The 277,125-nt window shown below is 37.1% G+C and overlaps 7 protein-coding genes across 9 annotated transcripts in view; 5 read left to right on the forward strand and 2 right to left on the reverse strand.

Moving 5' to 3' along the window:
* The window catches only part of LOC127977144 (contactin-5), a 288,917-nt gene extending 276,008 nt beyond the window's left edge, over positions 1-12,909 (forward strand). For both annotated transcript variants that reach the window (XM_052581846.1, XM_052581848.1), the window contains exons 19-24: positions 544-778; positions 2,699-2,808; positions 4,854-5,040; positions 5,389-5,501; positions 5,592-5,760; positions 11,975-12,909. In XM_052581846.1, the coding sequence (XP_052437806.1) occupies positions 544-778; positions 2,699-2,808; positions 4,854-5,040; positions 5,389-5,501; positions 5,592-5,760; positions 11,975-12,078 (918 nt within the window). In that variant the 3' untranslated portion in view covers positions 12,079-12,909. The remainder of the gene's footprint in view (positions 1-543; positions 779-2,698; positions 2,809-4,853; positions 5,041-5,388; positions 5,502-5,591; positions 5,761-11,974) is intronic.
* Positions 12,910-58,788: 45,879 nt separating this feature from the next.
* LOC127977145 (rho GTPase-activating protein 42) lies at positions 58,789-162,563 on the forward strand. 2 transcript variants are annotated; one of them, XM_052581849.1, is made up of 25 exons: positions 58,789-58,942; positions 94,966-95,061; positions 106,681-106,742; positions 123,696-123,767; positions 136,359-136,460; positions 137,267-137,377; positions 139,262-139,366; positions 141,515-141,644; positions 142,419-142,519; positions 142,606-142,715; positions 144,557-144,613; positions 147,562-147,640; positions 147,824-147,863; positions 148,206-148,268; positions 148,349-148,423; positions 148,561-148,645; positions 148,842-148,900; positions 150,482-150,587; positions 150,989-151,148; positions 151,598-151,748; positions 152,189-152,572; positions 154,756-154,915; positions 157,397-157,456; positions 157,592-157,671; positions 160,953-162,563. In XM_052581849.1, the coding sequence occupies exons 1-25, from the start codon at positions 58,789-58,791 to the stop codon at positions 161,039-161,041; spliced, it is 2,691 nt and encodes an 896-aa protein (XP_052437809.1). In that variant the 3' UTR covers positions 161,042-162,563. The 2 variants fall into 2 exon arrangements, with proteins under 2 accessions (XP_052437809.1, XP_052437810.1); XM_052581850.1 differs by lacking the exon at positions 144,557-144,613.
* Positions 162,564-162,948: 385 nt separating this feature from the next.
* Positions 162,949-170,186, reverse strand: LOC127977013 (progesterone receptor). The gene is made up of 9 exons (XM_052581650.1): positions 169,928-170,186; positions 168,762-169,675; positions 167,298-167,407; positions 166,340-166,456; positions 165,645-165,950; positions 165,201-165,345; positions 164,721-164,851; positions 164,080-164,237; positions 162,949-163,670 (listed from the first exon to the last, which is right to left on the reverse strand). The coding sequence occupies exons 2-9, from the start codon at positions 169,547-169,549 to the stop codon at positions 163,518-163,520; spliced, it is 1,908 nt and encodes a 635-aa protein (XP_052437610.1). The 5' UTR covers positions 169,550-169,675; positions 169,928-170,186; the 3' UTR covers positions 162,949-163,517.
* A 5,260-nt stretch (positions 170,187-175,446) lies between these two features.
* Positions 175,447-208,313, reverse strand: LOC127976924 (short transient receptor potential channel 6-like). Its single transcript, XM_052581503.1, has 12 exons — positions 208,022-208,313; positions 187,153-187,915; positions 185,261-185,446; positions 184,250-184,414; positions 183,838-184,054; positions 183,008-183,235; positions 180,296-180,560; positions 177,728-177,923; positions 176,556-176,759; positions 176,234-176,290; positions 175,929-176,004; positions 175,447-175,649 (listed from the first exon to the last, which is right to left on the reverse strand). Exons 1-12 carry the CDS (start codon positions 208,174-208,176, stop codon positions 175,513-175,515), a joined length of 2,649 nt encoding a protein of 882 aa, XP_052437463.1. The 5' UTR covers positions 208,177-208,313; the 3' UTR covers positions 175,447-175,512.
* Positions 208,314-209,755: 1,442 nt separating this feature from the next.
* Positions 209,756-212,830, forward strand: LOC127976957 (RING-box protein 2). The gene is made up of 3 exons (XM_052581548.1): positions 209,756-209,975; positions 211,767-211,814; positions 212,367-212,830. Exons 1-3 carry the CDS (start codon positions 209,801-209,803, stop codon positions 212,483-212,485), a joined length of 342 nt encoding a protein of 113 aa, XP_052437508.1. The 5' UTR covers positions 209,756-209,800; the 3' UTR covers positions 212,486-212,830.
* A 2,546-nt stretch (positions 212,831-215,376) lies between these two features.
* Positions 215,377-223,055, forward strand: grk7b (G protein-coupled receptor kinase 7b). Its single transcript, XM_052582722.1, is given in 5 exon segments — positions 215,377-216,108; positions 217,058-217,193; positions 217,196-217,488; positions 220,528-220,799; positions 221,983-223,055. Coding segments are annotated over 5 exon segments (1,632 nt in total). The 5' UTR covers positions 215,377-215,508; the 3' UTR covers positions 222,314-223,055.
* A 35,879-nt stretch (positions 223,056-258,934) lies between these two features.
* On the forward strand, positions 258,935-261,666 carry LOC127977015 (frizzled-9-like). Its single transcript, XM_052581654.1, has one exon. It carries the CDS (start codon positions 259,457-259,459, stop codon positions 261,203-261,205), a length of 1,749 nt encoding a protein of 582 aa, XP_052437614.1. The 5' UTR covers positions 258,935-259,456; the 3' UTR covers positions 261,206-261,666.
* The last annotated feature ends 15,459 nt before the right edge of the window (positions 261,667-277,125 follow it).

Below are 277,125 nucleotides of genomic sequence, written 5' to 3' on the forward strand. Positions count from 1 at the left end.
ATGTTCAGATTTCTGCAAAGCACTGCAATGTTGACTCTATAACATAATATGCTTTAACATTCATTGGGTACATGATTGTATTTTAAACTTGAATTTAGTTGCATTTTATTTATTTTTAACTAGCACCAGCAGAGATAGCTAAAATGATGCAAAATGTTCTTCAGATGTCAGCATTTAAGCTGACCTGAATATAGCACAAAAAAAAAAAATCGCATTACACAGGAACCACGAGTTGTGCCGGAGTCAAATAATTGGCCAGACTACATCTTCAGGGCTGATAATTCTCAAGCAAAAGTCTTCATAAATTACCTGCTGCACGGCCGTTTACCCTTCCCTCATTTCTCCGAGCTCAGCTGGCTGCGTGTTATTAGGATCCTTTTCCAATTTCCGATCCTGTTGAAGAGAAATGTGTTTTACCTCAAGCAAGCTCGGATATTTTGAGCGATATTTTAAGAATTAGTGTAAACAGTGTGACTTTTAAACATTATCTGCCTGGAAATGAAACCAGAGGTCATGATAATTAGTTTCGTTTTTCGTCCTCAGCCCGTCTCTGAAGAATTCCAAAATGGAGAAGGTTTTGGCTACATTGTGGCATTCCGAGCCAACGGCACACGTGGGTGGAAAGAGAAGATGGTGACCTCGGCAGACTCCACCACCTATAAATACAGAGACGAGACCTTCCCCCCTCTCACACCGTTTGAGGTGCGGGTGGGGGTGTACAACAACAAAGGAGACGGGCCCTTCAGCGAGGTGGTTACTGTGTTCTCAGCAGAGGGAGGTGAGGGTCAGATGTGTTCTTGCTCTGATTGATGGGATTTATTGCTAGTTTATATAACGTCAATAACACGCGGCTCAATGTTATAGTCAGAGTTTTTCAAACTTTGAAGTACATCACACATCAGCTAAACCAGCGCTGTGGATGGATGTTCTTTTGATATACAGGTACTACAGTACAAAAGTCAAAATCCAACTGTCAAAAGACATTACACAGAATGAGAACATTATACACCTCTGCAAAAAGAAATAAAGTTTAATACAATTATATGTGATTTTTTTTGAGAATAGTTATTATGGAAATAAAAAGAGTAAAAGAATATACTTAAGTGTGAACTAAATATAATGTTTCTAGTTATCTGAACACGTATTATATTAAAAATTTATATTAAATGCAATTAGTTGGACTTTAGAGGGATTTTTTTGGCCTGCATATGAAGGAATTGAGTGCTCTTTTATATGTAATTTCACAGTTAAAATTTAGAAAATGTGTTATAGTGTAAACTGATATACAGTTTAATTAGTTGAACATTATAATGCTTTTTTGGCCCATGTAAGTATGAATTAAAGACATTTTTATATGTGATTTCACTGTTATTTATAGTTAACCGAAAATGTAGAAAATATGTTTGGGTTTATTTTTATACTAAATGCAATTAGTTACATTAAAGTTGGCTACTAATATTGGCTGTTACTGGCCAATACTCAGCATTTATAATAAACTAAAACTTTAATATAGAATAATAAAGTATTTCATAATGTTATTTAATTATTTATTATTATGGTTGCACTTTATTTTACAGTACGTGTACTAAAATGTACTTATAGTGTACTTACAGTGTATATATCTAAGAAAGTTCTGATAACACAAGATAACTACATGGGGTAGGGTTAGGTTTAGGGGTAGGTTCAGGGTTAGTACCTAGTTATTACATAGTTATTGTAATTACTATAATAAGTACATAGTATGTACATAAGGGACAGGACTGTAAAATAAAGGGCTACCATTATTATTATTTAAAACTAAATGATAAATACTGGAATAGTATCTCTTGTGAAACTTGAATATCATGTATTTCAATATATACTCGTAATAATATCAAATAACATTCTTACAGTTCAAATTATTATCCAGTATTTTACATGTGCTGTGGTAAGTACACAAAGCAAAGTAATCATGTTAAAACATGACAAAAAAATTAATAAAACAATAACTTAAAATGTACTTTGTAATAATGTCAAATTAAAAGTTTATTTTAAAATGCACTTATTAAATGTACTTAGGTTTGTTTATAAAGAGCCATGAAAGTGTACTTTCGTTAACTACACTTAAGTGGCTTTACTTTAATTAATATTATGTTGTTGTTGTTATTATTTTATTTTATTTTTTTAAGATTTGAATTACACTACAAGTGCCCATTTAATACACATGAGCACAATTCATTAACACAAGTCTATGCATTACAATATTGATTTCATGATTAACAAAGTCACTTTTCATGAAAGTGACTGTTTCATAAAATGACATTAGATGGTGACAAGGGGCTTTCAAGCTCAGAGCTCAATTATAATAAAAGTTGTCTGTATGATGTGTGCATTTATTTTTTATTTTTTTTGATCAACCATTGAAATGATGAAGAGGACCAAACGGTTTCAGTGTGTGATCACACTGTGTCAGGCTGATTTTATGGTTACCGTGCGAGCTGCGTTTGCTGTGACTGCTGCTAATATGATGGATGTTCTGTGTCCCTGTCACCTCTCAGTCTCAAAGTGTTTCTCTCAGCGGGATTCTCCCTCACAATCACAGAGCTTCACAACTTTGTACCAAACTCGTATCCCAAGCAGGCTTTTAGAGCGTATGACTGGTGAAGTGCTTTATGTGTTATTTGCTGTGAAATCTGATGTGTACTGTTTTTAAATGCAGAGCCCAGGGAACCTCCTTCAGAAGTGCAGGCGTTTGCCATCTCCTCTTCCGAAATTAAAGTGATGTGGAAGCCGCCCAATCCTGGCCCTGGAAGACCCCAAGGATATGAGGTAAGAGACGGGGAAATTAATAGATAAATGGTTTTGTGCCAAGGCCTAGTGAGCCTCCAACCTAGCCAGAATCATGTGTAAGAAACAGCAAGAGAAATATGAATTGTGCAAATACTTTTAATTCATGCAATATTGAAAAATACACAATACACTAGCACTCAAAAGTATAGGGTTGGTAAGTTTTTTGTTGTTATTGTTGTTGCTTATTTATTTATTTATGAAGTCTCTTATACTCTGGTGCATTTGTTTGATCAAAAATAAAGGAAATCACTGATATTGTTAAATGTTATTAACACTTAAAATTAATCTTTTCTATTTCAGTATATTTCAAAATCTATTTAATACACTGTATATTAAATAATTTTATGTACTTTCAGCAGCTATTACTCCAGTCTTCAGTGTCGCATGATCCTTCAGAAATCATTCTATGCTGATTTAGCGCTTGAGAAACATTTCTTATTATTATCAATTTTGACAATGTTAACAGTTTTGTGGAAACATGATAACATTTATTTTTTTATTTTATTTTTTTGCAGGATTATTTGATATATTTAAAGCTTAAAATATCAGAATTTATTTTAAAGAAATGTTTTTAACAAAAAAAAGGAAGAAAGTATTTTATTTTACTTTTGATCAATTAAACACATCCTTAATGGGGGAAAAAAAAGTTAATTTATTTTAAATAATGACCAAACTTGTGTGGTACCATGGTTGTTATATTTAATTAAAACTAAGTTATATTTAATTAAAACTTAAACTATAATTAATTAATTAAGCGTATTGCTAAGGCAACATTTCTAATTTCAATTGAGTTTAACAATGTACTAAAATAACAAACTACAACTGAGTTTAACAATGTACTAAAATAACAAACTACAACTGAAATAAAAATGTATAAAAAACTATATGCACATTAAAGAAACATATATACATATATATATATATATATATATATATATATATATATATATATATATATATATACATACATACATACATACATACATATATACATATATATATATATATATATATATATATATATATTTCACAGCAAAATTATTAAAGCTTTAATCAAAATCAGCATGGAACATTTGAAAATAAAAACTGATTCAGAATATTAATAAAAACTTTAATAGTATCTCAGTGATACTAAAATAACACAGTGAAGTACAGTGTAATAAAAAAATTACCAGCAAACACTAACATTCTCTATTCTCTCTCTTCTATTAACTTGTTTTATTTTATTTATTATAAAAAAATAAAAAACTTAATACATGAACTACATAAACATCCAAGACAAAAACAGCATATTATTATTTTTTATTTTATTTATTTATTTATTTTTTGCTGGTTTTGAATGCTCCTGATGTCCTTTAGTCGCTTTAGTTAAAAGCATCTGCTAAATTACTAACTCTAAATGTAAAAACAAACCATGTTTCTCAATACAACAAATGTGTGTGCTATGTTATGTTAAGGCCATTCAAATATAATTCAGCATTTTTGCTAAATTTCGTTTAGCAAAATGCTCACAGTATACTGCAAAGTTCAAGTCTCCTGAGGAGCAGCGTTTGCATCACTATCGATGTCTACTCAGAAGGTCTCAAACCATCACTTATGAAGTTCTGTGATGGTTAGAGCTGTCTGAGAAGGCATTTGCTTTTTACTGCTAGGCAGCTCTTTAGGTTTTGAAAAAGAGGCACATATTTGATCGTGAACCCTTTATTTTCTTCATCATTTCCATGACTATTATGCTTTCTGAATGAAGAAAATTATTCTCTGCAGTGAAACTACACAGTTGTGTCCACCAGTGAGAAAGATTATCGAATTTCATCACAGGGAGATATTATTACATGCTTGCCTATTAAGCTCTCCATGCAAAATGTATGATGGTTGTTTAAACCAAATGATACAATATCACATGACATCGGCAACTCTCACTTTGTCATTTACTGAGGCAACTCAGTCTCATTTTCTTTATCACAACACAAACGCTTGAATTAATGAAAGGAAGAAAGTTAGACAGATTGTCTTGTTGGGAACAGGTGAGCTCCTGGAAGGACATGGAGCAAGAGGAGATGGGGAAGAAGAAGAGGACAGTGGGGAATGAGACCACCATGCAGCTGACAGGGCTGGATGGAAACACGCAGTATCTGATCTCTGTGAAGGGATTCAACAGCGTCGGTCAAGGACCAGCCAGCTCACCCATCAAAATTAGTACTAAGAAAAATGGTGAGTTCCCTTAAAACAACTTCTTAGGCTGCATTAAAAACTATAAAATTCACAGTGACAAATAAGACTGTCCAAGACATGAATGAGTTAATTCTGGCTATCTATTAAAGCTTTCATGGTTGCAGATTCCCCCAGAACATATAACTGCATATTATACATCAAATACAGTTTCTGTAATGTTTGTTGCTTCGTTGACCGGTTCACACGCTGTGACATGAATAGAAATAGGTTTTGAGAAGAGGTTAATTTGTCTTGTCAATTAATGTGATCATTGCTCATTACAGACCATTTTAAAATAGTTTTTTTTTTTTTTCATCTTTCTGTTTGGTTATCTGTCTCTCTTTTCAGCCCCAAGTCTACCCCCAGGCAACCTGATGTGGATTCAGGAGGGGAACAATGTTTCTCTATCCTGGGATCCGGTGAAAGCAAGGGACAATGAGTCAGAAGTCATTGGGTACAAGGTAAGTATCGCACAGATTCCGTGGGTGTAAAGTAAAACAAAATGTCACTGCATGTGTTCATTTTTTATTTTATTTTATTTTTCATTGCAGGTATTATTGCGTCAAGAGGGACGGGGCCACAGCCAAGTCATGAAGACTCCAAACTCAGCCGTGGTCCTGACGCTACCTGAGGGGGGCACATACATCATCGAGGTGCGCGCAGTCAGTGAAGGAGGTGAAGGAGCCGCCAGCACTCAGGTCAGAGTGCTCACCTCCTCAGGTAAGCGTTCACTGTGTTGTTTTTCAGATTTGAAGATGTGTACATTTGGCAGTAGGCTTGACGGTTTAATTCCTCTTTAATTACCTTCCCTCTGCACACCTACACAGCCAATTACATTTTCCTCCACTCTCAAAATGAATTACAAATATTAAGTTTAACATCATTATACTACCCGGACTAGTGGGATACTTTAGAGCATATACTATTAAATTAATTTTCGGTTACTTATTGCCAATACCTGTATTTTCTTTCTGCTATGTCAGGCATAATTATAGTGCTAGCAGAATAGCTCTGTATGGCCTTTTACTTTCTGCATTGCATTCAGCTCAAACCTCTTCAAAGTTGCTCAGACTCCTTTCAAACATTGTTTTGTGGAGAATTTCAGCCTTAAGCCACTTTCAAAATGGCAAAGATTACTGAGTCTGTTGTTGCTAGTAGCTGATACTAAATCCTCATACACTGAAGTATTTATTTGAAAACTACATTGATGTCGGCGTGTGCACATTTTCAGTCACATTCTATTTATTTTTAGTTTGTAAACACCAATAACCCTGAAAGATTAAATATTAATGTTTGCTTTGGTTTGAATTAAGGTTTGAATATTTAAAATATGCCACCAGTGGTATTTTAAAAAAACTGAGATACTATTTAGTATAGTTATACTTGGTTTAGTATAGTTTTTATTAAATTCTTAATCTTATTTTTTTTTTATTATTTATTTATTTATTTTTTATAAAGGTTTAGTCATTTTGTGTTTTGAATCATAGATTCAGTTCCCGCTGCGTAGCTATGATACAATGGGAACGCCCTCTGGTTGTGCCGATTCTCTGAAGCCCGTATATAATCATGGCATTTTATTCAATGCTCTTACATCACCATCCTTACACTGGCAAATGCACCATCTGTTCCACATTTCTCTGCCTTCACAAAAACGCCATTTTAGCTCTTCTGTTGCAGCTTTTCTGGCCGGATGTTTTTTCATTGAGCTTTCTTCATTTGCATCAATAGTGGAACACTGTTCTCCTTGCGGTGTAAGAGAAACAGGTCAGTTTAGCTCAAAAGGGAATCATTTAAGATTTTAAAGGGAATTTGAACAGAATCACTGTTTCACGGCTGATCACTGAGACGCCCTGCGATTCAGTGAACTAGCCGTTTAACATCAAATCTGCGCTGGATACTAATATCCAAAGTATAGTGAAAACACTACCAATTAGCACAGTAAAAAGATCGGCAGTTTAAGACATTAACTTTCAATATGAATAAGGCTTCATTAGATAAATCTAAGACAAACTAATCTAACATATAAACACACGCACTCACACATTCATACAAGTTGCAGGAAGATAGAAAGTTAGGGAAGAATGAGTTAAAGAGAATGAAAATTTTAAGTCCCAAGTTTACAGCAATACGTGAAATTTCATAGACATGAACAGTCATTAATCACTTAATTAACCCTCGCATTGAGTTCCTCAATGAGGTTAAAATTATATTAGATACACCAGTACAAATGTCTGGAGGTACTACTTGCATCTCCTTTGTAAAGTTGTCGTTGAAAGGGGGTTTCCCGATGTCGCTGATTGGCTGGAAGTTCAGTAGTCGTTGAAGTGACATCTTGGGAAACCCGTGGTTGGGCGTTGGCTAAAGACCCGTTGTTGTGTGGGCTGGTTGAAGTTGAACAAGCACTCGAGGTCAGACTCGGATACACAGCGTTACAAAACTTAACTCAGAACACGAAACTCTCAAACGGAAAAGAAAAGAAGTAAAGTTTGACGAGACTAAGTGATGTTTCTTCTTACGTGGCTGCAGGCGTGCAGGCCGAAGCATGACTCAAAGCATGGCTAGAAGCAAAAGCTAGGAAGCAAACGCTAGGAAGCAAAGCTACAAGCTAAAATCTAAAAGCAAACATGACTAACAGCAAAAGCTAAGAAGTAAAGCTAAAAGCTAAAAGCAGGCATGACTAATAGCAAGAGCTAAAAAGCTAAATTTTATAGTGTCCTAGGTATTTAAACTGGCCAGTTGGCCACCCCTCAAATGTTGTCTTAACCAATCAGATATTGTCTTGGCTCAGGGGTGTCATAAATCATATGTTATCTTATCAAGCACGTGGTCCGAATTTTCCCACTCTTGCAGGGTCTAATTTTGGACATGATTCCTATAACAAGAATATGATACATTTGACAAATAACTGATGGTCAGGACTGTTTCAAGCAAGCAGATTCAAGCACAAACATACCAAATATGATTATGAATCCTTAAGCTATCCCATAGTTATTAAAAGACATACACAATAAGTGATTATAAACATGATAGTCAAATGAGTGGGATACAAATAAATGAATATGGAGTGTAGCGATGGACTGATATTTATTCATAAGTCTTTCTGAGTTCATTAAAACACAGTTTCTGTACCATTCTCTAAAATAAGGATATTCCTTGGAGACCAGAGGTTAAGAGGTCCCCTTAGGAATTTCAGTCTGGTTCTACTAGGTGGGGGGAGGGGTGGGAGGTGGTGGGTTCAATCCAAGGATCTTGTGTCTCATGGGTTTACATGTGATGTCTGGCGTTACATCTCAAATACTTGCCCCAAATTTGACAATCTCTTCTCCAAATTGAAATTAGCAATATTTGTTCTAATGGTGTTAATGTTTCTGACTTGTGGCACTAGGACTGATTTATGACCTCCTGTTGCATTCCTGAGGAATTTGGCTCATGTTTCAACCACAGTCCTGATCGACTCTTTAAGTCGTCCGGTTCGTGTCAGATACACTACAGCGGTTAATTGCATGGAATTCTGTCACTGCCAGCCGTCAACTGCTGTGTTGTTGCATCATTGCAAGTAATGACCCACACGATAAGTTTTTTAAGTGTTTGGCGTTTTTCTCACATGATTATTTATGCTGTAGCCCATAGGTGTGCAAATCGATTTCTTTTGGGCTAGAGAATGTTTTGTACACTCCGGCCTCACAGCCCATTTCAGTGTGCTATAATCTTTCGGTCGCACTCTCTTTCGATATGGGGGGCGGGAGACGCACCAGGCTGTATTCCCTTACCACCTATTTCTTTGTCACCTGCTGTTCAGGTGATAGGAGACACATTCAAATCTCTCCCAGAGCCAGCAGACCATGTACCAGTCACAGAGCAGGCCTTCACATTGTGGGCTTCAGAAGCTCTCCTTCGCAGTAGATGATGATGTTATCCCCTCTGGACTATCTTGGCACCCCACCCAAGTATGTCCTGTAGACTGCAACACCCTACTTCTTCTATCACAATTCTTCACAAATGGAAGTGTCTATAATGGGGTATCACCTTGGGTTCTCCGTACATTTCAGTTTGGTTACATATTTCACTTTTGGTTCCACACCCAATCGTTTTTCCCCGCTTTGACTATAGTAAGCAGCGTCTCAGAGGTTTCTGTGCTACAGCAGAAACTATCTTCCCTCCTCCACAAGGGTGTGATAAAGGAGGATCCTCCAGCGGTCAAGATGTTGGCGATGAAGGCTATTATGTCACATAATTTGTGCAGGAGAGTGGTTTGTCACTGTTGACCTTTTTATATATATTCAGGTCGCTCTGTGACACAGAAAGTTCCTTAGGTTTGCCTTTGGGGGAAAGGCTTACCAGTACAAGGTTCTCCCCTTAGGCCTGGCACTGGCACCAAGGATATTCACAAAGGCATGGATGCTGCTCTGGCCCTGTTGAGGCTCAAGGGGATCCACATACTCAATTAAATCGACGACTGGTTCATTTTAGCCCACCCCAGGGAATAAGTGAGTTACCACTGGGATGTAATAATAAGAATGCCATAAAGTAATGTTCTGACACCCTAACAACATACTGATTTCTTAAGGGGGTTCACTTGGATTCCATTCAGATGCAGGCCCATCTAGTTCCTTGCCAGATTCCCAGCCTCAACATATGCTTGGCCTGCTTCAAGCTATGCCATCATGTTTCTGTGAGCACTTCTTGACCTCAGAATGAAAGCCTAAATGAATGTTCTGTCCCTATCAGAGCTGTCTTTCTGGCACTGATGCACTTTCTCCCCTCACTCAGTTTGTGTCACATGATTGTCAGGATGGATACTATGGTGGTAGTATCTCATTTAAAACACCAAGGGTGTTCATGGTCGTGAACCCTGGACTGGCATGCACATCTTCTTTTTCTTCAAGCCCAAGCCAGTCTCCTCTCCTTGAGAGCGCTTCATGACCCGAGATGATGATTCTCTGTTGAGTCAGAAGCTCAGATTGGGGCAATAGATGCTAAACCACCAAACAGTAGCCCAAATTTAGGACTTGTTCAGCAAGGCAGAGTCATCTCAGTGCATGCTATGGTTATCCCTAGCACCTCTGGGCATAGATGCATTCACTCACCTGTGGCTCGTATCCCAGTTCTGGCCATCCCAGACATGGTTCTTGGAGCTGACTTCTCTTCTGGATCGCCCTCCGTTGGAGATTCAAATCAGATAATATCTGAGATCTAGAAGCTGTGGGTATTGCCCATCAAATGCCACCAGCTTTGACTTCTAGTCTTCTTACAGATGTTCAGGAGACCATTGCTAGTGCCAGAGCCCTTTCCACAAAGAAGCTGTATTACTCCAAGTGTAAAGTTTTTGAAGTTTAGTTCATGTGGTGGACCCAGTCAGCATGTGTAGCAGCATGGATGGTCCTCTCCGCACACTTTTATCAAGTTCTATCATTTGGACATTCTTGACATGGATCCTGGTTCCTGGTACTCTGGTTCCAGCTGTGGTTACTATCTGATTCATCATCAAGCCAGATGGCATGTTTTAGCTTGGCATGTTTGGTTTATTATTCCCATTGCATTATAGCTGTGCAGCATCGATTGAACCTATGAAAGTTAACATCTCTGGTTACTTGCGTAACCCATGTTCTCTGAGTAGGGTATGAGATGCTGCATCTGCTGCCAAGCTCCTCGTGTTGTCGACAAGAGGCCTCTTTCGGGTGAGGAATATGAGGAGCAAATGGCACCTTTGGCAGTATAAGGATGGCAGTGTAAGAACACAGAGGTGGCGCCCGCACCATCAGCCAATGAATTTGTTCGATCTCTATATTTTTATTTTTATCATAGTAAATCAAGTGAAACTTAATGAAAAGATAAATGTTTGGCAACTACATGATATAATTTTTTAAAATAATTTAAAGTTGCATTTCAGTTTGCATTTATAAATAAATAAATAAAATGAAAATAGTTAAATGCCAAGATGTATCATGACACTCTAGATGGTGCAGGCTGATGGGTTTTTACCTAAACTGATGATATTCATAGTGTTAAATGACTTGGTAAAAGCTGATTGGTCCATGTTGCTTATGCCACCAATGAGGTTACTGCTTTACATTTATTTGGCTTGTTAACATTTACTTGATAATTATTATTGATCACTTAGCTTATGTTTATATATATATATATATATATATATATATATATATATATATATGCTATTTGTGCAGCAGTTGTATGTCTTAAATACACAGAGCACCGTATTGGTGTAGATTAACTTGTATGTACTGTCAGTAGCTGTAGGGAACTTACTTCTGCCAGTACATACAAGTTAATCTACAACTACAGCAATAACCAACAGTAGAAGCAATTCAGCAGCAGCAGCATAGCAGATCTATTCCAACGAGACCAAATACATTTACATTGTCATATCCATTACCATGGTAAAATATCCAGAGAGTTGCAATGATAGAACTACAATAATCCCATTTGCCACATTGGAATTTTTAAGGGGACATTCAGGGGTCTGTGTGTTCATGAAGCATGGAAATCATATAAATTAAAAATCTATAAATAAAAAATAATGAAATACGATTAAATAATCAAAAGGATTTTTTACTTAATAAATAGCTTCTTTTATCTGGATGTTTATCTAGGTTACAGGGGTTTCTCTGATCTAGCTAAAAGTGTTTGCATATTTTCATATGATGAAGACCAACCTAAGCAGACAACTTGGTCAGGCTGGGTGACTAACTTAAGCTAGAACCCGTAAACTACCCTTTTTAAATTGCATTTGGTTGTTTTGTTAAGAAACAACTAATTTCACAAAAATAAGTTTATTAGGTCTCATCTATACAAAAAAACTGTTCTCATGGGCAACCTGAACAGATGTTATAATACATACAGTACATATCTCAAGATTCAAGATTAATTTTTTGTCCCTGTGTAAATTTATCTTTGTCAAATTTCTCTCTTTCAGGAGTGCGTGCAAAGAGTGGACAGCTCTCTGTCAAGAATCTGCCTCCAGGCTTGGCATGGACTGCTCTTCTCCTGTCATTAATGGTGCCTTCTTTTCCCTTGTGAGGCTACTGGGTACTGTTCCTTTAAACCATCCCTCCTCCTTCCTTCTGAAGACCACTCCCAGTCACCCCTGTATGAAGGGGATGGGCTCTCCCTCCACACAGACTGCCTGCTTTGGTCTGTACCATCAGCAGGACCTAAGGGCCAACCAAAGGGAAGCGCTTCTTTTCCAAGCATCAAGAAATGGCTCCAAAATCCAGACTCCATTGTTTTGTTTATTTTCTGGCCATATTTGTTTCCAGATTTCTGTTTGGGATATCATTGTAGTATTGTGCTGTACAAAGTGTGGAGACAGTTGTTTAAAATCTCCACGAAGCTGTAAGAGACATTTTTTAGGGACTGCCTTCCGGAACTGCTCTCCAAGGCTCTGCTGAGGCCGCCCACTGCTCTGTGCCGCTGTGGCTTCCCTTGTTACATTACTGCATCCATTTGACCCTTTGGCTGCCTGACAAGCAAACGCAGAGTAAGCTCAGTAGAAATAAGTGCATTGTTTTCTTATTCACAAGTGAAGAGTGTGGAGACAACAAAGTAAAAAAACAAAAATCCTTTTTATAGTGCTGAAAATCTTACTATTTCCAGACTTGCTTTTTGTACATTGTGTTACCTTTAGAGAAACAAAAAAAATGTGGAACTGTGGTGTGTTTCGGTCGGCTGCGTCTCAGTTTTTGAACTTGTTTTCATTTTTGTTATGTTCGGTGGGTATTGAGAACTAGCAAGGTTGCTGGGCAACAGGGGGACTGATGGACGAACCAGAGGTAAAGAGTTTGGACTCCACTTGTCGTGCCCAAACATTTCTGTAGACAAAGACCAAGGCTGATCAGTAACAGTTGAAATAAATGTGATGTATATTTTTAAAAGGCCTCCAGTGTGTGTGTTCTAGGTGACGAGGTGTGGTGGAAGGTCTCGTAAATTGATTATGAAAGAGTCACTGTCTAAGCAAAGTTTGTTGGACATAGAATTGAGTTTTAAGAAAATTATTGTCTCAAGAATGATTTTCTTCCCAGAATTCGATGGTACGTAACTAGATAATTGACTCAAAGTCCATCTTTACACCTGCTGTTAAAAGGTTAGTTCACCCGAAAATGAAAATGTTGGTTTAAAGAAAATGCACTTTATGTGACTTATTTTGGACTGTTGAAACAGACACCTGCCAGGTGCCATTAGAAAGCTTTGAAGAGCAAGCAGTCCGACAATTTCTGATACAACTCCAACTCTATTCGTCTGAAAGAAGAAAGTCATTGAGGGTGAGAATTTTCATTTCTGGGTGAACTAACCCTTTAACATGCATTTGCAGTGAGTGGATCACACGTGACCAGATTAAGGGAATAGTCCACCCATAAATGAAAATTATCTTAAAATTTACTCACCCTCAAGCAATCCAAAATGTAGATTTGGATAAATGTTTGTGAATGGTTGCCATCAGAAAGAGAGTCAACCAGCTAATCCAAACATTACAATAATCCACAAATAATCCATGCATTCCTGTAAAGTCTTGTGTAGTCAAAAGCTGCATGTTTGCAAGAAACAACTTCATCTTTAAGGTGTTTTAATGTTTAGCCATTAATTCTGGACAAATTACCAATCCCCAGTTGTCCTCTTGCATCAAAATCATCCATCATATTTATTTAGAACTGTTTAAGTCTGTTTTTGCTTATAAACAGTGCTTGATCTGTGCATAGTTCTCCCCTGATTCGGACAAAGTGCCTTTTTACACAATATTATGGCTTATAGACAACGGTTTGAAGTTAAAAACATCTTTATTATTATTGTTGGTCTGGAGTCATTATTGTGATATTTTTACCTGAACGCTCATTCTGACGGCACCCATTCACTACAGATAATTAATTGGTGAGCTATGAAAGCTATGAAATGGATTCTGACCACAGTAATATATATATATACAACGCGAGACTATTATCGGACGATAAAAAAAATATCGCCGTTAATCTATTCTCAAAGTTGGGTTGGGAGCTGGGTCTATACTAAGCAAGCTATGATGACTTTCACCTTGATATTTTATATAACCGACTGGTTGAGGCCAGCCTAACGGAACCGAGCTCTCTTCTGCGAAGTTCTCCTCAAAGTCCCTCCTGCACCGGAACGATGTTTTGATCAAAACACTTGAACATCGAATTTGCTTATTTTTGCTCTAGTGCCATCAAATACATACGAAATATGTCAAAAATATCCACCTTGGAAATTATGCTCGAAAAAACAGTCAGTTATTTCGTAAGTGAAAGTAAACAGTTGAGAAAAAAAATGGGATGTGTATTATATTGGATGCGTTCATCGTCTCTTAAAGTGACCACGCCTAATTTAGCTACTGGCTGCTGTAATGTTAATCCAAGAAAATGAAAATGAAAATCACTCACTGCTCTTGACTACTTTGTAGTTTTAACAGTCAAACCAAAAATTATTCAGACACCAGATATATATATATATATATATATATATATATATATATATATATATATATATATATATATAGCAAAACTGTAATAATGTGAGAAATGTTGAAGGTGTCTGAATAAATGTAGGTTTTATTGTATATTTAATTTTTACATCGAAGACTATCCAGTGCTTTTTTACATTTAATTATTTAGTTTCTGTACCTTGACACCTACAAACTTGAAAAAACCTTAAACATTGTGTAAATAGCACAAATAAATAAAAATAAACGAACATACAAATTAGACAATTTCAAACAGGGCCCACTGGTACAAGCCTTCACCAGGTCCCCGCTTGTGCAATGTGGAATAAGTTTACAGCTTTTTCAAGCAGTTTGTGATGCATTTTGGAAACAGGAGATGTACATTTCTAATGCACCATCTAGCTTGATAAACCCCTTCTCAAAGACTTACTGTTTGCCAATTTTATTTTGGTAACACACATATTCTGAATGCCGTCGAATGAGCCATTTTAATCTAGATTAATCTAGATTAATTTCAAGATCACAGTGAGATTAATCTAGATTAAAAAAATTTATCTATGCCCAACCTCTAATATATATATATATATATATATATATATATAGTATAGTACAGAACAAAAGTTTGGACACACCTTCTCATTCAAAGAGTTTTCTTTATTTTCATGACTATGAAAATTGTAGATTCACACTGAAGGCATCACAACTATGAATTAACACAGGTGGAATTATATATGGAATTACATACATAACAAAAAAGTGTGAAACCATAGAAAATATGTCATATTCTAGGTTCTTCAAAGTAGCCACCTTTTGCTTTGATTACTGCTTTGCACACTCTTGGCATTCTCTTGATGAGCTTCAAGAGGTAGTCACCTGAAATGGTCTTCCAACAGTCTTGAAGGAGTTCCCCGAGAGATGCTTAGCACTTGTTGGCCCTTTTGCCTTCTGTCTGCGGTCCAGCTCAGCCCTAAACCATCTCGATTGGGTTCAGGTCCGGTGACTGTGGAGGCCAGGTCATCTGGCGCAGCACCCCATCACTCTCCTTCTTGGTCAAATAGCCCTTGATGCCTTCAGTGTGACTCTACAATTTTCATAGTCATGCAAATAAAGAAAACTCTTTGAATGAGAAGGTGTGTCCAAACTTTTGGTCTGTACTGTATATATATATATATATATATACATATATACATATATATATATATACATACATATATATATATATATATATATATATATATATATATATATATATATATATATATATATATATATATATATATATATATATATACATTTTGCTACAGATAATCACTATCTATTCCTTTGATGGATTTTCCAATCTGTTTTTATCAATCAGTAAAATATTGTAACGCTTGTTTTTTTTTTTGTTTTTTGTTTTATGTGCAACTGACATACAGTCTCTAGAACTTCTGTGTCAGGATCTCTTTTAGTCATCAATGTGTTGTGGGATCTCTGCACTTTATTTTTATTCTGCTTTTTAAATGCTAAAAAGAGACAAGACGCCAGGTTCTTTCGATCTGGTCATCCGAGTTAATGATCGATATCCCATGAATTATTCCCCTGGATTGCTCTTAGAAACTCACTCTCAAATCCTCCCTTACTGTCTATTTTCATAAAGAGCTTTCTCTTTTACACACTTCATTTCTCAACCCTATTAGCATCTTTTATTTTAAGAGTGTTTGGTCAGACTTTATTGTAAGGTCTATTAACAAACCATTAACTACTATTTTTGAATCAATAAACTCCTAATTTGTAGCTTATTCATAGTTATAAAGTAGTTGTTAGATTTAGGTATTGGGTAGGATTAAGGATGTAGAAAATGGTCATGCAGAATATGTGCTTTATAAGCACTAATAAACAGTCAAAATGTTATTAATATGCATACTAATAAGCAACTAGTTAATAGTGAGAATTGGTCCCTATACTAAAGTGTTACCAAATGTTTCTACTGCAGGGAAACACGCTAGACTAGATGCCAAAATGACAGGAGCAGCTTCAATTATCCATAAATGTTTTATTAAATTCTGTGAAAGAGAGAACATTTTAGCACAACCAGTGACATGACACATTGTTCTTCATTTTGCAAAGTAGGAATTAATTTATATTGAAGATGTTGCTTGTGGAAATGAAGTTCACTTTAGCATGCTTTTAAAAAAAGTATTTCAGAAAGAGTATACTTCAAAATAATATATTTAAGTGCAAACTGAATGTAATGTGTCATTTACAATTAAGTGAAAATCTATGATAGTTTAAATTTATATTGAATGTTATGAGTAAAAAAAGTTGTAGGATTATTATATATATTATTATTTTTTCAAATTAAGTTGGGTATATATGATGACCTGGCCTCCACAGTCACTGGACCTGAACCCAATGGAGATGGTTTAGGGGTGAGCTGGACCGCAGCCAGAAGGCAAAAGGGCCAACAAGTGCTAAGCATCTCTCGGGAAACTCCTTCAAGACTGTTGGAAGACCATTTCAGGTGACTACCTCTTGAAGCTCATCAAGAGAATGCCAAGAGTGTGCAAAGCAGTAATCAAAGCAAAAGGTGACAATATGACATATTTTCAGTTGCTTCACACTTTTTTGTTATGTATATAATTCCAAATATAATTCCACATGTGTTAATTCATAGTTTTGATGCCTTCAGTGTGAATCTACAATTTTCATAGTCATGAAAATAAAGAAAACTCTTTGAATGAGAAGATGTGTCCAAACTTTTGGCCTGTGCTGAATAATATATATATATATATATATATATTGTTCTAAAATGTGGTTAGTTTTCTGTCAAATGTACTGACAAGCATTTATGGATTTATGCTAAGCTAGAATAGATTTCTATTTAAACGTGTATTTAATGTATTTAAATATATTCTGTTTTAGTCCATTTAAAATATATTAACTTTAAATGTGCTACCAAATAACGCTATACTGTATGTAGTCAACACATTAAAATACTTCTTTAAAGTGCAACAAATGATTATTAAAGCTATGTTTGAAATGTACTTTAAAGTACAAATTAATTCAACAGTATTACAAAGTGCACTCAACTGTCCTTAAGTCTTTTAAGAAACAGTAATGAAAGTCTTTTAAGCACATTTAAATGGCTTTTATTTCTTTTATATTATATTATCAGCAAGTTTGTACATACATTGTTATATTAACGTATATTTGAGGTAAACTGCAAATAGCATAGGGTCACTTCAATAGTTCTCAAAGTTAAATTTTTACACAAATATGTCAGCATTGTGAAGAAGTGAAGTGACAGAGAAGAAGTGACATGTGCCAAGTTTTTTGACATTCAGCAAAGTATGGTGACCCATACTCAGAATTCGTGCTCTGCTTTTAACCCATCCAAAGTGCACACACACAGAGCAGTGAACACACACACACACTGTGAGCACACACCTGGAGCAGTGGGCAGCCATGACTAAAAATGTCCTCATAAACCACCTCCTCATTGTAATACCTGTGTCATACCTATGTCATTATACAAATTTGTGTCCTCGTTAACCACATAAACAAGCTCTCTCTCACTCACACACACACACACACACACACACACACTCACATATATTAAGTGATCTTGTGAATATGGAATTTGGATAAAAACCAAAGCATTTGAATACAGCATTTACTGTACAATAATACCATCACAGTACTTTTTTGTATGGGATATCTTTGTCTTATGTCTTATGTTTGAGCAAGTTACACTGCTAATACAGTGAGGACGTCATTCAACATCTCGCTACCTCTCTAAAGCTCAGAGGCCTGCCCACCTGCTGGCCTGTCTGATGACTGGATAATTAGATTGCTTTGCATCAGTGCCTCCCTTCTCCTGTAGAACGCATCAGTATAATCCAAACCCCATGCTGACCGGGGATTGGAGTATAGCGGATGCCTCTTTCCAAACCGTTCATGGAAGGAGGTCACAAACAGAAAAGTTTAATCTAACAAACTCACAGGAGTCATCTGTAAAACAAAAGAAAACTTGATTGCCATACTCTGATTAAATTTGCATATTCATATTCAAAATTAATTAATAGCACAAACACCTCACCGTCTTCTGCCAGCAATTAGTTTATTGCTCAAATTCTCCAGTTTGGTTTACAGAGACCTCATCAGAAGATATGTATATCTGTAGAGATTATTTTGGATCTTGGTTGCAAATGTTATTGTTATATATTTTGTGCATATTTATGCTAAAATAGGTAAGTTAACAACCATACTTGTTATGTGTGGTATGTTATATTTACATATATACAGTAGGTGGACAACCAAAATGCCTATGGAGACAGCTCAAGCACTGTTCCACCATGTCTTCCATGTCTATGGCCTTCCAGAGGATATCTTCAGTGATCGAGGCACCCAATCCACTTCCCAACATCAGTGGTTTGAGATCTTACCCTGGGCTAAATTTGCACAAAACTCGTTAACTCACACATCCACAAGCTTAACCCCCTTCCAGTCCTACTAAATACCGTATTTCTCCCTCATTTCATGTTTCCCTCCTCAAACCAGTCCACCTGGATGCTGACCCTTGAGCCGAGGTCCGAAAGCCACCACCACCTTTGGACATTGATGGAACTCCCACTTATAAGATGAACATGTTGCTGGACTCATGTAGTAGAGGGAGTCAGCTCCAGTATCTGGTGGAATGGGAGGCTATGGACCTGAGGAGAGGTCATGGGTAGCTGACCATGACATTCTGGATCTGTCTTTTATTGACACATTTCATAGATCCAGACCCAACCACCCAGTACCGCGACGCCTTGTCGAGCTCCAGGAGGAGCTCCTAGAGGGGGGCTTCTGTAATGCCAAGCCAACAGAGGGAGGCCACACCCGAGTACTGTGTTCCACTGCCTCTGGTTCCTTTACACTCATTTCCTGTTTGGTAGCTTTATAACCAGAGATTGCGCTCATCCTCTTTGTGAATATTGCCAGTTTACCTGCCTTACCAAACTGCCTGTACTGTGTATGATCCTGCCTGTTTACCCATTACCTGAATACTTCCCCTTGTTTAGTTTGCATGACCAGATTAATGCATATGTTTGGACCTTTTGCCTGCCTGTTTACCCTAGACTTTTGGATTTCCTTATTAAGTGTTGATATATTGGACTGTTATTCTGGTTACAACTCTCTGCCAGCCTTCACAATACTTTTTATTGAATTTGCCCTTAATAAACTCCCGCACATGGATTCATACTCTGCTTAAGCGTCCTTATTACACATATGCATAGATAATCCAAACCCAAGTAAACTGCCTATCCAGCGTATCATGCGATGCACACACCAATGCCATAGTCTTCTTTTTGGTGTCAAAATTACACAAAAAATTACAATAATAATAACAATAATATTTTGTTTAAATGAGGACATTACACAAACCAGAGTTAAGGAAACTTGACAAAGACATTTAGGTGATTATGCCCTAATTTACACTGATATTCACTGAAAATAATTTTCCTTCTGGCAAAGCTAAGAAATTTAATTTCTTAATGAAAGAGGTCTTCCAAGGTATTCCAATTTCTTAATGAAAGAGGACTTGGGTAATAACAGATTCATACCAGGAATTGGGTAAGTGACACCAAATTGCATTGATTGCTAAGTCACGTGATGCATTAAGTATATACAGTAGATGGGGAAATTTCCAGTGATTATGTTGTTGTAATGTAAACCAGTGTGATCTTTATAACAGTAAAGCAGGCTAATTAAATAAAACTCTGATGTGTACCACCACCTGAAGGGGCATGCTTCAAATATTGGTCTAAAAGATCTTTTAATCAGACAACAGAATCCATGTAGTGGATTGTGTTCAACAGGTTTTTCAGCAAAATTTTTATCATGCAGACAATTTGAGAGGCCTTTGAAGTTTGTGTATCGAATATAATACACAGCAGGCTTTATAGGGTTAACATTTTTTTCTGTTTGTTTCACAACTTCTTAAGACTTTGAATATATATGGCAAGAGCTGTTTATTATCAGTTTTGCTGGGATTGTTTGAGCTTTTTTGAGTTTGGGAGTATAAATCATCAACTGTATGGAAAAGAGTAGCCTGGACATTCTGCAAAAGATCTCCATTTGTGTCCAGTAACACAAAGGTGAGTGCACAATCACAGAATTTTAATTTTTGGGTAAAAAACTGGTTTTAACCTAGCACGAGAAATGTCCACCCCAACATGCAAATTAGCATGGAAACGCCTGAAACCCCCTGACTGTTAAAAGCTCTCAGAGTGCATTAGTTCCATTCAGATAACATCTGCTTCAGATGACAGGCTATAATGAGTGGCTGAAGAGCATCCCTCCATAGCTTAGCTCTCACTTTCCTCTCACTCCCAGAGTATCTATGCTTCACATTCCTGCTGGGAGAGTGTGTTCTAATTGCTGACATCACATCTCTGGGCTCTCGGAAGCAAGCGGCCCTCTTTGCGGGGTAGATAATCCATTACCATAAATCAGATGCACTGACATAGACAGGTGTTGCATGAATAATTAAAGGTTGCCACATTAGCGTCCATGTAGAAGCACCCGGTGTTGTTCGGCAAGAGATAAAAACACTGCAAAATTCATGGTTCAAAACAGGCCCAGGCCCGGATAAATCACGTTTATGCATAGAAATATCCAAATTAGCAGCTAATGCATGCATAATTGACATTGTTCTGTCTTGCGATGACCCGTTGGATTGTCTCCGCAGTGGCACTTTTTGGGTTCTTTACTATTTATAGGTGCTGTTTTGCTCCCAAATTTCACCTTTGGGATCAATAAAATCTATTATGCCAGCAGTCTGTGTGAGGACATGTCCCGCAGTCTTCATTCGACTTTTTATCTAATTAAAAGAATATGGAACATCACAAGGGCAAGTAAATTATGACAGAATTATTCCTTTAAGTTGAGCTTAGAAAAATGCATTTCGACTGACAATCCCAGGGGATGGAGATGTTTTTAAGCTTCCAGAAGACAAGCCACACTGATGCGGCAAACGCAGGGAGTCCCAGCTGCGACCTTGTTGAACCCTGTGCAGTGTGCCAGGAATCCAATGAGGTGTTTTGCAAGGGGGACATGAGAGAGAGACCACCCAAAGGAATTATTATCAAGCACCAAGTGCTCCGCATTGCTGAGGGTACGTGAACAATCAGGAAACAAATCAATAGTTTTATAATGAAGCAGGTTAAAGTAATCTGAGAGCATAATAAATCAGCAGCTCAACCAATTTTAGATAGACAACGGTTTAAGCTTTCAATTTCTTCTGTTTATGTTCTTGTGCAAATAATGCGTTCACTGCTCTGACTTCACTAAATTTGTTCATTTGAAATACCCTGCAATGGCAGCCACACATTTCTGTATTTCTGTATTTCTGTATTTCTGTGGGAAGTCGTGGCCTAATGGTTAGAGAGTCGGACACGCAATCAAAAGGTTGTGAGTTCGAGTCTCGGGCCGGCAAGAATTGTAGGTGGGGGAGTACATGTACAGTTCTCTTTCCACCCTCAATACCATGACTTAGGTGCCCTTGAGCAAGGCATCAAACCCCCAACTGCTCCCCGGGTGCTGCAGCATAAATGGCTCCAACTGCTCTGTGTGTGTATATATATATGTGTGTGTGTCTGTGTGTGTTATATATATATATATATATATATATATATATATATATATATGTTAATTGGTCGACACTCCAATTGTTCAACATTTGGTCTTAAATGTAATAAATAAAGTTTATCTTACAAAAAAAAAAAAAAATCCACATGGGGTAACATCCAATCTGTCTTTGTCATGAAAGATTTATATTTGAATAGACTCTAATGAGAATTATCAGTGGGGAAGTCTACACTGCATAAGTAAATACATTGGAACAATTTAGCATGTGTGGCTAATGTCTGCTGGGTTTTAGGGAGCGATTTCCATCGCCAAATAACATGAGCCCATCTGCCTGGTGCTAAAGTTCTGTTCCACCATTCTTTGTGTGAATAGCAACTTTCTAGAAGCATCTCCATTAGTCCTTACTGGGTTCCTTGATAAAGTCTTTTTAATGCAGTTTAGAGTTCAGGAGGCTCAACGGGCCTGTTTCTGCATCCTTGGCAAATGGGACAACATTAACATTTTAATGTGTTTGTGTTTGTGTTTAATTGAGTGATTTTATCACAAGTCCTGTCAAAAATAAGTGCTTCAGTGCTTTTGCAAAAAAACAAAAAAATTCTTGAGGGAACGCAATGCTTTTTGCGACAGAATGTGATTGTTTTGCAACTGAACACAAAGTTTCTCTGGGGAATGCAATGCTTTTGTGAGAGAATGTGTTTTACGAGAGAATGCAATGTTTCTTGGAACACAATACTTCTGCGAGAGAATGCAAATGTTTGCGAGCAAATGCAAAAGCATTGAAATATAATTTCTCCTCCCATCTCATATTTTTCTATTTCAATGTCCCCCTAGGGGCTCCGTAGAAAATGTCTTTGCATAAACAGAAGAATAACATTCAACCAAATGAATGCAACAATGATATTCAGACTGTAGTTTAGCAATACAAACAAATTAACATTTTAAACTCTACTGTAAGTAAGTTTATTGCTCACATCCATTGTACATAATACTGGATATTTATAAATTAGGAACAAGCCCTTCGGTGTCAAACCCCTCTTCCTGTTTCAGTAGGAAATACATCTATACTTGGGCCTTGAATTTATCTATCAGGAACTATGTATTTGACTATGAATGGACATTATATCATCAAAAAAATTTAAGTAATTTTAAAGACCATTTTAAAACATGTATTATATTGATATCCTAAAGCACTAGTTTAGGAGCCCATTCTCACTATTAACTAGCTGATCATTAGCATGCATATTAATAGCATGTTGTTTATTAGTACTTATAAAGCACATTTTGCTGACCTATTCTACATTACCATAATATAGATCCCTTAACCCGACGCAATGTATGACTGAACTTAATAATACTGTGAGATGCATTTTTTTTTCACAGCTACTTGCTTCACTCTTAACATTTCTGAAAGTTTCCACACTGATTTGAGGAAGAAGAAAAAAAAGAAAAAAAAATGTCTGACTTCTCCGGCAGTTGTGAATGGTAGGATTCATCCCCTCTGATTTCATAATGTGCATAAGACCTTGCAATACATCCCTTTTGCCTTTTACATCATCATTGCTTCTTCTGAAGTGAAACCAGGCACAGTCAATTCTTTGTGTACTTGTTGTGTTGTCAGATTTGAGTGATCCTCTGGGGTGTTGATGGAGACAGTTTAAGCTCCTTATCAGTATCAGGACAATATGAAAGCCAGTCAACAATGTGTGGCAGCTGCAAACAGGCTTTGGTACCCTGCACGCAGTCTCTCTCCTGTTACGCTCCAGAACAAATTGGATGGATTACAGGCAATATTCTGCATGGATCTAACCTGACTTTGATTGGAGATCGTCCAGCAGGCTGCTGCTAATGAGGCTGCAGAATTGAAGGTTTTCATGGTGTTAAAATCTTTGGTGTATACGATGAAAGTACAGAGATCTATCGACCTGACTGAAAAATAGTAGCATTCGGGATTTTGCAATGGGCCTTTCTGTAACCCCCGATAAACCTCTCTCTTGATGTGAGCCAGTAAAGATTTATTTACTGCCTAGGAAGCAGTCAATGTTACACCTCATACACATTATTTGCCTATTAATTGAGTTTTTCAAAAACAAAATAACTTGTTAATTGTCTACATGTATTTAAGGAAACATCTAGTGGTGTCAAAAGTACTGGCATTCATTACTCAAGTAGAAGTATAGATACTAGGGTTTAAAAAGACTTTTATAGAAGTTGAAGTATCAACTCAAGGTTTTTACTCAAGTAAAAGTGTAAAAGTACTTAAAAGTAGTTAAAAAACTAATTAAAGTATAAAAGTAAAAGTAATGTAAGGGAAAAATGCCATTAAGAACAAAAGCTTGGGCAGTGCCACAGGGGCCTATTGTGCACTACCCCACCTCCTCAAAAAAACATTTTTCTAAAGGCCATAATGACTATAATGTTATATTAAAATGTTAATGTTGAAAAATTTGGGATGGACTAGGCTACCTGTTTCAGCCGCATATATGCCCATTGAAAATGAACGCACTTTACTACAATGGAAATACATTAAAGGACTATAGATATGATGACTAGTTGCCTAAAAGTATTGTAATGGTGCAAAAAGTCAAACTTCAGAGGCATGTCATCAATAAGCTTTAATGGAATGTAAATGTACATCCAAGCTTAGCTGCAGGAATCTGCGAGGGCAATGGACAAGAATATAAGTGCAGGCTTAGTAACAATTACACTTGTATGGTTGTCTATATACAATAAACATTATAGTGCTGTCAAAATGAATGATTAATTCAAGTGATTAATCAAAAACTAAAAATTTAAATCATAATCTTCATAATCCTGATACCTTCTTGATTGATAGCTTCTTGTATTTGGTACATACATCTGCTATGTCCAGTGTTCGAGTTACAAAGTTGGTAAAGCATAGTTGGTGAAGTCGTGGCCTAATGGTTAGAGTGTCGGACTCCCAATCAATGGGTTATGAGTTCGAGTCTCGAGCCGGACGGAATTGTGGGTGGTGGTAGTGCATGAACAGCTCTATCTCCACCTTCAATACCATGACTTAGGTGCCCTTGAGCAAGGCATTGAACCCCCAACTGCTCCCACTGCTGTCCACTGCTCCGGGTGTGTGCTCACAGTGTGTGTGTGTGTGTGTGTGTGTGTTCACTGCTCTGTGTGTGTGCATTTCGGATGGGTTAAATGCAGAGCACAAATTCTGAGTATGGGTTACCATACTTGGCTGAATGTCACTTTCACTTTATCACAACATTGTCAATCGCATTGTCAATCGCAAACGATAATTTATTAAAACGTCTAGCTACTGAACTACCTACAGTAACTTAATTTGTGGAAGACGAAGAGAAAGCACCCATTTGGTAAATGAGCCAGTGAGAAATAATAACTTTTAAATAGGGTCCAGTGCATTTTCGATAATTTTAAAACGGTACCGGTGCCTAAACGGTGCCTGAACCGATACTTAAAAAAAAAAAAGAACCACAAAAAACTATGGATAACTTTAAAGAACATTACAAATATTTAAAATAAATCCATAGCTTTCCCACGCTACTTGGATGCTCTAATTTCCCAAGTTTTGCTTCCCCTACTCTAAGGCTAATAAATGTATTTCACAATCTGGGTCATTATTTAATACAAAACCACACATAATATTTCTACTGTATCTCTGTCAATCACTCTGATATTTAGTTAAGATGAGTGCTGTCTGTCACTGTCTTTAATCAGTTCTGTGAATTACTGTATGCTCATTCTTTATAAAGTAGCAACAATGTCGTTTTTAAAATACAGTACTGTGCAAAAGTCTTATGGAAAAGAAAAAAATAGTATTTTCACCCCAAAAAAGGGTTTTAAGCCAGTTATTTATATCTTTTGCTGTAGTGTGTCCGTAGGAAATATCAGTTTGCCATTAATTTTAATAATAATCTAGTGCAATTTTGAATGCACAAGCAGTTTGACAAAATTAATGTTTGGAAATGTAAACTGATATTTTCTACTGACACACTACAGCAAAATATATAAATAGCCGAACACCATTCTTTTAAGTGAAAATACTAACGTGCCTAAGACTTTTGCACAGTAGCTCGTGTATGTATAGTATGTAAGTATATTTAAATAAGTGTAATTAAAGTATGTGTTCGTTCATACAGTATGTGTTAAGGGCTAGATTTTAGTTGGAGGAAACAGCTGTTTAGTGATTAGCGGTGACAAGCGAAAACTTTACAGTAGATGAGAAAGCGACTGCTTCTTTGTGACCTTTTGTAAACCGTATTTATGACAAAGAACTGCACAGATACTGATATTCTAACAATCTATCGATAAACACACACATTGTGTCCTCTGAGCTCACGCTGCTCCGCGGCGGTCTGCGGGTTGAAGAGCGCGCTGAAAGACGGAGAGGAGACCGGTCTGACGCCGGTTTCATATAAAATTTAAGGGGACTGCCTCTAAGACGATCGGATACCGGTTCCATACCCAACCCTACTTCCTGGAGTGTATGTGGAGGTGCGATGGATCGCGTACAAACCAATTGAGAATGAGAAGTTGTCGTCATAGCACAAAGCCCCTCCCTCGATATCACGGTCTCCGCCATGTTGGCAGGATACCGGCGGCGAAACAGGATTGTTTACAAGTGTTTTTAACTCGGTAGTAGAGTAGGTTCTCGCAATTCTGCACTGTTTTACCATGCCTGGAAGTTACTGCTGCGTTAAAAACTGCTCCAGTACCTCTCACGATACATATGGAAAACATAGGAACAATGGAATACAGTTTTTTTTAGGTTACACCAAGTGCAAAACAGCGGTATTTGGAGAAGCTCTCAAGCATACAAAATATCAACCCATACGAGCTCCCTGCAGCAGCACAGAGACCTGGACCATTTACCTCCATGCACACATATGGACATTGGGAATTATATTGTTTTTGGTGTAAGTTACTACACAATGCAGGCGTTTAGGTTTTTGTTTTGGGGGCTGCAAAGTGGACAAACCAGTTCTGGGTTAGCTAGGGTAGTTAAACATGTGATTGCAAGATGTAAATGTCCTGGTTAGATTAAAGCCATTAACAGCGTGAATGCGAGGTGACTTACATCGTAAACAATATAATTCCCAATGTCCATATGTGAACACTGAGGTAAATTGTTCAGGTCTCTGTGCCGCTGTAGGGAGCTCGTATGGGTCAATATTTCGGATGCCTGAGAGCTTCTTCAAACACCGCTGTTTTGCGCTTGGTGTGAGCTTGTTCCTGTAAGGTCCCCTTTCTTTCGCCTTATGTTTTTGCATTGCTTTACTTTCTTCCTTTTCTTTCTCATATTCGTAGATCTGTCTCGATATGTTCCGCCGACAAAATAAATGCGCAAAAATGAAAGATCTCTGAAATGTTTAGTCGCGCCTCTGTGAAATTCTGAAGGCATTGCCCCTGGCAACCGATAGCGTATCCTGCCATCAAGGCCGACCGGCTCAGACCCCTCCCAAATCAACCCAAATCGGCACGTGACTCCTCACTCTCAATAGGATGTCGGAATGGTATATGTGTATACTTCTCATCCAACCACAATCAAATTCACTCCATCCGGATGGCGCGATTTATCTGGATAAGTTTTTTTTTTATTGTTATTTGAATGATGACAAGCCAGAATGAAAACAAGCCGAAATGAAATAGCAGTAACGAAGCTATTTTTAAAACGTAAGGAGTAGAAAGTACAGATACTTGTGTGAAAATGTAAGGAGAAGAAGTAAAAAGTCGGCTGAAAAATAATTACTCAAGTAAAGTATAGATACCCCAAATTTCTACTTAAGTACAGTAACAAAGTATTTGTACTTCGTTACTTGACACCTCTGGAAACATCGTAAGTGAAAGGGAATCTCAAAATTTACTAATTTGGAACAACAATGTTGCATGTACACAACAAACTTATAACTATGTGACTTTGAGTCTGTTGTTAGCATGTTGCTAAGCTAAAAGTGGGATATTGGTAAGCATATACAGTATATAGCACAGACATCAGGTTTTGGTGTTTTTTTATTTTTTATTTAATACATTTCTGTACAGTGCATTTTTACTTTTTATTTTCTTTTCTTGTTATTTTTTTTTTTTTAAAGTAAGGCAGCATAATGTTTCTATAAATCTACTGGAACATGTTGCATACATAGGTAGCTTACTGTTTTGAAAAACCCAACTAACAGCAAAGAGTGAGTTATCTGCTCTTTAATAATGTTCTCAAAACATTAGCACAATATTATTTATGCATATATGAAACAATCTATGTTGTATGTTTCTTTAAAGTTTTTAAATGTTACTGCTTTTTTTAATGTTCAAAGAACATACATTTACAACTATCAATCAATCAATCAATCAATTAATAAATAAATCAACCAATAAACAAACAATAAAATAAATATTGTCTTCATTACTTCAGTTCAGTATTAGAACATTATTGTTACCTAGGATTTCTATGGAAGGATATTCGGGACAGTTATTGAAGGGAATTGCAAATTGAATTTTCAAATGCATTTTCCATTATGTGTATGCATCAATTTTATTTTAAACGGATTTGCTAATCTTGAATTACCATTTACATTTTTGCTCTTGTGATTGCAGTTTGCACATCCATTTGCAACTGAATTTTCCATGACTTACAAGTAATGAACTATCATATTTAAATAGCAATATTAATTACCACGTCTGCTTTTTAACTCTCTCTGGGTCGCACATGTAATCTGCAAAAAAAATAACTGCATTTTAGTTTCAATGTCTACACGGATTCCTGTCAAACAATGTCTGGTGTGGGACTATACTATGAGGTGTGTTTGTATTGGGTGGTGACGTGACTCACAGACAGTTGTGCAGAATGATTTGAAAAATAGAGGTAATCTGTCAAGACATACCATTAACTGAATGTTTTATTATATTATATTATATTATATTATATTATATTATATTTCGTTCTGGGCAACATTTAAAAATTTTCATTGTGATTAATCAAATGATTGTCTGTGATTAATTGCAATTAATCACATTGTTATGCACAAAACTAATAATGCATACAAAAGTAGTGTATTGTGCACTTTTTTAATTTAAAAGTATTAAATGAATAAAAGTGCATTTTGGTTTGAAAACACTTTAAACAAATAAGGTGTTTTTTACAGCAATATTGTAATGATCCGGTCACTGCACATCCTTTTATTCACCACGGAGACTTTTATACAACACAGTACACCCTGGACTTCATTTCCCATAAACCCCGGAACTCATTATTGAACCACACCTATCAGTGTTACTATAAAGGTTGCACTCATCCACACTCACATTGCAAAGTCTTGTTTAGTTCCATCTGGCATTTCCGAGCGTTTTCCTAGTGTTTCTTCCTTCGGTGTTTGACTTTGGATTGTTTATACCGACTGTGATTCTCTGCTACCTGCCCCAACCTCTGCTTGTTGCTGATTTTGGATATCCCTTGACATACCTGACGCTGTTTTCTCATCTCTGCCTGTCTGACCATTCTCTATAACAAATTACTGCATATGGATCCAAACGTTTCTGACTCCATGTTACAAGTATACTTTTTACATAGTAGCAGTTAAAATATTCATTGTAAAACTTATAACATTAACGTAATTAAATTAAATATAAAACAATCTATTTGTCACTGCCAGGAAATTAATGTTTTTATAGAAAAATATTGTATAGTTTGTTATAGAAAAAATAGTCCAGAGCCTCGATCATAACATTATAACAGGCATCTTGTGAGTAGAGACCTGCACGATCATGTGACCCATTGCAGCAGAGTGCAGTGCAGTGCAGGACAACACTGGATGTGCGGGTAGAGACTCTTTGTGCCGGATGTGGGAGAATAATTAGGGTGTGCTCACACTAGGCAAACTTCACCCCCAAAGCCTGGTTCATTTGACTAGTGTGATAGCTCGTTTAGTAGTCCCTGGCACATTTAGAAGAAGTGGGCCAGAGCAGAGTTCAGTTATATTAGTGAGTTTGAGCGCTAACCTTGCCGGAGCGCAGATCTTCTGTTACGTTCTGCATGATTGCGTTAATATTTCTGAGTGGCAAATGCGATAGATGTGTACAGCAATATATTGTGAGAGGGCTTTGTGTTACCGCATCCCATATGACTCAAAATAGTAACCCACAAAGTTAACAAAACAATGTACTCCACTGTGCTGATCAAGTGCTTCCCTGCTGTCTTCGTGTGCTGTGGAAAACTTCCTTTTTCCTATTTACGTGATTACAAGTTCGTTGCATTCTTTTCTATTAAAAATAACAGTGGTTTGTGAATGCTGATGCTTAGCCTAAATAATTTGATCGGGAGCATCCCCTCCTGTGACCTATAATTTGTCTGTATTGTGTATTGAGAGCCCGTGAGCTTTTTTATTATTAAAAAATACTATTAATGTGTGATAAATCGACATTGACATTATCAGCGTTAATCAATTAGCGCAGCCCTAATTATATTATTCCTTTCTTTTAATATGTAACGGAGTGCGTGTTGCACCTGCTTCAAGATCTTTTACTGTTTGCACTCCAATTAATGCATGTAAGCAAATACTTGTTTACAGCCATCACCCAGCAGACACTGCAATTGATACACATGATTTGTAAAGTTATCTCACCTTGCCAGTGGCATGTTCTGTGACAGCTACACTTAGATCTGACTGGAGATGTGAAGTGTCACCTGGGGCAGGCATAATTGGACTAGCAGCATTTTCTGTATATTCATGTGCATCAATCGAAGTGTAAACAGACCGATAGATCTTGAAGAACGTGAAAGTGTTTGGTCAATAGTGAATATTGACCTATTGTGCGCACCATTGTGGCTCCCGCTGTTAGCAAGGGATAATCTCTACATTTGGGGGGAAAAAAAGACAGAATTATTTATTTTGTAAGATACCAAAAGTTGCACTGTCTGTTTGTATGCACAGGCACAAACTGATTGGCAGCTGCCTTTAGTGGTGCCTTTCCCTATTTCCTCCAATGTTAAAAGCAATCAGCACGATCGTCTGTGAGTGACGTCACCTCCCAATACAAACACACCCCATAATAAAGGCCCGCCCCTGACACTGATTGACAGCTTTCCATGCAAGGCATTGGAAATTGAAATGCAAAATGAATTGCAAATCCATTTGCATCTTGGCAGGTTACATGCACAACAGAATTGTCCGGAATATCCTTGCATTTATGTTTTATCATAGATTGAAGACTAAATTTATACAGCAAACTAAAATGAATCAAATCTGTTCCTTTATATCAAATCTGTGTTTGTGAACAACAGCATGCTAGCAAATACAGTTTCCACCTTTGTGGCTCTTTGCCCAGCTCTGGGTCACGTCATAGGGTTTAGCACTAGTTTCACACTAGAGTGAGCCTGAAAAGCACCTGGAAATGATTTTGTGCTATCAATCCTAGTCCTGTCTGTCTCCACAGTGCCTTCAAGGTGAAGCTCGTCTCCATCAGGATGTGATGAATGACTTTATCTGCTCAACTGACCATTTGAAAAAAAATCTATTAAGACCATCACACAGACGCCTTAGAGTGATGCCATTGTTCACCCAGTCATTGCGTTCAACTGTTTGTGAGAGTTGGCCATTGTGTTAATGTGTGATATATGTCTGTGTGGTATTATGTGTACTGTGTGTATTGTTTAACTGTCATAGAAGAGCTTTTAATTGATTTATTGAATAAGTGTGGGAGATATAGGCTATACTTAATCTCTGTAGCTTTATTTGGCTTTTATGCTTTAGTTCAAGTATGAATGCCCATGTTAAAGTATTAATTTCTTTTTAAAAAGACTTCTATTAAGAATAAATGCTGTTCTTTTTAACTTTTTTCATAAATAAAGCATATTATATACACAATCATGAAGACTGGAAAGGAAGACTGATGATTTACTGAGAGTCCATTGCCAAAGAAGCTGGCTGTTCAAAAAGTGCTGTATCCAAGCATGTTAACAGAAAGTTGAGTGGAAGGAAAAAGTGCGGAAGAAAAGATGCACAACCAACCATAAGAACCGCAGCCTTATGAGGATTGTCAAGCAAAATCGATTCAATAATTTGAGTGATCTTCACAAGGAATGGATTGAGGCTGGGGTCAAGGCATCAAGAGCCACCACACACAGAAGTGTCAATGAATTTGCTGAACTATAGACAACGTCATCTTACCTGAATCAGTTTGTGGCACTGCTGAGGTGGTATGAAAGCCCAGGCCTTCAGCTCATCTGCATTTTTTTGGTCTCTTGTTTATCTTTTTCCTCTTGACAATAGCCCATAGATACTCTATGGGGTTCAGGTCTGGTGAGTTTGCTGGGTGGCATCTTCAAAAAGCTGGTCACAAAAGGAAGCATGAAGTGCTCCAAAATTTCTTGGTAAACATGTGCAGTAACTTCGGTTTTCAAAAAACACAATGGACCAACACAAGCAGGTTACATTGCACCCCAAATCATCACAGACTGTGGAAACATAACACTGGACTTGAAGCAACTTGGGCTATAAGCTTCTCCACCCTTGGAGACTCTAGGACCTTGGTTTCCAAATGAAATACAAAACTTGCTCTCATCTGAAAAGAGGGCTTTGGACCACTGTACAACAGTCCAGTTCTTCTCCTTAGCACAGGTAAGACGCCTCTGACGTTGTCTGTGGTTCAACAAATTCCTTGGCATGTCTGTGTGTGGTGGCTTTTTGTTCCTTGACACCAGTCTTAGTCCATTTCTAGTGAATTTCACTCAAATTCTTGAATCGATTTTGCTTGACAATCCTAATAAAGCTGTGGTTCTCTTGGTTGGTTGTGCATCTTTTTAGTCCACACTTTTTCCTTCCACTCAACTTTCTGTTAACATGCTTGGATACAGCACTCTGTAAACAGCCAGCTTCTTTGGCAAATAATGTTTGTGGCTTACCTTCCTTGTGAAGGGTGTCAGTGATTGTCTTCTGGACAACTGTCAGATCAGCAGTCTACCCCATGATTGTGTAGCCTAGTAAACCAAATTGAAAGACCATTTTTAAGGCTCAGGAACCATTGCAGGTGTTTTGAGTTGATTTGCTGATTGGCATGTCACCATATTCTAATTGTTGAGGCTGAATTGGTGGGTTTGTTAAATGTGAGCCAAAATCATCACAATTAAAAGAACCAAAGACTTAAACTACTTCAGTCTGTGTGCATTGAATTTAATATGAGTTTCGCAATTTGAGTTGAATTACTGAAATAAATGAACTTATCCACAACATTCTAATTTATTGAGATGCACCTCTCTCTCTCTCTCTCTCTCTCTCTCTCTCTCTCTCTCTCTCTATATATATATATATATATATATATTAAGCAACAACTTTTTTGCAACATCATTAAAAAATAAGTTTATTAAAATTATTTCTGAAGGATCATGTGATACTAAACACTGGAGTAATAATGCCAAAAATTCAGTTTTGCATCACATGATTAAATTATAATAAAGTGTATTGAACTGTAATAATATTTTACAAAATTGCTACTTTTACTGTTGTTATTTTTTATTAATTGATTGTTTGAATAAATACAGTCTTGATAAGTAAAAAAAAATCCGGTAATACTACAGTATAGGGACCAATTCTCACTACTAATGTCACGTACGGGAACACAGGAGACGGAAGATCCAAGTGCAGTGTGGTTTATTAAGGGTAATAAAAATCAGAGTCAAAAACAAGCCGGGGTTGTAACCAACATCCATCCAAACAGAAACAAACAAACAAACAAACAGGAACAAGAAAAGGAACTCAAGGACTAGGAAACATGAGGAAACTAGGTGACGGAAAGTAAGGACTCCATGACAAAAACAGAAACAGAAAGGTTTAAATAGGCAGGATAATGACTATGGAAGTGAAGACAGCTAAGTGCAATTAACAGGTGTGCAATTACCGTGATGAAGGGACAAGGCTTTCTGGGAATTGTAGTGCCTGAGGTGAGGTGCCTATGGGGATGTGAGACCACTAGTGGACACCCAGGGAAGTAGAGACCAGAGAGCGTGACAATTAAATAGTTGCTCATTAGTATACCTATTATTAACATATAGGCTACCTTACTACCATACTTACTACCTTAATAAGCAGCAAACTAGGAGTTTTGGAGTTTGAGCAATGGATTGTTAAAGAGGTCATATGATGTGATTTAAATTATTCCTTTCTCTTTGGAGTGTTACAAGCTCTTGGTGCATAAAGAATATCTGTGAAGTTCCAAAGTCCCAAATCCCAAAAGTCCCAAATCCAAAGAGATATTCTTTATAAAATTTTAGACTATAGAGCTGCCGAGATGTTCACGCAAAGAAAGAATGTGTACCTTTTATTCTAATTGTACTATTGTTGTTGCCGCTACTGCAGTGTCGCATAGATGCTGCGTGTTTGTTTGTGAAAGTGAAACTACTTTGTTTGGCCTACCAAAAGAGGACGATATCTGCTTCATTATGCCTGGAGCTGATCCGTGCTGGTCTCTGAGGAAATACATTAATTTGGCCCTGTAGATTTACGGATAGGCTTTTATCGTGGATGAAGCGGAGTGCAGCCTGGGGTCATCACATGTGGTCGCAACAAGCTTAACAGACGGTCCTTCATAGAATCCACCGGCCACACAGATCTCAAGCCCACCCGACAGCAGCCGGACAGGGCATCACAATATGTTAAGGGTCGTAAAATTCCATCAAACGCTTGAGGTATTCGGCCAATCACAATGCACTGGATAGCTGGCCTATCACGGGACTCCGCGCTTTTCAGACCGATGTGCTTTGTAAAAAACTATGCATTTCAGAAAGGCGGGGCATAGAGGAAAAACAATAATGTACAGTATGTGGAAAAGGATGTGTTTTTTTTAACCTTAAACCGCATAAACCCATTTTGTTACAACAAATACACAAACAATTTTCTTTTTAGCAGCATCACATGACCCGTTTATTAGTAAAATTGGACCTTAAAGTGTGACCTTTTTTTTTTTTTTACTTAATTTAATTCGTATTAATTAATAAGTTGTCTTTTAAAAGTTTGTTTTTCAAAAATAAACCCAGAATAAAAACATTAATACTTACTTCAGTCTCCCCCAACATATTACACTTTTTAGAATGGGTCAAGAGTTTGTAAGAGTGAATACTTTAATGGAGTTCCTATTCGATTACACTGCAAACATTTATGAAATCTAATCCTCAAATTTCATCCATTTAATTTGTTAAAAGAAAACAAATAATATAATGAAAATGCCTCCTAGGCAACCAGTGGAACTGATTAGATGAAACTCATAGAATCTGTAGAAGATGTCGATATGGAGGCGTGGAGGGGTTAGTGAGGTTTAAATGAGTTTTGCTTAAGGCAATGGCAATTAGCAGCCTCCCATAGTTAGACAATGATCAACTAAACCTCACATTCTTCCCCTGCTAAACTGGAACAGAAAATGCTTCTTTTTTTATTTTATTTCTTCGGACTGAATAATATATCAAATGAAGCCACTTTAAATTAAATACCTCATATCTCCATTCAGTACATTGACCAAGAACAGAAGATTTGTTTTTGTTTTTTGTTTGTTTTTTTAAATCATCTCTGTCCCTAATGGCTCTCAGTAGAGGTTCAGAGAACTGAGAATTAGTCCTCTGGTGGAAGTGCATGTGAGTGTATGTGACCAGTTACTTTAGTAGTCAGTTAAATGAGAAAGTGCAGAGGTTTATCTCCTGATGTGAATGTGCATCAGCTCCCGAAGGAAAACTAAAGGAAATCCATGGCCTACTCCTGCTGGCTGGAAGCGGATTGATTAATGAAAACTTCTTAAACTGCAGAGAAGTTCAAACATTTTCTGAAGAATTATGTAAAAATAAAAAGTACAGTGATGGTATCAATTTCACAGCAAATGTATGATGGGCACAGATTCCAACATATAATGTCCAGTCGGAGGAGATCAAACATGTAAAATCTGGATTACTTGAATCCTGAAATTACCTTTTAATAGGATAGATCACCCAAACATGAAAAAGCTCTCATTATTTATTCAGCTCTTCAGACCTGTGTGAGTTTCTTTTGTGGAAAACAAAATATATTTTGGATATATTTTGTGTTTAACAAAAGAAAGTTAGTCATAGATGTTTGAAACACCATGAAGATGAATAAATGATAATAGAATTATTTTTTATTTTTTTAGGTGAACCATCGCTTTAAAAATGCTTTGTGTTTACTGACACTTTGCCTGAACTGTCTGCTTCTGCTTAGAACGTGCTCATTAAGAATCGAGTGTGACAGAGCCATTTGCACTCTGTATATATTTCTGGAAATGTGTGTAGTTTTCAGCATTACATTTTGTTTTCACACTAAGGTGTGAATGCATTTGATTTGAATAAACGCTGAAGTGAGACTAAAGTTTACTGAATTTCTTTTCTTTGATTTGTTTGAGACGTTCAACATCTCTAGCAGGAAAATCAAAAGCCATCTCAAAGGTAAACAGTCACTCAAGCATTCTGAAACATATTTAGGTTTATGGGTAAATTTTGTTGAGATACAAAAATACAAATACATATGTCCTACACTGGCCTTTAAATTTGCCCCAGATGTTTTTTGCGTGTAAGGCAAAGACATTGGTATATACATGATAACAGTTCCCTTTCAGTCGGTCAGTCTCAACGTCATGTCAGATGACAGACGAATTGGGAACTCGTTTAGAGAGGCCAATCTACTTACAATGTAAACTAAATGAGCCAATGCACATTGGCATGCAATTATTGCATCCAGCTGCCGCTAAATCACAGCGATCAAATTGTTCTGCACCTGTCTACTCTACTGAGAGAAGACCGAACAAGTTCAGCTCGCTCTTTGAGAACTCTTTGTATTGGTGGTATGGTGCTTCATTGTTGGTGGTTTTACAGTGTCGAGTGGGTTGCAAACATCAGGCTGCTCTACCCCCTGTTTGTGTTGCGGGCGGCCATCTCCCCTGTGTGCTTCAGCACACTAAAAGAGCTTTTCCCGAAATGAGCATTCATGGTTGCATCTTTTTAAAGACGACATTGCTTTGTCAATGTTGACTTTATGTCTTTGTAAAGACAATGTGGGTCTTGCTATGACACATATCACCTGGGCTTTTATGGATAAGGTTATAACCTTTCACTGGGTTATGGTCACAATCACTGCCTCACATGCCTTTGCAGTTACCATGCTGAGGTGGTGTCTGTGGATGAGTCATCTTCTCATTGCGGCAAGAGGATCATCTCAGAGTTGGGGACCAAGGTCTCAACTGTGTTGCTGTCCACCAGGACTGTAACAATGCCTGAAGCCGATCCAGAAATAACATACTGTACATGCTTTCATGAGCCACTGTCAGGGTAGGGCTTGAGTGGAGACCTGCAAGTGTTGCCCTTAAAGGAGGCAGACCCAGGTCAAGCTTTGCTCTGTCCTGTCTGAGCCTTAAGATCAGGGGTGCCTAAACTCAGTCCTGGAGGGCAGATGTTCTGTAGAGTTTAGCTCCAACCTGCCTGGAGGTTTCTAGAATGCTTAGTAAGAGCTTGATTAGCTTGTTCAGGTGGGTCTAATTGGGGATGGATCTAAACTCTGCAGGACACTGGACTTCCAGTGCTGAGTTTGGGCACCCCTACTTAAGATGCAACGTAGACTGGACCTCAGACCAAGTCTTTCTCTCTACAGCTTCTGTACAAGTGCTGAGCAATCAGGTCACTGGCTTGGCTCCTCAGTGAAAACCTTAATATGCACTGCACCTGCTGCCTACTTATACGAACGCTGTGATCAGCGGCAGCTGGATACAATAATCGCATGCCAATGTGCTTTAGCTCATTTAGTTTACACTCGAAGTCTCGAAGCAAGATCCCAACTCGTCGGTCATCCGATGTGACGTCTCCATTCCCTCCAAACTGAGGATTTTTCTGAATTACCTTAATGGGATCAATACAAGTATCTGTATATTTTTAACATCTTACCTTTCATCATCTTTCTTAGCTTATAATAAAAATTCATAAGTGCGGAAAATATGCTCATTAATAAACTGGAGCTTGTCTGTAACTATATGTAGTTGTGGTCACTATCATCATATAATTGTTATGGTCATGATCTGTTTCCGTTTAGTTTTCTGTGATTCCATTTCTCCTGCTTTGTTTCTTTCTTTGGGTTTTGATTAATTTGCTCATTAGTCCACCTGTATCCCTTCATCGGCTGCCTTATTTAAAGTCTTCTTCCTGTATGTTATTTTGTCCATTCTCGTTTATGATTATTTGTTGATCTAATGTGGATTTAGTTACCTGTCTCCTGGATTTTCTAATAAAAAAAAACCTTTTTGTTGATCTCCTTCGTCCTTGTACGTATGTACCTCACCAGCCCGTAACAGAAGAACAGACCAACACATATTTGTCCCCCATTTTCACTCAGTCATCACAAGAAATTTGCAAGCACTGTTTGTGAATTATTACTTGTGGATTATTGTCATGTTTACAATCTTGCCAATGTTGTTGATTTGGGAGGTTTTCTTTGTGTGAAATTATTTTCAGAATGTATACCGACAGTAAACTAATTTGATGTGATGCTACTTTTTGTGAGATAGACAATGGCATGACAGTCACATTCATGTTGAACAGCACCACTGGCTAGAGGTTTCCATGGATACAAATCAAGACTTTGCCATCATCTTTACACATGAGACAAGACAGCGTGAGAAAAGAGATGCGAATATGTAAATGTGCAGAGCTGCGAAAAAAAGACCACAGGAGAATAAAATGTTGAAGATTCCAATACAAAGCAAATGCCAAGACATTAAAAACATATCATAAATCATGAATTAATAGCAGGTAATATCTGGACCCAGTTCAACAAATATCCCAGCATGTGCACTCCTGAGGAGACAGACTGTATAATTTTACCATTCCAAAGAAAGAAGCCTACAAATTTTGTAACTGTTTTTGTTGATTTTCAATCTGATTTTTTTTTCATCCTCCATCTGGAAGTATTTATATAATATATAATATAATATACCTGTACATATATATATATATATATATATATGTTTCCTTGGATTCTCAAAATAATGCCTGATTTACCTAAGAATATTGACAAAATTAATTTCTGATTCCATTCTGAGGCTTAAAAAGCTTGCCCAATTGGCCTCTATTCTTCATCAAAGAGGCATGGTAAACTGTTACTAATGTCTGTCTTTTCATGCAGAAACCACATCATCTGGTTCAGAAAAAGGTCTTCCCAGCCCAAGAGATAAATTGTCATTCTGAGAGTATCTTGAAAGGCTAACTTGGAGGCTAGCCGATTGCTGCCTCTAATCTGGGTTTAGTATTGGCAAACAAAAGACGGTCTTTAGATATTCATGCAGAAACATGGCCTACAAGTCTCCAGTCACAGCCTTTCTCTGTATCATCTGCTCTGGCTTTCTGCTCCAGGCCCTGTGGTTTACGGTTCAAAGCATGGACTTAGGGTTCTCAATGTTGGCACTTCATTGACCGACTTGTTTACATGACTAAAGTAGTAATCGTTCGATACAGCAGTACTCTCGTTTTGTCCATTGGCAAATTACCCTCAAAGCTCCCGCCTGTGGAATACCAGACAGCTCACACTTGTACGAAACAATTTCCATAAACTACAAAGAACAATGTGATGCTGTCTTTTCTACCATTTATTACTATTTCTACCTCCTAACTTTTTTGTTATGTCTGGGTCTCGCTCTCTCAAACCCTTGGAAGAGTAAAATGATCTGCTCAGGTTTTTCTTAGTACTGCAACAGTCTAGTAATTGAGATCCAAAAAAACAAAATTAATAAATAAACCCTTTGAGAGATCTTTTGACTGTGAAACTCAACCAGCCAATTTTACTTGAATGATTCAGAAGACAAACACCAGCTACAATAAATGGGGGTTTGGTTTGTTGTCGTAATTATTGTATTAATTTTGAATTTCTAATTGAATTTTTTTGCATTTATAGAAACCAATTGGGGCCAGTGAGAGGGATAATTGTTAAAGGATTATCAAAATGTTGTTTGCATTTGACAAAAACAATCACAAGGCAATTAACAAAGAAAGTTATTATCAGCTCTTCCATTTTCACAGAAGCCCAAATGGAATTGAGTTAATTAAGCAAAAACTGAGTAATATTAGAAAATTGCTTCCAGTAACTTTCTAAAAATAAATAAATTGGTTTAAGCCACAGAAGAGATAACTGGGAAATTTGGGTCTTGAACCAATATGCATTTTACATATAAACACAGTTATTTTTTGGTTGATATTATTTCATCCTACATGTGTATGGATACAGAATGTTGTTTGTTTGTTTGTTTTTTTCACTACATAAATAATAACTTATTTGTATTAAATATTGCATGTTGTTTACAATTACATGGAAATATATTATAGTTTGAATTTACATTAAATGCAATTAGTTAAACTTAAGAGTGCTTTTTGGTCTCATCTAAGTAGAACATCAGCAAAACTTTAAATGTAACTTCTGCAACACTTTATTTTAAGAAACAGTTCTCATTATTAACAGGTAATGTATTAGCATACATATTACTAGCATATTATCTGTTTATTAGTACTTATTAGGCACATATTAATGCCTTATTCTGCATCACAATATTTTAGATCCCTTAACCCGACCAATAACTAAACTTAATAACTACCTTAATAATCAGCTAATTGAGGAATGCTAAAATATAGATGCTAACTAGCTAAATCTTGAGCTGGACTATGTCAAATACAACAACACTGGCTAAAATGAATTTGGGATAGGGCCATTTGTTATTTGGAGGTAGTATGCAGTGGTAAATGATGTGTTGAACCAGGAAACAGCCTCTACTTTTTTTTACATTTCATTTGGTGCCATTAGTAGCTTTGACTTTACACACTTCAGCTGTAAGTTATAAATAGATAATAGCTAATATCTAAGATGCTCTTCACTTTCTATTTCTTTAAGCTCTTTTGAAATTTTCAACTCCAAAAAGTTTGAGAGTTTGAAAACAGAAGGCTTAGCTTATCTCGTATCAATGCCTGCCCTGCTAGCATCTACCCTCTTTGAAGGTTCAAACTAACCTAATGACATCACAGCAAATAGCACTGCATAACACCATCCACAGCCTCCATCTCCATCCTTAACCAACTAAGTTCACAAGCCCTGTGTGTTCAGCACTAAGCCCCTGCTGAAGCTCACTGCCATGTCTTATATATCACAGCGCAAACTCAATTAATGAGCAGCAGCGCGTCAGCACTCCTTAGCAGCGCTCCTGAATGCGCAAGCTTAGCTGGTCTTCTCTCTTAGGTTTGCTCACAGTATGCGGCTCGTGGCGGTGGAATCTGTCTTGCTCTCTGAACTACAGCTCAGTGAGGGGCTCAAAGTGCTGACTGTACTGGAGGTCTGCTGAGTGAGAGGAGTGTGTCTGGGGTGGATGAAAGGGAAGTTTTCCCATCCCACTGTGCTTGGTGCGGGCCTTATGGTGCATCTTCAGCGCCACACGGATTGACGTTTTAAGTATAGTTCTCACTCAGTCGCTGAACTATGGTTTTAACTCTTAAAGCAATAGCTCCCTTAAAAATAAAAATTGCTGACAGTTTTCTCACCCTCAGGCAGTCCTAGATATAGAAGAGTTTGTTTCTTCATTAAACACAGATTTGGAGAAATTTAGCATTAAATTATGTTTTATTAACAAGGTTCGGGAGGAGCACGATCACATAATCAGCCAATTTGGCACTAGTGTAACCCGTTTAGCTAATCATACTAACTAGCGCAATACTTACAGTATATACACACAGCCTACTTACCTCTATTCTACGACAGTTTTCTGGTATTCCTCCTCCACCCAAACTCCTCACTCTTAATCTATTCTCATCCCATACTAGAAATAGGGGCGTTCTCTGGTTTCAGGCTATATTCTGGGCTCTGAGCCCTCACCGAGGACAGCACGCCAAAATATGCTTACTACTTGCTCAATTCGATTATATGTAAGGGTGAACTCGTAAAATCACTTGCTTACCAATGGATCCTCTGCAGTGAATGGGTGCCATCAAAATGTCGATACATCAGGTAAAAACATCTCAATAATCCATGACTCCATGACTTTTTTTTTTTTTTTTTGGTAAAAAAACCAGTCCATAATTTATAATAACACCCGTTTTAATTTCAAAATACCTTAATAATGGACTTTTCTCTTAAAAACACAGTTTTACCATCACAAGATGTTAATTGGTGGACTGGAGTCATATTACTTGTGAAATATTCTCAGGATTTTACCAGCAATTTGAACATTCTGATGGCACCCATTCATTGTTGGTGAGCAAGTGATGAAATTATACATTATACATAGAACTCTTAATGGTCCTAAAGTTGGCTTAATTTTCTTTATGCAAATAAAACTTCTAATTTTCTTTCTTTTGACTTTGAGAGGAAATTTGACCTGGACATGGTGTTTTCATTTTGATTATTATTATTATTATTATGGTTGCACTTTATTTTACAGTATGTGTACTAACATGTATTTATAGTGTACTTACAGTGTATTTATCTAAGTAACACAAGGTAACACATGGGGTAGGGTTAGGTTTAGGGTTAGGTTCAGGGTTAGTACCTAGTCATTACATAGTTATTGAAATTACTATAATATGTACATAGTATGTACATGAGGAACAGGACTGTAAAATAAAGTGCTACCATTATTATTTCTCTGTATGAAAGCATGGACTGAAGGAAAACTGAAATGCACAAAGATTATACAGAGAAAAGGAAAAACTAAAGAAAGTGAATGTACAGTTCGACCAGCTGACTGATTTTTATTTTGCATTTCCAAATATATATATATGGAGGAAGTATCTGCAAAAGGCAAGGCAAACATTCATCCTCAGTACAAAAGAACACATCACTTCTATAAGAACAGAACTTTGAAATTCGTAATGCTTGTGAGTTGAATTGTTCGGCATACAGTGGCAAGCCGAGTCTCTAGGGAAGGCTTTGTTATTCTAAAAGCACATTTCTGTGAGTAACGAAAACTTTTGAGGTTTCTGTGTGGTAAAGTAACTCTCCCTTCTGTAATAGCAACGATAAAGGTTTCTAAACACATCTGAAGCGATTGTGAGCGTACAGCTGTCAGCAGAGATAATGGCCAAAGGGATATATTTTGGAAATAGGCAGCTGTATCCAGTAATGCTTTCATGAGCGCAACATTCAGCGACATCAGCCAAGAGGTTTTACAAGCCTTGGCAAAGATCAACTGCATTATTGTCAGTGATAAGTAGTGGCCATTAGCATAATTGAGACTATCACAACTGGGCAACACACACAGTGTAAAACATATTCTAAGTACACAACCCAGAGTGATAAACCAGTCTGCTTAGAATTACAGCATCTGTGAATTGATCATATTGAAAATATAACGTAAAAAAATAGCAACTTGCTTATGGGGGCTTATTACCCTCATTGGTCTTTTATCACAATTAATTAACATTTGTCAGTAAGCACAAGTGGCAGCTGTTTACTGCTGTAGTTAAGGAATGATTCAGGAGAAAGTGCCATCCTCGCTGTTTTTATTCATATTTTTGCTAGTTTGGTTTTACTATAAAACCTAACACATACTGAAACAGATCAGCATTTGGGCAGCACACGTCTACTGCGAATGAGTTGTGAAATTGCAAAACAGGCAATTTTGCAGTAGTGGTTCACTTCAGCAAGATTTCTTACAAATGAATATGCTTTCAAACTAGCATATTTGGCACTACTAATGTTTGAATGATTTGATTACTGTTTCCTGGTGCATGACCTTTCTTATCATGCTTACCATTGTGGCAGGTCAGAGGCATGAAAGTGTGGAGGTTTTACCGTGTTTGCCATTGTGACGCTTCAAACTGTAGAACGTAGATGGAAAGATTCATGCCACGAGAGAAACAAAATAATATATTCAGAAATACAGTGTAAGGCTCGTGCTGGAATTTAACATCAGTTCATTTTTTTTTTTAATATTCCTATTCCTATAAAACTTTGAGATTTGGCATACATTTTAATGCTGTCATAAGTTTACCATTCAAAAAATCAAAGCATGCGATGTAGTAGAAAGTGTCATGTAAAGAAAGAAAGGTAAGAACATTTTTAGAAATACAGTGGTTCTTGCTGCACTTTAACACAAGCTTATATGGGGTTAAAATGAGACATCACCACAGTTCTTCTGGATTTAGTCTGTCTCAGTTTGATCTGTTTCTTTATGGTATTACAGACAGAATGGATGATGGTGAGTTCAGATCTCTGTGTGGAGCACTGGCTGTCATTGGACTCCCTGTGCAAAACAAAAATCTAACTGGATTATTACAATTAATGGCAAAAATAATGTTTGGAAATGTAAACTGATATTTTCTACAGACAAAAGATACAAATAACTGACTTGAAAACATTTTAGCTGGTGAAAATACTAGTGTTCTAATAATTTTGAAGTTCAGAATTTGAAATAAAGCAAACTAAATATGGATATCCTGCAGAAACTAATTCCAGCGAGGTAGTAATATATAATGTGAGATTGTACGCCCCATCCCATAGTAGTACACAAATACAATAGATCCTTAACAGATTAAAATTAATTTTAATTTTAAATAAATTTACATGACATCAGCACACAACTGTCCTCTCTTCTCCTTTTCATTTGCAATAGTTTTTACATGGTAATGTAACATACAGGTAAACAGAAATAATATTTAATAATTTTAATTATTAAAGAAAAACATTTATTTCATAATGATATCCCCCCCCCCCCCCCCATTTTAAATTCTTATTATCCAATGAAAGGATACATTTTTGTGAATTTTAAAAATAAAAGATCAAAAGGATTAACAATGCAGATGAATTTTCACAGCCTTCTTTGATCATATTTACCATTGGGACCAATATTTTTGGCTCCGACCGTAATTTTTCAATAAAAAAAAAATCTTGATGTAATGTTATAACTAACACCCTTCATGTTGTTAATAACAATGAATGGAAATATTTTCTTTCTTTTCTTATTTTTATATCAGTATGATACGGGATTATCCCATTTTAATGGGTCAGACATTTAGGTTATCTTGAAGTAATCTGAAAGAAAAAAAGTAGTCTGATTATACTATCTGAAATGTGTAATGTTATGGATATCTGTATATTACTAACTGCAAATTTGGTATCAGAATTGGACTATAGTCAAGTAATCTAAGAAATCTACCCAGCTCTGCTTTCAGGTATTTTCTAAGAATGACAATAATATATCTCTGAAGAACATGGAAAGCAATTGTGTAAGAGCTTACAGTGATTGATGTAAAGAACATTATGTGGAGGAGTCAGCAATTTAAGTTCTAACACCACAATCAATCTGTTTTGCTCCTCCACTTAAAGCTGTATGCCAGAAAACAGCATATTAAGTCTGGACTTGAGTGTCCAATGACTTCGAACGCTCACCATGTGGTGAACCCCTACTGAGCTCTTTAGGAAGTCTCTGAGGACATATCGTTTTGAAGATAAATGGCCAGTGAAATGGCTAAGGGACTTTTAATGGCAGGATGACAACAGAATCTTTTCATATGGCACTGCGGGAGGTATTTAGCACTCCTTTCCTGTTTGGATTAGTGGTTAAACCAACTTAGAAAGCTTTGCAAAAACATCAGTGCAATTACTACAGAGTTCGTCTTTCAATCCAAAACACAACTTTGGAGGCACAAAGAACTTATGAATCATTCAGTGATTCAGGCACAAGTGCAACACATTTAATAACATGGGCTAGGGTTGCAACAATAGAGTTCTGCAGGGATGACATATTTTATAGGCCTAAACCCAGAAATGACTTCATCCCAAAGTCAGTGTGTTTCTAATGGCTTTTGGTTAAATGCCTTTTTCTTCTTTTTCTTTTTTTAATAAATGTTGAAAGAGTTGCTAAAAAAAATTAACTCTTTGGAGTTTGGAGAGGGGCAAGTGTGATTTCTTTACTTTAGTTTGGGGAGCAGTTTTCATTATGAAAGGCAGAGTTCACCCAAAAATGATAACTATGTCATTAATTACTCACTCTTGTGTTGTTACTAACACGTAAGACCTTAGTAGGGTTGGCCGATGTCAAAAACATTTGCATAGGAAGATGTCTACAGTGAAACATCATGATGAACGATGACATGGTCAGGGGTGGACAAGGGGGCATTAGCAGTTGTGCCCGAAGCATGAATCCTCATAAGGGAAAACAACTAATGATTCCTAATACCATGTATACAAACAGATACGAGCGCTGCGGCGCGACAAAATACTATAGAGCCACTGATCTATAATAGAGATTCATTATATATAGATAAATCAATAGAACATGTTGCTGTACCTTTACTTAGTCTAATAAACCATGAGGTTTTTGCTTCCAAACGTATCCTTCCAACTGAATGTTTGTTTAATGGGTTGTTTCGAAATTCTGTACATGGAAAACTTGAGGTTAAGCTGAATGAATGAAAAAAATGTCACATCTACATATTTTAAAAGAGTAATGTGTTCCTATGGCTCAGTGGTAGAGCGTTGCAAAACCAAACAAATGAACAGAAATCCAAAGTTTTGGCATGAAACTCTAGCTGGCGCAATCGGATAGGTCAAATGCAATCTGACTTAATGACATCATCACATGGCTAAGCTCTTTTTGTATCAGCAGCCAATGAGCTCACTGCTCAACATTCAAATACTAGGCTAGTGCTTGCTGTAGCCGAAACCCTCCACCTTCCCCATCTCCACATAGGGCTGCTACAGGGTGATTCATGTTAAATAAAATTATTTCATATATGTTATGGGCAGCAGCAGTATTTCTTACATACTCACAGCAGCATGTTGTGGATGTTTTGGAAATAGCAAGTCTCGGTACTTGTTCTGTCGCTGCAGCAGCAAAGTAGCCTGTCATGTACATTACAATGAGAATCCCCCCAAGAGTTATCATGAGAGATGTTGCGTTAAAGCTACAATATCTAACTTTTTTGATAATAATAATAATGATAATAATAGGAAATTCTAAAAAAAAATATATTTTCTAAACCATGTTTTTACATTACTCAAATGCATCTTCATAAACCCATAAAAATTATTTATATTTTGGAGCTGCCAGGATGTATTTTGTAGAAAATTGCATACATACTGTATGTCATTTGTTTCATGGCATCCATACACAAAGAAAAGTAGGTCCGGCGACACATGAGAAAAAAATGAGAAAATGAGAATGAGAAATATCATCCACTGATCATTCAAAATGGCAATTCCTTTTGTAAATCAAGTGCTAAAACTATGCAGACAGCATGTGCAAATAAACAACATTATCAGCAATGAAAAGTCTGTGACATTTTTCCAGGGATTGTTTGCATGATGTCGCTGCTGAGGGTTTCATCTCACCTCGGCGCACATGAGATTAAATGCACTTTTCTGACAGGGTGCTAGACAGGACAGTAAACTAATGACTTATAAATCTGACCATGAGGAAAAGTCATGATTAAAAAAGTTTGCTGAAGCCTCAGTGCTTCAGGATTCCAAGAAAGTGGCCTACGGGGAGTGAGGAGAAGGTGCTAAAGGCACCTTGTGTAATTCTGCCGCTGATGAAAACTCGTAATGCCATTTCTATCTTATCAAGGTCCCCTCCTCAGCTCTGGCAATAGAGCCATCATCTGAATACTAATGCATCTGTAAGAGCACGCTAGATTTCCATTAAAGAGACAAAAAATTCATTGCACACCTGAGCTGAGGCAAACTCCTCATCAGTTACAGCTCTGAATAGCCAAACTCTCTTAATTTTTTTCCTTACTTGTAAGCTGATAGAATTGAGTGTGTGTGCATGTGAATAGAATGAGCAATGGTGACATAATTTTAGAACACTGAGCAGTAACAGAGTTCTGTGTGAAATATAGAATCATATATGATTGTTTATAAAGAAGATACTGACAACACTAGACCCTTCACAAACCAAAACAAAAAAAATGAATAAGGTAATGAACCCTGTTAGAGTATATAATCCAATGAGAAGGATACTATAGATGTACATTACCAATAGACTGCATCATCTTTAATTCTTAGGTCACATTCAATTTTCATAACCAATGCCTTTCAGAATTATGCAGTTCTGATTTACTATACCGTTCACACCAATAATAATAACTGTAACGATAACAATACATTTATTAGAGTCCACACCAACAGACAACAACATTCTGATTATTATAAGCAAGTGCTGCAGTTATTGTCACCTGCTGCTTTTAAATCCTCAGGCTCTTTAAAACTGAATGTATTCTGATTTGCTGTTGAAGGAGCGGTCTACCAGCTTTTTTCAAAGGCTTGATTATGTTTATCGGGTGCACTGTAAAGTGTGCATTTTTTTTTAATTATTATTATTTTGGTTGCAGTTTATTTTACAGTACATGTACTAACATGTACTTATAGTGTACTTACAGTGTATTGTCTCTGCAATAGGAGAAAGTTATTTAACATTTCACATCAGCTTTATACAGTATTCACGTTATATGACGATATTCAGTCATGTGATCATGGGTTTGATCCCAGAAAACACAGATGCTCATAAAATGTATATGCACTGTAATTCACAATTTTGCATGATTTCTTTGAGGGTAGGTTTTGGGGCGGGGTTAGTTGCGGTCATTCGGATGAATTACCCACCTAGTAACATATGTACAAATTGCCGTCAGTTCAGGTTGGACCATGTCAAAAGTCCACACAATGCATTTAAATAAACATTTTGATTGGTAGTGACAGTCATACGTCATTTGATGATGACGGACACGACACAACACTGTCATTATTTTAACGCCTGCTAAGGGGCACTTAACTTTAAAACGTAAATAAAGGTCATAATAAGGTGCTTGCACAAATGACCTATAGGGTTGTTTTTGTTGGAGGACAGTCTGGCAGTTTTACAAACTACTGTTTGAAGTCTCTAAAATAATAAGTCCTTCATTAAATATGAAGGCTCGACCAGTCAACATCAGTGTGCATTCTATGGTTTTGAACATATTACAGGCATCACTTCATCCACCAAACACGAGTTATGCAAACACTCTGGTAGGTTTGTGTGTTTCAAGCATGGAATATGAAATCATAACTGCATGATATCTTCAGCAAACTTTCCCATCTCTCTCACAAATAATCAATCACTTTGAAACTGGATGGAAATTGAGGTGGAAGGAAGGGAAGAAGAGAGATTCAGGACTGCTGACGCTCTCTTTGAAATTTAGGACAAGGCAGCTATTTAGTGGCTTAAATACAACACTTTTGTGGTGTAACTGACGCTAAGGGATGTCATAGTGAAGCTGTAACACCCAGAGTCTTCAGCACAGTGGAGGGTGCAGATCTCGATGTCCAGATGAGGAGAAAAGAAATAGAAGGAAGATTTGAGATGCAGCATCTGCTGTTTCAGTGGGTGGTAGGGGTACTTACGATACTTTTCAGTCTTACGTCAATGTCCATATTTATTTTATTTGCTCTGAAATGCACGTAAAAAACAGTAAAAATACATATTTTTTTGTTGTTGCTGTTGTTTTATCTTTTCAGCAAACGATCAGCCTCCTGTATCACATTTGATGTTATAAACATCTGTATAAAAAAAAAAAAAATGCCAAAAACTCTTATTTACTATAAATTAAAGGAAGATTTTTTTATTTATTTTTTTACATAAAGAAATAGCTTGATGATTGCAGTCAACACTACACTTTGAGCAAAAACTGACTGGCATGTTTGGAATGTTATGTAGGTTAAGTCTGAATCAATACAAATTAAAATATTAAAATAATTACAATGTTTTTTAAACTACCACATCATGTATTTAAAGAAGTTTGTTTAAAGTTTCTTCATTTAATATTGCCAACAAAATAATTATATTATATAAATTAAAGAAATGTAAAAAGGGTGAGCAGATCCAAAATTGGCTTCAAATGCAGGACAAAATATATCCTTCCAAGATCTTATGGTAGATTGCAACACTGCATGCAAATGACAAAAACCTAACCAAGAAAAATATTCACTACCATGATGTGGCCTAATGTGTCATATTTCAGGAGCTTTCAAATTTATTGCACATTTCTTGTATCTGAAGGGTGAAAGGACAGTTTCAATAGAGATTTGTTTGCATTTGAATAGCCGAGTGTGTCTCAGAGACCTCCATTATTTAAAGTGTGATTATGTTGAGATTCAGTATTGGTCAGAAGGATATTAAAAATCTGGAATATCTGTTTGCTCGCTGATAATTGGAAATATCTAGATGGCCTTTTGACTTAAGAGGAATGTAGCAAACCATGTTGCAAAGGTCTGTCACTCCATCTGTGCAATTCAGCTGAAAAGAGGTCACATCGCCCCCTAGAGGTTCATAAGATAGCACTGATAATCAAGCATGGGCATTGTGATGGCATAAATGTTCTCTCTGCTCCGTCTCAGTTTGCTTGCACACCCTTTATATGGAAAATGATCAAATATTCTAATATTAAATCACATTTTCTTGTTTTCATCCCCTCCATTGTGTGCCACGTTTTCCCCTGTGCTCAACGCTGCAATGTGATCCTGGATTTACAGTTTTTTTGTTGTTGTTGTTGTTGTAATGATTTCTAATGTGCTCAAATGCCTGCCCGCAGAGGAGACATTAGCTGAGTGACTGGGTGCGGTGAAGCCATTTATCGGGCTGAGGAAGGGCGAGCGGTGCAGGATAAAGCCCCACGAGCACCCGCCAGTTAAAAGTGGAGCAAAAATGCATGTGCAGACATGCTACATGGATTTACCAATCCTGTGAAAGGTGAACTTGGCTATTTATCATCCCAGCCTCAGATTTGCTCTAGGGGCCCTAACCAGACAAGCCCCTCCATGTGAATCTACAGGGTATTAAATCTTATACATCGAACCTCTCCTTTAGCAACATCTAAAGGCGTCTAATTGCAGTCTTTATAGCCCGGATTGCATTGTGCAGAGAACAGTGCATTTGCTTTAAAAGCCAACTGGGAAAAGAGAGCAGAGAAAAAGGTAGTCTTAGAGTAATTTCCGCTCTTCTTAATGTCCTTTCAGGTAATAGATCAGACTGTGAAAGTTTACTGCTGAAAGGAAGACACGCTGCATATAATGTATTTCTGGATGTTAGGGCGTTTCTCTGGGTGCTCTTTCAAAGTAGAAGTAATAAAGCCATTAACTCGGTACCAAAACCTAGTGAGCTGGCTACGTTTTAAGACATCATAACGGCACTTCCGGCACTTCCGAGTGTGTTCCAAAATGCAAGCGATAGCATTATGTTTCCTTCTAAGAAATGTATAGGCCGAACTGGTTTAAAAAAATAAATAAAATAAATAATAATAATAATAATAATAATAATAATAATAATACACTTAAAAAAATATATAAAATAAGATAAATTACAGTGACAAATGTAAGCTGCGTTTGCCATAACTTTACAATAAATAATAATAATAATAATAATAATAATAATAATAATAATAATAATAATAATAAGGTAGCAACAATTTAGTTTTTTTTTTCAGATTTATATTTTCCGAAAAAAATAAAATATATATTGTTTTTTTATTTTTATTATTTTATTAAAGTTAAATAGTTCAAATATTACCTGTGGCTCCTGACAATATAAAAATGTCTTATGAAACAAAACTATTCATCTGAAGACACAGAGCATTATTTACACTATTAAACCTTAACTACAGCATGAGTCAGATGAATTCAAGTGTGAAAACTGAACCATGACGAGGCAGTCGACATTCACATATGAATTCAGACGACTCGCATCATAGTTAACATTAGTTCTTGATTAGTATATGCTTTAACCCATCATTAGTTCACATTAAAGTAACATTTCATTTAGGTATTAGTACAGTACATAATTATTTATTATAAAGTTCTACTTTGCGAGTATACAAAATATGATATCACTGTACAATTATGAAAGTGTATATATATATATATATGCTTACAGCACCTTCAAACATAAAGCAAAAACAATCCTGATGGACATTCTTATTCATAATTGAGTAGGAATAAAGTTTAAAAAATCCTATATAAGTATATGTGTGTGTGTTTGTGTATATATATATATATATATATATATATATATATATATATATTATTTTATTTATTTTTTTTTTTTAATAAAAGGACTATCTTTCCCTAAACAAAATGACTAGAATGCAACTAAGATCATAATTACGACCTCTTAGCTCGTCCCAGAGGTACTTGAATGCACTGACAGTAGACAGCAAGGCAGTTTGGTTCGTTTTCAAATACACTAAAGTCACCCTTAACCTTCTTCTCTTTTATAAATCTTCTCTTCGTCTCTTTTCCAATTATATTCCCTCTCACTTCCCTGACTATCTTCCCCTCGCTCTGTCTGCCCACCCTAACCCATTCTTCTCTCTTTATCTCTGTGCTTTCCACTTTGTCTCATGAAAAAGTCATCAGGCCTAACCTTTCTGCTTACACGTGGGCAAGGGTGTCACCAACAATAGACTCAGCTTCTGTGAGTTAAAAGACCTTGCTTTGAGTCAAGACACAAATAAATGCGGGAGGGGGACTTGACGGCAGTAAATGCCACACTCTAATTGATAAGAAATGAATCTCAATTAGGGTCATTAATCATGAGGAGAGGGAGCCGGCGACAGGCTGCAGTGCCCCGCAGGCCGCCGTCTGCAGGCGGGCCGAGTGGCGGAAATTGTGAAATTACCTCAAACGTCAAACTGCGGAAGAAAATACAATGCTGTCATCCCAGTCAGTGGCAGACGATGAGACAATACATCTTAGCTGTAGGATCACGCAACGTTAGAATAAATCTGCAAACAGGCATTGTCATGTTCCATCCGTGAGTTATTTGTTTGTTAATCAGCAGCGCCTTTGACGTACAATGCTCGGTTCGCACAGCGCTCCATGAACAATGTGTTACAGTTGAAGTGACATTGGTTTCCATATAGATTTCACTGCGGTTTCGACCTTTTAGTGTCTGCTCTGTCCAGTGTTCAGCCTGCCCATTTCTTATCTGGAATGGTTTATAAAAACATCCATTTATAATTGATGAGCACTGCGCAGTAATTCTCCCATCACAGACAGCTAACAACATATTATAACTCTATTGTTTGTTGGCTGTGCGTGGCATTGCCAGTTGCTCCTCCATGAGCTGCATTCTCTGAAATCATCCCTTTATCTCGACTCCGTCATATACTAGCTCTTCGTTATCCACATACAGACCATGTGAGAGTCTGCACCTGCACAGCTCTGCTGAAAGCTGCAGATTTACACAGAATAGTCCTTCATCACGAGCTTCAGTTGGAGGGCGAAAAACCTTCTGCTTTAGATTTTATCAATAGCAGTGAACATTGGTGGATGTTTTATGTATAATTCATCTCAAAGAATCCATCTAAAACAGACCTAGCTTGTCATTTTCCAAACGGCTGATGATAAGATTTTTGGTTTATTTATTTTCAGTTGGATGAAGACATGTATTTCCATTATCAGGAGGATAAATGTGTGTAAGCAGCAGTTCACAGTGTCTGTTTTTGTGAGTTTTTATGCCAGAAATGCAACATTGCAATACAAACAATACTACATGTACCATCATAAACAACATAAGAACAAGAAACTGGACTACAAAACAAACAACAAAAAAATGGCATACTGAGTAATGATTGTTCAGGGTAAATCATAATAATATTTACACTGATTTCATGTCCTTATTATTTGGTTTTAAAACCATATTATATATATATATATATATATATATATATATATATATATATATATATATATGTATATGTGTGTGTGTGTTTATATATATATATATATATATATATATATATATATATATACAGTATACACACACACACACACACACACACACACATAAGATTTTGGGTTCGAGTCTCGGGCTGGCAATACCACGACTGAGGTTCCCTTGAGCAAGGCACTGAGCCCCCTAATGGGCGCCGCAGCATAAATGGCTGTGTGTTCATGGTGTGTGTGTATTTTCACTGCTGTGTGTGTGCACTTTGGATGGGTTAAATGCAGAGCAAGAATTCTGAGTATGGGTCACCATACTTGGCTGTAAGTCACGTCACTTTAAGTGTTCAGATGTGTATGACAGGGTAAATTATGGATTATAGACAATTAAATATATATAAAAAAATAGTTAACAAAATGACCAGATGAAACCCGGTCTAAATATTCTCTCACAGTTTTATACTAATGACTTTATGAATTTCTTCATTGATAAAACAAATAACATCAGATATACAATAACAAATGTAGATTCTACAGCGTCTAATACTTCAGTTTCATCCATCGCACCCAAAGATAAACTGCAGTGCTTTACAAATATAGGACAGGAAGAGCTAAATAAACTTATCACTGCATCTAAACAAACAAAAAAAACAACATGTTTATTAGATCCTGTACCCACTAAATTATTGAAAGAGTTGTTACCTGTAGCTGAAGAACTGCTTCTCAATATTATTAACTCATCATTATCTTTAGGTCACATCCCAAAACCATTCAAGCTGGCGATTATTAAGCCTCTTATTAAGAAACCATAACTAGATCCTAGTGAACTGGCAAATTACAGACCCATTTCAAATCTTCCATTTATGTTAGACAGTAATTTATCTTTAATGCATTTCTAGAGTCTTGTCCTGCATCTTCAATAAACAAGCTACAGGTAGTCCAAAATTCAGCAGCTAGAATCCTTACCAGGTCAAGAAAATATGATCATATTACCCCAATTTTACAGTCTCTTTGGCCAAGCATTCAAATAATGCATCTCATAATCCTACTAAATATTATAGAATCATTCATTTTCTGTAATATATTGTTCATTTCAGCTTGAAATCACAATGAATTGCATCTATGCCTACGCTCTTCAAAAATCTAGGAAGAGGCACATCGACTGTTTCTAGAGAGCCTACATTGGTTTCAAATGTTACAGAATGTAATTGTTCCAACTTCTGAAGTAGTTTCAAGTGACGCTCACTTCTAATCTTTCCCCAGTTTGATTCCTTATACTTGCAGTGAGCGCGCCAATTAAATCTGCTAAAGTGTCTTGACTGATTCATAATTTCACCGTTCATTACGATGATGAGTCAAACAGGACCCCTGGGACACCCCATCCATGCATCCACGCAAGAGCATCCAGGATCCTCGCAGGAGATATCCATGCAGCCGGTGAAGCCAAGGCCTCCAAACAGACCTCAGCCAAGATGCTAAATTATTCATTGACGTCAGCTGAAATATAATCAACAGCACATGACAAACCTGTGCAGGGAAGCTAATCCATTTCTGGGAGCTTGCTGATATCTATTGTGCGTTACTGCATTGGTGCACCATTTAGCCTGCGTGCGTCTAAGTGCGTGGGCTTGGAAGTGCATGCATGCATACTTTTATATTCTCCAACTGTACATTGCATGCATGTAGGACTGATGAGTGTGAATTGACCAAGTACAACATGTTTCTGAATCAACATCCTTGTTGATCCTGGAACACCATTTCAATCAACCAGTCGGAATTGAGAGATAGCTTTTCAGGAAATGTCAGTTTTAGGCTTACACTAAGGATTTAGGTGCTTCTACAACCTTGTTAATCAGTTACATTTTCCCTCTGATTTTAGGAATAAATTATAGGTAAAGTTAGGTTTAGGGGTAGGGATTGAGTTTAGTCTGTATTTTTGGACGGTAATGTTGATCCAGGTACATGTCTTACTTGGCAAAATCATGGCGACCCTGTAGGACTACAGTAAGTGTGATGTCAGTGCTATTGCAGTGTGGTTTTAATGCTTGACTGAGAGTGTATTTATGTTTAAAACAAACTATACAGTACATGTTTCCATGCTGGGTCTCATACTAATGAAACCACATTGCTTTGAAAGACACCACAGGTGACCCTACACCACTGAAATTAACCTAACCTCATGCAGCAGCTGCTGTTGCATGATTCCCTTTAAATTATTTTTTTAAAGAAGTAATTTTTTTCCCCACTGAATTCTCCTCTAGGCAACACAATTACATTAAGCCTCACATTCACAGAGCAATTGCTCCGCCATTACCCCTTCACAGGAGCATTTCTGAGTCTCAGGCTGTGAGGAGGTCTCCGGTTCATCAACAAGACTGGGCAATAGCTTCAATTCTCCCTGTCACTTGAAGTGACTGTTGCTAAATCAAAGCAGTTGAATGCTAAATTACAAAAATGACATGTGTGGGAACTAACAGCCTGCACACCATGTGTGAAATGCAACAGCAGAACTGCAGAAGTAAAAAATCCCATTAATTTTCTCCTTAGAAAGAAATATTATATAATAAATGTACAAATCTTTCAAGACAGACTTACCATGAGGCTAAGGTGCTAAAATGTATATGCCTAATAGAGGTCTAAGTATATATGGCTTTTAAACAGTTTAACATGTTAACTTTATTAATTAGTTATGAAGAAATTGTGTGATTAAAATATTTTAATGCCGTTAACGCACTGGCCCCTGCTGCCAGATCTGTACTTCATCATACATTTCATACAGTTCACTGTTGACGAATATGATGCAGGGCAAAAAAATAATTAACCGCTGCACCATGTAATTTATTAGATTAAAGATTTTAATCAAATGACAGCCTTAATACATAAAATGTCTAAATTGCACTGTTATACATAAAAAAAATAAAAAAAAGCTTGGGTACTAATATGTAAGTTTTAGAGGTCCATATGTACTTTTAGGGTACCAATATGCACCATAGACATAACTTTTGTCCTACTTCCCAGTTTATTATCAAATATTAAAGCAACAAAAACTCAGGAATGTAGGAGCTTATTCAAAATACTGTTTATAAAAGTTTTAATATTGTGATTCATGGCTTAGCACTCTTTATTGAAAATGTTTTTAAAATGAAGAAAATAAATGTGGGAAGATACAGCAAAAGGGACACTGAAAAAGCGTGTGGTCACTGATGCATTCTGGTCTCCGTAGCTCGTGTCATCCTAAATCACCAAATCTAACTGAGAATAAATGGCCTTTGGTTGCTTTGTCGCTACAAATGCGAATCAGTGTGAATGCCTCTTTATAGGCTGTCTGTTATGTTGCACAATAGTTTTACACTAGTAGCATCTCATTCTACTGCTGCTGTCTTTCAGTTTTGGTGTAATGGAAAATGGAGAATTGCATATGTAAATTAGTTGGCCAAAGTGTTTTAAATTCTTCCTCATGCTTCGCATCGACTGAATGCTCATTTGGAATTTGACATCATTATCGTCCCAGCGTGCCCTGTATTTGTGGCCGATTCTACCAGCTCCAATTAGGCTGAAGTCTAATTACTTACATTTAGTAAGGTATTAATTCAGAATTCACCCTCTCCCCACTCTCATTAGTTCCGGCATAATCTATCAGACTGTATAATTACAGCTGCCTGTTTGGAGTATAGAAAGGGTGGGTAAGAAAAGAACTAAACGTGCCCCTATGACATGACGATATTCATCGTCTGACGTAGAAACATGATTTCTGTTGCTTTATAGTTCACTTCGGTTGTTTTATTTCCTTGGTTGGCATTTATGTGGTTTTGGTAGCTTTACATCGGGGTTATAGGTGGTGTGAGTGAACGGTATAGCCTTTTAAGGAGTTGTTTGAGCGTTCGGTTTATTGTAGCCACACACGTCTAGCCATGTTTCATCAGACCTTGAGAACCGCCGCAGGTCATCAGATATCCAGAAGCTTTCCTGATGTCACACACAGATAGATGCACACTGCTGTATGACCCTTCAGGCCGTACAAGATATTGTCAAAGCGAGCTTTCTGATATGTTGCTCTGTATCGCTTTCTCTCTCTCTGAGGATAAAGTGAGTCACTGTTCACTTTGTTGAGGAAATCCGCACTGTTTGTGTTTTTACATGACCTGGGTTTTACCTGTAAGGCATCTATGAACACCATGATCCATGGCTGTAGATCTGAGGAGGACATGTCCGCACGTCTACACCAACAGTCAACAGTGCAAGATGCCCCTGAGCACCACTTATTGACCCTCTTGTCCCAAAATCTAGTCTCCATACATTTTATGAATAAGGCTATAATCGTATTAATTTTGTCAGTTCATCCGAACATGAAAAAAAAAAAAAAACATTTCCTTCTATTTTTGTGTAGACATTAATGTTTTTAGATTTGTGGAAATATCTTTTTTTTTTTTTTTTTATGGAACTGGTAGGCTATTTATTTTTTAAATTATTCTTATTATTGTTCATGTGGTTATTGCTCTAGATGTATATTTTAGCTTAAATTCTGAAACCTATACAGAGTAAAACTGAGTGAAATAATGACTCCAAATGTTGACTAGATAGATAGTCTTTGCAAAAACTGTAAACGAAAAGCTGCTTCGAAGGTGTATTAATCCTTGGCCTCCTTCTTCTTCGGGTAAAAACAATACACTCCGAGGAGCCCAATGTGATCGTGAGCAACTTACCTTATTAACGAACGTTGACTAGTGAAGCCATACAGCAGGTTTACGGGTGTTATCTAATATAGCCAGCAGGAGTCTCATGATCCCAGACTGGCTGCTGCAGAAGTTTGGCTTGATGAAAGTTCAGCGCGCGGAAGTGAAGAGAAACTTTCGCACGAGTCTTTGCAAGAGAGCGACACTTTCCGCGTTTGAGCGTGATTAAGGATGATTAAGATGAGCCAGTGTTTCTGAGGAAATACCGAGTTGCGTTGTTTTGTGGTACTTTATTTTAAGTCTGATTATGGGGTTGCCGACTCTAGAGTTTAGTGACTCTTTTGTGGACAGTCCGGACTTTAGAGAGAGACTCAAATGTCACGAGATCGAGCTGGACCGAACAAACACGTTCATCAAAGAGCTGATTACTGATGGACACCAGCTGATCTGCGCGCTCAAGAGTGAGTACCAACACATCAACACACATCAATAACACCCGCATCCCTAATACCACTGTTCATGTGGGCTGGAACTCAATACCTAGTGTGCTGTCTACTTAGAAAACGTGTGGTCAGTATAGGCGGGAGTGCGCGTGGGATGCTCAACAATGGAGTCTAGGTATGCGTCTCACTAGGATTTTAGACACAGCCGACGTGATGAATAAGAAATATCCGAGTTTGTTTATTCTCCTCTGTGATCATTAATAGCAATAATAAAACATGTAGTACTTGTATTAGAAATACTATAAATCATATTTCCATAAACAGATGTCCAATTTTTTTTAATAAAGACACAAACTCACTGATAAAATTACTAACAATCCACATGTAGCTGTTTTTAATCACATAATTTTAGCCTGACCTCATTGATCTTTCTGTGCTGTATCAAAAAATAATAATAAATTTATATATATATATATATACACGAACAAAGATATTTTAATTATTTTAAAACATAATATTTGGCTTAACCCTGTTATTGAATATCCTCCCTTCCATTTCATTATAAATTTCCTTTCTGATAAGTTAATATATATCCAGTTATGTAATAAGATAACTATAACAATACCATTTTTTTTTTTTCTGGTCCGGGTAGAGAGACAAAAAAGAAGATACATTGTGAAATGTCAACATTACTATTTCAGTATGTTTGTGAGATAGTATCTTCTCATTGTTTATCTGAAGTTCTAAATGGCGAATAGTTTACTGATCAGGGTTACAGATACATTGAGACTGTTGTGTTTCTCAGTGTAGTCTGTCACTAGAGGCCTTTGGTTTATTAACTGATCAGTGCTTTTCTTGAAAAAAGGATCATGGTGAAATGCAGGTAAATTTTTTAGACCTGTCTAGTAGCCTATACAGGATGCCAGTGGTGCTCAGATGGTATATTTCCAACCTGATTTCATGGAAAAGCATAGTGATTTCATACAATGTGAATCGATTTTGAAAGAAATTAAGCAGGTCCACTAACCTCACCCCTAAATCATAACTAGGATGAAAGTAGATCAAACGCATTCAAACAAATCAGCCACCCAATTTGCCAAAACGTATAATAGGAACAGCCGTGAGATTGTGCTGGTATTTACAGTACATTCTTGAAATATGCAGCTGTGCTTGCATCCATGCATGCTTTTTCAGCTAGTATTTGTCTACATAATGCATGAATGTAGATTGTGGGTAAATACAGTATGAACCCCCCTCAAGGTTGCCCCCTGGATTATCTGATTCCCATGCCAAGGCCGTGGAAATGCTGTGGCTTCTTTTGTGTGTGTGTGTGTGTGTGTGTGTGTGTGTGTAATTGAGGCTTTCAATATTATGTGGCACTGCTGACCTTCAGACATAGAAACAAAAGATAACTTGTTTTTAGTGAATGCCACATTAGCTCTAAAATACTGTAACAGCAGACAATGGGAGAACTGTTTAAAGTTTGTTAAATAAATAATTAACCCAACAATGAGAATTCTTTTATCATTTAATGACCCATGTCTTTCAAAACTTGACTGACTTTGTTTCTTTTTTCAGTTCTGAAGGCTGTGCTTTCTAATTTCTAAAACTGTAAAAGGGACACAAAAATGCCATAGAAGTAATATAAGTGGTCAGTGTGACTTAGATTATATTCCAATTCTTCTGAAGCCATACAATAACTGTAGATGAGTTTGTTTCTTCATATGAACAGATTTGGAGAAAAAAATCTGTTCAGAAAGCATTCCGTTACTTGCTCACCAATGAATCCTCAGCTGTGAATGCACTTGCTTTTGGCCAAAATATTAGTCCATAAACCATAATAACGCATCCTCCAGTGAAAAAGCCATCACCTGTTGTCTTCTCACATCAAAATCCATTGACATAGTGTACTGTACATACTGTTTTTGCTTGTGAATGGCACTTGATCTGTGCTCATTTCTCTTATCCATGTTTCACTGGAGAAAGTAATCATTCATAATTCAACTGCATGGAAAAGAGCAAAAAAGAAGTATTAAAAATCTACCCTTTTGTGTTCCATGAGAAAAGTCATAAGGGTTTGGAAAAGCATGAAGGTGAGTGAATGACATGATTTTCACTATCAGGTGAACTAGTGCATTTAAGTTACTTGTCTATTAAAGCTACTTTCATTGATACTCATAACATTATTGTGTCTTTTAGCTTACTTTGTGTGGCACACAGACAAGCCTACCTTGCAGTTTAATACACAAAAAAATATCATTTTCAAAAATTGTACAAAGACTAATTGTCCTAAAAGGTATTTAACCTTGCTATCTGCCCAGCAGGAAACTTTTAAAACTAGCATTTTCCATTATTATTCAGAGGCGCTTTTATACTTCTCTCCATTCATATGAACCCAAATGAATAACACTGTGTCTTTCACACTGATGTGTCACCGGGCGGCAGTGGGATTTTGTTCACTTCATTCAATGCTTCAGTGGGGTGCATGTTTTTGGAAAGGTCATATAATCCTGTGGTTAACGGCGGCACATAGTGACTTGGTTAGAATATGGGGTGGTAAATTTCTCTAGCTTTTCCTTAATGTAATGCAATAGTACATACATAGAATACATGCAAAATACATAGATTAATTTATTTTAATCTAGATTAATATCATTGTGATCTTGAAATTAATCTATATTAATCTAGATTAAAATGGCTCATTCAAATTCTGCCGAAGGCATTCAGAATATGTGTTACCCAAATAAAATTGACAAACAGTAAGTCTTTGAGAAGGGGTTTATCAAGCTAGATGGTGCATTAGAAAAGGGGCTCATCTCCTGTTTCCAAAATGCATCACAAAGTGCTTGAAAAAGCTGTAAACTAATTCCACATTGCACAAGCTGCAAACAACCTTACACCTGTTTCACACATACTCTGTCTGCAGTGCGAATGCACCCATGTTAAACGGATTCCAGTTGTGTTCCAGGAGCACTGCGTCTGCAGCAGTGCAGCGATCGTTTACGCACCAAGTAGGGAACTGCAAACGTATCCTGTGTGAAAGCACATCGAGTCCGTGCTGCACCACATACATAACGAACATGGACTGCAGACGCACTGCAGACGGAGTATCTGTGAAACAGCCGTGAGCAGTACCGTAGCTGGGGTCAGCAGGGACCCGGCTGAAGGTTGTACCAGTGGGCCCTGTTTGAAATTGTTTAATTTGTATGTTCGTTTATTTATATTTATTTGTGCTATTTACACAATGTTTAAGTTTTTTTCAAGTTTGTAGGTGTCAAGGTACAGAAACCAAATAATTAAATGTAAAATGGCACTGGATAGTCTTCAATGTAAGAATGAAATATACACTGAGACCTACATTTATTCAGACACATTCAACATTTCTCACATTATTACTGTTTTGCTATATATATATATATATATATATATCAAAAATTATATCTGGTGTCTGAATAGTTTTTGGTTTGACTGTTAAAACTACAAAGTAATTCAGTCAAGAGCAGTGAGTGATTTTCATTTTCATTTTCTTGGATTAACATTACAGCAGCCAGTCGCTAAATTAGGCGTGGTCACTTTAAGAGACGATGAACGCATCCAATATTATACACATCCCATTTTTTTCCTCAACTGTTTACTTTCACTTAAGAAATAACTGACAGTTTTTTCGAGCATAATTTCCAAGGTGGATATTTTGACAAATACATATTTTGTATGTATTTGTCGGCACAAGAGCAAAAATAAGGAAGTTCGATGTTCAAGTGTTTTGAGACGCCTTTCTCTGCGTGAGCCCTGAACACCTGAACACCGCGAGTACTGAATTGGGCTCTTTCACATCTTTTTGTTTGTTCAAACTGCGATTTGTATTTTTTCATTCAGGTGCATGAGGGACTTCGAGGAGAACTTCGCAGAAGAGAGCTCGGTTCAGTGTCGCTGTCCGTGATACGTGGCTCTCTCTCTCTCTCTGCACCGAACACAGCGCGCGAGTAACCAGCTGCTCAGTTCAGCTTTTCCGCATCTTGTGTTTTGATGCTTTAATGTTTAAATCGACAAGCGCTAAGGCGTAAAAACATGTGAAAAAGATAAGCTTTCGTGAAGATGTGCAGCAGTGGACCGTCAACTGCCCTGAGCATCTTTTTAGGCTGGCCTTGATATAAAATATCAAGGTGAAAGTCATCATAGCTTGCTTAGTATAGACCCAGCTCCCAACACAACTTTGAGAATAGATTAACGGCAATATTTTTTTTTTCGCACGATAAGAGTCTGCGTTAACGCCGATAACGGCCCACCACTAAATACAATACATTCTTTATGCTTCTTCACCATATTTTCCCCTTCTTTGACTGAGACACAAATAATGATTTGATTTTTACTTTTTTTAAGCAAGAAAATTACAATGTAATTGAAAATATATAGTTGTTACCTTTTTTACATTTACAAGTACTTAATCGGTTTAAATGTACAATATGGGTGTATGAATATAGTTATTTATTATATATTATAAATCTAACTCTATCCCCAAACTTAAGTACAACCATTTTCATATTTGAATTAATAAAATTAATTCTGAATATTTGTATCACAATGCACAATTAAAACAAAGAAAAATGTTTTTTGGGGTCATTTTTTAATAGCACCATAAGACTTGGATAAATGATCTCAGAAATTTGATTCATTTTGAAGTTTTAAAGTAGGCTTGTTTAAGATAATATAATGTGGCACCAGAAGTCACAGAACAGTATGAAATGTTATAATTTCAAATAAAGTAAATGTACCAACTGAGTATTTTTTTTAAGAAATGCAATCAAAAGTTTTGTGTCTATGCAAATGTAGGTAAATGTATGTATAGTACAATCACATTTTACATAAAATACATACAAATACTCTGTGGCATAAGTTTCATACGAGACCCTGTTCCTGGGTAGTTTTTGTTTTTGCTTTTGCATTGTTTCAATAATTGCCAGAAACATACATGCTGACAGTATGTCATACTGAGTCGCAATTGTGATTGTTATTTTTTTAGAGATTAGTTTGTAGACTGTTAACTTTGGTGTCCTTACATCCATATACCCAAATTTACACCCACATCTGCGGTTTAATGCATGCTGTTCATTTAATTGTAAGTGTTTAATCAGTGCACATGTGAATCCAAACAAGAATTGTTCATATTAGGAGCTAGCCATCATACATTGCAGCTGATATATTACAAACCAGTCTAGCTCTGCTTCAGAGTTTCTCACCCACCAATGGAAGTTTGAAACGATCTACGGCTCTTCTGCAAACATGATTAGTCCCATCTAATTCTGCAGCAGAGAATCTGTCAAGGTAATTAAGGGGAGCTCAAGCTGAAGAGACTACTTACCGCCGTAATGGGTCAGAGGTGCTGCCTGATCAAAAGGCCCTTTGCCTTAAGAAGGTGATTAGTGATCTTCAGCACTGAGTAAGAAGGATGACAGGGTCAGATTTCAGTCCACATTACAATAATGATGTCTGTGTAACTGCTATACAATTGCTCCTCATCTCTGAGTGAAATATTTAGGAAGAAGTATTGTACATTGGAGCCTAAATTTGTACAGGCTGGCGATTTTTTTCAATGTGTTTTCGGACTGCGTGCATCGGTCTTGAGATCTGTTAACTAGCACAGGCGAAAATTCTAGTTTATAGTTCCTGACGTTTATTAAAACAGACTGGTTGACTTTGAGGAATAATGTACAAATAACATAGCTCAAAATGTACATTGGTATGAAGGTTCAAGGTACTTTATTTAAATGAAAAACATATATTTCGGTATTGCTCGCGTGCAGTTATTATCCCTCAGTGTGCCAAGGTTGCTGACCCCTGTGGTAAAGGAATGTGAATGTCTAGGTTAGTTGAGATCCATTTGTAGTCTGTGAGATTGCCGAGTACCATAGAAAATAACGTTTACTTGTTCTCAGAAAAATTGTTTTCGGTAATGCATGTACAATGGAGATTACAGGTCACGGCACTCTGAAGGCTTTGTACAACTCGAAAAATGTATAAATCCAGCGCAATACTCAAGCTTGCAGCATTATAAGATATTTTTAGCAGTGATTTGGTCAGTCAGCCTTCTAAATATTTACATGCTAAAATATCAGCAAATTTAAACGACTCATTTGCAGTAATTACAGCTGTTAATAATAACAAAGGTCACACCTATAATTATGCTAATTTGACCGAATGCTTTTAATGCATTTTGTATATTAACCTAGCAATTGATAAGATTATTCACTATATTTTAAGACATAGGTCTTCTTAATGTTTTTCAGTTTTGTACAAGGTAATTAACCTTAAAAGATTAAACACCTTAAAGATAATCACCATGTTTATAATGAAACCGTCATGTTTAAAAATATTATATTGATCATATCATATAATAAAATAGCACATTTATTTTTACTAGTGTAAAGCTATGGCAAACTATTATAGGATGTCCTTTGATGCTTTCAGAATCTTTACTTTAATATACATTATACACTATGGGAGAAGTGAAAAGCAATTTTTTTTTAATGTATGCCTTTAGACCTACCCTCAATTCTAAGCTGGTTTTAAAAGCAGAAATATAAATGTATAAATATAAAAGTGCTTGTATTAAAGGTCAGAACTAAGCACTCATGAGTAAGGGCTGATTCACAAAGAAAGTGTTTTTCCATCCCAGTGCACTATTTTTTAATTCTTTTTCTATGTAAACAAGCTCTAGACCGATGTATTTGATCATCTTGCATGTTTTCCTGTTGTGCATCTTTTCTGAAACTGTGGTTCCAATCGTAATCCTGGAGAACCCCCAACACTGCACGTTTTTGATGTCTCTCATGTCTGACACACACATTTGAGGTCTTGGAGTCTTTAATAATGAGCTAATGAGTGTGTTTGAGCTGATGAGTCTGGCAGTTCTCCAGGACCAGGATTGGGAACTACTGATCCAAAGCACAACACTAAAAATAAAGTAAAAATAAATTAACTTGTTAAAAAATGGGCTTTGAGACCTTGCATTTTTTCTATTACACTTCCCACATCTTTGCTTTGAAAAACTAGCAACGCTATCTTACAACCAATTCGTATTTATTTTATGAGGTCACTAATTTGTACGAATTTGTACAACCTAGCTTGTACGATTTAGGTATGGGCCGGGGTTAGGTGTAGGTCATTCGTACAAATTCATACGAGTTGTGCAACTCGTAAATTATGTAAGATTTAGCACAAATCGAATGAATTTGCAATTTGCTAGTTTTTGAAAATAGACCATTATTGTCTATATGTAAACTATGACAATGCAAATTTGTGAAAATGGTGATGTCATGCGCAAATGTACAGCATGTTCAGTCTATATAAATGCAAAATGTCCATAGACATGTACTATTGCCAACTACTGGCCTGGCATGCGAAAAAAAAAAACTTTTCAGTTTCAATTTAAATTTTTTTGTATAATCGTTGTCATGTAAACTAAATATGATAAGAATGTAATTTTGAACTGTTAATTATTTTTGTAAATATTTACTGTAGTTTAAGAAAATTAGTAGCAACATTGCAGACATAAAAAAAACACATAAGTCCACATTGTGGGATTGATAAGTGACATTCGTGTTCACCCCGCTCTTGCAAAGAACAAGCCGCCAGTGCACTAAATTTGAAAAAGCATTTCTCTTCCTCTATCCCTGCATTAGTAAGGTCTCTGTTTGGATTTCACTAGTCTTCTGGGAGTAGTGTGGGTTTATGTGAGTAAGTGCAATGCTCCAGGGGCTTTGCCACAGGAAATGCGCTGTAAACAATGTTGGGTAGACTTGTCCTTTCCTCCCACACTGATAACTTTGCTCACCGACAGTACTGCAAGTGTGTGCCTGTGTCTGTGTTAGTTCTGTCAGTAGGACTCAGGATGGTGAGAGGCTAATTAATCTGAACAAAGATTGGTTTGTGGGGAGTTATTTACACAGTGTAAGGTTCTAATACTTCAAGGCTCTAAGAACCAAGATACACAGTTTCCACTGTGTTAGAAAATGTTTCACCAGCCATTCCATCTATAACAATGTCAGCGTGAATAAGGCTTTGACCTTTATAGATTCACTCCCAAGAGCTGTTGCCTATTATGACCTGGATCAGAGAAACACTCTTTATTGACTATTACATCATTTAACATCTCTAGTGTAGCTAAATGAACATACCTGGACAGTGTGTCAACAGATTCAGTTGTTTTTGTTATGCTCGCTACAGATACTGTGATACAGTATAACTTATTTGCTGCAGTTTTGTTGTTGTTACCTAAGGCACAAAAAGGGTTAACATGACACAGTTTTTAACTGAAGAACCTTATATACATTTTAGACATTCATTTACAAGACAACGGCATTGAGGGGGCCTGAAAATGCAACCTTAGTGAAAATGCAAATAAAACCATTATCGCCATAAAAAAACGAACTGCCCATATGTATTACATATTCAATCTATAGTAATACGAATGTGCGTAGACGTTTAGTGTTTCTTTGCTAAGTGACATCGCCATCTAGTGGCCTGACATGCATAATACAGCATTTTTAGTCTTTTTCGCAGATCTGTGAAAACAACATTGTTGTCTGTGCACAAAGCTTAAAGGGTTTTCACAGTAACAAAGATAAGAAATGTTGCTTGAGCAGAAAATCAACATATTAGAATAATTTTTAAATCATCATGTGACACTGAGTAATCAGGCTGAAAATTCAGGTGGCATATAAAAAAAATATACATAAAGTGACAGGTCATTACTTTTTTCATGTTAAAGTGCTATAATCAGGTCCCCTGTGCATCTACCAATCCAGAAAACATGAAAAAGAATAACCGTCATTTGGGGGGGGGGGGGGGGGGGGGTACTTGTTGTCAAATAAAAATTTAGATTCCATATGGAAGCCTGTTATTGCCACTGAATAAAAAAGGGGTTATTGCTTTTTATCTCACAATTCTGACTTTCTTTCAAAGAATTAATATGAAACTTGCAATTGCGAATTATAAAGTCACAATTGCGAGATAAAATACTTTTTATAATATTTTAAATGTGTATCTGAGAAATAAAGTCAGAACTGTGAGATATAAACTCACAATTCTGACTTTTTTTCTCAGAATTGCATGATATTAACTCACAATAGCTAGTTATAATATCAAAATTGTGAAATATAAACTCAGAATTGCAGGGGAAAAAAGTCAGAGTTGCGAGATATAAAGACACAATTGCAAGATAAAAATATTTTATATCGCAATTGACTTTTTTTCTCAGAACTTGCCATTGTGAGTTTATATCATGCAAGTCTGAGAAAAAAAGCTTCCATAATTCTGCCTATCAATTACTATGAGTTTTTTTTTCTTTATCTGTGAGGACCGGACCTAGCGATCTGCCAGGACCTTGCTCACTAATCTAAGCGCTCCAAAGTTTGACTACATTTGTGATTAGATGAAAAAAAAGCTAAGTATAATATCTGTGATAGCTAAACATGTTGCAAGAGAGGTGTCACCACCAACATTACAAAGCACTTTAATTTAATAGATTGTTAAAATTCACGAACATGATTCAAGCACCAGTGCTATTCTGTTCCTTAATCACTAAAATTATTTTCCTAAAATTATTTTTCTGTTTCATTTAACCTTTGACGTGTGCGATTAATGTTGTGATCACTTGTTGGTTCATCCGTGCAGAGTACGATCACACCAGTGTGATTAGAACATTTAAATTTGCGTTCGCTCTGCCATTGTCCTAAATAGAGCAGCTGTCATCTGTCATGAATGAAACTTCACAGTCTTTTCAACCACATAGTATATTTTTTTTCTGTTACAAACATTCAAATCACAGAAGTACTGGGATAAAAGTGTATAGTTCGGAGAGAAACTCGTGTATGGTAACAATTAAAATATCGATAAATCGATACAATTAAAATGATACCCAACCCTAAATATTACAGCCCCTTAATCTGCAAGTTTCCATCCACGACGCCGCCATTCTGTTTTCGCAAGTGACAATGATGTACCAGTTTGAGCAAAGCATGTTAACTGGTCTGTCTTTGGCGGCGCTGATGAGCACAGATCACTATTTAGAGACCTAGCCTCCGAGGAGACAAGAGAGCAGTGGATTTATTGATAGATTTATTGTATACTGCATTACGCTGCCATTCAGATTTAATATAAACATGATTTCTTTCTTAGCTATGTACCTTCACAGACATAACCAACTGTTTTTGTAACTCATCTGTGATTTTTATGTGAACTTGTGCAGAATAAGACAAGTTTAGTTTTCACATACCACTTTCTGTGTGCGTGCTTCGGATGTGTGCACCCGAATAAGTTTAAAATAATATGGTTCAAAGAGCAATAGACATGATAATCAAAACCAAACATGTTTTTAGCAGAGTATCTGAGGAACAAGCGGTATTCCACAGCCCTTTTCAGAAAAAGGGGCGGGGAGCAGCAGCTCATTTGCATTTAAAGAGACATTTTGAGCTGAAACTTCACAGACACATTCTGGGGACACCTGAGACTTATATTACATATTGTAAAAAGGGACATAATAGGGTCTCCTTTAAAATATATTTTAAATTGTAAAAATATTACAGTATTTTTTATTAAATCAATGCAACCTTGTTGAGCATAAATGCCAGTATATAAACAATTAGTAAAAAAAAAATACAAAAAAACAATAAAAGACAATTAGAGAAACTAGACAAAAAAATAAAAATATAATTAAATATAATAATAGGTCATAGAAACCAACCAAACATATTCAAAATAATAACAACAGCTATATCATATGAAGGGTACTAAAATATCCAACTTTTGTAAATGGCCATGTCTCTGACCCTCTGGCTGGTGCATGTAGATGTGCATGACCTGGATGCTGTCATTGTTGGCTTATGGGCACTCGGTTGACTTATTGTGTATTAGACTGCCTTCCAGCAGACAGAAAAACATATCTATTTACACAGCAATCAGTGTTTAGCTACAGTATTTATATGTTGCTTGCAGAAATATGTTTGCAAAAAAACAGATCTTTGGCCTGCTGGTTTGACAACCTTGATCAAAGCCTTGTTTCATTCTTTGAGGTTTTATATCAGGGGGGAACAAAATCTGAAATTAAGCCCATTTATATTTTTTGATCCATGTCTTTCTGTGCATTATTCATCAGGGCAACAGTTGTCTTTGTAATATTTTATCAAAATGTAATTACGTGCTCTGCCTTTGAAACGTTCCTTTTTAAATAACTAGGAATCACTTTTACTTTTCAGTCACATTTTTCAACCACTTAGCTCCGTTCTGGTACATAACGACCACAGTTTATCATGTTGAATATCCTGGGTCCTTTTGAAATATAGCACACTGTTGAAAGAAAAGTTTCAGTGCACTAAGTAAAGATATGGTGAGTTACAGAACTGAAAACCTCTTTCTCATTCCAAACAAACCATTAACCGAAACTCGGCTGAACTTCCTGAACTAGGTACAGTTATCAGTATATCATGATTATTTTTTTCAAGATGCAGCAATGTTTCTTCAGGTCTTTCTATATATTTTAATATATATGAATGCATTCACAAATTTTCTAACAAGTAAATGAATGAAGCAGCAGCTTGTAGATGATAATAAGTGTTACACTTTATTTTAAGGTGTCCTTTTTACATTGTAATTATACGTGTACTGTAAGTACAGAGTAATATTTACTACATGTACTTGTACTTACTATATGGTAAGTATTAGGGTTTGGCTTATTATTTGCATATAATTATGCATACTTTTTTTGTAGTTAAAATAAGAAGTATGTAAGGTGTAACAACAAGGGCACCTTAAATTAATGTTGCACCAGAATAAGTGTAAAGTCTAAAACTGCTGTTTCTCAGGTCTTTACTACAAAATAAAAATATGGTTTACCTTTAAGAAGATATTCCATAAATGTATCGCTATTGTACATTAGAATCTACTTATTGTACTGTTTTATTTCATTTTTTTTTTTTTTTACTTAGTTAAACTCTGTTGTGAAGTACTTGAAAAATGATTGCTTGATTACTTATTAGTTTGATTATATATTAATTTAATTACCATCATTTTTGGCAGACTATTTGTTTTAAATCACAAAACTCAGTCCAGAAAAATGTTAATTAGAATATTATAGGGCCGTTTTATTTTTAAATAATAATAATAATAAACTAAAAATGAAGAATTTATTATTTCAGCTGTTTAGATATTCTTTTGATTATTACATTTTAATTAAAACATTAAAATGGAATACAAGTAAATTAAAAACATATAAAGGGGCATAAAGTGGAATTTGGGGAATTTGATCCTATATTTAGGATTGATTGTTTTATGAATTTGTCACAATTGCAGACTTTTCAGAGATGCTGTATTTGAATAATTGGGAAGTGTACTGGACAAGATGGCAAAGTTAACACTTTCTCATTTCGCATAAATAGGGAATTTAAATAAAAGCTTTTAAGACATAGCCATAACAAAACTACCTGTTTAATTCTAAGCCTTAGTGAAAGAGAAGATGGTTTTGAAAAGCCAAATTCTGTTGCTGGTTGCAAGAAATCCTAGTATTATCATTGGACCTTGACTAGCAGTATGCCTGTCTTTCATCTCACTCTCTTACATTGTCTTATATCTAACGAAACTCATGCCAAGATCTGAAGATATACAGTACTGTATAATTGATCATTTCTCCAGATGAATTCTCAGATGTAACTGAACTCCATTCAGCTAATGCATATAACAGTGAGCTTTAAATAATCCCTACAGATGTTAATAATTGATTTCGCTTTGCTGAGCAGAAAGGAACAGTTTGCACTAAACGATATGCTCTTTGCTGCTAATTAAAAGTGACACTGTTTGATGGAATCTGAATGAGATTCATTTGTTTGTTCTACTGGATGGCTGTTTGGTTTTGTTTATGTAATGTATTTCATGCGTTGTTTTGCTTTTTGTGTATCAAAGCTGACACCTGGTTTTGTCATTCTGTCTTTTCTCTTGTAGACGTGGCATGATTACCATTTGAGATGCACGTCACTTTGCTTTTGCTGTAAGAGGCTTGTTTGCAAGACTTGTAAGAGTGAATCTATCCAGAATGAATGTATTTCTGAAGCCGTTGTGCCAGCGTGAACAAAGTGGTTTGTGGTTCTCGTGTTTGACAGCTAGTATTTCCATCTGAATGAGGCTGATAATGGAGGTCTTGTCTTGTCGCTGCGACCTGTCTGATTGGCAGAAATCTTTTTGGCTGCTCGCGTTTGTGTTACCTTAAGCTCTCTTTAATGATGCAACTTTCTCGCAAGTTGGTAAATGTGTCAGAATTTTAGATGCACTTCTGACTTGGCATGTTGAAGAAATTTGTCAGTGTGTTGTTGACACCTCACTTCAGATTGCCAGAAATGCCCTAATGAAGCCTCCGCTGGAAACACTGACAGACTTTAGGTACTCGCTCACCCACGGACACAGAGAAATGTAACCTAAAGGTTCGCATCAGACATATTGCAAGTCAGACAACTAGAACAGAACAGAGAATAAGAAACTGAATATGTATTAGCTTATTGTTCAGTAATACGTTAAACTGTCTTTTTTTGTTTTCAGAATATGTAGGCCTCTACTAAAGCAAAAATGAAAAACAGACTTACTTGCAGAGTGTGCCAAAAAAAAATAAAAATACATGGCTATGTTTGAATAACTATTAATTGAGAGAGTCAAATAAAGTGCATGGGAGTCTAGACTAAATGATTTCAAAAGAATGTGATGTTAAAATATTGCCAGTACTGTGTCTATACGAGCTGCACAATGCAACTAAAGAAAGAAAAAAAAGAAAAAAACTTAACTGTCTATATTGGATCCATTTTAATAACAGTTGGGTCTGGTGTTTTACAATGTAAGCAAACTACTCTATACCGTAACCATTTTTATTTATTTTTTGGTACCAAAGGAACTGTAATTATATTTTCAACACTTCTCTCACTTAATCATCTTGCATGTTTCAGGAGCACCTATGATAACTTAAAATACGGCTCGCTAAAATGAATGTAGGCAGTTCACTAAAAATTGACATTTAACAAAGTTGCAAAACATTTCTAATTTGTGCCCCATGTACAGTAAATGCAGCAGTGCTAATTTTGTTGAATCACTGACAATCATTTTGATAATGGATTTATCTATTACAGTTTGTTTTGATCAATCTGATTTAAAAAGCATTTATTAATTTATTTATTTTTGTTTTATTATAAAAGCAAAAAAAAAAAACCCTGCATACCAGTTGTGTCCTCCGAAATGTTTGCATACTGAAAAAACAAAACAATTATGGTTGCATTTTATTTTACAGTACTTGTACTAACATGTACTTATAGTGTACTTACAGTGTATTTTTCTAAGAAAGTTCTGGTAACACAAGGTAACTACATGGGGTAGGGTTAGGTTCAGGGTTAGTACCTAGTTATTACATAGTTATTGTAATTACTATAATAAGTACATAGTATGTACATGAGGAACAGGACTGTAAAATAAAGTGCTACCACGATCATCTGTGTAGGCTATGCTATACATTATGTGCCGAAATGGGTTCAAATAGACATTGTATTCTAAAACCTGGCAATAATAAGGTACTGGAACTTATATCTCATTACAAGTCCAAAAATGCATATACAACAGAGCAAAGTTAAATATGCATAGTGTGTATGTGCACGCCAATGTTCGTTCAGAGACAATTGTGAACTTTAAAGGAGTAGGTCTCTCTGTTTTATCCTGTATTTCTGATGCGTTCTGTCCATGGACATGACTGGTGAGAGTTTTCTATGCGCATCACTAATTGTTAATCAAATTTGTTGCTGATTAAGTTTCATTAAAGGAATAGTTCACACAAAATTTTTGTTTTCAGGAAATGTACTCACCCTCAGGCCATCCATGAGTTTATTTCTATGTCAGATTTGAAGAAATGGTCCCTCTGCAGTGAATGGGCGCCGTCAGAATGAGAGTTCAGATGAGACGTTTTTTATTGGAGGAAGCATTATTATGAATTATAGACTATTTTGACCAGTTTAAAGTTAAAACGCCTTAATGAAGGGTTCGTTTCATACAAGCAACTAATGTTGTAATGGAGCTGGGTTATGGGTTATTGTGATGTTTTTATCAGAACTCTCCTTCTGATGTCAATTATTCACTGCAGAGGATCCATTGGTGATGGTTTCTCCTTATATTTTCCTGATGAAGAAACATCTCATCTACATCTTGGATTGCCTGAGGGTTGGTACATTTTCTGGAAATTTTATTTTTAAGGGTGAACTGTTCTTTCAAAAATCCACGTGATTTGATATAAGTCACCTTGAAAAGCCTTAAAAGTTAAACTTTTAACACGTAGGTTGTAAAATATATAGGCTACGCGTGTCAAAAGTGGTGCGAAGTTGGTTTCAACCCAATACTTTTAAAATGCCGTGGGCCCTATGAGAGATAGATCTGATGAGCTATTATTAAGCAATAGCCTTCCAACAGGTCTTAAAGAAGTCACCTGGGCATGTAAATTGAAAGATCAAATATTTATTTCCCCTCTCCTCGTGTGAGTTCCAAGCACATGCAGTGTGGTTTAGGTTGAGATACAGCAGGCCTGACTGGAGGATCGGTGCTCAGAGAGCTGCTGACTGGAGGAGTGCCAGGCCTGATTTCTTCCGGCTGACACATGGGCACCCCCGCTGAGAGGCTGATAAGCGATTGTCATCGTTACCTGGAGCAAGACTCATCCACGTTCGATCCCCTCCGAGTGGAATCAAAGGACAGGGAACTCCTAAGGTTCGATGAGAGAACAATCCCTTGCTTCTTGTTAAGTTGGAGGTAGACGAGGGTCTCTTTGATGGGCCGCTCTCATGGCAAATCAGTATGGTCTTCCTGTCAAGAGCATCTGATTGGGTATCAGAGGAATACAAGTTCTCTCCGAGACGTTCTGTAATACATTACCTGTCAGCCTTCAAAAGAACATTATAATTTGGCAGTTCTGTTTCATGACTTTTGTATGAACCCCGAACAAAGGAAACGTTAATGGTCCCTTCACGTGTGTGACAGTCTGGTATAGATAAATAAATGATGTTCTGTAAATGTTCCTGCTGGTGTCCGCGTTTATGAAAATACACAGTAGACTATTTCTAAGAGCTGTGAAATTCGTCGGATGGAGAGATACTACAGTTGTAGGTCTGTTTTTTTTTTAGACAAGGCTATGCTTTTGAAAATGGTATGTGTACTTTGCAAATGGTTTGAAATTAGTGATCGACCGATATTGGTTTTTTATAACCGATACCGATTATTTGTATGTTTATGTACCCGATAACCGATATGCAGAACCGATATTTATTTACTGTTATACTTCTGTTTCTGACAATTATTACAACACAAATGAGCTGAAAAAAACATTTTATTTATAACAATCACTCCCCCCTTGCATACAAAAAAAAAAAAAAAACATTATATTTATACACAAATAAATAGAGGGGTCTGAGTCCAAAAAATTTAAGCGCACTGTTACTAAGTGTCTTTGTTTTAAAATAAAAGCTTTGATGAGGTAAAAAAATAAAAACAGGTAAAAAAATAAAGCACTAAAATGATTCTAACATATTGGTGGGGGCGGGAGGGCTATTTAGGAGTGCATAGCTATTTACTCCCAGTTAAGCAGAACTAGGTTTTAGTGTAGAAAACAGAGTCTTTCAGCATTCTGCCCTGTAAGCCTGCTTCCTTCAAAAATGTCATGCAGTGGCCGTGCTTGAGGCTTCCTGATCATCAACCCAGTCAGGTGCTGAGCAATATGAACGAACTTTTTTTCCCGAGACTATATAAAGTTAAACAGCACTTGTCAGTTGGCATTTTATGATCTAGATTCAATCTAACGTTAGATCATGAAATGCCAACTGACAAAGTGCTGTTTGACTATAATTTAATCAACCGCGATCGCGCATGGAGATAATAAATAATTAATTTCCACAAAGCGGTATATGTAGCCTATATTTGTATTAGCGAAATAATTGTTATGTAGTAAATGATAATATAATCTAGGGTGTTTAAACAAGATAATCTTGTCAAAAGTTTCATTCAGTGGCATTGCTTGAGGCTTCCTGATCATCAACCCAGTCAGGTGCTGAGCAATATGAACGAACTTTTTTCCCGAGACTATATAAAGTTAAACAGCACTTGTCAGTTGGCATTTTATGATCTAAATTTAATCTAACGTTAAATCGTGAAATGCCAACTGACAAAGTGCTGTTTGACTATAACTTAATCAACCGCGATCGCGCATGGAGATAATAAATAATTAATTTCCACAAAGCGGTAGGCTATATTTATATGTGTATTAGCGAAATAATTGTTATGTAGTAAATGATAATATAATCTAGGGTGTTTAAACAAGATAATCTTGTCAAAAGTTTCATTCAGTCGCCGCGCTTAAGCCTCCAGATCATCCGTCAGTTGCTAAGCAATATGAACAAACTTTCTCTTCTAGACTAATGGTGAGCAAATACAACAGATAGAGAATTAAATTCAACGCTTTTATTTTCAACATGCACTCATTCTTGTCTGTTTTATTTAATTCATGTAAAGATACGTCTTTATTGGGGCAGGACATGATGAATTACACTACGTGACTCAATGAGTTCGTCTCAATTGTTTAGAAACAAGCTGCATAAATTAACTATATCAGGAATTTATGTCTCAGATCTCATTTGTGCATGTCTGTTATGTTAAATAAAGTTGATTAATTAAAGCAAACCAAGTAGAACATATATTTACCTGTGCACTGAGTTGTTGTTGAATGATCTCCTCAGACACCCGGGCTGCAATGGCGGAAATGTCAAAACGGCCACAAGATGGCGCCGTAAATCGGCGAATCCGATATTACAAAACCGATACCCGATTATGGAAAAATGCTTAAATATCGGGAAAAATATCGGTAAACAGATACATCGGTCGATCACTATTTGAAATGTAAAGTATTTTTTTAAATGCATCCACAAGCATTTAGGAATGCATCACAAATACTGTATTATGCAGAAAAAAAGGCAAAAAAAATGATTTTTTTTATTTTTTATTACATTAATAATAATTAATTTATTAATAATACATTTTTAATTCATTAAAAAAAAACGCACTTTTCTACCTTTCAGATACTAATATGTACTAATTTGTTCCTTTTATAATGTATAATTTATGCATTTAGCAGATGCTAAAAGTGACTTACAGGGCGTTCAGGCTTATACATTTCTAAAAGTGAAAGTTTTTTATCAGTATTTTATTTTATATGTGTGTCCCTTTTGGAATTGAACCCAAAACCTTTTGTGATTAATTTTATTGGGCAAAAATGTTCACATTTATTGAACAAAAAGACTGCTAAATGTTATTTTTGCCTGCTTTTATGGGGTACTAGCATTTAGTGTAGAACATCATAAAATATTATTCATGCACTGAAAGTGATTCCCATTGATAAGTGATTTTTGGCATTGCAGTGTTTCCACATTCAGGCAGGTGGGAGCTGTACTTGCATGTACTGTACTTGTTCCCAAGATGGCCATGCAGTGAATGGACTTGCTATAAAAGGGACTTTTTCCAAAAACATAGTTTTTTATGTGTATGCAAACTGATGGTGACTTTGACTCCAGGGGCTAATCAAAGTTCTGCCATGAAACAGAGTGCCATTCACATAGATTTCCATGAAATTTCAAAAACAACTATTTGGGACAAATATATGAGAGTCCACCCTAGGCTGAAAGATTTCCCATTTTGCCATGTGTGTGTATATATATATATATATATATATATAAATATAAATTTGTTTGTCACTTGAATAAAGTCTGTGCTTCATTTAGATAATTAGATTTTCACTGCCGCCTTATCGATGTGCGATACATGTAAAATGTTTTAGGCATGGCTTATCTCATCCGGTATCACTCTCATTTCCTTGGTGTCTGATAAATGCTGCAATTCCACAACTTATGCGCATCATTCTACCGATGCTAGCAGCGCCCTTTAGGCCTTTATTACAATGTGCCATATTGCTTTCATTGAGAAACATTTACCATTGATATACTGATGTGAAGGGGATGGAAATTTTATTATCATGTTATTATATGCTGGGATGTAATTTTATCGCCATTACATGATATTTGGGGCATGACATTAACCACTTTGGAGTGAGAATATGTTTTTTTTTTTTTTTGGAATGGATTTCCACATTGGAGAGGGTTCAATACACTTAATTTAGTACCCTGACTTATGTGAGAAAACTGATTACTTTATGATTTGAATGCATGTCAGCTAATCTTTAAGTGAGAAATTAGTTTTTATCTTTTTTCTTCTTTTTTTTTACAATATCTGCTTGATTCACTGAAAGAAAAGCAAGCAATTTGGATGCTAAAACAAAAGATGAAGTAAATTAGAACTATAGGAAAAACAAAGAGCATGGGAAAAATTAAGAGTTTGGAAACTACCAGCGGCATCAGCAACCAACGACGACCTGATCAGCTGTGAAAGCTGTGAAAATGAATCCTAAAATACATGTCTGTAAAATCACCAACAACCTCCAGAAAGCTGGGGTGATGCTCTGTCAATCTACAGTCCGCAGGAGAATCTGACACAGAATTACGGAAGCTACACAGCAAGAAAGGCAAGATTCTTCACAAATGTGAACCAGTAGAGCTTTGGAACTGAGTCGATGGACCAATGAGACAAAGATTAACCTTTTTCTAAGTGATTCAAAAGCAAAAGTGTAGAGAAAAAAAGGAACTTCTAATTATCCTAAGCATATAACCTCATCTGTGAAGCTTGGTGGATGTGGTGTCATGGCATGGGCATCTATGGCTGTCTCTAGAACAGGACCTCTTCTTTTAATGATGAGTTAATGTATGATGACAGTAGCAGTGTAAGAGTCAGAGATGTTCGGATCCATTTGCAGTAGTTTATCTAGAGTGGTCAAACAGGCAGTAATCCAACAACAGTGATTAGCCCTAAGCACGAGATTATGGGAAATGGAGTGGGGAATGTAAATGGACACCGAATGCAAGAGTCCTGAGTGGAGTGCCCTCTACTGAAGTTCATGGGTACTCCAGCTAATGATCGTGACAAGTTGAATGATTTTGGAAGGGTACAAAATCTTCTTGGCTACCAATATTCAAGAAAATGCCACCAAGCTCAATAGAAAGCACTTCATATTGGATCAGGGTAATGACCCAGAACACCCTGTCAGTTCAGTCAAAGACTTTATCAGGGCAAAGAAATGTAAAGTCTTAGATTGCCCAAATCAATCTCCAGATTTAAATCGGATTGAACATTAATTTCACCATTAATTTTCACCTTTAAGAGAAAACTAAAGAAAGAAACTCCCCAAAACAAGCAACAGTTGGAATTGGCTGCATTAAAGGCTGAGGGAAAGCATTTCAAAGCATAAGACCGAGAGTCTGGTGATGTCTATGGGTTGCAGACTCACTGCTCTGATTGCATGCAAGCGATCTGCAACTAAATATTAGCTTTTAATCTTTTACATCTGCCTTAAATTCAACTGTTCCAATACTTATGCTCACATCATATAATGGGATGAACTCTAAAGGTGCTGTCCTTTTTATGTGGTAAAACATGTATCGTATATGTGTCGAAAGACCTAATAATAAAATGTGACATTCTGTAGTTTCCTTGCATATTCATCTTTTAATCAAATTTGCAGATAAATCAATGTTGTCTCTCTCTCTCTCTCTGTCTGTCTCTCTCTCTAAGGATTGTGGGTAGCATCGAGAGTGTTTGAAGCAGAGCACGTTGTTTTTTGGCATTCCCTGTTGTTGTTTTTTTTATTCCATTTCTCTTAAATTATAAACAGTTTTTGAATTAAGATTGTCAGTGTAACTTCGGAGCGCTGACTGCGGTCAGCCCGGGTTCATGCGCAGGTACGGAACCCGTTTGGCGCTCGATCATGGCTGTAAGTGCACGCTGGATGACTCCATGTCAATTGAGGACGTACTGATAGCGATCAGCGAACAGGTCGTTGATTTTAATATTAAATCTGCCTTTAGGATGAACAGAGCACTCGTGATATTTCTCAAAGAAGTTTCAATGGTCGATGAACTGTTAGAGAAAGGACTTGTTGTAAACAATACTTTTTTACTGGTACTGCCTTTGTCAAATCCTTCTAAGAAAGTTGTACTTTCAACATTCATAAATGAAGGAACTCTGAAAGAGATTATTGAACGCTACGGAAAATTAACTGCTCCTATTAAGATGATTCCGTTGGGTCTTAAAAATCCAAACTTTAAGCATGTCATGTCTTTCTGACGTTTTACGTACATGATACCCAATTCACAAAATGAGCCGCTTAATCTTGTGCTAAAAATAGCAGTAGATGGTAAAGATTATACTCTCTTTGTTACTTCAGATAACGTGTTTTTTGTGCAGTGAATATGGACATCAAAAACAGGCATGCCCCAAACAACAGAGCGCTAACAATTTGGCAGGTTCACAAACATCTCCCAAAAATAAATGTTCAGGAGAATAATGTGGCCTTTGATGAAAATAACGCGGCCGTTCAGGAAAAAAATGCAGATTATTCAGGAAAATAATGCGGCCATTCAGGAGAAAAATGCGAGCATTAAAGAAAGTAACGAGGCTGTTCATGAACTGATAGATGAAGCTGTTGAGAGAAATGTAGAGATAAACAATGTAAACACGGTAGATGATACAGTAGATGGTGCTACAAATGCTAATGCTGAATAAAAAATGAAAATATAGAAGCACAGAAAGTACATTCTCAGTCTAAAAACAGAGATGGAAATCTATTGATGTAGAAACAAACGACAAAAATGATGATAAATCAGACGAAGTAAATGAAAATTGTAGTCAGTTGTTTCCAGCCATCTCTAGTGTGGCCAGGTCTGATAGTGATTCAAATGAATGTCAGATTGTAGGGAGTGTTCTAGAAATGGGAGACATTGATTCTCAAATAGGCACATCAGAATTGAGTGGCTGTGAAACTAAATTATATTCTGCGTTAAGTGAGATTAGTGCTTTCCTTAATGAAACTAAAGGTGTACGGAATCCACAGTTTGATTTGTTTTTTCCAGATTTAAAAAGATTTTTAGCATCTTGTATAGATGTGATGATAAATGCAACAGTTGAGGAGCTTAGTAGACAAAAAAGTTATCGTCTTAAAAAAATAATTAACAAAGTAAAGAAAATGATTAATCAAGATATGAAAAAAGTAGCTGCTAAGAGATTGGGAAAAGATAGTGTTGTGAGATAACACCTGCTGCATTAAGATATAATGACATCCTTAAATATCGGATCATTAAATGTAAATGGATGTCTGGTAAAGAAAAGAGAAGTGCACTTTTAAAATTGTTGGCTTTTAAAAAGTCAAGTATGATATTATTGCAAGAAACACACACAGATGTTTTTTAACCAGGCAGAATGGCTAAGTGAATGGAAAGGACAGGCTTTTCTTAGCCATGGTTCCAATGTAAGTGCTGGAATAGCTGTTCTCATATCGGAAAGTGTTCAGGGTAACGCTTCCAATATGATAGAAATTATTCCTGGAAGAATGCATGGATATTACTTCGCAAGGTCTGTCTTTCTCCTTTATTAATGTGTATGCTCCTAATGTTGGGTATTCACGAGGTTTATTTTTTAAGAAATTACAGGACGCAATGATTAATATTCCTTGTGATAACTTGATTATTGTGGCTGGAGATTTGAATTGTACTCTTAATAATATAGTTGATAGGAATCATGACGAATCCTAATTCCACTGAAGCTCTTAAGAAAGTAATAACTTTTTATTCCCTCGTAGATGTGTGGAGAGAATCTTTCCCCAAAAGTAGGCAGTACACATGGATGAAAGTGAATTCCAATACAATATCGGGCGCTAGACTAGATCGAATATACATTCATAAATGTCGAAGAGGAAACTTTTTTTGATAGCACAATTGTTCCTACTCCAATTTCTGACCATTTCTATGTCTCTGTTTACAACATCGATTAAAACCTTCAAATCGTATTGGCATTTTAATAACGCTGTGTTGAGAGATCGTACGTTTGTACATCTATATGATTTCTTTTGGAGAGCTTGGAGAGAGAGAGAAAGACAGAGTTTAAATCCCTAAGTCAGTGGTGGGACATTGGAAAAATATTCAGTCTTTTTGCCAACAGTATGTTAAAAATAATACAAAAGTTGTATTGTATAATACGAAAATTGAAGAGTTGAAACGAGAAATTATGAGATTGAATAGCTCCATAAGTGAAAGTGGTGGAAAAAAGGTTCGAGACAAGAAATCAATCAGTCATCTCAAATTATCTAATGGAAGAGAGACAACAGAACAGGAAATTACTTCACAAGTTTTGTCCTTTTATGAAGAACTGTATAGTGCTGAACCTTGTGATTCCAAAGCAACAGATTTCTTTCTTACTGGAACTCCAAAATTGAAGGAAGATGAGAAGACGCTATTAGAAAAGCCGCTTTCACTTGAAGAGTTGAGCGAGGCTTCTAAACAGCAGTCTGTGGGAAGATCTCCAGGATTGGATGGACTGACTTCCAAGTTTTACAAGGCTTTGTGGTCATTGATTGGACCAGATCTGCACTCCGTGTTTCTTGAGTGTGAAAAATCAAGACTTCTTCCTCTCAGTTGCAGAAGAGCAATAATTACGTTATTGCCAAAGAAAGGAGATTTAGGACTTTTAAAGAACTGGCGCCCTATCTCCCTTTTAGGGATAGATAATAAGATACTTTCAAAGGCTTTAACAAACCGCTTGAAAAATGTTATGTCTTATTGCATTCCAAGATGTTCTATTTTTGATAACCTTTTTCTTGTGCGAGATTTGTTGCATTTTACTGAGATTTATGGACTTGATGTGGGCCTTATCATTTGACCAGGCAAAGGAGTTCGACAGAGTTGATCACGGATACCTTTTTAATGCCTTATCAGCTTTTGGTTTTGGAGAACAGTTCATCTCATGGATCAAGATACTTTACACAGATGTTTTTGGTATGTTGAAGATAAACGGAACACTAACAAGAACTTTTCCTGTGCGTAAAGCCATAAGACAAGGATGCAGCGTCTCAGGACTCTTATATTCAATATCCATCGAACCTTTATTGAGAGTTCTCAGAGAAAAGCTACAAGGTATTTTAGTCCTCAATCCCAATATATCAGAAACTACTGTAGTAAGGCTTACAGCCTATGCTAATGACATTACAGACATTATAAGATCTCAAGAAGACATTTTTCAGTTGAGGAAGTGTCTAGACTGGTTTCAAAAAGCATCTTCAGTGAAGGTAAATTGGAACAAAATGGAAGCATTACTTAGTGGTCAGTGGCAGGAAGAAGTCCCACCTCATCTTCCACAACAGTGCCACTGGAACACAGAGGGATTGAAGATCCTTGGAATCTTTTTCGGGCACTCAGCAGTATATGAGAAGGAATTGGGATGGACTGGTTGAAAAGATTTTAGGACGATTGAAGAGATGGAATTAGATGAAATCAGCCACAGTTATCATGTCAAGGATAGAGTTTTAGTGATAAACAATTTAGTTGCTTCAATGTTGTGGCATCGACTGACTGTTTTAGACCCTCCAGCTGGACTTTTACAGCTACTCCAGAAAAAAAAATTTCTGAGGGGGGGGCATCACTGGGTTCATCCAGGGATTCTGAATTTACCTGTTTTTGAGGGTGGTCAGGGTCTCATTGATCTAACCGCTAAATGGACAGCTTTGAGATTACAATCAGCTCAAAAACTGCTGTATAACACTGATCCACAACCATGGATTATGTATGGGTTAGCAGTATTACAAGCAGTTAGCAAAATGGGACTTGATAGACATTTATTCCTTATTTCTAACGATGACCATCTTGACCACCATTCATTGCCATTATAAATCAGGACATTTTTGATATAACTCCAATTGTAATCGTTGGAAAGAAGAACTCTAAATTAACACCTAGGATTGCTTGAGGGTGAGTAAATCATGGGGTCATTTTCATTTTTGGGGTGTACTATCCCTTTAAATCCTGTCCACACTACTATACTACTTAAATGTAAAGTTGTACTGCTTTAAATGAAATAAAAGAATGAATTTAGAAATTGTGGGAAACAATTATTACACATAGACACAATTTGCCTAAAATGAAGGATTGAAATAATAAATCATGGGGAACAAATTAATATATCATAGGAATTAATTCTTAATTTGTGGCATTTTTTTCTTATCTTTTATTTGTCTTATCTGGGGCTCCATGTGAACTGACTGCTGACTGAAAACATTCATTTCAGACCCTGATTGGGGAAGTAAAATGGTATTTGATTGTCATTTTATTTTGACTTCAAAGCTTGTTTCTGATGTTTAAAATTAGGATCATCCAGTGGAACTGAACTCACTGCATACTTTAAGTAAGTTTTACAGCGGATGCTAGAGCTGTAGTCAAGTCCGGCTTTGTCGAGTCCAAGTCAAGTCCAAGTCCAGGACTAGTCGAGACCGAGTCAAGACCGAGTCCAAAGAGGTTCGAGTCCAAGTCAAGTCCAAGTCCAAAATTTTCGAGTCCAAGTCCAAGACCGAGTCCAAATGAAAGAAAAAAGGGTCCACTTCAAGACCATATACTAAACTACTGATAATGTTTGTGATGCGAGAGAAAGCATATCTCCTATTCTAAGAAAATCATTTTACATTATTATTTGTAATGATCAAAAAGCATGTGCAAAGTAACAACTCTGTAGAACAGGGGTCTCCAAACTACATCCTGGATGGCCAATGTCCTGAAAAGTTTAGCTCCAACTGGCCTTAACACACCTGGAAGATTAGTGTGTCTAGTAAGAGCTTGATTAGGTTCAAGTGTGTATAATTAGGGTTAAAGCTAACAGGGGCATTAAACAAGATCCTGGGCCCTATGCATAGGCAGTCCTGATGGGCCCCCATTCCCCCCCATGAAAATATCCAGGTAAAAAATATATATTTCAGATTCATACTTTTCAAGGGCCCTCTCTTCCTTTGGGGCCTTGCTAATGAGTACTGGTTTTACTCCCAGTCCGACCCTGGGAGCTAAACTTGGATAAACAAACAAAGTTTGGAACTGTAAGGTCAAATAATTTTTATGTACTTTATTTTTTGTTGACATTATATCTGTGGTCAAAAATGTATATGACTATGCCTAATTGGCACAGTGCACAGACACACGCAAAGCTCGGGATATGACAAATGCGCGCAGCAAGGCTAGAATGGATACGTTTGGCTCTACTGGCCATGCGCACATAAATACAGCAAATTTTTGTCCTACTGTGCTAGATCTTGCATAGACTAGTCGAGCTCTGTCGGAAACAATCGACTACTCCAGCATGCATTAACCATAATGCATACAAAGTGTTTGCAAGTACGACGTGAATTTTAGATTTACAATATTGCGTGGAGCTGTTACTATATGACCTTATCTATGTTGCATGTAAAAATAAAATATGTAATGTAATAATTAGGGTTGTGCCTGAAGCCGAATACCTTATTCGGAATGGCACGGATAATGGCTTAAAAAACGAATAACGCTCAAGGAATAATTCTGCCTGAATACTCGGCTAAAGCTGACAGAGTCTGGTGTTTGCTAGATAACAGGTGAGCCAGGGCATCAGCGCCAGAAGTGAATGAATGTAAACTTTATGAGTGAAAAGAGAGCAAATCAAACACCGCATTGTTGTCGCCTCTCTGTTTATCTCTCAGAAATCAGAGCGTTGCAAGAGTAATTTTACCTATAATAATACATCATAGCTACACGTTATATTATTTTTATATATTTAAAAGGCAAATATTGAAAGCTTAGGCTACCATGATACGAATGAATGGAATAAGCACAGCGCGCTCACCAATCAAACAGACGCGTTGCGCGTCTCAGTCTCTCAAAAACCAAATCAGTTCTCTCTCAAGAGTAGGCTAATAATCAGCTTAGATACGGATACATTGTCTACTTGTCCTACATGTTTGCATATTTACCTTTTGCTGGTTTGCGCGGAACAAACACATCTGTTTAGTGAAGTTCATTAACATTAAGACTCGCTCAAAGTGTTCTGCGTAATGAAAATGTGCGCATTGAATGGATTCAGTCGTGTTCAAATGATCACTAAACGTTTGTCATGACATCTCTCTGCTTGCATGATAAATATTATTTTAGAAATTAATAATTATTTCAGTTTAACATGACATACTTGTTCAGTGATAACTACAAAAAAATATATAAAAAGTCATAACAGTCTTATCAAGTAACTGTACGATGTTGTATCCTAATGCAGATAGGAAAAATTTTGTGATTGTTACAGATACAAATACTGGCTGTTACATGAAAATGTAAATATGTAATGTCATATATAAAGTTTTTAAAATTTACATATGTAATTGTTGCATAAGGCTATACATTAATACGCGTTTATTGAAAAAAAAAAAAAAAGGCTATCTAGGTGTAGACGTAAATAAAACACAATCTAACATGTAGAAAATTAAATTAGAAACATCTAAACTTTTCAGGTCGCAGTAAGTGCACCACTGGTCATGCACATCCTTTCCCGGAACAATACTGAAAGCTAAGGCAAGATGGAGAAACAGATGATCATAGTTGTACAAGGACAGCCATTTTTTAAATGAATCTATTAGCAGAGCTACTGCAAGTGATTTTAAGTGCTGGAATTCCATTTATTCTTTGCAGAAACTTCTGCGTCATCATGGAGAGCGGGTCATGGTTGCCCAGCAACAGCAGACGCCACTGGAGCGCAAGCGCAGGCTACAGAGTGCTTTGGAAATAAGGAGAGCGGCGCGCCTAGCGTTTTCCACACGGTTTCAGTCGCGACATCATGCAAATGTGATTTTGTATTGAAGGAGAAATTTTATATTTTATTTTTTTGCTGGACTCGGTCGAGACCAACTAGAAGACTTGGCGAGTCCAATGGCCAAGTCCGAGACAAGTCCGAGTGCAAATTCAACGAGTCCGAGACAAGTCCGAGACGACAGAAAAATGTCTCGAGTCCGGACTCGAGTCCAAGACCGGACTCGAGTACTACAGCCCTAGCGGATGCTCTCTCTCATTCTCTATTTGTTGTTTTTTTACCAACTTGAGTGTGAGATCATATTATCACTATAAAAGGTGTGTTTTGCTTCATTATTGACTGTATTCCAACCGATGGAACGTTTTGGAATGTGAAGACAGAGCTGAAATGCCTTTTCTCTGCACACACCCACACACACATAAAAACATATACACATGCACGCAGCCACCCACTATCTGCAACACACTATTAAACACAAGCACCGTCACTCTCTTATGGCTCGTTGTTGTAGCAGGCTGGAGGAAATGTCCTTTCCCTAACAGCCAGTGAGCTATGGAGGCACTCTTCCATGGCAGGCTGTGTGGAGGTGTGACATCAGATGAAACCTGTGATAAAAGCAGGCTGGAAGCCCGTCATGTGTGCACGCTGCCTCTGCTGCCAGGTTCCACAGCATGCCCTGTAATTACACTCGCTGCAAAATTACATGACATATGCATTGTGCTTGTTAATGTCATAACAGGAATGTTTCTAAGTGGCGACATGCATGTTCTGTGCACATCATGTTTAAAGGTATAGTTCACACAAAATATGGAAATTCTGTCATTATTTACTTTCCCTCATGTTATTCCAAGTGCTTGTACTGTTATTTTATGTAGAATACAAAGAGATTTTCACACAACTCTTTTCCATACAGTGACAGTTCACAGTGACAAATCTGTCAAGATCCGAAAAAGTACAGAAAAGCACCATTAAAGTAGTAAGACATCCATTTCTTCTGAGGCCATACAGTATGATGATCTCCCATCACAAACATGATATGTTTTTGTATATTTCTGAATAATTTACTTACATTTTGTGCTGTCCCCAAAACAAATTGATATTATGAATATATCATCTTCACCTGGAATATTATCATGAACTAGTATTAAAAGCATAAAAATAAATCAAACAATTAAATTAATTGATCTATACATTACACTGTAACATTAAATGGAAACTAAAATTTTAAGTTACTTCAGTTTTATCTCGATTGTGTTATTTTTTTTTTTTTTTTTTTTTTTATACATTAAGTAAGTAAGTGAAGTGAAGAAGTGACGTGACATACAGCCAAGTATGGTGATTGACCCATACTCAGAATTTGTGCTCTGCATTTAACCCATCCAAAGTGCACACACACAGAGCAGTGAACACACACTGAACACACACCCGGAGCAGTGGGCAGCCATTTATGCTGCGGCGCCCAGGGAGCAGTTGGGGGTTCAATGCCTTGCTCAAGGGTAGGGGTGGGAAAAAAAATTGATATTGCAATATATTGTTGTGCTCTCTGTCGCAATAAATAATCGATACACTAACGCCCAATATCGATATTTTATTACAACACAAAATGATTAATTTACCCGTTGTCAGTGTCACTGTCACTACCCAATATCTACCATTCTGTTTGCGGGGGGGCGCTGTTCGAGTAAATAGGGGTAAAGTGGCGCAAACAGCGGCCGGTGAAGAACACAAGTTAATTAACAACAACAGAGAATTGCAGAAAAAAAAGAGAATGCTGATCAGTTAGTGTTCCTCAAGAAGAATATGCCTTGATGTGTCCACTGTTTACAGTAACTTACTACTTATGTTTCAGTATTATGGTTTACACATGTTAATGTTCATGTTTTTTTGTAATGTTCATGCACTTTTATCTGTCTAGATGTACAGTGTTTACATTTAAGACCAGGAGGCAATGAGTTATTATGCAAATGCATATTTCTTTGCACAATGTTGGAAATGTTGGCATTAATAAATGCATAAAATTTCCTTATTTCCTTATTCCTTCTTTTTCTTTTCAATCACATATATCGTGATATATCGTTGATGAAATTTCTTCCAATATATTCAATATAGCGAATCGTGATATTATCATATCGTGGACCACATATCGCCACAGAATTGAATCGTGAGGTACCTGTATCATCCCACCCCTACTCAAGGGCATCTAAGTCATGGTGTTGCCAGCCCGAGATTCAAACCCACAACCCTAGGGTTAGGAGTCAAACTCTCTAACCACTAGGCCACGACTTCCCCACGACTGGTAAAACACAAAGCTAATCATGTTCACACACACACAAACTTGTGCATCTTATATATACCCTGATTTCTCCAAACATATATTTTTTTTAAATATCAATGTAAATATATATTTATTTTGTTTTATAAAATGTTAAATAGTTGACAAAGTAACTGGATATGTTGTTATTTCACAAATAACATGTTATTAATGGCATAGCATTTCTTGAAACATTATCTAATTAATGCCCATCAATTTTTTTTTTTTTTACATGTTTCTTCCAACACTTTTTTTCTTCTTCTTCATTTTTGGAAAGACTAGTCTATGAATATTGTATAAAAATAAGCAAGTGAATATTTTTCCAAAATTCTCTGTTACAAAAAAAAGTACCATATGAGTTTCAAATGACATGAGGGCGAGTAAATAATGACTGATTTTTTTTTTAGTTTTGAGTGAACTATTTCTTTAAAGTTAAATGAGAGTGAATGTAAGGGAGAGAAAATGAAGTAACCGGCAAAAGAAAATAAATCTTGCAAGTTCTGAGAGGCGGCAGGGTGGATGTATGTGACCTTTTAAGAAATGTCCTCTGAACATGCTCCTCTACTATCTAGTTTTGCCCTTTGAGCTTGTATTGTCTTGTAGGGGGATGTTTACTTCAGTTCTATCCCTGAAACTTGGGAGGTAATGATACCTAGTTTCTCTTAGTATGTGTGTTATAGGGAATGGTTCAAGCTAGTTCTATGTTCACTTGCAGCTTTTGCTATTCAGTTTGGTTGTGTAATGCTTTGTGACAGCTCACACTGCTCTGTCATCCTTTTTGAATCCAGTAATTCATCTTATTCTTACTGATTTATTATTAAAACCCTGTGTAAAACCTTGTACCCATTCTTACATGTCTCATCATGCAGTGGTGAGAACAGCTAGTGTTACTCTTGGCAGTGAGTTCATTACACCAGATGTCTAAATCAAGAACTGTGTTCCAAAACCTATTGAGACACCTACCTAGGGGACATGTTTAGGCATCACAGTGTGCTTCTGAAACAAAGGCTGTTAAAAATGGTCAAGCAAAATTATGCGCCACAGAACATTACTAGTTTGGGTCAAACTCTAAGGCAGCGTTGCATGTAGGTATCTTTTAAATACGGATCCGATATACAATTTCCCCCAAAAAAGGCTTAAATATCTAAGAGAAATATCAGTAAAGTAATTACCGTTCAATCTATACACATGAAAAACTATTAACAAAGTTGTTTCCATTTCAGTTTCTTTACATATTCCAATAAGACTAGTGGTGCACGATAAATATCGGCCGATAATTAATGCGCATCTCGTCAGTAAAAACGGCTCTCTAAGCAGCTGTAAATTCCATCAGGTGCGTGATTTCACATAGATCAAATGATAATGAACATGGATTTGCGGAACGTGTCAGTTAACAACGGCTCTGTGTGGTAACAGCTGCTCTATGTGAAATCATGCACCTGATGAAATTTGCAGCTGATTAGAGAACTGGCTTTACTGACTATATGCGCATTAATTATTGGCCGATATTTATTGTGCACTCCTAATTAAGAATAGAATGCTGAATTAGAAAGCTGCTGCTTACTGTATGTAAACAGTAGGCAGTGAGGCAGCTCAATCAGGTTTGAAACAGAGCCAAGAACAAATCCCAGTTCAGCGATTCCCTGAAGGTATGTAGTGATGGACGGCATGTTCTACTCTTAATAAGCGAGGGGAAGAAAAGACCGCAGCTCAAAGTGACAGCTCTGTGGAGATGGACAGCAGATCTACAAGGCATTATCTATAGAGATAAGGAGACAGTTTGGAGAGCTGAGTTAATACAGGAGGGAAAAGGAAGCAAAAAGCCTCCTAGGGAGACCTCAGTTGCAGAGGTGCGGTTTTCCATGTGTTTCCTATTGGAGAGCAGCAGGTGTCCTCTCCGGCCAGAAAAGCCAGGCCTATTAGACATTAATGCTCTCAGTGAAGGTTTTAGGAAAGTACTGTGGTTGTGGATCAGCACTGTGGTGGTGATTCTGTCTGTCGGTATGAGAGGTGAAGGGCGCTGCATTATTGATGGGGCACGTTCAGCTTGACTGAGCAGACTCGCATCTCAAACAGATTATTGACCAGCACCCTGGAGTCTCAGAGCTGGTGCTTGGCATGATATGATATACATGCTCACTCAACACATCGGTGGATAACCTTGTTATGTGCTCTCAGTGCTTGGGCGAAGCATAAGGCCACAGATAAAAACCTGATACTGTATTAAATTCCTGTGTTTATCTCAGAAGCTATGACTAGACTTGAGCAATTTCTTGTGTAGTACATGGTTTCCAGGGTGCTGCTCTGCAGTTACCAAGGTGTTATGAGGTGTTTAGTTTGTTGCTGTCATGCTTGGGCAAAACTGGTCCCCATTGACTTCCATAGTATGTTTTTATTTATTTACGTATTCTTTCCATACCATGGGAATCAAAGGAGATCAGTAACTGTTTGATGATCTATGTACCTCAAAGTACCATTTTTTTGTGTTCAGCAGAAGATAGCAACTCATACAGGTTTGGAACCAATTGAGGGTTAGTAAATGATTGGTTTTGGGGTGAATTATCCTCTCGCTTTCAAATCATGAATTTTATTTTGAATTGGTCATACCCCATAAGATAATGAATTGGAATGAAAAGGCTAATCTCACTGTAATCAGCACAAACTGGGCTATAATAATATGTGAGCAGCATGTATGTACATGATTGTGATTTTGAGAAAAACAAAACAGTTATGCGTGGTTAGTGAAAAACTAAAAATGTTAAATCACTTGAATAAGGCCATAAAACACATACAGTACATTGGTTCCCGGGACTTTGAGAACTGGATCTTGTAGCCCACAATTATTCTTTCTAAATGATGTGAAAATCATCTTGTTTACTCATTCACAGAATACAATATATTGATTTAAATTTTCTAAGTCACTTTTTGTTTGTAAAACTCAAATGCGAGTAGGCGTCAACTATCATGAATATCATTGTGATTTACACAATGATATTCACAACATAATTTAATATTCACTTGCAAGTGCAGTTAAACAGTTAATTAGGAAGAATCACAGCTGACTTTCAAAGCTGAATTTTTTGCATCATTGCTCCAGTCACACAATCCTTCAGAAATCCTTTTAGCAATCTGATTTTCAAAAAAAAAAAAAAACATTTATTATTATTATTATAATTATTATTATTATTATTAATGTTGAAAAGAGCTGAGAATGTTTTTCAGGTTTTTTGGGGGGGATAAATTAAAAGAACACAATTCTTTGTTACATTTGTTACAGTTACATTTATTTGTTACATTTATATTATTTATATCAAGCTTTTGAATGGTATAGTAGTATATATTGTTATTGAAACTTCGTAATGTTTCATTTGATTATACATTTAGTCAGGAATTATAGTTTGGAAAAATTCTAAGTATATATAAATAAATAAAAAAGGAACTTACTCATGTTTATGATCTCTGCTGAATAAAGCGCTTCATTTTCACATTTACCTAAGGTAATCCACAGTGCATCTTTTTGGGGTGAATTATCGCGAAGCAAACAGTAAAAAAAAAAAAAAAAAAACTTGAACCGTCTCGCTGCTTTGTTTTCTGTTGTGTGGGCGTATTCAAGCCGCGCGCTTCAGTGAAAAATTAGAATCTGAATTGAGAGTTTGGTGCGGGGGCGTGGTCACATTCGAGATAATGAAGGGAGACGTGAAAAACGGACATCGCATTGTGTTCATATGGATTACTTTACCACAGAATATTTCTTTTCGGCAGCACTTGTTTATTTTAAAGTAGACATGTCAAGCTTTCTATAGATATATCTCTCATGTCTTTTTGTTGAGTATTCACTGAGTTACAGTTATTTTTAATGACACATTTCTAAATGAAGATCAGCGCAGATCAAGGCTACAGACAGCACACCTTGATTATTTTTATTTTATAAATGCACAAAGTTTTGTTGTTATTATGTCTGTATACAAAAAAAAAATTAGACCCTTTACAGATTCGATTGATGTATTGCTCTTATCTGTACGATCAAAACTGAAAGTGTAATTTAGGTTATTTTCGGGTATATCAGGAGAAAATGCCTCATAACTCATACTGTATATGCGTTATTCGACTCCAAAGGGTTAATTCAAAATATTAATTGTTTATTCATTTAGCTTTCTTATACTGTTATCAAATTTCAACCTCAAATTCATTTCAATTGTAGGATTGATGTAGCATTTAAATGTCATTCTCGATCACTTCGAGAATAATAATATAAAGATAACTATAACAATAAATTAGCATCCACACCAATGTATGATGATTTTGCTCATTATAAGTGCCAAGTATGTCGAAGCTTTAAATGTGCAATTGTTCATCAGCTGGTTCATCATCAGCATTCTTCTTGTTATGGATTTTTTTATTCTCATAGAATTAGATGGGATGTCAATACTCATTTACAACCATTTCTGATTACACTAGTCAATCATAAGTTTAATGTGCATGATAGATCTTAAACGAAGAAGATGCAGTTAATTCTAAATACCAAAAAAGACAGGAAAATGGTTATGAAATTATTTTAGTGTATATTTAACACTACTTTTTTTTTCTGGGACTGTTTTGTGTGCAATGAAAACTGACTATAGTTGTGACCTCAGTGGATGATGCGCTGTTGTTTTTAATGGAGTGTGGGAAAAATCACATCACATCCTGTTGCCCTTTGCTGCAGTGTTTTCTTTAGTTGGGAATCATGGATAATTTAACCACATAGAATCTGTAGCCATTAGAATTGAACCCTGTAAGTGGAATGTTCCAGTGTTTACTATAAGTGAGATCGCAGTGTTCTATGTATCCTCTCTGAATGCTGCATTCTGTATGTATGTTTGACATGTGAGGTTCAAAGAGACAGAAAATACATAAATGTTATTTGTGCTTGCTCTTGACCTTGTTAGGTCAAAAAGTGGGCAGAAAATATACACATATTTTTTGATGCAATTGGGTGATGCACAATAAGCAGAAATGAAAGAAAATTAAAGTGCACATTGCGAGGAAATATATCCTCAACTATAACCTTGGCTTGTATTCTCTTTTAAATCCTCTCTGCTATTTATCAGTGTTCAGTCTTAATGCTATTGATAGATTTGACCAAAGTGAGTCATTAGACTTAACATTTAAATTAGCAGCAAAGCATCCATTGGATTGTGAATTGTATGGAATCAACTTTTGATCTTTCAGGAATTACCGTTCAGTTTGTATATTAATGCTGGTCTATAAGCATTACAATTCATCCTCATGTGCTTTCTTGATAGATGGTCACTGAACAATTTACCAAAACAACAGTCATAAGTGCAACGTTAGTATTCCTCCCTGCCACATTGTGAATGCCTACGTATTGCTCTTTTGACAAATCTTATGCTCTTAAGCTTGAGAGAGCCATTTTCCAATCCTGCGTTTTTCCAAATAGAAGATTAAGAAGCAGGTAATGAGAAAACCTTTTCAGAGTTTTCTTTGTCAGAGAGCTTTTGTTGGTATTTGGAGGAGCAGTTGGGTCTATCACCTCTTTTAAGGCAAGATGAAATGGCTTTTCTCTGCTGTCTCATTACTGTTTTTGATTGAGTTGCTTAGCATTTCCTGCTCAAGTCCTTTCCACCCACTCTTGATGACTGAAATGTACATTTAGCACTCCGAATGAGAACTCAATTATTCTCAGCACGGAGTGAAGATTATGTATTTGCCTTTTTTTACAGATAACGTTGTGTTGAAAAGAGGATACACCTTTGACTCAAGTGGCTTTGATTTCAACTCTTAGTCCGCTTTCATGTGTTTCTGAAGTCTTTGATTGAATGTCATAGCTTAAGATATTTTACGTGCCATAATAGTTTTGTTAAACTGTTCTACAGGAGATACATGTGAATGTGTACACTTTCATGGTTCAAATCTCTCTCTTTCTCTCTTTCTTTAGACCTCTCTGCAGCCGTGCAGAAATTCTCCCAGTCATTACAGGAGTTCCAGTTTGATTGTATTGGTGATGCAGAAACGGATGATGAAGTCAGCATTGGTAAGTGTGGCATCAACTGCTCATTTGTGGAATTTGTGGATTCAGTCTTGTAGGTGTATATGAAAAATCACAAATATCTCAATTCTGTCTCCTAGACTGCAATTAAAATAAATGGAGAGCAAATTCTCCTGTTTAAATATTCTCCAGACAAAAAGACCTCATGGAGCTTCTGAAGAAATCTCATAAATCCATCGAACTAGGGCTGTACGATTAATACAATTTTTGTTTGGATGAAATTTTGGCTTCCAGCAATTGGGAAAACATGATAATCAAGATAAATCGATTACTGTGCCACACTATTTTCCTTTCCATTACAGTGGTGTGTTTTCGCCCCTCCTTAAAGTCCCAAACTTAACATCCAAAACAGTCGATTCATGTAAAAAGGCTGCTGTGAAAAGCAGAGTTCGGAAACATGGATTTGGACTGACTTGTGTGGACTTTTAGTCAGTCTTGACATTTTGGACTGGAAATTTTTCAGAGTTCAGACAAATGCATATCATGTGTAACAGAGAAAAGATAGAAAAAAGTAACAGCATAAAATGTATATAAAAAGACATAAATAAACATCTCCCACTCAAACTCATTTAGTTAAAGACTGTCCAACTTGGCAAGTATTCACATAAACACTGATGTTTATGTGAACTTCAGTGTTGGGGAGTAATTACTTATATGTAACAGAGTTATGTAATTTAATTATGAAATCAATTTAACTGTAATCTTTTTATATTTACTGAGAAAAAAAAAGTAAAATTAAATTACAGATACTTATGAAAATGTAAATGATTACAAAAACGTCTTACAGTAATCAGTGTTGAGTACTACTGTAAGGTTAGCCCTTCCTGGTTTAAATGATTGAAAATGAATAATATAAGAAATTTAGAAAAGTAATTAATTACATCAAGTAATTGAAAAAGTTACACTACTTTACATTTCAAATAAGGTAATTTGTAATCTGTAACCTGTTACATTTCCAAAGTAACCTTTCTAATGCTTGTGAACATTAAATGAACAGATGCTCAGACCCTTCTCATCAAATACAAATACTCCTTTAAGACTGAATTATAACGTCTGTGCTATCCACACCGCGTCAACTGTTGTCTCATTTGTGTCCTTTTATTTCTCGTAAGGAGTTTTAGCAGAACATCTGAGAAAGTTGATTCCTAACCAAGAAGTCCATTAACTCGCCTGAGCTATGAAAGAGCAACATCTGAGCGATAAAATGGTTCTTCAAACCCATTAAAGACGATCTGCTTAACCATTCTAAGATCATCTTAATGGAAAGTTCTCCTAATGTTCTGAGGATTGGATTCCTTCCTTGATCCCGAATGTCCCGCAGACTGTCTCAGATGGCTGGGATTGTCATTTTAATCAAGACCTATCCCTGGAAATTCCATATTACTTCCTTGGAAGACTCGCCCAGAGTTGAGCAGCATAGACGGATTTCTAGCCTCTTTTTTCTTCCACTCTGACTCTTTCCCTTTCGGCCATTGTTTAAAATCTTTAGCATATGAGCAATCACAGAAGGACTTACAATTCATCACTTTGATTAGTAAAGGCAGTCCCGTATGAAAGCAAGCATCCTGCCCCGGTCCAGATTTAGCTCAACAGCTCAAGGCAGGTCTCAGTGAGATTGCCTACCCCGCATGCATAATGTATTGCATTGATTTGCTTGCATTCCTGACAAGAAGGTCTCAGCTCAGCCCTTTAAGAGATCAGAGTAACTAATTGTGATTGGTGTCAGAGATTAAGGAAAATGCAGACGGCTCACCCTCGGTGGGCACGGAGCAGATGTGCTGAGAGTTCATACGCCCTGATGGGTTGATCACTCATTCTGTTCCTTCTCTTTTTGCAGCCATTCATCTCTTTCTATCCTTCTCTCGTTCCTGCGTTCTCTCCTTATGTGTCATTACTTTGTTTATTATCTTCCTGTCCTGCTCTGTGCATTGTGTGCTGGCTTGACACTCAGACCATCTGCATCGAACAGTTGGCTTCCAGTCTTTTCGTACTCTCAGTCGCAAAAACAACCTGTCATTTAACCTGCTACCTTTCCTCTTCTTTTCCCAAGCAATCTGATGGGGAAAATCTAATTAAATGTGTTGAGGTGTGGTAAAGCAGGCTCATAATGTAGTTCAATTTGGCTTTTTCCTATCCTCATCTGGTTGCCAAATAGGAATGGGGTGATTTTTTTCCCCTATTTGTATGATTAAAAGAAACGTTGGGCGAGCCAGCCATAGCGGGGATTTCTTTACGGCTGTTTTTTTAATGGACCACTTTAATGGACAGAAACATTGATAGGTAGGAAATAATAAGGCTACGGCTATTGATTTGCACGTGTAATGTGGTGGATGGTTTGGTTTGTATTCCATGGACAAGTGAATGTTGATGAAACCTGTGGCTGCATGTTAATGCCATCTCTTTGACCCCAGCATTTTGTTCTGTCTGTTCAGTGATACTCCCATACTGTGAACAAAAATGGCAGACACTACAATACTTTTGGTGTAGAAACAACATAGATAGATAGATAGATAGATAGATAGATAGATAGATAGATAGATAGATAGATAGATAGATAGATAGATAGATAGATAGATAGATAGATAGATAGATAGATAGATGGTGACACATACTCAGAATTCGTGCTCTGCATTTAACCCATCCAAAGTGTACACACAAAGAGCAGTGATAACACACCCCCGGAGCAGTCGGCAGCCATTTATGCTGCGGCACTCGGGGAGCAGTTGGGGGTTCGATGTCTTGCTCAACGGCACCTAAGTCGTGGTATTGCCAGCCCAAGATTCAAACCCACAACCCTAGGGTTAGGAGTCAAACTCTCTAACCACTAGGCCACGACTTCGCCATTCATTAGACATTCAACATTACAAAGCTATCAATTTAAACATCTATTAGACTACTTGAAATAACTTAATTTAATTTAAGTGAACTTATCTTCACATAAATACAATCTTCACATAAATAATAAATGTCATATTTACCTGTGCCCCTCTGCAAGTAGGAAATATACAGAAATTGCATACATTTATCAAACACTAAATTCTAAATGAAATTTAAATAAATATATAAAGCTAAGTGAATGACAACCTTTTTTTTTTTTTTTATCTTTGATTGACAGACACCACAGCAGCTCGTTATTAGGTTTTTTCTTTCTTTCTTTTTTGTCTGCTGTCCCTTTAAGAGCTTCCGATGCTGAACATGACACGGATCTGACAGGCATCTCTACCCATTCTGACCCACTTTAATTCTTAAATGTCCCCTGCAGTGCCAGACTTATTCTATGTGGTGACGTAATTTCAACTGAAACAGGAAGAGAGGGCAGGTCATATCAAAACAGCCCTGCCCCCTTTTTAAAATAGCCAATAGCCTTTTGGTTATAAATGCTCAGGCCAGAGCCATTAAGCTCAGTAAAGCTGCATTTGACTGCTTCAGTCTAATAGATTACCCCCTAGATTCAATATGAATTGCTTAGTAAAAAAAAAAACAGTGGTCATAATCATGCTGAAGCTGTGTAGTTTTAAATAAATGCCGACTCGTGCATATGATCCGCTCTTTGCATTAAGACGCTAATTTTGACAGCACAAATATATATTAGAGCTTCACGATTCTGGATAAATTAAAAATCATTATTTTATTATTATTATTATTTATTTATTTATTTGTCTCAATATAGACATCATGATTTTCACACAAATTGTGTGACAAAATATTAATTGTTGTAGTGTAATGTTTAATTAATTTGGACAAATTATTAAACATTTTAATATGTATTATATGCATTTAAAATATATTTAATAAATCAAATTTTTTATATAAAACTTTTTTTCAAAAAATAAATTGTATAAAAGGCAAGAAGTTGATCATACTGATTTCAAAGTTATGGATTCAATAGTTTGAGTATACATTGAATTAAAAACTATCATAAAATATTTAGCATTTTCGGTAGTGAAAACTAATTGTTTTGTAGTGACCAGATAACATTACAGAATTTTAACTTGCATACTAAAACATACTAAAATACATAACTGTATTACAATTTTGCTTATTTATGACGTGACTTTTTCAGTAGTGTCAATTTTATGGAATAACACCAAAAAAAAAATAATAATTACGAAAACAGATGTCACTACCGAAACACCACCAAAGAGTGACTGTTTCAGTAGGTGACGGTTGTAGATACCTTTGAACCTAGGTCAAAGATGCTAATCAGCACATGGTTAGGTGGCACAATTCTGAACAGTTGTACACATGAAATAACTCCCCAAAAAGTGTTCATTGCAGAAAAAAAAGTGTTTGCTAGTGACGTTCCTTAAAGTTACACACTGATTTATCAGAATTTTGCACACATTTACCTCAAAATGATGGGATCTATATACTCACCATGTACTAAATCCAGTACAAAACTGTTAGGGTTCAGACAGCCACCTCCAACTTAAAGTATAAATGATGAGTATGATTTTATATATATATTAAGCTTAGCAATATTTTAAATGTTATTTTGGGTTTCAATAGATAATACAATGATCTTAATAAACATCTAAGATTTGAATAAATGAATGCTTTTTTAATGTGTTGTTTGCTTGTGGAACGGCAGTTTGCACAAATTCTGTAGAATAGCCCATATATGTATGTGTATACACACACACACACACACATTGTATTCGAATTGTATATTAGTTGCATTACTTCAACACAGAAAGGAGTATAAACAAAGCATAACCAACAATAATAACAAAATAGGTCTTACATAGGATAAATATTGGGTGGAAAAGGTTCAAATATGTGTTATGGGGATAACTTTACATAAGAGTTCATTGTGCAGACTGAAAGAAATACAAAAAGTCCTGCCACATAATTTGAAATGTACAATATGAGTTGTGCTCAAAAGAACATATACCCTCCATTCAAATAATAGGAAGCATATCATTCAAAGCTATTCTTTGCCTCAGCCATTAAAACGCCATATCAGTTGACCAGTAGAAAAAAGTTCTCATCTATCAGTCTTCATGGAAAGTTTTCAAAGTGTCTGGTATTTCTGTTGTGCTCTCATAGTGTCCCAGCCCTAAAAGGGTAAGATTACTCTCACTGAAGAAAAATGTAATTGTCTTGTGGAATCAATCTGGTCATCGATGAAAGTGAGCTTTCGGAGTGACTTGACCGGACCCCTCGTGTGCTGTGGGACCAGAATCTTGATGTAGCTGAGCTGCAATCTACTTTGAAGCTCCAAGCAGTCTGCGTCGCATCAGCAGTCTGTCTGGGACTACAGACAGGGTCACCTGACCTCCTATCGATTTCATTCCATGACTTCCTGCTGTGACATTCACAATCCACACCAGTTATCCTGAAATCAATCTCACAGAAAGATTGATGTAGCTATAGAAATATTAATTGTCCTAAAAGTACAAGACTGTTTCACTTCAACCGTGATGGGCAGATGGCTGGTGCCGCTCATGCTTTCTGTCCTTTTCTCTCTTTGTTGATCTTCATGGCTCTGACTTTCCCATTATCTCAACAGATGTTTTGTCATGACGTCAGTTTGTAGAACGACATTGTAGGAAATTGTATAAAAGTGATCTAAGACTACGTCTACCAGTGCTGTCAAATGATTACCATATTTTCCGGACTATAAGTCACATTTTTTTTTCATAGTTTAGCTGGTCTTGCGACTTATAGTCAGGTGCGACTTATTTATCAAAATTAATTTGACATGAATTGAGAGAAATGAACCAAGAGAAAACATTACCATCTACAGCCGCGAGAGGGCACACTATGCTGCTCAGTGCTCCTGTAGTCTCCCACTGAAAACATAGAACGCCCTCGCGGCTGTAGACGGTAATGTTTTCTCTTGGTTCTAAACAAATGCGACTTATAGTCCAGTGCAAATTATATATGTTTTTTTCCTCGTCATGATGTATTTTTGGACTGATGCGACTTATACTTGGGTGTGACTTATAGTCCGAAAAATACGTTAATCGTGATTAATCACATCCAAAATAAACGTTTTTGTTTACGTGATATATGTGTGTGTGCTGTGGATATTTATTATGTGTATATAAAGACACAAACATGCATGTATATATTTAAGAAAAATATGTTGTTTATATATTAAATATATTTATGTATGATTTAATTTATATTAATATAAATATATACATGTCACATACATCCATGTAAATACTTTCAAAATATATGCTGTATGTGTGGATCTTTATATATGCATAATAAATTTACACAGCACACACACATATATCATGTAAACAAAAACTTTTATTTTGGATGCGATTAATCACGATTAATCATTTGACAGCACTAACGTCTACATTAATCTGGATACATTTGAAAACAGAACACAGAAACAGACATAAGACGTTTTCATGCAGTTTTTCTGACAGGAAAATTTATTTGTGAAAATAACTCACCATTCACTGATGCATCCAGGTCACACACACTCACGATTGTATATCTGATCTATAACGCAAATGCCCTCATGTTTTGCTGCAAATAGCGATCGTGAGTAATTTGCTTTCACCTTTGCGGGACTGTGATATGAAGAGTGTACGTACAAAGTAACATATCTATAGCAATATTGTGAAAGTGCATAGCGCATAACGTGCACAATCCCAGTATAAATACAAATATATCTATTGGTATAATATGTGTCACATGACTAAAATTGCTTCATAATTTTCAAAAGCCTCCGTTTTAACAGTCCACACTACAACGCAAAAACAGTGTTTTCAAATTTATCCACTTTGGGGAACATTTTCAAAAATCTCAGTTTCCTTGATTAAAAACGCTGTTTCAGTTTGGATGGAAGGCCAAAACGGAGAGAAAAAGATGCTTTTTTAAAACGAAAACGTTTTAGTGTGGACATGGCCTAAAAATGTCATGTCGTGTAACCATCCATTACTATACATTGCTTTTATTCATTATTTTTATTATTACATTATTCACTATTTTTAAGAATGTTTTTAAATATATATGTTTAATATAAAAAGTTATTTTTTAAATATATATTAAATATACATTTATTCCATAGAATTAATAGAATTTTATATATTGAATATAAAAATTTTATTTGGTGTAACGCTTAAGCGAAAAATTATACCACATTTTACACAGATTATTGAATAATTAATATTTTTTAGATTTAATTTTTTAATGTAAAACATCTATATATAGTAATATATAAATTTTACATGCTCCTTGAATTATTGACCTTGCATGTTGGTTTCACCATGTTTTATATCAAAATAATTATTAATATAAAAATAATAAATCTGCACATTGTAGAAATTATGTGTTCAAGTCCTTCATGTATTATTTTTACTTTTAACTTTTTAATAAATGAATGTACAAAAAACATGGTTATGATGTAAGTATAGCGTAGCTATTAAAAAATAAATAAATAAAAAAGATAGACCCATCTTGTCTAAGCTTCCTGTTTCAATAGAAAATATTGCAAGTAAAAATACTTATCAAGTGAGGTTTTAAAGCAATTTCTTGTTGAAGCACAGTCGTGTGCGACTGGTCTTGATTTATGGATAGTACATTAGTGGTTTTTAAATGAGAGGGCGATTCCTTGTCTGCCTCTCTCATCAGTCCTTCTCAAATGTGTATGTATGTCAGATCTCTTCTGTCCTGAGCCAAAAGCCCATTTCACAGAATGACTCATCACTTCTGTCATTCTCTCTATTAACCTGTGAATGATACATCTGCTCTAACCCCTTTTAGCCGCTACATCCTGCCTTAAGTACCTCATATAGTTCAACAGAGACATTTATCCACAGCTTCTGCTCTTATCTTCCACATTAAATCTCTCTCACTCTCTCCTTCTCATTTTCTGTTCTCATCTTCTTATCTTTTTTTTCAATTTTCATAAAAATAAAAATGTAAATGTAGGATCACACTGGGGCTAATTTTGTCACCAGAAGTATTGGTAATTACTAGAGGCGACCGATGTATCGGTTTTGCCGATAAATCGGCACCGATAGTTGATTACTGGAAGAACCGGTTATCTGCAAAAATCCATGCAGATAATTTTCCAGGATGCATCCATTGCTGGAGTGACTGAGAAGGGTCTGTTTTCATTATTTTCATTATTTTCATTTACAGTCTGAAAGAAGCTTCTAGTGGTTGAAATCACTGACAGCACATTCTGATTGTTTAGATGCTGCACGCTGAACAGAGCAAGAAACACTGAACTTCAAACTCATATATGCCTCATTGTTCATTCTTGAAGTAAACTTGTGTCCGTTTGGTGAATAAATAAACTGTTTTAGACTGCTCCTTGAGTTGAACATGGCACATCCGGAGTTTGTGTGATACCGGTGAGTTCTCATAGACTCAGTGCTTTTCTTTTATTTTGATTATATAATCACTTGAGCGTTCAAGAATAGAAGCAGTTAAAGTTTGAGTATACATTGTGATGGTATAAATGTAGGGACCTGTGTTTTTCACAATGCGGAATACATGGAATCGCGTAATCCATTCATAAAAACAGATTTCACAGTTTAACGCATCTGACGCTTGCGGTGATTTCAACGTCTGTTTTCTCACTAAATGAGGATGAAAACACATGAAGAACATCTCCAGAACTGTTCTGAGAGTCATCTGAGCATCTGACTGTTTGATTTGAGCAAACAGTTATATCATATGCACAAAATTGTAAAGATAACCTGTCAAAATAAAAGTCTGGGGTTTTGAATTCTATTTTTCAGTAGAATGTACATAGCCTACTTCTACTACTAAAATTATTTCTTTATTTTTTAAGGAATAATCACACAACATTTCTTCCATATTTTAATTTTAATAGTAAATCCCATTTGTTTGCCAAAAAAAAATTTCATGCCTTGATTTGATAACGATAAAAATGTAAATAAACATAATTTTTGAGGGGGGAAAATCAGGCTTCTTTGAGAAAAGAAATAAATTAATTAAGTTGTTTTATGTGTTAAAATAATTAGACATGCTTAAACAGAATTTGGTAACAAAAAAAAATATGGTGAGAAAAAATAAAAGATTTCATAGGGCCCTAATAAAGCATTAAACTGATGTGAAAATGTATAATTTCATGATTTTAATTTATAAGACTTGCTTTATGATTAATAAACTTTTATTTAACTAGTAAAAATGAGTGGAGAAAATTTTTAATGGAAAAAACAGAATCCAGAAAATTAAATTACGGAATATGGAAATAAAATGGTATTTAGGAAATGGTTTTTACTGATTTCATAGGGCACTACTAGAGTGTGGTAATTTCAACATTAACTATTACTATTACTGTTATTATTATTATTATTATTATTACTTTTATTATTACTACTACTATTAGTGTGTTTCAGTAGTTTTTTTATTTATTATTTTTATTTTTATGAGCACTATTTTAGTTTTTGTTCAGTATCCATTTTAAAAGCTATCGGTTAATTAATCGATATTTACCAGTGTGGTCCAACCTAGCCATCGGTATCATTAATAAATCAGTCATAATGGTTAATGTTGCCATGTCTAAGGAACTTTTTAATTGGCCATTAAGGTCCCTAAAGACAGTTTCATTAAAAAGGTTTCACGATCATTCCCTGTTTTTAAAGTTGGTGTGTTTGGTTCATTTCTGTGAATCAGATCACATTGTCTATTTCATTGACTAGATTTGTTTACATTGTTGTGCTAAATCATGTGTGGCTTTTTCTATGTATTAAAATCATATAATATGTAGGTAAATATTACTGTCATCTATTTTAACATTTTTCATTTATACAATTTTTTTGTATATTACATTTAATAAATCCTCTTTAATTAATAATCAAGAGAAGTTATCATGATGGCTTGAAAAAATAATATTGTCCAGCCCTAACAGTGAGTGTGTTGTGTGCATGTCTGGCATCCGTGGTGTTTTCGGAGTCTTCTGGGAGTCTTGCGTTCAGCTGTCCATAGCTGCTAAAAGCCAAGAAGCGTAAATGGACACAAAGAGAGAGGACAAGCTGCAGGTATCTGGAGCGATGGTTTGATAATTGTGTTTATAGAGTTGGCAAGCTGAACTTGACCAAGTGTCCAAGCTCAAACGTAAAAAGATAAAGTCCATCCAGGTAGAGACAGCAGCTGTCCCTCATCCGCAGACACCATTCTGAGCAATCACAAGCTGCCATTTTGTTACAGCAAGAGAAAGAGGTTAGTGCCGTCCTTGCTGTCACTAGATGGTGGTGGGTTTTATATTGAAGCACTAAACGCTATGATCTTGGTATTCAAACTCAAGAACACTTCATTCACTAATATGTTGAGAAGGGGTCAAGGTATTGGCTGGTCAGCATGGTACACCTACATGACGACAACAAAAAACACCATAAAAGGAGTTCATAAGTTGAGCACTATGTTACAGAGTTTTATTTTTGTGTAAATTACAGCTTTAACATTCAGAGTTGAGGGAATGATAGATGGATAACTTCATTAAAGTCTATTTCCAAACATCCATTGGTTGAACTTTTTCACTTTTCTTGAATGAATTGTGAATTTTGTGTATGTGCAAGTTAGAATCAAGGTTACCTGTTCACTTTCACACCTGATTACTGCTGTGTCTTTCCTCTTCCTTTTTTTTTTTTAATTCCAAGTAGCTCGTATTACACTAATTGCTGGCCCAATTGTAGGTCCCTCTGGTGTAACCTTTGAGTTAAGTACTTAGCTCAAGGACTTAGCAGGGATTGTGGGAATTAAAGTAATTTCCAGGTCACAGGTTGCCCTAGTTGGGATTGAACCTTCTTCAGTGCAGCGGTTGACCCTTGGGTCAGGTTTCGTTTGTGAGCCCCTACTGGTAGAAGCCTTAACTACACCATCTGACAGCAAAATACATCTTTCTCCACTGACAGCCAATTATTGATTGCCATATTCTGACACATTTAATGGTAAATATTTCATTGTTTACCAGTTCCCTTTTTTGAGGCTCTTGAACTTAGGACTGCATTATATACCCTATATTAACATAAAATAATATCACAATGTGGGTTAGTGTGATTGTCAAATCCAATTTATTTCAATATGTTTTAGCAGTTTCACATGTAGTTCATAATACAGTGCTTCAGGGTATCTATGTTGTTGTTTATTCATCCCCACAGCCCCTAACTTATTCTATGTTATGCATTGTCATTATATCATTATCCTGCTGCTCCAGACTGATTATTCACATGGTATTTTCAGCGGATTATCTTGAATGACAAGTAGTGTAAAAGTATGTAGCCTGAAATATACTGAATTTTCATTTTACATTAAACACCTGAAGCCTATCAGCAGCACCTAAAAGCCTGCTAAAGTGCTCTGTTTGTTGTGGATAAATGACTGTACATGGATATTTCTTACCTTTTAGGTGACCAAAAAGTGGAGGAAAGTCTTTTTTACTTGTTCCATAATGATTTAAATTCAAAGAATAAAGTCCATTGCTCATGCTGCATTCTTATTAAATGCTGAATCATTTATATAAGTAGCTGTGGCAACAAATCAATGCTAACAGTATTTACTTAACTGCAGTTCTATTGACCCTCGTGAATCAAGTTATTATTATAAGTCTGAACTTTAACCAGCAAATGCAAATGGATTAATAACTCTATTTTTCTTCTCCAGCTCAATCCTTCAAAGAGTTTTCCCAGTTGCTGAGCACCATGGAAGAGGAGAGAAGGCGGCTGGTAAGTTTTTTGTTCACCACGCCATCAATGCTTTCTTGGCTGGGTTCTGTACCACAATTGTACAATTGTAACTTAAGTATTCAAAAAGATTTTGAGGCCACTGCATATCAACATACCATACCATGATCATCTGATTATTAGGTACTGCAATATGGTACCACAGTGCTTTTTAGGGGACTATCCCTAACAAAAAAGCACTGTTGTGGTGCCCTGCTTATATTGAGGTTTGAAGAAAGTATTGTGGTTGTTGTTTTCGTTTTCAAATTAGCAGCCCATAAAATCCTCAAGATTAGCTGAGCTGATAATGAGAAAGCAAGTAAACAAACAAAGCCTGTTTTTTCCCCTCTGATTGGTAAAACAGCAAGACGGAGCAAGAATGAATCTCTCAGATAAATAATGTTTAATCACCCTGTTGGGGTTTATTTTGTGGTAATGACCAGTTAACTGTGCGTTATCTTTCTTTGACAGCTACTTTACCAAATAAAAAAATGCTATTTTAAGTAAAAACAGATCAGTACAGGAAATCAAACAGTCAGTTATACAGTTGGTCATTATACAAGAGGGATTAAACAGAATGAAGTGGCCCTAGAGCTGTGTAATTTTAATCAGCGTACTAAAGTAGACAAGAACACTTTGAAGATTACTGTCACGTTTTTTTATGAAAAACACTATTTCAGTCTTTCTACTTCAGAATTTCACCTTCAGTTCATTGTGCTACTTCCTATTTATTTGTAATTATTTGATTAATTTACTGTACTAGCAATTTCTGAGTGCAAATTGTTCTTGCAACAGTTTTTCAGTGTAGATCATGGCAAGGATCATGGTAAAACCAGCCACAAACCATAACCACGTGGCACGCTAGACTTGGTCGAACATTGTGTATGGCTTCTGTGGGAGTGTGTGTGTCTCAGAGCAGAAGAGACGGTACGGTAAACATGTTTGACGTGTGTGGTCACTCGTCGCGATTTTCAGTGACATCCGGCGGATATCATGTACAGTTCCAGTAATATGATGTACATTACTGGGAATATGAACTCTTACGCAGTAGATTGACACCGAAGGTTCAGTAGTTTGCATGAAGTCATCGGTGTGGGCAGCCCTAGGGCCTTCTTCTCTTTGCGTCATTATTGTCCTTCCTGTTAAATCAAATGTTAAAACAGCAAACACTTCCAGCAATATGCAGCCTCATTTAGACAAATGTCCTTAAAACCTGCCCACAAAGACGTGAGAATAATCCAAAATGCTTAATAGCTCACTTAAATGGTGCTTTAATGATGTGTGTGATTATCACACAGTTACCAGCTGCTCATTTAAACCTTTAAACTACCTAACTAAATGGCAAGAATAATACATCAGGGATGCATGCAGTCTGTAGCAACATTTGGTTTCAGACAAATACAAAATCAGGCCATACGTTTTTTTAATTAGTCGAACCTTTCATTATATATTTTCTTACCTGTGTCGTATCGCTAGCGATTCTGGAGCCATTGTACAGATTTGCTATGAAGAGTCTCAGTCGGGGCCCCCCCCAAAGAACATTTTTGTGCACTGAAGCCCCTGCTTCCTACCAAGACAGCAACATTACGTTCTGAAGACACTCTGTTTTGTCTAAAGTCCACAAATGTGGTCAGATTAGCAAATTTTTCTGGGCAAAAAGGTTCATCAATTCATGTCACCAAGTCGATGCAAAATCTGCATGGGTGAACCTCTTCCTAGTGGATTTCGTTTGAAATGAGAAACAAATGTTGTTCCATCTCTCATTCTTCCTTTTCCAACCAAGACAACATAAGGTAGATAAGCGCACTCACAACTCAAACATGTTCCAAAAAATAGACAGCAAGATCATGATACCTCTTAAAGGGGTCATATGATGCTGTTAAAAATATATATATATATATTTTTTTTTTGGGTGTATTTGGTGTAATGAAATGGATTTATGCATTTAAGGTTAAGAAAATACATTCTTTTTCACATACTGTACATTATTGTTTCTCTTCTATGCCCCGCCTTCTGAATACCGAAACCCGGTATTAAACTGGCCCCGGGACTAAATTATGAAAGACTGTAGTATCAGTAAGATCTGATGCTATCGGTTCTGCTTTTTGTACTGCAGGGGGAAAAAAATAATGTACTATGTATTTTTGCTTAATAATGTTATTGTGCTCATTTTATCTCACCAATCATTTCTAATGTGCGATCATATTAAGACATATTTGTCTGTGAGATCTGCGAGATCTCTCATGAGCGCTGCGGAGGCTGTCTGTCAGTCACACACACAAAACAAGAACATGCGCGGTGCACACACACGCATAAGGGGCCGTTCACATATCTCGTCTTTTGCACCCTCAAGTTCGTTATTTCAAATGTAGGCGCGCGGTATGCGCACTCATAATGGAAGGGACGTGGTTGCGACGCGCACACAGTACAACAAGCTCGTTTTTTCCAAGCGCGTCCGCACTGCATTGAGTTAAAAACATCTCAACTTTTCAGAATGCCGCAAGCGCACCGCGGGTCATGTAGCTTCCTCACCTTTTCCATAACAGCATTGAAAGCTCAGCCAAGATGAAGGAACCGCTGATAATAGCTGTATGTGTATTTTAAATTAATTTAGTAGCAGAGCTACTGCAAGCAGTTTTTAGTGCTGCAAATCCATTTATCCATTGTTGAAATTTCCGCATCTTCATGGAGAGAGCAGGTCATGGTTGCTTAGCAACGGCAGACTCCTCAGGAGCTCAAGTGCCCGAAGGCTTTGGGAAAAAAAATCTGAAAGCGGTGTGCCTAGCGTTTTCCACGTGTTTTTAGACATGATATGTGAACGGCCCCTTACAGTATGAAAACTCCCGCTTAACAACGCTGGTTGTCATAAGTGTAATACAATTTTTGCATCTAAGGGGCAGAAATACAAGCAATCTGTCAAAGCATCTTTCAAAAGTGCATTATGTGCAGACAGAGAAATGCAAAGTTTTCAACTGCCTAACACATCACAAAGTACCGATAAGAATATTGTTAAAGTACCGGACTATTAAGCAGTATCGGTAAGAGTAGTAATACCGTTAAAACCTTAACGATACCCATCCAAAACCTTAACGATACCGACCTTGAGTGAGCTTGAATGAACAGAGGCAGGCAGGCTTGAGAACAGCGTGACCGGCGGATTCTATGCAGGACTGGCCAGCAGGCTTGGGGCAACCACATGTGATGACCCCGGGCTGGACTCCACTTTGTCCACGGTGAAAGCCGATCCGGCGATCAACAGTGCAAAGTTGATGTATTTTCTCAGCGACTAGCACGGATCAGCTCCAAGCATCATATATAAAGAATTTTACAAAAAACATGAGAATTTGAGACTTTATTCTTTGCAACTTTACAGATCTTCTTTATTCATCAAGACAAGAGCTATTAACACTTCAAAGAGAAAGGAAAATTTGAAATTGCATCATAAGACCCCTTTGAAAAAACTCATTACATTTATAAGATTTTAGTGGAATTTTGCAGCTAAAATGGTTCATTACTTACTGTCAATAGTATATCGATGTAGGAAGCACAGCTCAGACAGAAATCACTTTCAAACCAAGCAGCTTTCTGAGTGCAGCCTATCCACATAACCTGCTAGAAATCTTGAAACATTGCAAAATCTGCATGAGGAAATCTTTTGTCCTCACGTGAAATTCCCAATCACATGAATTCCAATTGAAATGACAGAGTAAAACTGAGTTTGGAACAAAAAAAAGTTGATTTTGTCTACTGGGAATTGATTGAATCATTGAATTGTGATTTGCAATGATTGAATCATTGAATTGGAATGATCTTATGTGAAAAGTTTCTGGAGTTTTTAAAAATTTCAATCATATTGCCCAGCCCGGTGCCCACATCACTAGAGAAGAGATGTTGTTGTGAGGGGGAAGGAAAGGCAATCCCAGAATACATCAGGATGAAAAATGTCCTTGGAGATTATAATTGTACTTTCTTTCAGTGCCAATGTAAACTCTGATAATAGCGCAATCCAATTTAAAATGGACTATTTAGAGCTAACTAGAATATTGTGTTGTTAGCTTGGCAACATGCTAACATCAAGCTTTGATATCAGTTCTAATCTGATGTTAGATAACAGTTAGGATGTGGCCTTGGTAGACAGCATGGAAGCTCACTATGGCTTGTGTGTGTTTGTAAGTGATCCCAACTGGGAGCATTAATATTTGGTTCCTGTGAAATGTTTGAAATCAGAAGATAAAGGAAGTTTGATAAAATGACTAATGGTTTGTTTTCGTGACCTATGTTGTTGTTTTTCCAGAAGTGCTTCTCTGTCTCGAATGACGCCCCAAGGTTCATTCGTATACTGCAACCCCTGCTCTCTGATCTCCATATATGTGGGAAAAAGCAAAGTCTGTTTCATTTCAGACAGTGAGTAATAGGGTGAACAGGGTGTCCGCGGGGTTTTAAAAAGTATTAAAAAGTGATAAATCAAAATGGTCAAATTTAAGGCCATTAAAAGTGTTAAATGTGGTCTCAGAGGTATTATTTTGTTCCAAATTAGGTATTATTTTTTCCAGACTATCAGGTGTCTTATTCTGATTGAAATTCTATCTGCGTTCGTGTTAGTTCGTTTATATGGGCTTTAGCATATCTGGGCACATAATCAAAGATCTTCCGTCTCCGTCTCACTGTATGTTTGATGCTGACGTCATATTCAGTGGTCGTTCGGCATCATCTCAGAACACTGCGCGCTCAACAGAAGTGGCTGGCTTACGTTTTATTTTAGACTTGCTTCAAGGCATATCTTCAACGATTGGACAACCATCGTCGTCTTCATGGACAAATGCAAGTTTTCTAATAGCTGGGTTAACGACCGGTAGTACCGAGGTCCCGTTCAAACCCGGTTCTTGACGCATACAGCGCTATGATTTCCGCGAAGCAGAAAACGAGTACAGAATCTCAAAATCCAGTCATGTAAATGAAACTTACATTTTAATATGGACAATCATGGAATTTGTGAAAGCATAAATTAATGAAATCAAATCTCCATATGGACCAGTATCTGTAAATGTTAAGCCGCAAAAGTTGTTTGAAATATGAATCCGTGTTCTGCGCGTCTCTGTGTGAATTAATGAATGGCAGAGACGTGCAGGTTTATTTACTACATAGACTGAAGCGCATGTCGCTTGCATTAATTTCAGCATCTGTTGTCTTCTCCTGTCAAAATAATCGAGTTAATTTAGAATTATTCATATTCATTTTCGAAAAAGCAGAAGACATACCGGTTTCTCCGGTAGTGGGCGGAGCTAATGGGCAAATAGAAATTTCAAAATGACAAATATGCATTCATTAGGCCTAAAAGAAAATTTTTACATAAGGGCATTGTGCTAGAAATATTACTATTATTTAGTAAAACGTATGTGATACTGCTACCACTGTTGCAAAAAAATAAAAAACTTTATTTAAAAAAAAAAAAAAAAATCTATATATTTCTCCCATGTTTTAATTTTAATAGCAAATCCCCTTTATTTACCAAACATAAAATGTGTTTAAATTTGATAAATTAAAAGACAAATTAAATTTGGGTGAAACTTGTTTACTGTTTTTCATAATTATATAACTTGTAGAAAAACTTTAAACACAATTCTAAATAAGTATAAAGAATGGCATTGGTTTTATTTTTAGTGCTAAAAAGTTATTTTTTTTTTATTAGCAAATTTTTGTGTTTTGCTTTGGAACCAAAATTGGTACCGAGAACCGTGGATTTTCACTGGTATCGGTACCGAATACTGAAATATTGGTACCGTGACAACACTAACAGGCAGGCTTATTGTTCGGTCTATCCATTTTCTCCATTGCGCATTTTATGGTATTTGTTTTATTTTTATTTACTAAGTGAAATAAATGTGCAATATGCTGTCAACATCAGTCTCTAAATCTATTATTTTTTGTATGTTATATATGTCAAAATCTGTGTAAATAATAGAAAGGTCGCTGATTAACACTTGCAATTCAGTGTCGTGATGGTTTTAAAAAATATTCTGAAGGTAGTGAAAAAGGTATTAAAAAGTAGTAAATTTAACTTAAGGATTGCTGTATATACCCTGGTGAATATCATAAAAAGGACCTTTAAAATATACACTTTATTACTTTAATCCTAAATGCATAACTTATGGATTTATGGCTGGAATAAACTCATTAGTGTGGTCCCATACATTCAGACACATTAGTTTTATTGAGAACAAAACACTTTTAAGGATAGCAGCCTCAGTGGATTCGATTTCATTTTCCTCTCCTTCATCTTAAACGTCTAATCTCCTTTTAGCAGTTTTTGCGCATAGTTTGCTCCAAAGACACTCTTTGCAAAGAAGAAACTCAGAAGATTTAGTCTGGGAGTTAGGCCGAAGGACAGAAAATATCTCAAATGAGATATCTTTATTATCTCTATCCCAGACAGCAGTGAGGTTAAATGGAGATCAAATGGTGAGGTTTAAAGGTACAGTCACACAAAAGCATATGAAATGATTTTGGACCCTGCAAAAACAAATATGCGCTGCAGGATATGTTTTGAAGTTTGTATACTTAATATTGAATATATATTTTAGATTTCTTGTTTAAACATCTATTATAATCTTATTTTGCACTAAAAAATAGCGAGTTGCTGCCTAGGTTGAGCATTGCAAATCTTTTTGAGGTTACATTTCAGTTAGGCTGTTAATGTTGAAGGCAGCTGTAACGTAGGCGGTAGACAGCCAGGCTAGGGTTGAAACGGAGCCATTATCTTTGTTTACATTGTGCGGCTCACTGCTCCTGTCCATTCTTTGTTTTCACCGATTGACTTTGCTCACCGCTTAATAAGACATCCCGTAATCCAGGGCCAGTCGTGGTTAATGAGAAACCACATGGAATGTAACTAGAAGACAATGAAACTTTCCACTTTATTCAGTTTATTCACATTATTTTTCGCGTTGTCTGCAGCTTGGTGTTTCATCACCTTGGCCTGCAAGACAGCCTTTTTAATAGGACGCAATGGCTGCTGTGCGCTTTTTAGAGGATATTTTTGTGATTAAAGCTCAACCTGGAAGGAAAGGAGATTTCAAGCGCTCTCATTTCTCCATCTAGCAACACCTTTTGTCATAAATTTTTGAACAGAGGAGTATGAGCAATGGAGGAAGGAGATTTTCCAAATATTTTCCATGGTAGAGTTGCTAGTGTGCTCTTGATCTCCTGAGCCCAATCAGTCATGGAACAGAGAGCGCTCCGCTCTCAGACTGAATCCTAGTAAGCCGTATATACATGAAAACGGCAGTTCTCATCAGTCGAGTGTTATTGATGTCAGGCCCTTGTGATGCTGTCAGTAATGCTGACCTACTGACATATGCCAATTAGAAATGAATTGTGATCTGTCCATGTCTTCATTAGTATTTCCATCTTGTGGAGAACAAAATGCTTAATGCCATTTCAGATTTTAAGCTGTCAGTCTTCAATTCAACAAATCATATCTTTATCAAAGGTCTGCAACTCTGACATGCACAAATACATAAAGACAGCTCTCTAAGCACACAATCATCACTGCCCGAAGTATAATCATTATTTTACATTGAACTAGGGGCCAGAAAATCCATAAGGCCCCAAAAAACTTCAAGTGAAACCAATGAAGTGTTATGTAATTTCAAACTAAATCTGGCCAAATCATAGTTTGTTACAGTGGTTCAGAACAGCTCACCAGCTTTACCTTCTTCTCTTTTTCACCTGTGCACCATACATACAATAAGAAAGTGCATCTCCGTAATTGAGGCCAACGTGAAAGCTAGTGTTAGAGGCCTTTTTTAAAGAAAACAAGCAGTTAGGAAATTAATCGAGAGTTCAAGTGTTATAGGGTCAACAAATATATAAAATAGAATCAGAATAGAGTGCTAGAGTTAGAGTGTCAAATGGAATGAAGGTGTAGTGGAACTAATGACCATAATTAGCTAACAATGCTTTTGGGACACGCACCCCAGAACAGCACAGCAGCTGCAGTATCTAGCAAAATTTTATCAACCATCCAGGTGCGAGATACATAAACAGCTTAGACTAGTCTTAAAAATGTAGTCATCTTTTTTTATTGTTTAATACTGGTTGTAACTTTTTTAATTCAGTTAGAAAAAGGTAAGACTCTGAAAAGTAAGACTGATTACCTCCTGACTAACAGCTAGTAGGACAAACTAGTTCCTAAGACACAGTCTTAACATAATGGCTATGTTTATGCAACTGGCCCCTGAAACCCTTAGAAACCACCTGCCAGTGCCATATCAACCACCTACAAACATTTTAATAACCACCTAGACCAAACTAGCAATGTCTTAACAACCACCCAAGAGTGTGTTTCCCAAAAGCACCTATGGCCGCAAGTTCCTTCATCACCAAGAGAGTTCAATAGAACTTGCAACCATATCTAATGAAGTTTTTAGGGAACTTCCTTGAAACCACCTTACAACATCTTGGCAGCCACCCAGAACATTCTATAGCACGATAATCTACGATGAGCTCTGGAGTTCCACCTTCTTTAACCCCTTTGCGTGCAAACATCGCTGACGGCCCCAGTTTATTATTGTTTCACTTTCACAGCACATTAAACATCACTGTCTTACTTCATCTGGACAAACTGTGCATCAATGGAAAGTTTAAAGACTCAAGCTTCGATATTTGACCAATATTTTGATAAAACATTGTTGCAGTGACAGATATTTAGTGATTTATGTCAGGAGTGCAAAATAATAAATCCGTATTATGCCACATTTTGAATAGAAATTCACAACTCCCTCATATTCAGTCACGTCAAGAGCGGTTTATTTGTGTTCACATAGACTCACTGAACAGCGTCAATAAGGATTTACAGACCAAATATGCATATCTGCTGAGATATATGGATATATTTACTGATGTTTACTTCATATTTCTTCAGACAGAATCGTCATTTCTATTCATTTTCCACGGATTTACGCGATCAGATGATAAACAGCCTCTCCCAGCGATCTCTGTGTGCGTGCAGTAGTCACAGCTCGTGCGGTGTGTGACTCAGACTCTGATTGGGTCTTTCAAACGTCAATCTTACAGTTTCATATCTGGACACCGCCCCATCGTGTCACATGCTTCCTGCACACTTCCTGGTAGTTATCTGGCCAAAACAACACTGAAACACCTCTGTACACACAAAATATCCGAATAATAAACCCGCGATTACGATAGTAAAGCTTGGTATGAGAATTTCTTGAGATCTGGGGCGTTTTTATAAAAAAAAAAATCGAAAATGTACATCGGAAATGCTAACTTGTGCAGCGATGAAAAAGGCTACAAATAACATATTTTTACAACAGTAAACGACCAAATTCCACCCCTGATCGCTAAAGGAAGTTATTATAAACACTCGATCGGGGTTTAAAGTGAGTTTTGAGTAAAAGTGTACTAATAATTTCATAAATTGTCAGATGTAGCTTGATGCTAACGTTAGCACCAATGCTACTAATAGCAGGTGCTTTTCTTCTTCATAATGCATTTTTGTCTCAATAATTCACGTAAGGTCGTAAGAAAATGTTTTGTTGTATTTTTATAGTAAGACTTTTGATAAATAAGGGCTAAATGCAAAGAGAGACTGAAGTGAGATCGCTGCTTTGTTGCTTTGTAAAGCCTGAAAAACCACAATCAAGGCTAATAAAGGTGGAATAAAAACAAAAGAATAATGATAAAAGAATAATGCGGATAATGTGTCATACTTGGCGGAGGTGTGAAAGAACCGTTTGGTGAGAACAATACAATCATGATTCGGGCAGTTTTCAACAGTGAAACATACACAAAGAGCACAGGAAAGTTTACATGTGAGATCTTACAGAGATGACAAGGGCCATAAATCAATCTGATTAGCCTTCTCTAAAAACACACATGACATGGCCTTAGAAAATATTTCATAAAATTCACAGTTTTACAGATTCGATTATGAAATTTTTTATGAAGTCTTGGAAGACTTGTGGCCTTAGCTACACTGTGTTTTCAAACTCATTTCCTACATCAACATTTTTTTAAATACATTTAAAACATATGTTTTTAATATTTTTATTTTTGTTTTTATGTTTGAGCTTATATATCTCTATTATCATAACAGTCTGAGTGATTCTGATTCCTGAACAGTAAACTTTAAAGTGTCAGCTTTGTGAACAAAGGTTGATTATGTATCTAGTCAGAAAGAATCATGAGCAGAAACCTTTTTATTTTGGGTATGTAATTTCGGTCTCCATGCCAAAAAAGGGGGGTTACTAGTAAGGGGTTAACGTGTACGTCTTTTGAGGTTAATTTCGTCATTCAGTCCATCGAGGTCAGACACGAGTAAAAAACATAAGTACACTGGAGTGCTGAAACTAACAAAAAGGAACTTTGCAATGACTATATCATTGGTCTTTAGTAACCATCCAGAACACCCTCGCAACTGTCCAGCTAGAAAACCCTATCGTACAAAAAAGAATGCATACACTCATATCCCACCAAAACATCATAGCAACCCCATATCAACACGCTTAATTGCATAGTAACACCCTGGCAACCACTAGCACTGTTGTATCACTGTAACACCACTCCCAAATTATTTTACAACTTGATATGAATAAAATCCCGAATGAACGGATGGTTGAGGGAATTCACAAATAAACTCAAAGCAAACCCAACATTCCAGATCACATTTCCTTGGCGGAGTTGCAAGCGTGTGCTTTCACGGACGAAAAATTGAAACAAAATCCTCAGCCCCCCAACCCCCCACGTCCCCTAGTCACATCTGGAGTCAATCAACAAGCCAAAATAGAAAAGACACCGAACGATAAGAAGCTGCTTTCGCTCAATGCCTCACAGATACATGTGCATCAAATTAGTGTCACTTTCTGTTTTAGTGGTTTATTAACAGAAATATATATATTTGGTGCCAGTACGAATTCAAGGGCGTTTTTTGGAACGGTGAAGTTGGGTTATTGGTGCTAGACCAGCATGAAGGTTTTATTGCCGTCATGATGGTTTGCTTGGCTCAAAGCCACAGAAAAAAATCGGTATCCATGTGTGTGTGTGTGTGTGTGTGTGTGTGTGTGTGTGCGTGCGTCAGCCACCCAAGTGTGTTATTGTGGAGCACAGACTTATCAAATTCCACCGTTTTAAAGAGAAGTCTGGTTTAATTCCCCCCGGTGTGAGACAGCAAGCCTTCTCAGCAGAAAGAGAGATGGAAAGCCTGTGCGTGTGAAAGAGAGAGAAAGCGTTTTGTGCTCTGCATGGTTGGAGATTGTTCAAGGCCGCTGAGTTCTGATGGCATTCAGAGGCCAGGGGCCTGATGTTGTGGTGCTATTTTAAAGGTGATCATATCCTTTAGGGAAATCCTCTTGATGCCGTTCCAGAACAAATCTGTCCTCGGAGCCGATAATGTTGTGAAAGCAGTGAAATTCGGTTCCCTTTTTTTTGTCAGTCTAGCCAGGTGTGGTTATCTTCAGCCTGCACCCTGTTTAGTAATTTCCTCACTTGCTTGACACTGTTCCTCTTAGCTTGTTTTGTGTTGTAGACAGCTCAAAGCACGCTTTTACATCCCGTCTTACATTAAGGCTATTAGGAAGACAAGCCCTCAGTTGTGTTCATTCATGTAATCTTGAGTTTATGCTTACATTCTGCCCTAAACCACTCACAGCTTATTACACTCTCATATTAAGCTTCAATTTGATGCGATTTGCATTCAAAGGCACTCTTTTCGTGAGCTTAGGTTTGACGTGCAGCTATATGGAAGTTCATCTGAGTTCCAGTGAGTGCAGCCAAGTGCTAAAGCTGTGCTGGAGTAAATCTGATGAAAAGGTGCCATATTTCAATTCATGATCTAAAGAAAATAAAGGGTATTTTTAGTAACATCTATCTATCTGTCTTTTTGTCTGTCTATATATCTATCTATCTATAGATAGATAGATAGATAGATAGATAGATAGATAGATAGATAAACATATTATTCACTACAGGAAATGCAGAGAGAGATATTTACTGAGTATATCTTAAGGATTTAGCTCTTGCTTATTTGTGATTGAAAAATTGTCTGTCCTAATTTATAAGTAAATCATAGTTATTGAACTTATATTTTTAGAGCAGTAATGCAAATTTGGAATGGAAATATGCTTAATTGCTATGGGGGGGTTAGATCAACCACCAAAATTCCAGTTAAGTACTTATTCGAATTTCATGTAAACCATGACCTGGTTTAGGCTAGATTCGGTGAGTTATCCAGTCTCCTAGTGCTCTTGTTTGTCCTCACTGTGATTGTGTTATGAAGACAGAGAGGGTAGACAGAGAGAAATGCAGTGATTGTTTCCAAGGTTTACAGAGTTTGTTGATGGGACTCAAGTGGGCATTTATGCTGAGACACATGGACTGTACTCTACTGTGACTCCAGGACCCGAGACGGTATCACTGCCCCAACACTAGAACCAGACAGCAGTGAGGTTTATTTGAGTTTACTGTAACTAAGACAAATGTGTCTGAAGAAGAAAAGACACCACATGCCTCTCACAGCTAAATCAAATAAACAGCGAGAACACAGCTTTATGGGTGAAGTCTTTACACTTTTTTGCATATTAGAATGATTTCTAAAGGATTATGTGACACTGAAGACTGGGGTAATGATGCTGAAAATTCAGGATTTCTATTTTGAAACATATCGGACTAGAAAACAGCGTTTTAAATAGTTTTTACTGTATTTTTAAATTATTGCACAAGAATCTTCTTAGAACATGAAAAAAATCATAATTATTCCAAACTTTTTTAGTTAACCAGTTTAACCTAACACAGTCTGCCATATTTCCTAGAATAAGTAAAAGCAACATCAGGAATTGAGTGCAATGTTGAAAAGTGCTTTATCCCCCTTTGACCAGAGTGAAGCGAACAGACACAGTTTTGGGCAAAACAGGACATTCTTCGCCTTACGCCGCTACCAATGAGAAGTTTGAGTGCATCTTGCATTACCTTAAATGAGCGTGAAACCTTCATGTGAAAGATGTGAGGGTTTGTTCAAGGAAGCTGGAAGGCTGTATCAACATGGGTCGGTGAGATTTGTGTCTCGCTGAGAGCGCGCATAGCATAAGTACATCTAAACTGATGTCTTAATTCAGAAAATGTTGTCTTGAAATATCAATACAAGTTCATAATAGAAATTAGAAGTACCTTGCTGGTGAAATGCCTTATGGGTAACACTGTAGAGCTGAAATGGATCTATTCTTCTTTTTTAGGTTTATCGGTGGCATGCGTGCCGTGAAATCTGTTGAACGAACGGCATCATAATGAATTCAGCAGACATTCGGTTTTCAGCTCAAAGCACATTTTTGCAGTCTACCTCACTGACGCCAATTAGAGTCGCCTATAGATCACTGCCGACTGTTCTCAGATGCCCGCGATGCTTTTGTTCCTCGCAGGCATTTGCTTTGATCTCTTATGAAAAGTTTTTATGAGTAACTTGAAAGAGTTGATGAGTCTGTTATCATATGATTAAGTAAAAGTTGTGTTTGCTAACAACAACATATATTTCTCATCATTTTCTTTTTCTTTTCTTTTTTTAATAGACTGATTTCTGTTGTGTTTCATAAAAATGTATAATTGTAGAGGTCTCTGAACTCTCATATCTAGTGGTATATGTAGTTTTCTTTGTGTGTGTGTGTGTGTGTGTGTGTGTGTGTGTGTGTTAATTATTGAATATTTCATTTTTGGTTATTTTCAGAATAGTTTTTATGTGTATTTCAGTTGATATGCAAGAAAAAAGTGGGAACTGAGTTAGTTCACACATTTGCATGTATATCTAAAAGTATATATATTTTTTTCGGTAGCACTTTATTTTACAGTCCTGTTCCTGTACATACTATGTACTTATTATAGTAATTACAATAACTATGTAATAACTAGGTACTAACCCTGAACCTACCCCTAAACCTAACCCTACCCCATGTAGCTACCTTGTGTTACCAGAACTTTCTTAGATAAATACACTGTAAGTACATTATAAGTACATGTTATTACACGTACTGTAAAATAAAGTGCAACCATCTTTTCTTTTTTTTTTTTTGAACATACATTTATTTTAACCATACCACTCACAATAATATGACATAAAGCCATATAGTATCTATATTTATTCATAGCCACACTGGTTATCTTTTAGATTATTTGTGTGTGTGTGTGTGTGTGTGTGTGGGTGTGTGTGTGTGTGTGTGTGTGTGTGTGTGTGTGTGTGTGCTTTTCACATCATCCTACATTCTAATCTTTTAGCATTGTATTTAGGCCTCGGGCATGACGTCTCATGGGGCGTTAAACAGTTCCAAGGAGCGAAATGTAAAATCAGTTCAGTTCAGCTTTTTGCATGTATGTTTTCCACAAACTTGCCGCACGATAAAGCAATTGGTTTTCGGATTTAAGCCTTTTTTGATGTCCCTGGCGTGTCTCCGGTGACATGTGATCCCTACAGGTGAGACTTCAAAGGATGGCCATTCCAGATAAGGATGATTACGGCAGCTCATCCCGAAAATTTATTCGGAAGGTCAAGTGTCCTGAGAACTGCCTCCACAACTACAGAGGAAAAAACTGCAATGAAAACCTTCACTGTTGATATCAAGTCATTCAGATTCAGATTAGTCACAGTGTCTGAGCACTGCAGCGCAGGATGTTTTGCTCTACAGCCAGGGAAGTTAAAATGGTATGAAATCAGCCGTGAGGACTTTCCACTCCAAACGGCTAATGAAGTGCAGCCAAGGTGTCAATTCAACTCATGCTTTAAAATCATATAGATCGGATCCCTTTCAGCTCTAAGGGAAGATACACATGTACATGGACCTGTTTGTGCCTAACGGATTGTTCAGAGTTTCGAATACACATGCTTTATTCATTGGTCATAAAATAATAATCAAGGAAAGAGCTGGAAATTGGAGTATTTATTGAGTTACTTTCCAGTTAGCCGCATTTAGCATTTATCGCCTGCACTAGCCGTAGGGATGATGCTCGCATCGCGGTTCCTCTCTCGTGTCGGAATATTAATCTAACCAGTAATTCCTTTGATAAAGTTACGCTTTCAAAATTCTCCATTCAAGGCTCAGGGGGGCCGTTTTTGAATACCAATGAAGCAGTGCTTCCGAAATTGAAACAAAACAAAGGTCTGAAATGAGAAACTGATAGAAAGCCGTGCAGGGTTTGCGGCTAATCACAGAGCGCTCGGATGTAGATGAGGTTCGTGTGCCTTTGTCAGGCAAAGGTGAGGGTGACCGTGTGTTTCAGGGGCTTTTAGAGACAATGAAAACAATTCTTTTTGATTTATGGGCTGAGAGAGACGCTCTCCAGAGAGGGTGGAGGAGAAAGGTCTCTCTAAAATTAGACCAGGTATTATGTGCTGTGTTATAGCTTTATCACACACCCTCACGGCGCGGAATAACTCTGTTAATCAAAGCGAGGCGCCATGTCACACCGCCACCTCAGGTCTGCTCCACATACGCAGATGTGCATCCTGACCTGGAATGTTGGCATGTTTTGGGCAAGGAGGTTTCAAATACTTGAAGAGAGATATATCTGTTAGCATTCCGGTTCATCTCAATGGCAGTCGCAGCGTTCTGCAGAAATGTACTTGAAGGAGAATTGTGTGAGTGGTATTTAATTAGCATTAAAAAGACATATATCATATCCCTGGTTTGAAACCTTGGGGTTCACATTGACAGCAGACTGGACAAACCACACTGAAACACTTCATCTATTTATAAAAGGGCCAGAGCAATGAAATCTCAGGTTTTTTCTGAGGTGTGTGTAGCTGCACGTGTTCTTTCAGTCGGTTGATGTGACTGCCTTGTTCTACACTGTAGTGAGCTGGGGCTCTGGGAGTAATGCTGGAGATGTACAAGCTCATCAAGAAAGCAGACTTTTTCACTGGAGAGGAACAGAAGCATCTGGAGGTTGTAGAGGAGAGGAGAATGATGTCCTGGCTTCTGGACAGCATCATGGACCGCACTCTCCACCCCCTCCATGACAGCCCTGTAGGAATGAACAGCATGCTCAGAAGTAGGCTGATTCAGCTGTGCAACAAAGAGCACTACAGGAAACCAATCATAGACATAATTCATCAACCGTGTGCAGAGGCACCGTTGACCTTTAAAGAATTAGGATCCTCCTCTCAGTTGTTCTTGGGCACCACATGAAACATCTTAAAATGCATGCATGCAGTTTAAGGTTCTGTACACTTAAAGCTGCATATGGCTTTCAGAAATGTTCTGCTTATGACACATGCACAATTGATGCCTTTTGTGAGACCTGTGTAAACTGTGTCAGGGAATGTTTATTTTAGTTTAGGTTACCTTAAGCATTATCTGTATTTATTATACAGCTGCCTAGCAAACACCTAGAACACCCTAGGATCTCCTGCTCTCTTTGTCAGTGTGCTGCGAGGAGCTTTCAGAGCGCATGATATAGAGATCTAGAGGCATTTTTCAGATTTTAAATGCATGCCTACTGTATCTGTGGATGTAAAACTTCGCTTGATGAGGGCCATATTTCTCTCGGCTCTGACAACGTCGGTGTGTTTCATGGCCTGTTTAAAACAAAAAGCCATTTGCGCCGATTCACAGTGTTCATATTATTGCTAATTTTCCTCATTTTAATAGCTGTGGAGTGTACAGCACTGCGGCGGTGCGCTCTGGAGTTCTCATTAAATGAATACTGATGAATGAAGTCTTACCACACTAATCATTACTGCTCTCCCGAAGTGTTGGTGTGAATGTTCTCACAAGCAGAAATGTAAACTCGCACCACAAATTTGCTCATAATAGTGAGCTTGTTAAAACTCTCAGCTTTTGGCGTTAATGTTTCATGTGCCTTCTAACTTTAAGTCAAGCTGTGAACTTCACAGAAGTTAATATAGTTTAATGGCGACTGTTTTCTCATGAAATACCTTCTGTGCTTTACTGTTTGCAGATACAGAATGCTGATGATGTTCTGATCACACCCTTGGAGAGATTCCGGAAAGAGCAGATCGGAGCAGCCAAGGTAAGTCATCCCATATCACTTTAGACAATAACCAAAAATACACTGGTATTTGGTCTAGGTACCAACGAGGCTAAAATATGCCACTGACTTATTTATGCTTGTGTGTGTGTGTGTGTGTGTGTTTGCGTTTAGACAGGACAAATCTTGTTTGTAATATGTTCTGCTAAAATCTGCTACTGGGTTATTTATGATTTAAATTATTCTTTATAAGGTGTCTGCTGTAGCATGTTTTGAAGGATATAAATAATACCTGAAGACAGTAATGTTTTATGAATGTATAATACCTAAAAAGTACCTTAAAGCGCATGTTTGCCCTGCCATTTATTATTTTAAGTATCAGAATACCAAGTAAATATGGCAACAATTTGTTATGTAGGTGTACATAAAAAACTATTTTACTACTGTGTATATATGACTTAAAGCTGCAGTAGGTAACTTTTGTAAATATATATATTTTTTTTAAATTTGTGAATTCTCCCAGTGGTCCTATTGCCATTTGCAGTTACAGACTGCTCCCGGTAAGAAACAACCAATCAGAGCTGTGGTCCGTCACTTTGTTTGTGTTCAAAATGTAGAAAAATTTATATAATAAGCGAGTACACCATGAATCCATTTTCCAAACCGTGTTTTTAGCTTGTCCTGAATCACTAGGGTGCACCTGTAATAAGTGTTTATATTCGGACTATTTTAGATTGCTTCGGGAGTAACCCAGTACCTTTGTGATTCTTCATAGACATAAACAGAGAGAAGTAGTTCCGGCTACGATGTTCTTCCGCAAGACGCAAGCAGTTCTGTTTATTAACCGCTAGAGCGTCAAAAGTTCCCTACCGCAGCTTTGAATGTTTCCTTATAAAGTGTTCACTGTTAGCATGATTTGATGCGTATATTAAATACCTGAAGATAGTAATGTTTATGAATGTTGTTAGCTATTCATACAACCAAAAATTTTGCTAGTACTGTGTTATTATGGGAAGGAACAATTATTAATTTCTTTTTTATATCGAGAGATATGGAATACCATCATTATATCATGGTACGCATCTGGCAAAATAACTGACTGTAGCATTGTTTGTTGAAGAAGCAAATATGTGAACTTAGCATGTTTCCTACATATCTGCAAATATGCTATGGTATTTTTATGGTTTAGTTCAGTCAAAAATATTTTAATACAACACCTTTAAAATATTGATTAAGCAAGATATGTTGTGTTTTAATGCATGAATGAATCGTCATCTTAAAATAGCATTTTTATTGTATGTTTTAATGCAGGTACTGTGCGGTACTGCAAATCACTATGGTGGTACCACAGTAAAATCATATTAAAAAATACTTTGATATGCGCCTAGACACAAAGATACTTTAAAGATACTATGCAGCACGGCAAACATGGTAATTGACTTGCAGTTTTTAGTTAGTGGTATGAAGGAAACTCTCGTAATGGCTAAACATTGATAAAATATTATTATCTTCAGACATTTAATAATAATAAATTCAAACCATGCTAACAGCAAACACCTCATAAGGATTATTATAAATCATAAGCAACGTAGTGGCAGATTTTGGTGGAGCATAGTCCAAACAAAACTCGTCCACACTCTAAACACAAACAGGTCTCCTAACACACACACACACACACACACACACACACACTTGGCTGCATCGCTGTAAGATAAACCCATTATACATTCAAATAAGCAACATCAGAATGTCCAGCAGTTTGAGCCCCTTGGGGTCTGAAAGATCACACACACATATTCAATCACACATATGTACAACTACACTCGGTCCGAAATAAATATATACCTATACACTCGAACACACATGCTGAGTGTCTTCCTTAGGGCCAGTGTTAGGTTCAGCCATCTGTACATAACCCAAGCCCTCTGATTTATATTCCTACCTCAAAGCCACTTTTGATTTATTTTGCATGAAAAGGGTTTGTGCGTGTGGCTCGTGCTTTGTGTGAGGTTCACTTGCAGGACCAGAGGATCAGTATTCTCTCTGCTTTCGAGCGAATGGGTCGACACAATGCAAGCAGAGGCGGATTCTCGTAAATTGAGATCAACCACTGTGGTGTTGTGAAGCTCTCTCTTGCTTTTCAGTAGAAAACATTTCAATAAAACCTTGTATTTAAAGGTTATGCTGTAGTTTACCCCAATAAGAACAATTCTGTCATTTTTTTTTCCTCCCCACATTATTTTATTTTCTTCTATGGAAAACCAAATGAAACATTTAGTAGAATATTGATTCTCTTCCAGAAAATAGGCTTCATTTGTGTAGTAAGTAGAATGTGTATATCCTATATACATTCTAAAATTGTTGTTTGTACATAATTAGGGAAGGAATAAAAAAAATATATATATATTTGCCCATGTTCCATGAATTCACATTGTTCACTGCATATGTTCAGTTTTATATATGCAAATAATACTTTGTGCCAGGATTAATATCACATAAGGTCAAACACTTCCGACTGTGATGCTGCAACTTTGATTCTACAGTAGTGCAAATGAGATTTGAGAGCTAATGAGAAAATCCCATCTCTCACACACACACAAAGCTGTTTTCAGAATATCTACATATATGCATGATTTTATATATGCCTTTTTATTGTACTGTTGTATATCTCACTCTGTTTTTTTTTTTTTTTAAACTAAACAACATTCACCTCAACCTCTCTCTGCAGAAAGTGCACTTATCACAGTCATCACCCAAGTCTCTTCTATCACTTTTTATCTCCTTTTCAGCCACTTGCTTTTAATAGCTTATACCTTCCTCCTCTACTATAAACACACTAGCTGCGGAGTCAGGAGCCTTACTAAAGGATTATGGGAATGTGGAGGATCGGCCGGCTGCCAGACCTTCGTCTTGCTCAAATTTAGTGTTCAGGGGGTGGTTGGGAGGTATAGACGCCCTTATTAGGGAATTACAGCCTTGCTGCAGCTCCAGCTGGTTAACGGGAGTGAGGTCAGTGGCCAATAAAAAGGGGCCGCTCAAGCCCAAAGCCCGAACAATTTATTTCCTGTTGGCCGAACACCTTGGCACGTCACAGGCGCAAGGTTTTTACTATGGGAGAGCAATTACATATGGGTCGTCAGAGCTCAGAAATCACAAGCTGGGCAACTTTAAAGGAACATGAGGACAGGTTTTGTAGAACTGTACTGTTCGCCCTTCTCCATATTCAGTAACAATGAATTTATTTATTTATTTTTTTTACAAATGCACGACTTATTGGTATTTAGTTTTGTTTTTCACATTTGTCTTATTCACTTTTCCCTTCCTCTGCAAATGTCACTGGCACAAATCTACCCCTGAACAGAGTTAATGATCTCAGCTAATGGTTTTAAGACTGCCGTGTGTAATTCCCTGTGAGCCACGTCTCATAAAACTGGCCCCAACAGGTCATCAAATCAGTATATCAGCTCAAAAACCTATAAATAAAGCTACACCCTCAAACTGGACCACAAACTTAACATATGCTGATACAGTTATTGCCAACAGTATTATCTACTTCACTGAACTAAAAACTACAGTAAGCATTTTTTTTTTTACATTTGCCATGAAAATGGGTTTGCATAGTTTATTGATAATAAAAAATGCAACTAATGTGTTATGTGGCATTTTCTAGACATTACATTATTACAAAAATGCTTTTACTTCATTGTATACTTGTTGTGTGTCATTTTCTTTTTGTCTGTGCCTAGTTTTTCACGTGTTTACTTTCTTTATTTAGCAAATATTTAGTTTTGATTACAAAACAAAATTATAAAAATGATAAAAATATTTATTTGTATTGCCCTTTCTGCACATTGTTTCAAAGTAGCTTTACAGAAATTAATGTTGATGTTTATAATATTTTAACATATTCATTAGCTGTAGTCACATTTAGCAGCTTAGAGCTAAGTGCAACTAGACTGTTCTGTCTATATATTTATGATCTTTCAAAGTTGTGTTCACATATTATTTGGAAACCCTGTTACCATATACGTTTGTGTGGTAAATTTAAATTCTCTAATAAACACCTTTACTTTTATGACCTCAAGCACAAAACCTTTAAAGTCAAAAACTGTACATAAAACATAAAACGTTCAACCCTGTTACCTTTGTTTAACCCTCACAACATCACATTTAAATTCTCATCCTAAAAGTACCTTTTTACTTTCATGACCTCACGCACAAATCAAAGCCAAATATGTAACCCTATGACTGTCAACCCTGTTACCGTACTTTAACCATCAAAATGTCACATTTAAATTCTCATTCTAAAAGTACCTTTTACTTTCATGACCTCACTCACAAATCAAAGTCAAATATGTAAACCTATGACTGTCAACCCTGTTACCCTACTTTAACCATCAAAACGTCACATTTAAATTCTCATTCTAAAAAAGCACCTTTTACTTTCACGACCTCACGCACAAAACAAAGTCAGATATGTAAAACCTACTGTATGACTCTCGACCCTGTTACCTTACTTTAACCATCAAAATGTCACATTTAAATTCCCATTCTAAAAGTACCTTTAACTTTCATGACATCACGCACAAAGCAAAGTCAAATATGTAACCCTATGACTGTCACCCCTGTTACCTTACTTTAACATCAAAATGTCACAAATTAAATTCTCATTCTAAAAGCTCCTTTTACTTTCATGACCTCTCGCACAAAACAAAGTCAAATTCATAAAACCTAAAACTGTCAACCCTGTTACCTTACTTCAACCCTCAAAGCATCACATTTAAATTCTCATTCTAAAAGCACCTTTTAGTTTCAAGACCTCAAGCACCAAACTTGTAAAGTCAAATAGATAATACATAAACCTGTCAACCCTGTTAACTTCCTAAATATATACCTCAAGTATTTAAATTGATTAATTTAGCTTGATATGGCAAAATTCCATGTTTGTATTTGATAGAATTTAGTATATCACACAAAATGTACTTTAAAAATCACCCCACAAACTTTAAAAAGCACTCGCTTGCCCATCAGAAGTTAGATCATCAAGGCCTACAGAGAAATATGGAGTAATGATGGATGCGGGTCTGTGGTTTTCTGTCACAGTAACGGCTGGAAATATGAGGCACGTGTGAAGCCACCTCTGGACTTACGGTGGCTGGAGCAGGTGGCAGAAGGCAGGGGGTGAATGAACATCTGCCCCGACCGAGACTTTGCTAATGAAACATGCCGTTATGAGAATGACTAAGTGGTTAGGCAGACAAATTGGCAGACAGAAAACCACAAATGTGTCTTTCCTACATAAAAGTTCCTATATATAGTAAGATATCTTACAACGGAAGGCTTATTTTTATTCATTGCATGTAAAAGCAGTTTGAAAGAAGTGAAGAAAGTGTCGATTATGTGGAAATGTGTGTGTTCAAAATTTTTTTATGCATCAATATGTATGATCATGTTTATGACACGACTTGGTTGGAGGAACTAGCGTAAACTTTTTTGAGTGTGTATCACCTCAGGGCATCAGTGTGGCACTTCATGCATAGCTGTATTTAGATGTTTTTTCAGTTTCATTTGTGAGGTTCCTTTTCAGTTAGGATTCTGTTTTACAAGGTACAAGTTACAAAAAGGCGGCTCACTGAGATTGTGGATGTACAGTGTTCATTTGTGTGTGTATCTCTGAGACATTTCCAGCCGGCAGGTCGAGCTAACCCTGTTCAAAGAAAGAGCTGAGCCTTCGTTTATGTCCTTAACCACTCAGAAATTCACAGACAAGACCTCACTTACACAAAAACTCACACCGTCAGTCTCGACACACTCCCACTTCTCTAGACGAGCGCATATCTGATGACATTCAAGGTAACCGTGAAACTCGGAACATTGTGCAAACATGCCGTTACTGAAAGAAGTACATTGTGAACGGCGAACAACTGGGTAATCATGAGTAAGAATTACACCATTTATACTTCATGTTCACAGACTTCAGAAACTGATATTGTAGACACGCGTCTTTTAGTTTTTAACAGTTTATTTGGTTAAATATTGAATTTAGGAAACCAGTATGTTTTTGGATTCTACCATCTACATTGCTTATCTCCTTATCACAGTATATGATAAGGAGATAATCTCTGCATAATCTCTGAAGGAGACAAGTCTACTTTTTGGAACAGGTCTATGATGCTTTACAATGTTGTCTAGGTAGGCAACTTTGGAACTCGGTTAATGATATCTGGCTGGACAGAAATACAGAGATGCCTGTTGTATCTGAAGTGTTGCTGTAAGGCCTTTCTATGGTTTTAAAATTCATGATAAACTGTCTGCATCCAGGTCATTTGGGCAACGCCGCTGAAGGTCTGTCTAATCTAGGGCACTTCCTGTCTGGTGCAGAGTCCAGTACAGTGTGTTTTTGAATAAGTCTTCTCTACGTGAAGTGGACAGATTTAAAGATTACTGCAAACCTTTATCAGAATAAGAGTTGTGAAAGGAGCTTCTTGCCTCCAGAATAGTTTCAAAATAAGAGGTGGAAGTTGACCTTTCCCCTTTATGTGCTTGGCAGGAAATAATAGCTTTTATGTCTAAAGTTGATCAGATGTTGAGGGAAGAACAGTACTCTTGTCTCTGCGTCGCTTTTTTAAAACAAGGAATGCGCTGTTTGTTAGTATTCAGTTTTGTCAGCATATAAAATCCACAAGATTCCTGATAATCCTGGTATACAAAGTGATGATGTGTGTTTAAAATATTTTAAAATGACTATTTTATACCTTTATTTTTTGAACTTTTCTATACTATGCTGATTTATTATGCTGCATCTGTTATGCAAGTTTGTTTTTGTGTTTTTCTTTGGTTTTTATGTTGTAATAGAAAGGTGAGAACACGCTTTGTGCGCCATCAGAATAGCTCAAGTCAAAGTGCTGCTTCTTAATTACCATCGCCAGACTATGTTTGCAATTAACCGTGTGACAATTTGCCGAAAAAATCGCTTTTTATTTTCTCTTTTCAAGAGCAATGCACTGCACCGGTAGAGCTTCAGTTGTTTTCCGCTGACTGCTCAGGCACATGTAATGTCCCACCTGCTCTTATCAGGTAACAAAGGACTGATTAGACCTTAATGAGTTTAACTGAAGTGTTGTGTGAAGATGCTGAGGATGTCACAGCTAATTATGATCCTCAGTGCTCTAGAGAGCAGCACAGGACTAAGACAACAACACCTACCTCCATCCTCATTCTTCTCTTAATATCTATGAATTCATATCTAGATATTATCTATTTTATTCTTATTTTGTCTCATCTTTTCCTCTCTTCTTCAGTCTTAAAAGTAAAGTTTCTTTATTATCAATATTATTAATAGTTCCACATAGAACTTTTACCAGCCATGGAACCTTGTCTTTCCACAAAAGGGTCTTTTACAGCTGAAAATAGTTCTTTAGATTAACATGTTCTTCACACTAAGAAAAGAACTGTTCACTGAAAGGTTCTTTGGGGAACCAAAACTGGTTCTTTTATGGCATCACTGTGTGAAAACCACCTTTTGGAAGCTTTATTTTTACTTGTTCTCTCACATTGTCTAATCTAATTTCTCTTCTCTTCTCCAACTTCAGCTCTTTTCTCTTCCTCTCTCTTCTTGTGTTGTGTCCTCTACTCTTTTCCTGTCTTTGTCTTGTGTTTGTCTCATCTTTTCTTTCTTTTCTCTTTTCTCATCCTATCTCAGTTTGTCTCCTCTCCTCTGTTCTTGTCTGTTATCTCGTCTTTTTTCATCTTCTCTCTGCTCCTTGTCTCGTGTCGTTTTCACTTTTCATTTCAGCTCAGTTTCTTTTTTCTTATCCGCTTAATTTTTATCAAATCCTCTTCTCTGTTGTTTGTCTTTCTCTTGTCTTTACCTCGTCTTCTTCGCGTCTTGTCTCCTCATTTTGTCCTTTCCTTTTGTCTCTTCTTATCTTATCTAGTCTCTTCTTATCTTATCTCTTCCTCTCGTGTCTAATCTTGTCATCTTCTCTCTTCATCTCATTTTTTCACTGCTCATCTTGTCTTAGTTTGTCTATTCTTTTCTTCTATTGTCTCTCATCTTCTATTGTCTCCTTTCCTACATTCTTAGTTTTCGTCATCTACTTTACTATTGTTCTGTGTTTTACTCTCATCTCATCTCCTCTGTTCTTCTTCTCTTGTCATTTCTTCTATTATCTCAGTTTGCTTCTTCTTTTCCTTTCTCTTCTTTTGTCTTGTTTCATCACTCTTTTTGTCTCCTCTTTTCTCTACATGTCTCAATTTGTCTCTTCCCTTCTGATCTTATAGTCTTTTTCATCTCCTCTCCTCTTTTCTTATTATATCATCTTAATTTGTTTTCTTTTCTATTCTCTTCTCTTCATCTTGTCTCATCAGTCTTTTCATGTCTCCTCTTTTCTTCTCTCCTCTCTACTTCTAATGTCTCAATTTGTCTGTTTTCTTCTCTCATCTGGTCATATCTTGTTTTTTTTTTCTCATCTCCTCTCTTTTATTGTATCTTTATTTGTTCAGCTCATCTCATCCCATCATCTCATTTTCTCTAGTCTCTGCCTTTCTTCTTGTCTCATCTTGTATTCTTGTCTCCTTCACTCATATTGTCCTGTCCTCTCATAATGTCTCAGTCCTTTCCCTCTCTCTCTTCTCTCCTCTTCTGGTGTTTAGTAAGTTGATCCTTTCATATTTATTCACTGAACTCATATCAGAATGTAATAAATAATGGCAGGACATTCCATCACTGTTGTTTAGATTTTGTTCCAAAAATGTCTTCTAAAAGCAGAAGAGAGACAGAATAAAGAGTAAGAGCCTGGGCTGTAAGAGCCAGTGCACCCCTGGGGGTGTTGGGTTGTTTCCCCTTGGAGCTGTCAGCATCTGAGGCAGTGATCGCTCAAAATCGGTGCCATCAGCCTGTCTGGCCAGGTGGCTCCGCAGGCTCCAGGATTCTCTGTGAGGATGTGTGTGTGTGCACTCATGCACATATGTTTGTCTGCCTGGCTTTTTTGTCACTCTGTGGGGGGTCTGAAGTCTGTCTGTCATGCAGAGCCCCATCCGTTGCACAGCGGTCTTTAACCTGGCTGCAGTTCACACTGCCCCCGTGAACACAGGTCACGTGAGGTCATCCCAGTAGAGGACGGCAGTAAATTGTTGAAAGTCTGAAACAAAGCCCTGTTGGTCAGCGGAGACCCTGCTGGAGCAACAGAAGAGGATCACAGTGGGTAGCACATCTCAGTGCCTTATGGGTAGCCCTGCATTGATTCTGTTCCTTTAGAAGCATCACATTTCCAGAGATATTAAATAAGAATTTGCAAAGTTCTGTTCCCCTATGTTGTTTGGAATGCTTTAATACTAACACTTTTGGTGCACACCCATGTTCATTGCCACCAGAGTTTGGTTCGTTTTACAAACTTGGTTGTGGACCTACGAACCATAGTTTGCTACCGATATGAATGAAACTGCAAAGTCCTTCAGAAAAGTTATAGTATGGTTATGCCAAATGTGTGAAATGTGCTGTTTTGTGTTGACAGTCAGTCAGTCATTTTACCTTTTGTTCTATCTATTGCTGTTGTTGCATTATGGAATTATTAGTAGATAACCTTGTCATGTGAACTCAACATGGCTGCCCCATAAAAATGTAAGCTTGCTGTCATGATTTTTCATCTCAGATGACTGCACGTCATTAAATGTTTAAAATACATCATAATTGTAAATTTGTAAGATGATGTATTTCTAGTTTCCTTTGATACACTGCAGAAAATGGTAACCTAAAAATGGTGACAGCTAATTAACCAAGTTTAAATTCAAGTCAAAAATATTATTTAATATAGCTAAATCAACCTAAATGCATTAAATTATATATAAAAAAAAATGTATATGGGTTAAATCAGGTAGAAATATACAGTATATTTAATGTAACAATTGTAGGTTACAACTTTTTGCATTGTACTCTGTTTCTCTGTAACACGTCATTCTGTTCAAATCAGTTTTGCAGACTTCCACTTTTTCATCTAGATTCTGAATGCAGATACTGCATGGACCTACTTATAAACAAGCTCTGAAGTTATTTGTAGACGTTTTAGTATTACAGTTTTTTTATGGCATGAATTCTTATCAAATTTTCCATCATGGTCGGAATAAATAAACAGGAATGAATTCTGTAGAGATTTCGTGTGGGCCTCTGCCTTGTTTCTTTTGGTTGTTTTGAAGCTTTTTAACATCTATTGTGAGTAGTTTTAGTGAATTATCCCATTGATTTAAGACAATAATGGGGCAATACCAATACATTTCAAGCTAGTTAATTCACCCATTTTCCCCTGTCTCTGATTATCCCTCTCTCAGCATCTTTGTGTTGGAGAGAGAGAATCTGCGTTTCATTCTGTCAAGTTTTTGCAGTATTAATATCACAAAAAGAATGTCATCAAGCCAAAAGATCCAGTATATTGTATTCCTCTGTCACCCTCTCATATAAAGCAAACAAACCCGAGGGGAAATTTATTGGTTGTCAAGACACTTTCTAATGTATTTATATAATGTTTTATTATGTAACTCCTATGCCATTTGGAGTCAGATATAGACACTACGGTTTCCTCTGAAACAATTGTCTCTCTTTTTCTGGACATAAAAGAGGAAGCGTCTAAAGACGCGGTCTTGAAATTATCTATTGATTGCTGTCAGGAATTTGGAAATGCGGTAGATGCAGGACTGTTATTATTTCGTCACTGACGCTGTGTGGTGGTGAGATTGTTCAAGCGCACTGTTTAGCTACATCATATTAGTAGCCGTTATATGGAGTCAAGGGTTAAAGAAGGGACTATGGGATTGAAAACACACACAAGCTCAAGTTTTACTAGTCGTTTTACTAGTCAATGCATGACTGTCTATAACTATAACTACAGCAGTTTTCATAATATGTTGTTTTCGCAGTATACTGTGCTAAAGATGCATGTTTCTCTGAATATCTTTTCTTCAGAATATGGGCTTGTAATTGTATTGAGGTGCTTAAAAAATTATTGAGGTCACATATTTGGAGCTCATGCATTAACCCTGGGCCTCCAACGAACCAGCTTGCGTGTTTTGACAGCGGTCCAAAAGAATCCCCTGTCATTTCCCATGCTCCCACTCAGAACAGCACTTGAGCTTCTGCAAAGAAACAGAGCACTTTAAAATTTACATATGACCTTTGAATATAGCGATAACTGTAGAATCCACATGCTGCATCGCTGCGTGAAAGGCCTCAGGCAAGACAACTCAGGTGTGAAAACAGACTGAATGGAGTCAGGGCCTTTTGATGGGTTCAGTGTTGTGGATTCTCTTGTGTGGAAATCTCCTCTCGTGAAGTTCGTTACCTTGTGAGTTGTGACCGGGAATGGAAGAAGCAGATGGATGTCTGAATTTTACATTCAGAATCCTCCTCTTCATCATTCACATCTGTTACACTTCATCTAAAGCTAGCCTATAAAAAGTGCATCAGGTTTAAGTGTAGTTTTGTGCAGTGGTATGAAGTCCAAGACCACAGTCGTGTGGTTTCTTAATGATCTACAATAAAATAGAGATAGCTTTGGTGATAACTAAGTGAATATTTAATTATTACATTTACAAAAATCTGATGAGGGTATCTCAGTAGACAAGATGTCACTTGATCATTGGATTTGGACGTGCATATGCAACTCTCGGAGGCAGCATTTTTCAGCTTTTGGACACAGCCAAGTGGTCAGGGTTTAGCAGGGTGTCATGGTCCAGTTATACCCTGTTGGTCAATGGTGTAACTATACTACTGTACTGCCAAAACAGCATTTCTGCATCGACAGCCTTTTGAAAGTCACTGTATTATGACAAAACAACAACTACCAACTTGACTTTTAATACCCATGACACTGAGCATGCTTTGTGAGTTTGTGTTCCTGTAATTTGATTCACTTGGCTCAAACTTTAGAACATCTTTGGTTGTTTTTTTTTAATTTTATTTTTATCTTTACTGCATTTCCACAGAAGTCTGTCTGTCAGAGGGTACATGATGTACTACTTGTGCCATTAATGAGTCAGCAGACGCATCCGTCAGGGGATGTAATCTTAATAATAACTGACCCGCAGACTTTAGATGATATTTCAGAGCTGCATTCAAATGCCAGTGAATGCGATTGTGTATATTTCCAAGAGTTTTGCGTGATTGGCTCTTCTCTGTCTACTGAGAACGGAAAAAAGATTCATCTCATCTTGTAACGATGTATGATATAGTATAGAATCATCTTTATGCTTGTAATTTCATTTAATTAACAATATATTTATTTATTTGCAGTGTATCAATTATGGGCTAAACGGTTTCTATAGTAGGAACTGCATATCTCGTTGGGAGACAGGAGTGGGTTTGTGTGAGAAAGCATTAGAGCGCCACCTAATGGTCTGACAGGAAGATCACAGGCACACTATGTTGTTGTCATGTTCAGAGTTAACGTGATTCTGTTGTTGCTCTGATAGAACACCTGTGTGACCGACTTAATTCCCTTTTGACGACTTTTGTATTATTTGTTAACCATTGTTCAGTAGTTTTGGGTAATTGACATCTCTGGCAATTCTACAGTTTCTCAGCTGACTTTGATCTTATTTACATATGCTAATATAATGTCTGTGACCGTTTGTTTTCCATAGGAGGGGAAGAAGAAATTTGACAAGGAGGCGGAAAAGTACTACTCCTCACTGGAAAAACATCTCAACCTGTCGACCAGAAAAAAAGAATCCGCTCTCCAAGAGGTGAATCGTTCAATAGATAAGGCTAGATTTGTATTTTCTGAAGGAAATACCAGTGCTTAGATGGCATCCAAACAATTCCAGTGAAGTCAGGTTTAGGTTTTAGTCTTAGTTCTGAGGCAGTGCACTAGACGCAATCAAGTTTAAATGGTTAAATATATGCAAGAAAGACAACCATTCAATATTCGGTTTCATTTTTCTTGATTACCGAAAATATTAGCACATGCGTTGATGTACATATCTTACAATAATATTCTCTTTTTTAATGGCAACATTGGTGGTAATGTAATTATTTAAAAATGTATGCTTCATGTCATTCAAAACCTGCATGACTTGTTTCTTTTGTTAAACATAGAAGGAGAATTTAAATAATGTATATTCTGCTCTTTCTGTGCAATTATAATGTCTGGGAACCAATTAATAATGACACATGAGACATGTGAACTACTTTTATAGTACTTAGTGTTCTGTTTGCAACTTGAAAGCTTGAGTTTTTCCTTTTGCGTTTTATAGAAGAAAGAAAGACATGGGTTTGGAACAACTTGGGGATGAGTAAATAATGACAGCATTTCCATTTTTAGATGACTAATCCTTTTAAAAAACAAGCGTTTACAAGCTCCACTTCCTGCTTTTTTCTTTCGTGCTGTTCAGTTTAGCTTGTTGTTACACAGATTCCCACAAAGCCGAGCCAGAAATTCTCACATGTATCCATTAACCAAAGCCCAAACACGTCCAATTGAGCAAACAAGCCTGGCAGCCATAACTTTCCGTCCATCTCGAGGGTAACAGTGCTCTTTGTTCGTTCGCAGGCTGACGCTCAGATTGATAAGGAAAGGCAGCTCTTTTATGACGCCTCTCTAGCATACGTCTTCAAAATCCAGGAGGTTCAAGAGAAGAAGAAATTTGAATTTGTTGAGCCGGTAAGATCTTTGTGATGCATTAAATTCCCTCTTATATTTAGACACAAATACACACTATTACGCACACAACCACAAAACGTATAGACAAATGTGTATCCTGCAAAATAAATCCGATGCCCATCATGCAGTGTGCTGCAATGAGAATCAAGCCATCTGGTCAGTTAATGGTTTTGTAGCAAACAGGAAGTAGCTGGACAGTTTGTGACCACTGGAGTCTTATCATGCCAAATTACAAACCTCAGCTCTCATTTCCTGTCCCACAATACCCCTGAGTTGCTATTAAAGGTACAGTTCTCCCAAATAATTCACCATCATATGGTTCCAAACCTGTTGAAGACAAGGTATTTTGAAGGATGTTGCTAACCAAAAAGTTTTGGTTGCCATTGAATTCCACGAGAGAGAAAAAAACAGTGAGACCTTTTTGGGTGAACCTAACTCGACTTGGTCAGTAAAAAAATATAAATTGAAATTCAATCCAAACGGAAATGAAAATCTGAAATTATTGCAGAAACTGAAGCCAAATTGATCCTTCCTCTTGAAGAAATAACAATAACTGAAAGTTTGAGAGGAAGACCTCTTACTGTTCTTTTTTTTTTTAGCTCTTTTCTTTAAGCATCTAAATCTCCGCTCAGCAGACAGATCGTGTGAAATACACAACAGCTGGACCTCACATATTACATCAGTGCACAGAATTTGCATGACTGGTTTCTGCATTAAGCATATTTATATGCAAAAGTGTGAGCAGTAAAGTGAGCCAGAGAATGTGAGGTATAGATTTAGAGGAGCATCCAGTGTTTATCACCTGGCGTTGGAAAAAACAATGCTGTTAATCTCCCAGAAGCACCGCAGTCTGGTCTGCTCTCGAGTTTCGGGGTGTGACATCAGCATCTTTGAAGTCTTCTGCTATCTAAGTCACTATCAGAAAGTCAAATCTTTGCACAGGCCTCGAGTATAAAAGAGCTGGGGTAACTGTAATGATTAATAGATGAAACATTAGTCATAGCTCGCCGTACACTGAAGAAAATGACTTTGAAACCATTTTCACTCAGAAATTGCTTTTAAATGTCACAAATAATTTCAAAAAAATATCAAGTAACACATTAATTTAGCTGTGAAATTTTGAAATAGAAGGACTGGTATTTTCTTGTAAAACATGAGCCGGAAACAATTTTTGCATAGAGATTTGAAAATGTATTCTTTACAATGTGGCTACATCAGGTCTGTGCAACAACAGTTTTTTTTCTTCAGTTATTCAATTAATAATTTAGTATATTAATTAAATGTCTTTTTAATAATTTGAGATTGTAGGGTTTTTATTTCTTTCTCAAAAATCAGATGGAATGATTTCTACCCTTCCCTAAGACTGACACCTAGTGGTGTGGATGTAGAAACATGTTCAAATACCTAGGAGACTGTATTCATGTATATTTGTCAGCAAAAATATCCAATAATAGAAAGATTTACAAAGATAAAGCAAGTAGTATTTGGCTTGTCGTGTGATCTCAGCATGGCTTGCCCCCATGAGGCGACCCGCTCCGTGTAAAATTAAACATTAGGGTTTTATTGGGCAGTCTTCATATCAAGTGAGTTTACATTTTCACACAATTCACAAAATAAATATTTATTTATGTATCCCTGTCTTAAATTTCAACGAGGAAAAATGCAGTTTTAGACAAGATTGTAGAGAACATTGCGTTTAACTTTGTGTGCATGACATATCAGGTTTTTGAATGAGCCGTTACGTGAAAACTTCAGAATTTACAAACGGACACAAGACATTGTGAAATGCACTGAGAAAGAGGACGAGATGGATATGTTGTGCAACAAGCATATGATGGGAACTTCTTTACATCTTGCTGTATTTCTATCTTCCTGGGGTCGCAGCTCTTGGCCTTCCTACAGGGTCTGTTCACATTCTACCATGAGGGTTATGAGCTGGCCCACGAATTTGAGCCCTACAAACAACAGCTACAGTTCAACCTGCAGAATGTAAGTACAGATTTCTTGTGAGTCATCCAGCTTCTCTTTCACTTTTTCAATTACTGTAGACTCCTTTTGATTTAAAAAAAAAAGTGTTTTTACTTTTGAAAATATGTATAAAGCCACATGATGTAATGCCTGGCACATATAAAAACGTTTTGCATCCACTTTGCCCTCTGTTTGCATGCCCTGTTTGTCTTTGATCGATATTGGACTTTAATAAACCACTTCCTGCTGCTCGTCAGCATCTCTGTGTCTGGGTTCTGTGACCTTTAACCTCTGACTGTCACTGTAAACTCAAAGCTGATGTGTTGTCACAAAATTTCATCTTGTTCTAAAGCACAAAAGACCTGTACTGCAGCACTCTGTCAGCACTGCGGCATATATGCACTGAAATAATGCTGCCGCGAAAGCGTGAGACATTAGCTTTAGCAGTATTTCACTACCACAGGACAAGCACCTTTTTCTATTGTAGGAGTGGCATTGATAATTCACAGTGAAGGATTTGCCTGAGATGTAAGTACTGTAGAGGACAAAAGAGGGATATGAAGCCCTTTCTTTTCATTTCTTTTCAACAAACTGTGGAAGACAATTTGAATGCACTTGGTATATACATAACTGAATATCAGGACAGATCTTTTATCACCCGGAGGGGTTTATTTTGCGATAACAACCAGCTGTATATATATATATTATCCAGCTTATTATGTAGCTACTTGCCGCATAAGTATATAATTGGAAACGAAATATTGATTTGAGTTGAAATATTTTATTAGCTCATGTGTTAAGCTTCCTCAAAGAAAACAGTTCCAGAGCCAAAACAAACTACTTATTTCATGACTTTTTACCAAATAAATAATTACCTAGACATGAAATATTGATTTTGAGTTGAAAATGGTTTCAAATCCATTACAGTGCACAAAACAATCATTCTGGCAACTAGGAGAGCAGTATAACAGTACTATTATTGCTCACTTAATTTTCAATACAAATGCTGAATGGCACAAAACAATTGCACTGTTTGTATCTGAATAGAACAAGAGATTATGAGTCTGTGTTGTTATGTGAGATAAAAGCAGTGTCAGCTTCAGATACCAGAAGTTGTCTGTTATACAGCATTGCTATTGACGTCAGTCGTTATCAGGAACCATTAGATCCTTTAATGTTGTGACTGACCAATCAGAATCAAGTATTGTCAAGTATCATCTGTGATTTTCTCTTTTTGTCCAATTTTCAAATCAATTTTTGCTTTCTGATTCATCTCATAGCCGTTTGGTTCACGGCTTCTAACTCTGTAATGAGATTTCACTTTCAAACCAACACAAGCAATAGCAATCTGTCCGAGGAAAATGCTTTTCAGTCTTTCTGCGATTTTAAAAGCATTGTCCTCTGTTAGATGGCAGCTGCATTACTCGAATGTGATTGTCAGGTCATTCTTCCAAAATGGTGTAATTTATGGCAAATGAAAAAGATCATTTCTTTTCCCATAACTACCTAAAACTATTGAATTTTGATGAGAATTTGTTTTGAAGAGAGCATGCTTCAAGTTTTACAAATAAACAAAGATGATGTTCATTTGAAGACACTAAGAAACAAGTCCTAAAGTTGATTGTGTGTGCGTGTACACACACAAAATAATTTTTCCGTACCAATGATTATGCTTAAAAATACTTAATTTTGGAAGAAATAAAAAAGAAGTATCATAGAAAAATTTCACTTAAATAGCATTCAGTTTTATCCAAAACAGATGAACATGAATCTGGCATTGTTTTATTATGCTGGTTTTTGTACATAAAAGTGGTAGTATGGAATTGAAATGTGTGATGAGTGGCGCTAACATTTTAATGCTCTATCACTTTCAGAAGTAATGCCTACACTAACTTAACCGATTGAGTTAGCAAGCAAAAAGACCTGAAGCAACCACATGATTTTAACTTGCTACTAATTGCAATGTTGTATCAGTGTATTATGAATCATGCACTATTGTAAAATCACTATCTTTTGCAACAGAGCTCCTCTTTCTTATGCATGTCGGTACGCTGTAAATGTCTATTACTATATACTTGTGTCTGGTTTTAAATGTAATTAAATATAATTGGCTATTCTAAAATGTCAGTTGCTTGTTTGTGTACATGTGTTTTTGTTTGTTGGATGAAGACAAGAAACAACTTTCTGAGCACCAAGCAAGAAGTAGAGAAGCTGATGAACAGAGTTCGATCTGCAGATCAAGACCAGAAGCCCCCAGGCCAGTGGACAATGGAAGGCTACCTCTATGTCCAGGAGAAACGTGAGTGTTACAAGCTTTCAGACACTAAGAATGAACAAACAGAATGACCTTCCATACCAGACACTTTAAAATAGATAAATAAATATATAAAGTCTCGAGTTTTATGCGTCTTCATTTTTATCTTCCTTAAGTGACCTCACTTTGGTCTTATCCTGTGTTTTTCCTGTTCCTTCATGGTGCAGAGGAAATGCCAGAATGAAATTGCTCTCCACATGTAAACAGTTAGATTACATTAGAATTAGATTATAGAATTTCAGATAAGACGGTGAATGACCTGGTCTAGGAAAGGATAACATTGCCCTCTGGTGGATGGATACACAATACACAGTTCAAAAAACAACATGATGCATAATATTATTTTTTAAATAATAGATTTTAAAATCCAAGCATATTAAATAGTCACAGTAAAGAAATAAAAGGTATAAATACATAAAATGATGTTATAAAATTAAATAAAAAAACAATTAAACATTTGAAATAAATATTCCAAATTATCCTATAAATGTGTATATATACTGTATATAAGCTATTTCTAGGTGCTTTAACAAATTAAAATAGGAAAACTGAGTTTGTTGTAATGTATTATTTGTTTGCATATCTATAATATATTGTGTTATTGTAAATGTATTTTCTTGTTTGTAAAGTACAATTTGTATTATTTGGTGGGGGGATAAATATTCATTTATTTATTCAATTTTTTGAGCATGGGAGCTGCAACTGACAATGTTTTGCCAAGCAAGAATATCACTTATACGCATCTGGTGTGTGTTTCAGGGCCTTTGGGTTGTGCATGGACAAGACATTATTGTACATATGAAAAAGGCAGCAACTCCTTCAGCATGTGCAACACAGAGGCAAAACCCACAGCTAAACAGGTAGAAAGATACTCATGTTTGAGTGATCTGTAGGAACAGAGCTGCTGTTTGCATCAGATCCTCTCTATCTGTCTCTCTTTTCACAGAACGGTGTCCTGTCGAATCCCACAGAGAAGTTCAGACTGAAGTCCTGCATCAGGAGGAAGACTGACTCGATTGATAAGCGCTTCTGTTTTGATATTGAGGTGGTTGAAAGGTGGGTATCTGCACTGAAGACAGTACAGGTGTTTTAAATCTTTAACACTCCCTGAGAAATATTTCACCCAAACATTGACATATTGTCCTCTGTTATTCACTCTCATGATGTTATGAACCTGTGAGACTGTCTGTCTGGTATTATGATGTTATACTAAAATTAAAATAATAGGAAAAACCCATAACTGTAATCGCGATTCGAAATTTGATCAATTCTGCAGCCCTAGTGAGACACACAGTTTGTTTTCCGCTATGAAACAGATTTTGAAAGCTGAGACTTTTTTATTGAATAAGTACCAAAAGCACAAAACTTTTTTCTATGGGGTTGCTGGCACACTATACAAAAAACAAAAGCAACTGAAGACAAGCATACTGTCCCTGCGAATATGACCCATGGTATGATTTCTGCTAATAATCTTATCTACTGTATATTTGTATTAAATAGGTTTAAATAAGAGAGCTTTTATGTCGACTGGGAGTGTGAGCTGATGTTAAGATCAAAAGTAGTTCCTGTCCAGTCTGTTAATAAATATAATATTTTTGATTTTAAGATGCAACTTCTGGTGCTCTCAGTCTGGGTCATTTGCAGGCATAATATAGGCTGTACTCTCAAAATATTAAATTCTCGAAACATTTTATCTTTATTCTCAAAATATTTCGACTTTATTCTCAAAACATTTCGACTTTAATCTCAAAACATTTCGACTTTATTCTCGAAAAATTTCAACTTTAATCTCAAAACATTTCGACTTTAATCTCAAAACATTTCGACTTTATTCTCGAAAAATTTCAACTTTAATCTCAAAACATTTCGACTTTATTCTCAAAACATTTCGACTTTATTCTCAAAACATTTCGACTTTAATCTCAAAGCATTTCGACTTTAATCTCAAAACATTTCGACTTTATTCTCGAAAAATTTCAACTTTAATCTCAAAACATTTCGACTTTATTCTCAAAACATTTCGACTTTATTCTCAAAACATTTCGACTTTAATCTCAAAACATTTCGACTTTAATCTCAAAACATTTCAACTTTAATCTCAAAACATTTCGACTTTATTCTCAAAACATTTCGACTTTAATCTCAAAGCATTTCGACTTTAATCTCAAAACATTTCGACTTTAATCTCATACAGTAATCTTAGAATTTTACGTGGCACTAAAACACCGTCATATTGCTTAGATTGCTGTGATTCATTTTATATTTTTATATTTAAATTACGCTTTTTTTTTTATTTTACAATTTATTTTATATTTTCTTAGTATAGAAAAGAACTGCGTAAACATTTTACGCAAATTTGCTTTTTATGTTTTACAAGTCTCACACAGGTTTGTAACTACTTGAGGGAGAGTAAATGAATGCCAAATGTTCATTTTTGGATGAATTCCTACCTCTTTTTAACATGTGCTATAGCTTCTGTTTCTCAAATATGAACTTCTTGTTTTAAGAGTGGCCTGAATTATTGTTTTCTGCATGCTTCTCGTGTCTTTTATTTCCCACTATATTATCTGTCTTCAGTATATTTTGACCGTATAAGCTTCTCCTCTTGTTTTTTTTTTTTTTTTTTTTTACTTTAATCTGCCGTCATGGCACAGTCTTACGATATTAGGTGGCAAATATTTATTTACAGTATATGTATATAAGCATTTGTGCACACGTATTGAAACATTCTACTTACATTCAGTCCATCAGATCTGTGTGTCGCAAAGCAGCGACTGTAACTTTTTGTGTGTTCATGTACTTTGCCACCTAGTGTAAGGTTGCACTGTTGTTTTTCTGACAGTTGTGCTGTATGTGCCCATTTCCCTTGTCCCTTCTCTGTGTTTATTTCAATCTAGAAATACCATCTATCGTGGATCTCTTTTCAGACCACTGCAATATTTCTGTAAAGCCCGGTATGTGACCAGCCATGAAGCATGTTGAAGCGCATGTGTGCTGCTTGTGATCTCATGCATTTAAAACCCCACGCTGATCAAAGCTCATTTCTCACTCCGATGGTTTTAAAGGATTGCATGTTGAAAATCCAACACATTCCCTGCACCTATAATTGGTGGGATAACGGTTTGATTTGATTTCACTGGCTGAGTGATTTTTGATCTGGAAATCACATTATCACTTGACATCAAGGAACAAATATCACAACATCAAATCAGCATTAACTATGGCTACACCAGGCTACAGTTAGACAAGATGGAGAGGAAACATTCAATAATAGAAAAATATAGTGAGCTGCCTGTCCAAAAGGCCTTTTTTGGCATCATCCATTGCAAAGTCCTAAAACATAGTTTTCCTTCTGACATGCCTATTTTTTTATGAAATCTTATGCAAAATTGCATGTTTCCTTCACAGAGAAAGCACTATTATTATTATTATTATTATCTATTTATTTTGTCAGCCAAACCTTGATTTTGACATAAAATATTTACCCCAAGTACCTCCAGAGATATAAAGATATTAAATGATTCATTAATTAAATATATTTATTTACCATATTTTTCGGACTATAAGTCGCACCTGAGTATAAGTCGCATTTACCTAGAACCAAGAACCAAGAGAAAACATTACAGTCTACAGCCACGAGAGGGCGCTCTATGCTGCTCAGTGTAGACTACAGGAGAACTGAGCAGCATAGGGCGCCCTCTAACGGCTGTAGACGGTAATGTTTTCTCTTGGTTCATGTCAAATTAGTTTTGATAAATAAGTCGCACCTGACTATAAGTCGCAGGACCAGCCAAACTATGAAAAAAAGTGTGACTTATACACCGCAGTCGGTGTGTGAATGGGTGAATGTGAGGCAAATTGTAAAGCGCTTTGGATGGCCATGTGGTCTGTTGAAAGCGCTATATAAATGCAGTCCATTTACCATTTACCATTTATAGTCCGGAAAATATGGTAATATTTAGTTACTTGTGTTTGATTTTGATTGTTTTCATTGTAAGATTTTACCCCTTATGATTTAATTTTACATTTTAACATTATAAATGCTATTATACACTCATGTACAAAAATATCCTCTGAGAAAACACACCTACCATTAGCTTTAAACTGCACTGCCGCGTGCTTGGCTTAACAAGCAGGATAATAATCAAAGCATAGCTGAGCGTATAGCTGGTTCATCCATGCACAGATATTAGTGACAGCTGTTGCACAGGCATGGCTGTATCTGCAGCGAGGAGCGTGTTAATGGCTATGAGCTCGCTCTAACTTTCACCTTACAGTTACGATACCGCAAATGCTGTCAAATCATGTGTGAAGATCCATGGGAAATGTTTAAGGGTGGATTAAATTGGTCCTTGTGATTTTAAATGGTGTTAATCTCAGAGTGCAACTACAGAATATAGATAAATTGATGGTTGTGTAAATGAAGTAGTTTTAGAAGTAAAAGGATTGTACTTTCATGTGTATTTTTTTTTCTCCCACAAGTGTGTTAGTGTTACTGAGGTTGGGAAATTGAAAGGCTTTTAAGATATCACTTTTGATTTTAGTTCAAACCCTCAAATGAATGATGTCATTTCAAACTCATATGGCTTTCTTTTTTTCCATGAAACACGAAAGGAGATGTTTTGAAGAATGTTCATGCTAATCTTTTCCATACAACAACAGCATACCATCACCAAGAGCTGTGAAGCTCTAAAAATGAGACACAAGTATGCTCATATGTGATATATTCCAAAACCATAAGACTTAAATATAGGTTTTGCATTTTCTATGTATTATATTCTGTGGAAAAGAGCAGTTGCATTCTTTGTGTTTCAGTTAACTCTTTCCACGCCAGCATTTTTGAAAAAAGTTGCCAGCCACCACTAGTGATTTTGATGATTTTCACTCAAATTTGATGGTCTCTAGTATATTTTGCTGTATGAATATTTGAATATGCAATACACCAAAATAAAGATCAGAGCCTCTACTTTTAAACAAAACAACCTGTTTTATTGTAGCTTAAAACATTCTTTTTTTCTCAACATAAAACACTTTATTTCATAAAAATGCATATTTTTGAGCAAAAAGTTGATAAAATTGTGTTTTTATCAAAAACTACATCTGGATAATATTCAGGACGATTATCAAAGCATAAATCCAGTAAATCACTTCCATCAATACCTCCAAAGCTTGCACATACATGAACCACTTTCTGTATCAGCATTTTAATCTGTAAAATTATGCAGTTTTCATTTATATGCTGTGTATTCCTGATGATCGCATGATTTTTCATATGATTCTGTTTACATAAGAGATCGCTCATTCGTCCATCATGTATGTTTTTGTTTGGGAGATTTTGTACTCGTTTAGAAGATGTGTAATAACACCCCCGAGAGTATAAATGTGAAACTCGAAAAGCCGTAAAAACTCTACTTTGGCGGGGAAGCGTTGTCTTCTAAATGACGAGATAACTCTTCAATGGAGGGGAACGAGTTAATTAAGAAAGTCATGCAGGTTTGGAATGGCATCATCTTTTGGGGGTTGAACAATGACTTGGATAGTTTGCCACAAAAACAAAATCATCATTTACAAGTTTTCATACAATAGAAGAACATTTTTCATTCTATAGAAGTCATTGGTTATCAAAAATGTTTGGTTACCAACTTTCTTCAAAATGTCTTCTTTTATAATTCACAGAGGAAAGAAAGTCATACAAATTTGAAATGACATCAGGATGAGTAAATGATTACACAATTTTCATTTTGGGGTGAATTGTAATGGATGTGGCAACATTTCATTTGGGTCTAAATCCTTAAATGCTTCAGTTTCTCCAAAGGCTCAGGAACTATATTAGATGAGTAGATGCAGATGAGGAAGAGATTTCTAGAGCATGTCAGACTTTAAAGTGCTGTGTTGTCTTCAGGCATGGCATTATCACTCTACAAGCGTTGTCTGAGTCCAACAGGAGACTCTGGCTGGAAGCTATGGATGGCAAAGAGCCGGTGAGTCCTGAAGCTCCTGAACAATCTTGACATAGTTGTCATCATTTGCTTCTGTATAGCTTCAGAAGATCCTCAAGCTCAAGTTTTTTTTGTCAGAACATTTTTTTGTTGAACAAATATCATTGCTCAACAAGTAATTCTTGATTCACTTAATATAATGTATAATGTATTTCTCTCTTTCAGATCTACAACCTTCCTGCTATTCTGAGCAAGAAAGAGGAGAGTAAGTATTAAAGTCTTATAGCCACAGTGTTATTAATTAATTTCCTTTGATTTTATATCACGTCATGCCTATTTGTTTTCGTTTCAGTCAGAGTGAGCTTTGTGTTGTACGTCTGACCTCACATGCTCTCATCAGATTTTCTGTGTTTAACAAACGCTCGTTCAGATAATGGGTTCTGTTTCCCTTATTCACTACACCCTTTTGTGTGTCTCTGCTCTCTCATTTCCTTTTACAAGGTCGATCGCATTACATTTAGCACAACCGGAGTAAGCCGTATCCCCCAGAGTGTGACACAAGCTAAATCTATTGAACATGTTGTTTCTTTTCACCTGTCTTTTGTAGCGTATTTAAATGAAGCTGGCTATAATTTTGTGAGGAAGTGTATACAGCTGGTGGAGGTGAGAGGTGAGTACTGATTTCCTCTTATCTGATGTACAGGATATTTTTCTTGTTTTTATGTACTGTATATGTTCTCCTCTCAACAGGGCTCAACACTATGGGTTTGTACAGAGTCGGTGGAATAAACTCAAAAGTTCAGAAACTCATGACCACAGTCTTCTGTAAGTTACTTCCCTCTATAAAACATTATACATTGCTTTCATTTTGGATTAACAGTTGGTTTATCAGACACCTTTATGTATCACCCCAGCATTTGCGCACAAATAATGTTGCACATGTTCCTGGTTGTGTCTTACAGCACCCAAAGCGGCATCAGATATGGATCTCGACCCAGAAACTTGGGACAACAAGACCATCACCAGCGGTCTCAAGAATTACCTCCGGTTAGTGTGTTCCTCAGGGTTTTCTACAGGCTGATGTTATTACTTCTAATGGAGATTCAAAACGCTAGTGGGAACTCTACATTCAGGAGAATTACACTAGAAATGTACCTTTCTCAGTTTGAGAGAGCTAAAAAAGAACTAAAAGCTTTTCTGAGGGAAGAGCTAACACGATGTAATTCTCGTCTCCATCCACCAGGTGTCTTTCTGAGCCTCTCATGACATACAGGCTCCACACAGACTTCCTCTCGGCTGTCAGTAAGTTACAAAGCTTTTAAATTGTATGTTTAACATTAAAACACTAAAAGCGTATTTATGTACTGTATATATTTATATTCAGTGGTGCCTGCAGGTGCATGGCTGTATGCACTGTGTGTAACATGAGCACTCTGACTGACCTTAGAAACTTTCCCTGCAAATATTTCAGTAGTTATTATTTGTGTCCGGTATTTCTGTCGATAGAACAATCATTTGTGATTTAATCATTCTTTTGAGTCAATTCTCTTTTTGCAAACCGAGGCAATCGCAAAATGGTTGATTGGCATTTGTTTGCTCTCTGAATATAACGTTGATTGAGAGTGTGCCAGCTGGGCAAGGCTGGAAAATGCCACCAAATTGGACAAAAATGTTTATGGGAATTATAACAAATTTCTTACAATTCTGTTGAGGGTATGAATGCAATGGCCAATCAGAGGCATTCTGTTTAGATGTCGTTAAAATGCTGAAGTTTTGTTCAGTGTGCACGCTCACTGATGTACGTACGATCTAAGTAAGATGTGGCCAAGGCTAGTTCAGGGGGTCCATACATCATGAAAGAGAATTAGTGTATAACTCCAACCTGGCATAAAAAAGCATGAATAAATCCTACGATTGATAATTACTTCGCATTACCCCATATTAGCTATACATTCCTACCGTAACAGAGCAAAAGATCTAACATTAACTCATACAGTGAATTTTGTAAATGTTATTCAGGAAACCTAAACCTCCAACTTACTTTTGAGTTCAGCCTGTTGTGGGAACTAATCAGGAATAATTAACGAGCTTGAAATTAAGTACGTAATTTCTTTCTCAATTTTGCTAAACTAAACTATACTGGGAACCCTATTGTTAAGGTTAAATGTAACAATTGATTTGTATACAAGTTCATATTAGACAATTTTATAATATTGTTATATTAACTTTAATAAAATAGTGTAATTATGTGAGTAGAAATATAATTAATGTATTTTTTGCTAAATTCTCCTCCTAGTGTACATTTTTCTCAATAGTTTATGGACACTGAATGGATTTTCTGAGGTTATGCGACAATGATTTCAATCTGCTGTATTTCCACAGCTGAAACGCTCATAAATCGATTAGATGAGATACTAAACATTCAGTAAGTTGTAGTGTATCTTTCAACATGCCCTCGGATGTTCATTCATGTTTATTTCATGCTAATTACAGAAGAATGCACTCAAGCTTTGCTTGAACTGAAACTATTCATATTTTAAACATGACACCTGTATCTGGGAATCATATCTGGAAAAATATTTTGTAAGTTAACTTTAAAAATTAGCTACTGTTCACTATGTGAATAAGCGGCCATTCGCACTGAAACTGTTTGTGTCCACCCCCACATTGTTTTTCAGTTGTTTTGTGAACATTACCATTATTTTAGATTAGTTTTTTTTTTTTTTTAATTTTCAGTGTTAAAAGCATTATTAATGTTCCATTTAGTCATTCATTCATTCATTCATTTAAAAAGAAGTGTCTCTTTGTGTATGCTCCTGCCCGTTTGTGTTGAGTTTGTGCTGATGGTGTGTTATATGATATATTTGGTCTGTTTTCTTTCAGAATCTGATGATCAGAACTACAGAGTGTGTGCAGTTCACGCGCTGGTGCATAAACTACCTGACAAAAACAAAGAGATGCTGGAGATATTAATCAAACATCTACTCAAGTATGACTGAACACAAATATTTATATACATTTTTTACTGTTGAAAGGAAAACTTTACTCAAAAATGGCAACTTTTTCTCTCCCTTAGCTCACTTTCTTCTTAGTCTAAAGTAATATGTTGTAGATTTACTTACTGGTCACCAGCATGTGTTGTGTTTTGGGTGCTGGCATCTTCACAAGACTGGAACTAGCTTAACCATGATCGAGGCGTACTTGATCAGTGTTCTTCACCACCTAAATTGAAATGTCCACTAAATAACAGTAGATTGCATTAAACAATCTATTTATCAATCTACTGGTCCCGTATGTAAGTTTAGCTTGGTATCAGTTTTGTGGGGTAACTTAAGTATTATTTGAAGTGTGATATTGGTTGGAGAATTTGACTGACGTGTGTCTCTGCAGTGTGTCCACTCACAGTGAGAATAACATGATGACCGTGTCCAATCTGGGAGTGATCTTCGGCCCTACGCTTATGCGGTCACAGGAGGAAACCGTTGCTGCCATGATGAACATCAAATTCCAAAACATCGTGGTAGAAATTCTAATTGAAAATTTTGAGAAGGCAAGTGAAAGCAAAGATATGTCTATATTGACATATAATTTTTTTTTTTATATATATATTATTACGGTTTAAAAATAATGGTTTTCTAATATATTTTAAAATGTCATTTATTCCTATGAAGGCAAAGCTGAATTTTCAACATCATTACTCCAGTCTTCAGTGTCACATGATCCTCAAAAAGCCTTCTAATATGCTGATTTAGTGCTCAAGAAAACATTTCTTAGTATTATCAACGTTGAAAATTGTTATTTTTGTGAAAACTGTGATACGCTTTTTTTTTCTTCCAGGATTCTTTGACGAATGGAAAGTTCAAAAGAGCAGCATTTATTTAAAATAGAAAACTTTTGTAACAATGTAAAAGACCCAACTGTCACCTTTTTAACCAGTTTAATGCATCCATGCTGTGTAAATGTATTATTAGAGTTCTTCTTTTATTTTTGTGTTCACAGATATTTCATCAGCCGCTGGATCCTAATGTTCCCCTGCCGCAGCCTCAGTCTCGTTCGGAGTCTCGCAGGACCAGAGCCATCTGTCTCTCATCTGGACCACGCAAACCTAAGAGCCTCTACACACCCTCAATGTGCCTTGCAGACGCGGACAGTGGGTCTCACCACCAGTCATCCTCACATTTTACACCACTGCTGAGAGAACATCCTTTGGGTTTTAGATTTAAGTTAGAAGCCAGTGAATTTAACATAAGTCATGTAATGTGTTTAAATGTACTATGTGGGAGTGATATACACACAATTTGAAACATTCACATTTTACTGTATAAAGGCCAAGTCGACAGTCAGCCATTGATTGGCCAACTTTTACAAAAGTAAAACACCAAAATACATTACGGTACTGATAACTTTTGGGGAAAATGTGCCTTATTGCCACAAAAAAATTATTCACAATACAAAAAACAGGCTTGGAAATTTATTTTATTTTCATTTATGTGACCAGGACATTGTGACATTTTCACAAGCTGTGCCTGTATTAAGAAATGTATTGAATTGAAGAGGTTTTCAGGTGTCATGTTCGTACTGCCCCTGCAGGTGACACGTTCACCAGCAGTTCAGGCAGCACTCCAATCGGCAGCATGGACTCCCTCTCCTCCCACTCCTCAGAACAGAACAGCTCCTCCAAAACCTGCTCCTCTCCAACGCCCAAAGACAAGCCCCCCTTCCCCGGCCTGCGGCGGACCCCTTCCTCCCTGTCCTCCAGCGAGCCCCAGGGCCCCACCTGCACCAGCAGTCCAGACTCCAGCTCCAGAGAGGACGTGGGCCGTGTGGATTGGGACGGCTCCTGTCGGAAGAACAGTTGCCAGTCAGCAGGTGCCAGATCTTCATCAGCACCCAGGAAAGCTCCTCACTCTGAAGTAGGAATCAACTCAGCACAGCTTAACCGCTCGAGTGCCCCGTCTTTACACATCACAGAAGGTAGGGGCCAGTAGCATGCTTTACTGGTTAAAAGTTTTAAAACAGAAGTTTAAGTTATTTTTACTTTTATGTTTAAAAGTAAAAACATTTTGCAGTAAAATGTATTTTATGATCAAATAAATGCAGGCTTGCTGAGCATGAGACACTGGGGTATATTTTTGAGCAATAACCTACAATACGTTGTATTGGTCAAAATGATCAATTTTCAGAGATGTATAAAGTACTAGAGACCCATACTTGAGTAAAAGTACAAGTGCTCTATCAAAAAAGTGACTTGAGTAGAAGTTGAAGTGCTCTTTAAGCACCACACTTAAGTAGAAGTACTAAAGTATTCAACATTTTTTGTACTTATGTATTGCAAGTAGTCTATTTTAAAATTTACTACTCAAGTACTGAAAGTAAAAGTAGAAGTATTGTGTTATGTAGCTATTAAAGAAAGTAGTCAAAAGTTTGAACATATTGTTTTTACTATTTCAAATGATTAACCTAAAAGACAATTACAATTCCTTTGACTGTAACTTCTTGCAAACAAAAAAACGTTTACTAGGGTTAGTTAGCCCAATTTGCAAAATGATGTCATTAATAACTTACCCTCATGTTGTTTCAAACCCCTAAGACATCAGAGGGTCATTTAGAATTTTTTGAAGCATCGAAAATACATTTTGGTCCAAAAATAGCAAAAACTACGAATTTATTTAGCATTGTCTTCTCTTCTGTGTCTGTTGTAAGACAGTTAAGAACAAAGCAGTTTGTGATATCTGGTTCGCGAACGAATCATTCGATGTAACCGGATCTTTTTGAAAAAGTCCACCAAATCGAATTGAATCGTTTTAAACAGTTCGCGTCTCCAATATGCATTAATCCACAGATGAATTAAGCTGTTAACTTGTTTAATGTGGCTGACACTCCCTCTGAGTTAAAACAAACCAATATCCCGGAGTAATTCATTGACTCAAACAGTACACTGACTGAACTGCTGTGAAGAGAGAACTGAAGATGAACACCGAGCCGAGCCAGATAATGACTCGTTCACGATTCTGTCAGACGCGTCTGATTCGTGCACCGATGAGCTGATGATACTGCGCATGTGTGATTTAGCGTGAAGCAAACCGACACACAGAGCGTCTGAACCGAAGTGATTCTTTTGGTGATTGATTCTGAACTGATTCTGTGTTAATGTTATGAGCCCAGGTGCAGTAAACGCCAATGACGCCATTGCATCGAGCGCAAAAGAATCGGTGAACTGTTTTCTTCAACTGGTTTATTGAATCGAACTGTCAGAAAGAACTAACGTTACTGGTCATCCGAGAACTGATGCAACCGGTTCGTGACTCGTGAACGAGTCATTATCTGGCTCGGCTCAGTGTTCATTTCTCTCTTCACAGCAGTTCAGTCAGCACGCGCAGTCTTCTTAATCTCTTGTTTCGCTCAATGATGTGCCAGCTTCATCAAACCTCCCATCTACAGTTCTGGCAGTGGTTTGTAATGGAATGATTCGTAACATTATTATAATTGTAACGAGTAACGATGCAGCACATAAAAAAAATATCGGAGTAAAAGTATTAAACTCAGTGAAAATATGTACCGAAGTAAAAGTGGAAGTAGGAGAAAAAAATAATGCTCCAGTAAAGTACAGATACCGCCTTTTAGTACTTAAGTACAGAAGTGAAGTAGTTCTACTTCGTTACTATACATCTCTGTCAATTTTTCTTTTATGCCAAAAATCATTAGGATATTAAGTAAAGATCATGTTCCATGAAGCTATTTTGTAAATTTCCTACTTTAAATATATCAAAACTTTTTATTAGTAGTAAAATGCAATGCTAAGGCCTTAATTTGGACAACTTTAAAGGCAATTTTATTTAAATTTTTTTGCACCCTCAGATTACAGATTTACAAATAGTTGTATCTCATCAAAAAGTTGTCCTATCCTAACAAATCATACATTGTGCTTCTATCTTGAACTTTAAGATAAAAAAATGGACCCTTATGACTGGTTTTGTGGTCCATGATCACATGTATTAAAAATTTGGACCCGTAGTGTTTTTTTCATTACAGAACTGTATTCAAATTTATAAAAAAAAATTTCTCTTCTGTTATTTTTTTAATGTTGGATTAAAACCTCTACACAAAAAGAAACCAATTTACTTCATTTGTTCTTTTGTGTTTGGGGTTCTCTGAAGATCGTAAGAGCTGTGTGGGGTCTGCACAGAACCTAGCATGTGTGGAACATAAAGATGGCATCAGATCCACTGCCTACCATGATCTTCCTCCTAAAACGATCCTGCGCCGAAAGCTGGACAACAACAGCTCTACCAACGGCTATCAGAGACCAGGATCAGTGTAAGTGAAACTCTCTTATCAGTATCATACCCACTGATGCTGAAGCTGACATTTGATGGAAACCCAGCTCTGTCTGTTCCTCTATATTCATTCTCCGATAAGAAGTCGTCCAGTTTTGGTAGAAGTTAGAAAAAACTTGATATGTTTGGAGACCATGTCTACCCTGTGAGCCAATCAAAATTTCATGGTTCAATGACAGATCCAAGTCAACATTCGAGGATGAAGATGATGGAGAAAAAAAAACTTTTACAACTATTGTTTTGCATTCTTGTATGTACTAGCTATATTATGGAAGCCAGTTTCTGCCACTGAATATATATACTTTTTTTTCCTTGAGAATTGCATGATATAAACTCACAATTGCAAGTGATAAAATCAGAAGAAATTTTGTCTCGGAATTGCATAATATGAACTTGATATTTTGTTTCTCATAATTGCACATTTATATCTTGCGATTCTGACTCCTTATCTCACAGTTCTTTTTTAATAACCCACAAATGCATGTTAAAAGTCAGAATCGCTAAATTTGTAAGATGTAAACTTACAATTCAAATAAAAAATTCAGTATTGCAATTAACTCTTAATAATCTCTCTGTTAACATGAACTCACAATGAGCTGTACATTTTTTTACAGTATTTATTAATCTTAGTTGATGTTATCTAATAATAAAAAAACAACACTTCATTGTTAGTCCGTGTTAAATAATCAGGTCCATTGAATAATATTAAAAGTTATAATAAATGATTTAATCATATTACATTTTGCATTGTTAACCAACGTTAACAAATTGAACACTTTTGAGGAATACATTTTTGAGAAAATGTATTTGGCAGGCAAAAGTAAAAAAAAAAAAATACATACAGTGCAGTATTTTGTAGTGCAGTTACTGCTTGGAGAGAAAGCTGTTGAATGGAGATTGATGGCAGTTGTTCTTTGTTGGCAGGAGTTTTAATTACGCGGCTGAAAGGGTTGATGTGACCCAGCGCTGGTTTTTAAATGCTCTCCAGGGAAGGATATATAATTTTGTCATGACAGAGAAGAAAAGAAACATCACAGCTCACTTAAGAGGACACAAAAAGATTTTATTTGCAATTTTATTTGCTTATATAAAATGTACAGCCACAACTGTTAGCATCATGTTGATTTGAAAAAGCTTGTCCTGTGGATTTGTATGTTACTTTAAAGGGGGGGTGAAATGCTCATTTTCACTCAATATCCTGTTAATCTTGAGTACCTATAGAGTAGTACTGCATCCTTCATAAATCCAAAAAGTCTTTAGTTTTATTATATTCATAAGAGAAAGATAGTCTGTACCGATTTTTCCCGGAAAAACACGACCGACTGGAGGCGTGACGTGTGGGCGGAGCTAAAGAATCAAGAGCGCGAATAGGCTTTTGCGTTGAGAGCATGTGGAAGCTGTGACATTACCGTGAGGGAAAACCCATCATCCAAAACAAACCATGGCTTACAGTCAGATTCAGCCGTTTATTTATGATCCAGAATCAGATCCAGAGGCTGAAACTGAACGAGAGCAGCAGCAGCAACGACTCGCTCCGAGCGGGGCTTGAACCCAGGTCTCCGGCATGGGAGGGGACGCACTAACAAGGAGGCAGAGATATTTGAAGCAGTTTTACTCACCGCCTGCGGTTCCAACACACGATTGTGACCCTTTTTCCTTGGGATTGCATCATCCTTAAGAAATAAACGATACGCAAATCCGTCGTCAAACTGGGCCTTGTTTGTAAAACAAGCATCTTCGAAATGCAGGGAACAAACAAAAACACTTGCACAACTCCGTTGATGCTCTGTAAAAATAAACTCCATCCACTGGTCCCTTAATGCTGTTTTTTTTTTTTGGTAATCTGTGCAGGGTTGTCTTGCCCTGGCAACCAAAAACACACTTCTTTTGTGACTTTTCGCGATGCTCTCGCTCTGAACAGTGAATGAATGTCTGTGCTCAGCCTCTCAGTGCTCTGCTATACGGGAGCACGCGCTCTTCCGGCAGAAGTGCCTTAGGACCCATATAAGGAAATTCCGCTCCATCTAACGTCACACAGAGCCATACTCGAAAAAAACTTTCCGAAACTTGTGACAAACCGGAAGGAGTATTTTTGGAACAAAAATACTCCTTCAAATGTACAACTTAGTTTTTGAAACTTTGCCCATGTTTAACATGGGAATCCAACTCTTTAACAGTGTAAAAAACTCAGTATGCATGAAATAGCATTTCACCCCCCCCCCCCCCTTTAATAGTTATAAAGTGTAAATGAATTACTGCTACATCTGTATACTATGCATATTATATATCCTTAGTGTGAATTTACCAGTAATTTATCAGCTCACAGCAATGTTTTTACTGTAAATGTAAGGGTCAAATTGATGCTACTTGAAAAACGTTTCTTTATTCAGCCTAATTCTTGTGACGTCAGATCTTTGAAATTGACAATCATCCTAACATTTGGCACGGTTGTATGTTCCAGGGCTGCCAGAGCGCTGATTTTTGAGAATGCGTCAGCTGTAAAACCTCCTCCCTTGGGAAGGTACCAATGGACATGGCCCATAAAAACATAAATGTTTCACATATATTTAACATCATAAAAAATAAAATCAACAAATATTTCTTTTAAAACAGTGTGTGAGCACAACCATAAATCATTTCTGATTTTAATCCACAGAGATGCCAAAGCCATATATCCATGTGAAGCAGAACACAGCAATGAGCTGAGCTTCCCACAGGGGGCCCACTTCTCCAATGGTGAGTCTATCTATCTATTTATGTAATTATCTACAGGGTTCATACGGGTGCTTGAAATCCTTGAATTTTAACATTGTCATTAATGACTCACCCTCATGTTGTTCCAAACAGGTAAGACCTCTGTTCATCTTCGGAACACAGTTTAAGATATTTTAGATTTAGTCCGAGAGCTCTCAGTCCCTCCATTGAAAGTGAGTGTACGGTATACTGTCCATGTCCAGAAAGGTAAGAAAAAGATCATCAGAGAATTTGTTGAAGCATCGAAAATACATTTTGGTCCAAAAATAACAAAAAAATATGACTTTATTTAGCATTGTCTTCTCTTCCGGGTCTGTTGTGAGCGCGTTCACAAGACTGCAGTGTAGTGATGCCCGGTTCGTGAACGAATCATTCGATTTAACCGGTTCTTCTTAGGTTGCTCTTCGAACCAGTTCACCAAATCGAACCGAATCGTTTGAAACGACTCTCCAATAAGCATTATGGCCATTACATATTCAACGTGAGCAATGCACTCCCTTTCATAGTCCAAACAGTGGACGCAAGCGTCACGCGCAATGCATTTTCTCAAACGGTACACTGACTGAACTGCTGTGAAGGAAGAAATTAAGATGAACAGATAATGAGCAGAGCCAGTTAATGAACAAATGATTGACTCGTTCTCGAGTCAAGAACTAGGTACATTGGTTTTCAGATCGCCAGTACACTGAACCGAGAACCGTTTCTGTCGGACGCGTCCGATTTGAGAACCAAGAAGCTGATGATACTGTGCATGCGTGATTCAGTGTGAAGCAGACTGACACACTGTGTGTCTGAATCAAACTGGTTCTTTTGGTGATTGATTCTGAACTGATTCTGTGTTAATGTTATGAGCGTAGGTGAACTGAAGCCTTGAATGAAGGGCCGCCAATGACGTCGAGTACAAAAGAACCAGTAAACCGTTTTTTTTTTCAACCGGTTTATTGAATCAAACTGTCCCAAAGAACCGGTTCGTGGACAAGACCTGAACTTCCCATCACTACTGCAGTGACTTGCATCAGCAGCATCTCTGTGGAGTTGTGATCACAGGATTGACAACAGAAACGGAAGTCGTAGTTTTTGTAATTTTTGGACCTGAATGTATTTTTGATTCTTCAACAAATTCTAACTGACCCTCTGATGTCACATGGACTACTTTGATCATGTTTTTATTACCTTTCTGGACATGGAGAGTATACCGTACATACATTTTCAATGGAGGGACAGAAAGCTCTCTGACTAAATAAAAAATATCTTAAACTGTGTTCTGAAGATGAACGGAGGTCTTACAGGTTTGGCATCATTTTCATTTTCGGGTGAACTAACCCTTTAATAGAACAAAAACATCTGATTTAAAATGGAAAAACTGAAGTGTGTGTGTGGGGGGGGGGGGGTCTATGAATGACCTTTGAATGAACTGTGGCGGCAATATATACTAAGAAACATTGAGCAATTCTGACCATTAATCTGATACAAAATCTCCGCATTTCTGTGTTGGGAATGTGTTCTGAGGGAAGTGAAATTTTTTAACTTGCAGTGACTGTTACAAATCTCAAAAAGAGAATGAACTATGACTGGACTGATGCACATTGCTGCATACCAGGGCATTAATATTGATAGAAAATAATGCATTCCTGTGTCTGCTCTGTGTAACAACCATCTGTTGTTGTTCTCCGTACATGTCAGGACTGGGATTTTATAGCTGGATGTATTTTCCACAAGCAACAGACTTGGCTTGGCACCAGGGCATTGAAACAGGTCACAGTAACCTGGTGAAGGCAGTGTCTTTCCCTCTCTAAAGCTCAGCAAACACTTAGCACAACATAAACCTCGTCTTACCCAGCAACCCTCTCACTATGTTGACTTTTGAGAGCTTTGCTAATAAAAACCGATTTAAAACTTCGTTATTTTCTGATCTCATCTGCCTAATGCTTTACAGACTAAACAGATGTTTTGATAGTTCAGTGTACACTGAAATGCGTCATTACAGGGTGAGTAATTTGTGAGGTCCTTTGAAAGCTTTATGGTGTTCATTTATTAAGTCAAGTCACCTTTATTTATATAGCGCTTTTAATTTGGTTAATTTGATTGTGTCAGAGCAGCTTTACAAGTATCAAATAGGAAAATAGTGTGTCAATAATGCAACTGGACAATAGTATCTTTGGAACCAAGTCGATGGAAGTACAGTGTCCTAAAAATTAGGCAAGCCGGTTGCAATAGTGGCAAGAAACCAAAACTCTAACTCAATCCTTGGAAGAAACCAGGCTCAGTCAGGGGGACAGTTTTCCTCTAACCAGACGAACCAGGACTTTGTTTCAATGCTGCAGCAAAGTCAGATTGTGCAGAGGACTCATCTGACTTGTATCAGAGCAAACTGGCCTGACTTGATCCATCATTAATTAAAACTCTGCATGTGCGGTTCACTGATCAGAATCAGAATGCCCCCCTTTCCTAGGTTACTATAGTTAATTTGAAAACATCACTTTAGAACTAGTAAAGGAGGAACATTGAGTTGCTTCAATAAATGCTTATTGCATCACTATTAAAAGTTCACTTTATTATGTGATTACGAGTGTGATAACCTGATACAGCATAAATTTTTCAGTTCAGTCTCCTATTCACAATAAAACAACAGTTTGAATGTCGGCTGAGGAAAGCGATGTCTTTGTGGTACTATCCTTTCATCTGTTAAGGGTGATTTCCGATGACAGCGCTGCTCAGTGCATTTGTTGGATGCATCTTCCTTGTTTACAACCAGTCTCTTTCAAAATAAAAGTCTTCACTGTTGACTCACTCATAAAGTCTCTTGGTTACAGCATAATGTAACTAAAATCATCATCACAAACAAACACAACCCATCCTACAGCCTCGTGCCAACAGACAAATCTCAGCTGTGCTGATATATAGCCATATCACACTGTTACTCATGTGATGTCACTCATTTATAGTCAGAATAGAATCTTGTAATTTCTGATAGTCGTATTAATGCTTCTAAAATTTAGATATCATTGGTAACAGCAAATCAGCAAACAACATTAAATTAAAATCGAATAATTAGGCTAATTTAATTAAGCTAATTTAATTTAGTTAAAGGCATGTAAAATATCAACAAACATACACTGTATCGATCTAATGATGTTCAGTCATCCGTCCCAGAACACTTTAAAAAATGTATCCATTGTTCTGCCCCTAAGTATGAGTAATAATACTATAGAGTTTCCCTATCAAGTCTTCCCCACTAAACTTTCTCATTTTCTTCTGTGTAGTGTATCCTTCAGTGGAACCAGGTTGGCTCCAGGCAACATTTGATGGCAAAACAGGCCTCGTTCCTGAAAATTACGTGGTGTTCTTCTGACAATCGTTCAACCAGGAGGGGCCAAGCATTTCATGGCATCCATGGCCACATCAACTTTAGACCAAGGGCTTTAAATACATATCAGTCATTGATGGCTATGCAAGTGGACTGTGTCATTAATATGACATTGAATCTTAAGAGATAATGAACGGTACACAAACCACAGTGATGCAGCACAATGGTGATTAATGTCCAAAAAGCAGCCATTATTCTAGACAAATGGGTTCCAAAGCTTTTGCTGAGGCAGAAATGTTGAAATTGATATCATGTGCTGCTTGAGTCTACAGTAGATACACAAATTCACATGCACCAGGTAACCAGGTGGTGTGATGGACTGCACAAAATGCTCTTTTTAGGTCTACTATGTGGTGGAATACTGTAATTCTGTTAAGAAAGATAAGCTAAGACAGGCTTTCTTTTATTTTAGCTCAATACTTACTGCCTTCAAATGAGGGAGAATAATGTTAAACCTCAGCAAAAACTATTTGAGCTGTGAATCACTGTCATGTTTAATTCAATTCAACAGTACCCAAACTCTGCTGTGTGTGCTTTATTTCATCATGAATGTACTAACTTTTACTGTCATTAATATTCAAAAGCCTGAAACCACATTTTTTTGGATTCTGAACATTTTAAACCGAGAAACTATAAGAAAATGAATTTCTGCAATATGTCTAGGTGACAAATCAATTAATTGTAGGCTTCCACGGAAATTTTGACATTGATCAGATTTCCAGCTTAACACTGAAACTCAAGATGATTTTAAGAACATCTTTAAATCATGCTGGAGAACATGATCATCAGGTTTAGTTATGCAGCTTTAGGGCTGCTGACATTAAAGGGACAAACAATATATCTATTTACATATTTTCAGTTATAATATTCATATTCATCACATTATGCTGTTAATAAAATGTATTGTGTATGTATGTTATTGACAAATAGAATTCTACATGCACTACTGGAATCAGCCATTCAAGAACAACTATTTGGTGGACAGTGAAACGTTCCAGTTTTGAGTTGAAATATTGGCACCCCTGGAACACTGCTTATTCCAAAACATCAGTGGAACACAACTGTGATCTGTGTTCCCGTTTTTTTTATCATGTAAATGTCTAATATTTTCTGATATACTTTTATTTCTAATCCTGTTTGGAAATTTTGGAAATCTCTGGTTTAGAGAATGGGATAGCAGTGGATCATGTGTCCGTTTTGCATCCAGGTCACTGCAGAAGGTCAAGTAAGATTCACTCTTTACAAATACTAATCAAGTCTAGCTGTAGCAGCTTCATTGTACATGATGTTCAGGTCACATTATTCCTTCTGAAGTTTAAGACGACACCAACTGTCAGTGTCAATAACCCCAATATGGTACGTCTTATTGTCTTCATAATTAAATGTTCCAAATTTGTACTATGAATATGAGAACAGAAGTTTATATATCGATAATTATTTTGTAAATCATATATTTTTCTTCTTAATTCATTTTTGTTCCGTCAATAAATTTGTTTAGAAAATGAAATCCACTTCTTGTCTTCTATTTAAGAAAAGCTAAATCATTGGAAATAACATTAGACATCAGTCACTTCGTTCCGGTGGAGATCTGAGGAGAAACAGCATCAGATGTATTTGGAAAGGAGGCGTTTGCCAAGATCCCAGTGTTCTTTCCCAATTAAAAACATGAGAATGCTCTGTGCCCTCGACTGCTGATGTTTGTCTGATACTCCCTTGACTATCATGACAGATGATCCAAAAAAAAGTTTTTGTTTTTTCAAAATGTATGCTCTTGCCTTTTGCTTTAAAAAATAAGCATCAGACTGGATCAAAGTATACAGTGATCCATTAATTATACAGTGAACGCTGAGCTAATGAGCTCTTTGTCTTTCAAACATTGTTATTGTATGCAATCAGGGGTGGTTGTTGTTTTTTTATTAGACATTTCATAATCATGTACTTTTCATTTGAAATGGTGTGAGCAGATACTGTGTATATATGTAAGTACAATCAAAGGTGCCTGGCACTGTCCACTTGACACTTGAGACAGATAAGCATTTCCTTTTCATCACACTCAAGAGACACATTTCCTGAAAATCTAGTATAAAAAAAAAAAGTTTATAATTTAATCATAAATTATTGTCTAACATTTTTGTAATATTTAAGTATTCATCTAAAAAATAACAAAGGCTTTGAAAAACCCATACATCACATTTTTTCAGCACATTTTAAGACCACTTTTCTGTGTAATGTTTTTGTTAAAGGCCATAGCAGGTTTAATAATACAGCATGATTATATGATGCCTTCAGATTCTCTCTCCACATTGAAAAACTGTGGATTTTCAACTACCACATTTGATCAGAACTCGTGACTACTATAAGGGGATGATTGTACATGGAAAGATGCATGTCTATGTTATTTAGATGTGGTACACATTCATCAGAGATGTAAATCAGCACAGACCCAAGCGTCCTGTCTGGATCACTTGTGAAACATAAGGGGTTTGACCATTCCCGCCAGCACTTTCGGCAGCTGTGATGCAATGACCTCTGACATCATCTCTGGAAACTCCACCTTCATGGCATCCGCCTGGATGTAAGTGGTCAGACAGTACAGATTGACCTTCTTTGTAATCTACACAAAGATAAAGTCAACGTCACACATCAGGCTCCCATATCATGCTTTCAGCATTCTGTTATAAGTGATGACGTGAATAAAGCTGTGTCATTAGTGATGTGACCTATTTCATATGAAAGATTTGATACATGAGATAGCTTTATTCCTTTGATGTCTTTTTCAAATAGACATCAATCAGTTTATTACAATGTGTTCTAAAACAACAGATTAAAGGGTTGTTCACGCCAAGGAAAATAGCTGGAACTATAAAGATTTATAAATTGTTCTGATTCTGAGAATATGGAAGCCCAGACCACAATTATAATGATATTGACACGGAGTAATGCATTGCATAGGGCTATAGTTGCATGTGTAGGCTAAAGTTCCCTTTTGTTTAGTTTTTTTAGTTTTTTCACTCATGCTGTACCTCGTGCATGGTGTCCATGAGTTTGGTCAGATGGTAGAATCTCTGTGAGCTGGCCACCACTCCTTTCTCCTTCAGCTGGATGACTTTCGTCAACTCACAGATGTAGTTCTGTCTCATTTCATCAAACTGTGTTTGACTCTTCAAGCCTTCCAGAGGAACTGTCACAAATTCATCATGTTAAATCATTACACTGCCAAAGGTCATGTTAGAGTTAACCACAGCATTATTGTTACAGATCAATTAAATGTTCCTTCTTTAAATTGCTATAAAACATTGATAGTTTTACCATCAAAATTGCATCAAAAAAGCTTTGATATGACTTTTTAGCTTAGTTACACAGTTACTCATATTGTTGACTGAAACATTCTATCAGTAAGATAATGTTGTAGTCAGCTCAATTAGAAAGCTGCTTTGGCATTACTGTTGTTCTTATTTGAAAAATGTTTGCTTGAAATTGAAACTTAGTTGGACTTTCAAGGCCTCACAGTTTGCCAATTTTGTATCTCTGTTGATCCGTGCAGACTGGCATAGGGCCACTGGTTTAAAATTGTCCAGATTGTTAATATCCCATTCTGGAACACCGTGCTGATCTGTAGCGGGTCAGTCTGTAAGAGTTTTATGGGTCAGAGAGGATTTATTACCAGTGTTGAGGAGCATCAAAGCCTTCATGCATAGAAACTCTTCTTTGGTCACTTGCAAGTTGGCAAATTCCTGTGGAACGAATTGCATAGCCAAGCACAAATCGTAGATCGGAGACCTCCTCATCTGATCTCTAAAATGTAAACAGCTCAATGAGAATACTGAGTATATGCATATCTAAATGTCTGTTATTTACTGCACAGCTGTTAATTGCATATAGATATTATGAGCATAATCTCTTAAGACCTTAAAAAAAGAAAAACAGCATAAAATTACAATTATGTAATTGCCACAGACCAATGGTAGTTCAAAGGTGTTAACCAATCGATGCAAACATTTCCATAAATTTCATTTCGACAAGCTGTTATGGAATCCTAACCAAATTTTGTTTCGGAAAGACGTCATACAGATTTGTTTATCAATTTTTCTTGAAGTATACTAAGGGCCTTTACTCTAATTCCGTTGTCTTTACCGTTACTTACTGGCTCAAGATGAGATCGGGCGCAAAGTACAAGTAATCACTGGTGACATTCTGAAAGGTTCTCCAACCCAGCGAGAACACCATTAAACCCATCCAAGAATACTGGATTAACGTCATCTGGTCATTGATGTGCAAATTGCGAAAACCTGTTAAACACAGAAGTACAACAAGGATCTTTAGTAAAGCCTTTGTTCTCGTTCTTTAAAATTCCAAAAGAAGGATTTCCCAGCACAGAAGAACCATTCTGGGTTCCACAAATAACCAGTGAGCAATTCTTAAAAGAACTGTGAAGAATATTTCATTAATCTGAAGAACGTTTGTTCAATGGAATGTTTCCACTGTTAATGGTTCTTCATGGAACCAGAATTCTAGATTCCTTTAAAGAACTTTTTTTTAAAGGGTGTAATCTGAGATGTTTGTTTGGCTGATTGTAAGGGTTAGTTACCTGGAAGAGACTTGGACCATCTGACAATCCAGAGCAGCTGCCTCTCACAGAGTCTGTTGAGACTGTTGAGGAGGAGATGAGGGAGCTCTGGTTGCGAGTTGTCGTAGCCAGAGTAAACCACCTGTGGCTCAATATTCTCCAGAATGTTGATCATCTGAGGTGACAGCTGCAGCTCACGGATCGCTGGCATGCAGGGCACGGAGGACACAGTCTGACCATCAGCCAGCAGGGGCAACGGACCCTGGAACATCAGCGATGGATTCAACCCCATGACCTTCAAACCCACAAACCGCTTCATTTTACGGCCTGAAACACACAGATGTACTGTAATGAGGGGCCACCTTGATTATCTTGAAAGCCCAACTGTTCATTGGTCATCTATATTAGCTCAGGTCCATTAAATAATTTTTGACAGATTTCTCATTTAAATAACTTATAAGTAGATGTTGGAACTAACTTTAACCAAGATTAATAATTCATGCTTTAGAAGTATTTTTCATCGTTAGTTTATGCTAACTGCTATAGATAACTAATGTTACCAAATGGAACCTTGGCATCACTGGCCTTTGGAAAATATTCAAACATCTTAAAGTATGACCATCTATTAAGTCCAAGAAGCTAGCTTGAAAAATTATTTATTTAATATATCAAAACAAAACCTAATATGTAAAAGAAATGAGTCGCATCAAAGATACCTCCGAGCATCATCCCTGCCTGGTAGCACTTTCTAAGACGACACGAAGGGCAGTTTTTCCTCCTGATTTTATCAACAATACAGTCGTTCCGTCCAGCACACAGGTAGTTATGGTGACCTAGACAAGAGACAAGAAAATACTCAACCCTTTAAGAAAAATGATTACACTTAGGAGATAAAATAAATCTGTCCACACAGATGCGCATAATTGATTCCAGTTCTCCACCGGAAGTCATCTAGGAACATGTTATTTTTAAAGGAGGATGATTTGGAGAGTACGAGGGGAAAAAAGAGAAGAGTAAATTGGTTTGCAGCAAGGCTGACAAGGGCATAGTGACATGGCCATGGTCAGACACAGTGGCTCTTACATATCTGTCCTCAGTGATAAGAATAACAAGTCAGAGAAAGAACACGGTGAACATTGGCCCAAATGATAATAGTCTTCTGGGACACTGTATACACCGTGACTCACATACATTGAAACATGATATAAAGGTTTCTGAGAGCACCACAATTTATCTTTTGTAGCTTACCGTTAACATTTTGTTTGCTTTCAGGCCATCTACTATATGCTAATGTGTTCCATAAAATTTAAAATAATAACATTAAGCATGTGTGCACATTTAAGAAAAAATTATAATAATAATAATTGTAGGTCTAAATGCTATTTTTTGTCCAATGAAATGCTCTCTAAAATGAAATCCCGGTCCCCAATATCATCTTCTAGCATAGTAGCAAATCCTGCTCATGGCTGTGAGGTAACTGAAGCCTATTTCCTAGGCCTTAATTATGTCCCACTCAAACTTCCTGTTTGGGAGGTTTCCTGTTTACGAAAGACATCAATGCAGGAGAGAAAAACTGCAGTCTGCAAAGTTCATGGAGTCTTCAATATACTCCATGACAAAGACAGATGATTATATTTTGACAGTAAACAATCGTTTTAGCACAATCTTGCTCACCTTCAACAGCTCTCTTGAAAAACACCTTGCAGCTTCCACAGGTAAGAACTCCATAGTGACAACCCGAGGCTTCGTCTCCGCATATAACACACAGTCTTTGAGATGGAACCCTTAATGCAAGCAGGAGACAGTATTCTACACATCCTGAACAACAATGTTGTATTTTAAAACTGCAGATGTTACTTTTATATTTGACATTTAAAATGTACACTTTTATCCAATCCAATTTACATTGCATTAAAGGTACACATGTAAATTTGATCAGTTCTTGCTTTTCTTGGGACTTGAACCCATTGCTAGCACCAAGCTCTACTTTACAATGACACACACAAATTTCTAAGTGCTACAAAAGTGTCCACGTGACTTTCTGATTAAGAGTATATATATATATATATATATATATATATATATATATATATATATATATATATATATATATATATATATATATATATATGCATTTATTTGATCAAAAATACTGAAAAAAACAGTAATATTGTGAAATATTATTACAACTTAAAATAATAGTTTTCTATTTGAATATACTTTAAAAAAAAAAAAAAATATTCATGTGATGCAAAGCTGAATTTTCAGCATCATTACTCCAGCCTTCAGTGTGTAACATCCAGTCTATCACATGATCATTTAGAAATCATTCTAATATTCTGATTTATTATGAGTGTTGGAAACAGTTCTGCTGTCTAATATATTTGATGAATAAAAGGTTAAAAAGAACTGCATTTATTCAAAATAAAAATTAAAAATTATAATAATATATATTCTAATAATATATTTTCTTTACTATCACTTTTTATCAATTTAACACATCCTCGCTGAATAAAAGTATTGATTTTATTTAGAAAAAGAAAGAAAAAAAATTACTGACCCCAAATTACTGACCAGTACTGTATATTGTTATTACAAAATATTTATATTTTAAAAACATAGCTTCTTTTTTTTTTTTTTTTTACTTTTTATTCATCAAAGTATCCTAAAAAAGTATCACATGTTCTGAAAAAATATTAAGCAGCAGAACTGTTTCCAACTTTGATAATGAATATTAGAATGATTTCTAAAGGATCATGTGATAATGATCCTAAAAATTCAGCTTTGCATCACAGAAATAAAGGTCCCACTTTATATTAGGTGGCCTTAACTACTATGTACTTACATAAAAAAAAAAAATATATATATATATATATACACTTTTTTCTTTTTTCTTTTTTTTTTACATTGCAAAACCATTATTTTTAAGTGGTTACTATTCAAAAAGAGGAATTCACAATCATTTATTTAACTATTGTGACATACAAAAACACAAATTTGTAAAGGTTACATTTCCAAAATAATAATTATTCAGAATAATTAAATTAAAACTACACCAATCATTTTAATTATACTTCTACTAAGTTCTCAATACAGCTTCATTCTTAATGAGGCACAACATTTCTGACATATGCTTACCCTGGAAATGCCGTGTAGACTGTCTGTGAGCGCGAGATGAACCCTTCTGGTGAAGAGTATCCAGCGTGCTCTTCATTAGTGCTTGGATACCAGAACGGAGAGTTCGCGGGTGAAACCCATTTGGAAATGTCCGTTTTGGACATCGTGGTAGCTGCACTCGTTCCATCGAAATTCAACATACCTCTGCCGAGAGAAGGCGATACTCTTCTCGGAGGTGGCAAACCCAATGTAGATAGATTCATGTCCAGCTGAAAGTTAGAGGAACTGTCCACAGCAACCTGTTGGACAGCTTGAGATGAGAGCAAAGTTGAAGAGTCCTCAATAAAGTCGGACTGCTGTTTCTTTACGACTGGGTCATAGCAGCTATCCAAGGCGCTGATGTTTAAGCCGAGGTCGAAATCAGTGTTGAGTGGCTCCATGATGAGAGACTGCTCAAGCTCATCTTTAATATACGCACTCTCCGAGACATCTGTCTCCTTGGGCCGAGGCGCTTTTTCGCTCCACTGACCGCTTTCAGCTTTCAGAAATTCATCCATTTGGTCAGTATACGTTTTGGTGTCGAGAGGCAAGTCAAGAAAAGAGAGCTGATCCAGACCGTGGCTGCTTGAGACAGGCGCGCTGCTGCGTAAAGACCCCGCGTCTCCAAAATTACGCACGGAGACCCTGCCGTGCCCTAAACTCTCGTCCGTAAATTTTTCGACGATACGACTTATTCCAGTCCTCATCTCTGTGGAATCAGCGAGAGAAGTGTTCGCAGTTTCCATTCTGCTGTTAGTTTTGGTTTCCATAATCACAAATCTGGCTGGAAAGATGCGTCCTCTCTGTTTGGTTGGATGTTGTGATCTGTGGCAAATAACCTTCTCTATTCTTCCTTGTGGTGAGAGGCTGTACAAAAGTCTCCCTGCGACTTATTCCTAAAAAAAACGATGCTACTTTATTAATTAGAATCTTCATTTACAACATTTTATAACAGTATGCACATTTTAACATATGATATTAATAACCTTGACGTAGAAAATAAACTTTATTTCCTATATACACAATGTACCATTGAAAAGTACTGCCTCTTATTTATTATATGACTTATTTATAGACTAGAGTTCAGCACAAAACTCTAGATTGAATCAAACAAATTGTGGAAAGATTGTGAAAAGATTATTTCTCACCTTTTGGCTATAAGTCATTGACATAAAATCATAGAGTCTCATTGAAGAGTGATCGATAAAGACCCAAATATCATCACGGAGAACTGGTGGTCGTGGATGACGTCATGAAATAAAATTCATTATAGCCTAATAATATCCAACATGATAGCCTACATGCGCCACATAATGTGTTCAGCACAACTGGAGAGAGAAAAGACGTCCTTCGAATTTATCTGTGCAGAAGTCACACATGGAGAAGTTAGACATTGGTTTCCAGACTGAATATTACTCATGTCTGTGTCACAAATCTCAACCGACAGTGTCTGTGACGTCTATGCTCAGCAAAGTCCGCAAATCTAACTAGGAATAGGCTGGTTTTAGATTGTGAATGATCTTTGTTTGAGGTCATTTATTAATGGGACGTGAACATCCTGTGCCTCTTTGCTCGGTTCCAGAAGGCCGGTTAAAAGCTCTTGAAGCTCGTTTCCTTGCAGAAAAGCATCATTTAGCCGATTCATTTTCACACCAAATAATTTTCCACTAACCTAAAGCATATATTTTAGTCCAGGTGTCGAATGCTGTGGGGAATCAAGTTTAATTATCTTCATTTTCTTATCATTTCAGTAATAGTATTATTATTTATTTGTTTCATGTTTGACTAATAAAAAAGTGTACTATTAAATGCAGGTTTTCGAATTAGCCTACTTCGTTGAGCAAATCATTAACAAGTCCTAAACACGAAAAAGTACAGTACGTTCAAATCTTCAATCTCATAGCAACTGTACTTAAGTTTTAACTTTTAAATATTAATTTCAAATCAACCTCATCGTACAATTGACTGTAATACTTTTTTTCCCCACGCTCCCCACTAATTATTTCGGGAAGTATCAAAGTTTATAAGTGCTTTATGGCAGCAAAAGACGCACGTGTAGAGTGTTTTTTATACTGATCTATACTATACATATGTTATAGTCTAGAGCTAGCCATTATTAGCCATTAATTACGACAGTGGTATATTTACAACAGTGGCCAATAGTGATGGCTGCTGTAGTAAACACTGCTAATCATGTTCCATAAGTTTTATCTGTTTTTTCATCCATCACAGATGACTGTTGTTTAGCCTTGGCTTCATGATTATCACCCACGTCACAAAAAAGGTGCAATCAGTATAGCTGAGAGACCCAATAATCAAATCTTTCAGAATAGTGCTTGTAAGAGACCAATGGTGACAAAACTTTCCTTTTCTCCAAATCTAATTCAATGCATTTTTCTCTCACACGTCTCACATCAGAGTGCTCAGCTGAGAGGGTCAAAGTGACCAGTTCTTTTCCTCCCTTTCCTGCATTTCCAAAGCATTATTTCCGATCACCTTGGCAACCAAGATTCAATGAGCTGCCATACTAGTGTGATGGCAAACTAGTCCATAAAAAAATAATTAATAATAATAATATTTTATTACTTGAATTTCTGAAATATTTTGTCCAGCTGTTAGCATTTTTGCATAATGTCTACAAAATAGTAGTCCCAGGCAATCTACATTAGATACATAATTTGTGTCACTTTTTCTAACTTAATTCAGATCAGTATTTTGAGACTTATTGGTTATTAATTTGGTCAAAAAAATAACATTTGATTCTGATTAGTCCATAATTGAATAAAAATGTCAAACCCAGTGAATATTTTCATTTCTTTGTATTCGTGTTTTTGTGAAGCAGCAGTGTAACAAGCTAGATAATGTACAATGAGATTAGCAGGACAAATAACTCACAATGATACAAAACTGCTACTCATGCTGGGATATAATTTAACGGATGCAGTCAAGCAAGCTGTTATTGAGGTCAGAGCACTGGTAGTCAAGTCAACCAATGCTGATAAAAGCTTTTAACCTCTGCTGTCTATTTCTGACTCTTTCCAGGGATAGAAGCACCTGGTAAATTATATCTGTATGGGCTGTACTCAGCAGCCCATGGTGGGAAAAAAATGGTGTGAGTCTCTCGAAAGGTCAGGTTGAACTATGGTGTAACATCTCTGCCCTTACCTTGAGACTGGAATTTAAAATAGCCTGTGTGTCGTGATAGACATCTTTTAGAGAAACCTCTAGGATGAAAAACAGAACAATTGTGTGTGTAAACTACCTTTCCCCGGTGATCTGAACCTCTGGGATGAACATGATTTCCTGGAAGACCAGGTACAGTTTTCACAACCTGTAGGAGTTTCTAACAAGGACCACTATTCTGTCATCTTTTAATCCTTTTCTGCTAAGCCAAATGGTGGAATACTTGGCAGCATGTGATGGAGCACTGTCAGGCATAAAGATCATGGTTTTCCTGAATGCAGCTGACTTCTTGTACCACTTTTTATAAAAGAAACTGGCATTAGTTTTAGGGTTTATTTTAGCCTGTCTAAAACCCAATCGTTCCAAACTAGCTCGTCATTAATAATAGCAGCCCACACCATTACACCAACCCCAATCTGCTGTTGACTGACTCAACTGGTGCTCTATGTCTCTGTGTCCATTAGTGAACCAGCCACGGGTACAGCCATCTACTCCATCAAGAAGTACTCTCATTCCATACGTCCATAAAACAATCAATTTACTCTTCAGGTATTTCTTGACCCAGTCCATGCTGCAGCTTGTGATGTTTCTTAACTAGGTGTCATGTTTTAGCTGTTTACCTCAGCAAGAGGACGGCCTGACACCTCGAACTTCTGGTGATTCCAGGTAAGTTGCAGTTGTAGAAAATGATAGCACCGGAGGCTGATAAGTTCTGGTGGTTTCATGCTCATGTTCAAGTCTTTGCAGATCTTTTACTGATAATATGCAACTTCAAATTTTTTGTAACCTCACTGTCTGGTATTGGCAACAAACTGCTTTATTGTTGGATAGTCATGCTACAGTTCTTCTTTGGAACACAAATTATGATATCAATGATAAAATCCGAGAGCTTCCTGACCCTACATTGACAATAATGCAACAGAAATGTTCCAAGTAAGGACATTGTTTAAATAGTCCATGTGACACGTGGTTCAACTGTAATTTTACGAAGCTACAAGAATACGTTTTGTCATGGTACGATGTCCTTAAGTTTCTGGGCCTGGGAACGTTTTAGTTTCATTGCTGTCTATGCAGGGTCAGAAAACTTTCAGATTTCATCAAAAATATCCTAATTTGTGTTCCGAAGATGAACACAACCCCTTAAGGGGTTTGTAGTCTCAGCCTCAGATGTCACGCCCACGGACCGTTGGCTAAACTTCTGATCCACATGGGACACAAAAGTAGAAACACTTCAGGAGCGTCAAAGTCGTCATCGTATTGGTTGAATTCTACAGGAATTCTGGGAGATGTGTGTGTCGCGTCCTTTACCGTTCCACCTGGAAACAAAGATGCCTTGACGCCAAACCCCTTCATGAAAGAAGAAAGCCATAGTGTTTACAACTGTGATGGCGAGTGCTTATCAGGATCAATTACACACTGGAGTTTCAAAAGTATGTGAAATATGGAAAGTTTGGGGCATTGAATCTTTAAAATACATCTGAGAGTTTTATACTATGCTGAACGAAACTAACAGTGATTGGTTGTTTGACATGTCAGTCAAACAGCCTCAATGGGCGGGCCTTGGCCAATGAAAGCTGCCATGGATCTTCAGCCATCATTCTGAAGGTCAGGCTACGTGAGACTATCGGGTTTGTAACGACATGAGGGTGAGTAATTAATGACCGCATTTTAATTTTGGGGTGAAATATTTAAGTCTTTTTTTTTCCACATTAAGTCACACCAGAAAATTATTACTATTAGATAATTATTAAAATGTATGTGGCTTGGGACTGGAAACTTACCTTAGGGAAAATAACAATATTTTTGTAATGGCTGTTTTGTACAAAATAAAACCACACTGATGTATTCAAGCAAAAGTCAAACCAAAGGAAGATTTCGAATAACAGGTATAGCTATGTTCTTGGGTCAAGAGCATTTTTATAAATCCTAATTATTTTTTTATGGAAATTTCCAATGTTCATGTTAGCTAATGTAGTTAACAAATGCACACTTATTGTAAACTGTTTCAATGTCTTTGTGTGTTGCCTGTTAAACTGTTGCTTTTCTAAGCAAAATAATAATACAAAAAAATAAATATAACTCTGGTCTCAACCAAATCAAACAGCACCTCTATGTGGTCCAAAAAAATAGTGGCTCCTAATGCTACTGAAATAATATTAATATTTTAAGACAAAATTACATTTTTAAAAGGAATATAATCTGACCAGATAATCAAACAAAACAAACAAACATGTGTGGCTTGTTTTAGAGGGGCATGGGGGTTGCCACAATGACAAATTCAGGAATTTGCATTATCTAATAATTTTTTTGTCTCTTCAATTAAAGTTCAAACTGCAAGTAAAATATAATTTGCTGTACCTCCACTGAAAGATGTTGCAGGAAATACTAATTGAACCAGGGTTGAATTTGGAGTAATTCAGGGCTGAATGCGTTCAAGCATGACAAAAGAAGAAAATACAAATTAATAAAAAAAATTCTAAAGAAATAAAAATATGTTGACAGTTTACTTGCTTTTCAGTTTGTTTCTTCGTTGAACAGATCTCAGAGTGTAGAGTGTAGTGAAATTACGGTTTAGTGCATATATGTTAACATAAAAGTACAAAAGATGGCAAACTAAATGAAAGCACAATTTACCACCATTAAAGAAACATTTATTTTTATGTTTTCATTTTTAATTTTATTTTTAATAAAAAGACTGACATATTTTAATGGTCAGACTTCACACAATTAATAATTAGGGTTAATAAAACATTTGTGATGCAATCCTAACACGATAAAATATGATAGATTTCTAAAGTTAACAACATCAACAACACCATGCAAAACACAGCAACTACACATGTGCAGTGACATGAGTTCTCTGACTGTGGTCTGTTCTGTCACATAGGTTTGATGAAATCAAATCAAATTCAATCAAACAACATCTTTGCCTCTGTGTTGTGTAGTTCCTGTGTTTTGCCTTTGTAACGTACCATATTTAGATTGTGAGAACCAATGGCTAACAGCAGAACTATTAGCACTGTCAGTACCAAAAACATGACTCTACATAAAAAAGTAATTCTGAAATGTTTTTAACATTTTTACTTAAGTTAATTGAATATGAATGCTCTTAATTTTGAGGAAAGAGTAATAGAGGAATTCTCACATCAGACAAGAGTACAGTAAATGTGGGGGTTGCTTCTTTTTTAGTCAGCTGCATAAAAACCTTTTCAAAATAAAAGTCCCCTGACAAACTGCTAGTTGGTTAGGCTAGATAAAAAGACACAGCTTTACATGACTGTTTTTATGTAACTGACCCCTGGTCATATTTAACCCCAAAAACAATAATAAAAAAAAGGGAAAGAAAGCCTATTTTACTCAGATTAAAAGCTTTTGAATTGTGATAGCACCCCAGTTCTGATATGTTTTGTTTTTTCAAGAATTAATATGTCATTGTTAGGAGTATTACCTTTATTTGATGATATTTTAATGGAGAAAAAAAATGTATTAAATTGACAATCTAATGAGAATCACCAATGAGACTAATAAAGAGATTTACTATTGAGAAAAACTATAGGGTCTGTTGACCAGCCTTTCTCTCTCCCAGTTTCCTGACTAGTTCTGCTAGCTCCTCCGTCTGACGGGATTTCTCCTCCAGCAGCTCATAGCGCAAACTTGAGATATCCTGCTTTATCTCCTTTAGTTCCCCTGTAAAACACAAATCGATGGATAAAGACCTTCTGTCATCAGTGATATGCTTAAATAACTCGATCACTGACACATAACAAAAGGAAAGGAAAGGAAAAGCTCCAGTGGACCATATTTTAAATAAAAAATGAAACATAAAAAACTGTTTTAAAGCAAACCATTTTACAAAAAGAAGTTTACAATTCTGATTTTAAACAATCAAACAAATCAGGCCAGATATCACAAAAATGATCTTAATTTAATTAGCAGCACAAAGTCTGGTTTGGAACAACAGTGTACCTTCATTTACTTCATCTCCCTCTTTGTCAGTCTGTGCTTTGATCACATATCGTTTGATTAGCCTTTTCATGATCCTCTGTGGAGAGAAAAAATAGCACCACATTTATTTGGAAGATTCTGTCAGATCCTAAAAGACATGATATACATTATTATAAAACCGCTTTCCAAAATAGCTTCTTCTGATTGGTCGGTCTCTGCCATTACTAATCACTGGCAGTAAACTATGTTGGAAATCTAAATTGTATCGATCTTTGATCTATTTATTCTCAGCATTCTATCAGTGACTTATCAGAGTTGTGTTTTACCTGGTAACGGCTTGTATGAGGTGAATTCTTCTCACTGGATTCTTTTTGTTTACCTGACTAAAAGAAAAATAATTTCTTTGTGAACAACAAACCCAAACTATTCTGTTCTTTCAATAAACCAAATGCTTTTCATGTTGTTACACAATCTGATCATAAGAGGGAACCAAATACCACTAAAAGTGTGTAATATTCATATGAAAAAAATATGCAGTTACATTAAGAACCCCACATCATTATATAAATAAAATGGAAAGCAATGTTGTGAGAAATCTCTCTCACGCATCAGATGCATTTTGATTCAAGAATGTCTCCTCCTCCTCACCTCATTGAGCTCTGTGTCCTCCTTCAGGTTCTCTTTTTGTCTGTGAAGAGGTATTAGCAGGAGCTGTTTGAGATTCATAGCCAGGCTGATGACTGATTTTGGGCTGGGGATGAGGTTAAAGGGCACAGGCAGTGTCCCTCCTTCTTCAAAGTACGAAAACCACAGCTTAGCCCTGGCAAACTTCCACTCCACATCTGCATCATCCTGTTACAAAGACACACATAAAGTAATGGCAAGTGATGTTTCTCTGGAAATGCCTTTAAATCATTTCCATATAGGTACATATAGAGTAACATTAAATATTATTTTGCACCAATAACTGTACAAATAATGTTGCTTTAAATAACCAAAATATCCATCATCAAAGTATCATTTATTAACATAAAGGTAGCACAGATAGAGTTTTTAAGAAAACCCCTTTACCTAAAGTATAAAATGCAGATTTTCTAAGTTTAGTTTTATAATTTTGGGGTTTAGGTTTGGAGGACAGGAATCCACTTTACACAGCTACTGCTAGAGAAAGTGCATATGTGTAACTGGATTTTTTTTATCTTTACTGAGCTATAGAATTTCCTCATGTGACGGCTAGCCTCTATTTACACTTTTAAAATAAAAGTTGAAACAGTGGGGTTTTGTAGCAATGTCATTAAAGAACCATTGAAGATTCTTTACTCTAAAGTTTGAATTAGTAGCATGAGAATCTGATGAAACCAAATGCTATGAAATATTAGAAATGGTCAAATAATGAGATCTCCAGATGGCAATAAAAATTATCAAAAATAACTTCCTCTGTTTCCTGTTACCACATCAGACCTCTTTGGTCAAATAAATATTTTATGGATTGATAATGAGATTCTTGCTTGCAGCAGCAACTCTTTTGTATTTTTCATCCAATGCTTGAGCAATTCATATTCACTGTTGTGTGCTACTGTAATATATTTAAAAGGCCAAGTTGCTTTTACACAAACAGGCTGTAATTTATAAGACCAACAAAATCAATTTCTACTGTAACCAGAGAGGACTTCCCATTGCATTTTTACAAATGCAACAGTACAATAAAGGATCTTTATCTCATTTAAAAGGGAGTATAAATGACAAATGATGGTCTGGACATTTGCCCCAGGCCTGTACCATCCTACTAAACACAGATCTCATTTTCAGAATATGATTACCTCAATTTCCTGAAATGAGTTGTTGATCATGGCGATGAGCATGTTGAGTAAGACGATAACCATGGTAACGTTATAGACACCGTAAAGCACATAGCCAATATTCTCAATGAATTTGTGCCCGTTGTTGATGATGACAGACTTGACCTCAGAAAGTCCAAAAATAGCCCAAAATAAAGTTTTAAAGCTTTCCTCAACCCTGGAAAAGAGGAAACGGGTAACTTTGAGTTATTTTATATCATTTCATACATAATTTTAATGATAATTATGTTGTCATGTAATATAATTGATTTCCTAATTTATCACACATATATGAAAGTATGTTTTATTATATGCATACATCAAATTACTTAATTTGATAACACTCTGCAATAATGTGTCATGTGTTAATATTTGCTAGCTAACATGAATAATGAAAAATATATCTTAGTTCATGTTCATTTTAATATTTACTAATACATATTAAAATCAAAAGTGATATTTGTTCATATTTGACTAACATTCACAAAGGTTAAAACAAAGATTAAGAAATACTGTAAATACTGTTTCTAATCTGTTTGTTGGCTTTAAAGGGATACTCCACCCCAAAATGAATTTTTTTTCATTAATCACCTACCCCTATGTCGTTCCAAACCCATAAAAGATTCTTTCATCTTTGAATCACAATTTAAGATATTTTGTATAAAAACCTGGAAACTTGAGACTGTCCCATAGACTGCCAAATAAATAACAGTGTCAAGGTCCAGAAAAGTATGAAAGAAGTCATCAGAATAGTCCACCTGCCGTCAGTGGTTCAACCTTAATGTTATGAAGTGACGAGAATACTTTGTCAGCCGTGTCAGCCGCGCCACAAGGATGCACTGTTTCTATGGCTGTGTCCAAATTCAGGGTCTACATCCTTCGGAGGACTCATTTGAAGGATGTTACGTCACAGCGCCGCGACGAAGGCTGTCCAAATTCATAGGATCCTTCAAATGCGGCCCACAAATGCGTCCTCCTTTTCCCCGAATTGGAAGGATGGGTGTGGTGGATCCTTTTGCGTCCTACTTATCCCATAATTCTTTTCGGCAGGACGAAGCGAGCGGTAGCGGAGTGGGGGAGGAGTATTATTTTCGATGTTTTTAAAAAACTGGCTTTTCAAAAATATATATTTTCAGTGGTTTTTTTGTTTTAGCGTTAAGCATTTTTTTTTTTTACATTTGTACGTGTATATGTAAAAAAAAAAACGTTTACTTTCGTAAACTAGCTTCTTCCTTACTGCCTGTGTGAATATCCCCTTACACACAGCTTATTTGTTAGTGATTGAAGCTGTTTTTAACGCTTCTAAGGACGAAAGAGCAGACAGAAGTGTTTATAAAGCTCCAGGGAGAGAACGATGAGCTCTTCACCCGCGTCTTGCTTAGCGCTGTCACAGTTGCTAGGCGACAGGATATGAGCAACGGGTAAGGGAGGGAACTGAAAGAAGGGTAGGCAAATTCACAAACACCGACTTCCGGTTTTTGCGGTCGTCGGAGGACCCCTCCTCCTTCAGCCGGGTAGGAAGGATCCTAAGGAGGATGCAGACCCTGAATTTGGACACAGCTTATGTGTATTTAGCTTTGATTTGAAAGAAAACAGCACATCCTTGTGGTGCGGAGGACACACAAGCACATATGCAGCATATGGTGATATGGAGAGAAACGGAGGAAAATGTTGACAAAGGAATTGTTGAATAAAGTCGGCATTTTTGCTTTCTTCGCTTACAAAAAGTATTCTTGTCGCTTCATAACATTACAGTTGAATCACTGATGGCAGGTGGACTATTCTGAGAATGTCTTTCATACTTTTCTGGACCTTGACAGTGTAACTTACTTGGCAGTCTATGGGACAGTCTCAAGTGTCCAGGTTTTCATCCAAAATATCTTAAATTGTGTTCCGAAGACGAATCAAGCTTTTATGGGTTTGGAATTTCTATTAATTATACAATCCACTTACATTCAACTGACTACAGGTGCATCCATAGTTAGCTAACGACCATAGTTAGCCAACGATTGTTTTGGGATATTCATCCCTGACCAATGATTAGGTTTAGGCTTTGGAGGTAAATCTTCATGCTTAGTTTTCTTCAAAAAAAAAAAAAATAAGAATAATAATTTGTTTTCATACAAAACAAACTGTATGAATTCATATAAAATTGCCAATTCATAAAATACTTAATTTTGGGTTGGACCTCAAAGCTAGACATCATAAAACCCACAACCATCCAATTTTTATTTCACAAGGTCTTTAATAATATTCACTGTATTTCAATGAATTACTTATCCATTTCATATTATCCTGGGCTTTTTTACAGAGTATGAAGTGTCCAGGACACTTATTCACTCTCATGTCCACATGGACATGGTCATGGTGTGGTAGTCATGATAATCAAATTTGCCAAACGCCTACTTCCAGTATGTCCTTATGCATTGCTGCCAAAGGCTCTGAGCGTTTTTGTAATTATGTAACTAATAAAGAGACGGATGTGATTCATTTACAAAGGACAAGACAAACAATCATCAAAGTTACTGATGTGAATTAACCATTGCTTACGTTGTGAAGGCGCCATTCTGCTTGGCTCCACGATAGTACGAGTAGAGGTTAAACATTCCAATCATGAAAGCCACAAACACCATTATGAAGATCACCATGAATTTGAATATATCCTTCACAGTCCTACCCAGAGAGATCTGCAAGGGCCCAAAGCTCTCATTCGCCGGTAGGATGTACGCAATCCGAGAGAAGCTCAGAACCACTGCGATGGCATAAAGGCCCTCAGAGATCAGCTGAGGGTCTGAAGGAACCCAGTAGATGCGAGCTGCAATACGTACAAAGGAAGCATGTTAAGGTTGAGCATGTTGTCTGTTCTACAAGTATTTCAAAAGGTCAAGCGAAAGGTATTCCACAACAACAACAAAAATTTATTGGTGTAAAAAAAGTGTTAGGTGATATATATAGATTTCTAATTGTCAATGTTGGTTTTGCACTTCATTAACCTCTAAACCAAATGCATGTTTCATGAAAAACTTCAGAAATACTGAAGTTTTCCAAAAGGGACTGAACCTTTTAAAGAGACTGACCTTTTAAAGTTAATTGCCTCTAGTAATCAAAAAGGTTCAAAGCTGAATATATAGTTTCTAAAAAGATTATTTTGTTACATAATTTTGTTTTCATGGTTTTTCTGTTTTCTCCCATCTTTATTTTCCTAAAATGATTGATTTAATACTGACAGTGCTGACTGTAACTACACATTATTGTATAGCATTATGCATTTTAATCAGTTAATCTATGCAAATCATCTAATAAATTTTGTGTACAGTTTTCAGGTCAACTGTACATTCTGTGATTGATCCGCCAACAGCAATGAACTCACTACCACATCATTGTCGTGAATATATCGGTGGGAAATACGAACATACATTTTTAAATAAATAAAAGAACAAATAAATATAAATGAGTCACAATTGTTTTCCCCAAAGCTTCATACAGTATTGTTCAAAATAATAGCAGTACAATGTGACTAACCAGAATAATCAAGGTTTTTAGTATATTTTTTATTGCTACGTGGCAAACAAGTTACCAGTAGGTTCAGTAGATTGTCAGAAAACAAACAAGACCCAGCATTCATGATATGCACGGTCTTAAGGCTGTGCAATTGGGCAATTAGTTGAAAGGGGTGTGTTCAAAAAAATAGCAGTGTCTACCTTTGACTGTACAAACTCAAAACTATTTTGTACAAACATTTTTTTTTTCTGGGATTTAGCAATCCTGTGAATCACTAAACTAATATTTAGTTGTATGACCACAGTTTTTTAAAACTGCTTGACATCTGTGTGGCATGGAGTCAACCAACTTGTGGCACCTCTCAGCTGTTATTCCACTCCATGATTCTTTAACAACATTCCACAATTCATTCACATTTCTTGGTTTTGCTTCAGAAACAGCATTTTTGATATCACCCCACAAGTCCTCAATTGGATTAAGGTCTGGAGATTGGGCTGGCCACTCCATAACATTAATTTTGTTGGTTTGGAACCAAGACTTTGCCCGTTTACTAGTGTGTTTTGGGTCATTGTCTTGTTGAAACAACCATTTCAAGGGCATGTCCTCTTCAGCATAGGGCAACATGACCTCTTCAAGTATTTTAACATATGCAAACTGATCCATGATCCCTGGTATGCGATAAATAGGCCCAACACCATAGTAGGAGAAACATGCCCATATCATGATGCTTGCACCTCCATGCTTCACTGTCTTCACTGTGTACTGTGGCTTGAATTCAGAGTTTGGGGGTCGTCTCACAAACTGCCTGTGGCCCTTGGACCCAAAAAGAACAATTTTACTCTCATCAGTCCACAAAATGTTCCTCCATTTCTCTTTAGGCCAGTTGATGTGTTCTTTGGCAAATTGTAACCTCTTCTGCACATGCCTTTTTTTTAACAGAGGGACTTTGCGGGGGATTCTTGAAAATAGATTAGCTTCACACAGACATCTTCCAACTGTCACAGTACTTACAGGTAACTCCAGACTGTCTTTGATCATCCTGGAGGTGATCATTGGCTGAGCCTTTGCCATTCTGGTTATTCTTCTATCCATTTTGATGGTTGTCTTCCGTTTTCTTCCACGTCTCTCTGGTTTTGCTCTCCATTTTATGGCATTGGAGATCATTTTAGCTGAACAGCCTATCATTTTTTGCACCTCTTTATAGGTTTTCCCCTCTCTAATCAACTTTTTAATCAAAGTACGCTGTTCTTCTGAACAATGTCTTGAACGACCCATTTTCCTCAGCTTTCAAATGCATGTTCAACAAGTGTTGGCTTCATCCTTAAATAGGGGCCACCTGATTCACACCTGTTTCTTCACAAAATTGATGACCTCAGTGATTGAATGCCACACTGCTATTTTTTTGAACACACCCCTTTCAACTAATTCAACTAATTGCCCAATTGCACAGCCTTAAGAGCGTGCATATCATGAATGCTGGGTCTCATTTGTTTTCTGAGAATCTACTGAACCTACTGGCAACTTGTTTGCCACGTAGCAATAAAAAAATATACGAAAAACCTTGATTATTCTGGTTAGTCACATTGTACTGCTATTATTTTGAACAATACTGTACATTGTTTTATAAAAGTCATTTCTTAATGCACAAAAATAAAGTTTTGCAAAAACATTTTTTTTGCATTGTTGAATTGATGTACTGTGGAAACCATAATCAACTTTTTTCTTTTTCAAAATTGTTCTTTTTTTGACAGCATTACTCACCAAGACGATAGTATTCTATCTCAAGGGGCAAGGTAATGTTTGATAGATCTGTGTAGTGCTTGTCGACGTAACTCTGTGCAACATTTGCATGCCAAAATGCCATAAATCTAGCAATGAATGAAGTCACAAAAATGGCCAGCATTCCAAAGTCCAGCAAATTCCATGGCTCCAGCAGATATTCCCGAGGACCCTGAGACCATATCTCTTTACATTCAGCCCAAATCATTCCTTTAAATGGAAGAAGAAAGAGACAGGTATTTAGAGTTCATGCACTCAAAGTGATTTAATGCCATTTAATAACATTATTACTTTACAGATCATTTCTACAAGTATTTTTGAAGCTTTAGTTTCTTGTTGCTCATAGCAGGTTTTCACATTTGATACAACAGACATTTATGGGTTTATAGTATAATATGGAGCTCATGCTAAATACTTTAGTGCAGTTGCTAATAATTTATGATCAAAACTCTGTAGTTTTTTACTGTGATGCTGAAACATAATGAAAATTGACATTCCTCAAGTCTGAAGTATCATATTTTCTTCTCACATTTTAACATTTACATTTTTTATATATATATATGTTTACATTAAGTAAAATTACTTCAGTCCAGTAAGTCGTCTTCTTAAAATACTAGTTACAATACAAAAGTTACTCTTGTTTACTTCATAAAGTAACAACCTGAAGGTGGACAATTTTTCAAATTCCATTAAAAGGCCTTTGACTTCCTAAACAAAGTATAAAATACCAATCATGCGAGTGAGTAAATGATCCGATCCTAAATAAACTTTTGATTTGTTGTTGTGTAACACACTGAGAGATGATGGCTGACCTACGACCCAGGAAATAATCAGCATTTCCATCCAGGTAAAAGGGGTGGTCTTCATGCGGAACAACTGGGACGGGTGGTCGTGGATGGTCATATTTGGTAAGAGAGATGTCCCTTGGAAACGGTCAGCAGCGTTCATAATGAGAAGGCCAAGAAAGATTGTGAAAGAAGCTGCGTGTGCCACAAATTTTAAGAAAGGACCATGTATAATCTTCCCCAACTGTAATTAAAAACATTGCAGAAAAACAAATAAAGAATGTTCTGAAATAATGTAATTTTACGAAGAAATCAAAAATGGCATTGTGTTCATCGTTTGATTTTCTTACTCATAATATAACAAACATGACAAACAAAAGAAATGCAGTGCTTTGGATGAATTCACAGTGACTAAAGGTTCAGGTTATTACAGTCTGACCTTGCTTGAGGGTGCTATCCAGTACAGTAAGGCCAGGATGGGAAGTCCAACCACCACCCCCAGAACCACCAGCAACTTGACAGCTGTGGTTTGCTGCCTGAGCCCTGACAGATTCTCATACCATATGGACAAAAGCTGCTGTTGGCAGTTTGGATGGGCTACAAACTGTGAGGGAAGCAGAGCAGGCAGAGATACAGTAAACAGATATGTTAGTGATTAAAGGAACACTGCACTATTTTTGACAATAGGCTCATTTCCAACTCCCCTAAGATTAAACAGCTGAGTTTTACCGTTTTTGAATACATTCAGCAATCTCCGGTTCTGAATAGTAGAGTGTTGCTTTAAGATGTTCCATTTCAGCACTTAAAGGGATAGTTCACCCAAAAATGTAAAATTCATTAAATTACCCTCATGTTGTTCCAAACCCAAAGGAGCATCATTCATCTTTGGAAAACCAATTAAGATATTTTTGATGAAATCTGAGAGTCTGGCTCTCCATAGACAGCAAGGATACTAACACGATCAAGGTACAGAAAGGTAGTAAGAACATTGTTGAAATGGTCCATGTGACATCAGTGGTTCAACTTTAATTGTATGTAGTTACAAGAATAATTTTTGTGTGCAAAGAAAACTAAAATAACTTTGTCCAACAATTCTTCTCCTCCACGTCACCCTAGTGTACCATTTTGGAGAGTATCACGTTCTTTTCCTGAAATAAGGGATGCATGTGATGCTGCCAACGTAAAACACGAATGCACTGCGCCTTGTTTACATTTAGAGGAGCATGCACACATGCGTTGTGGCACTCTATAAAATGGCACCCCAAGGTGACGTGGAGGAGAAGTTTTCTTTGGCACCCAAAATTTATTCTCGTAGAGAAATTAATAATGTAATTAACATCTTGGGGTCAACTATCCCTTTAATGCTACAATAGTTGAATAAGTACGCCTAATAATTATATAACTTACAGATATCACTGTGTGAAATAATAATATTTATTATGAAACCTACCTTTTTCAGCTCGTATTTGATGGCCAGTTTTAAGCGAACTAGATTAGGTCTGCCACCCTTGTCAAAGTGGCCACCTGCCACTGTGTCTCCATTTAGAATGGCTTCAACCTCCTCTGTATTCCGACACAGATCCAGAAGTCCAACTACAAAATCCTTACATTGCATAGACAGCTTTTGATAATCGTTCTGTAAAAGGAAATTATCATAGATCTATTTGTAAACATACTATTGTTCATACTTAGGCTTAGTGATTTGAACAAACTCATAAACCTAAGAATTAGCCTAAGCTTTGGCACATAACCTGTCCCACAACATGATGTGATTATACCTCACTGGAGGGTAAAAAAAATGGGCAAAGACTTTGAAGAAGGTTAGCATTGAAGAAGCAACAAGGCCCATATAGAGACTATCACAGAGATGGGGGATCCTGATAGAAAGCAATCTCTGAGGACCAACTACTAACACCCAGAACACCTAACAATGCCCTAGCAAACATCCAAATCAACCTAGAATTCACTGTGCAACAGTAACCCTCAAACTGATATAGCCATTAGCAAGCACCATTCATTTATCTTTAGTGACTTAATGAAAGTTATTGTAAAGTGTTACAAACACATTTCCTGGCATTATTAAGGTACCAGCCAGAGTTTGCCAATTGCAACATGATTATCCTTAATGCCTGCAAAGTGAATGTAACTGGCATGTTGTTATGTACGTTTTTTACTTTCTAGAGAGCAGTCGTACCATCTGTTAAAGACTCAGCAAACAAAACCTTCAACTCATTATTAATAATATAATTAAGAACTATGCCACCCACTCTATGGCAAAGGCTGCAGACTCACCAACTACCAAGCATGATTGTACACCCACATCCATATGCTCTCTGCATAAAAAGTTAAAAGTTAAATTAAAAACATAACTCAAACTCATTTGTCTAGCTGCTTGTCTTTTTCCTAATGTATTTTCTGCTTAATATTATTATTACTCTTTATCAATTGATATTACCCAATGAAATGCTTGGTCAAACCCCATTACTTTGTTGAAAATGACATACTGTATATCCTAATGAAACATAAAGGGGTCTTATGATGCAATTTAAATTTTTTGAGACTAAAGTCTCAAATCCAAAGAGATATTCTTTACAAAAGTTAAGACTCGTCCACACACCCCTAAAATGACTCGTTCTAACACGCCCCACATCTCTACATCACTATGTGGGAATATTTGCATAATGCCGGCCAGATGTTCAATCCAAGAATGAAAGCATACCATATATTTTCATTGTCCAGCCTGGGGTCATCACATGAGGTTGCCACAAGCCCAATGGACGTTCACTCAAGCCGGCCTCCACACACTCTAGGCCGCAGCTCACTCTAGACCATTGGCCTACACTCACTCAAGGCTGCGTTGTGTGACACTGTTTCATTGAGAAAGTGAAAATACTTTGTTTGGCCTTCCTAATGAGGACACGACTAGAAATCATGTTTATGTCACGTTTATAATTGGTTTTATGTTTATGTCTGGTCGACAAAGACCAGACAGGGCATCACAATATGTTATGGGGCGTAACATTTCCATCACACGCTTGAGGTATTCGGCCAATCACAATGCACTGGATAGCTGGCCAATCAGAGCACACCTCGCTTTTCAGACTGATGAGCCTTGTAAAAATCTGTTTTTCAGAAGGGGCATAGAGGAGAAACAATAATGTACAATATGTGGAAAATAATGTGTTGAACATTAAACCGCATAAACACATTATACCAAACACACAAAATAATGTTCTTTTTAGCAGCGTCATATGACCCCTTTAAGTTGGGATGAGAAATTATTTCATGTTCCATGTTCCAACAGAATCTTCATTTTCTTCTCTTATATACTATCATGCTCACCTTGAACTCTTTTTCTATGTTGGCCAGTACAGCCAGTTCATTGCTGAGCTCCAATGCCGTCAGTACCGGATCCTCGCTGGACAGGGAAAGGTAGGCAGGGCTTGCCAGCCCTTTGTAGGCATTGATTCTTGAACGCGAATGGCTAAAAGAGTCGTGCCTCTGGTGATAGAGGCAGCTGTTGCATTTGCAAAAGTAGTCATGTGGTCGTGCAATGTGGGCACCCTTTCTTAGCAGAATGTGCACAATCTCATATTCATGGCAATGAGAAGCTAGTATAATGGGTGTAATATCATGGGAAAACCGAGTGCCATCCTCATCATAGGCAAAGAAGTCGTCTTGCGTCTCTGCCTGGAGGGGGCTGCTAGTAAGTTTAGATGTGTCCGCAAAGGCTTGGTGGCCCAAAATGGCCTCCACAATACGAATGTAGCCTTTACTTATGGCTAAAAGCAGAGCGTCACCAACCCTGGCCAGGTTCTCTTTCCTCAGCAAGAGTTCAGTCACTTCCAGGTGCTCATTGGCAACCGCAAGCTGCAATGCATTCTGGCCCATGTAGTCCACACAGTTGAAATTAAGGTCTGGGAGTTCTTCTAGCATCCTACGGATGACAGGGATATTTCCATACTCTGCCGCCTCTAGGAAACGTTCTTCTGTTGGCGATAGACTATTGTAACGGGCATTAAACATGTAGGCCGGTCTCCGCATAGCCATGCGCCGGCTCTTAGCCAATGCATGCCTCTGAAAGTCATCATTGCTCCAGCTATTCCTACAGAGAGAAAATCAAATCACAAAACTTGTTTTAAACAGCTGCGGTCTCATTAGCAAAATTCCAGCTAAATTTTGTGGGGAAAAGGGTCCATTGACTTTTGTCCAAAAATATGAAGCACATATAGAAGTCACTAACTTACCCGTTGCAAAATCTGCTTTTGACCTGAATTTCTGATGCCATGGATTACTATTGAAATGACTGGACTATGCTTGTGAACATTTTCAGAATAGTGATAACTGTGAACAGTGTCAAAATGTCACCCTGTGTTTGAAATAAGCAACTCATTGGTATATTTCACCTGTGGCAATATTTCTGCTAAATAATGTTAAATTGCTTTTTGCACATTTTATATGAGTGGCACTCAGGCCTGGGGCTTGGGCAAAAGAAAGATTTTGTAAGTATAAGTGTATCTACTGTAGTTATATGGATGTTCTGCCATTAAGGTAGGGTAAAGTTAACCATAACTAGGGCTGGGATAAACGATTATTTTTTAACGATTAATCTAACGATTAATTTTTTCAGACCGATTGGATTTTGATTATCTCCCCATTAATTGACTACTAACAATTTATACATGTTGATTTACATATCTGAATGAAAAAAACATGAATTCCTTGAACATGATCCGACCATCACGTATATTCAGCACACATAAGGTAAACGTTTTGCAAATGTTTTTTAGAGAAATAAAAACAGGTTGACGAATCGATGCGCATATTTTGCATCTACGTATTTTTTGCGTCGACGTCACCGATGACCTCGATGCATTGTCCCAGCCCTAACCATAACTATTAAAAACAATCAAAAAAATGCTGAAATAACAAATATAAGCAATTATATGAAAACCTGAATTATAAGAAAAACTGAATAAAACCACATACTTAAGATAAAATCAGCTTTATTTTCAAAATATATTTGACTTAATTCACAGATTAACAAAGTTACAACAAGTTCACTGCAAGGAAAATACAGCAGAAAGCGACTTCTGTTTTGTTTGTTTTAAAGAACAGTGTTTTGTTGTTGTTGTGACTGTACACAAAAGTAGATTCTTTATAGCCTCACGTGTGCACACAACATAAGTTAGGCTTTAGCATATGGACATTGCAGGCTCTTCATTATCAAAATAAAATAAGCCAACCAAACATATAAAAAAGTAACACTACTCAATTTAAATAGTCCAAAATACAATCCATTGCATTCACCCACCAAATATTGAATGTACATTACATTACATTTACATTTAGTCATTTAGCATATGCTTTTATCCAAAGTGACTTACAAATGAGAACAATGGAAGCAATCAAAAACAACAAGAGAGCAATAATATATAAGTGCTATAACAAGTCTCAGTTAGCTTAAACGCAGTAAACGTAGCAAGGGCTTGGCAAAGTTGAGTTGAAGGTGATTGTCCTTTGTCCAGCAAGAAATGTCTGTTAGACAAGATGCAAGTGGCTACCGTAGGATCACCGGGATGGAATGAGAAGTAGAGTTGAGTGTCATCAGCATCAGGGCCAGCGCTCCGCACACGCACATCACGCACTGCGCGTAGGGCACCAAGTGCTTGGGGGGGCACCAAAAAATCTGGGTCGTGAAAAAATCATCACAATAGGCTACTAGTATAAATAACAAATAAAATATTTCTAAAAGCATGTTAATATACAAAAGCAATAAAAAAGTAATATAGGCCTAGACCAAATTAGTCGAGAAAAGGGTGAATCTCTGTGCCAGTCTCCCAGTCTCTTTTTCTTTTTACAGTAAAGCAAATAGTTAGTTTCCCTGGTAACGAGTTACTTTTATTATAGAGTAAATCAGTTACTAACTCATTTACTTTTTGGAACAAGTAGTGAGTAACTATAACTAATTACTTTTTTAAAGTGATGTTCCCAACACTGCTGATAGCTGATTTTGCATCTAGGAAATGTAGGCGTGTGCCTCTGTAGGGCCTCTGAGAACTGATGGTAGTGAAAATGTTTAATATAGTTCTATAGAATAGCAGAATGGTCTCTTTATAGAGATGTAGTCCCCCTGTTGAGTAATTTCTACTGTGCAGTTATGCATGGTTATTTGCAGTTTAAAATGTGCACTTTAAAATTCATACTTCATAAAATTCATACACTTATACCGTTATTTGCCCTAAGTTTTTTTGCACTTTTAACTTTCTGTGTTTACATTGTTCAGTTCCAATTATTCATTTGCAGCAGTTATTTTGGAAGTAAAGAGAACCTAACTAAGAAATTCTGAATGGTAGTTATTTCTTTGGTTGGTGGGTGGGTGGGTGGTTGGTTGGAGGGGGGCACCGCCAAGCATTTGTGCTTAGGGCACCCAAATGGCTAGCGCCGGCCCTGATCAGCATAGCAGTAATATAATATAATATAATATAATATAATATAATATAATATAATATAATAAACAAAAAAACAGATAGAATAGAAAAAGAATAGAGCAAACTAGTGACAGAGGTCTTTTTTATAATTGTATAATAAATGAAAAGAAAATAGAATACAAAAAGATTAGAAAGGTAGTTAGATTATTTTTATTATTTTTAAATAATAGAATTAGAATAGTGAATGCTAAAGTAAGGGGGTCAAATAAAGATGGAAAGAGATTTGTTTTAAGCTGATTCTTGAAGATGGCTAAGGACTCCGCTGCTCGGATTGAGTTGGACAGGTCATTCCACCAGGAGGGAAATTTAATTTAAAAGTCTGTTAAAGTAACTTTGTGCTTCTTTGGGATGACACAATCAAGCAACGTTCACTTGCAGAACGCAAGCTTCTAGAGGGCACATAAGTCTGGAGTATTGAACAATTACTTTGCTGATGTAAAGGATGATTTATGTGCACTGGACGAAGTTCAAAGCATAACAAATATGAGGATTCAAATACATCATAAATATGGAAACATTTTTGAGCGGATTCGTGCTGCATAAGAGAGGTAGGCTATGTGAGCCCGTTTTAGTTTCAGCAGCAATGAATTCTTTTTGGGTCGATGTTTAACTATTATTTTTCATATTTTTTTCTGAATACCGTTAAATTTAAAGGATTTGTTATGGAGTGAGAGGAACTAAAATAGCTTTTATCTTTTGTTTATCTTATTTATTGATAATGTTAGTAAACATTTAGCTTTATTTAACAGTATTTACATGTATGAATGTAATACGCTGTGCAAAGTTACGCAGTTTACCTGTTTTTGTTTTTTTAATTAAAAAACGCAACTTTATAAAAGGTTTTTAAACCATGCAGCAGATATTTTGAAATATCTTTAAAAATGTATGTTAAAAGTTGTCAACTTTTGTATGTGGTCAAACCCTGTCCATGTCTGTTTTGTCATTGTAACATAAGCAAATGTGAGATAAAAAAAGAATTTTCCTTAAGCAACCATGAAATTTGAACTTGTTCCCTTTCAGTCAGTCACTCTCAAGGTCACGTAGGTAATGACAGACGAATTGGGATCTTCCTTAGAGAAACCAATCCACTTTAAGTGTAAACTAAATGAGCCAATGCACATTGGCATACAATGATCACATCCAGCTGGCACTGATCGAAGTGCGAGTATATTTATGTACTCAGCTTTTTGCTTCGGAGCCGGGCAGTCATATCGTTCTGCTCCTGACTACTGAATTCCTGAATACTGAGAAAAGACTAAATGAGTTCAGCTCACTTTTTGAGAGCTCTTCGTGTTGGCGATATGGTTCTTCAATGGTGTTGGTTTCCCATGTCGAGTGGGTTGCACACATGGGGCTGTACTACACCCTGTTTCAGGCGGCCATCTTCCCTGTGTTCTTCAGCACCCTAAAAGAGCTGTATCCCTGAAAGTGCATTAATGGGTGCATCTTTTTATAGATGAAGTTGCATCTGAAATCCTTGACGTTGCGTCTTGCTACAGACAACATATCCCCCGTGCGTTTCTTAGGGTGCTGCTGCCCTCTGCCTGAATCGGATTGGGAAATCATGGCTATGCTTTCCTGGGCTATTCCCTGGTTATTTGGGGTGGCCTCTGTGCCATTCTGCCAGGAGGTGCATGAGGGGCTTACCAGGTCATGGATGTTACCTTTTCTGCCAGACTACGAACTGTTAACTTCTCCCTCATCACTCTGGACGGTTGTGTGGCTAGGGTGTATACGGGGTTCCACATGGTGGCGCAGTTGGTTGCAATGCAGTTGTGTCCTAGTAAGACCTCCACCCGGAAGGGCAAACCTTCCCTCCCCTCCTGGGTCTGTAGGTACTAGTCTTGTCTGTCTGGTGGTGGTTATTCGGCCTGTGGAGAAGCTGCCTCCTCCTTACACACTAAGGCGTTACTGCAGGTTCTTCAGGCTAAAACACTGAGGGACCTGCACTAAGGTGGATACAATCCAGAAGTTTTGAAAGAGCTCCGAACCACAATTGCGAGTTATCTAGGTTGTGCGATATCCACACTTGTGGTCCAGGAGCATCACCTCTGACTGTGTCTGGTAAACATGAGGGACGCTGACGAGTTTGGTTTCTCAAGGTCCCTGTGTCCCAGACCGGCCTCTTTGAAGATGCTGTCGAGAACATGGCCCAGCAGTTCTCGTCCACAGAGGAGCAGACTGACGTGATCTGAGACATCCTGCCCCGGGGGCCGCTGCTGCCTCCACTCGTCCACAACACCCTAGACTGCTCATCTGGCTGCAGCAGCCTTGAGCAAGCGGTGCCATGGAGCTGGGTCTAGGCAGGTCGCCTCGCCCGTCTAGGCCCCCATCAAACCTGGGGGTAAGCGTGTTGCACTGCACACTCAGACCTCTCTTTGGTCCCCTCACAGACCAGGTCCCTGCGTTCCATCTCGCTGCCACACTGCAAGTACGTCAGTGGTCCCGCTGGTCCAGCTTGTAAGGTGTCTGGGTGCCTTGTTACCCAACCAGTCTCGCTGGCTTCTGCAGACCATCATACTCAGCTATGCAATTCTGTTTCCCCGGCGTCCCCCCAAATTGAGCGCCATCTACTTCACATCAGTGAAGGTGGCCAATGCTCCTGTCTTGCATATGGAGATCTCTGTCCAACTGGCGAAGGATGCAATAGATCCGATCCCTCCAGCCAATATGAAGATGGGGTTTTACAACCCCTACTTCACTGTTCCTAAGAAAGGGGGTTGGTTACGACCGATTTTGGACCTGCTTGTCTTGAACTGGGCACAACATGGTTACTGTTTAAGATGTAGACACAAATGCATTTTCGGGTGCACGCGTCCCCAACATTGGTTTGCAGCAATTGACCTGAAAGATGCATACTTTCATGTTTCGATCCTTCCACATCACAGACCACTGGTGCAGATCGCATTCGAAGGGTGAGCATATCAGTACAAGGTCCTGCCCTTCCGGCTGTTTGCATTCTCAACTACCTTGATGACTGGCTCATTCTAGCTCAGTCTCAGGATTAGTTTTGCGAACACATGGACTTGGTTCTCTCACACCTCAGCCAGTTGGGCCTTCGGGTCAATTGGTAAAAGTACAAACATTCCTCAACGCAGAGGATCTCTTTTCTTGGTAGTTGAATTCGGTTGACAGCACGCCTCACGCAGGAACATGCTCAGTCATTGTGGAACTGACTGAATATGGTCAAGAGCAGGATGGTGGTCCCACTGAAACAGTTTCAGAGGCTCCTGGGGCATATGGCAGCTGCAGTGGCCACTGGGGCTGCTTAATATGAGACCGCTGCAATACTGGCTCCATGGCCGAGTCCCAAGATGGATGTAGCAAAGCAGAACTCACTGGGTCCAAGTCACACCAGCCTGCTGCCAAACCTTCACCCCATTGCAGACCTTGCATTTCTCCAGGCAGGAGTGCGCCTGGAACAAGTCTTCAGGCATGCCACTACCACTGGCTGGGGGCCACGTACGATGGGCATGCAGTGTCGGGGGTTGGACAGGCCCCCAACTGCACTGGCATATCAACTGCCTAGAGTTGTTAGTTGTTAGACAAGGTGGTCTCCGCTCCTGTCGCATGTCACAACTTGTCCGCCACCTCCTCCTATGCCATTCATATAGTCTGAACAACCATACAGCTGACTAGCTGTCACTAGCTGCCCTCCCTGGAAAATAGAGACTCCCCCAGACGGTCTAGCTGGCACCCGGCTGGCCGTGGGGCCTGCGCAGGAGGCTCACGCTGGACACTGGAAGGGGCAGCATCTATGGCGTTTTGGTAGAGATCCCAATTCGTCGGTCATTACTAGACTTGTGCCGGTATTCAGTAATGCAATATATCACGGTAATGAATATGCACAATATTGTTATTGTGGGCACTTCTAAATACCATGAATAATTATATATTACAAATTATTCCGAATTTGGAATGCATTTTAAGAATACTATTCCCATCAACTGGTAAAAATGCACAACACCGCTGCATGCTGCTTGAAAGACTGCTCTGATGTAAACAAGCACGTAAGAGAAGCACATCCCTTATGAAAAATAACCATGGATTTACTATAGGAAAACTGTAGTAACCCATGGTTTTTTGGCGTGTTGACTACCATTTGTATAACCACAGATTTACTACAAATACCATGGTTAAACTATGGTTAATTTAGCAAAACCATGGTTAATTTGTGGTTACCATGGTTTAACTATAGTAACCATGGTTTTTTGGTTTTATTTGTAGTAAAACCATGGTTAATTTTTCATAAGGGATGGAGGAACATGTGAGAGACGGCTAAAAGAAAGCACATTCACTCTCTGACAGCAGATGGCGCTAAACTGCAGAAAATGCAGTCCTTACCCTTGAAACACCACAAATAAACCAGCTGACCTACTTTCTAAAACATATTTAATAATTTTAAATCAGATTTGTGTATTTGCTATGATGTTCATCACATTGTCAAATACTTAAGTATTAAGTCTTAATAGGCTATTTTAATGTGGACTACAACATGACATTAAAATTGTTTGAAAGTTTTTTTTATTTTTTATGTTAATTTACATTTTACATTGGGGCTTCATTTTTAACATTAGTTAATTTATTAGGTAACAAACTGACAATGAAAAATTATTCTGAACATTCATTCATCTTAGGTATTCCAATATTTAATAACACGTTGATAAAATCTAAAGTTGCAACTTTATTTAATGAGCTAACATGAACTAAAACTTTAATTTTTTAACAAAGATTAATAACTTCTGTAGCAAATGTAGCTATTGCTCATTGTGAATTTTAATGGTGAACTAAAGAGATCTTATTGTAAAGTGATACTAATGGGTCTTTATAGTTCTTTTGCACTTTAATCAGTGCAAAACTTTTAACTTTATATATTTTTCTGTATTGCTTTATTGTATTTAAATATTCAGTTATTTTTGTTATAAGGAAAACAGTTTTAACCTTTTATGCTGTATTATGAGCACTTTTTTAAAACTAAATTTCAATACCATGATAATACCATTTACCGTGATAAAAGCCTGAGTAATTAATCGCAAAAGGAATGTTTGATACTGGTGTAAGGGAAACAGGTCAATTTAGCTCAAAGGGAATCATTTAAGATTTTAAAGGGAATTTGAACAGAATCACTGTTTCACGGCTGCTCACGGAGACGCGCCTGCGGTTCAGTGAACGAGCCGTTTAACATCAAATCTGCGCTGGATACTAATATCCAAACTATAGTGAAAACACTATCAATTAGCACAGTAACAAGATCGACAGTTTAAGACATTAACTTGTAAGCACAAAACACAAGATACTTCTCTTTTCAATATGAATAAGGCTTTATTAGATAAATCTAAGACATATAAACTAATCTAACACATAAACGCACGCACACACACATTCACACAAGTTGCAGGAAGGTCGAAAGTTAGGGAAAGACGAGTTTAAGAGAATGGAAATATGGAATCCCAAGTTAACAGCAATACGTTAAATTGCATAAACATGAACAACCATCAATCACGTAATTAGCGCTCGCATTGAGTTCCTCAATGAGGTTAAAATTATATTAGATACACCAGTAAAGGTCACAGTCTGGAGGTAAAGTTACTTGCATCTCCTGTGAAGAAGGAGCCTCGGTGAAAGGGCTATCCCGAGGTCGTTGATTGGCTGGAAGTTCAGTCTCTGAAGTGACGTCTTGGGAAGCCCGTGGTTGTTGGGCGTTGGCTGAAAGTGCAGAGTCGTGTTCGCTGGTTGAAGTTGAATGGACGTTACAAAACTTAACTCAGAACACGAAACTCTCAAACGGAAAAGAAAAGAAATAAAGTTTGACGAGACTAGGTTGTGTTCCTTCTCATAGTAGCAGCAGGCAGGCACGCTGGAACCGCGCTCAAAGAACAATGATGACTACCGCATGGCTAGATGCTACAAGCTAAAGCTAGGTAGCAAAGCTACAAGCTAAAAGCTAAGAGCAGGCATGACTGATAGCACGAGCAATGCTAGAACTAAAAGCCGACATGGCTAATAGCAGCAGCTAGACTAGAACTAAAAGCAGACTAAAAGCCGACATGGCTAATAGCAGCAGGCAGACTAAAAGCAAGGCATGACTAAAAGCGAAATTACATCGTGTCCAAAGTATTTAAAACTTCCTGTTGGCCACCCCTCAAATGTTGCCTTGACCAATCAGATATGTTCTTGAGTCTTGGGTATCATAAATCATTTGTTTATCTTACCAAGCATGTGGTTCTTGCCTCACAGGGTCTAATTTTGGACATGATTCCTATAACATGATTATGATATATTTTACAAATAAATGATTGTCAGGGCAATATCAAGCAAGAAAATTCAATCACACACATATCAAACACGACTATGTACCCTTCAGCTATACCATAGTCATTTAAAAAAAACATACACGATAAGTGATTATAACATGATAGTCAAATGTGTGGGTTACACGTAAATGAATATGGAGTTAAGCAATAGAATGATTCATTCATAAGTCTTTTTTGAGTTCATTCTGGTCCATATATAATGTATAAAAAGGGTTTCTTTGCCATTCTCTGGCAAAGGACTTTTCTGTGAAGACAAAGGTTTAAAGCCCTTCCCCCTTAGGAATTTCAGTCTGGTTTCACTGGCTGGGGGGGGAAGTCAATGCAAGTATTTAACTTGATCTCCTGGGTTTACATGTGATGTCCAGCGTTGCATTCCAATCACGAACAATAAATTTGACAATCTCTTCTTTGAATTAAAATTGTCAATAATTGTTCTATTGGTGTTAATGTTGAAAGCTGTTGTGTGAACAAGTTGGTTGGTTGGTTATCTTGTTTGGTTCCTGTGGCACTAGAACTGATTTATGACTTCCTGAGGAATTCAGCTCATGTTTCAATGCACACAGCTCTGATAGACTCTTTGATTTGTCTGATTTGACTCATTTCTGCTACACTGGCATATCCCTAGTCATTACCAAGGTTACCAACTGAAAGAGAATGTCTCTGGTACATATGTAACCTTGTTCCCTGAAGGAACATTTCTTTCATTCTCTGAAGGAAATGTTTACTTGTGAATGCACAAAGAGACGTGGGAACCGGAGCAAGGCCGGTGGAGTGATTGGGAAATGAGCGACACCTGCTCGACCATACCTGTCTCTAGTCCCATGGGGAAAAATGGAGGGATATAAAACTGGAGCGACGACAGTGACGGACGAGAGAGGACCATGCCTGGGCTTTATTTTGTGTTTGGTTTTTATTTGTACGCGTCAGTCGTCCATGAGGGGCTGACACGCTGTTTTGTGTTTATTTTATTATTAAAGCTTTCATTTGATTGTCTGCCGGTTCACGCCTCCTTCTTCCCGATGATTTACGAAGCTTTTATCGTTACAGCATTATTTGCTTCTTAACATTAAATACATCTTTTGTACAATATCATACACAGTTATTATGTAAAATACTTGTATGTTGTTGTTGTTTTTTTTAAATATATAGCAAAATGAAAATAAAGTCATATTTTTTCCATTGAGCTCACAAGGGTTGGAAATGATGCCTTCTTTGTATTATAGAGGTGTCAAGTAACGAAGTACAAATACTTCGTTACCTTACTTAAGTAGAAATTTTGGGTATCTATAGTTTAATGGAGTAGTTATTTTTCAGCCGATTTTTTACTTCTACTCCTTACATTTTCACCCAATTATCTGTACTTTCTTCTCCTTACATTTTAAAAATAGGTTCGTTACTGCTATTTCATTTCGGCTTGTTTTCATTCCGGCTTGTCATCATTCAAAAAAAAAAAACCTAGCCAGATAAATCGCGCCATCCAGATGGAGTGAATTTGATTATGGTTGGATGAGAAATATAAACATATACCATTCGGACACCCTATTGGTTTGTATGTGATCCATCGCACCTGCACATAACACAAATCACATCACACTCCAGCAAGGACATATATCAATTAATCGCATGATAAAAAAAAATTTCCTCGATAATTTTTCCGGCCTCGATAATTTCTTTTTACATTTTTTATTTAAAAAAAGTAACATCTCATGATGTGGGGTTAGTCTGGAGCGCAGCCTGTGGACAGCCTGTGGCAGAAAACCCCCTTTTCGATGGCACAGATGTCCCGGGAATAAAGAGACTAAATAACGTCTCGCTAGAGTGGCCATTGTACTTGCACTATTTCTTTATTTTAGTACCGTGCAGAATATTTAGCAAGTAACTTCGTTGCCCTTTCTATCGAAATGGGCCTACTTTTCGCTCGCTTCATTTGGCTTGCTCAATGTCTGTAGGCGTGTAGGCGTGTGGTTGCGTGTGTCAACATGATAGTATTAGGGACCACTCACGTCGCACCTAAAAACACGTGGAAACTGCTAGGCACGTTGTTTTCTCCTTCTTTCCAAAGCATTCAGGAAGTTGCGCTCCTGAGGCGTCTGTCGTTGCTAAGCATCCATCAGCTGCGATATAAGTTACAATGAGGACATTTCAGTAATGGATTTCCACCACCGAAAAACCCTTGCTGTACTCTGTTACAAGATTTATTTATGAAGAAAAATAAAAAAACCTCATTTTTCAAAAACAACAGGTAATTTCCCTCCGAAGGAAGCTGATTGAGTTGGTTCTTGTTGCATGACCTGGTGCGCTTGCGTCATACTGAAAAGCTGAGATGTTTTTAACTAGATGTGGTGCGGACGGGCCTGGAAAAACGAGTGCGTCGCAACCGCCTTTGCTTCCATTATGAGCGTGCATACCGCATTTGAAATAACGAACTTGAGCACCCAAAAGGCGCGATATGTGAACTTCATCGGTCAAAATGATTACTTTCGGTTAACAGTTAAACGGTCAATATGAGCATCCTTAAAGAGCCAGTAAGATGAAAATTCTAAGCTTCCTGTCACTGTTTATAAGTCCTGTATAATAGGTTTAAATCCATCTAAGGTTAAAAAACATGGTCATTTTGTCAAAATATCATTTTAAAATTACCTCAATTCTCAGAGATCCCCAAACGGTTCGCGCAAAGCTGTTCTAAAGATTCAGTTTCCTTAAACCCCACCTTTCGGTAGCATACTGTGTTCCCTATCTGTCGGTCACTACGAGTTATGTCGACCGACAAATGGGGTCTCACTTGGGAGGCCAATCATCTCTGATTTTAAGAGAAAACGCCAATGAAATTGGCAAGTGGATTAACACACCTGAGCCACTCCCCGTGCCAGCGGGTATAAATAGGGCGACAGGTGCATCCACTCATTAGATTTTTGCTTTGGAGCCGAGTGGTTGTATGAAAGCTGTTATACTCCACAAAGCCATTCATCTGCTGTGTCGGGAAGCTGTTCTGGTTGGCGGTACGGCGCAAACAGCGGTGTCCCTTTCAGCGATTCCCCTGGGCGCTTCAACTAAGAGAGCAGATTTCCTAAAAGAGCAAATCGCGGACGATTCGCGTCTTTTTCAAGACGCCGTTTCGTCCGCGTCCTTCTGGATGCGGTCGTTTCCTGTTCTCTGACAACGGCCACGTTCGCTCTCTTCCGTGTCTGGGCATTCAGCACGCTGAAGGCCAATCGTGGATGGTTCATGCACGCACTGTGTGTGTGACCATGGCAACGCTGTGATCGCGTCTCCCCTTTCTTAAAGGGAAGGGAGCAGACCCCTCTGTCACTACCCGTTCTGGTTTCTCTGTCTCGAGCAGAGGACCGCCGGCTAGTGCTCTGGGAGATTTGAAGGTGACAGTGAGAGCTTCTCCGCCGGGCCACGCCCCACGGACCTCTTACCCCTTCCGCAGTGTTTGTCCTGTGCAGCTGCTGGGTGATTTTGCTGGGCTGTCTTATGGCAGTCCCAACGGGTCATTCAGTTTGCCGCCGGAGATCAGATGTCGATTGCAGCATCGGGGATGGGCTGTTGACCTCTGTGGATGAAGATTCGGCGGGGCTGCCCCCCTCGGGTGTTGTCGCCACTGCCGAATTGGACCCAGAGTTGACAACCGTGCTTGCCCGGGCAGCTGTGAGCATCAGGATGGAGGTGAATGCACCGCCCAGCCCTGAGTGCTCATGGCTGTTTGATTGGTTCTCGGTGTGGAGCGCGACTCACAACCGCGTTTTACTCTGGTTCCTTTCTTCCCGGATGTGCATGGGGAAGTGATGTAGTCGTGGATGGCCCCTTTTACGGCCGGAAGCAGCTCATTTCGTTCCTCCGTCCTCACTACCCTCGATGGCGAGGCAGCTAGGGGTGTGTTGACATTCCCCAGCAGGAGAGTGCGATTGCGGTGCACTTGTGTCTGCAAAACGCCGCCACTGGGAGGGATAGTCCGCGCCCCTCACCCAAGGCCTGTAAGCTGTCGGCCGCGCTCGCTACCAAGGCTTACAGTGCTGCGGGCCAAGCTGTCTCTGCTTTGCATGCCATGGCTATCCTGCAAACCCAACAAGCCAAGGCTTTAACAATGCACGAGGGTAGGACCAACCCGAGGTTGATGCAGGAGCTGCGCATGGCGACTGACCTCCCCCTTCTGGGTGACGGAAGTCACAACGCAGTCCCTCGGGTAGGCGATGTCCACTCTGGTGGTTCAGTAGTGCCGTTTCAGGTTCAGCCTGGTCTGTATGAGAGACATTGACAAAGTGCATTTTCTCGATGCTCCCATGTCCCAGGCTGTCCTGTGTGGCGACGCTGTCAGGGGCTGTGCCCAGTAGTTCCTGACAGAACAACAGCAGACTGAGGCCATACAGCACATCTTGCCACGACGTGATCCTCCGGTTGCCACCATTCCATCGCAGGCAGTGCCTCAGCCTGCTCGTCGCCGAGGGCGCCCCCCTGCGTCCTCCACACCAGCTCCGCCCCGTGCTGAGAGTTCTTCGAGGCCGGCGCGTCGAGCCCCGCGCAGGAGAGCGGCCACTTCAGCACTAGTTACACTCCCGAGTCCCGAGATGGGCATGGCGCCGCGGTACACATCGTGTCACCACCACACTGATGTGTCGCCGCCTATTCAGTCCTTGGTCGGACCTTGCTTTTCTACGGGCCGGCGTGCCCTTAGAACAAGTGTCCCGGCACGTTGTTGTCACAACAGATGCCTCCAACTCGGGCTGGGGCGCGACATGCAACGGGCAGGCAGCTTCAGGGTCCTGGACAGGACCTCGACTGCTGTGGCACATCAACTGCCTGGAGTTGCTGGCAGTGCATCTAGCTTTGCGACGGTTTCGTCCGCTAGTGCTGGACAAGCACGTGTTGGTCCGCACGGACAACACTGCGGCTGTGTCGTACATCAACCGACAAGGTGGTTTACGATCACGTCGCATGTCTCAACTCGCCTGTCATCTCCTCCTCTGGAGTCAGACGTGGCTCAAGTCGCTGCGCGCTGTCCACATCCCGGGGGAGCTCAATCGTGCAGCCGACGCGCTCTCACGACAGCTCACTTTCTCCGGGGAATGGCGACTCCATCCCCAGACGGTCCAGCTGATCTGGAGTCGATTCAGGGAAGCCCAGGTAGACCTGTTTGCTTCCCACGAGTCCTCCCACTGCCAGCTGTACTATTCCCTGTCCCAGGCCCCCCTGGGCACAGATGCACTGGCACACAGCTGGCCTCGGGCTTTACGCAAGTATGCGTTTCCCCCAGTGAGCCTGCTCGCACAGACATTGTGCAAGGTCGGGGAGGACGAGGAACAGGTCCTGTTGGTTGCGCCTTACTGGCCCACCCGGACCTGGTTTTCGGAACTCATGCTCCTCGTGACAGCCCCTCCCTGGCGCATCCCCCTGAGGAGAGACCTTCTCTCTCAGGGGCTTGGCACCATTTGGCACCCGCGTCCAGATCTCTGGAACCTCCATGTGTGGCTTCTAGACGGGACGCGGCAGACCTAAGTGATCTGCCCCCAGCGGTGGTAGACACTATCACTCAGGCTAGAGCCCCTTCTACGAGGCAGGCCTATGCTCTGAAGTGGAGTCTGTTCACGAATTGGTGTTCTTCTCACCGAGAAGCAGCAGCATGGCCTTCTCCAGCAGCGATGTACTCACCCTTTGGCCCCTTCGGTACCAAGGTCAGTGAATTTGCGCTGGGGCTTTGGGAAGGTTACGACCTTAAGCGTAGCTTTTGTGGCACGCCAAGGCTTGTCAACAATTGCAGCGCCTCAGGGTTGTGACGAGGTTCAGGTTATGGCGTTTTCCATAGGACCCCATTTGTCGGTCGACATAACTCGTAGTGACCGACAGATAGGGAACGTCTCGGTTACGTACGTAACCCTCGTTCCCTGATGGAGGGAACGGAGACGTTATGTCCCCATGCCACAACCTTGAACCATTCGCTGTTGCCGGGACACGTTCTCGGCTCCTCAGCGTAAAACCTAATGAGTGGATGCACCTGTCGCCCTATTTATACCCGCTGGCACGGGGAGTGGCTCAGGGGTGTTAATCCACTTGCCAATTTCATTGGCGTTTTCTCTTAAAATCAGAGATGATTGGCCTCCCAAGTGAGACCCCATTTGTCGGTCGACATAACGTCTCCGTTCCCTCCATCAGGGAACGAGGGTTACGTACGTAACCGAGACGTTCTGATTGGTCAACTAACATAGTCAGTTTTGATTGGTTGTTCCGCACACAACTTCATGGTAAACAATGCGTTAGCATCTTTTTGGGGTGAATTATATGTCTTATTACTCTCATCCCGAAGCAAACAGTAAAATAAAAAACTTGAACAGTCTCGCTGCTTTTTCTTCTGTGTGTGCGTATTCAAGCCGCGCGCTTCAGTTTGAATCTGAATAGCGCGTTCAGCGCGGGGGCGTGGTCACATTAGATATAATGAAGGGAGACGTGAAGAACAGACATCGCGTTGTTTTCATATGGATTAACGTTACTTTATCACAGAATATCTGTTAGCAGCACTTGTTACACTTCATTTTAATGAAGTGTTTGTAAATGAAGATCAGCACAGACAAAGGCTGCAGACAGCACACATACTGATAAGACGCTCGGGAGAAAACAAACACATAACTTCATAATCATACTTCGCGTTGTGATTCGGAGATGCTTGTTGGTCTAAATAAAGTTGGTAATGAACCCTCTTTTATGGCCAAACACTTTGAAAATCTCGCCTTGTACTCACCGAGATTAGAAAAGCAGTCATCAGTGAAATGTTGTGAACACAACAAAAGGGATTTGTTGTACTGTTCTGTTATTGTGGTAAAAATGAATTTTAGCCATTGGTTCTTCTGATCTTCATTCTTTGGCAGTGAAAATAAAACAAACTTGCCTTTACAATTAAAAACACATGTCTCCTCGACATGATGCTATCACACCAACCAGAGCGTCTGTGTGGGGGGTGGGGCAGGTCAGAGTTCCGTTTCTCCCAAGACAGTAGGCGGAGATTATTATGCAAAGTGTTCCTAGTGACGTACATAGAGATGGGCAAAAGATTTGAAATCTATAACGACTCGTTTCAGCGATTCAGAGTTGACTCCTTACTTTAGAAGCCAATAACTTTATAAATCATGTACTTTTTGGTTTAATTACTTGCACATTGTTTACACTGATGGACAGCTACATCATACACTGTAATACAGGTAATTTTTTATTTCCCATCTGTGTGGCTCTTTAACTGCCATATACACTTAATATAACATACAAACATACAAAATTAATTAATTTTAAGCCACACAAAATCAACATGTTGGTATTTTTTGCTCGGAATCTGCCATAAAATAAAATAAAAGTTTATTAATCTTTGAAAACGTTATTATGCCATTATCATTATATTAACTGAAACTAATTTCTTGGACAATTTATCATCCAGCAAAATTTGTTATCGTGACAAGCCTACATACAAGGGTAATTGTTAAGCCTACACTGGGTACACCAATTTTCTTGTCCATTGTCCTCGCAGATTCCTGTAGCTTAGCTTGGATGTACATTTACATTCCATTAAAGTCTATTGATGACATGCCTCTAAAGTTTGACTTTTTGCACCATTACAATACTTTAAGGTAGTCATCATATCTCTACTTCTTTAAAATGCATTTGCATTCTACTAAAATGCATTCTTTTTTAAATGGGCATATATGCGGCTGAAACAGGTAGCCTAGTTCATCCCAAATTTTTCAACATGAACATCTTAATATAACATTATACAGTCAATATGGTCTATGGCTTTTAGAAAAATGTTTTTTTGAGGAGGTGGGGTAGTGCACAATAGGCCCCTGTGGTGCGGCCTAAGCTTTTGTTCTTAATGGCATTTTTTTCCTTACATTACTTTTACTTTTATACCTTTGAAACCAGTACTTTTACTTGAGTAAAAAGCTTGAGCTGATACTTCAGCTTCTACAAAAGTATTTTTAAACCCTAGTATCTATACTTCTACTTGAGTAATGAATGTGAATACTTTTGACACCAGTGTAAATTATACAATATGTTCTATATTTAAAATATATTTCCTATTAAATAGCTTCAACATAATTCACTACTTTTGTTAGTAGCTTGACTGGTGTTTAACTACTTTTCATTCTAGAAATTCTAGTAGCCTGCAGCTTGTCCATTATCATGCTACTGAGCTTTTTTGACAAATTAAATGTTTAGCTGTATATTTACGGAAGCCCATTCTTGCCACAGTTGAGAAAAATATGATTCTTTAAGTCATAATAATGAGAAACTTATTCATAATTATGACTTAGTATCTCATTATATTGAGAAACTTTCTCGTAATAATGACTTTGTTTCTCATAATAATGAGAAACATTCCTGTAATAATGACTCAGTATCTCATATTGAGAACTTTCTCATAATAATGAGAATATTTCTCATAATATTGACTTAGTTTCTCGTAATAATGAGAAAATGTATTATAATAATGACTTAGTTTTCCATAATGACTTAGTTTTTCGTAATAATGAGAAACTTTCTCATAATAAGGATTTAGTATCTCGTTATACTGAGAACATTTCTTGTAATATTGACTTAGTCTCTCGTAATAATGAGAAACTTTCTCGAAATAAAGACTTAATCCACAAAAAAAAACAAGAAAAAAAACAAGAGTGACAGCACGCTAGCTACATCCGTTGGTCAAAGCCATGCAGGAACACCGCAAACCGCTTGTTCTTTAATCTAAAGTGTATAATACTATAATCGGTCATTAAATAGAGATTTCAGATAAATTATCTGCAATTAGTCTTTTGTTAATTTGTAACACTGCTGCTCTGCCAAATAGTTATGGCTTTAAACATTCAAGACTAATATTTCAGTTAAGAAATCCAGGCATTTTATGAAGAAATGAAAGACATTATACATAAAAACTTAATTTATAGATATTTTAATGATTTATTTGTTTTATTTGCTGTTCTTTTCATGCATCACATGCATACAATGATCATACAGTAAGCCATCTCATTTTAAAAGCACAAAGCATTATTGTTCGTTACCATGGCAACCTCTTGGTTTTCAGCATCCCACTTCCTGCAGGAGAAACTCTTAACGTGAAAAATGCTTGATGTTGCTTGAAGTACAAAGACAGAATGAACCAAGTTCAGAAATTAATGAACATCCATATTGTATAAACAGGCATGCAGGTGGACCCGAAATATGAATGCAACACAAAACAGCAAACCTTATGCATTTTTTATAACGGTATTCTATAGGAAAATGCTTAATGTGTAACTTTGAGTGTTGTTTTCAAATTCTGGTCTCTTATGCTTGCCTTTATGCATGATCAATAATATTGTATCCTGAATTTGGCATTGTACTTTAAGCCATATTAAGCATTTTTCATGTTTACATGTCCTGCAGGAAGCGATGTGGGACGCTGGGATAGATACAGTATGGGTCTTCATAAAATGCGTGTGATTTTTGTTGGAATATATTACTCTAAATCTGAAGCCATGAACTATCATGCTGGCAGAGTAACTTGTTGGTAAGTGCTACAAATTAACAAAAGACTAATTGGAGATAATCTATCTGAAATCGATATTTGATGACAGATTATAGCATTATACACTTTATATCACATAACAAGCGATGCTTGCAGTGTTCTTGCATGGCTTTGACAAACATATGTCACTAGTGTACTGTCACCCTTGTGTTGCGCATGTGTCGAGTAAGTCTTTTTTTTGTGGATTAAGTCAATTTTACGAGAAAGTTTCTTATTATCACAAGAAAGTTTCTCATTGTTACGATAATAATAAAAGTCATTATTATGAGAAACTAAGTCAGTATTATGAGATATGTTCTCATTATTATAAGTAACTAAGTCAGTATTACGAGAAATGTTTTCATTATTACGAGAAACTACGTCAGTATTATGAGAAATTTTCTCATTATTACGAGGACCTAAGTCAATATTACAAGAAATGATCTCATTATTATGACTTACAGAAGCATATTTTTCTCAACTGTTGCGGGAACGGGCTTCCATAGTATATAATCTTAACAGATTTCAGAGAAAAATACACTCTACCAGCATCTGCATCTCACACACTTACACTCACACCTGGTCACTATCACCTAGACACACCTGTCACATACTCACACACACAGCTGTTCCCCATTTGATCACTAGTATATATTCTCCACACTCCCACCTCTCTGCCTGCCTGAATTAATGTTATTTGCTAATGTTTGTTGTCATTATGTGTTCCCCGTGATTCGTTTCTTTTTTGTTTTTGCCGTGTTCGCCTTTTTGTTTCATTCTTATTAAAGTTAATCTTCCCTGCATCTTGGACCCTGACCTTGTTCTTTCCACGGCGCCATCTCTACCATGCCATGAAACATCTAAGATGCATATTAATTGTGAAAATCTTCCAATATCTGTGAAAAAAAGAATAAAGGATGTGCCTGAATGATGGCTTTTAAATTGATTAATTTTGTTGAAATAATTAGCTTGTGTCTGCAGCAATGACAGTACTGAATCAGAGATCAATGAGCCCTCCTCCCACACTAATGCTGTCTTAGTTATTCAAGAAAATTCTCATCCTAGTAGCCAAAGGGCACAACTACTGTTTTCAGTGTCAATCTTCTCCTTACATTTCAATCTACCTTTTCTCTTTAAAAATCAAGAACTCTGAGATCTTCTTACAATTTTGACAACGTTCTGTATGTTGAGTGATATTACTCCAAGTAAGAGAGGCAGACAGCATCTGAGGGGCTAAATGTTGGAGAATGTCAAATATTATGCTGAAAGTGAAACTTAAAATACTTCTTAAAATACAGACCACATAAAGAGCACAGATGAAAGAGAGGGAAAAAGTGTAACTGACCTTTTAACATAAAATATTACAGTTACTAAGATTCAACCCTTGTGACAACTTCTCTGTGACAACTACTGTAGCCCCAGTCTGCCCTAATATTAAAGTAAATCCAAAAATCACATCAGCAACTTTAACTGTACCAGTTTGGTAGTTATTACCCTAATTCACCTTGTACTGGGCCCTGCATATATAATGTTTGTCCTGAAACAGATATACATCACACAAAAAAAAATTGTCAGTTATTTTACATACTTTTTTTCAGTAAAGACATGTAACATAGGCTTACCATAATGTGAGTCATTTATCTTACACTGTGTGAAGCTATCAACAAAAAAAATTTAATGTACCACTGAGAATAAGCATTACATTTTGCAATGACAAAGTATTCTATTCTACAACAAAGTAAATAAAAAGTTTACATAAACAATGAAAATCATGAAAAAATTATTAGTAAAAATTCCAATAACTTTGCTAATAATGTTAATTCTAAAAGGTTGTAACATTTCTTCGTATGCATCAAAAATGTCAAATAAACATCAGCACTCACCTCTTGCAATACCGTGGTAAAGGATACTTTTCAAAGTCGGTGTTCATCTGTTGATGGGCAGAAGTGTGTTCAACAGAAGTGTTACCAGTGGTCATCGGTTTGCTGCAGTCTTTGAATCTCTCACAGCTACTGGTGCGCACGAGACAGCTGCTCATTTTAATTGAGAGAGAAATTCTCTCAATTAAAATGCGAACTCTGTTTCGGTCTGGTCCATAGGACTACACGCGCGTGGTTCAGAAACCTTATTGAACGTGTTCACCAATTCGAATGTATGATGACGTCACGGCTATAAGGTAGAAATCGTTCAATGACACTCCCTTCTCTAGTTTGATGAGGTTATTTTTAAAGCAAATTATTGTACGATTTGAAACATTATCTGAGCTGAGATAAATATTGCAAGCGACAAAGTGATGTAACAGTACTTTTTTTGTGAAATATCAGATAAATATCACTCGCTTGAGGGAACGGTCAAAATTCTTTTCCTTTTTTTAGAGCGGTTCGCCCCCCCATGGGCGCTGGCATGTTGACATGCAATTGTCTAAGGCTACTGATAATAATACGATGAATGATACATTTACTTCACAAGGGCTTGCAGAGGTGTCAAACTCAATTCGTGGAGGGCCGGAGCCCTGCAGAGTTTATTTCCAATCTGGCTCCAGCACACAGGTCTACCATGTAGTTTTCAACTAACCCTGAAGGACTTGATTAGTTGAATCTTGTGTGTTTAATTAGGGTTGAATCTAAACTCTGCAGAGTTTGACAGCTTGTTTTACAAAGTCGGAAAATAAAAATGCAATGATGGAACATGACTTTCATGATGGTATGGATCAGCATGGCCTATGTGATCTATGTGCATGTAGTATGAGGGAAAAGAGAGATAAAAAAAAAAGGAACCAAACAAAATCATACAAGCCAAGATAATGAATTGACATAACTGTGTCTTTAGAAGGGTTTTTAATTTTCAGTATTGCTAACCAGACCGAAATATCTAAATGTAGTCAAAAACATGGCAACATAATTGACATAGATTGTCTTTTTGAGAGAACGATGAGGAATTTGTGAAGCCTTTAACTTAGCAGTATCACCAGCAAATTGTATATTCAGCACTCTGAATATCTGTTTTCATTGCAATACATTATTTTATTTTTTAAATATTATAAAAATGCAAACACAGGTAAAAAATGGACCTTTTCATTTTAAATAGCCAAATTCTTTTAGAGTTTGAAAACTTTCCAAATCCTGTATCAACATTTTGTGTAATATAGAGTTGCAAAAAAAGATGTGACCATCACTATAGCACCTTTGGCACATCTGTAATTTGACAGATGGCACAAGAACAGCTAGGTACAATTTCGCAGCAGCACTCCTGCACAAGTGATATTGCTTAAATGTAGCATGCCATGTTCTGTATTTTTACAAAACAACAACAACAAAAAATTATATTTATTTATTTGTTTATTTTAATAAAATATATGTACATCACAGAATCTGAAAGTGCTAACAAAAACTCATAAATAGGCCTATCAAATAAATGCATAAATAAAGAAATCATACAAATGCTAATTAAATAATTGAATGCGTTTCAAAGAAAGTAAGAATGAATATGGTTGTTTCATAGTACTTTGGAGAAATCGGGTAAAAGTGTGAAAATGTTCCTGACAGTGAATGTAACACATCCAGGCAGGGGCCTGTTTATGGTCAACTCCAGTGAGAGACCTATTTGCGTGTCTGCAGACCAGCCTATCTCAGCCATTTTGTTTCTGCGCCCCCCTCTTCGCCATGGCGGAGATGGACGACGGTGATGAGCTGGGTTTAGTGCACACTCACAGCGGTTCTTCTGGATCAAAATCAGGGGGGGACAAGATGTTCTCCCTCAAGAAGTGGAATGCGGTAGCCATGTGGAGCTGGGATGTGGAGTGTGACACTTGCGCTATTTGTCGGGTTCAAGTAATGGGTGAGTGTTTCTCTAGCTAACCGGCTAGTTAGCTGAAATAGCTTTTGTGTTACAAATTGTGTACCTTTCTGGGATTCCTAGCTAGCTGGTGCTGGACTACCTCCACAAAACATGAATAGGCAGATAACATTAAAAAAAGAGTGAAAAAGAAAAGTTTTTAAGCAGAATAACATCAAAAAAAAAAAAATAACATACTTCTGCTTAAATAGACAGCATTTGTCGAATTCATAAGTGGTCACGTAAATACTGGCTCAGTTTAACATTGAAAAGTGTATATAATGGCCAAAATGCCGTGACTGGGACGACCAAACGCAATCGAACCTTCCGTAGCCGAAATAACGCTTGAAATAATGCATCTAACATTGAGCAAAGATGTTGAGTCGAATTTTATTTATACTCGCAGATATTACTTTTAAAAATTGAAATATGCAAGAAACCTGTATCCAACGATTATATTCAAGTGTGATGCTCAAACATTCTGAATCGACACATTTAAGTGCACACAAATGTTGCTTTAAACGTTCGAGTGCACCTGTAACAACAAAATGACTGTTCGAGAGGTATCTATAATGTAAAAAATAAAACTCATCCGATGCCCAATCAGTTTTGTAGTGTTATCACACTGTCGTGAACGCAAGATAACGTCATTCTAATCCCCACTTTTAACCCCGCGTAAAAGAAGATTTCATAAGCACCTGTCACAGCTGAAATAGTTAACTCTGCATCATTCTGAGTTACCTTGGTCCAAGTTTCCAAGGGTCCACACCTAACCCGGGGTTAACAATTAATGCTGGGTGTTCATAAACTGACGTTTTGTAGTTATGAACTCTCAGGTAAAAGTTTTCTTTTTTTTTTTATTTTTTTTTGTGTCATTGTCATTGATTTGATTAATGCAGCATGGCACATTACATGAAGTTTCCAGAGTTGTGTATCTTTTTTACACCCAAATGCTAAAAAAAAAAAAAAACAAGCACTGTTTGTCCATAATGGTCCAGAATAGCTGCTGGTTGTTAAGCATCTAGCCTTAACACCATATCTTCTTACTTCAGTGTGGGGTTAAGACTGTTAAACCTGATCCGGAGCAGTTTTTCTTAACCCTGGGTAAAAATTGATGCTAATCCCACATCTAATTTACAAGTGTGAAACGTACCTTTACCCAGTATACAGAGCAGGATTAGTATCACTTTTGGGGTGTCAAAGGAATAGTTAAAAATTGTCATTTACTTACCCTCATGTTGCTCCAAATCTGTATGTTCTTTCTTATGTTTAAAAAAAAAAAAAAAAGATATTCTGAAGAATGCTGATAATCAAATAGTTGTCAGCCCAAATTGACTTCCATAGTAGGGAAAAATACATTGGGAGCAAACAACTGTGAAATGTATGCTTGACAAATATGCTTTTCGAAAACACTTTGAATAAACTACACTTATGAGACAGCTGCTGTCAAGATTTTTTATTGGTTTTTTCAAATAAGCTCGGTAAACAGTTTTGGAGAATTTTATGTTTCCCCATTTAAAGAGATAGAAGATGCACTTGTCTTTATGATAGTCTAAATAATAAATACAAAAATGGTGTTTGGGTAGGCAGTTGGCTTGGCTGTGAGACAGCCATATTTTACAGGTTCATCACCAGTAAATGTAGTTAATGCATTCTAACATAATCAAAAAACAATTATACAGAGTCAGACTGTTATTGCATGTGATTTTTAAATGACTTTCTACTTATTTCTGCCAAAAAAAAAAATTCTTATGTTTAAATGAATATTAAATATGTATTTTAAATGTATTCCAGATGCATGCTTGAGATGTCAGGCTGAAAACAAACAAGAGGACTGTGTCGGTAAGTCAACCCTAGCATCACTGCTGGCATACTGATTGCCTGTCTAATTAATCAATTACATTAACCCTCTAGAAGCAGATGGCTGCACCGTTCACTGCTGTTACAGTTTGAACTAATATTTTTTTTACATTTTAGCTATTTATTTAAAATATTTAACATGCAGTTTAATACATTTATATGCTTACGTCATTTATTAGTTTCTTTTATCCACAGCAACTTACAGTACACCTATTAGGGGCAATCCAACTAAACCAACCTGGGGTTAAGTACCTTGACCAAGTACACAATCCATAGTATTAATTTGCGTCACAAAATAAACCCTGCTTCCACACTGGCGAGTTAAATCAAAAGATCGTATCACACTTAAAGGATTGATCACCCTGAATTGAAAATTGTCATCATATATTCACCCTCATGTTGTCACAAAACCAGTATCACTGTCTCTCTGTCTTCTGCAGAACACAAAAAAATATATATAATTTGTGGAATGTCTCAGTGTTTTGTGTTTCTAGGTCTGAAACATCACTGTCTCTTATTTGATCTTTCTCTCAGTGGTATGGGGAGAGTGCAATCACTCCTTCCACAACTGCTGCATGTCCCTCTGGGTGAAGCAGAACAATAGATGCCCACTATGCCAGCAGGACTGGGTGGTACAGAGGATTGGCAAGTGAGGATTCAAACCTTGGACCCATATTTTCTCCATCCACTTGGGCAGTACTCTACTTAGGGAGACCAGACTGATTATCAGAGCATCTCCAGCCATTGAATGTGTAGGAAAACCTGTGTGCACGTGTGTGACTGTCAAAGTGAAACCAAGGATGTTGGCAGAAATCCAGATGACACTGGTTAGCTTTACCATTCTGTCACCTCATACAGCATTAAGAAGAACCAGCCAGAAGAGCTCCGGCATATGACAGATTCACTCGGGTGTTTGTGGCATCATGTGTGATTATAACTGAAGTTGTGTTGTGAATGTGTCTTATGTGTGTTAGAAATAAAATCAAATCTCAATGTTGTGTAGGTGTTTGTTTCAGATTACTGTGTGATTGATTATTTTTAAATAATTTCAGGTGAAAAGTTGCACATCACACATACATAGATAGACATGTAGATGTTTATACAATTATTTATAAATCTTTTTTATGATTTTGTCTATATATATATATATATTTTTTTTTTTTTTTTATTCATCTTTAGTGTACAAACGTCTCTTAAAAAGCCCTCAAAGCACACAAATGAATGATTAGTTTTCTCAAAAATGAAGATTTTGTCATCATTAAATGTGCGTAATTATTAAGCTGGCTTATGGGCACATTTTACAAAAAGACTTTTTTCAAAGTCTTTGCAACAGATGTCTGTGAAAAAGCATTCCCTAGCTGCTCTGCCATTACACTGTATTGCTCCATCCTTGTCTAATTCCAGTGAAACAATCAGCTCAGGATTTTGTGATTAGTCCGGAACCCATAAGACCTATTTCCAAGACAAAGATTTAGTTGGAATTTGACGCAGGCTTTTTTTAACCAATGGCAATGTAAACAGAAATATTTGTATTGATAATTTCCCCAGTGCATCCTGGGGTTACGGTTTTGCTTAAATTGTTTTTGTGGTTGAAAAGACATTAAACAGTGAAACTAATTTCCTGTTATACTAAAGTTATAACAATATAATGTTATAACTTGTGAAAATACTGAAGTGTCCAGTATTAACCAAGAATAAAGCTTCTTAGACTTTGGTATTGGGTGCTCATATTCACTTCTGGCAGCATTCTTGTCCACTCAGTTCATTATGGATATTAGCAAGCCTTTCCCATTATAATTTTACCTATACTGCATTTCTTGGTGTTTATCTGCAAGTTGAGAATACTTGATTTCTCAACTATTCAACAGAAAAGAATAGAATCTTTATTGCTGCACACCAAATTTATTTTCACGTTAGACATGTTCACATGGAAATACTGCTCATGAGGTGCTTCCTGCGATGTATTGAAGGAGTTCATATGTTTGTTGGAAGCTTGTTAGCAATTATTTGATCTCACACATTTAGAAAATTAAGAAAAATGTTAGTGTTGTAAAGACGTTTATGTGCAGGCACATGTTCCTCTACAAAACTATTTTCCAGCATTTAAATTTTCATTACTCATTTTCAAAGTATCTTATAAATAAAAAAAACAGAAACATTGTCTCAAATCTTACCGTCTTAGAAAATGATGACAGCCGTCTGCCAGAAAGCCTCCTCTGAAATATGGCTGTGTGTTGTACAAAGCTGGGTTGAATGCAGCCAAGAGGACAGATTTTGTTATAATGTTTACACCTAATGAAGGCTTATTCTCACTTTATTCTCATTCCATGTGCTCGTATAATGAGCTTTAAACCTACTCTTGTAAGCTCCTGAAGTCTTTAGAGTCTCAAAGATCTGAAAACAACCATGACCTATCAGCTTATAACATCAAGTATTTCATTGTAATTAGTTGTTAAAGGGCTACTCCACCCCAAAATGACAATTTTGTCATTAATCACTTACCCCCATGTCAATCCAAACCTGTAAAACTATACTTGTCTTTGGAACACAATTTAAGATATTTTAGATAAAAACCAGAAGGCAAGTGACTGTCCTATTGACTGCCAAGTAAATTACACTGTCAAGGTTCAGAAAAGTATAAAAGATGTCATCAAAATAGTCCATCTGCCATCAGTGGTTCAACCCTAAAGTTACGAGAATACTTTTTGTATGCGAAGAAAACAAAAATAACGACTTTATTCAAAAGTTTGTCTCCTCATCTCTCCGCATCACCGTAGAGCCATTTTGGAGAATATCCGCTGAACGCAAACTGTGTAGGGTATTCTGTGCGGCTGTCACAGAAGAGTGTACACTGCTTGCATCCAGCAGATATTTTCTAAAATGGCGCTACGCTGATGCGAAGAGACAAAAAGGTGACGAATTGTTGAATCAAGAAATTATTTTTGTTTTCATTGTGTATAAAAAGTATTCTCGTCACTTCAAAATGTTCATTTAGGGTTGGAATATACTTTTAAGCCAAACCTAGCTATGGCTCAATTTAAAAAGACCACTAAAAAAAAATACTTTAAACTAGTGCTATTATTTCTCCAAGTGGTTTGACATATTTTCACCTGGCAGGCAATGGAGTGGGCATTAAGGTCGGTTCACACTTAATGACATGGTGAACTGGCACTGAAGGAAGGATTGATCTATATCTAGGGATCAGAATGTACCTTTCTGCTTGGGCTAGTAAGAAAGCCCTTAAGCATTAAAGAGGCACAGTTTTCACAAGCAATCACCGTTTTCTTTTTCTTCATAAACCTATCTAGTTCTGTTTATTTCCTTGAACTGAAGTTGATAGTAGAGGACTGAGCACACTAATTGCATTGTCTATCCCTTAACATTGTGGCTAATCATAGACCAAAGCCTCTTAACTAAAATACGGCATAAGTTCCTTTCCATGAGCAGTATCCACGAATTAGCATACAAAGACACGTACTTAAGAGAAAATCCCTTTTGAGGTTTTTAACTCTTACTGAGCAATTACATGAGTGGAACTGGGAAGACTCCGACATGAAGCTCTGAAGTCTCATTCATTTTGACTCATTATCATATCAGAGCTTCACCCTGCACTGCCTGTATCTCTTTATTTCTTGTTAATTTTTACCTGCAGTTGACCCTTCACCTTGCCATAGCCATGTGTGACATGGGTGGACTGGACAACCTGGTGGCCAACACAGCCTACCTGAAAGCACAGAGTCTAGATGACAAGGAGATGAGGAAACGAAGGCGTAGCCTAATTCTTCCCCAACTTGAGAATTGTACAGAGGTGCGTGCAACTATTCCCAAGGACTTTGAGGACATCTGTGAGCAGCAGCCCATTGGGAAAACATGCTTCCGACAGTTCCTTTTAGCCTCCAGTCCAGAATACCGAGCCGCGGCAGAGTTTCTGGATGAGTTGAATGACTGGAATTTGGCAGAGGCCGGTGCTAAAGACAAAGCCAGGCAGAATATCATTAATAAATTCTGCAAAGCTGACTCCAAGAGTTTCATGGCCTATCTGACAGAGGACATGGCGGAAAAGTGTAACGTTGTCTCTGAGAAGGACTTTCAGGAGGTGATGATGGGACAGGTTAAAGAAGCCACACAGGAGTTTCTAAGAGGAAAACCATTCATTGAGTATCAGACCAGCCCGTTCTTTGACAGATTTGTGCAATGGAAGCAATTTGAGAAGCAGTCCATCTCTGATAAATATTTCTATGAGTTCAGAACTTTGGGGAAAGGAGGATTTGGAGAGGTGAGTATTTGCACCACCTACCCAGTCACACAGAAATCTCTTAATAAACAAAAATTTGTTGTTGGTTGCCTTAGCTGTGGAGCATTGTATAATTGGAGTTGTCTCTGAATTATTGTTCAGTTTAACTATAGTAAATTACATTAATGTCTTCAGAATGTAGGTCTATTTTGGTTTTGTCACTTGCTTTCTGTAATTCTTTTGGTAAGGCAAACTATTGTGTTTTTGACTTTTTCGGTGGGCTAACATGCACTGATGTATTTTATAGAATAACTCATAGTGTCATTTTGTTGTCCTGTTATGCATGTTGCAAAATCTCTTATGAAGTAAGCCATTCACAGGTTGATTTTACCAACAGTGGCACCAGGAGTGTCGCTAGTAGGGGAAAAGGGACCAGAATTCCTAGCGACGGCCCTGAGCTGGAGTATCAAACATTGCACTGTTAGTTTCAGTGGAACAACATGGCAGCTTTTATAGCTTAACCTGTGGTGTGAGTTTGGGGCCAGACTATCTGTTTTTCCAGTCAGTGGAAGATAAAGTCACTACTTTTCCTATGCTATATAGGCAAAAATTCTACACTAAACTTCAAGACCAAACTAAACACAATATGCAATGTTTCAACTGAGTTGGACATCCTTTGATAAACAGTGAATACAAGTGCCAAATAGAATAAAAATCTCCTTGGAAGTAATGCAATCTGGGCACCTTTTACATAATGTTTAGTGCACATAATCAAAGGAATGGTCACTGCTTAGGCTATATCCCCTTTGAAAAAATACATTTATCTGAATAGATTTTCAAGTATGTACATTCTCACCGTTGCCCCATATTGAACAGCATATTGCAGCAAAAATATATTGCTTTGTACAAAATGTAAAATTCTGCTCAAATCTAGCCCATATTCCCATTTCAAAACAGTAATGTTCCTCTTCTGAATGAAAAAATTCTCTAGGTGTGTGCTGTTCAGGTCAAACACACGGGCCACATGTATGCCTGCAAGAAGCTAGACAAGAAACGTTTGAAGAAAAAAGGAGGTGAAAAGATGGCTCTGCTGGAGAAAAAAATCTTGGAGAAGGTAAACAGCCTGTTTACCTGGCCTACGCGTTTGACACGACAACCCACCTGTGTTTGGTCATGACTCTGATGAATGGAGGGGATCTGAAGTACCACATCTACCACACTGGAGAGATTGGCATTGGGATGGAGCGCATCATTCACTACACAGCTCAAATCATCACTGGTATCCTGCACCTTCATGCCATGGATATTGTGTATCGGGACATGAAGCCAGAGAATGTCCTACTGGACAGTCAAGGCCAGTGCAGGTTGTCAGACTTGGGTCTAGCTGTGGAGCTACCAAACGGGAAAACCATCACTCAAAAGGTAAGAACAGTGACATAAGACAAGCCTTTATGATGTTAACGAAGATGTTTTAGTAGACTGGTGGGTAACAATCGGGGCTGGTATATTAAAACTTTGAAGTCTAAATCCAATAAATACCCAGTATGTGGGCACTGGACAAGGTCTGAACAACCCCCTGAACAACCTAGACAACTGCTGAACACCTGAGTCCCAAAAAGACCCAATATTACCCCCAATCATAAATGTGTGTATTTACTAATACCTCACAAGATATTGACTCTTACTGATAACCCTAAAGCAGGTATAGCTAACTTCGCTCCTAGAAATCCTAGATCTCTAGAAATCGTACTTTTTTTAATTAAGTAATTTCACAATTACAATTACAAAAAATAAAAATAAAATAAATAATATTACGTTCTATATAGTATTAATTTATGTAGTACTGTATGTACTGTATCGGCACATGGTCACGTGACGTACCAGCGTCAGTTGCGTCATGTCACTACCATTCAAAGATCCTTTCCCGTGGTCTCATGGGATCCCATCGAATGCACACTTCAGAATTACACCGGAGGTAGTCCGATTTTTGTCACAAAAGTTTTTTGTTTTTCGCCTACAGGGAAGTATGCAATTTCAGAAGCAGCCATAGATGCAAGCCGTCCAACCCTTCTTTAACATACCTGCCTGTCATTTTCAAGTAACCCTTAACAGATTGATTAGCTGGTTCAGGTGTGTTTATTTGAAGTTTGAGCTGAGCTCTTCATGATGGTAGCTGTCTAAGAGCTGGGTTGTCTACCCATGTCTTAAAGCAATATTTCCCAACCACAGCAATGTAGCTCCTAACATCTGGCCTCAGTTATACCAGTTATACTAAACATTTTAAAGGGTTCCTTTATCTCATCCATCTATGAAGTCTCTATTGAGCTGATTAGTTAAATTAGGTGTGTTTAATAAGGAACAGTTTGAAAATGTGTAGGTTATGTCCAAAATTACATACTCCACATCATGCTATATGGTCACGAAAAGACTAGGTGCATGCATGGCAGATTGCAAAATTACAAAATCAATATGAATTGCAGAATAATGGTTTGAGAGTATATTATAGCTTCCTGGTTTCAGTAGCTAGACACCATAGTACTACTGCAATACGTATTTCCACAGATACAGACCATTGGAGCATCTCTATAGAAACATGCCCAAACTGTATTTTATTTTAACAATTAATAGTATGAGATACTTCTTAAGTATCTACCAAATGTTCAGTATCATTTTAACTGTATCAGCTCTCCTGGATAATGTCATGGATAATACCTTAGAATGGTTCTAATACTTCCAACAATTAAAGGGATATGTTCACCCAGAAATGAAAATTACCTCATGATTTGCTCACCCTTGAGCCATCTTAGATGTATTTGACTTATTTCTTTCAGACGAATACAATCAGAGTTATATAAAAAATGTCCTGGCTCATCCGAACTTTATGATGACAAAACTTTGTTCATGTCGGAGAATTTCAATATAAACCAAGAGAAGAATGGTTTTTCTTTGCTTTAAATGAAACTTGGTTCTCGCGAGACTAGTATATTCTTACCGGAGCTTATTCTACCCACATCATCCACTATAATATCATTCTCTTGTGAAAGCATGTGTGACAATTTGCAGAACATAAAAATCACAATTTAGTAAGTTTTAATCACTGTTGGTCATCGTACTTTAAAAAAGTAATTAGTTACAGTTACAAATTACTTCTCTGAGCTAGTAACTCAGTTACCACATTGTAAAAGTAATTAGTTACTCAGCAAAGTAGACAACCTCTGAAAATTAGCAAAACATATTCTTAAATAGACGCTGTCTTTATAAATAAACCGCATATTTGAGTTTAAAACAACTACATTCTCGCATGAAATACTTTTAAAACTAGATTTATTCGCGCAAGTCGTGTCTGGTGTGAACACAGCATTAAATATTCAGTACAGTATCATGTTAGCATGTGTTGTTGTCGGGTGTTTCATAAGATTTGAGTTGCTTGAGGCAGACGTGGATAAAGTCTTTTTTCATGGGCATACCGTGCATGTTACAGAAAAATTCTCGCCTTTAATTCCCAGTACTTCCAGTTCGTAAACGCCATTATCGCTGATGCCGTCTTGTGTTTAGTGGTTGTCAGAGCGTGCAGTGAGACAGCGTAAGCAGGGCACCGCCCACCCAGCCAATCATCATCGGATTTATTCAACCAAGCTGTAACGCAACACCTTACATTCCCAGTTACGATAACGGCGTTGCAATGACAGGAAAAGTAATTCATTAGATTACTCCGTTACTGAAAATTTTACTCATTTAACTGGTTTTAATTAAGGGCATTTTTCTTACACAAACACATTATTAATTTCAGAACGCCTTTTTTAACCCCCTGGATCCAGGTGGAGTACTTTACATGATCTATGCATACAGTTTTTTGCCCTTAAAAAAACCATTTACTGCCATTATAAAGTTTGGAAGAACCAGGACATATTTATAATAAATAACTCCAATTGTGTTCCTCTGAAAGAAGAAAGTCATATATATCTAGGGTGGCTTGAGGGTGAGCAAATCATGGGGTAATTTTAATTTCTGGGTGAACTATCCCTTTAACTTGTTTTTCAAAATGAGTGTCAAAATGAGAAAAATCGGAGCTCTACCAAGAAAATGTTGACTTTTTAATTGTTAACTAATATTTCAGACAGCCAGGGGTACCACAAGACCTTAAATAAGTCCTCACTAATGCTAATCACAGTAATTTGCAAAGCTGGCATTGATCTAAGTTGGAATAGCACACCATTCTTCAAAAGAGTAGTGTGCCTCAAAGCGTTTGACTTGAGTCCCTGGAGACACATACTGGTGAAATAGCGAGATTTGTGTTTGACTTGTCTCAGGAATCTCTTCTGAAATGGGATTTTAGTGAGGATGGTGAAAAGGTCAAAGAGTTTGTGCCATGATAGATGTCTTTAAATATGATTTGAAATGCTTGTTCAGGTGGCTTCAAGAAGGCTGAATGATTTTCTCTTGTTGTCTTTTCCATCGTAGGCTGGCACCAAAGGGTACATGGCGCCAGAGATCCTGAAGCAGGAACCGTATCGTACGTCAGTGGACTGGTGGGCCTTGGGCTGTAGCATCTATGAGATGGTGGCCGGCCGGCTGCCTTTTAGAGGTTACAAAGAGAAGGTTACTAAAGAAGAGATAGTAAGGAGAACTCTTGAAGATGAGTGCAAATTTGAACACAAAAATTTTGACGCCCCCTCGAAGGACATCATCAGTCTTTTTCTGAAAAAGAACATTGAAGAGCGCCTTGGCTGCAAGTAAGTGGCAGCATTTGTGTGTTTCATGGCAAGAGGACACTGTTTCCACTCCAGGTCATTATTAGGACTTGGTCAGTCCAACTCTGCCCTCTGCATGCCAACATAGGAACAGAAGCTTTACTCTGTCAGCAAAATAAAGCCAGTGTGGTAGCAAATCGAAAAACAGACCATTTCTGTCAGCCTTTCTTCACTGAGAGCACTGGCAGTGGGTTTGGAGCCTCAGCACTGGGTTTGGATAGCGCAAAGTATGAATGTTAAAACATGATATCTTTGGGTCTTTCATTCTGTGGGTGAAGACACCAACAGATTCAATACCAGCTTCATTGCTCATAGGATTAAATTACATATTAACATATAATACTATTCTCAAAGTCAGATGCTGAAACCATTTCAACCCATTAAAATTTTATTTTAATTCTATTAAAGGAACCGTTTCACCCAAAAGTGAACATTCTGTCACTATCCACCCTTATGTTGATCCAAACCTGTGTGCTGTTATTTTTTCCATGGTACATATAATGAGAACTTTTTAAAAGATTTTTTGTGCAGCTTCTGTCACATTTGTCAAGAATGGCCAAAAACATCATAAAATCACCATATGAATTGAGTATGACTTATGCACTTTCCGCTTTTAGTTTTCTTAGTTTTTTGTGAGGAAACGAAATAAAAAATGTAAGCTATTGATAGTCTTTAGCTCTCAAGTCCAGTACTGTGCTGAAGGCCCACTAGGTTTGATTTCAAGGCATTTAGACAGAAGACCTGCAAAGAACTATGATGTTTAATTTATCGACGTCCAACTTGCAGAACTGGTGCATTTGAATTGAAAGCTGTGACATAGGCAAAGAGTGCCAGAATGTTATGATACTGGTCTGTTTATCATGATGCTGTTGTCCTTCAAAAGACTCCTACTTAGTTAAGTTCCAAGAGAAGGAAAAAAGAAGAAAGCAAAAAAGTTTTTAGAACATCTCAAATTTGGACATCCTCAAAATGTGGAAACAAAGTTAACATTATTTAATGGAAACTTTGGCAAATGTTTTTAAATACGGAATGCGTCATGCAGTTTTGTTGGGATGTAACAGTAAGTAAATATGGCTGAATTATTCCTTTAAGTAAATGTTAGTAAATGTCATGCATATATTTAATCATAACTGTTTTTTTGTTTTGTTTTGTTTTTTGCCCTTAGGGATGACCCTCGGAAACATGAGTTCTTTAAATCCATCAACATCCCTCGACTAGAGGCAGGGCTTATTGCACCTCCATGGGTGCCCAAACCCAATGTTGTGTACGCTAAAGACACGGGTGACATTCGGGACTTCTCTGAGGTTAAAGGGGTTGAATTTGATTCCAATGATAATACGTTTTTTAAAGAATTCAGCACAGGAGCAGTGCCAATTCCATGGCAACAGGAGATGATTGACAGCGGACTCTTTGCTGAGCTTAACGACCCAAACAGGAAGAAAGTGGGACTGGATGATGATTATGAGCAAAAATCCAAATCTTGCACTCTTCTGTGAAAGAACAAGAACATCTTGCGCAACAAAAAAACTGTTTTTTATTATTATTTATTTATTTGCTTATTTACATATTATTTTGTCCTATTGTTTTTCGATTTTCAGAGATTTTTCCATATAATCACATTTTTGAAGGATCTTATAGTGACTGTACTTTGATGGGTTATTGCTATAATAATAAATAATATTATTTTAGTATTAACGTCTTTTAATGAGCATTTATATGGAAAATAAATTGTTCCGTTGACGGGTTGATGCATCTGTACAGTCATATGCTGTTTCCTGATCAGTCATTCTGTCATCATTTACTCACGCTCATCTTGTTCCAAACCTGTATGGATTTCTTTCTTCTGTTGGAAAGAAAAACAAAAAGTTGCTGGTTGCCATGGACTTCCATAGTATGGTGTGAAAATATGAAGTCATAGGCTTCCAGCATCTGTTTTGTATCTAACATTCTTCAAAATATCTTCTTTTGTGTCAATCAGAAGTCGTCAATGGCTACTAGCAACTGTTTTGTAACTAAAAATCTCCAAAATATCTTATTTTGTTTTTAATAGGTTTGGAACGACATAAGGTTTTCCCTCTAAATGCTGTTAGTTGTAATAAGGTCCCTCTAATAATAAACCATCCGTTAAAACAATGTCAGAACTCATTAGAATGTCTTGCCACTGGCATGCATGGCTGACAAACTTGTTAAACAGACACCATTTCCAAACTCTCCTCAAGCTGCAAAATCTACTGACTACTATATATGACCAGCAGAGGGCACTGCTCACAATGAGATACTGCTTTTTTAGGCGGGAAGACGATTTATGAGGTAGGGCATTGACAAACCAAGTCATGCAGAAAGTTTATCCTTTTCAAAGGAAGAGCATTTTTATTAGATTATCTCAAATCATGTTCTTGTCATGGGGTATTATTAATGAAATATGATGAAGAACGGGGTCAGGCACAACATGGGAAAGAGAGGCTTGTGGGTTTGGACAGGCTGCAGATATTTGGCCAGACACCTCAGCTGTGTGATAAACAAGCTCTCCTGAGGCGGGTGGAAATCTCTGGGCGCGGCGCGGCCGGTCAGGCACTGTCTCAGACCCGCTGCTCTGCACCCCGCGCCACATGCTACAGTGTTTTGTCCACATCTAGTGAGCAGTGACTAAAATAACCAGTGGTTTCATTAAGAAAACAAGCCCGTCTGTTTGTATTATGTACATAGGTTGACGTTATTAAACGTGAATATTTTTATGCTGCTTTGCTCTTCATCAACCCACAGACTGTTCCGTTATTGGAATGTTTTTGCCTGAATGTGTCTGGGTCTCTTTCAGACTATTTTAAAGGAGGATTTGGCTTAAAGTGAGCAGAATTCAGAAATGGAAAACTGGGGATATTTTCTATTTCAGTGGTCAGAATATTACGGAAACAAATCACTTGTTATTAACTATAAATGAAAAACTGAGACAGTTTTGTATGTTTTTTTTCATAACCTTATTATAACTAATCTTGTTATTTTACGTTTGTGCTTTTCAAAGTGGTAGCCTGTATAAACAAAGCCACTTAAAGGCACTTATTAAAAAACTTCTTTAACTTTGACTTCTTTAGCTGATCAGCCTAAATGGGAGATCAGCTGAACACCAGCTTGGTCAGACTGGGAGACCACCTTAAACCAGTTATGTCAAGCTTAAGACCATGCTAACCAGCATAGGCTGGTTTTAGCTCTTTTCTTTTAAGGAAGTAGCCAAAAAAAATCTAAAACTAGCCTGCTTTATCAGCTACAATCAGGCTTGAAGATCAACTAAAACTATTCAGCCAGTATTTTATTTATTTATTCATTCATTTACCAGCAAGAGCTATCAAATTCATGGTATCTGCAAACAGTGGATGAAAACCGGGAGCCTTGTGACTGTCCTAAGTAAATTTCACCGTCAAGGAATGTTAAACTATGAAAGACATTGTCAGAATAGTCCATCTGAAATCAGTGGTTCAAATGGCAAGAATACATTTTTATACGTAAAGAAAACAAAATAACAACTTTATTCAACAATATGTCTCATCTGTGTCTCTCCGGATCACCATTGCGCCATTTTGGAGAATATTCGCAGTGTACGGTCTTCTGTGTCGCTCGCAACACAAGGATACGTTATCTACATGCATTTACACTTTGATTTAAATGAAAACAGCGTATCCTTGTGGCACAGTTGACACAAAATAGCGTAGGCTGCCTGCATTCAGCTCATATTCTCCTAAATGATGTTACGGTGATGCAGAGAGAGTTGTTTTATTCAACAAATCGTAAATCGCATATAAAAAGTATTCTTGTCGCTTCATTACATTATGGTTGAACCACTGATGGCAGATGGACTGCTCTGATGATGTCTTTCATACTTTACATTGACATACTTACATGATAAACATACTAACAATATTACTTACGTTTAACCTTGCGTGTGACTACATAGAAACTGATAACAGTGTCTTTGATAACTGATGATAATAGTGCTTCATTGCTGTTGGTTGCTCTGGTAATTGCTTTGGTAACCAATTTTGTTGGTTTGACCTATTTGGAGTGCATTTGTGGGATGTTTTGAACTGGCACGTTTCTGGGGACAATTTTGGGACTTTCCCTGAAAAACTGTTATGTCTGGTCACCCTATTGTGAGTTCAACAGAAGTAAAGCTTTGTGGACAGCATCTGTAACATGCTGTTGATTACCAAATAATTTATTCTCATCCCTCAGCTAAATTTGGCATGTAATATATGGTGCTATTATCATCCAATCCTCCCCTCATTTTTTTTTTCTTCTATCATGCGAAGAGACCGTCATGGGCAGATGCTTATCCTATTTCTACACTGCAGACAAGGACAGCAGCTGGAGGACAGTCGAACTTCACAGCTCAAATAACACACATTTTTTGTATTAAATAATTAATATAAGCACTCGAACAAAAGCTTGAGCTCCAAATTGCTGCTTTTAACCAGCTGTTTAACAGTTTTTTGTTTGTTTTTTGCATACCAATCTGCCATCTAGAATTTAAATGTCTTGGTGTTAAACTGGCATGTACACAAGTATGCTTCATATAATTGAGGACACTCTCTTCAGAGCTTATTGACATTTGTCCAGAGGACTTTTATATGGTGTCAACACCTCTTACGAATGATCTTGTCTGGTATAATACTAGCGCATTTATAGCAAGCGATCTTGCTTTTGAATACAATAGGCATACTTGCTTAGAGAATTTTGCTTGTGTTGGACTAATTTGCAGCTCTTAAGTGTTTAGTGGTGGATATTAAGCTGTTTTATCCAAACCGCCAGCTGAAGGCCTCATCTTTTGGTATCTTCTTTTACACTGAAATTATTAGGTTCAGATTTCACCTCAGCGGCACAGCCAGTGCTCTCTAATCTCATTTAACAAGCTGACATATGGCTGCTAACACAATACTCTCATGAAACCCTCCACTTCAGCCTCCTGCTTCACACTTTAACAGACTGCGGTCGGCCCTATAACATTTCAGAGGGCTTAATGTCATTTTCAGTGTGCTTGTACATATGCATAGGCCGGAACAGGTTTAGTCACTTGCATTTTACAATGATTGAATGTAGGACTAAGGCAACCATCACTGTTACTATTACATGAGGTGTTTTTCGTGACCCCTAAGCCAGATATTAAACTTCCACATGTGACTCATCTTAAAATCATCATCTAGTCTTAAAATGAAGAAGCCAAAGGGTTCCAAGATATATCAAGCGACCAGAATATTAATAATAATATACTTGTGGGTGGACTCTTTTGACTTGGACCAGTAAGTCAACATTCTAGCAACCACACAGTGCACCCTAGCAACCTCATGGCAAAGTACTGGAAAACACAACTCCCTAGCATTAGCGGTGAGTTTGTATAGGCAAGCAACTCTTAGTGAATTTTTATTTTTTTATTTTTTTTATTTTGCACATTCAAAACTAATGTTAAACCAATCCAAATGTATATATTATATTAAATTATATTATATTATATTAAATTATATTATATTATATTATATTATATTATATTATATTATATTATATTATATTATATTATATTATATTATATTTAGTGCTGTCAAACAATTAATCACAATTATTCACATCCAAAATAAAAGTTTGTGTTTGCATAATAAATGTGTTTTTTCTGTTTGTGTTTATGTATATATAAATGCACACACATAAAATATATATTTTGAAAATATTTACATGTCTATAATGTAAACAAAAGTTTTTCTTTTGGATGTGATTAATTGAGATTAATCATTTAACAGCACAAGTTATTATATTATATTATATTATATTATATTATATTATATTATATTATATTATATTATATTATATTATATTATATTATATTATATATTTTTCTGTGGATTGTAGTTCTTCTTACTCTAATCTTGGTGCAAAAAAGGAAAGCTAAATTAACATGTATTAAAGAAATGTTAATCAATAATTAATTTGAATGTATTAATGAATTAATATTAAAAATGACTTAATATTAAGCTAGATTAGAAAATCATTGTTCAGTGTAAATTCATGATAACTGCAAAATAATATTGAGAAAAAGAAAACTTTCAAGCATTTGTTGTAGGTAACTAATGTTATTTAATGGAATCATATTATAAAGTGTTACCAAAACATTTGTTACTTAAAATAAAATAAAATATCTAAACATTAATTAAATTTGTCAAGAAAATTAATTTCAGCCATTTCAGCTTATATCATGTCAGTGATTTCCAAATGTTTGAATGATGCTACACTAAAAGTATAGTTTATTTTTATAGTGCACTAGTAATGAGAGATCATACACAATAGGTTAACTTTTTAATGCTGGCATGCACTGAGAGATTAGTTTTTGATTAGGGTTAGTGAGGTCATTCCCTGTGAAGTGTGCTAGAAGACAAGAGTGCTGAGATCCACACTTGTTTAGGAAACCCAAGATGCTCCATGATTGCTGCTCTACACCACATATCCAGAGAGACATCTGCGGCTGCCGCAGTGACAGCTGGAACTCCACAGAAGATCTCTGAACATGTTTTTCCCAGGCTGGTTTGTCAGTGTGAAACTCAGATACTCTTACAAAGACCGTCTCTTGATCCTTAATGGAAATTGTTGATCAAGTCGCTCAAAGAAAGCCGCCATCCTATTCGGAAAACACACACCCCCTCAAACACACATTCACACCTACTTCTATAGACACTAAATATTTACTGTCTCAGCACACACTCTCAAATGTGAAAAAACCATAAACACATGCACACTTTTAGCGCTTGTGCGGGCAGTTGGTGTGCGAGATCAAAGTGACAGGGACGGCAATTTGGAAGTCATGGCTGAGACATGATCTGGCTTCGCTTCACAGCGTGGAAGAGTGTAAAAATTCTTCAGCTGATAACTCGACTTTCTCCACTCGTGTGTGTTCAAGTGAGTGTCCCAAGCGCCGAGGAGGCATTTTGGGAAATAGCGAACCGCTGATTATGACTTTACACGTCAATGATAAACAAGGTTGATGAAAAGATATTTCGGCTTTTAAAGGTGTCTTGTTGCAAAGTAGAATCCTTGTGAACTTAAAACAACTGCGGTTAGGATTAGGGTTTGGTTTAGGGATAGCTTCTTGTTAATATGCATTATTTTCTGTTATTACTATGTAGTAAGTACATGCAATATATGTAACATGGACTCAGCCAGTAATTCTTTGAAAAAATCTAGTTTAATATTATTCGCCAAGGTCAAATATACTCTTACAAGGTTTTTTTTTGTTAGTTTGTTTGTTTTTTTACCTACATCAGTGTTATTTGCCGAAAATTGTTAACACGGTCTCTGAGACACAATCAAAACATTATGTTATATATATATATATATATATATATATATATATATATATAATAGAAGAGAAGAGAAGAGAAGAGAAGAGAAGAGAAGAGAAGAGAAGAGAAGAGAAGAGAAGAGATCAGATCTCATGTCTGGTTGTCAAGGTTCTTCATACTGCTGAGCGTAGCATTTATTTGTCTGTGTTTGACCGTATTTAGTAGCCCCCATTACTTGAATTCTTAACATTTCCACAAATAAGTGAATTCCATAGAGTAGGCCAAAGGAAACACAAACCTAAAACACTGGCATGTTTCTCTCTCATTCTCCCCTTCTCTCATAATGCGCGCATTTGTCATGTCCCAGTATTATAATAAAAAAATAAATGTAGCTTATCGAATTCAGCTCTATCCATAAACACCATAAAGACCACCAGAACCACTGACCGCTATTGTCATTTTACAACTACTGCAAACCAAAGTCAACAAGCCTTTTTTTATTATTTATTCCTGTTTACTTTAAGAAGGTTGAGTATTAAGCATAATTTGATGAGTTTTATAAGGACAGATACATCTAGAAGATAGATGCTTTCATTGTTTCTGAGGTCAGACTGTTTACGTCAGTTAAAAATATTCCAGGACGGTTAGTTCAACTTTGGTTTTATCTATAACCAGTGGTGAAGTCTTGGAACAACCTGGATAATATTTTCTTTCTATTTCTGCCTGTGTCTATTTGTTTGTCTTCTAATTCCTGTTTTTGCTTTGTATGTTTTGTATATACAGTTGCCTACTGCCATGGGGTTCTCAGCAAATATACAAATAAAATACATTTTATGAGCATGTCAGCAAACCTTACGATGAAAAGTCATTCGGCTGAACATTTCAACAGATGCCTTGGAATAAGATCAATCACTTTGTTTTCTGCACTAATTATAATGAACATGCAAAAAAAAAACTGTACATGCAGATAATTGTTACAAAAGGGTGTAGTGCTAAACGAAAGACAAAGTGCTTGAGGAGGATCTGGAACCAATGAGGAGTTTACTGACGACGAAGAAGAATACAGACAATATACTAGATTACATTCAGCATTAACATACAGATGCACATTCATAGACACATTTACACATTTAATCACGGACAAGGAGGAACTGAACAGAACGGGTATTTGAACACACAGAAGGAAATGAGGGAACTGGAGACAGGTGGGGAATAATCAATTAACCTAAACTAGAACAGGAAGACCAAATAAGGAAACAGAAAGTTCATAATCATAACAATAATATATTCATTAAATAAATAGGCTACTCAAGTCTACTTAAAAGTGCTTCTTTTTCATAAGCGTTATTCCTCATTGGTATGGACTACTGAGTGAATAAGAGCTGTTCTCAGAGCAAGGGGGTCCCGCTGATGTGCTCTATGGTATAACTTACCTCATAAAAATGTTGTCCTGGGCCCCAAGATTTTAAGCGATCACCCTAATGGGAATATATTCCGCAAACCTCGAACAATAATTACACTCTGCTGCACGCTGTCAGACCAAACATAGAAATATCATTGCATGTGCAAATTTACTTAAACTGCAATTTCCCGCTTTTGTGGTGCAGAGGTTTGGCCCCAGACATCTTTGCATGAGACCTAGGAAGCGAGGGAGTGAAAAGAGAGAAAGATGGAAAGAGAAACATGGACAAGGTAATCAAACTCTGATCATGAAGCTCTTAATGTATTCACTTTCAGTGATGTCATTCGGTGAGTTGGCACAGTGGTGATCTGGAAACGTCCCAAAACCATTCGTTTCACTGCTGCCATCTGTCTCTCTGTCCGATTGCAATTTATTGTTTATTATCTCAGTGTAATTTATTGCTTCATTATTAGATTTAATGCACTGTAATATATCTCCTCAGACTGTCACGTATATCTTTTTTCCTCTCCTGTTCTTCCACATTCAACCAAGAAGTCAAGTATGCACCATATTTTATTAACAATATTTGTAATTAACCTCAAAATTTAATCCAAACTTACATGCACTGCAAGAAAAAAAAAATCTGAAGAAAAATATTCTGGTAATTTTCTGCCAGGATATTATTTGTTTGGTTTATGGACATTTCTTTTAACCCAAAAGCACAACACAATATAATGCTTAATTAAAAAAAATTAATGGTAAAAGTCCTTTGAAAAATCCATTGAAAAAATTTGTTCACTGTAAAAAAAAATATATATTTTTTTCAAAGTTGTAAATAAAAAAAAAGAGATGTTCGTGTGGTCCTCAAACTTTTAACTAAAAAAAATATTAATAAAATAAATATAATAAATAATAATAATAAAATAATAATAATAATAAAATATTATTATACCAATATTATTATATTGGTATTGAAGGTGGAGAGAGAACTGTACATGCACTTATTAGCATGCTATAAATATGCATGCTAATAAGCTATTATTTAATAGTGAGAATCAGTTCCTAAACAAAAGTATTACCAAAATGTTGGAGATTATTGGAGTATGTTAAAATAAATTATTCTTTCTTCTTCACAATTACACATTCAAAGTTGTCTTTGTAGTGTTTTGTGTATAGTGTACCCCGGAGCGATCTGAGGTTAAAGGTCAAATGTGCACCATTAGTGGCACCCAACAGAACTGCAGAAAATAAAATGATTTTTTGAATTCATTGGTGCTTTTTCATGCTGTGTTTTTCGCGGCAAGTGAGCAGCTCTGTGATTCTTGCAAGACAAAGGAGCCCATCATCCTTCAGCTGATAATATTTTGGTCTAGGTTGATATAAGTCTTGGCTCCTTCACTGCAACTATATGAGATTTTGTTAAAATGCTTGTTTGTTTTGCTATTTGTCTGATTGCTTAGAAAATAAATAGCATATATCTTTAAGGGGGGGGGGGGGTGAAATGCTATTTCATGCATACTGAGTTTTTTACACTGTTAAAGAGTTGGATTCCCATGCTAAACATGGACAAAGTTTCAAAAATTAAGTTGTACGTTTGAAGGAGTATTTTTGTTCCCAAAATACTCCTTCCGGTTTTTCACAAGTTTCGGAAAGTTTTTTTCGAGTATGGCTCTGTGTGACGTTAGATGGAGCGGAATTTCCTCATATGGGTCCTAAGGCACTTCTGCCGGAAGAGCAAGCGCTCCCGTATAGCAGAGCACTGAGAGGCTGAGCACAGACATTCATTCACTGTTCAGAGCGAGAGCATCGCGAAAAGTCACAAAAGAAGTGTGTTTTTGGTTGCCAGGGCAAGACAACCCTGCACAGATTACCAAAAAAAAAAAAAAACAGCATTAAGGGACCAGTGGATGGAGTTTATTTTTACAGAGCATCAACGGAGTTGTGCAAGTGTTTTTGTTTGTTCCCTGCATTTCGAAGATGCTTGTTTTACAAACAAGGCCCAGTTTGACGACGGATTTGCGTATCGTTTATTTCTTAAGGATGATGCAATCCCAAGGAAAAAGGGTCACGATCGTGTGTTGGAACTGCATGCGGTGAGTAAAACTGCTTAAAATATCGCTGCCTCCTTGTTAGTGCGTCTGCCTCCCATGCCAGAGACCCGGGTTCGAGCCCCGCTCGGAGCGAGTCTTTGCTGCTGCTGCTCTCGTTCAGTTTCAGCCTCTGGATCTGATTCTGGATCATAAATAAACGGCTGAATCTGACTGTAAGCCATGGTTTGTTTGGGATGATGGTTTTTCCCTCACGGTGTCACAGCTTCCACGCGCTCTCAACGCAAAAGCCTACTCGCGCTCGTGATTCTTAAGCTCCGCCCACACGTCACGCCTCCAGCCGGTCGTGTTTTTCCGGGAAAAATCGGTACAGACTATCTTTCTCTTATAAATATAATAAAACTAAAGACTTTTTGGATTTATGAAGGATGCAGTACTACTCTATATGTACTCAAGATTAACAGGAGATTGAGTGAAAACGAGCATTTCACCCCCCTTTAAATATATCTTTATACAGCACTTCCCATAGTTTGTCCCATAGCTTCCCAAGTTACTTTACCCTGAGTATCAGTATCTACTCAGCAATGCTGAATCCACATAGATTCATAGCTTATATTTGGTATATCTGTATATTTTTACCCTTCAGATTCTTATAGTGTTTTACTCTGCAGTGAGATCACCATGTGGTTTGCTGGTCTTCGCATGTCCAGACTCCCATGTGCCTATTGAAAATGCCTCGGCGATGAGACCTATGTTTAAAGCTGCTGTAAGTTAATATGTAAGTCATATTTTTAGGTTTCTCTGACATGTGGTCATCACTTTCATTGCACTCGCTTTCTGTCTGCTTTGTTGGCCCCTACTTGACCCTTGGCGTTCGTATTAAATGAGACCTGTTCGTTGTAACTTAGTTGTTCATGTTGCAGAATGTTTTTGAAGATAAGGACATTTGTGCTACTGTTTATCAAAACTGAGACAAAATAACAGAATCAGATGAAATGAGGGACAGTGAAATGAAAGAAAAAATGCCAATGCATGCCAGATCCTTTTTGCACTCACAAGAAAAACACACACACACACACACACTGTACACAGATGTTGGTCTGGGTCTTTCTGACAGTAGTGTATTTATCTCCTCAAGGCCAGTAATGTTCCTTATTGTGCTGAACACAATTTCTCTGTGTCCACTTTTCCAGACCACATCATGGTGGGGACTTTCCATTAACTTCAATTGTTTTTATATTAAATTATATTTTCACCCTTTCCCTAACATAATTTTTATATTTCAATTTCATTAATTTCTTTCACTCGTTTAAGTATAATGTGTTGGAAAAGTTACTTACAAAAGTATGCATTACAATATTGCGTTACTTCCTAAAAAAGTAATTAATTGTATTATATTTATTTTGTGGTCCTTTCTGTCACCTGGGCTGGGCTTGCTTGTTGTTTTTTAATATAAAAAAAGTTAAATTTTTTTGGCAAATGCAAATGCCCTTTTCATTCCCTCAGGCTGAAGAAAATGTGAATTCACATAAACTCACCTTCCAGCTGTGATGCTATTTTGAATTGCATGAAGAATAGGCCAGAGGAGAATACATTTCATCACTCTTCTGCAATTAAGAAAATGAAACACAAATGCTATTTTTATCTAAAGTCGTTTTTGTTTTCATTTGGAACATTGAAGGTCAGCTGCAAAGACACTGGTCAATAAAATGGGATTAAATACATATACAGAATATCTTATACAAATATTCTACATAATTATTGCAGGTTCGTACCATATTCTTAGTTTGCATTTAACTGTTTTTATTTATTAGAGTTAGAATATTTTGCAAGAGTGCAATGTCTGTCTAAAAAAACATCACATTCAGTCCAATCTTAAATATACTTAGAAAAATATTTTACATTTGTTTTTAAGTATGCTAAAGTGTACTTGTTTTCCACTAGAGCTGTGTTATTGAAGAACTCTATCTCTGTTTCCAGTGTACAAACCCTTTCATCTCATCCTTCATTCATTCAGCAACTCTGAATGTGTGGGTGTGTGGATGTATGATTGTAACAGAGTTCGTTATCAGAGATTATTATACAATCCTGTGTAAACGTGCGAAGATACCATATATATCCAGAGAATATTTCCAGAGATATTTCCAATGAACATGACTTTTGTCCAGGTGAGGTTGGCTGCAGTTTTTCTCATTGTAGTGTCATCAATGGCTCTTCAGATGTCTGCGCTTGAGAGATGGTGACAGAAACCATTAAATATGAAGCATCTTATGAATTACTTAAAGACCAAATGGCATCTTAGCACTTGGTAATAACAACACATGTCTTAGCATGCTTTAGGTGAAAATGATGGGATCTTAAGGTCCGCAGAGATGACTTTGACAAAGAGTCACATATTTTAGTACAGAAACTCAAAAATCGATGGTGTTTTAATTTGTTGATCATTTGTCTTCCAGTGTCCAAATAAACTGATTGCCAATATGCTCTTCAAAATATAAAAAGTAAATATGTAATCAAAATGTCAAATTTAAGAACAGACAATAGATGCTACTAAAATGCATCTTAATGAAATTATTTATTCTTACTTTCCGTTAAATACTAATCAGGGCGATGTCAGAGTATAACAAGCAAATCCCAAACATCAGCAAGTTTATCTTTCTCTGCAGTGATTCAGGTTAAATTATCTAATATGGTTTAATCTTGGATTGATTTTTGAGTGTCCTTATTTCACTTTAGTGCAACAGAGAGAATAAAATATTCACATTCAAGACATGCTATTTCAGGCCAGCTCACCGCAGTGTTTCCTTTGAGATACCAGGATCTCATAGAGTCAAAGATCCATATCTCTAGATGGATGCATTTCAAACCGCAGACCTACTGTATAATTTCCCCTTTAATCTTCTGACATCAGCCCCCAGCACAGAGACCTGTGGGCCTGCCAAAAGACTACAAGTCCAGGTGAAATGAGCTTTAACGCTAGTCCTGCTTTTAAGCCGAAACAAGCTTTACGTGTTTCACCTGCACTTCATTTTATAAAATTATACAGCTAAAAGAGTTGCCATTTTTCTAAGGATAAGGAAAATCTTTAAGTGCTGTCTATTTGCAACTGGGGGGTGTAACTTACAGGAGAGTTTGGGGTGGGCTTGATGACCATAAAGGAAGTCAAATCAAAGTTGAAATCTATTTAAAGGTCTTTATCTTTATATAACATGAAAAACACTGCACTTGGACATTGCATTGGACTTCAGTACAGGAACTGATACTTTGTTTTTAACTATCTTGAGTTATAGGCTGTTGTGAGGCTGATGACTATTTGTTCATTGCTTCTTCTAAAAAATATAGTTTTACCCAGCTTATCTTTTGCAAGCATATTCTCTTTTGGGAATTAGCAACAACTAAAAAATGACATCCTTAATTTAAAATCATTTATTAAATGTAAACTGAATGCAACGTTTTTGGCATGTGTAGTTAAATAAAAAACAATTATAGTTTCAAATCATAAGATATACACTTTTTTACCAATTAAAAACCTTTAGGATTTAAAGTGCACTAAAAGTAAGTGAATTCCTTGGTGAGTTTTCCTAAAGTGGACCAAAATGTGAAAGTTGCACTAAAAAGGTGATGATATAAAAGCATGAATTTATGTCTTTGCTTTTTTTTTTTAAGTGAAATGTTTTTTTTATTTTTTTTATAACTAAATAAAAAGGCATAATTGTGCAATAACTAATGTAATCTTTAATTCTCACACTGATAATGAATGGAGTTAACTCATCCAGGTATTCTATGCAAACAATAAAAGCTGCATATTATTTACAGTAGAAATTATATGAGTAGCACTGAATTATGCTACTCGAAACATAGCCAAGGAAACCCAAGGTTGAGGAAGTGGATGAGACTGGGGCTGTACATCACATGCTTCAAGCAACAGGCCCAAAGACCCAGGGGGAGTTAGAGAGAGAGCCGTTACGATCTGGAGCTAGAAACAGATTCATAACTCAACACTCATTTAGAGCAGGTCTCTTGTTTACACATGGCAGCAGCCGCACAGCAAATTTATCTCACTTTAGCATTTAAACAGAAAGCCAGTTTGAAATAGTGGAGATTTATAGTACAGAATGTATATAATGAAATAAAATCTGTAAATCGACTGTTTTCTCAGCATTCGAAATCAGCGAATGAAATCAGCATCTCTTATTTTCGATCTTCTTCTTGTTGCTATTCCATCGCTACCAGACGCACGCAGTCTATCTGAGTGCACAGCATTGATATACTGTATGTGCTGCACATGCTGAATTAAACACAGATTAATTTATGACTACGACAATCCAAAATAAGCCTGAGTATGGTGCTTTGGTAATGTGGTAATTAGACGTTGGGTTCAGGAATCCGTAATTTTGCGGTCATCGGTTTGTCATTGAATCCACCACACCGCTCCCACAAGTCAAGGCCTTGTGTGACATATGGTTAGCACTAAAAACATGGACTAGCGAATGTCTGCTATCACATTAAGCTTCGTGGCCTTAAAGGGAAGTCCATGTTTGATATGAAAATGTGACTCACCATCAAATTCGGTTTCTATTCAAGGATCTATAAAATAGCGATATAGTCAACGAAAAGTAATAAATCATGTTTACACGTTCAGGTTGTAGATTTACACTAAATAAAGACATCTTATTTTCTCAATCTGTGAGTGCAGTGAGTTTCCTATAGTCGTAATGTATGGGTTATGGTACTTCCTCTCACACATCAAATATCTTGTTTCCTGAGGACTGACTGATTGGCATCGTTCAGTAAAGTCAAAGTATGATAAGACCTCCTCTGAAAGAAAAGCAGAAATGTGTACAGACAGACATGTTTGGCTGTCGATGTCGCCCCTCAGAGACGATGCTATCATGCTAAGATGTCTGTCCTATAAGTTCTAGGCTTATCAGTACACCATTTCCAACCAGGCATTTACCACTGCTCATAGACAAATGCCACTAAACAGTGTCTAATGTATGTGCACCTTACAGTATTTATTTATTTAACCTTTTTGCTCTTTTTATTAACATGGAGAGTATGGGGGAGAGCTGCCCTTATGAGAAAGAGGTGCGTGAATTTTGTTGCGGTGTGCTTCAAACCTTAAAAGTTTACTTTTAAAAAGGTGAACTTCCAGATAATATAATATTGATGAAATAAATAGCTGCTTAAGTGTACGTACAGTACTTAAATGCATTCTGAAATAATAATATATACTTTTATAATGCCAGATTAAATGTTTCATGTTAACGTTTTACTTTAAAGAGGCATACAATTAATTTGAAATGAATACATTTTATGTACTACTTTTATAGTTCAGAAATTAAGCCCCAAGCCGAATTCAAACTCAGAGATTCGAGACAAGTTCAGCCAAACAAACAAACTGTGAAACAGGCTAAAAAAGTGTAAACAGAGCCACAATCAATGGAACATTTTGTTATTATAAAACACTGGTTCTGTTAAAGTTGAGCGTGGGATTGCCCAATAACAGCTCTAAAAACATCTGAGGGTAACAGAATGTTGTTATTCAGTTTCTGTCAGATACCATTGGACTTCCGTCCCCTTCTCCAAACCATCATCTCCTTTCTTTATTCCACTCACTCCTTTTTTCTCATGTTAAGCCACAGCGTTGTCTTATTGTCTCCTTCTTTGTAACTTTTCTTCCTTGCTCTAGGAAGTCTGCGTTGGTTCCGGCAAAACAAACTCCTGCTTGCAGACACACCTTATCAGTCCTTTTATCTCGTCAATCTATTTCCTGAGCAGAGGATGAGGGCCTTGTATCCCTCGCTCTGTTTGCGCTCAGTTGAGTGTGATTATGAATGAGGAGAGCAGGTCTGAATCGGTCTTGTTTTGAACGCTTGAACTCCTCTGCTCGTGGGTAGCTTACAAATGACCTGTTCTTCTCTGAGCCGTGACATAATCACTTGCAGATTTCACTGCATAGCACAGCAGATATTCACGGCGGAGGTCAAGCCTGAGCTATGAGCTGAATAAAAGAGACTTTTGAAACATGTTTCATTTAATGGATTTGAGGTTTAGGATGTGGGTATTCTCTCTTTTTTCTTTCCATCATTCATTCTCTTATTTGATGGAATGCTCGCCCGGAGGCAATGGAAACGTAAGCTCTTTATGAGTGATAGCCTTTATACTGTATATACAGTAGTATGTGACTCAGGACTGTGTTATTGTGTGGGTGTTTCAGTATATATTTATTTGACTGATAATCCCGGTTATAAGCTAACCTGGGTAGTCCATGGGTTTTGTTAAAGCATAATAGATTTAAAAAAAAAAAATTAATAAAAAAATGTAAACCTAGTAAACTGCCAACCTACACTTTTCTTTTTTAAGTGCATTTAAATATTTGTAATAACTGAATTGGTGGTTTATACTTTACTTACAGATAATATGGTTCTAAATGAAGTGTACAAATAAAAATGACATTTCTATAAAAAATAAATAAAAGCCCACTTAAGGAGCACACTTTCATGTTTTTTAACACACTTAAGTACACTTAACAAAATGTGACCTTGAATCACACAACAAGTCTTAAGTCACTGGAGTATATTTGTAGCAATAGCCAAAAATACATTGTATGGGTCAAAATTATATTTTTTTCTTTTATGTCAAAAAAACATAAGGATATTAAGTAAAGATTTACTGAAGTGTATTCAAACTGAAGCGCGCGGCTTGAATACGCACACACAGAAGAAAAAGCAGCGAGACTGTTCAAGTTTTTTTATTTTACTTTTTGCTTCGCGATGAGATTAATAAGACATAATTCACCCCAAAAAGATGCTAACGCATAGTTTACTGTGGAGGTGTGTGCGGAACAACTAATCAATCCTGACTATGTTAGTTGACCAATCAGAACACAGTATGCTACCGAAAGGTGGGGTTTAAGGAAACTGAATCTTTTGAACAGCTTCGCGCGAACCGTTTGGGGATCTCTGAGAATTGAGGTAATTTTAAAATGATATTTTGACAAAATGACAATGTTTTTTAACCTTGGATTGATTTAAACCTAATGTACAGGACTTATAAAATGTGATAGGAAGCTTAGAATTTTCATCTTACTGGCTCTTTAAATGTTATAAATTCTATGTTCGTCATTACATCGCATGCATCATCACAATTATGTGCAATTACAAGCATATTTAGATACAAGTTTCAACAGAAATTACATTATATCCATATATTTATGTATATTTTAGCTTCAGTACATTTGAAAGTAAACAATACCAGCATTTCAAAGACTATAGACGTAATTATGGAACAAGAAATGCACATCATAAACTTAACTGGGTCAAAAAGTTACAGTTAACTAACTGGATTAAATCTAAATTTAAACTATAAAACATTTTCATAGAATACATAAAAATAACAAATAACATTTAAGTGTCAGTTCATTCTTGGCTCTCTGAAAATAAATGTACCCTACAATGTTTTCATTTTCAATTCATTTAATATGGTTTGTAAAAATGCATGCTTTGGTTTATTATTATAAGTAGTTTATTTTTATATATTTCAATTATATTAGCCATTTAGCAGTGCGTTTATTCTCTTGTGGCACCAGCAGTGGCTACGCTTGTCAAAACAGAGTATATGCTTTCAGTGCAAGGGTGTTCTTATTGTTAAGTAGGGGTTTTTCCCTCTCAGATTATTATTTTGATAAATATCTCCTTCATTGTCTTATATAACAATGCACAAAAGACTGCATTTGATGTAGCACTGAATGCCCTGCACCGCTGCCCACAGCGGCTAGTCTTTTGAGGCATGGGTTTCTTTTTCCAATGGTTTGGCAGGCCAGGCTGGATGGTTGTGCAGAGGGACAGAGAGGGGGTCTGTGATGGGGTGAAAACTTGCAGCAGCCTTTGGGACAATTACAAGAGAAACAGTCGACGGCTCCTGTGTTTCATATCCCCCCTCCGAACTCCTGCGAGTCTATGTCTGTTGGCCTGCAGTGAATGCCTGCTTTGTGTCCTCACACCTCATGTAATGAACTGAGGTATTATGGACCGGGTCTGAGGTGTCCGCACTCACGATTAAAGCACACAAGATGTCAATTAGTGCTGGGGGCCAACCTTTCATTTATGCTTTATTTATTCTGTTTAACACAATTAATTCTGACATGGCGTATTATTGGTGTGAATTGTGATGTAAAGCTTTAAATTGCCCAGTGATTGTGCTGTTGACAGGGCCGGTCGCTGTGTCCTCGGGGATCTGGGTTGTGTCACATTTCGTCTTTGGACGTAGAATTGACATGTTATCGTTCTGTCCAGACTCAAAGCTTGGTAGCTGTATTCTGCTTCCTAAATTAGCAACAGCTTTATCTTGGAATGGAATAAATCTGGAAGTTAGAAGGTAATTCATAGGCTTAATTTATTAGCACAGTGTCCCCACTAAGTGCTGGAGACAAAAAAAAGGGTTAATGTTAGGGTTAATGATAGGGTTTGGTTTAGAGTTAGTTGCTTGTAGTTTTGCATAATTTATTATTATTGTTGTTGTTGTTGTTGTTATAGTAATGTGTTACGATGTAAAACTTAAAATAAAGTGTTTCCACAACTGATAGCTTATTTTAAAGAATCATGAGGTTTTGAGTTCAAGCAAATCAGATACATTTAATAAGTATATAAATTATATAAAATAAATTACATTTATAAATTTTTTTACATTTAAAAAACTATCAAATGTAATTGAAAAAATGCACCATCTACTGAATATATAATAACTATTAGGAACTTAAATATTTAATGATTTTTAATAAATGCACCTGATTATTATAAACTTTACCTTTTTTGATCAAGCTTTGGATATTTTTGTAGTAACAATATTTGTAAAAATTATTCTACTTTTTTGAAATTATGGATACACTCTTTTAGTGGTCTGTTATAATTACAGTTGGTAACACTTTAGTATAGGGATCAATTCTCACATTAACTAGTTGCTTATTTGCATGCATATTACTAGCATATTGGCTGTTTATTAGTACTAATAAAGCACATCTTAATGGCTTATATTGAATCACCATATTTTGCATCCTTAATCCTACCCAATATTTAAATTTAACAACTACCTTATTAACTACCTTACTAACTATAGATTACTATACTTACAGTATTTACTTACTTAGGCCTGTTACTCCAAGGAGAAGCATAGGCCACTGACAATATTTCTCCACCTCGTCCTGTGCCTGCTTCTCCAGATCATGCCATCTGTAGACAGTTCTTTCCACCTCCAGGTGTTTCTTGGTCTCCCTCTACCTCGTTTGACCTGTGACTTCCACTGCAGGGCTTGGCATGTGATGGAATTCTTCAGTTTCCAGAATACATAACTATATTACTTACTAACTATTAACGTTTGTGGAATAGCACAAACCAATGGCGTTTTAGCCCACCAACTTCTATATATTGTAAGTCGCACCATTTCATCAGAATCACTTCGACTGAAGGGACCGCCTATGATTTGCGTGCAGCTTGTAGTACAGCAAGTGAAGCAATGTTTGTTCCCTTAAAATGCTGGGTTGTTTCAACCCAACTTTTGGTCAAATATGGACTAACCCAACCTTTGGGTTACATTTTTACATTAAATGTTTTAAACAAAAAGTTGGATTAGTCCAAATTTGACCAAAATTTGGGTAGAAATAACCCAGAATTTTTAGAGTGTGCAGGGAAACAAGGTTACATCAGTAACTGGAGCGGTTTCCGCTTCCAGAATAAATCAGCAGGTTAAATTGATAAGATCCATTCCTGGATGTCTAAATTCTAAAATCTAACAAATGTGGTCAGCGACAACCAACCAGCAGCCGCACAAATCCCACTGGACCACGCCCAGGAGGAGGCCATTCCTCTTGTTGAAAGGGCTCTCACACATATATGGTACTGTGGGGGATACTTCCTAGCTGCTCAGGAGCGCTGCTGAAGCCCAGGTACCTGTTTTTGCGGAAGCCTGTGACGGCGCTGTCTTCACAGACTGTTGAGTGGATGCAGTCCTGGGGCGTATTGGGGTGCTTAGGCAGGAAATGATGCATTGGTCACACCAAGGGGAAGGAAGTCATGGCCTAGTGGTTAGAGAGTATGACTCCTAACCCTAAGGTTGTGGGTTTGAGTCTCGAATGCAATACCACGACTGAGGTGCCCTCGAGCAAGGTACCAAACATAAATGGCTGCCCACTACTCCGGGTGTGTGTTCATGGTGTGTGTGTGTGTTCACTGCTGTGTGTGTGCACTTTGGATGGGGTAAATGCAGAGCACGAGTTCTGAGTTGTGGATTGTGGGTTCTATTTCCAGTGAATGCACATACTGGTAAAAAAAACAAACAATAATAATGCATACCCTGAATGCACTGTAAGTTGCTTTGGATAAAAGCATCTGTTAAATGTATGTCAAAGACCATTTATTTTCAGAAACACAGACAGACATAAAGGATGACCAATAGCACTGATTTATGACAAAATAAAAAATGATAAAATGTGGAGATATAAATTTTCTGCCTGACAGCAATGCTATATAGTTGTATACAATAATGTATTACTTTGACTTTTATTTTGTTGTCCTAGCTAAAATAGAATATGTCAACAATAAGCTAGCTAATAGTATAGGACATGTTTCTCTATCTCACTAGTAATAGATTTCAAGGTCATGGTCAACCTTAGCAGAACATTCAAATATTATATCCAGTTATCTTTCACAATATATCAAATATTTTCTGTGGTAATAAATTATAAAATAAGACTAAATGCAAAATTCATACAAAAACAGCCATGTTGAGCTGTATAAAATTGATGTATAAATACAAAAACTTTTTTAATAAAAAGTGAAGAAAGGAAAAACAAACATAATGATTTGTGGAAATCCAAAACAAGATATTTAATGAATACCTGGAATATTAAAAGATAAAATGCATTTCTTTCAGAGATTCAGCAAAGAATCATTCACTCATGCTAGAAATAACATGGGAAAAGAACACGGGTCATTTTAGACCCATGTGTGTAAAATTGATGTAGAAATACAAAAACTGTGTTTTTTTTTTAAAGTAAGGAAAAATAAACAAAATGATTTGTGAATCAAAAACAACATATTTAAAGACTATCTGCTTTAATAAATGACAGAAACACATTTCTTTCAGCTATTCAGCAAAGAAACAATCATCCATTACTCAAATAATATATGAAATGAATACGGATCATTTTAGACCCATGTTGTGCATTAGAAGGGTAGTAACACAAAAATGATTTTTATTCAAAAAATAAGAAAGAAAAATTAAAAATAAGAATTTGTGATGATTAAAAACAATTTAATTGAGGAATTCCTGGAATTCTGAATGATTAAATTAATTTTTTTGCAAAGATATAGAAAAAATTTACTCAGTCGGGTCACTTTATGTCTTGCATCAAAGGGTTAAAATAAAGTGTGACCCAATAGTTTAACAGATATGATATGTCTCCATTACCTCCTTTTAATTTCACTCTATAATACTGCTATCGCACCTCTGTCCTGTTTTCTCTCGTCCGTCTCTGTAATCTAATCTCTGCAGATAAACTGTATCATCCTCTGTACCGGTGGTGCTTGTCTAACCTGAAGTCTGTTCCCCCTCTGCTGCTGTCTGCTGACTGATCACACTCTCTTTCAAAGTGAAGGGATTTATGGGTAAAATATGCTCATCAGATCTTCATTTATAACGCTGAATACTATCAATGAGCAAAGCACTGTTTTGTAGACATGTTTGTACATTGATTTTCTTTGCTCTCTCTAGATCTTAGAACATGTCTGAAGATGTTAAGTGATGGACAGATGATGGACAGGACCTCTCTTATCTTCCAGTAGTATGACCCTCTATCATACATTGTTTCCTCTTAGGAACAAATTCATTTTATTTGCTTACAAATGATTCATATATGATGGAAATAAAATGGTAATAAAGGGATGTCATAGAATAAATCAATATGTTTCTTCTTTTCTTTTATGGTCTTGCTGTGTGGTCAAAATGTAATTTTTATGTCATATTAGCAGTTAGTGTCTTTCTATTGCCACACAATAGACAAGATAGATAGATAGATAGATAGATAGATAGATAGATAGATAGATAGATAGATAGATAGATAGATAGATAGATAGACAGATAGATAGATAGATTATCTGATACAGCATTCATTCTTCAGCTCAATCAAATTAATTGAATGTCCATTGAGGAAAGCGTTATCTTTGTGGAAGTATCCTTTCATCTGTTCAGGGTAATTTCTGCTTGACAGTGCTACTCGGTGCATTTGTTGGCTTTGTCGGTGTTGTTGAAAATAAAAATTACTTCCTTGTTTACAATTCTGTTTCAGTCTCTTTCAATATAAAAGTCTTTACTGCTGACTCACTCATAAAAATAAGTCTCTTTTTGCCGTTTAATAGCAGAAGAATGTAACTAAAATCACTTACACACCGTTCTCATATTAAATACTATTAAAATACTTCTAAATTAAATAGTATTTATTGAATACATTTATTATTTATTTCTTTAAGATCGGAGGCAGAGTCAAATTCCAGAACCCAGGTAAGGTAAGGCTGCTTTCAGCAAGTTCATTAGTGCTAAATGCAAATAGACGTTATCTTTATTAACAAACCGCATAATTAAAGTCTAAACAACTACATGTTCACCTAAAAAACTCTAAAATAACATTCTGTAAAAAAAACAGATTAAAAAAACATAATTATACAATTATAGTGGATAAAGATATGAGACAGTCAGCTCTACCAATGGCTTGTCTGCACATTAGGCTGAGACAGTCGAAAGTATTTTAACTTTAAGCAAAAATAACACACTTTTCCATGGTGATCACATATCACTGAACCTCCATTGTTTCCTGCTTTCCACAGAGCTCTTAAAAGGTTTCAAACCAGGACACCCCAGTCCAACAAAGATATGTTTTGCAGGGTGTCCCGAAGACACCCACTCTCAGTGTACCATCATGCTTTTTGGCTGCTAACTTGTGTCATGTTTCCAGATTGTACCTGGTAAATAGGAACTGCTGTCAGCCTGGCACCAGGCAGCGTTACGTAAACATCCCCACCTGGCACCCAGCAGTGAATGAGTCGTGAAAACTGTCCTTCTTTCCAAATAGGCTTCACAGACATGTAGAGACACACCAGAGTCTTAAAACGTGCCACATGAACAGAAGAGCTAGTGCTCACTGGTGTTAGAGAAGCTACACTCTGAAAAATAAAGAACTTCAATGAAGAACTTTTATCATCCAAGGAACCTTTCCACTGCATAGTTTCTTCTTGAATATGGGATTACTGCAAAAAAAATCACATTTTGGAACCTTTATTTTTAAGATTGGAAAAAAGGTTCTCTAGATTTTTAAAACAATCTTCTTCTATGAAATCATTGCAAAAACCCCTTTTTAAATTACAGTCAAGCAACGTTTCATATCTGATAATGCAGTTTGTTGGCCTACAAGGTAAAAAAGGGCTTTTTTTTACTACCATTTATCTTGATTGAATAAAAAAAAATACAAAATGTCACAATTCACCAAATAAATCATATATATAAAATAAAAATTATATTATTACTATAAGTAATAAATTAAAACATCTCAATATATACACCCCAAAAATAATTCTACTAATATATTATTTTAACATTTCATCAACTGAACCAATAAATCATGTAAAACAGGTTTAGTTCCAAGAACCGTCTGGACAATCCAGATGTCTCAGCCTAATATAAGAAAGACTGGTTGTTTTAGGAAAGTTCGAAAAGCCACGCTATTCTGAAAAAGTTATGCTACTGTGCTTATGAAAAAAAAAGTAGTTAAGTTAGGAGTGCTGCTACTTTAAGTTAGTTTTTATACTTATAAGAGAACAAGGAACAACAGTGTCTCGCCGGCCCCTGCCACCATATGCCAGAAATTATCATACAGATTTGCCTTTGTATCCATTTTTAACATACAGGAGAAGAATCAAGTCTTTATGCAGGCCGGGGTTTCACTGTTTACTCTTCTACCTTCAGGGCCAAAGGACAGAAAAAGAGAGAGAGGGAGACTCTGGTTTGAGTAAATGAAGGGAAAGGTAGAGAACTGTAAGGTATAGAAGGAAGGAAAGGGGTGGAGAGAAGCAAGAAAGGAGCCCTTTGAGTGACAGTAATTTAAAAACCTGTGCTTTTTATGAGTTTCCTGCTCTTAGAAAAACATACATAGAGAGAAAAGGGGCCCAGTTCAAATCGCTCTCTTTGAGCAGAACTCTCATTGCAGGACGCTGCTTTGCATGTCTGTACATGTGCCTTGAAATTCAAGGGGATTTTGCATTGTTTGGGATTTTGGGAATATGTATTAGTTTTATGTTTACATGCCATTCCAAATGAGTATTTATTCAAAAATGGGGATATTTTGCAGAATGTCTGAGCTGCTGTTTTTATGTACAATGATAAATTATTGTGATTTATACTTACAAAATACAAATGCAAACTCAAGAATACCCCATACATCTTGTGAACTAAATTAGACGAGTTCTTCATTTTACAACATTCAAACACAAACAACTAATGTTATTTGATATTATTAAGGTCAAACACGTGCATTGCCTTCACATTATCTTAAAATCCTTGTGAAAATAGTAAACTTTAGCATACTTTTAGATTTGAAATACACTAAATGCACTTTTTTTTCTTCACAAATGCTGACTACATTTAGTAACAACTCATCTATGGCCGATAAAACTGTGTATTACGCTTAATATCCAAGTAGGGAGGTTCTTTATAATCAAACATAATTTCAGAAACATACTTTTGGATCAAAGATAATATATATATATAATAATAAAGCATAAGCCTAACTGTCATGATATATATATCCCCATCATATTTCTTATCCTTGGTGACAGCTACCACTGAGCAGCCAAGAATTTCTGTTCTAGGTTTTTAAATAGATTTTTTTTAGTTTTGTGTAACATGAGGAGGAAGTAAATGCTTTAGTTTAGTGGTTTTCCACAATGCCTTCAAATGCATAAAACAACATAATCACCTCCAAGGTTAACAACTCGTCTGGTTTAAAGAATGTTATGTAAAAGTTATAAGAACAACTAACGAAATGCTGCAGCGATCCAGCTCCTAATGGCTGCATTGATTGATTGGTATTTTCATGTTCAGTAAGGAGACACAGTTATGAGTTTGTTCCCCCAAGGGTCTGAAGCTGAAGACCAGGAAGAGTTTGTGGATTTGAGGTTTTGAGAACCCCTCTGACCCACACTCCCCTGTGTTTCCAGGCCTTCAGGTTTTTTTTCTGAGCCCAGTGAAAGGAAACACTGGATAAATTATCAGCCGTTCTGAAGGCGACCTTGTTCCTCTGAAAAGGGGGTGAAAATGTTAACCTTGTGATATTTTCACAAGCATTTTATTCACCTCGTAACATTGGTTCTGGTGGATGAATGGAGAGGGTCCGAACAAAAGTGTGTGCAAAGGTGACAGTCAGTCCACTCAGTTTGGCATGTCTTGTTTGCTGTATGATTGATGGCATCATCGGTCGGTGTGTGTGTGCGTGTATGTGTGTGTGTGTGTAACCTTACAGAATGCTCAGGGGCCCTGGTGGCAAACACATGTGCCATGTGACAAAAACACAAGCCTCACTCTCTTGCTATTGAAATCAAGATATGTACAAGAAGTGCTGGGCATATTTCTGTAATCTACAAAGTTACTGTACATTCTGAAAATATGCTTGCACAATTATAGGATATCTGTACTGTATGCTGTAGTTGCTAGGGTACTTTTTGTAGTTGCCAAGGTGTTTCTATTTCAAACACACTTGGGTGTTCTGACTGATTGAAAAGGTGTTTCTATGTGGTTGCTAGTGTGTTTTTTTGGGTGGTTGCCAGGTTGTTTCTATGTCATCCACACTAGGGTGTTCTGTGTGGTTGCTAGGGTGGGTTTTAGTGGTTGTCCGGGTGCTGCTACTTCCACCACACTAAGTTGTTCTGAGTGGTTAAAAGGGTGTTTCTATGCATTTGTTAGACATTATTATGCTGTTTCTAGGGTGTTTTGGGTGTTTTCAACCCAATTTCATGGCAATCCGTACATTTTTCACAAGGTGGCTTGTTCGTACGAATTCGTACGACCACACTCGTACAAATTCATACGATTGTTGCCAAATCGTACGTATTTTATGAGTTGCACAATTCGTATAATTTGTACGAATGACCTACACCTAACCCCGCCCCTAAAGCTAACCGTCACTGGGGTCGTACAAATTCATACGAATAAGCCACCTAGTAAAATATGTACGAATTGGTCGTGAGATAGCGTTGGTGTTTTCCAGGGTGATGCTATATCAACTACATTCAAGTATTTTGAGTAGTTAAAAGAAATTTTGCAATGTGTTTGTTATGATTTTACCAGTGGTTGATGGGGGTTTCTATTTGGATGCTAGGGTGTTGCTTTATTGTAGTTAGGGTATTCTGCATGGTTTCTAGGAAATTACAAGGGTGTTATGGGTGGTTGCCAGAACACGTAATGTGGTTGTGAAGGTGTTCTGGGTGGTTGATGGGGAATTGCTATGCAATTGCAAGGGTGCAAGAGTATATAAACCAAAGTGTGTTGCTATGTTGTTGCTTGGGTGTTTTGGGGTTGTTACCAGGGCGTTGCTATGTCAACCACACTCAAGTATTTTGTGTTGTTGAAAGGAGTATTTCTCTGTGATTGTTAGGGTGTTGCTGTGGGGTTGCTGGTGAATTGATTGAGGGTGTTTTAAGTTTTTTTAGGACATTAAAAAGATGTTCTGGGTGGTTGTCAAGACACAATATGTCGTTGCTAAGTTTTCTGGGTGGTTGGTGGAGGACTGCAATGCAAGGGAGCTGCTATGTCAACCACACTACAGTGTCCTGCGTGTTTCAAAGGCTGCTGGGGAATTGCTATGCTTTTGGGTGGTTGCCAGGTTGTTGCTTATATCAAACCACATTCAAGTGTTCCGGGATGTTGCTATTGTTATGTGGTTGCTAAAATACTGGCAATGCATTGCTATACAATTGCTTGTTCTCTGTGGTCACTATTGTGTTGTTTTGTGGATTCTAAGGAGTTTAACATGGATGTAAGGATGCTGTGATTGGGTTCTAGAACATTTTTATAGGCTAAGTCGTTAGGGTTTTTGCCAGGCTGCTGCTATGCAAAAGTTTTTCCTGGGGGTAGGGAGTTGCTATGTGATTGTTATTGTTGTGAGTAGTGGCTGATTTTTTTCAGTGCTCCATCATTATAGTAACATACAGACATGTGCTGTCTGTCTCTGTGTTTAATATAGTTATTGCTCACCGAGCGGATCCTGTACTGACAGCATAAAGAGCCTTTAACACTGACACCTCTCCTGGCCTGTGATGCAGGTTAACAGCAATTCTCTGGACCTGTCTAAAGGGGTCGTTTGTCATTCAGTAACTGAGCGCCAGTCCTCTCCATTGGGCCCCATGTCGAGATGTCTTCCCCTTGGGCCACCTGACTCTCCCATCCATCCACACGTTATTAATAGGCCTTGCATGGCTCGACAGAAGCGCTAACAATCCGTTGGGGGTGGAGTGTGTCTGTGATAGTAAGACTACATACAGGGGTCTTACTTGGAGGGCTGGTGTAAATCATGGGTTCAGGTGTGTGTATGTGTGTCTGGATGGGGTCATTTATTTTAAACTTTCTGTGTAGATACTGTCACACACCATGTGTCCTCTAATCGTCCCAATGCAACTGTCTGGACACTACGTATTACATTCACAATGCTCACTTCTCACCCAAATCTTTATATTCGTATTGTCTACACAAGGTTTGGGTTCATTTTTTTAAATATATACACTGCCAATCAAAAGTTTGGGATAAGTAAGATTTTATACTCTTATGCTCATCAAGGCTGCATTTATTTGATTAACAATACAGAAAAGACGGTAATATTGTGAAATATTACTACAACAACTTAAAATAATGTTGTTCTATTTTAATATTCCTTTACATTTTTATTTATTTCTCATGCAAAACTTAATTTTCATAAGCCACTACTCCAGCCTTCAGTGTCACATGATCCATCATAAATCATTCTAATATGCTGATTTATTATCAATGTTGGAAACAGTGCCGCTTAATCTTTTCTGGAACCTGTAATACTTTTTCAGTATACTTTCATGTATAAATGTTAAAAAAAGCAGCATTTATTTTTACATAGAAATCTTTTGTAGCATTATACACTACCGCTCAGAAGTTTGGAGCCAGTACATTTCCTTTCATTTGTTGAAAGAAAGTAATAATTCTATTTAACAAGGCTGTGTTAAATTGATAAAAATAAACACTGAAGACTGGAGTAATGGCTGATGAAAATTCAGCTTTGCATCACAGAATTTAATTGCGTTTTATTGCAATAAAAAAGAAAAGCTTTATTTTAAACTATAAACATTTTGCACAATACTATTGTTTTTTTTGTTGTTGTTGTTGTTGTTGTTGTTGTTTTCTGTCAAACGATTAATCGCAATTAATTGCATCCAAAATATATATATTTTTTACATGTGTATACATGTTATGTATACATAAATCCTACTGATCCCAAAACTTTTGAACGCCAGTCTACTCTACAGTTCAACAGTTTTTTGTTTGTTTGTTTGTTTGTTTTTTAAGAAATTATTACATTTATAAATTAAATTAAATTTATGCATTTAGCATACGCTTTTATCCAAAGCGACTTAAAGTGCATTCAGGCTATCAATTTTTACTTATCATGTGTTCCCGGGGAATCGAACCCCCAACCTTGCACTTGATACCTCAATGCTCTACCAATTGCGCTACAGGAACACTATTATTATTACTTTTGTTCCACAAGGATGCATTAAATTAATCAAAAGTTACAGTAAAGACTTTTTTGTTGTTGTTGTTGTTAGAGAAGATTTTCATTTCAAATAAATGCTGTTCTTTTGAATTTTCTATTAATCAAAGATTCTTGAAAAATGTATCACAATACAAATCAAAATATGTAACAAAAATTTTAACATTCAACATTGATATGTTTCTAAAAGCAATTCATAATGATCTCTGAAGTATCATGTGACACTGAAGACTAGATTAATTGATCATTTAAAAAGAAATGCTAAGCTTTGCCATCCCAGAAAAAAATAACTGTACTTTTTAAAATATTCCTCAATATTGCAGTTTTACCGTGTCCAAATACATAGAGCCTTGCTGAGTGTAAAAGAAAATCACAAAGAAGCTTACTGACCCCAAACTTTTTTTTTTACCTATTTTATCAGTTTATCTGGTTGAAGCAATGCAAGGCCAGTCTGAAACAGAGCAATATTTTGATAATGCTACATATACTGTAATTAAATCTTTGAAAGATATTAAGAGACCTGGAACAGGAGAGAAGGAAATTTTAAAAAAGAACCCAAAAAATTTATTTGTAGAAAAGTATGTTTACAAGAAACATGACTGTGAAGAGAATGTGTCCAGTGTTCTTGTTTTCCCATGTCTGCAGCTATTTCTGTCTTATTAATAGGTCTCTCGTATGTGACAGTGGTGGGGAATTGAAATGTGGATTTGTGTGTGTGATAGACAAAACACAGATAGTACAGTGTGTCTCTAATGTGTGTGTGTGTAAGTTCTTATGCGACAGGTGCTGATGGCTGCTGGGAGGGCAGGGATGAACAGCATGTGTTAACTGAGATGATTGGGCAGTTATTCATGTGATCGCTGAGTAGATGATTTATGCTAGAGTCTCAAAGCTGAGATCAGCCCCTCTCTAATATGAAACGCTGATCAAAGGAGCTGATGGAAAGACTAGACGAGAAAGAGGGAGAGAACTAGAGAGCTTTTTCCACTGTAGTCAAAGGATGCATCAGGTTGGCACTTAGTAATCACTATCACATTACTTTAGGATTGCTATGAAAATGTGATGTTTTTTTAATCAAATTTAGAATTATACTCCGATTTGTCTCTAGCATGAAATCATTATCATACAAAATGCAAGGGAAAAAATTTGTTATTTAAAGATTTAAAAAAAGAATAATGTATCATGCTTTTGAACTCACTCCGAATAAATCTCAAACTAATTCCCATTGTATATTATGATAAATAATTTAAAAGTAACACTTTACAATTTGTTACCACATCATTAGGCTACTAATTAACAAATACATTATTACAAAAACTGTTTCATGTTAATATTAAATTATGGGCTATAACAAAACAGTTGTAGTTAACAAACGTTAACAATGATTCATAAATACTGTAATAAATGTATGATTATTTATAGTTATTTTTAGTTAAACATTAACTAACATTAACTCAATGGGGTCTTAATGTAAATTGTTCTGTCTACACTGAACGCAACAAAGCGACCGTAGAAAATCATTCGAAATTTGTGTCAATATGCTCGCATCCAATGTAGACACGGTGTTAGCTGCGGAACTTGCTTAGTAGCACATATTAGGAAAGGTGATTTGAAAATATTATTAAAAAAAAAAACCTTATACTCAGTTCTTCTATGGATGAAGCTCGATCATGAATGATTTGTGCAAACATAGACGCATTTAAGCAGATCGGCACATTCACTTCAAAACGAACACGTAACATTAATCCTCTAACTCTTCAAACTTTTTATTAAACACATCTTTAAGCTTTAGTTCGCATATGTGTATGAACAGACATATTGTGGCAAATGTATTTGACTCAAACTCCAGTTTTCCATTTACTTTTTAATTTAATTTAATTTACCGTCTTAAGGAATCCCTTCACCCTTAAAGGGATAGTTCACCCAAAAATATAAAATTTGATGTTTATCTGCTTACCCACATGGCATCCAAGATGTAGGTGACTTTGTTTCTTCAGTAAAACAAAAACGTAGATTTTTATCTCAAACCGTTGCAGTCTATCAGTCTTATAATGTGTGTGGATGGGAATCAGGGCTAAAACATACACTAAAACTAAAAAAAAAAAAAAAATTAAACCCTGTGGCTCGTGACGATACACTGATGTGTAAAGACACAAAACAATCAGTCTGAGAAAGAAACTGAACAGTATTTATATCGCTTTTTTGCACTTCCGATTCACGCAATGTCCAAACTATTAGAACTCTCCTGAGCGCGTCCACCTGTGCGCATCTCAAGCATGAAGAGGTTTCTTCTTGTTTTACGGTGGATCGCAGACTTATAAGTGTATTACTGCCAACTTTCTCTCAAATGGACCATTGATAGTCTATCTACAATCTCAGTTAGGAGTGTCAATTGTCCACTTGATAGATAGGTGGCGGTAATACTTTTATAAGTCTGCGATCTGCCATTAAAAGCGCCTGTTGCTGAGTTTGGACATCACGTGTATCAGAGGTAAAAAACTATATAAATGCTGTTCAGTTTCTTGCACAGACAGATCATTTTGTGTCTTTACACATCAATGTATCGTCATGAGCCGCAGGGTTTAATTTGGTTAAGTGTGTGTTTATTTTTCTTTTTATTTATTGTATGTTTTAGCCGTGAATCCCATCCATTTATATTATAAGACTGATAGACTGCAACTGTTTGAGCAAAAAATCTTGGTTTGTGTTCTACTAAGGAAACAAAGTCACCTACATCTTGGATGCCCTGGGGGTAAGCAGATAAAAACACCAAATTTACATTTTTGAGTGAACTATCCCTTTAAGTGCAGGTTTGAGGGAAGAGGAGGTGTAGAACGGTATTTCTCTGTTTATCTTCTACAGAAGCTGGAGAACACTATTTATCTCTCTCTTTTCCTCCTTCTCTAGCTCCTAAATACACATCACAAAGAAATCAATCCCTTATCAGCACACAACCCTATTAAGAGTGACAGACGCAGTGCAAGCACACTCATGCTGAGGGGCAAACTTTCCCCGTCAGTGATCTGAGGACAGATCTGGTTTTCCTTCTAATTATCCTAGGAATATAAGGACTGCCTTACTCTGAAATATATCAGTGCTGATGGTGTCCAAAAACAGCAGGTTAATTGAATTGGAAAATTCTATTTGTAAACATTCAAAATTGGCTTTGCTTGACTCCAAATAATCTGTGTTGGTATCTTACCAGGAATAGTTTGCCCAAAAATATTGCCAATATTTACACACGCAGTTACACATGCAGTTCCAAAATTGTGTCTTTATTTCTTCTGTGGAATAATATTTAGCAAATCGATGGAACGAATTAGTTAATCGTGCGCACAATTTATAAATCGAGGGAACACAATAGTAATCGTGTGCACGTTTTAGTACATTGAGGGAACAAATGAGTAAATCGTGCACACGATTTAGCCTTATATTTTTTCCTGCATGCCATGTGCGGGGCTCCTTAACAAAGTCCACTTTTTAAAAGTGCATTTATGAATATTCATATTTAATTTTATATCTATTAATATAATATCTACAATTTCAGATTTTAAGTATACTATTAAAATTTGAAGTACACTAAGTGCACATTCAATATAATTAACTTTAAGCACACTGCACGTATAGTTAAAGTGGATGGGGACTGAGTCTGTCAAATCTGTCTTTTTATAACGATCATTTTGCTGTGTAAAAAACAACAATGATGTTGATGCTGTTTCAAAATAAATTTATCCCACAATCCTTTCCTCTCTGCCACCAGCTTTGGAACAAAACTTCCTTGACCTTCACCGGGAAACATGTCACCACATCCAGACACATTTATACTCCAGGACAGTGTGACTGGAGCGCAGGCAATTACATAACGCTAGGCCAAACAGTGTTAGCATTGTGCTTTGTAAGTGAGTGTGTGTTGACTCCAGATGTGAGAGAGCAGCTCTCCTGTTACACTCTTTTAATCACAGTAATCCATCAGGTCTTGCCACACTCCTCCACGCGTTGTTTTACTGTGTGTGCGTGTAAGAGAGAGAGCAAGACATATAATCATATGGGACAGGGATACAATTACAAAGACAGCTCTATTGTCTTAGTTTTTCCATGTGACACCTGAACAGCTGTGAAATCAAATCTCTGTTTTTCTGACGAGGGCGTGAAATCATAGCTGACTTGAATATGAATGCTGGCTTTGAACTGATGCAGTGGAGCTGTGACGACAACATATTTGCTGGTACATGTGTACAGAGTGTCTCTATTATGAGATGAGAGAGTAAACATTCATATATGGGTGAATCTCACAAAACCTGTCACCCTAAGAACATGTACAGGTCACATTTCAACCAGAATATATATATATATACATATATATATATATATATATATACATATATATATATATATATATATATATATATATATATATATATATATATATATATATATATATATATAACAGGACATTACAATATTATTTTCATGAAAATTAAGCAAATTCTCCAAAATGTTCATGACTGTTATGCAGATTTTCTTATTTTAACTAGTGTGGAGCATTTATAAATCAAAGCAGATTATGTTTGTCTGTTTCTAAAAAACAAACAAAAAAAAAGATTAATAATAAATTGATAATTTAAACTATGTTGTGCAATTATAATCATCTTTGATAATAATGAGAATGATAAAAACTATGAGATTTGAGGGTAAAATGTGTTTAATTGTCCTAAAAATTATATATAAATGAATAAATAAAAACATTCCTCAAAATTGTGTACAAAACAAAGAATTTTGAGTACATTTTATAACAAAATAATTCAGTTTCACTATTTAATTCAGTGTGTTAGAGTGTGTTACTAGCCTTTTTTTTTTTTTTTTTATGTTGAGTGAAAAATGTTTCTTCACCATTTTTATTTTTATGTAAGTTCTTAATAGGTGTCATAAGATTCACATGTGTACATATTTGTGGGAGCTAATGTTTTTGCTCTCATTTCTTTTAATGATAACTCCTATTACTCACCATGGCCCATTTGTCCTTTTAAAAAATCACTATGAACTAATTTTCAGCTCCGTATGAGTGCATTTTAAGAAACTTTCAGAAATAATCAGTTGATTGCAAAATCCAACTAAATGAAAGTGTGTCATAATTTAAATGTATATTAAATGCACTTATCTGAAGTTTAGAATGCTGTTTGTGACCCACTATAGTCTTTATATGTAATGTGTTTGACAATTCAATACTCAAGTGTGTCAAGAAACAACATTAATAGTGTACTGTCTCTACATAATTAAGTTCTTTTATTTCATTAATATTATATAATGCGCAAGTAGAGTTTTTAAAATATACTTTTGTGCTGTGCTGATAATTCTTTACCTAATTTGATGTTCCAGGTAAAAAAAATAATGACTGGCCTTTATAAATTGCATGTACATCTCTAATTGTGCTATATTATAACCAAAACTTGCATTCTTTGGAGGCTGGTGAGTTTTGATTTGAAACACCACAAGTGCAACAAGCAATTTGGCAGAACTTGTAATACCCTGTGTAGTCAGCAAAGTCATACAATAACAATAACTGGCATTTTCAGGTAAAAATGCACAGTCAATATTATAAAACACACTAACATATGTTAACACAATGGAAAGGAGCATGAGTGGCGCCCCATCCCCATAACTCCAGATGATGGCATTGTCCCCTTACCTCTCTTATCCTGGAGCAGGCCCCGTTCCTTTCAGACACAGATATCTTACCCTGCCACGTGTCAAACAGCCCGACACAAACTCCACATCAACACCACCCTCAGTGGTCACACTGTCCCTGCAGACGGCACCAGACCTTGTGATTTCCATCGTATTTTAAGAAGCACCCACACTTCCATTATGTCAGCGCTCCAAGAGAGTGTCCATAATAATCGTTCTCTATTCATGTACAATGCAAACAAGAAAAGTGAATACTGATGACGCACGACTTCCAACCACAGAAAGTGCAGTCCAGAGCAGCAGAGTCACAGGACATGGTGGCCGTTTTGATAAATAGTGACAGCCTAAGTGCTCTGAGCAGCATTAGCTTGAGTGAGAGAGATACCGCCATGGCACCGCTAGCCAAACAGGATATGGTGTCATGACATGATCTCACATCACTTTAATTCACAGTTGGGTGAGCTCTAATTAAGGCCTCCATCTGTCACCGGCAATTTGTAAGGTCTTTAGGCAAGTGGCCCTGCTTCTCAATTAGATCGGTCTTGGAGCAGTGTCGTCCAGACTGTGAGTCTGGTGGGCTTGTTTTTTAGAGACGCATTTGGTGTCAGTCGGGAACGCAGAGATATGTCTGAGTGGTCAGATAAGATTTAAAAGGTGGAAATTTTTCTGATAGGTAGAGTGCAAACATGAAGAGTTCTGTTACCTGATAAAAATCTCATATCAGTCCTTGGGAGGCTCCATATACAGACAGAGAGAGAGTGCGGCACCTGAAAGGACCCTGCGCTCTCGAAATGTGTTTGTTTTCTTTGTCAAGCTTCAGATGTTGTACTGATTAGTTAAATGTTCCTGTAGCTTAAAGGAATAGTTCATCGAAAAATGACAATTTGTTGAAACTGCACTCACCCTGAGGCTGTCCAAGATGTAAATGAATAAGTTATTTTCATCCGAACAGATCTGGAGAAATTTAGCATTACATCACTTGTTCACCAATAGATACTCTGCATGGGTGCCAAAATATGAGTCCAAAATCCACTTCTTCCAGTGAAAAAGTCGCATCAAAATCCATTAAAATATTCCACTAAAGATGTTTGTTTAGAACGGTTTGGACTTTTTTCAAACAACGCAACTTTTTAACTGGGTAAAGCAATATTTGAAGATTTATTTTACCTGGAAGATGGATTGTCATTCAAAAGACATTAATTGATGGGACTGGAGTCATGTGGTTTAGTTCTGGATTATTTTGATATTTTTATCAGCTGTTTGGACTCTCATTCTGACAGCACCCATTCACTGCTTAGGATCCATTGTTGATCAAGTGATATAATGCTACATTTTTCCAAATCTGTTCTGATGAAGAAACAAACTCAACTACATTTTGGATCGAGCTGAGGGTGAGTACATTTTTAGCTAATTTTCATGTTTGGGTGAACTATTCCTTTAACTTGATACTAGAAACACCAAGGTCATTGGTTTGATTTCCAGAGATTGCATTGACTGTTATGCAATGAAAGTTGGATTTGAATAAAAGTGTTTTGGTAAATGTTATATTAGTGTTCATTATTCCAAAACTGGATAGGATTGGGGTCTGACGTGCAAACGCTGAGGATGATAAAAATCATTCTGTCTGGTATGTATTTCCTTTCTGGAGGGCTATCAGACTCACTCTGTGCTCTTTCAGGCTAAGTGAGGCTTAGCATGCCAAATCCAAATCTGATAACTGCTCACAATCTAACACCGCGGGTGAAAAGGTTTAAATGCCCTCTGCAACCACATCAAACAGAAGGGACTTCAAATCTGACTTGTTTTATTTTGAACAAATGTCTGGCTTGAGAACTGAGCATTTGTGGTTAATGAGTCTTGAAATAAATGAGACAAATGATTTTAAACATATTCGTTTTAGATATTAGCAAACTATGCACTTTTTTTATCATAACTATTATTTATTTATTTCTACGTTTGGTTTACATGAAGTAAACTGTTGCTTTGTTGCCTGTCTAGTGGAATTGTTATACATGATATAGCCACTAGATGGTAATAATCTTTTTCTTTTACAGGAATCGCTCATTGACGGGATGTTGAGGGTTTTCAGCATAAATATTGAAGTCTGATAAAAGACTAAGTTTAATGGAATCTGTGTAAGATGAATTATTTTCATGATTAAAATTACTAGCCTGGGCGTTGTTTTTCTTTCATTATATTTGGAATGAACTTCTGTCCTTTGCAGCAATATCCTGAGGTGTTGAGTATCATGGCAGCTATTCTGATAAATTCCTTAGCACCCTTTTTATACTTTTGCTTTATTAGGGCATAATACCTGTGCCACTGGGGGACATTTTATATCAAGTTCGGCTCATGATGTTCATGATTCAAACTAAACCTGTGGTTGAAATCTCATATGTACGGATTTACATTATTAATAGAAATGTAAAAGGAATGCAAAGTAAAATGAGTTTAGTCTACTAAAACAAACAATTCCACAGTTTGCATTGGACACCTTACATATAATTTTTTTTTTTTTTTATCACAGTGGTAGTTTCCACTCAAATATCATTATTACAGTTATTGTTAGTGGTATAGCCTAAGTAACCATATACCACTGTAACAATAAAGAAAGAAAGAAAGAAAGAAAGAAAGAAAGATTCATTGATTTAATTCGGAGTAACAATAATATTGCATTTTGACTGAAACTATTATTACCACGATACATCTGTCCAAAGGTAGATCTCCAGATTGAAATGTGTGTTTTATTGAGCGCCTTTTCGGTTGTAGGTGGGCGGAGCACATTCTCGACGTCATTGGCTTTTCAGCAGTGTGTAGGAGGAACCACGAGAGTGCGTCATGAATGCCCCGCCCCCGTATTAGAGGACACTGAGAGAGGAGAGCGAAAGTTCAGTGTGCGCGAGTAGAGATGTGAGGAGGACACACGAGCTGCTGACGGACTACACGCTTCACAGAAGTTCGGAGATAACTGAAGACGAGGACATTATTGTTATTTTCCTCCTCATTTGTCCCAATAATGACGGTAACGACTGAAGTATTAGTGATTTAAGTGACTGTGCACGCGCGTTTTTCATAGAAACATATGACGAGTTTGGACATTAAGCATCATTTTATATGATATGCAGACTGTGGAAAGGCATATTTTTCAGAGAAGTTACATTTAGAGGAATATCTGTTTTTCAGCGTTTTAACTGGAGGGCAAGTGTAATATCAATCGAAGCACTTTTAATCTAAGCTGTGTCTATGGAGCTGCATAATCACCCATAACACACGAAAGTATCCTGTCTTGGGACTGTTTATGCCAGGAAAGTTTCCACTGACTTGCCTCATTCAAAAAAGGTGACTGAAAATCCAGCATGGGAGGCTCACCTCTGAAAATTGTGCTTTCTCTGTGGTGTCAGCTGGTTATTGCTGCCTACAGTTTAGAGATTGGCTCCTATGACCTGGAGAGAGGGAGACCGGCTAAATGTGAGCCTATCGTCATCCCTATGTGCCAGGGCATCGGGTACAACCTCACCCGGATGCCCAACTTTATGGACCATGACAATCAGAGGGAAGCTGGGATTAAGCTGAATGAATTCGCCCCTCTGGTGGAATATGGTTGTGATGTGCACTTGAGATTTTTCCTCTGCTCTCTTTATGCCCCTATGTGTACAGACCAAGTGTCCACATCCATCCCTGCCTGCCGTCCCATGTGCGAACAGGCACGTCAGAAGTGCTCGCCCATCATGGAGAAGTTTAATTACGCCTGGCCTGATTCTTTGGACTGCTCTAAACTGCCCACCAGAAATGACCCCAACGCGCTGTGCATGGAAGCCCCGGAAAATGATACCAAAACCGAAACTAAGAAAGGAGAGGGAATGCTGCCTGTGCCGCCCAGACCAAACCAGCCCGGCGCTGCGAACGGACGCTCGGGGGGGAGCATGGGAGTTTGTGCGAACCCGGAAAAGTTCCAGTATGTAGAAAAGAGCGAGACGTGCGCTCCACGCTGCTCATCAGCCGTGGATGTGTTCTGGTCCAGACAGGACAAGGACTTTGCTTTCATTTGGATGGCGGTTTGGTCCACTCTGTGCTTCATATCCACGGCTTTCACAGTCCTAACTTTCCTGCTTGACCCACATCGCTTTCAGTACCCAGAGCGGCCCATCATCTTCCTCTCCATGTGCTACAACGTTTACTCAGTCGCCTTCATCATCCGAACCGTCGCCGGGGCGGAGAACATTGCGTGCGACCGTGAGAACGGCGAGTTGTATATTATCCAGGAGGGCTTGGAAAGTACGGGTTGCACCATAGTCTTCCTCATCCTCTACTACTTTGGCATGGCAAGCTCCATCTGGTGGGTCATCCTCACCCTCACTTGGTTCCTGGCAGCAGGTAAGAAATGGGGTCACGAGGCTATTGAGTCACACAGCAGTTACTTCCACATGGCTGCGTGGGGCATACCGGCGCTGAAGACCATAGTCATCCTCACCATGCGGAAAGTGGCAGGCGACGAGCTCACCGGACTGTGTTATGTGGGCAGTATGGATGTGGGGGCGCTAACAGGCTTCGTCCTCGTGCCTCTGTCCTGCTACCTCGTCATCGGGACGTCTTTCATCCTGACCGGCTTTGTGGCGCTTTTCCACATCCGAAAGGTTATGAAGACCGAAGGCACAAACACAGAAAAGCTAGAAAAGCTGATGGTGAAAATCGGCATCTATTCCATCCTGTACACAGTTCCCGCCACCTGCGTCATCATTTGCTACTTCTACGAACGCCTCAACATGGACTACTGGAAATTTCGAGGGCTGCAAAGCAAGTGCACCACATTCCCGGGTCGGAGGAACGAGGACTGCGCCCTGGAGTCTTCGGTGCCCAACGTGGCCGTGTTCATGCTGAAGATCTTCATGTCGCTGGTGGTGGGCATCACCAGTGGCGTGTGGGTCTGGAGCTCCAAGACGCTGCAGACTTGGCAGGGGCTGTGTAGCAGGAAGTTGACAGACAGGACTTGCAGGAAGCATTGCAGCGGGAGCTGCAGCACCAGTCACTGCCACTACAAAGCACCTGCCGTTATACTGCACATGTCAAAGACTGATCCCTACTTGGACTGTCCCACACACGTATGAGCGCAGCACTGAGACTGTGGCCTCATCTGTGATGGACAGTACTGTGGACTCTGTGAGAATAAGACATAAGGTGCTGTGAAGCTTTGTGGTGAAGTTAACAAACTTAAAACCCAACATTGCAGCTAAACAATGGATTAACAGAACTTGTTAGTTAAAGGGAGAATTTCATCGTTGCTTGCTGTAGCACAAAATGAGACAGATATGCACATTCTAATCAGTTTTAAATATCTGCAATCGCCCTTGCATGGAGAGGTGCACAGTGTCCCCATCTAAAAGCTGTTCGATGACATGTTAATATGTTTATTTACTTGTTCCAATGTTTCAGGACTTCTATTTATTGTATATATATATATAAATATATATATTTAATTTTGTTTGTCTTGGTTTCTCACAAGATGGCATTGATCAGTTTGTTAGTAAGTGCCTTTCTGAAGAAGATAATAAAATGTTATATATTTTCACCAGTCGTCTGGAATTTCTTCTTTGAAGTAGGTATTTGAAGAGTTAATTGCTCACTTAAGCGCTATCTACTCCTACAAAGACAAACTGCACTTTTGTTTTGGTGTTGCTGCACAAAATAACAGTATTTTTTTTTCAATTCCACTGAAGTGCTCGTTGTGCCCAGACGCTCGTGTTTTGCATCTGTTTAGAGGTGGAAGTTAAAGAGAAGCTCCCTGGTGAGACTTTTCACATGAACTGTAGCAAGAAAATGCGTCAAAGCAATGCAAATATTTTGATGAAGAAAGCCAGGTTTGCATCTGAAAGGTTGCCTCAGTTCAAATGCAAATCGATCCTTGAGGGACCCTTTCAGGAGCCTTCAAAAGAGTGGGCTACCCCCGAATAACACAAGGCTATGCGGCTTTGTACGCCCCTGACACGAATAAATCTATGTTGTCAGTTTTAGGGGACTATTGGTCAGAGTTGTGACTGAGCTTGGATCATGGAGATTACGCTCGTAGCGAAGGCCTCATTTTTGTTTTAGCACATTGTTTAAGCATCGTGTTCTTTTTTTTAATTCCTTTTAGCCGTTTGCTCTATTTTCTCTCTTTAATTCCCCTCCATATGACAGACGCAGCCGCTTTGGGCGCGCTTTCCTTTGAGCGCGTTTACCAGAACAGAAATCCCTGGTGGTTTTCTCTCCTTCATCCTCAAAGGGAATCGTTGAGCAGAGCGACAGACAGTAGCCTGGATTTCTCTGTGCGAACGTTCACGACATCACCTTTAAACGCAGAGGTTGTTCTGGAATTATATTTCATTAATGAGGTGCATCACATGCACACACACACACACACACACACACATTCAGATTCTCCTATTGTTGTGTGTTGCTTCTCTCTTCCCCCTCCGCTCTTTGATGTGAGCCACTCATGCAAATAAAGGCACTTTTCTCCGACGCTTGATCCGGAGCATGTAGGGCTCAGATAGCTGCTTGAATTGTATATTCCTCTCTCTACCTCCATCCGTTTGTAGCAGCTGATCTGGCTTTTGATTATTCATTCATATGCCATTGCATGTTTGTTTTAGATCTTATTCTTTTTTCTTCTTTTTTTTTTTTTTGAATTGATTTGAAAAAAAAAGAAGCATTATTAGAAAATGTATGGATATACCAAACCAACAGACTTTGCATTTAGCATTAATTTTAAATATATATATTTATCATATTTATATATGGCATGGATCAACGTTACATGTCCTTCAAAAGAGTTGAGTATTTGGTCTTCTAGTCTCAAAATTTTGAAACATTGTGCTATATATTTAATTCTTGTTGAAGTTCTTGAAGTTATTTATCGCCTTTGTCAACACAATTATGTGTTATAAAAACACAATTAAGTGAATTTTGATTTTGTAAAATTAACTCTTCATATACTGTTTAAAAATGTCCAGCATTTTTCCTTATATTTTCATGTAGTTTAAATGACACAGACTCTGGCTTTACCTGACCTGAGCATTTATTTTCCCAGTCACATACTAAAATTATAAGTTAATGGTCCATTTATCTGGTCATGCAAATGTTATAAAATGCCTCAGCATTCCCTTAGAAATTTCTTCTATCTTTTACAGTATCACTGGAGAGATTTTTCTTAATATAAATTACCAGAGCCTGACAAAATATGTCTTGAAAAAAAAAATGTATATGTTACACTTTGAAATATTTTATAATCTTCTTTTCAAAATCTATAATTCTGTATACCTATATTGATTTGATTTCCCAATTAACAGCCATACATGTTCTGATTCCAAAAAAGGCCATTTCACAATCAGTTATAGATGGTAAATATTATTACTATTGTCTGTAATATTTTACAGGTAATCCCTGACAGGTCTGTGTGGGTTATTGAAGCCACATTTTTTTGTTTGTTGTTTAAACTGACAGCTGCATGTGTCATTTACCCATCGTCATCACAACATTGTAAAAGCGGCTCCTCTGAGAGAGCTTTGGCAAGTACACCGGTCCTTTCAGCAGCCAGTGGTTCAGAGCAGGCCGTAGCGTTTTATGACAGAGTGTTTGGGTATTTTTCAGCTCAGGTTGCCTCTCTAGAGGGGTGCTTTACCTCCATCACAATGTCAGTAAACTGCATCTGGTGCATGTGTGTGTGTGTGTTTGTGCATGCGTGCATATAAAGGCACCAATTAAAATGAGGCCAGTGGCGTACGTCGGAAAGGCACCTGCCCAACCACAAATGTGAGGTCAACACTGAAGCAGAACATGCATTCTCATTCACTCACATCCTCTCACTCACTTCCTCTTTCCCAAACCTAAAATAAGCTTTGATGATGGTAAAACCTCAAATATCAAACCAATAGAATTTGGGAGTGAACTTTTCAGCATCAAACAAAAGAATGGTCCACTTGAAAATTCATCGTTCAAACCAAAATTCACTTGGTTTGATATTTTATTATCTAATGCACCTTTAAGAGTACGGATATTTTTTTGTCCTGCTGCAAGTGGTGGGATCGGGTCGGTTAGCCACGCTCTCGTCTGTCCGACCGAGCGGAGTGTGAGAGACCCTGTCCGGTCATGTGTTTGATTAAAAGAGGATCTTTATGAGGTGTTTACCCACCTCCTCCCGAACCCCAGCCATGCTTATCAGTCCACAACCATCCACCCACCCCTCAGGAAAGAAGAAAGAGAGAGAGGGAGAGCAAAGAGAATAAAAGAAGCCCTCATTACACTCATCCACCCCCTCCATCCTCCAGAGAACTATCCCTTTTCTGCACTGTTTTGATGTGTAAATGAGCGCATTGAAAACCTGCTGGCCTAAAAGAGAAGCTTTCCATGAAAATGCGCCAGTCGCTTCGCAGCAGGGTTCACACATAGTGGGTCTGCTTTGCTCAGCACTGGTTACTAATATGAATGTTACTAATATGAATGTATACAAAGTACAAGCACGTGCATGTACAACATTTGGTGTAGAATCAATTTTCAATCAATTGTATTTAATGACAAAAAATGATATCAACATATTAAATTAAATACAAAACTTTAAAGTAGGAAGACTGAAATATTTTACATAATCCAATAATCAGTTTTTTACTTCAAAAAATAAATAAATAAATTATATATATATATATATATATATATATATATATATATATAATTATTTTTATTTATTTTTTTTACAGTGTATTAAGTACTGAAATGTGTGATGCATATTCAGGTCAACATGAAATGAAAATGCACAAGCCTGGTTTTATTCTAAACAATCTCTTTGTTTTGACATATTTATGTGCAATGATATATCTCTACTGTTGTAATTCGCCTATAAGAGCTTCCGATGTTAAAATGTATATATTTCTACAAAAGAAGCAGTTAAGCAGTATGTCAGTAAGCTAAAATCAAAATGCATTTTAGTTCCTATTTCAGTCAAGAATTGATTCTTTTTTAATACACACACTACAGACGTACACTGTGTGTAGCATTTGTTTTTTCTTTACAATATGATTAGTTGTCACCTCGCCATCTGGTTTGCTTACTGATAGTTCCCAAAGATTACAATTTCATCATAATTTTTCTCACCCCCAGAACATGACTAGCTTAAAAATAGATATATCAGATATAAAAGAAGACATTTTGAAGAATGTTCTTCACCAAATTTTCCAAGACATTTCTCAAAATATCTTCTATTAGATATAATTTGACCCCATTTTCAGTTTATGATCTAGAGCTTTTTGTGCACAATTCATAAGAAATTCTAAAAAATAAACCAAAATATTTGCCTTTTTTATTAATATGTAGTAACTAGCTCATCTTGTGAAATGACTTTTCTTTTCAGCTGACAACGTGAATACTATTATTTTTCAAGCCCTCGAGTTACACAAACTTAATAAACAGATATGACAGAAAGACTCATTGCATGGTATTTTTAAGTTATCATCGTGAGTGCTTTCAAACACACACACGCACACACACATAGTGGAAACCACAATGTACACGCAAACAAAACATAACCTTCTGACTATTAATCTCTGGAGCTGCCAAAGGTAGAACAGCCAAAGTTCAGGTTAAAAAAGGTGGCGTGTCCTTATGATGAGGAAAGCATGCATGAAATATCTGAAAAAAATATTTTTTAAGCAAACATTGAAATTCTCAGAATAACATAAAGTCTACCCAGATTCCAGAATCCTGAAACAGAGCAGCCTTGTTAACGAACGACCCCCAAATATGTTTAAAAAAATAACCACAATAAAAAAAAACTTTAGGAGTACATTGAATTTGACAGACAGTAACCCATCTACCACACTGGTGAAAACCACTGTTCTGCCTTTGTCCTTGTTCAAGTGTTCAGTGCTACTGTTTTCTAGTCAAATGTAATGCAACGCAGATATGTGTTGTGTTTCGGCTAACTGCAACTACAGTGGACACATTTTCTGTCTTACTAGCCACAGTTGACCTTACAACAGTCATTCCTAACATATGCACACTGCTTTTCAAGAACAAGAACTTTATCTACATTAGCCAAATGAAACAATGGCACATGCTGGCTCACCTGCCAATGTTCCTGATGATTTTGGAATAAAGATAAATCTACCCAACTGTCAAGAAATCGTACTTCAGACATTTAACGGGAAAAATGAGTAACTGACACATGGCAGATGTATTTTTGTATGTTTTCTTCAAATAAATTAAATAGAAACTAGACATGTAATCCTGAGTCCATTCAGCATGCTTCTGTTTCTAAAATAAAATAAAGGAGTCCTAAAAGACACACAGTACCTTGAATGAAGACCATGTGTATTTAAAATACAAATGTTTACTTTAACATCAGACAGACATTTATAAAGGAAATTAAGCAAATATTCTGCCCATTTTTCTGACTTTGAAGCACACTGCCATATAAAACTGAATGTAATTGATTAAATTGCATCCAGCATGAATGAAAACTGCTTTGTCATGATGAATTACAGCATAAACTCTATCGCCCCCTGAGGTTTGGTTCTTCCAAGCATTAAGTATATAAAGGCACTTCACCTCTGCATTTGCATACTGAAGTAGCACATATTTCTGGCCTCACAGTCCATTATATTTAACAGTTTGTGTCATTCAAAGGAAGGAACAGAAGAAAATATAAAAGCTAATAGGTCATGATTTGCATGATCTCCAGACATGCGAAACCCACTAAATCAGAGATTTGGGTCTTAAAAAATCAGCCTTTCCTCTTCTCAGTCGCTGTGAAAAATGGTATTAAACAGAACATAAAGCTTAGCGCGAATTTCCAGTCTGTTTCATCATGCCTTTCAGAGGCTGCAATAAATAGCAGAAGAGATGCCAGCGGATGTCAAGAGATTTGCAGCATACTCAAGTACTCATCTTTACGTCTTCCCTTCTCCGAGTCCCTGAAAAGAATGCTTGTTCTATTTTAGTATTTAACAGCCAGCTTCATTTTAATATCAGCAAGAGATATTGTTTGCAGACTTCTCTACATTTTACATGTTGCCCCCAGGAGTACAGAGTCAGTAGTGACTGTGTTCGATTGATCTGAGGTAACTATTTCCTCCTCCTCTCTTCAAAGTGACGTGAGCACATAGTGACGGCAGGTGTTTGTCGGGGTGACAAAGTGACGGGCGTTCGTCGAGGCCTTTCATCGGAGGTTGTCACGAATTGTGATCACAGACGCTGTGTTATCTAGGTCAGGCGTTTAGACACGGAGGGCTCTGCCATTTTGATTCTAGTTGCTAGGCAGCACCCTTCTCTAATCTCCAGTACCAAAGTCTCTCCAGAGAGAGCAAGAGAGGGATCAACAAAAGAAAGAAGGAGTGATGGGAAACAACAACAACAAAGCGCTGTAAATGGTGCAGTGTCATCGTCTGGGTTTAGAAACATAGCCAGCACTGGTGGTGTGGAAGAACCTCGCTTCTTTAGATACGCAAACCTCTTTATCTAGAAGTAAAATCAAACTGTCTTTTTCTTTTCGCTCAAAGACGCGCCCAAACTAAATCTCTGCTTCAGAACTTTGCTGCCAGGCTTGCCTTTTAAGGGGACGTCAACATTTACAGCCAAAAACAGCATTTTACATGTTCATTTACACGACAAGGGTTAGGGTTTGGGGACTGAAAATGCATATTTTTGGAAATGGGTTTAAAAGTGCAAGTTTTCCGTGTAAACACTCAATACAGGGATCTTTGAAAAGTGTGACGCATGCGTAGTATGTGTTAGGTATGTAGACTACTGCAGTACGTTTCGATTTTAATGGAAAGTACGAACAAACAGAGTGCATGGTACTGTTGTTGCTGCTCGAGAGTTTGCAAACTCTTCTTCAGTAAAGTGTGGATTTACTTCGTCAATATTACAACCAACAGTGGAGACGCATCTTATACATCATATAATCATCACTTCCCAACAGGTACTGTTTACTAACAGGGTGACAGCGCCAACTACTGGCCTGCAATACGCAATACAGTGTTCTTTGCAGATTTCGCAGATATGTGTAAATGCAAATTTTGAAAACGTTGTCATGTATACTTTCAACTTTTTAAAAATGTTTTGACTACATCATTGTCGTGTAAACATAGTCTAAGGTTTCTATACAAGATGAGGATTGTAATCGTGCCGCAACAGCTTGAGGCTGTCTTCACTGGACACAAACCGACCATTGCAAATCCATTTGTCTATTTGTTGGAGTACATAAAAAATTTAACAGAGCATCAGTTTACCTTTTCAGGTTTTTTCATATTGCATCCAGTGTAGACAGCATCAATTAATTTAATGGGTTGTACTGTCTTTTTTTGTGTTTCGCTACTCGTGTCCGGTGTAGACAAGGTATAAGTGACCAATGAGGATCAATGTGGATTCTAAAGTCATTACATAAGAAACACAGTTTCTGAAATCAAGTCTCTGCTCATTTCGCAGGAAGTTTGATTGACAAGCGATCTGACTAATCATCCATTTTTGTCCAACAAATGAAACAGACAGGAGAGTTTCTGCCATTTTGATAGATTAACGTCGGTGGACTTGAACTTGAAAAATGGGGTGTATTGACATCTTTCTGCACTGATTATTTAACTCAGTAACTAGTAAAAAGGAAGAGATTGATCAGTTCATGTGACACTTGAACTGCGCTACAGCGATCTGTCAAGAAAATGGTAATTTAGTTTAAATACCATAAAACGTCTCAGGTTACGAATGTAACCATGGTTCCCTGAGTAGGGGAACACTGCATCCTCTAAGGGTCGCTATGGGGAACACCTCGTCGCAAACCTGATTCTGAAGCATACATTGAAAAATCACCAACGAGTTGGGTGGCAACAGCCTCTGGCGTCACTACCGGCGTGACTATAAACAGGCACTGGGAGAACATGTCATTGACTTCTTCGTCTGAAGCTTGCGTCCAAAGCATGGCAGGGAGATAGAGGACGCAGTGTCTCGTTCCCTATGATGTTCCCTTGAAGTGATGAAGTGAAGTGACGTGAAATTCAGCCAAGTATGGTATGAAATTCAGCCAAGAATTTGTGCTCTAACCTATCCAAAGTGAACACACACACACACCGTGAACACACATCCGGAGCAGTGGGCAGCCATTTATGCTGCGGCGCCCGGGGAGCAGTTGGGGGTTCATGTTATTCAAGTCATGGTATTGCCGGCCCGAGACTCGAACCCACAACCCTAGGGTTAGGAGTCAAACTATCTAACCACTATCGCCAGCCAACTCGTTAATCTTTTTTCAATGTATGTTTCAGACACAGGTCACAACGAGGTGTTCCCCACAGCGACCCCTAGAGGAAGCAGTTTGAAGTTCCCTTGAAAGGGAACGGTATTTATTTTTGGAATTTCCAAGTTGAGACTTTGTTTCATGCCTAAAATTACCTGCTCTGTCTTGTCTGTTGATGCATTGACAGTTTTCTCTTTGCTCCACAATGTATTTTTCACTGCATGAGAACAGAATGTGTGGCACAACTGTAATGAATGGGGCCAGGTCTTTGCAAAGGGTCAAAAGCCATTTGAGTGTTATTTATTCACATCACACCACATTTAAGTTAATCTTCTAAAAACTCACAGTGTATGCTTCTCTAGCTTCACTGTGCCCTAGATATCAATAATTGAATCATTCAATAAAGATGACCATTACGAAAATTAACCATGGTTTTACTACAAACAACAACAACAACAACAACAACAAAACATGATCACTAAAGTTTAACTAAAAAATTTTGATACACTAACCATAATTTAACCATGGTATTTGAAGTAAAACTGTGGTTATAAAATGGCAATCAGTAAGTAAAAAAAAAAACATGGTTTCTACACTTTTACTCTAATAAAACCATGGTTTCATAAAAGGAGACACTGTCTTGCCATCAGGTTCATGTTTTTTTTTCTTTAGAATTACAGCACACAGTGTATAATCGCACCATTTGATGTTTTTTTTTTTTTTTTTGGCATCTGCTAGAGAGTTTTGATCTGGAAAGACGTGATGTCAAAATTGACCTACTGGTAAGCCACTCCCCTCGAATGCATATGAGCCAATGACAGTTGAGTATCAGTTGCATGGTGACCGGAACTCTTACATCAGGGTTATTTATATCTTGTCCTGGAGGGCCAATGCGCTGCAGAGTTTAGCTCCAACCATGATCAAACTCACCTACCTGTGATTTTCTAATGATTTTGAAATGATGTTAAACTCTTCAGCGCATTGGCCCTCCAGGACAAGATTTGAAATACTCTGTCTTGCATCTTTGGGTTTCAGTGCAATTGAGAAACATTGGAAGATCAACAGCTTTCATCGGTTTGATGGTATTTATGCTAAAAAAAAAACCCAAATGCAGTTATGTGCCTGAGGTACTTGTAGCACTGATTCCAAGTATCCTAAGATGATAGGCAATGGAATTTGGAATTAATTTTATTATTCAGCATTCATTTTCTGGTTGTCATACTCTCATTATGATACAGTCTTAATCTGCTCAAGCAGTACGTTAATGTCATTTTGTGCTTCAGCAAATTATCTCTGGCTTGCTAACGTTAAAGTTAGTGAGTCCCTTCTAATGCTAGGGTGACCATATGAGCCATTTTCCCAGGATGCGTCCTTGCTAGGATTTCTATATTGCCTAAAACATCCAAAGTAGTTTGACCAATAACATGCAGGTATGTTACATAATCAACCAATCGTGGCGTGTGAGAAGGTGAGATCTACCGAGAACGATCAGAGCAATGCAAATACACGTACATGTTTGGTGTTTGTTCGTTCATTCAACTTGCGCACCGATCATTGTATGACACCAAAGTACCAAGAGAGTGATTTGAATGCATAAGGAGCCGTCTGCTCTGCTCTTCATAGCTCTTATGAATGTCATACAGTGATCGGTCTGCACAGCACAAACAGCCAAAATCTGGATATTTTAGGCAATATAAAAATCCTGGCAAGGACGCGTCCTGGGAAAATGGCTCATATGGTCACCCTACTAATGCGCAAAGTTAAATAGCGAACTGTTCTCTCGTCATGCACAGATCTAAAAGACATAAACAAAGATCTACATTTCAGTGCCTCTCCATATTAAAGAGGTTAAAGGTTAATTATTTTAATCTTACCCGGTGGTACACGAACAGTGTTGATCCAATTTAAGTCCCACTTGATACTCCTCAACAAGGGGTGGTCCTTCTGTCATCAAAACTTCAGTTGTTCCACATTGATTCACAGAAGTCTGTGTGACATAATTGTTAATGTTTGTGCACATCATCTGACTGAGACTATTTTTGTGTCCATGCAGACATGTGTACAAACAATAGATCAAGTGAAAAGAAAAACACTGTCTGTTATTGTGTTTTCATTTACAACTGGTAACTACCATTTTGAACTGTAATTGGTCATTTTGAATGTCAGTCAGATGGTCTCCTTCTGTCTAAGTGGCCAGTTTTATGGCCTGCAATGTTGACTGTATAGTGATAATGATAAAGTCTAGCTCCACAAGACTATTTAGCTGAATGGGACAACAAAGCATATCAAAGCCTAAAATAGTTGAAAGAATGGCAGCATGTTGCTACCGTAGCTCCTCAAGCTGGTGAAGAGATTTGAAAATGTAAGATAAAGCTACATTGAAGGCAACAACACCAAACAATGAATGACAGAAAGAAACTATAAATAAAGGGTCTGAAATATAGTTAAATGGCAACATGAGCTTGTGACTGCAGCATGATGGTTTGATGCTTACCCTTCAGGGGTTCATTCTGAGAGAAAATTTGCCAGATCCTCCCTCCTCTCTTTCTGTACATCTCTCTCCATCTCTCTGTGTATCTCCCTCATTTCCATCGTCTCTAGAGATCGCAAAAATATGCTGTATATGTAGGCCTGTGTGTGAGAAAAGCAAGGCAAAAGACATGGAGTGCAATGTGCATGATGGGGATACTTTAATCTTTTTTTCTGTTTCATGAAAATTTAGTTCAAAGCAGACTATTTTAAAACCATGAAGCGAAGATCAGTGAAAACTGTATTCAGAAGGTGGAAGAAATGAAATCACTTCAAACAAACACAATTGCTCCATTGTGCCTCTGTACTTATTGCGTACAGATATGAGACGGTTCAATTCAGTTCAATTCAAGTTTATTTGTATAGCGCTTTTCATGATAAAAATCGTTGCAAGGTAGCTTTACAGAAACTTAATTTCCTACAATATATTTAGTATTAGATTGTCAGTGTTGACTATGTCAAATTGAAGTACATATGGCAGAAAAGTAAGGTAAAATTAAATTAATGACATAAACAAACAGACGATGAACACTATTAACAGCAAATATATATAGCACAATTTGATAGTTTTTGTTGTTTCAGGTTTGGCATCATCTGAAGTCCTCTGAGGTATTTGCATCATCTCTACTCAGGTGTTTGGTCATCTCAGGTCTTTTTAAGGGCTGGATCCAGACTGAAGCTTGTGGCAGAAACAGAAAAACAAATAGAGACATAATTAGCTTAACTGCTGTTCCAACCAAGCAAGTATGATTTGTTCAACCCAACTAAGGAATAATAATGTGCATTGACCAGATATAACCGCAGTACAAGATTATGAGATGCATTATTTGAATGCTTGGCCGAAGAGATGTGTCTAGATTTAAACAGAGAGAGTGCGTCTGAACCCCAAACGTTATCAGGAAGGCTATTCCAGAGTTTGGGAGTCAAATGTGAAAAAGCCCCACATCCTTTAGTGGACTTTGCTATCTTACGTACTATCAAAAGTCCAGAGTTTTGTGAACTTAGAGAATGTGATGGATTGTAGCATGGTAGAAAACTAGTTAGGTATGCAGGAGCTAAACCATTTAGGGCCTTATGAAAAAAAAGTGAAAGTGTCGTGACATACAGCCAAGTATGGTGACCCATACTCGGAATTCATGCTATGCTTTTAACCCATCCAAAGTGCACACACTTCCTGCCAGCCCGAGACTCTCTCTAATCATTAGGCCATGACCTCCCCCCCTTTTTTTATTTTAAGTTTCGTATCGTTGAGATATATGAAAGTGATGCAACATGCAGCCAAATATGGTGACCCATACTCAGAATTTGTGCTCTGCATTTAACCCATCCAAAGTGCACACACACAGCAGTGAATACACACACACTGTGAACACACACACCTGAAGCAGGGGCAGCCATTTATGCTGCGGCCCCCAGGGAGCAGTTGGGGGTTCAGTGCCTTGCTCAAGGGCAACTAAGTCATGGTATTGCCGGCATGAGACTTGAACACACAACCCTAGGGTTAGGAGTCAAACTCTCTAACCACTAGGCCACGACTTTGACTTCGACTTCCCCTTCCCCTACTTCCCACGACTATAGGTAAGTAATAATATTTTGGAACTGATATGGAACTTAATATGTAGGCAGTGCAGAGAATGTAAAATTGTAACCTGTAGCTTGTTTCTAGTAGATGCAGGACAACCACCTAGCGTCACAATAGTCCAGTCTAGAGGTCATGTACGCATGAACTAGCTTTTCTGCACCAGAAACAGGTAACATGTTTTGTAGCTTGACAATGTTTTTAAGATGGAAGAATGCTGATTTTGTAACATGGGGAATATGATACTTCAAGTAGTTGCTATCTAATATAAAACCAATATTTTTGACGGTAGAGGAAGTAACAGTACATCCATCTATTTGCAAATTGTAATCCAAAAGATTCTGTATAATGCTTTTTGGTCCAATAAGTAATATTTCTGCCTTATCTGAATTCAATAGGACAAAATTATTGGTCATCAAATCTTTTACATTTTCAATACGGGAAGTCATGGCCTAGTGGTTAGAGAGTTTGACTCCTAACCCTAGGGTTGTGGGTTTGAGTTTTTGGCCAGCAATACCATAACTAAGGTGCCCTTGAGCAAGGAACCGAACCCCCAAATGCTCCCCGGGCGCCGCAGCATAAATGGCTGCCCACTGCTCCGGGTGTGTGTTCACAGTGTGTGTGTGTGTGTGTTCACTGCTGTGTGTGTATCCACTTTGGATGGGATAAATACAGAGCACAAATTCTGAGTATGGGTCACCATACTTGGCTGTATGTGATGTCACTTTTCACTTTCACTTTTTTACACTCGGATAATTGAGAAGTTTAATCTTTTCTCTTTGAGATATATAGTTGAGTATCATCAGCATAACAGTGGAAACTAATTCTGTGTTTTCTAATAGTAATACCAAGGGGTGACATGTATATTGAAAAAAGCAGTGGACCTAGGACAGATCCATGTGGCACTCCATACTTAACAGGTGATAACTGAGATGACTCCCCGGTTAAATAAACACTGTTTACAAGTTTACAGATGGAAATAAAGAAACATTATTGAATTTCAAACACACGCACAAGTCAAAGCAACTAACAATTTTTCAAACTAAATTCAACATGCTTCAGAAATAAAAAGCTGTTTAAATATCCCTCTGAAGGTTTTTTTTTTTGTTGTTGTTTTTGTTGTTGTTGGGGGTTTTTTTGGTGGTGGTGGTGGTCCCATCCTTAAGATATATAAAAAGAGAGACAAATAAAACAAGTGCTGATCAAATTGAGATCTTTGGTTTCTTGGCAAATATGATAATAGTTTGAGATATTATCTATTGTATATAACTTCTAAAACTCTAGAGGAGACATGAATTTACTGGAGAAACATCTGAGAACAAGGAAACATTGCTCACCACATAATTCATATAAGAAACCATATAACACCGTGACTTATTTTGAATTGGCTTTTCCAATGCATAGGTCTTCCATATAATCACCATGATTTGGTCGAGATATCTGTGGCTAGTGAGTTATATCTGCACCAGGGAGAGTTTGACTCAAGAAGACATCTCATCCTGCACTCACTGCAGAAAAACCTCATCAAACAGCTCATATCTGAGAGAGCCGTGTTGATTGAACTCCAGTCCTCCATGCATTTGATTTAAATTTCTCCTCCCCTTCAAAGCATGAACACTTTTAATCCACTTTACTTTTATTTTCTCATGTTACCTTTTTTGTCAAGGTCAGGCTTATACGAATCTGTGTCTGAAGCACTTATGAGCACAAAGCTTCAAAATATTTAACAGAAATTTTGGTCATACACTAATTGAAAACAAACTGTGCATGTTTTTGTATTTTTATGTGCATTCCCATTATATAAGACACTGAATACTGTACAGATCGAGATATTACAAAATTAATGCATTCAATCTGTTTAAAAAAAAAATACTTTGAAAACACTGAAAACATTTTCGCGGAATGAAATTACATTTCTTCTTGCATATTTTGCGCCTCCTCCAATGTGAAATGTCCTTTGAGTGGTTATAAAAACATATTACGTTTTATACAAAACAAATGAACATGGCAACATTTCTTTCTTTTTTGGAAGGGGTCTTTTTTTAATTCTCTAAGGCATTTAAAAAATAATATTGCCTACCCCCGACAAACCTAAGGTCAGTAAAATGAATTGGTTAACTTTCGGAAAATACTGCTCACCTCAGTTCATCAAACTAAATATTAAATGAGCTGTTTTATTTTAAATTTATTTTATATGAAATTTGAAACCATCTTAACTCTAACATACAAAATTAACACATTTGTTATAGTCTACATGATTGATTTCTATTAGTTTGTAGCTATTGATGATCTTATAGTTCCCATTAATTAAAGAAAAATATTTGTTCTACTTATAATAACTTTGTGAACAGGCCTGGATTATTACTTTTGATGAATGTGGGATTTGAGCCTCTACTTCTTTGAGAAAAGTAATTGGAGACCAGAGTTTACCCATTACATGAAAAGTGCCATAAGTGTCAGTGAAGAATAGCCTAAACATTGCACAAATCCACGTATTGCTTGCTATGCTACAGCAGGCCTTTGTGTTAACGGCACTGAGTTAGACTTTCATGTCCCTTTCTCCTATTCATTCTCTACCCTTTTCATTCTGTCTCTTGTTGTGGGGAACCGTGTAGGGGTGTAGATAATGCTTTTAGGGAACTTTATAATGAAGTTAACCCTCTCTTTTCGTTCTCATTCTAACCATCACCCTTTATTCCACCAAAGCTCCTGAAGAGAAGCGCAGAGGGTCAGAGGTCAGTATGCGTCTGTATGGTGAGAACATTTTGAATGGGTCTCTGCAATTAAGCAAAGCCTCGGCAGGAACAAAGAGGACTGATATTCAGACATCAGACATTATATTTTGGTTCTTCATCAATAGTCATCCTGGATTATTATTTTTGTTGAGCTTTATGATTTTATGAGATTTTACATTGCCTTTGCCATAAGCTTCCTCAATGCATTATGCTTAGAATTCAGCCAAAATAAATTGTTGGCTGAATAATTCTGCTGAACAAGACTGTATTTCAGGCATAATTACGCTGCCCACGTCATGGAACAGATTCACGATGGGAACGTGCTTACTATACTTTAAGATTCTCTGTAGGATTTGGAACAAAGTGCATGTGTTTCTCGCTACCCAACAATATGAAGCATGTATTCTCTGTTTAGCACCCCTGCTGAAGGCAGATCTTTTGCCGAATGGTGCATCCCTGCAGTGCAATTCGGGTTGTAAAGGGGGTAGAGAGGCAGGTTCTCATTTGAAGCACAGCGCGTGGACCTCTGTGCACAGTGACCTGTAAAATGTGTGCTGTTGAATATGGTTAGGATGCTGATGTCTTCACGCCCCTCGTTTTGAATGAAAAGTCCCTTTTCTATGGTGAAAGATTGAAATACGGTTCTATTCATTTGAAAAGTTTAAATTTTGTTCTTCCTTCTTTGTGTGGCTCATCATCATCTCTTTCTGTGCATGTCTCTGCATGAAGTTATTAAGAAAGTTTGAATGGAGTATGTTCATATAATACCACAAATCAGAACAACAGCGGACTAACGGATGCTTATTTCAGTCCATCCCACAAATCCTCCTCCAGCCAATTTTCAGCCATTTTCTTTACCATAGTTATACCCACGATGAGTTGTTTACCATTTCAGTTTTAGATAAACTATTTTTTTCTTTCTTTCTTTAT

Source organism: Carassius gibelio, chromosome B18 (genome assembly GCF_023724105.1).
Source record: "Carassius gibelio isolate Cgi1373 ecotype wild population from Czech Republic chromosome B18, carGib1.2-hapl.c, whole genome shotgun sequence".
NCBI classification, from domain to species: Eukaryota; Metazoa; Chordata; class Actinopteri; order Cypriniformes; family Cyprinidae; genus Carassius; species Carassius gibelio.

Coding starts and splice junctions, on each gene's coding strand:
- LOC127977145 (XM_052581849.1), top strand. CDS start 58,789: ATGGGGTTGCCGACTCTAGAGTTTAGTGACTCTTTTGTGGACAGTCCG. Junction 106,743..123,695: donor AAGAGGAGAGAAGGCGGCTG/GTAAGTTTTTTG, acceptor TACTGTTTGCAG/ATACAGAATGCTGATGATGT. Junction 139,367..141,514: donor TACAGTTCAACCTGCAGAAT/GTAAGTACAGAT, acceptor TGTTGGATGAAG/ACAAGAAACAACTTTCTGAG.
- LOC127977013 (XM_052581650.1), bottom strand. CDS start 169,549: ATGGAAACCAAAACTAACAGCAGAATGGAAACTGCGAACACTTCTCTC. Junction 166,457..167,297: donor TTTCAAGAGAGCTGTTGAAG/GTGAGCAAGATT, acceptor TCTCTTGTCTAG/GTCACCATAACTACCTGTGT. Junction 163,671..164,079: donor TCATGGACACCATGCACGAG/GTACAGCATGAG, acceptor ATCTTTGTGTAG/ATTACAAAGAAGGTCAATCT.
- LOC127976924 (XM_052581503.1), bottom strand. CDS start 208,176: ATGAGCAGCTGTCTCGTGCGCACCAGTAGCTGTGAGAGATTCAAAGAC. Junction 183,236..183,837: donor GATTATTTCCTGGGTCGTAG/GTCAGCCATCAT, acceptor TTCCATTTAAAG/GAATGATTTGGGCTGAATGT. Junction 180,561..183,007: donor GATAGAATACTATCGTCTTG/GTGAGTAATGCT, acceptor TACGTATTGCAG/CTCGCATCTACTGGGTTCCT.
- LOC127976957 (XM_052581548.1), top strand. CDS start 209,801: ATGGCGGAGATGGACGACGGTGATGAGCTGGGTTTAGTGCACACTCAC. Junction 209,976..211,766: donor TTGTCGGGTTCAAGTAATGG/GTGAGTGTTTCT, acceptor AATGTATTCCAG/ATGCATGCTTGAGATGTCAG. Junction 211,815..212,366: donor CAAACAAGAGGACTGTGTCG/GTAAGTCAACCC, acceptor TCTTTCTCTCAG/TGGTATGGGGAGAGTGCAAT.
- LOC127977015 (XM_052581654.1), top strand. CDS start 259,457: ATGGGAGGCTCACCTCTGAAAATTGTGCTTTCTCTGTGGTGTCAGCTG.